The 288,358-nt window shown below is 37.8% G+C and overlaps 1 long non-coding RNA gene across 2 annotated transcripts; it reads right to left on the bottom strand.

Annotated features, from left to right (window-relative positions):
• Positions 1-48,086: 48,086 nt before the first annotated feature.
• LOC112540649 (uncharacterized) lies at positions 48,087-208,122 on the bottom strand. Of its 2 annotated transcripts, none has more exons than XR_015797693.1 (6): positions 208,012-208,122; positions 165,145-165,251; positions 99,187-99,344; positions 72,068-72,204; positions 71,812-71,924; positions 48,087-48,390 (listed from the first exon to the last, which is right to left on the bottom strand). It is a non-coding gene; the product is annotated as an uncharacterized LOC112540649 (long non-coding RNA). The 2 variants fall into 2 exon arrangements; XR_015797694.1 differs by having other exon boundaries at positions 48,087-48,387.
• Between the last annotated feature and the right edge of the window lie 80,236 nt (positions 208,123-288,358).

Below are 288,358 nucleotides of genomic sequence, written 5' to 3'. Positions count from 1 at the left end.
TTACAGAGAAATCTGCAACTTCATGCTTCAGCAAACAGTAATTCTGCAACCCTTCCCAGCAATTGCAGATCAGGAGACCTCATTTTTATTACTTTCTGGACATAGGGACTGAATGTTTGCCATTCTCTCTTCTCTAGCTATGGTTATTCTCCATGTGATTTAAAAAAATGGGTTTGCAAGGCTCTGGTGAACTGGGTGGGACTTAATTCAGTACAGATAGGTATAGGATTGATTTACATGGTTATATTCAAACACTTAGTTTATAAGCCCTTACGCGGTTTAACCCAGGGATTCTCAGACTATGGATTGGGATTCCTTCAGGGGTCTCAGGCAACTTGGGGGGGGGGGGGAGGGGTTATATTTATTTATTTTTTTACATTTCTGTATCAGGCTTGCCCTGGCAAATTAGGAGTGCTGTCAAGGAGTGATCCTGGCTTTGTTCCTTGCCTTGCCTGTACAAGTCCCGGTGGGCTGTAAATATCGGAAAGTTGGAGAACTCTGGACATGAGATTACCATTTAATAATTAAAATTAAGTGCTATATTTATCTTTGCCTAATGAAATCATAAACTTTATTCATAGGGGGAATCACACAAACCCGTTTATTATTTTAGGGTCATGGTACCGCAAAGTTTGAGTCCCCAGTTTACCCATTCCTCCTGAAGAAGAGCTGAAACACAAACCCTCTTGAGAACCTCATGGATGTTCTTCTGTGAAATTCACACAAGAGATCTTAATAAGACTTAATGATTTTGCAATAAATCATCTCTAGACAAGATTTAGCTTTGCCTTCCTTTTTCTTGGATTGGTGTATCTGTACCATCTTTTATTAAACTAAAAAAAGAATTAGTCATATATTTAGCAGGATCCAGGATATCTATTTCTGCTTATGCTATTTGATAGGAATATTATGAAGATAAAATGGGAGAGGGGAAAGAATTCCATTCCCTGGCTTGAAATACTGGAGGAAGTAAGTGTAATAAATAAATAATAATAAATGCATACTACTTAAAAAACAATACATTACCTAAATACTGAGCACAGCTGGCAAAGACCTATGTTATCAGGCAATAACACAACAAGACTGCATTATGTAACATCTAAAAGTTCTCCAGATCACAGGCGGGGGGAAAGCTTACCATATATTACATTAAGCAATATTACTTTGCCCTGCAAAGCAGTGCAGCTAAGCAGACGAGACAGACCAATCCACATAGAGACAGCACCATTCCCAGCAACCAATTAATCAATACCTCCAGGGAAACCTCTAAGCATCCACCAAGCCCTGAGTTCAAATCTTACGCAGACTACAAATACTGCAAGGCAACCCCTGCTTCTGATTCATTGCCCTGAGGAAGGCTTTCTGGGACATGGGGAGAAACATCTGCAAAAACCCTAATCAATATTACAGTATTGATCTCCTGAAGCCTGGAGAACCTAGCTGCTAAGTATTGTGTAAGTAGGCAGAAGTATCATTCCCAATAAACATATCAGTGAGGATGTAATGCAGCCTATTGGAATGTGCCTGTTTGAGAAGGCTGATTGTGAATTAGTAACCACAGGCCAGCTGGCCCTTCCTTCCTTCCTTCCTTCCTTCCTTCCTTCCTTCCTTCCTTCCTTCCTTCCTTCCTTCCTTCCTTCCTTCCTTTTGTTTGGGGAAGATCTTCTTGCTTTTGTGTGTGTGTGTGTGTGTGTGTGTGTGAATATACTGTGACCTATTTGAATACCTGCTGTTCCTGAACATGGCTAACAAGCTAATGGAGGAGAAAAAAATATTTCAAAAGAGACCCAGAGACATGTTGTCTCATACCTTTTCTGCTACTCATTATTTAAAGACGGAGAAAGATGTGGGAAGGGAGGTGGAAGGAGCTCTTTCTAAGTCTCATGGGGCTGCAGAGACATCAGCCTCTGGAATATTTCACAGATTCATCTCTTGTGTCCTGCAACATTGGTGAACAGTCACCTGCAGTTCGAAGGGAAGGGCGAGGAGGACAAAGGTGTGGGTTTCTTATTCTGATGAGCCCACGAATTGCATATGTGTTTGGTTCAAGATCGTAATGGCTGTTATGCCAAAGAGACCCTCTCTTATTTTGCTATCTTTAAAAACCCCTCCCCTTCTTAACACTGGGACTAATAATAATATAAAACAAAATGTGCCTGTGCTTTGAACTGGCTGGATCTTCCTGCCATTAAGCGAATGAGCCTCCCTAACCTGTCAGCTGTCATGAATATTCGAACACTTTGTTTAAAACTGCCTATAGGAAACATGCCACATGCAGTTCGTGGTCTTCCTTTGTTTGAAATCAGATCATACTTCATAGCATCTCTGGGTTGACTGGCTTCCCCATCCCATTAATTTCTAGAAGCAAGACTTGAAAGTGCAGCTTTCTGGCAAGGCCAGTTCGGGCTGTGCCTTTAAATGAATTCCCAGATCACTTAGGCAGGAACTGGGAACAAATGAACTATAATAATACATTTTCAGTCCCATTTTTATACCAATCCAAACAAGATTTGAGCCCAATTTCTTAGCAAACAAATTCCATTACTTAATTAGTACCACTGTTATTATGTAGTTAGCACACATAGAAGTAACAATGGCTATTTAGGAACCAGTACTGGATGGCCACCTCAACCACTGAAGAAAACAAGCCATGAAAAAAAAAAAAAGGACTGGGGGAACAAAAGAGGGCAATATTTTGCATGAAATGTGCACCTGCTGATTTACACATAGATACAAATGTATACATTATCATTACCATTTTAATATAAATAAAATATAACTCACTATTGGGGAAAAGATTGTGATCAGGTGAACTTTGCAACTGTTCCTTGATGGGCGACTTCAAAACTTCTTATGGCTCTTTATCTTTCCATCCGATTTTGAATAAAGTCAGTTGCAAAGAGGAGACTCGACATAGCATCATCCTCTGTTTAAAGGTAGGCAATATAACAGTGGTGAAAAAATGAATTTAACAGTGGGAGAGGAGAAGATAAAGCAAAACTGAAAGCTAAAGTGGTTAAGATAATGGTACAAAGTGTATAGGCCATGTGACATACACAGACATGTCTGGGACTTTCCATTTTGTTCCTACTCTAGAGATAGATTGGGAACTTAGAGTACACCTCTTCATGAAGTTCTCAAATTAAAATGTTAGGAAACTGGATAATTGATTTCCAGCAACCGTGCTGCCAAAATTAGCAGTGTGAGTGGGGAGCATAAAGACGGGGTTAAGCATGGTCTGTTGGAAGGGAAATTACCATCTTATTACTGTCTCCAAGGAGCTTGTGACTGGACCCAGTTTTACAACCATTTTTACAATGGTCATTAAGTGAATTATGTGGTCGTGAAGGGAATCCAGCTTCCCCAATGGACATTTTTTTGCCGGAATTCTCTTAATGACCATGTGATTTGCTTAATGACTACATGATTCACTTAATGACTGCAGTGATTCACTTAACAGCCATTGTAAAAAAGGCTCCAAATTGCAGTCACGTGACTGCGGGGCAGTGGTGAGGTTTGTGATGGTTGTAAGTGGGAGTACAGTTCATAAAGCACTTTTTCCAAGGCTGTCGTAACTCTGAACCATCATTAAGTGAATGGTCGTTAAGCAAGGACTACCTGTAAAAGGACTTACTACATACCACATAGCACTTGAACAGCAAGTACAGTCCTCATCTACCCTAAACTCTAGGTGAATGTTTGTGGATTTTTAATTAAAAAAAATGAGACTGGAAAATTGTGGTATCAAAAATCTGTTTCTAAGAACAGACTGTAAAATGGAGTGGACTTACTCTGGTCTGCTAATCCATAGTCAGCACTCCCTATGTTGTGGCTGTGTACCATGGACTATCCCCCTTATATTATGCATAGTGGGTTCCTTATCTTGGAAACTAGTATGGAAAACATTCTGAAAACAGAATGTTTGAATGTCTAATTATATTAACGTCTAGGTTTCTAGAATTATTTAGACTTCTTTGGCTATACAGCCAAAATTAATGGGTTATGTTAAGCACTGTGCTGATCTGAATGTCTAAGTAATCATGAGCCAGAAGCCCTAATGCAAAAATGACTCTCTAAAATTCAATATCATATTTTTAAATGGTCTGATATTCAAATTGCAGAGTGATAAAAAATTTGAACTTTATACTACAGATTTCAAAATTGAAAACTGGAATTTCTCTATTTAATTTTAATGAAGTTCACACACAGGTAGCCCTCACTTAAACGACTATTCGTTTAACGGTGGTTCAAGGTTACGACAGCCTAGAAAAAAGTGCTTTATGATCTGTATTTGCACTTACAACCATTGCAAACTATCGCACTGCCACCCTTGCAGTCATGTGATCATGATTTGCAACTTTTTTACAATGGTTGTTAAGTGAATCACATGGTTGTTAAGCAAATTCTGGCAAAAAATGTCCATTGGGGAAGCTGGATTCACTTAATGACCATGTGATTCACTTGATAATCATCGTAAAAATGGTCATAAAATTGGGTCCAGTCACATGGTGACTCGCTTAATGACCACCCCACTTAACGACCAATTTTATGGTCCCTATTGTGATCATTAAGCGAGGACTACCTGTATCACAAGGTTTTTTATTCAGATTTACCTCCTTTTTAATCCCTTATAACTCGTTTCCAGTTTATCCTTTCCATCTTACACTGCATTGGCTAACAGACAAAGCAGCTAGTTACAACTCTAGAGAAAAGAATCAGGTTGCAGACCTGGCTTAAGGTGTTTAATGTATTCAATAAATGCTCTAATTTTGATAGCCAAGTACTGACTTAACTTCTCCACAAACTGCTCTCAAACTGCTATATTTAAGAGTCTTTAATCCACATTTTTTTATTTTGAAAACAAAAGAGAAGAAGGTCCATTATGAATACATGGATAATGCCAGTATTGAACTTGAACTGTTCTACTTCTTGAAACTCATCTCAGCTTGCATATTATTCTCTTTTGCTTCCTTTATCTAGATGAGGCTTAGCTTGGATCTGTTTGTCTACTCTGAGTAAGACAATTGGGATATCCAAATATCTTACCCAGCATGGACATCCCACGGGGGAAAGGGAGACAAATTATGATACACATCTGATTGTGTCATCATGCAAATGCCACAACATAAGTAATTGCATCAGATGGCAGAATGCGGGTATATAATGACAACGTTAGTATGATTATGCCATCATATACATATCATTCAGGTGTCATTGTAGTTTGCTGCAGGTACCACTGTTACCTGGGTGTGTATTGTCTACTATGATTACGAATAGCCAAATCAATCTGTTTCTGGTCTAGGTCACTCTCTTTTTAGATTTGTGTCATTTCTGCATTAATCTACATTTTAAAAAATGCATTACATTTTACATTCAATTTTGTATTCAAATATTATTTGAATGTTGTGATCTGATATTTATTTATGTTCAAATATTTTCTCTCCAGATTTATTTTGAAACCAAATTTTCATAAATTGAAAAGGAAATAAACTGTGTTGGAACACATAGGAGTAGAAAGTTGATGCTGAACCTTATTCACATCCACATTTTGGTTGAGAAGTGCAGCTCAAATGGGTATATGTCATAGTTATAATAATGGTGTCTCACAATCATTCCCACTTTTGCTAATCAACACTAAAAAGCAACATCAGAGAATCAATTTGATAACATTCTTAGGCCAAGTAGAGTAATTCAATGTCTCATTAAGTTCTGCCATTGACTTCTGGTCCTATAATTGCTTTGCATTCATTGGGAAGTTATAGAAACTACCACTGATATAGTCTAAGGTAGCTTTCTTCTACATGATCTTAGAAAGTGTAGGTGCTACAACTCCCAGCCAGATAATTCCATGCTACCTGAGAATTCTGGCAATTGTAGTCCCAAAGTGCATGGGAACACCACATGGGGAAGGCCAACTTTCTCCAACTAGAAAAAAATTAAGTGTGCTTTCAAAATAATGCTGTGCCTTGCAATTTCTCAAAAGTCTTCTACCATGAATAAATGTTTTATTTTTCTACTTTATTTTTAAGATGCTTGAAAATTTATTTTGAATTTTGGATGGTGTCTTTGAGTTTACAGCCTTGTAAGTCCAAAGGAATAAAGAGAGAGAGTGCTGGTGTTGCTGTTTTGTGCTATACATCTTTTCCTTTATCTGAAGTCTTCTTGGCTTCCTCACTTCCCAATCTGAAAAAAAAGCCTAATAAGTGAAATCTCTTATGAGGTCTTTATCTGAGATTTAATTGAAGCATGGATGGCAGGAATCCTGCAGGCCACATATCACTGAAATGATTATTGATTGATGAAAGACAGGTCATTTATATACAACCCTTGAGCACTCATGAACATTTCAGAAAATTATTTTTTCCTTTAAAAAAAAAAAAAAGAAGGAAATTTTCTTCCACCAACTTGAATAAGAAATGACAGAAAAAATTGAGACTTTTTTTTCTATATACCATTTGAAGAAAAAAAGAATCAAACTTGTAATGCCCTAGCCTTGGCCGTACTTCATAGTTATCCCAACCAGCTGAACTACTTGAACTGGCAAGATGGAACTCATCACAATTTCCTTCATTCACATTCCAGTTATGAAAGCAAGATGTACAGATGGTGCTTTTTTAGGTATTTCACTGTCACTCAGACCATCTCTCACATTTGCATAGATTTTTTAAAAGACACTTATATAACCATGTATTCTCACGCTGCAACCTTAAAAGACCTCCAATCATTCATTATTTCCTAGGCATTGCTACTGAAGTAAGCAAGATCAAGTCAGAGGTACTGCTGAGTCATCCAGGTAGGAAGTGTGATTTGTTTGTTTTATATATTACCTTGAAAATGCTTAAATTATATACATGTTCATTCATAGAACACATTCTTTCAAAATGTAAAATGCTGTCCAGATGGAATGAAGGCCAAGAGCACATAAAGCTAATTACTTCTGAGCCTTTAGGACAATAACCAATATATTTTGGTTGTTGTTCCCACCCTGTCCCTTGCAGCATTTATCCATTTAATCAGAATAGAACTAAACTTTGATGCCAGAAAAGACAAACCCAGAACAGTGATTTGTTATGCAACTATACACACAGATCTATGCAGGACAGACATCAAGAGTTGTCATTGCTAGATGCCCATTCAAACAAACTTCTTAGATCATGGGGTCTCTAAAATTTATTTATTCAATTTATATTGCTGTTACTCTTCATTGTTGTCACTGGCTATTCAATTATACTAACATAGGCATCTCTCATTATTAAGATCTAACCACTGAAAGTGCTCTTGACCGTCTTCATTTTCACTACCTTCTTTAATATTGGGAGGGAGACCACTGTATAAATTTCTGAGGAAAGCTATTTCAGGTGCTAGGGGCTGTCACGGAGAAGCACTGACTTCTGGCCCCTCTGCCCTAAATCAGTTATGGGGTGAACCCTCAACACGCATTTGAAGCAGTACCTACTGAGTGTTAAACATTCAGTATTTTGAATTGTACCTGGGAGCCTGTTGGTAGCTAATGCAGAGTTTACAATGCAGAGTTCTGCTGTAATATGCAAATAATTATTGTGATCCCTGTCAGACAACATAATATACTTTGGATCAACTGAAACGTCCAAGTAGTCTTCAAAGTCAGTCCCACGTAGGACACATTGCAGTAATCTTTATAGGAGATGACTAGTGCATTATTTTTAAGGAAAGGCTGCAACTGAAGCACCAGTCATAGTTGGGCCAAAGCTCTCCACATGACTATCTAACACCAACCATGAGTCTAGCAGGGCCTCAAATCATGGACCTGCTCCTTCAGGATGAGTGGTAACCCATCCATAGTTACCACTGGAGCAGGCATAAAACCAGATGGGTTTCAGGACTGTGAGAGAATGAAGTTGGGAAAAGTAGCTACAGCCATGCAGAAATGCTTCTCACCCCATTTCCCTCATTCATTAACTCACAACTTTACTCACAAGTATCCAAGCCTGTGTTCCAGCTGCCTGTGATAATTGAGCCACATCCTGGCATTTTCAAGGTGAAGCAGCTCACCCCACCCAGGCTCTTATCTCAAAAAGCAAATGCTAAGACAAGGAGGAAAGGAGAGGAAAATAGGAAGCAGGCAAGGAAGCAGGAGGTGATGTCTAGAGATTGATAGCTGTTCCAGGCAGGCAAGAGGACTATCAGTCAACTGCTAGGACCACAAGTTAAGTTAAGCAGCATATCCTGGTGGGATTCCTGTCTGGAGCTAGGCTTGGGAGCTCAGCTGGAGTGCTCAAAAGCAGCATTGCTTAAGAGCAGAGCTTGGAGTTTGGCAGCAACCAGAAGAAAAACAACCACACTGAGACAGCACCCCATCCCAACTAGAGTAAGAATATTTGGAAAAAGGCAAAGGTTGTATACCACTTTACAGACTCATAGACTTTTGCTTGAACTGACCCTAACCCTAACCCTAACCCTCCACAGTGTCCCTCTGGCTGCACCTCCAAAACATGGATGGTAGAGGGGCATTTTTTTTCAAAGGAGCATCCACCCGTCTCTGCCTTCCCTGCTCTTTCCCCTTGGTTTCCCCTTCCTTGAACATTGCTGCTGGCCCCAACAGAAGCAGGAGGTCACAACTATACCCAACCCAAGTGTGGATGCTTCCAAGATTAGTGGTTAGCTGCGGCTGTGGCTCTAGGGAGCAACTGATATTGTCTCAAGCAAGTGTGGAGGTAAGGGAAGAGGCAACAAAGGGGTAGGGGAGATAGGCAGGCAGGAAGAAGAATGAGCAGTGTGGACAAAGCAGGTTATCATTGGAAGACTGTCATGGCAGGAAGTGGCAGCAGGCTGCATGGTGAGAATAGCAATCTTGTGAAAGGTATTCCACAAGGTTAATATTTCCCTGATTCTAGGAGGAAAAAAAATCAGTTGCCTGGTAGGTTCTAGACTGTTCAGTAGCCAAAGGAGAAATGGCAATGGAGGAGCAGAGCCCTATGGCAAGATGGGATGGAAGGTCCTACAGTGGGCCAACTGGAGCCCTGAAGCACCCTTCAAATTCCATCATGTTTCCCTCTACAGGCAAAATAAAATGCTCACAGTTTATTCTACTTTCCAGCGGTTCTTGGTGGACCACTTTGATACAGATTCAGCCTGCTTTAGTACCAGCCTGGCACCAAAATTTATTTATTTATTTATATATCAAATTTATATCACCGCCTAACTCCCCCACAAGGAAGGACTCTGGGCAGTTCACAACAAAACAATTTAAAATCAGTAAAAACATAAATAATACAAATATAAAGTACAATTATTAAATACAATAAAATCCAAGAGATGGTGATATTATTTCAGCCTGTGACCAGATAATATCGGTCAAAGGTAAGACTAGGGAACCAGCCAACCCCAAAACTGACTATTCCCATCCCCACCCCATGCGTAATGACAAAACCAGGTCTTCAGTTTTTTTCTGAAGTCTACAAGGGAGAGGGCCAACCTCACTTCTGGGGGAAGAGTGTTCCAAAGGGCAGGGGCTGCTGCAGAGAAGGCTCGCCTCCTGGACCCCGTCAGGTGAAATTCTGTTGCAGACAGGCTCCGTAGCATGTCCTCTCTGCATGACCGGGTGGGACGGGTTGATGTGATGGGGATGAGATGGTCCTTCAGGTACCCTGGACCCATGCCATGTAGGGCTTTAAGGGTGATAACCAACACCCTGAATTGGACCCGGAAGCAAACTGGCACCCAGTGCAGCTCACAGAGCAAAGGTGTTATATGTGCTGATCTTGATGCACCTAAAATCACCCGCGTGGCCACATTCTGGACCAGTTGAAGCTTCTGGATACTCTTTAAGGGTAGCCTCATCTACAGCACATTACAATAGTCTATATGGGAGATGACCAGAGGATGAGTGACTGTTCGAAGGGCCTCTCGGTCCAGGAAAAGGTGTAACTGGTGGACAACACAAAGTTGTGCAAAGGCCCTCCTGGCCATGACTGACATCTGCTCTTCGAGCAGGAGTCGTGAGTCCAAGAGGACCCCCAAGTTATGCACCAGGTCTGTCTGGGGCAGTGCAACCCCATCCAGAACCAAAGATGGCAAATTCCTAGGGACCGAGGGGCCATTAACCCACAGCCACTCTGTCTTGCCAGAGTTCAGCTGAAGCCTGTTGTTCCCCATCCAGACCCCCACAGCCTCCAGGCACCTGGAAAGGGCAGCCACAGCATCACTTACTTCCCCCAGAATGGAAATGTATAACTGAGTATCATTGGTAGATTGAAGATCCATTGTGAGAATATGTCCCCCAATAAAGAATAAGTAGGTCATTTCAGCATCATGCAAGGAGGCTGTCCAGATGAGCCCTCAGTCATCTGTTTAGATCCTGCAGAGTTCAGATTTAAGTGAATTTGAGCAATTTTATTAGCACGTTGTTGCCACATAACTTACAGCAACCTGTGGGCAGCTTTTGTTCTTCCTCACTCCCCAATAAGATGTGGGTCACCCTGAACAATACTCTGAGGCAGTTTGCCAACAAATCACGGTAAAGTATAAGTGTTTTGTCACCCTTAGCACCAAGGTTTTGACTCAAACCTGGGCTTGTACCCAAGTTCAGTCAAGGTTACTTCTTGTTCTCCACTAGTGCTTTTCGCATCTTTTCTGCCACTTTATCTCCTGCAGTTCCTCAGTAAACCAAAGAGCACCTCAGACTTTGTGGACCAAGAGATGCCACTCTGGAGCAATCCTGTCAAGCACCATGTATTCCAGACATCCATTATTCACTTGATGGACTGCCTTCCAGAGTGCTCAGGAAATCCCCAGGTACCCATTGGAATCCAATAGGATCAGTTTGGTGCCTGGGGCACCATCTTAATTGGTCATTCACACACATTCTAAGTGAACAATGCCTATAAGGGATTGTATGCATGGGAACCATCCAGAGTTGCTGTTTTGCTTTACTAAAACATGTATCCCTTGCAGGTTTGCACCAAGATAACTTTGTTTTTCAAACCAGATGTTGCAACTCTCCATTTGAGTAGATCCATATATAATCCTTTGACCTAAAACAAAAAGGAGAAAAGCAATTTACATCATTTTGATTCTAGGCAGAACTGGGTGTTTCAAAACACTTTACTGAATGCCATGAAAGACTGAAGACCATTCGATGCATGTGGGTGATTGATCTAGGATCATCACTATGCCCCTGTGTCCTGACAATATCTTGGGGCTTCCACAAGTTAACTTCCAATTCAACTACTGCTTCATGGGAAATGCTGCAAAGATAAATAACAGCAGTGTTTCTCAACCTCGGCAGTGTGGACTTCAACTTCCAGAATTCCCCAATTAGCATGCTGGCAGGGAACTTCTCAGAGTCGAAAACCACACATCTGAAAGTTGCCAAGGTTGAGAAACATTGGTTTACAGCATTTCCTCCCCAGCATCTGGCAGAAAGTTTCCTACAGGCGGGGAAAGCCTATCATCCAGCCTCCCAAGTCCTAGGATTTCTGGCTTCTCTCTTGAACTCAAAACCCTGTGGCACCTTGTTATCCTTTCCCCATCACAATTCAGTCAGTGAAGTAATAGCAAGTCATAGAATAACTGCTCCAGTTAAGTTAAATGAAAATGGAAGCAGTGGCTTCATTTTAAATTGTAAAACTAACTTTTCATGTGAAAAATTAGATGATGATCCCAGTATTATTAAATAGAGGTTTTCATGTGATTTTCAAACAGCCATATATGTGTATCTTGCAGTTCTTCTGCAGCATAACATTTTCTTCAATTCCAGAAAGCAAATTGGAAAGGTTCATGGAGTATGAACATTCAGAAGTGCATCTCTGGTAATCAGAAAAGGTACATTTAAATAGTTAAATCCAATAGAAATTTAAGGGAAGTGTAGAAGGCAAAGCACCTAGAACTTTTGTGTTCCCTGGTCCATGAAGAGGCTTACTTTTTCAGTAGAGGAGGAAGGGGGCCCTGAAAAAAGGATTTATCTCATCCATTCTGTTAGTAGAAGCCTATAGCTGAGAGTCTACAACTGGGTTTGAATTAATAGGATCACCCATTTAAAATTTACATACATGCATATACATGAGTATATGTACCTTTTAGGCAAATTGACATTCTTTTTGTCTGTTTGGTGGTGGTGGTGGTGGTGGTGGTGGTGGTGGAGGAGGAGGAGGAGGAGGAGGAGGAGGAGGAGGAGGAGGAGGAGGAGAGTAATTCATTTCCTCTTTTTGAGCATTGTATAAGTAGGAGTCATTCAAGCCCCATCCTGGTTTTGATTTAAACCCCAGGAACTCATGAAATGTCACACAGACACCTAATCTCCTACAAATATCTAATTATGTAGGTTCTTGTAAACACTGTCATTAATGCAGTTTCCCTAAGAATTTGCTTACATGAACAATGCTATTCATTTCAATTGGACTACTCTGCCCATTCAAAGTTTTAATGTTCAAATCCAATGTGCACAGATATGCCATCTTAGCATCACATCCGATTTTCTCTGTTTTGCATTCTACTCATTAAAATTCAGACTTCTATCATAGTAGGTACTTTAGTCATTATTTCTTCAATATTAATGTCATTGTTTTCTTATAGCTCCCGTTGTTCTGTGGCCCTTGTCTAATCCCATATGTAGCATGTTTATTAGATGTAATATTTTATCTCTCAGCCTCAGCCTCTGACACTATCATTTCATTCTTGTTTCAATAAAAATGATCTCCTTTATTCTCTTCTACACCCCCATTGTCTGCACCATCACCATCAGCCCTGACAAGAGCTAATAGCTTTCTTTATCAGAAGAGAAAGTTAGTGAGGTGTCCATCCAAAATACAAAATGAACTGTAGGTATTTGTTCTTTAATTCAATTTGGTGCGTAAACCCAAGACTAATAAAGTTATAGACTCATCCATCCCCTTCCTTATTTGTGCCCCCTTTCATATATAGGCATCCAATCCTTCTGCCTTTCCTGTTTGTTAACCTCAGAAGCTTACACAAACGCAGATATTGTGCAAAGAAAATAATGCAGTTACAAAGTCTCACTTTTAAAAAAATCAGGGGGAATTCACTCTCTCTGCCTTTTAATCATGCTAACTGACAGCAACACAATATTAGTTGTTTGATGAGAGTGACTCTATGCGCATAAATTCCAGATGGATTTTCTGGGACTTCACATACTTATTAAAAATTTAAAAACACATACACACAGTGCATTCTATATCCAAACTATAAGTAGTTTTTGAGTGTTTAAAAGACAGAAGCTGAGGTTTTTCTTCCTGACATCTTTGAAATGTATACTTTTCCACATATTCCTAGCTGTCAGGCAAGAATTAAGTTTTTTTTTTTAAAAAATAAAACTCTGGCAAGCATCTCCAAACCTTTTAACTATTGAGACTTGAGAAAGGATGCCTAGAAAAAGGAATGCATATCTCTCTGTAAGAAAATAAACCATAGGGGGGCTATAGCTGAATGGCAGAGCAAATCCTTTGCATACAAAAGATCTTCAATATGTCTGAGGAGAGCTGTGAAATACCTACATTTAAACCTCTGGAGAGACAGTGCAACCAACAATTCTGATGCGGACAGATCACACATCTAACCAGTTACCATCCCTTTTACAAAAATAATGTCCCCCTTTCCAGTGTGCTAAAGGATGTGGGGTGGTTTACAAATACATACTCAGAAATAAGCCCCATCAAGTTCCATTGGATATTGCAGACTTTTCCATTAAACAGAAGCCCTGTGTCAGAAGCTGCATGTCCACCTGAATGCATGGAGAGTGCAAACTGAGGAGTAAAAGAAGCCACACACACAACCATGATCTTTATTCTCTCCAGCACCTATGTTTCAGATGAGCAACTGTATATGTGATTGCTTGAAGGCAAGTACAATTCTCCCTGCAATCCAGGAACTAAACAAAACAGAGAGGTGTATACATACTCATGCAAGCAAGAGTACAACTCCCCTTCAGATCTCGCAGTTGAACACCTATGAAGCCAGAGAAAATAACATGCAGTCCCAGTGTGACTCTGATCATGTGTTTCTGGTCAGGATGACCATCTCTAGTAGTTTGTGGTTAGGGGAATTTCTTGTGTGCTCCACACCTGTGTGATTGCACACCGTTGCCATTGTCTGTCAGCAGAATTGATTTATTTCTGGCTTAGTTATGATATATTTGAAACAGCAGTAAAACTGCTACTTTCTTGGAAACGTTGTAGCTTTCATGAGAAATCTATTGAAACGTTTCAGGAACTTCTGTCTCACCACACATCCTGGCTCCTGGGCTTCAGGTCTTTGGAGAGGAAAGGAGGTTTGAGGTTTTGCAGTCCCCCTTCATAGGAACTACTGCCTTTTTCTTTTCTTTTGGGTTTTTTCTTTTTTATATGACCAGACAAATGCATCAACAGGAGGTAAGGGGCTGGATGGGGTACAAATAATTTATTTTATTTCCTTGTGTGTGGTGGAGATAAGGGCCTTTTGATCACTGCAGGCTTTGTAGGCACTCAAGGCAGTGAACAAACAATTTGTTGTTCCTTATTCTCAGGAGTTTTAGTTCATTCGAGGACTGGAAAGAAGAATCAGACATTTTGGAACTGTCCTAGGACTGCAAATTAGATCACACAGATGTTCTGTCAGTGGAACCCTGAGTCTGACTGGAATGAAAGAATCCACTGAAAAAATATTTTGGGTGGGACAAACTAGGTAACATGTTTAAAAAAAAAATACCACTGTTGGTGCATGGGGTGTATATTGATTTAAAGAAAACCTGAATGGCCTCATGGAGAAAATTTAGGCTTCCTTTACCTGTTGTGTTGTGAATCCAATCTAAATTTGGCCCACATTTGCCTACAATGAAAGGTAGTAGGGGGAGCATGGTATGTGTCTTATGTTTCATCTATCTTGTAGTCCTGAAAAAGAAGATATGAAGCTGCCCACCAATAGGCTTAAAATGAGTTGGAGCTCTTGATAATAAATCCTCTTGATAATAGCTACCAAGACCATAGAATGGGCACACATAAACTCATTTGGTGATAGCCAAGATTCCGGATTTATGTTGAGTCCAAAGCTTTCTTGATCAAATGGGATTGAAATATGTACTTTTTGCATCAGGCTTACTGTCTCTCATACACGCTTTCTTTTTCCTAGACAGAAACACATGTAACATATTCTTCTAGATAAGTGTCCTTAGCACTGTCCTGACAAAGATTTCAAAGCTCACCTGAATATTTTCCGTAGTGTAGATTTACCTAGGAGCAAATCTCAACATGAAATTTCAAGTTTATTATAATTAACCCCACTGAAAAATTTAAATAAACAGTTCCTTTGTTGAAGGCAAGCAGAGTTTGGAGGACTATAGATAATTTCTCTCTGTGCATAGGTACAGGCAAATTTTATCTGCTTATTATCTGCAGACTTATTCTGTTGGTTGAACAAGAGGGACAGAAATGATGTGAAATCAATTTATGTTTATTATTGTTGTTGTTCGTTAACCAAATATGAGACAATTGGGGTTGTGAATGAGAAGAGGCAGGAAAAAAAAAGAAGAGGAGAAGGAGAGAGAAAGCGAGAGAAGCAAGGGGAAAGGAAAAATAAAGGAAAAGGCCAGAAAACACCATCCCAGTGGTGATGGATAACTGAAGTGAACCTGTCAGGATGGTATTATGTAAATCACCAAGGCAGCCGAGAAATGCACTTATGATTACAGAGAAAGGCTGTGAACAATGCAGTAATCCCCAGATACTATGATGCCTTGTTATTTTTCTTCCCTCCAACTACCCTTGGGGTGGATTCTTCCTGACCCTGGTCCTTGAGGGGGAAAAATCATCCAAAAAATCTCTTTTGGTGAGAGGGAGGGGGAAGCTTAGAGAACATCTATGATATTTCTATAAGCTAGTCTGTTCTTCCGTCTTGGACAGCAAACAACCTCTTCATACAACAAACCATTTCTGTTTAGAATAATGCTGGTTTTATCTGAGGGAGCATCATGATTAGTGCCTCATGGGTAGTATTAATTCTCCCTTAAAATTATTTTTGCACGCAAGCTATATTTTGGAATTACAGTGCAAATTTAGCACTAACAACAAAGCATCTTGTGGCACTTTAAGACTAGCAAATATATTAAGGCATGAGTTTTCATGGCTGAGGAAAAAAACATTTTAATAGTCTGTTAAACTAAGCAGGCTTCATATTAGACAGTTAACTAGATGGGCGACTGAAAGCTTTCCATTGTAATTTAAGCTTTCTGTAAATAAAAATTCACCTCTGTCTTACTCAAGAGCCCTAATACTTGTGCACTCAAATAAATTTAGTGCTTTACTAAATTTATTAATTTAGTAAACTGCCTGGGATTGATAAAGTTTTCTGATGCTGGAGGTCATTATGCAAGAACGTATGATGGTCTGGGCAGTCCAAAAAAAGAAAAATAGCTGCTGGAAATGTAAACAGGATTTGAAATGTTGCAAGAACAACATTTCATAGAATCTTATGCAAAAACATCACAGTCTTGAAGAAGTATTTTGTGGACGGGGTCTGGGAAGTGATTATGTGAGATTTGGAGTTTTCATGCAAAGTTGAACGTTCATGAAATGAGGTATCTCACAAAAATTGGGACATTTTTGAAAAATCATATTATTTTGATTTCAAATCTGTTTGGAGGCATGGGCACCATTTAGGGATGTGGCAAATGTCCTTGTGACCAGGAGTGTCATGTGACCAGTTTGACCTGTACATTATAAAAATAGCAAACAGCTGAATTGTTTTAAATTTAGCAATACTGTGGCACCCCAATGAAGACTGGGATGACCACATTTGATTTCAAATACCTAATATTCCCCAATATTTTTTAATTTCAGAAGCTCCCCTGCTGCCATTTATTAATATTGTTGTTGTTGCTGTTATCACCATTATTCATAGTGTACTTTCCATCAAGGCATATAACAAACTGCCAATGCAAAAACAATTAAAAATTCAGAATGTCAAAGACAGTCAGTAAATACAAATATTCACACAATAAATTTACAAAATTTGCAACAACATAACAACCTAATAAAAATTAATCAAAGTATAATAATCAAAATGGCAAAACCAACTAAACGTGTCTTTCCATACTTTACCAAAATTGTTAGTAAAAGAAATCATTTACTGTGAATAATAAATCAATACATTTTAAATGTCAGTATGTTACTTGCCTGGGTAAAGATGAAATTTTGCAGTGTATCTTATAATGTGGTCCATTTGATCTGCTAAACTTACAGTATAGTTACATGTGAATAATAGAAGAATAATCTTTACCCCTGGTAACTTTAAAAAAAACAAAAACTTTGTATGCTGGACAAGGGAATCCTGAAACTATGCAAGCAGAAATAAAATAATAAAATAAAATAATAAAATAATATAAAATAATCTTCACATACTGTAGCTCTCAACTCTCTCCCAGTCCAGTCATCATCTCACAACCATGCATGAATGCTAAAAAAACAAAAACAAAAAATGCAAAGACTAGCTGCAAGCAGTGCTGGGACTGGCAACAAACTGGGAGGGGGGTCTCTGGCAGTCACAGTGGACCCGTGCAGTGACATGATGTCATCACAAAGGGTCAGGGTGAAAAATGTTCTGTCCCAATTTTAGTTTTTTGAGGAGGGCAACTGTTTTTTGGAAGGAGTTAAACCTTACAGAGGTTTAACACATGTATCTTCTTAGGGAAAAATGCTATTGAAAATTTAGGTCTTCATGGCCCACCCCTGTACTATGTATAATATAACATAACATTTAAGAGCATTAACAGACTATTCATTTAATTATTTTATGCTAATATGCCTCTCTTGATTTAATGATTTAATGATATTATGATGTGGACCTTTTTAGATAGTAATGTATATTACTTCATTAATTTTGACATGTGGTAAACTAGTTTCACTGCATTTGATGGTCCTTTGACATGTTCTGCTAGTGAAGACCCAGGAGATGGGCTTCAAAGTGCTCTCAGTCTGAGAGCTTCTTGTTGTAGACATGATAGGAGGACAGTTGTGTTGGTCTATGGTGGCAAATAGGAGTCTGGTAGTGTAATGGAATGTGAGAATGACCTTGGAAGATGGGGGGAAGAGATGTTGCATAGGGAATGATCAGATAAAAGGGGGAGGAGCCTGCAACTAAGTAACAGGCAAAGCAAGAAACTTAAAAAGGATCCACCCTAACTGATCAAGCAGTAGAAAGGGATGATGGGAGATTTGTACTTTCAGACTTGCAAGAGTGATGTCAGCCCTGCCAGGTAAATCAGACAGGAAACATGACCAGATGAGCTACTTCTACTTTATTGTTAGGCTACATTAACAGAATCTTGCAAGTCTGAAAGTAAAAATCTCCCACCATCCCATTCTACCATCTGATCAGTTAGGTCGGGTCCTTTCTAAGTTTCTTTCTCTGCCCGTTACACAGTTCTCCCCCTTTTATCTGATCATTTTTTGCAGACTTCTCCCCCTTTTATCTGATCGTTCCCTAGGCAGCATCTCTTCCCCCCATATTCCAAAGTCATTCTCACATTCTATTACAGGTAGCACCTCTTCTGACTAACATCTTTCATTAAAATGAATTAGTTGTTGTGAGTCATGCTATGACTTCTGATTTTCAGGCTAACTAAGCACATGAAATAAAAACAATCATATGCAAATAAATCAGCTTTATTGCCCTGATTAGGAAGAGGATTCCCGATACTGGAAAGTATGTGTGTTTCTGTCTGCCTATATTGGTGTGTATTATATACATAATTCAGCATAGAATTATGGCCCACATGGCTCCTTTCTCTCCACTTTGCATAGTGAAAATACCTAATCTAAAGGAAGAGTCAGGTGTTACTCAACCTCTCATACACACAAACCACACATCAAAAGTTATATATTGAAATATGTGTAGGGTAACCGCCTTCTCAGCAAGTTCTATCCAAGGGGAAAGTTGGAAATAGTATCTGGGATTTTTTTCCCCCCCAGGAAGGGAACAATATTTTCTCTTAGCTATACATTACGTATATCTTCAATGCCCACTGAAACTGGAAAACCTCATTTCCTTAATGAGGGATTATAAAGAATTTGACCACAGATCCTGTTGGAGTGAATTATGCTATTTAGCTGCTAGCAGAATAAAATCCAGTTATTGTTTTCTCTTCCTCAGAAAAAATGCAGTTACATACATTACTGGAGCAGGAGAGGTTGCTTTTTTATATTATATTATATTATATTAATTATATTATATTAATTATATTATACTATACTATACTATACTATACTATACTAATATTATATTATATTATATTATATTATATTATATTATATTATATTATATTATATTATATTATATTATATTATATTATATTATATTATTATTATTATATTTTTGGTTTCATTTTTAAATTATTATATTTTATAATATAATATAAAACAATATTATATTTATTATAGTATATATTATATTATATTCAGTAAGATATCTAATGAGTTTCTTCTTAAAAGTCCAGCCCATTTACAGCTGTGCTGGGCTTTATGAAAAGCAGAGGGTTCTTCAGGATACTTCCTGAAATAGCCACGTGAAATCAGAACAATAGCAGGAATACTTTGGCTGCTTTATCTGCCCCCAGGTCCAATCAAATGAAATTTCCTAGAGATTCATAGGAAAAAAAAAAGTTTTTAAAACTGCCAGATGGCAAATCTGCTCTCAGAAGAAGATAGTTAAATGGTCCAGACGTACTTAGGCCCACTATTCTCTATGCCTAGCAGGTGGTGACTTTTCAAGATTTAAGACAGGGTCCTCTCTGCCACCTACTGTCTGATCTTTTTTAACAGGACTGAACCTGGGATTTCTGGATGCAGAGCATGTGCTCTACCCCTGAATGATGCTCCCTCCCCGTCTGATTACAGATTCCCATAGCAAGTTTTGTCATTTGGCCCTAATCAGGCATAGGTGCGGGGAGGATGATGCATAGCGATATCATGAAATTGCAAGGAAAATGCCTGCCCATAATTTGTTCTGTGAACTGATCAAGAAAATAAGTATATGTATCCTTCCAAGTGTATTTTATACCAGGCCTCACCATTTTTATTGGGCTGATGACATTGCTTGCCTGATAAATGACTACGCTGTATTTTATGCAGAACATTAGAAAATATTATTCTAATGCTTTCTCCTGGCCTCAGAAATCTTCAAATCTATGTAAACAGGATTTGGAGACCTTTGTACTTATACAGCTACATTCCAAGACAAGGGTATGCCTGACCCCGTGTTGAGCCCCTGGGCATGATCGCAATGCAAATCCTAAATAATAATCATTAACCTTAACGGCTGATTTTATTTTAATAGGAGTTTCTTGGGGTAAATATTGTAAACTATGTACAGCAATCTCCTTTCCAGCAATGCTATGGGCAGCCTCATGGGACTAGCAGGGAAACTTGATAACTGACACTTGTGCAGGGTGAAATTGGAAATTGCATTTCATTTGTATGTCATTATGATCACGGACCTTTAAGGAAACCATGACAGAAAATGGACATCTTGTTAAAACAATAGTTGAGATGAGACCACTTGATTTCATGTGATTTATAGGATGGTGTCTGTAAACATGGTTGCTTATTGTGGTTGTGGGCTTGGATGTATGCATGTGTTGCTAGATGGTTGTGTATGTGTATGCATGCCTATCTGTGATCCAAAAGATGACATTGCCTCCCAGCCCTCTGCCATGTGTGACCCCAGGGACAGAAAGGGAAATTAGATGAGTCCTTAAGCTGCTTTCCTGCTGGTTGCAATGGTAGAGATTTTTTTCTTAAAATAATAATAATAATATTTTTTTAAAAAAACTGCAAACACCACTCCCCCACATCTCCACCAGTCAGACTGTAAGTGACGGGAGACAGTGAGGCTGGATTCTTCAGAGAGTATCAACAGAGCAGTTGGATTGTTCTTCCCAACTCTTGCAATACTGTAGGTGGGATTCTCATCAATTTCCATTTATTCAACCAGAACTCCCAAATCTTGCCTCCAAAAATGGCATGCTCATATCAAGTTCGTGTATATTATAGAAAACCATGGAAGATTACCTGCAGAGTGATGGACCCTGCTCTAATTTTATTTTTAAAGTATCCATAAAAAGTAAAGTATATAGCATAAACAGCCTCACATTACAGGGGGATGGGGATCCCTTAGGAAATAAAATGGATTTTGTGCAGTGTCAGTGGCCTACCAATGGTAACTTTCTATAGCTCAAGTGAGAAGAAGCCAGAGAGAAAGCCCTCGGCGGGTGATTTCTAAGAATGGAGAGAATGACACAACAGAAGGCATTACTATGGGACCTGAATCCTAAGCCACTTGGGGATTGAAAGTTAATACTAAGACTGAATTGGAATCAGAAGCAGCCAAGCAGCCAGAGTAGTGTCTTTTAACACTAGCAAAATAATATAGTCCAAGTAGACTGTGCCAGTCAGAATCCTGGCAGTAGAATTCTGTAACAACTGAAGCTTCCGAGCCATCTTCGAAAGCAGCCCCACATAGCGTGCATTATAATCATCCAGTTGGGAGATTACCAAGTCATGGGTATCTGTGGCCAAATTATTGCTGTCCAGGGGAGAGTGAAGCTAGTGAATTAGCTGAAGATTGTAGCATTCTCCATTCTGCTCCTGAGACTACCGCAGTCTCCAGTGACAAAGCTGAATCCACCAAAAAAAAAAAAAAAAGTTGCAAAAGTGCTCTTTTTTCAGAAACTGTTTTTGTACTCAGAACTTGTTGAATGCCAGATTCCTGAAATCAAGGACCATCTATCTAAACACCTTCATGTCATGTTGTTGGGATGGAGTTTAGCTGATTAATTGTCCTCCAGCCTCTTGAAGATTTGGGGCAATAGACACTGATTTAGCATTGCCAACTCCATCTAACTCATAAAGGACAAGAAGAAACAAATCTAGGTATCATTAATACAGCCATGAGGGCCAAGGCCAAACCAGGATATACAGTATGCTGCCTAATGTAGAACAGAAAAGTTTGAGTAAAAATATTGAAGCAAGGCCATCATAGTAGATTTTGCTTTCAGAAGTACAGTATTGCCTTACAATGATGTTGCCAGGTTAGAGCATCATTAAATAAAATAACCAGATAACTAAAATTCTCTACTTGTGTTATTATATGATCTTGAATTTTCCAGATGTACTTTTTAACTTTTATTGATCCTGAAACAGTGGATCATATTTTATCGTATTGTGAATTTTATGAGTCTTTACAGAAAGTTATCTGGCTTATTTTAAAATCCAAACCAGGAAGAGATACTTCTGAGTATGTAAAAATTTTACTTGCAGATGAAAATTCTGAGATCACAGTGGCAACAACCAGATTTTTAACTATAGCTATAAAAACAAGAATTTTAGTAATAAATCAATGAGTTGGGGTTTTAAGTGTTTTATGTAATATTTATTAAATATTTTATTTGTTAAACTGTTTTATCTAATGCCAAGTTTAGATTATATTTGTAACTTGCTTTTAGGCCTTTTGGCCATAAATAAAACTGAAACTTAGAACAGCAAATTGTACCCTTTTTCCTACTAAGCTATGATGCATAATAGCTAAAGTGGCCATTTTGGCACCTAAGACAGAAAATCCCATACATTCTTATCATGAATAGCACAAATATAAGCACTTATAAATTGAATTTGCTGCCCTTTCAAGAGATCCTAAATCAGTTTCCTGAGGTGGCCTTCTCACTCTATCTGATGGGAGGAACTATCTGGATGGCACCGTACCCCAAATCTCCAGATGATATCACTGAAAGTCTTCACCATATATGTCCTCTATCTTTTAAGGACAAGATGAAGGTAATCATAATATCCGTTTCCCCACACTAGTGGGAATAGCTAATGTTATGGAGAAGTAGCGAGAAAATTTACAATGTAATATCAGTGATAGAGTGACTGTATCTTTAAAGAGTTTTCCCTTTAAAGTTTGAGGAAGCCAACCTAACATTCAAATAGAGTAGCATGGGAAAGTCTGATTCAGCTAGAGAGCAAGACAATATTTTTAATAAATATTGTCCACACTTACTGATGAGTTGATGTATTGCAGCACTTTACACAATCAGCTCTGTATTGTTGGCTTTTTAAGTTACCCTAAACATTCTAGATTCTGCAAGATCTGAATTCAGTTGGGCTGGATTTGCACTTTATGATAAACCAGCATTTCCTTAACCATGGTTTACTGAAAAGTAATTACGCTCTGCTTCACACGTAATGCTTATCCTTAAAGAGTTCATACATCATGCTAAGCCAAAAGCAACAACCCACATTATGGCTTAGTGTGATGTGTGAACCAGGCTTACGTGTCCCCCTTGTGGCCTGGTGTCAGTGTAGCTTTATGTGAATAGCATTTCAATTTAGCCTTAATTTCTGAATTGCCCAGTGGTTTTGTTTCCTGTTTATGCCACGGTAATTAAAATGAAATCCTTCCTTCCTTTCTTCCACCCATCCACCCATCGAAACTTATGGGAAGGGCAGTAAATTCCCCTCCAGATCCTGATGGTAATGGAAGGGAGATGGGAAGAGATACATTTAGGATTTTTTTATTACTATTGTTTAGCATAAACCATTGAAAAGACTACTGTGTCTTAGCTCTACAGACAGGAAGAGTTTGTGATACTAGAGAAGATAGTAAGTCCAGGTCAGAGCTCGGACGGCAATAACGCTTCTTCATAACCTGACTGCACCTTTCCATGTTAACATACTGTGAGTTGAGCACAAGTGACAAAACCAATCCATCACCATGCTGCCAACACAAAGAGGAATAGAGAGGTTAACAGAAATTGATGACATCCCAGCTCAAATTTTATACTGATTCGGCCAGCTCTACGATTGAAACAGACAAAGATTTATAGTCCAAGCTAGGACGCTGGCTCTCCTTGATTGCCTTAGTTCCCCCCTCCCTGTTATACGCTTCTGCATATTTATTTCCAAGCTCATCACAGGCTTGTAGCATTTGAATGCTGATTTGATTTTACATTTCAAGAGGAGTAGACATTATGCTGCCATTTGCATGATGTGAGAGAAATCACCATAACATTGTGATATTGGCAACTCAAATGAGCGCTAATGTTCACTTGCAGAAAGTAGGAATCTTTTTTTTTAAATACCCTTCCAAAAACAACAACAAAACGTGCAGATATCCCCCCCCCCCCCGCATGTCATCTTTTGGGGGACATTTTAGTACTTCTTTTAGTGTTAAATATATAAATAAATGAAATAAAAGAGAAGGAATTATTCCATATCTGGTGGATGAGAAATTGTGCCTCCAAGGGCTACAGGGGTATTGAGCTTTTATGAATTCTCTTGATATCAAGGCTGAGCATTATGAGTTCCAACACAAATTTTTTCCCCCGTGACATTATTACTGAATACTTTTATCAGTTCATTGTGACAAAAAATTGATTATCAGCTTTGACATTTGATGGATAGCTTTCATAAAGGTACCTGGACGTGTTTCCCCCTTTCTTTTCTTCCTGTCAGTACGTGCATGTGTGTAAATCTAGAAAGCTTTTCTTAAGAATCTTTATGTTTTCAAGACTATTGGAACCTTCCTCCCAATTTTTTGGCTTGATGTCTATAGTTCAGTCTTCTCCAATCTTGATGTCCTCCAGTATTCCAGAACTCCAGCCTGAGCCTAGTTGATACATAATGCTAAGAACTTAGAGGATGGGATCACATTTAGACAAAAAGTGAATAAGCTACATTATGGTTTAGCATTATATGTGAACTAAGTCATTGATGCTATAATTATTTCAAGGGGGAGGGAAGAATAATTGCCATACACTTAGAAAAACCAGACTTTCTTGGCAATTTCATCATGACTATAGCTAACCCTTTCTAGAAGTTCTGTCCATATCTTCTCAGTGACAACTTCATTTGTTGGTAGGAGGGAGGAAGGGAAAGGGTTGTAAGCTGAGAGCTTCCTAATATTTATACATGTCCAAAGGAAGGAAGAGTTGTAGTGTACTGTATCCATCAAAAGCAGGGGGAAAAGCAGTGGTTTGAATCCACAGGAAGAAGGTAGTTTTAAGGTTACAATTACTTCTGAAAAATTACTGCAATTTAACCATGGGAAAAAAACCTACAAAGTGAGATTGTAAAAATGTCCTTATTTGGAGGTTTTCGGGGAAAATGTTGGACCGACTGGGTGGTGGACTGGAGGGTGTGAGGCATTCTTTCCGCCCCTGTAATTCCATGAGCCAAAGGGAAACAATTACCATATTGTCCTATTGCTCCACCCACTTGCATCGTGGGAGGCCTCACATTCACACAAACACACAGGTAAGTTGAAATTAGTGCTAATTCACAGTTACCCTTTAAAAGGATTATCACAAAGGCAGTGATAACAGCTCTATAGTTAAGGTTAATTCAGGCTTTTGTGGTTGACAGGACCTTACATTCTCATCGACCTTACCATCTATTAAACAAATGTACAGCAGGTGTCTGACAGATCAACAAAGCCACTTTTAAATATTTTAACTGTTATTTATTGCATTCTCCCCCCCCCCAACAAAAGGCAATAATAGCCTTTATTTGCTATAAACAATGCCAGCCTCAGAAACTAATGATGATTCAATTAGAGCACCTCAAAGGGGAAAATTCACCTTTGTATTATGTACATTTACTGCTGATGAGAGTTAAGTGCAGGCTTCAAAAGAAGCTACTTTTAAGAATAGAAAGGAGAACATTATGTTTTCGAGAATGAAAATGGTAGAGCCGTTATGGAGCCTTAGTAGTCTGTTTTGAATTCTTCTAAAGGAATGAATAGATATAAAATGAAAAATCAATTATTAAATATCCCACTTAAAAGAAATAACAAATGAACAAAAACAGATTTAATGCAAATGCTGTGAAGTACAAATCCAAACAAGATAATGGAACTACAAGAAGATGGAATCATTCCTTCCTCTTTTTACCATATACTTCAATTATAATACCTCCAAATATACCCCCGGGCACCAGTGTGGCCAATTCCTGTCAGGCTCCATGCACAACTGGTTCAATTGGGATTTAAAGATTGGTTTAAAAGTTGAAATTCTGAAAAGTAAAGCACCCTTTTTCCAGTAACATCTTTCTGGATCTCATAAAGGCCTTATAGGTATTCTTCAAAAGCCAAAATTCGCCTGTCCAAGGGAAAAACATGCTAAAATTAAACTCAGTGATAGGGAGCATCCTGGGGTGGAGCTAAAATATATTTGCAGCAAGCAATCTCCACCTTGCTTTCTGGCAAGTAGATGTTTTGTGACTGTCCATTAAGGTTGTGCAAACATTCCATAAAATGCATTATTCCCTCAGGATCTACTCTCTGAAGTAGAAAAGCAGTCACAGTCACCTGAAAGTACAATGCAGCTGCTTCAATGCCCTTGTAAGTTTCCTGGGCATGCGTCTCGTCAAATTATTTCCTCAAGCCAACAGCCAAGCCACCTTGCCAACCATGTCACTGATTTTGTGGAAGCACCAATGACAGGGACTCAACATCCTTAGTGTGTCAAGTGACCCCCAGAGTTTACTTACACATCCTGCCCCTAGATGTGACCCAAAATATCATATGTCAACATTCATACTTTTTCCAAAATTTGCAATACAGAGAAGCAAACAAAAAACAATTGTAAAATGCAAAAAAAAATTTCAAGAGAAGACAAAAAAAGGAAAATGAAAAAAAAAAAAAGTGTATTGTTGAAGATACCCAAGTACTTAAAAAAAGATTTTCTTCATCTTTTCTGGTCAAAAGTATATTATTAAATTATTCTAGAATCATGTGTTATATAATATTCAACAGACAACAGGCTATTAATTACCAGTCAATCCTGAAATGATGCTCACATGCTACTTAAAACAAATTATGGAGCCTATAGAGTTACCAGTTACATTAATTTTAGTAACAGCATCTAAAGTACATATTACAAACACTACATGACCATCTAAATATATAGAGAATGTAGGAGAAAAATTGGAGAACTGATAGTGTTTTTAAAATTAAATTATTTTATTGGATGTCAAATAATTCAGGCAGCAATGAAATTGGTTTAAAAATGCTAAGTATTTATACATTTTGGAATAGAAATTTCAGGACAGAATCTGGGCCTTTTTTTGGGGCGGGGGGTAGATTTATGATTTTGAATTGTTTTTTTCATGGTATCTTTTCTCTTGATTTGTATTCATTGTACTCTATTGTTTTAAAAAAGATTTCTACAGGAATTGAGGGAAATACATATAAAATGTATTATTGTTATGCATATAAACATATAAAACCCATTCCTTGATGGTGATATTAACATTAATATTTCATACTAAAAATGCTTGCAATAATGTCCATATTATATATATATACACACACACACACATATATACACACACACACACACACATACATACACACACACACACGTTATTGGGTAATCTTTAAAGAAAACATTCACAAGCGAAGTAGAAATGGGGCAGAATAAATTGTAGGCTGGAAAAATGAGAATCTGATTCAGTTCTAATTTACCAGTTTCGATTATTGGCTGCAACCTTGTTTAGGTGGAGATACCAGAGGTTGCGCATCTACAAAAGTTCGTATCTGTGTATGATATGATGTTTGAGGTTGTGTGAGATCTCTCCCTGTGTATGTGCATTTATAACTGAGATGAGGGAATTTCCCCATACATCCGTAAGGTAATAACAAAAGGGGTTATTAACTAAGCCCATTTGAACTTAATGGAGTTTACTTTGGGGTAAATCTGCAAAGGTGCTAGACTCTACCTCCCCTTTTCTGAAAGTAAGCCCTTTCAAATATGGTGTGAATTGATACTGAGATTATTTTACTATAGATGCATCACAGTGAAAGAAAAATAATTAAAATATGCATATTCTGACAAGTTTTCATGGGAAACCTACCTAGAAGATTTTAATAAGTTTGTTGCAAGGAATGATATTTAGCTCATTTCTGTCTTTGCCTTTTTTCCACTGAAGTGTCTGTGATGCCAATTATTAAATTAAAAGCTATTAGCATGAACATATATTCTGAGATATTCAGAAAATATCTTTCTGTTGAATGTAAATATTGTACAAAAGAATTAAGCCTTGACTGTTTAATGTAACTGGCAAAGGTCCACCTCATTTGGCAAAATCATACCCACAGTGCATTGTGTGAAATATATTTTGTGTATAATTTTTGTCTGATGCATAGAAAAACAGTTTCATGATTCAGAAATTGCAGTTTATCAGTCTGAAATATTTCCTATGTTTCATAGTACTGAAAGTAATGATTGATTTTTTTCAGATATGCCTGAGTTGTGAGTGATGGACTTATAGTTCCTAAGTGAATAACAAAAGACTAATTATTATTACTACCATTATTAGAACAGTAATACCAAGAATTTTAATATGCCCTCTATTGTTTTAAATAGGATAATTTTACTCAGTTCATGTATTTTGTATATTCATTCATTTTTCTATAGAATGCAGACAAAGACAAAAAAGGAATTATTTAGAATTCATGTAAAGATGCATATATAAAAGCCCCCTACAGAAAGATTTAATCATCTTGGTAGATTTGACAACAACAACAAACATAAAAAAATAAAAAAGATGATGCCAAGCATCAAATTAATTTATTTTTCTAGCTGCTTTTTGAAACACATTTTCAGATGTGCAAAACAATGCAATTTGTTGTGGCATGCTACTCCCTGTGTTGCTATTAAGCTATCCAGGTGACATTCTCTTGGGAATCCACTCTGAACAGAGGCCTAATTCAAGACTGGATCACAACATCTGCACCAGATACAATTTGTCATCTTCTGTCCTGGAGCCCATTGGCTGTTACCTAGCAACCAGTCAATCTTGCAGAGTATTTGTCATGACAAATTAGTAGTGTTGTTTCCATGGTAACCAGCTTTGTTACTTAATTAAATTGATTTGAATCAAAATTGGCTTTCAGGGAAACAAGTGTGTTGTGTGAAGTAGTAAACATGAGGTAGCTATTCATCCTCAACTCAGCAAAGCCAAAAAAGAAAACTATAACCATGAATAGAAACCAGTGGAATTAACATAAGTTTTGCTTAAAAATGTAATTTGTTAGATATATGAAACAGTGAAAAATGTTACATAATGCCTTTTTAATTAAGAAGAACAGATTATTCCATTGATCGGAAGATAGGAACCTGTATGTATGATATACTTTGGGAGTTACAGGGACTAATTGTAGAACTGGAAAGTAAACATTTAGGATTCAAGGGAAGGGGGAAAAAAGGATTACAAGTTTCAGATCCAAATGCATTTTCTATAGTCCTTAGGTTTCAGCAATTCCATCTGACATCTCAGGAGCACTCTTAGCTCAATTGCAACTAGGATCACAGCCAACAAGCACAAAGCAAATTCAATCAAGTTAATGTTGCCATCTAATTATGTCTCAGACAAAATTTTGGGCAAGCAGGGTTCTGCTCAAGTGGGACTTCAGTAGGATTAAAAAAAAAGTTTAAAGTCACTTTTGTCTAGCGTAAATACTGTAGTGTATAGGAGCATAGGAAACATATATGTCTTATAACACAGTAAACTATTTGTCCAGCTAATCTATATCATGTATACAAAGGACAGCAGCTTACCAGTTCTCAAGATGACATCTTTTCTGGCCTGCAACCTGAGGTAGAACATAATCTTTTTCACTCTCAAGGCCGTTTCTATCAACTGAATGCTCATTAAATGGATATTCTTAGTTTTCCATTTTGTTTTTCTTCCTTTACTGTCTTCTTGCCCATAGTCTTATTATGTATAACAGGATCCATATTACACATGGCTTAGATCCCACAAATAATAATAATAATGTTCATTGAAGCATGACATAAACCTGCCTCATATCTGAAATAGCCTTTAGAGAACCCATTGGATGTGCCGAGGCCTACTGAACACAGAGGGCTGGTTCCTACAAATGAGGACTTTTCTCTAATTGATTTCAGAATGTCTCTTCTACAGACAAGCAACCTGAAAACATGCAAGGCTATCCTGCTGACACTGGGTTTTGAATATATTTTTTTGATTAGTTGATTTGATTGATTGTAGCATTTTCTTTGCATCATGGTCTTGTCAAACATTTGGAGCTTCCTGGCCTTGTTTATTGATGATGAATTATTTGATTCCTGGTGTTTACATAATAGTGTGTTTTTGTTCTATTTGTTGTTTGCTTTTATGATGGTTGAAGTTTTTAAAGAATTAACTTAAGTCATCTTGTGTGCCATTTGGCAGAAAGGCAGCATACAAATATTTTCAATAAAAACAAAATATTTACAATTTGAGTTCAGTTAAAGAAAGCATGGAAAATTTAAGGAATCTTGTGGTTTCCCTTAAAGCTTAATACATTTGAAGTCTCTAAAGAAGAACTCTGTTGCTTCACACTCAAATTTATTGTAAGTCGTTTCTCAATATTTTTCTTTGAGTGTATCCTGGAGAACTGAAATGTGATCCAACTGCCATTTCTGATTTCTAATTGTTGTTTCATTTACACAGAGATTATCCAATGTCTGTCCAATGGAAAATATAGTAGGGCATTGTTATCCATATATGCCACATTGGATGATAGGCAAATATATGTTCCTCTAATGTTGTGGATAACATTATTATGTCCTATATTAATCTTGTGAAAATAGATGTGAAGATAGGATTGGCATCTGGTTCTGCCAAAGGTTTGTTTTTGCTACTGCTGCTGCTGGTGTTGTTCATATTGCTCTGTGATCTATTGTTAGTGGTTAGTAACTGTTTAGGATAGGTGCTATTTATAAGCCTACCATTCAAGGCATGTGAAAAAGACTTGTTGTCCAAAATGAATTATTTTAAATGGGAGTTCTTGGTGATAAGTAGCAATCTGTTGTTTTCTCTTCTGGATTTGCCCTGCCATACTTTTCTTCCTGGGAACTGGCGTGGTTATATTAATCTGTCTTTTTTTTTTTTTTTAACTTCATTGGGTGGGTACTGTAACTTGAAGGAATGCCTGATTTAATGCTTGATTTGTTTGCCTCTCTTGGATGGATCTGAACAGATGTATTTGTATCATAAGACCTGCTTAAATGATGAATTTTTAGTATGTTCTGGATGGGAGCTGAAAGCAGGACTAGAAGTCATGTTGTTGCTGTATAATATGAGGTTTATACATTCATTATTTAGTTTTGCCTTAGTGTCCAGAACAACACTGTGGCATTGTGAAAATTATTGAAGTCCTGATGAAATTTTGTCAAGGCCTCTTATCCATGAGTCAAGATGATAAAAATGCCATCAATCAGTCTTTGTTGATGATTTCCTTCCCAACAACAGCTGTGTGAATATATAATACTCTCCTCACATGACTATACAATGTGTACTTGATGAAGTGCACGGTGATCTACAAAAGCTTATGCTATTAAAAAAATGTTATTCTTTAAAGCACTGCAAGATTCTTTGCTATTTTTACTGCAAAAGACCAACAGGGCATAATTCTCTTTGGAATCATGGAAAAATTATATTTTTAAGATTCTTGTGATCTTAAGATTCTTGTGATCTGCTGGATTAAAAAAAATTAAAGTTCAATTTGAATATTGTTTCCACTGCGACTGCCTTTTTCAATCAAAATAACTTAACCAAATGTACTCATGCCTTCAATCCCCCATCTCAAATGACAGAGAAAGGAAATTAATATATTTACACTCTACCCATACTTAATGAAAGGAACATGCCCATTTAGCCTCACTTCAGCTGCTGAAAAAACTTTAGAAATGCAATCTCATTGTTTCCAGAATCTCTGTTTTACTGTCTGGTAATGCATGGGTTGTTACTACTTTCTTTCCTGATCTTGCAAATGTCAATGTAAATCCAAGTTGTACTTTTCCCTTATAAAATATTAAATGAATTGCTTGGAATAATCTGAACATTCTCATTAGATGTGATTGATTTAAAGCTAATGTAGAGCAAGAACCGGCTACATGGGCTTCTAGCTGAACAAGTTGCTATAAACAATAAATAGCACAGTGGTAGATCACATTAGGAAAAGAGTAACAGAATACTTGGAAAGACCAAAATGCTGACAATCTATTGCTATAGTTGTCATCTCTGTCCATAAACCTCTTCCACTGCTGTTATTACTTATTATTAGCCGTATGCTTGTCCTTATAACTGGAGAAACTTTCTGAAATATTTCTACTGGTTCATCTTCAAATGGAGGAAAGAGAAGAATTTACTTCTGAAATTCTTCCAAAGCAGAAGAAGATTTCAGAGAAATTCTAATGAGTGACATGTTCTTGCACTTACCCAGTTCAGAAATGGTCATGGGATGTGTATGAATGCCCTAGATATGCACAGTCGTATCTCTAGAGGTCTGTAGCTTCCCTGGCTTCCTTCATTTCTGTTACATTCCATGGATGTAAAAGAGTTCTAGATAAACAAATGAAAGTGAACAGACCTGAATATGGACAGATTTACTCATCCATACTTTAACTATGTTACTATACTATAAAACATATTTGTGTCTTAGACTAAGCTTAAAGTCTTCATGCATTTTTGCTCTGGATAAAAGATGTAATTTAGAAATAGGAATAGGAAACTCTATTTTGTTTTTACTCTCTAGAAGTTATCTTTGACTTCATAGCCATATCGGTGTTCATATTTGGCTGAAAAAAAATCTGCAGGAATGCTTATAAATACACAGTTTTTCTTTTAGCTTTGGCCTTCTTCTCTTCAGCCAATGGAGCGTGGGGGATTACACTACTTCCAAAATCAGAATATTCTATGGTACAGATTACAACACCCCACTCATGATGTTTTGGGTAATACTTTGTTTTTGATAACTTGTCTTACATCATGCTTAGGATTGGTTCCAGTTTATCAAACAATACTACAATAGAAAATGTATTTACCAAAGATATTTAGACTTGAACTTCTGAAACTCTCCAGTGTAGTCATGATGGGGAAAACATGCACAGAACTACATTGCTTCCAAATTTTGTGATATAATGTTATGGCCGAAAACCTCATCAAGGGTATTCCTGTGGCTCAGCGCATTCACTAAACTCTGACATAGCTTTTTAGATATTGATATGTTAAAGAAGAGGCTAGCAGTGTACTATTCCAGTGAAACTACATCAGATACCATACTTTTACAATGAAGTCTACTCTTCATAGTGACTTTCAGTCACCCAGATCAGTTTCAAGAGTTGGCCCATCTGACTAGCCAACTGCTGAATGGCATGAACAGCTTCTGTACAATGAATGGTCCACTATTACAACTCATATCATTAGTTTGCTGAGTAATTATTTAACATTGCTTTAAAATTGATTAAATTACAAATTCAGTATTAAAGTTTATTCTTTCTCTTGATTTATATTACAACTGATATAGACTGAAAGTTTGTAGTGCTTTAACTAACATGTTCAAGAAATTATGAGCTAAATTCAGTGTTATAAAGCACACATTTCTCCTATATTCTAAATCCTTTTCTACTACCTTTCTGCAATGAAAGGCAAATCTGATACACATAGTCCCTTGCCTAGTCAAAATAACTTTGGGAAGAAAGATTTCTGTAGTATGAAGAATAGATTTGCAGAATCTGTACCAATAATGACTATTCTTCAGCCAGGCACCAGTAAATTCAGCTTAATAATTGTTTAATGTTGCGACTGTGTTGTATAGAATGAACTTTATGGAATTCATCCACATTTTCTGTGGAATAGGATAGCCAGATTTGTAAGTCTTGGGGCCAGTGTATGCTTCAGACAGTGGCGAGGTAGGATATGTGGATTTTATCCTTAAGGAAACCCTCTGCCGTATAATTAGGTAATATAATAAAACTGATGCCATAGAAAAGTAAAGGTGTCTCAGTTACAAAGCATAGGCATGTTTAAGAATGCCTGAGACATCTCACATTTGTTAATTTTGATATGAGCTTATGTGATCCACATCACTTGAGCTAATGTACAGACTGAAAATTATCAGTGATTTTGCATTTTCTCAATGTTCCACTGCTATTCTTGATTTTTTTTAAAAAAATGGATTAGATGTATGAGTAGATATATGTGAAAGTGATACACACTGGCCACAGACTTGTTCTCTCACCTTTATGGACACATACTTTGTTGAGATTTTGCACATACTATAGCAAAATCTCAGCAAAGACTAGTTGACCTTCTTAACTGTGCTCTAACTTTTCAAATCATCATTATGTGAGTGGATAAGTATTTTGGGGGTGGCTTCTACTGCATATATCAGGAATGAAGAGTCAAGTTCTCCTTCCCATGACAGCAAACTGCTAAGCTTGCTTGGTTCTATTTGCATTGGACATCTCCTCTTCATATAGATTGATGAGTTTAATCAGCAAATCAGAAGGAGAACTTGGATATCAATCAGTGTCAGCTTTCTCCCTTTCTAATTTCAGATTTTCTCCTTTTAGTTATCAATGTAAAAAAAAAAAAAGTATTTCAAAGTCCAAACCCTGGGATATGATGCAAGTACTTTGAGAAATATGAGTGCTGTCTAAACAACTTCTAATAAAGTTAGATGGATTTTTTTTCTTTAACAATGTATATATTTTTGTATTTTGTTCCTTTTCTCTCTTTTTCTGTTATTGTTTTAAATGAAATCATAAATAAATGAAAATAAAGTCAGATGGATTTGGGAGGAAAAATGAAGATACTCTGATAACATGAATTTTAAACAATTGACTATAACATACTATTTAAAGGCTAATAGGGTAACGCTCAGTGATTTGGACTTATTTCCTGGGAGTAGAAAATAGAAAGGTTGGAGGATGATATAGGACTTTAAAAAAATGAAGTAACAGCAGAAAATACCAACCTCAAGACTGGTTTTATCTCAAGTGATCTTTGATATTGCCAATGATCATAAGAATCAGACAGTTGAAAAAGACTACTGAGAGCCTAGAAAACTAAATGTAACATTATTAAGTGTTTTCAACAATATAAAACAACTATCTAATGACAACATTAGGCAAAACAAACTGGTAGTAGTTTATTACAGATCATATAACAAAGTACTACTCATCATTTATTAGAAGGAATGTCAAATAAAGAATCCTATCTAAAATTAAAGTCCAAATAACAACAGCCATACATTGAGAAAGATGTTTTTAAAAACTGTTGGACATGTTTTGATCTGAGTTTTCATTAGCAGACATGTGGAAGGATTATAATACTCTGCTCTCACCCACAATTTTTCTGCTAGAAATTGCAATACCAACTAGAAGTTATTAGATATAGCAGAACATGAAATTCTTACCCCACCCCACCCCTCCCAAGAAGTACATTGCAAATACTTCATCACTGAAATTTGAGCAGAACCTGGCCAAAATAGCTTGGGAGATTTAAAGGGCTCCAGAACATTTCAGTAAGCAGTAAAGTGGAGTCACAAAGGAATCTTTGAACTGCAGCTAAGGTGGAAGAGGCATTTCCTAAAGTTCAGTTTGCAATATTAAGATGGCAGCAGCTGAAATTTTCAACTCCACCACTCTTCTTTGTTGTCCTTCCTCCCCTCCCACCCCATGTCTGCTGCTTTCAGAAAAAAGATACAAGATGGTTACGAGAAATTATTTTGGCTCCTACACTATTTAGTATCTTTTGTCTTAAGCCTGCTAATGCCCTGATGAAGCCATCTTGATTTGTCTGGATTCAAGGAAAAATGTATTGCTTTGCTTGCAAACATTTTATAAATTCTGTGACCTCCTTTCCAGGGAGTAGTGTAGACTTCAAGACAGACAGAAAGGATACAAGGTTTTGTTTTGTTTTTTTCCCCTGAGAAAGTATTACTAATTTCAGCTGCTGCTCTTTATATCCCACTCTTTGGGGAGCCATCTTTGGATCAAGAATTGAATGAATTGTCTTTAATTTTTTAGTTCAAGAGCTGGAATAGCTACAATACAAAACTTAGAACCTTTTCATTTGGGGGGGGGGGAAGCCCAAGTAAGGGAAAAACCTGATTGAAATGTATAAAATTATGGAATAGAGAAAGTGAACAGAAGAAAGTGTTTGACCAATGCAAGGAGCAAAATATAGGCTTTTGATCTGATCCGGCAGGGCTTGCCTTACTTTCCCACGTTCTTATTTCAAAGATGTTTCAGAATGTTAAGCAAAATGTTGCTTAACATTTCCTTAACCCTCTTCCCCAGGAAGAAACAACAACCAAACTTTTCCATTTCTTATTCACAATAAAGCACCTGTTAATTACTTCAGCTGAATCAAACATGTCTAAAAGATTAAAGAATTTCAATAGCACCCAGGTTTTTCCCATTTTAACTCCATTCTGCATCTTGAATCAAAAAGAGAAGTTTCTCTTTGAGTCAGATCAGTGTCCTTTTATAGCTCAAGTTCACATGAAGCATCCCTGGCTCAGTTGTCTGGACTGTAAGTTCCTCCTTACAATTAGCTATAATTCAAAAGAGACAGTTGTCCCAGAATCTGACTATGCAGGAGCACCTGATCACACTAATGCAGGAGCCAAGGAGGTCTCTAGAGACCAACATGCTGCTTTCACACCTCTCCGATTAGTGACTGAAGCCAGGCCCTTTTGCTTGTGATAGATTAATCAAACCTTCCTTCAGCCTTTAATTGGATGACAATCTGCATCTCAGGGTCTGCTGAATGGGGGAAGGGAGTTCACTTTCCCATATATTGCATATGTGTCTTTCATTTCTACCCTACCTGTCCTTTGAAAGATTCATTTACTTGGCTATTCTTTCCTCCTTAAATGAGTGAAGCTGCAGGCTTTCAGCCGGTGTCACTAACTGCCATCAGTCTCCCACTCTTATTAGACTGGCACACTCAACAGAGAATTAGGAATGAGATTATGTCAGCTTCTCCAGTTGTTGTTTTTAACTGTTTGAGGGAATCTTGCTTGCTTGCTTTCTCCCAGACACAGAAAACTCTCCATAATAAAGCTGAGCCATGTGGAATGCGCCCTGTCCCCAGGATTCTACCTTTGGTGTTCTCACAGATTTCTCCTATGCATCTCTGAAGTACCTGGATAAAGGCAGCATTATATACTCCAGTGTAACAAACACAACTCTATATGCAACTTCCTAGTACAAGAACAGAACTGTCCTTGAGACTACAATGAATGAAGAAGAGCCTTCAAGGGAAAACTCCATGTACCTATTAAAGTACTTTTCCCTAACTGGGTAGCATGGAAATACTCCATGACAGTCTGAAGTTCAGGGAGTTTCAGTTTCAACACGTCTAGAGGGTTCCAAGATGGGGAAAGCTGAATTATAGATCTGATTAATGCTATGCATCACACAGTACGTAGATAAGTAACCAAGATATTGATGGATATGGATAAAGATATGGATATATATTCTAGTTCTGTGGCACAAGAATCTTAACAAACTGTAACAAGAAAAGTTGTGGCCAATATAGACTGCACTTACTGATCTGTTGTTAAGTAGGCAGTTGGGTGACTTTCGGCCAATCACTCTCTTTCAGTCCTGGGAAGAAGGCAATGGAAAACTACTCCTGAAATCTTGCCAAGAAGACTGTACGGATTAATCCATGCAGTCACCAGGAGTCAACACTGACTCAAAGAACCAAAAAAAAAAAAAAAAACCTCTGGTTGCTTTTCTGGATACATGAAACATCAGTTCAGGCATCTCTGTAGTATAGTTTGAATAACTCTATATTCAAGTACTCTGTGAATCCTGAGAGTTAAATCTTTGTGAGAAGCTTCACCAAATTTTAGCTAAACTATTTTGAGAACTCCAATTGGAATTGGCATATGAATAAATAAAGAATACATTATATAGAAATAAAAAAAAACTATGTATTATTTCTATCAAAATTCTGCAAATGTTTCCCTTGCTTTCTAAATTTGTCTATGTATTTAGATTCAGCAAAGTTTGGTTGTAACTGTACTGTTCATAGCTGCAAATCGAAATAACTAAAGTTCAAACATATGTTCACCTTCCTCCTGCTATTCTCAAATCCCATAAACTGACAGTACTGTGTTTTTTTTTTAAATCTGAAGGAAATAAGCATTTTCTCTATTACTTATATCTAGGGAAAAAGTAATATTTCTGTTCTGAAGGAGATTGAGCTCCTAAAAAATGCTGGATGAAGAACAAACAAGTAACCAGCAGAAAAAAAGACCCAAAGACTATAAATCATTCACTATTCTGAAATCGTATTTGAAGTGGAGATAATTTAAACAACTGTCATGATACACAGTGGTCAAGTTACATTATACATGGATCTTTGATTTTGTACCGTACATCTGATAATTTTCTTGCAGAAAGTATTAGTTAGGAATGTCTCGGATAGTCAGTTTTGGTTTCTTTTCCTATTCACTTTTTTTTTTCAAAAAAAGTTCTTTCCAAAAGCATTAATGCAGAAATGTGTTATTTTTTGGTAAATTCTTATTAAAAAAAAAAGAAGAACTGAAACTCTCATTCATTCTTAAGAGCAACAAATATCATATGTAGTAACTAGTGCCTCATGTTTTCCAAAAAGGTGAAGGAAGGGCAAATATTTACAAGATGGAGGAAGAGAAAGGTAAGGTCCGTCTCTGCTCCTGTATAGTAACTGTTCTGAAATCTCACCTGTAGTAGAAATAATCTAATAACCACTAACACAACACTTAGTAGAAGTGCATTTTGCTAGAATCCTGGATTACTCTAAAGCTCCTTGCATGATATTCAAACCTCTTAGTGTCTGCCTATAAGCACTTCCTGGCAGGACCCATTCTACAAACCTTTGTTAATACTGGCTTTCCCTCTCGACAAATGTTCATCTCTTGGCTAGACATGTTTTTTGCTAATTAGATCACAACAGTGCTGGTAGCTTCTACTTCAGCTCTCATTTCTTTCTTCCTCACACCAGGCGTGTAACCATTCCAAGTGCTGGTGGGAAAAAATGAGGGGAAGAGACAGGTAGAGCTTTCAGATCAATGTCTCAAGCATTTTGTATCTATGAAGATGGTTTCCCCAGCTTGGCAAAGTTGTGTTTTCACTCTTTTCTGTACTCAAGAAGAGTGGCCAAAAATGCCAGATTTTAATAACAAAAAGATAGAGAAGTCCATTGCAATTATAAGCTCCCAATAAACTGTCATTTCTGATTGCCTTCAGTGAAATTATACCGTCAATTGCATATAAACTGAACTGCTTGGCTTGCAAGAGGGTAGGAGGTGTTTCTCATTTATGATTGCCGACAATTAAAATGACATTTAAAGTTGAATCACAGATCATGCTAACCATGTGGTGGGTCAGTGTCAGAACTTGGAACTCACCCATGGTTAGGATGCGTAGATACTTTTTTCAGATGTAGTTGTGGAAGGAATTAGAACAGTGAGGTATGCTACGCCAAAGTTTGAAGGAACAAAGAATGGTTTGAAAGAACATGAGATACAGTATAATTGAAATGCTGGGAAAAGCTGGCCCAGGCCAGGTGCATGCCTAGATGGAAGACCATCTGGGAATCTCATGTAGGCAGCTTGATTATTAACAAATTATTAAATAAATTAATCAATATGTTGTTCAAAGTCTCATGCAAACTGGCTTTTTTACTATGATATCATACATCAGTTGGATGCATTTTTTTTTTGCTTTTTTCCTTGTTTGAAACTTACTATATTATGCTGATATCTAGGAAGTCCCCAGTTTAACTTCATCTGTTGATTCCCTGTGTTCACATGACCCAGCCTGCCACTTCTCTAGGTAAGGCAGTCAGTAGCAGATAATCGGGAATGCCCTGATCAAACAAAGAGAAACCATCTTTGATGAAGTCCTTGGGAATGAAAAAAGTATCATGGAGGCTGTCATTTCCTGCCATGTTGTTGGGGGAAGCTTATCTACTCTGTCCATTTATTCATGGGGATAACTCTCCTCCCAGTGGCTTTGGTGGATGTGGAAAGTCAAGAGAGATTCTATAATAGTCTTATCTACAAGGCTCCTTTAGGATTTAATCTCCATGTCAGCAGTAAGAAATTAGGATAATCCTAAAGTAACCCTCTTGTCCTTAGTCATATGACAGAGCTGACTCTCCACTACTAATCAGTTAACCAAATCAGAGCTACTTGCTACTGTAGGCCACACCTCCCTGGATTTATTACCTCTCAGTTGGCCAAACAAGAGCCACTTACTGCCTTAGCCCCCACCTCCCCTGCCCCCGGTAGTTCATGAAAATGGGTGAAAAACTTCCGTGAAGCATACAAGAGATAATACAAGTATTTTGCAAGTACTAAAATTAAGAAAACTGTCAAATTGAACAAATCTCAAGAGCCATTTTTGTGAAAATAAGCTTACATGAAAACTGCCTGATAGCAGATCAGTCCATTACCAAAACAAGAAACATGTGGAAGCTGTTCTCCATGCTTTCTCCCAAAAGAGAGTGGCGTCTGGCCTATTACATTGCATAGGCAGGAGAAAGAGACCCAAGAATTTGAACCTTCATATCAGTTTGAATAGAGCTTGTATTTAATATACAGCAATCTCTTATTCCCTTGTTTAGACTACTGGGGCTGCTCTTGAAGACTACCTGGAAGCTTCAGCTGATTCAGAACGCAGCTGCTTGGGTAGTAATGAGCATAACTCATTCCACTCATATAACACCTCTACTACAAGGCTGCATTGGCTGTCTTTCAGCTTCTGAGTGCAATTCAAGGCACTGGATATAACTTTTAAAGCTATTCATGGCCTAGGACCTGGGTATATTGAAGACCATCTATTGGCTAAGAATCTGCCCATTCAGTGAGATTGAGAAGGAAGGATTACTCTGAGTCCATACTCCAAGGGAATGTCAACATAAGTATTTGGGGGCCAAGCTTTCTCAGTGATGGCCCTTCTCTTCTGGAAAAGCTTACCACACAGACATAAGGATAGCTTCACCCGTATTAGTAATCCAGACAGCTGAAGGGCCTGGCTCTTTAGAAGGGCTTATGAAGAGGGAATGAGATGTTGACTATTCTCCTGAAGAAGTGGTGTCATGGTGCTGAATGATTGAGGTTACCACTATCCATTGGTTTGTTTGGGTATATGTTGTATGTTTTTAACCTCAATTATTGCACCAAGATTTTGTAACCTCAGAGTTGACAGATGGGAACAGCATGGAAGTCTGTGTAATAATATAAATAAAATAATTCAGGTGATAAAAACATTCTTAATTTTTAGTATAAAAATTAGCTTGATAAGCCCTCCTGAAAATGAGAGGGATGGAAGATACAGTGGTACCTCTAGTTACAAATGCCCCTCCTTACGAATTTTTCAAGATACGACCAGCTCCGGCCCCAAAAATTTACCTCGACATGCAAACTCCGCCTCTACTTATGAACCGGATCCGCGGCCATTTTCCCTGCTGCACGCGGTCGCGGCTTCCTGTGGGCGAGATCGCGGTAGCAAGGAGATGTTTGGTGAGGCTTGTGGTGTGTTTTGTGGCGTTTGGAAGGTTTTTGTGGCGTTTGGAAGGTTTTTGAGGTTTAAAAATAAAATGCATATGTTTCAGAACTGTTTAGCCGTATTTACATTGAACCTTATGGAGGAAATTTACCTCGTGGTGTGACCAAATTCGGAGGGCGGAACGGATTAACCATATTTACATTGAACCTTATGGGAAACTTTACCTCGACCTGCAACCAACTCGAGTTGCAACCAGAGTCACGGAACAGATTAAGTTCGTAACTAGAGGTACCACTGTGTGTGTGTGTGTGTGTGTGTATAAAAGCAACTATAATTATTAACAAATTTGGAGGAACTTCCATGCTCTTATAGGGGAAAAAAATTGGGAGGGAGTGTTTTGTTAATTGAGCGGTTCCTGACTTTGTGTGTGTGTGTGTTTGTTTTTTAGCGGTCCACAAGTACAGAAATTTTGAGAAATACTGTTCTAAAACTTTATGTAAATGTTCCATGTCAGCATTATATTTTAGGAAATGTATGGATCCTATGAGACCCTTTGCAATATTTATGTATGTCTGTGCAGAATAAAACCAACAGAGATAGATGAATCAGTATAGGAATTAGTGTGGTTCAGTTTCTTACAACTTGCACATTTTGGGATGTACAATTTATTTTTCTACCTCATTTCTTAATTCTTAATTCTGATAAAAATTGGCAGAAAAACTTGAGTGAATGTTGTAGATATTTCTGTTAGTACATGACTTTTTGAATACAGTTATTCCTGAAAATAGCTATGAACTACAGCAATTGAATAGTAGTTCTTTCACTCCTTATAATCAAGATTCTGAGCCCCCATGGCCATTTCTGTCCTCCTTTCTCCTCCTGCTCTCATTTCTCATTTTCCCTCACTCTGTTTCCTGCCATGTTCCCTTTTTGGCCTGCTTTTCCATGGTATGTATGTATGTATGCATATATTGTGCCTTCGAGTCAGTGTTGATTCCTAACAACTAGTCCCTGCAATTTTCTTGGCAAGATTTTCAGAAATGGTTTGCCATTGCCCTTCTTCCTAGGGTTGAGAGAGAGTGACTGGCCCAAAGTCACCAGCTAGCTTTGTGCCTGAAGCAGTCTCACAGTCTCTTGGTTCCTAGCCTGGTGCCTTACCCACTACACCAAACTGGTTCTGAGGATGAACATTACCATGGACATATAAGTCCATAAATTCCCAACATCTATGAAAAACATAAATGACAGGTGGCAAACATTGAGGCCATTTGATTTTGAATCCTGGTAACTACAGGGAAGAAAAGGGAGAGTCACCAGCTTTCTACAAGGTATAAACACAAATACACCCATGATAGATTCTGTCTACAAAGTGAGCCTTTTTTATGGAGGTCAAACATATATGTGGGTTTAAGTATGCCTTTGATACATGCATTGACCAGTCACATGTCTTTGTATAAACCAAACAGTAATGGGGGTGTTAAAAGCTACAGGAGGAGAGTTAATCTTTCCTGCCATTACTATCATTTTCCTGCTCAAAATCATTCCCTTATGGAACCTAGTTGCATTATGCTCTATCTCATAATTGTGGCATAGCTGGGGTACCCCAAAAAATGGGACCTTCATTATTTTCTCATACTCAAGAATGAAGTCAAGCTGAAGATATCTAGTTAGCTAAATATAGCTTTAAGATCAACCTATGGACTGTCTGGTAAACAAGGCAGAGTCCCTTGAGAGAAAATGGTCTGGTGGGGCCATATCTGTTTGCTATTTCCCACGGTCATAAATCCATACTTTCTATGAAATGGGCTGTTGAAAGCTCTGCAAGAGGGGCCTTGTGGTCTCTTAATCCCCTCTGGGCCTCTTGTGTGGTTTTTCCAAAAGAGGGAGCAACCTAAATTATAATTACTGCTGTCTGTTGTACCTTCACAAATCTAGCCACATTCAAAAGCAAAGAGAGAAAACCACTGTTTATCACCTCTTCCATCCACCCAACTTGTCCGGATGGTTTATAAACATAAACCTGCCCAAGCTGCTTGTGGCAACAATAAAAAATCAGCCCCTGAAAAAGATGTTGCCCTGGTTGTATCATGTTCAGTTAAGTATCTGTGAAAAGTAATTATATTAAAGCAATGATACAAATGATTAAATTCTGACCTTGCAATGTAAAGTATGTCACATTTTGTCTTGAAGGCTCTTCTATCTATATGTTGGTCACGTTTCAGAAACTTTAACGTCCTTTTAGTGGTAAGAAACAGGTGCACAGATCCCCCCTGGGAGTGGACGAGTTCTAAAAGCCCTTTGTCATCTTATCCACTTCCCTCCCCATCCCACTTCAAATGTGGTATGTTTGCGTCAAGGTATAAATAATACAACTTGTCTATCTGTCTGGAAAAAAAGAGATGAATTCATCTACAATCTTTCCCCCACCCCCACCTCACTCTGTCAAGCATGGGGCTTGTTTGAAGTGTACTCCGAAGGCCATGGTGAAAGTCTTGACTTAGCCCTCCATAAATCATAGCCAACAAATCATTCCAGATTTGCATTATATACTGTCTGCCATTGAAAGATAAAATTTGCCAAGAACTATAGGTATAAATACTTTGTGAGTATATGTGTGCTGTAAGGGAAAACATGAAGTGTACATTTCATCATGAACAAATTCTGGAAGAACATCTAGTCACGTTCTTATTTTTTGGATAGGCAAATTCTTTGAAACATTATGGATTTGTTCATTCCTAAAGATCCTGAATTGAATTAGGATCTGGATTATTTTCATTCACTGATCCAAAATCAGGTATGCAAAGTGGTAGCCTTCCTTTTACTGGATATGTTCAAACGGAGGCAAGACAGTCATTTATTATTCTTGAATGCCTTAATATGGATGCTTTAATTTGGCATCCTTAGGGTGGTCAGGCTGGAGGCCACAACACTGTGCTCAAAGACCCGTGTTGAAAAAGGGCGAAGCTTCAGTCATATAGTCATGGTCTTCATCTTGACTTTTTTGACTGCCCCTCCCCATGAACACACTGATCAGAGGATTTGACTCAATGACTTAAAAATGGATCCTGTAATTTTCATGTATTGTCCCTATGTATTTGCATTTTTGGATTCTTGTCATATCCTGGAACACGTCATTAGATTTTTTCAGAAACTCAGAGATTTCATGAAAAGTGGGGAGCAGAGTCAGGACTGCTTTTCATGGAACTAACTTGTATGCATTCACCTTTAGACTTTTGTGCAACTCTATCAAGCCTTGCATTAACATATGAAAATATGAAACAGGAATAGCAAGTGCATGTAAACATATTTGTGTAAGCATATAAAAACTTCTACTGTAGCAAAGGACAAGGGAGATATTAATGTGTTTCAGCGGACCTCAAGATTTTCAGAAAGAAAAGTTCATTTTAAAAAAATGAAAGCAAATTGGGCAAAGAATCTCTGACAATCCAATATCCAATGATCACAGTCTAATGATTGTACTCATGATGACCAATGATGACAAGCCAATGATTATAATTCATTAGCCATGGACTGGAGAATGATCCAAATGTGAAGAAGCAAGGGAGAGAAGTCCAATATTATTGAGGGGGGGATGGCTGAACAATCCTGAACAGGAGCAGTCTTCTTAAGACACACTGCAGCCTTCCCCACCCCCACCCCCCACCCCTTCTACCAGTGATGACCAATGGATGCGAGTAGGAATGATTTGAACTCCTTTAGACACTGGGAGTTAGCAGGGAGAACTTCCATTTCAATGAGAGGTTACTGCTTTTGCTGAGATTGTTTGCAGAGAGGGGATTTTTTCCCCCTATTTTTTTTCCTTTTTTTTTCTTAAAAAAAATGCTTAAGCAAAAGATCCTGGGTGCTTCAGACAAAGGTCCTAGAAAATAAAGCTCATGATGAAGAAACCTGAAAAAGCCCATCTGTCATATACAGATGTCACATATTGTCCTAAGATGTTGTTTTGCAGGGTGTACCTCTTCCCTTCAACTGGAGGGAGGCGTTTTCTGTAATTGAGAACAGATGGGGAAAAGAGAGGAAAACACACTCAAATCCTGTTATATACTTTTTTTGGGGGGGGGTCACTATTTTGGTGTTTGTAATATGTTACTTTATACTCATGAGCCTCTACATTCTGCATTATCTAACAGCAATAAACAGCCTGTTTGAGGAATGGCAGCAGGAAAACAATGTGAGTTGACCAAATACAACACTCTGTCAATAGAAATGAGAGCCAGAACAATCCAGCCATTCATTTTGCACATACAGATGTAGCTGTAAAATAAAAAGTACTGCCGCTTGTTTAGAAAGGTGAGGAAGTTTGAAAAATAGGAAACCCAAGATGGGTCATGGGTAGCTCGTCCCTCCTCAATGGACTCTTGTCCTCATTGTGCAAAACCACCAAAACCGCCCTACAACTGAGCAGAGCCGTGTGACAGAAATTGCATAACACCTGGGCTCTGGGTTCCTTGCCCCCCCCCCCCCAATTCTGCATAAGCGTTCAGTTGACTTCCGGCCTTGGCTCAGTCACACAGGAATCTTTCTGATGAACTCTGAGCAAAGAAGAAATGCACACCACAATGAAGATTCAGTGCTCAAGAGCAGCATGTGCATGTACATGTGCGCACACTCATACACTTGCCTTTCCCCCATTGGAATAGCCATTTCTGTTCAGAGTTCAAATGCAGAAAAGAAAAGAAAAGAAAAGAGAAAGAAAAGAAAACAGAAAAGAAAAAAAAAGAAAAGAAAAGAAAAGACACTGGGGGGGGGGTCTGGGGGGGTAAGTAAGCCAGATGCAAGCAGTACTGTGTAATAGCAAGTATTAAAATATTAAAATATGATGTCTGCGTAATATCTCAGTGCAAATCAGATTCCTGCTTTTCAGGAAAAAAAAAACATTTCATACAGAATTTCCTAATGTCCTGCTTTTAACTCATATCCCTGTAATAGATGCTGGAGAAGGGTTAGGGGAAAGAAATGTAGTTTAGCTACAGTCTATATTCCTGAGCTATTTTTTGTTTCTTCCCACTCTCTGCCCCTCAAAGATAACTTCTAAATTTGCAGGAAAGCCTATGGAATTGTGCGAGGAATGCTGTGAAGTGGGAAAGAGGGTTTGGTAGGGAATAAACAAGTGCCATAAGAATGAAGTGATCTATTTACCACCTACCAATGAGGAGTATCCATGTGAGGTCAAAGAAGTCAAAATGGAGTTGCAATGGTTGGCTTGAAGCCCTGCCTCCTTTTTACATGCAACAGACATAAAAAGGGGACAGGGCTTTGATCATACAGGCACAGTTCCTATCTTGACTTTTTTGACCTCCCTGAACATCCATGCTACCAATTCTCAAATTACAGAGAACAGAGAAGGGGCTCAGCCACCTCACCACGGTATGACTCTCTCCTTACAGCTTTTAGAAGGCATTATTGGGTATATTTGTGGAGTTAATTAAAGACCCATACTCATTTTTCCCGAATAACACAAGTCTCATATTCCCATTTACACCCCATTAGTAAATGCAGGCTTAGGAGGATGCATGTACTAAGGAAATATGTAGTTTTTCTCTCAGTGCCAAAGAAAAAGACAATCTCAAGATTGAACTGTCTCTTAGACCAGAAATCCTGAATTTCAACTGCCAGAAACTGAGCCAGAAATAGGTAGGGCATCATGGACACTGATCTGCATGTACTGTTTATAGGTGGCAAAGATTTATGCTTCCATCATTTAAAAAGCATTGCTTTATATCAGAACTAACCTTGCAATGCCCTACCATATGGCTCACAGCAGGATCCGAACCCGATATAGAGATGGCGGCTTTGTGTGTTGGTTTTTACAAGAGATGGAAGAAGACCGTAGTTTGTGTCTGAGAAAGTTGAGAAGCATTTTATTCATAATATTGAATGGTGTTCTTTTTCCCCTACACAGGAAATCACCTGCATATGTGGCTGCTAATAAGACACATATACAGAACATGCAATACTGTGCTCACATGAAGTCGACACACATGTACATTTGATAAAATGTATTAAGATTTGAATCCCTCTGCTAAGAACCAAACTACAGCATACTTATTCATTCATTTTTCTCAAAAGTATGGAAGTTGGGCACGATGCTGTAACTGTTTCTTTTCCCCATCCAGCTGGATGCCTCCACATCAGAGATGATATAGATGTAAGTGTAGATATATAGATATAGATAGGAAGAACTCCCATTGAGGTAAACAGAACACATTGTTATGCAAATGGCAAGCAATGGGAAAGTTTGAGCAATCAGATTGAAGCCTTATGTACTTAGTTTTGAGTAAAAAAAAAAGAGATTGTAATTGCATGCTAAGTATTAAAATGCTTAGTATAATCCTGAGACACAAGATGTAGAGAGTATGTGATTGCAACTAACATTTACGGTCAAGCTGTGTTACCTTAAAATGATCACTCAGGGTTACAAATTATTTATTTTTTATTTGTTTAATATTAGAACAACAATGGATTCTTTCCTGGTGTTATAAATGGCAGGTGCCTGGAGAAAAAAAAAATTGAATTGCACAACGCAGAATTAAAATGCCCATACAAGATTTTCTGTTTAGATGGAATCTCATTTGTGCTTATTTAGAGAAAAAAGAAACGAAGATGCAGTTGTTAATTATTACAACAGACATAGGCAACAGGTAGCCCTCCAGATGTTGTTGAACTTTAATCCCCCTCACTCATGTGCAATGTAGTCAATGGTGAGAGATAATGGGAATTGCTTTCTACAACAGAGGGTCACACATTCCCCCCCCCCCCCCATTGAAAGAAATGTATATTTTGGCCTTAAACTCTCACAGGATCAGAATATATCAAGTTTGATGGCTAAGGTTTCCTATAATAGTAAAGTATGCATAGCGTAATACTCCTCCTCTCCAATATTGCAGAGTTTAAAATATGAGCATTTCTATATACTTGTCATGTTCTTTCCTCATCACAGAGATCATTGGCTGAGCTTTCACCTTCTCACTACCACACGCTGCAGAAGTCTCTTCTCCACCTGTTCTTGATGATTTATTGGGCAACAGCATGTTCTCCTCTGTCTTCTGAGGCAGAATAATTTGTTGGTGCATATTTTATAAAATGGAAAGAAGAGGAAACAGAAATGTGGAAAAACGTTATTTAACACAATATAACTTGCAGAGTATTTTTCCAATTATCTGTGACCAATCAGAAAGTGAAGTTGTGTTTCCCTTGCTCTGGAATAAGGTAACACTTATGTTATTTGCACTAATACTTTCTCAAAGGACAGCCTTGGTATTTCCATAACCTCCTGTTTTTATTTGGCAAATGTTAACTTCTCCAGTGTCCATTTTTCTACAACTCTAAATTAAAGTTATCGAAAATAGTATACCAGCCCATCTGTTAGGGCTACTAAACTAACCAGACTGTTTTTACTGTTATGGAATGCATGTACAAGTATTTATGTAGTGAAGATAAAAGTCTGCAACTTTAAACTTAAACATTGTTTGAGTCATCCTTTCCAATTTAGAAGGAGGTGCTCCACAGATAAATGAAATAAAGCTGCTGTATGGTATAACACACCACTGGAAAAGCTACAGTATCTTCATCCCACATCTATCTTGACACACATATATATACCTGGGAGTACAGGTATGTATGTGATCAGAAAATGTGCACATCAGGATAGAGGCTTATGCAATTCTGAGAAATAATCTACGTTTTGGTTAGAATGGCCATACCAGCTTAAACAAGGCAGATCTGGGACCTCAAGTGCAATCATGGGCTTAGTGACATTGCTAGACTGAAACTCCTGATCAGGGCTCAGTGTGAGCAATCATATCAGGACAAGTAGCTTGATAGACTCACATGGATATGCAAAACTGCAGAATCATCAATGAAGCAGACTATGCACCCTATAAAGGTTTCCTTTTGGGTCCAGTAAATCATCTTTGATTCTGATTGTTCTTGGAGTAGTTCACAAATCCTGTCATCTTGATTAACTTATTCCCTAATGTATAGACATCTCTGAAGATGAAGAGTTCTGCCTTTTTTTTTTTTTGAACAACCATAGTAATGCATTGTTCAGTGGCTGTACATTTGCCAAACTAGAAATCAATTTCTCTTTATGGAATAGAGTTAAGTCCAAAACACAATGGTATTAACTTTGAAAGAATCTCTGCCATGTCCATGTCCTGGATATCATACATCTGGAGATGAAAGAGTGTACTCTGCAGATCTGCTAGGATATTTCTAGCTGGTTAGGAAATAATTGATTCAGGAGACATAAATGGATGGACTAGTATTTGGGTGCTGTTTCTTGAGTTCAAGCTATAGCTGCTATGGCTAGGTAAATTAGTCCAGAATGTCCTGCTGCTGAAATACCTCTAGCCAGAGAGCCTTTTAATCAGTGTTCTCAAGTGGATAGCCAAGCTTTCTTCATTTGGAATGTGGTATGTCAAGGAAGACCTTCCGAATTCTATTTTATCCATAGCTAGAGCATTTTGTGGATTATCAGTTGTGATACCATCTTCATAAAAGACATAGCTGAGGTACTTAATATTTTTTATTAAAAGGTGTGCCTTATATTTGAAAAACTTCATGTGTTTTCATTATGCTTCAATCAGGGTGGAATTTAAAATGTATTGGACTGTACAGTTTATTGTCTTACAGTACTTTTAACCTACCCCAATCCCAGAGTTCTTTGGACAGCATACAACATCAAATAAAAAGAAAATAAACAAACATAACACAGCACAATAAATAGCTAAATCAGAACCATATCAGAGACAAAAAATAACCACAGAAAAGCAAAGATAAAACCCTAAAGCAAATCCAACACAGACAGCCACAGTTAGCCAGCTGGACCGAAAGCATGTTGAAACAAAACTGCTTCAACCTGTTTACAGCACTGCAGCAAGATGGGGGCTGGACATACTTCTGGGGACAGAATATTCCATAAGGTGTGGACTGTTAAGGAAAAGGTTGCGATCTCCCCATGCCCTGAGAACCTCACAAGGAGAGATTTTCAGTAGACTTTCTTTTGATGACCAAACCAGACCAGACCTTATGGACAGATTCAATTCTGGTGAGGTGTTATATCCTTTTTGAGTTGCTGACACAATGATTTTGCCACTGACAGTAATATAGGCACCAAACTATTGGTCATCCTTTTATTAGTACATTTTACTTGCTGAACAAATAACAAAAGGAAGTCAGTTACATTGTGTCTTCCCCATACAATATTAATGTTAAAACACTGCTGGTTATTCATCTTGCTCGATATGACCATAGCTGTACTTTTCATCACGGACTATGAACAACTGCTTCCATGTCTTCTAAGTGAGGGGATAAAGAACTGTCTCAACACAGCACAGTTGAGTTCAGGTCTGAGATCAAGACACAGATGGAGTGATCCATATTACTTTTAATGTTTTTATTCATATACTTAACTGTGTTTCCAATTTGATTTGTATGTTAATTTTATTATTATTAGATACTTTTAGCAGCATGTTGTGGTGGGAAAATACTGTGTAAGGTATTAAATGATTGATTGTATTAACTGGCAAAGAACCAGCACATTGTCATATTATCTGCATGTGTTTGTATTCATATGCTGGTGAACTGGTATAAAAATATGGCTGATGTCCTACTCTGCAGTCTGATTGGTGGAGATCTAGGAGAAAGGTTTGAATCCGGGTAGAACTACCATTCTTATTTCTTTAAAACAAAACAATGCTTCCCAAGTCTCCAAAATAAGCTCAGGTATTAAAAGACCCAAACTCCCTTGCAAATGGGGCTTACAAGAGAGGTTGCAGCAACCTCTGTGCTGAAATAGACAATTTCACAATTTAGGTTATGCTTGTAAAGGAGAAGTTTTTAAATGTTGATACAGATGAGAATCAAGACCTTTCATTACTGCTTTAGCTAGCAGCGCTAACCTCTACTACCAAAGGATAATCTGACCACAAAGAATTTTGCTAAGTTTGCAAGTAGTAGCCACACTATACCTCTCTTACAAAGAGGCTGAAATTTGTCATATTTCATTCAAACAGGAAATGGCTTGTTGCCGCTCGTGCATGGAGTGTTTCTCTTATCACTCTGCTCAACGGCATGACTTGAAACAAATACAGGAAGAGAACACTGTGTCAGCAACATTGCAAACCATCAGAGTGGAGATGGAGTTAAAAACAAAAAAAAACCCTCAAAACAAAATAAAATAACATTTTATTTCTCTTTCCACCTTCAAATTTAATATAAAAAGAAAACACAAAATTTCCCCCTTTCAATATGAAGAGACTACCATTTGCATATACAGTATATCATTCATGATCATATACTACAATAAATTCAAATGCAAATCTAAGTCTTAATGTGAGCAACAGAAGAACAACAAACATGTATGGAGGTCACAGGACATATTGTAATCAAAAAGGCACCTAAGTGCATTTATTGATAGACTTATAGTCTTGTTCCAAACCTGCCCAGATTTCCTAATTCAAAATAGATCTATATGGTTTAGCTCATTTTAAAAAAATCTTCCTTATATCATAAAGATGGACAACTTATGGAAGCCCAAGTCCATCTTTGGTGTTTAAGGGATGAGGGCTGCTCTCAAATAAATGGGTATGCTGAAAAAAATAGGCGGTTAAGAATGAAAGGTGAGGGGGAGTTGGATCATGACATGTTTTATTTTAATGTGTTTCTTAGTTTTACCAGTATTAAACTTGAATAGTAGTGAAACAAAATGCTTTCAAAGCATTAAGCTTTTAAAAGGATGTGCCAGAAAAGTTCAGAGGCAACTGAGTCAGAGGATCCAGGGCTTCATAAGATTACTGGAGGACACAGGTGGCCAATACTCCTTTTGCAGTATTGTTTTAATTCTATATATATTATGTATTTTATATATATTTATAGTTTTAATGTCTTTGTAAGCCACCCAGAGTCCCCTATTGTGGGGGAGATGGACGGGGGAGAAATCCAATAAATTAAAAAAAAAATGAAAAGGCCACATGTTTTGTATTGTGTCAGATTGTCCATCTGGACCAATAGTGTCCCTGTAATTAGGGCCCATTCTCTGAGAGGTTTTCCATATTTCCCATTATCAGATCCTTTGAACTAGAAGTGAGACATTCAGAGCAAGAGTTCTGTTACTGAGCTAAGATCCCACCCCATATATTTTCTTACCAGAGTTGATTCTACTTAGCTTCTGAGATCAGCGAAGGTCAGCCAGGTACTAACAGCACAATATTATTTACTAGATGTATAGCTTGCTTATATCAGAGCTCAAAGAGATATACACTGTACTTCCTCCTACAACTTTATCTGCAGAACAACAATCTGATGAAATAGATTGATTTGAAGAAAAGTGGTTGAACCTGGGTCTCCCCATCCTAATCCAACAACTTAACAACTATGTCACACTGGCTCATGGAAGACACTTCTGTGATACATTTGTAAGCATTCACAAATGTAATGGTTAGGATTCTGGTTTACATGTGTAAAGTCTCTGATTAACTCCCAAGCATCTGCAGTTATAGGACCTGAGATAATAAGGCCAAGAAAGACATCCACAAGTCAAATGAGATGATTGACTCAGAATCACTTGTTCACCGCTCAGAATCATTTGTCTGAGATGAGTGGCTATAGAAATTGAATAAAACAAAACAAAACAAAACAAATACATGGCTCATTGGACAAATACCACTGATAGTGCCAACTTCACATTTTCACATAACTATTTTTTAGAAGTGCAGAGACCAGTCCAGGCAGTCTCCAGGAGTCAAAGGCACACACACACATTTATAGAACCTGGAAAAACTCCTGTATAAAAGTTTCTTTATCGTGCATTTCCAGCATTATAGAACAATCCCACCTTCCATATTTCACCTTCTTCAGAATATTTTGTAAGGATTGCAAAATGCTTTGTCAAAGTTTTGGCAGTCAAAGAACAACAAAGGACTGCCCCTCCACCCTCTTATAAATAGGACCCTGTCCCCAATAGCTGGGTTGGAGAGTAAGGATATAGCATTACAGTCCTCTAAAGATGAGGGAGTGAAGAAGCGAGTAGGACAGTTACACAATTAGAAGACCTCATCAGGGTGAAAATATGGCATTGCTAGAAAAGGGAGACTGGTAATTTGAGATTCCAGTATTCCATCTGCTCATACCAGAAGGATAAAGAGAAAGAAGTAGGGATTATGTGAGCTAAAAGGCCAAGCAAAGGTTCATCTTACTTGTATTAAAACATCTGTGATTCAAAAAGCAATTTTATAGTGTACTGGATAGCAATTACTATAAATTTCTACATTTGTTTCTTTCTCTATTTTAGTATTATTAAACACACACGTTCTACTTTATGTCAGACAGCTTAAGAGGGCAAAACAACAATACTGTCTACATTTCCATTACATTATATTTCCCAAATACGGTCACAATTAAAGTAAGAAAGAACAAAAAAGAAAAAAGGCACACATGCCAATAACTTTAGACAAATGTTAATATTTTGCTCTTTCCCTGAAAAGGTCAAGTATTAACTAATTTGCAAGAAATATGCACATGGTAAAAAAATCTCCTTATGAATGAGAAAATTTTTGCTAAAATGGAAAAAAAAATAAAAACATTAATTTAACTTTCAACTTGCCTCAAAAGTTTGATCAAGATGCATGAAGATGTGAGGAAACGAAGAACAGGGATTTGGTATCTCACTTGTGCCTTTTTTCTCAAAGAGGAGCAAAGAAGGCTGTTGTTGAGTTGCAGGGAGCAGGCCATCTCTCCTATCCCATAGAAAATGTTTCTTGAAAGACAGGATGTTGGTGCTGTGTATGGATAAAGACTCAAAGAGGAAAAACTGATTTGGAGTGCTCATATTGCTTCTGTTGGCAATTCCTTAAATAAGGTCTATCTTTTCCTTGGCTCACATGGCAGTTAATTCCCTTAGTTTATGTGGAGAAGGACCATCATGATTAGGTTCCCCTTCCTAATTTGCAGTAATCTCCCCACTTTTGTTTGTCAATCTTAAAGGAAATCAACCCTGATTGCTCATTGGAAGGATTGATAATGAAGCTCAAGCTCAGATACTTTGGTCACCTAATGCGAAGAGAGGACTCTTTGGAGAAGACCCTGATGCTGGGAAAGATTGAAGGCAAAAGGAGAAGAGGACAGCAGAGGATGAGATGGTTAGATAGCATCGCTGAAGCAATGAGCATGAAACTGAGCAAACTCAGGGAGGCAGTGAAGGACAGGAAGGCCTGGCGCAATATGGTTCATGGGGTCACGAAGAGTCGAACACGACTTAACGACTGAACAACAACAACAACAAAGCATGAGTAGAAGTAAGTACTCATATAGGTAAGTATGTGACTTGCACCTTTCTGGTTGTCTGCACCCCCAAGCCCTGTTTTTGTAGTCACAGAATGCCTTAAAATTGTGTCATAAAAATTCAACAAGAAAATGCCTAATAACAGCAGCATGGTTTTCCACCTGTGCTTGTTGGAAAATAAAATTAAACAGGTGTGTCAAGGTGTGGACTTAAGAAAAAAAGAACTCCCAGTGAGGAGAAATGGGCTCACTTTCCCCTAGGATGTCATTAGTGATGATTTTCCTGATCCTTTTGGCCTTTGGCTGCTGAAAAAAGTAGTATGGCCTGGCTGCAAAAATGTTGCCCACACTTCCACTTGCTTTTAAGGGGTGGTTCTTGTTTATCATCCTAGCTGAACTACTATCCCAAACTGCTGGTCTGGTCTCCAGTTGCTAAACCACAAGTTTCTAATAAAAGTTAGTTCCCTCAAGGATGTATTCCCCAATTCCTGATATGCATATGCTCTTATTTTTATAAGAACCATGTTTGAGTAGTAGGTAGGCCAATAGGTAGATAGCTTGGTTTTGAATCTGAAGCACATTTGGATTTGAATCTAAGCCTACCATTCAAAGCTTTGCACCAAGTCACTTCCAATTATGTCTTAGAATCTAAGAAGGACATGGAAGGAAAGCTTTCCATTCTTTCCACCAACTCCCCACCCATCACTGCCATCTCCCTTAAAGAAGAAAAAAAAATATTTTGGAGAAATATGTTCTTTCTTGGTTGGGCTACCTGAATGCTTTGTGGCAATTTCCCTTTCCATCAGCTCCCTTCCAATTTCCATTGTTCAGGAGGAGCCCCTGACCCTCTGGCTTGAGGAAGCTGGTTGCAATGTATAGGACACTCCTTCCATCCATTTCCTTAAGTAAAATTACTTTAAGATCCAAAACTAGATATTTTCATCAGTGGCAATATACTTTTTATGGCAATATCCTTATACTCAATATTATTTACTCTTTCTTTTTCATTACATTATTGCATGCCAAAATCATTAGGTAACCAGGTTACCTAAAGGACTGCCTCCTCCCGATGACTTCAACCCATCCCACCCAATCACACAGAGAGGGCATGCTTCGGACCCCCTTGGTAAAAGAACTCCAACTAGTGGGGTCAAGAAGGTGGGCCTTCTCTGCTGTAGCACCCGCTCTTTGGAATATTCTGCTCCTGGAGGTGCGATTGGCCCCCTCCCTCCTGGCCTTCTGGAGGGCTTTGAAGACCTGGCTCTGCCACTTGGCCTGGGATGGGGAGGGAAGACATCAAGTGTGGGGATGGCTAGCCCCTTAGAGGCCTGTTGTCTTCAGCTCCAGAACCATCATCCTCTTGGACTCTCTTTCTCTTTTTGGTAATGTTTTGTATAAATTTTTATCCTTTATGTATTTATATATATTTATTGTTTTAATGAATTGTGTGAGCTACCCAGAGTCCCCCATTGGGGGGAGATGGGCGGAGATAAATTTAATTAATTAATTAATTAATTTGCTGTTTCAGGCAACTTCTATAATTTTTCACTCCACATTTTCTTGCAAAGTAGATTGAAACAAGGCAGTGATTTGCTTCATTTCTGCAGACCTCAAAACCTGAGAATATGCAAAAGGCATGGGGATTGCATAAAATATCCTTCAGCCAGGCTCCCATCCAAGCATCAGTCAATCCTGGTGCAACGAAGTCCTGTAACATGACTCCAAATAGAAAAGAAACACAATGAGTTGCTAGTACCACTCCCCATCCTTATTTTCAGTATATATTATTGTGTATATTTCTCTGTTGAGTTGCAAAAAAGCCTCCAAATCTGAATGGTTGGTATCAGTGGAAGTTTCCTCTTCCAAAGGTGCTGTTCACCCTATATTTAAAAGCCTTTTGCAAGTTATGGTGATGAAATGATAGTATGCTGGCTTTTTTGCAGTTAGGCGCTTTTCCGTATAGATGTAACCAAGTCTGCATGTTGCAAGAGTAACTGGAGTGCAAGTCAGGAGGTGGGGAAACAACACATTTTTTTTAATTGGAAAATAAAACCTTGCTACAAATGCAATACCCTAAAATTGGAGATGGGCAAGATGAGGGTCAGGCACCAGAAGCCAGGGACTCTGTGGGAATGGGGGGGGGGGATGCAGTTCCCTTGAATGTAGGACCGAAGAGGCAGGTTGAGAGAAGAGTTTCCACCAACAAAGAACAGCTGGCCTACAAGCTCTGTAACATTGCAAAAGAAAAAAACCAGCTTTGCTCTGGTTTCAAATAAACTGGCTCAGAACCAGAAATAAGTCAATTCACTTCCCAAACCCAGACAAGGAATGAGACATGGGGTCAGACCCTAGCAAAGATGCTTCTGAATGGCTACAAAGCTCTTGTATAGAGGTGCTGCCATCATATCTATCTTCCCCAGACTGATGCCTTCTAGTGGTGTTGAACTTCAACTCCCATAATTTGTATATAGCGTATCCAGCATTTAGGATTTCTGGGAGTGGACGTTCAACAATCTGGAGGTTATGAATAACTGCTTTAAGTCAAACAGTAGTTTTTCAATTTATTTAGTCGCTGATACCATCTGCTTTTTTCCATTCTCAAAAGAAAATTTAGAGTTGCTATTGCCTCTGTGAAGCCTGGGATTTTGTGAGGTTTTGTTTTAGATTTTCTCTTTTTTTCCCACTGCTAATCACTATTGGCTGCAAACCATTCAGTAAAACTTATTGATGTGAATTGAAAAAGTTTTAAAATGTCTCATATGTGCCCCTCAGATCTTTTGCCTTGTGCCAAGGCCCACACAGCTCTGAAAAGCATGTAGAAATCTTGCTTGCATTAATTATTGTTTTTTTTTAAAAAATGCATGTTTTTGGCTCAATGACTAAGCCTCATTCTAATAGTTGAGAACATCCACACATTTCCCTGCTAATGTGTCACAAATATTTTCCAGCATGGGCAAAATATGTATCACTGCTAGTGAGGTCATTATTGTTTTTAAGAATCAGATAGTTATTTAACAATTTACACTTTCTTTAAATGATATCTACTGTTAGATAGTAATAGTTTTAAGTTAATAAGACTTGTACTTCTGAATGAGGCCATGTCCTGGCTCTGCACAAAGCTGTAAACTCAGAGTGGAATGGGGTATTTCTGAACTGCTCAGGGAAGGAAGACCATCTCTGAATTGCCTATTTCCAATTCAAAATTTTCTATAAAATCCACCTATGATAAAACATTTGGATTCTTAGCATCTTAGAAAGTGAAAGGTTGGATAATAAAAATGTTTATTCAAAAGTTCCTTTTGGTACTTCCCCACCAAATTCCTTGCTGGGTAGGGGAAGACAGAGGAAGAGAAGTAAATATGAAGTCCATCCTCATAACAGAGTAACCCTTGTGATAATTTGCCCCAATAGCAACCTCTGGGATGGATGAAAGAGAGAGACAGAGATTTGCTGTTGCTGCTCTCATATACTTTTCGCATCCAAACTCTATTTACTGAATGCTGTGTGTGGTAAGACTTTTCCTTGTGAATGACCAACTGATTGTTGTTTTAACTACTTTCAGATAGTTTATTCATTTTTCCCATTCCTTTTCTTTCCCAGCCTTTCCATTTTTCCTTGTTTTCTTACTATAGCATATTGCAATAGTTTATTTTATTCAATGGTATTAGTCTAACTCAATGCTTCCACCTTCACTGGTTATCCCTCCACAAATCAGTCATTAATAATGTAAAATTGTAATATATTTGTGTCTGTGTGTGTCTATATGTGTGTCTGCCTCCATGTGTCACTTTGCATTCTCTCCATGTGTTTTTTCTATTATTTGGCATCTCATTTTGCCCCTACTGATAGGTGTGCCTATGTATGTAGTTTGGAATGAAAGTAAGGAAGATATCATAGAGGTATATAGAATCTTGCACAGTAGAGAAAAAAATAGTGTAGATAAGTGTTTTTCCTCCTCCTTCCTCAACATTAAAACTCAGGTCCATCCCTTAAAACAAAATGCAGGTAGATTTTGGACATACAGTATTAAGAAGAAATACTTTTGTACATAATGTATGTTAAATTGTGGAATTCACCATCCAGAGATGTGAAGATGGCCATGAATTTGGATGATTCTGAAAGAGGACTAAACATGTTCATTGATTGGCTAACGGTGCCTACTGATTCTCCTGTTCAGGTCTGTGAATTCTGGAATCCTTGGGGCTCTCTGAGCTCAGTTGTTTTCTTGCAAATGTTTCATTTCCTGGCTGGGTAACATCTTCAGTGCTAGAATGGAGTGGAGTTTGCTGTCTGTTTATATACAGTGGCTTGCCCTGCCTGTGTTGGTGGCTTTTTGTTTTTGTTTTCCTGGTAGTTCCTTGATTAGAGTATTGTTTATTGCTCGATTGTATGTCTGGTGATAATCTTGGTGTTAATCTCTGTTTATCTGGGTGATGATTGCTGGTGAGATGTTCTGTCTTTTGTTTTCCTTTTTATTGTCTCTTTTGAATAGTGTGTAGATATTGTTTATGTGCCTGTTGATGGCTGCCTTGTCTGAGGACCAAGCTTCCAGGAATTCCCTCACATTTTTGGATTTCGCTTGGTCTAAGATGCTGAAAATGTCCCAGTTGAAACTATGGTTGTGTCTGTCCATGTGTTGTGAGATTAAGGAGTTTTCATCATGTCTTCTGACTGCTGGTTGGTGTTCATGGTTGCGCTCTGCTAATCTTCTGCCTATCTGTCCTACATAGTGTTTGTTACAGTCCTTACACTGTATGTTGTAGATGACTCCTGTGTTTCCTTCTTGGGCTACTGGGTCTTTTGGTTTACTTAAGATGTTTTGGAGGGTTTTAGTTGGTTTGTATGCTACAGAGATGCCATGTGGTTGTAATAGTCTGTTGGTAGTTTCTGAGACATTTCTGATGTATGACAGTGCTATCCTTTTCATAGCTTGTGTTGGTTGTGTTGTAGTAGGTTGAGGGGTCAGGCACTTTTTGATAAAGTTGTGTGTATATCCATTTTGTTGGAAGATGTTGTATAGGTGTTGTATAGGAAACAATACCCTAATCAAGGAACTACCAGGAAAAAAAAAATCAACACAGGCAGGGCAAGCCACTGTATATAAAGAGAGAGCAAACTCCACTCCATTCTAGCACTGAAGATGTTACCTAGCTGGGTAACAAAACATTTGCAAGAAAACAACCAAGCTCAGAGAACCTTGAGGACTCCATTGTTCAACCCTGAGCTACACATATTCTCTTCTATAGGTTTGTAAATCTTTTTCCTGAAAAGATCTGTCTGACCATTGCAGGACCCAGAATGCTGGTCTAAATCAGTCACTGGCCCAATCCAGCAGGGCTATTTTAGTCTTTTTATATTAGAAAGCATCACTGGACAGATCAAGAATGGGGAGCAGGATTGCCAGGAATTTTGGTTATATGGTGAAAGAGCAAATGGTTCCAAAAGACTGATTTCTATGACATTTATCACATTCCTTTTGAAAAATGAAGAAAAATGCACATTAATAACATATCTTTTGAAAGAGTATTAATTGAAAATGTTTATAGTGATATCTATAACATTTAACATGCTCCCTCCTTCCTTAATTATCCAAATTAATTTTGTTTCTTAGGTAGGTAGGTAGGGCTAGCTGATGCTGAATAATGGGAGGACAGAACTGTTTCTTATGTTTCTTCAGAAATTAATTAGAATAGACTCTTTTGGCTGTTTTTAGAGCCAAGGAAATAGCCATAATATGGGACTAGTGATCTTTATACAACCTAACTTCTGCACTTTGAAAAAAAATGCTTAGCTACATCATCAAAACTGTTCCCATTGCTGATGTCCATGCCCCAACTGGAGAAGCAGATTGAAATCTCACAAGCAAATCATGCATGCAAAAGCAATGTCCTGCTGATGTTCTCCAAGAATGAGTTTGCAATGGCTGCCTTTGAAGATTCCTGCCCTGGGCAGGAGTTGGACTAAAAATATCCAAGGTCTCTTCTAACCTTAGGATTCTATAATTCTTTATTACTGGGAATAACATAGTCATCAAGCCTAATGATGCTTTTAAAATGTGCCTGTTAGTTTGAGGAAGACCTCCATATTTTGAAGGGAATAATATTTTTCTAACAGTTTCCTTGACACTAGTTGCATTAACCATGCTAGTGGTATTTTTCCAACCTGCAGCATACATTCAAGGAAAATTTTAACTCCTCTGTCTTCCTCTGACATATAAACACTACTCTTAGTGCACCCTGCTTTGCTCTGCAGTAGAGATCGTTGGTTTTCTCTATTTCACTGGGCTTTATTTTGTCCACTACAGTTATATTCACCTGTAAAAAGAAAGTTCTTCAACTCTCATATAAGGACCAGCATTTCTAGAAGTGAAGACTACCAAACTGATGTCAGCTTTCCCCCAGAGTTCAGTGCAAAGGTTTTTCATATAATATTCTTTATGCTAAGCTTAAACATCCCCTTATAATAAGGCAATTGCCCAATTCAGATCTGAGTTTTCAGGAAGTAACAAATTATTTACGTGCATGTATGAATTAAACTTATTTAATTTGAAGGAAAGAGAAGAGGGCGACCAACAGCAAGGTGGATGGGTGGAGCCAGTTAAGTGGTGATGAGTATACTGTTTGAAGATCTGAAAGAGCAGGTTAGGGACAGGTCACCATGGGAAAATCTTTGCTTGTGGTCACTAGGAGTCAAAAGCAACTTGATGGCACATAATCAATGAATTAAATTTATGCCAGGACTATATCATTTGTTGCTAATCAAATCAAAGAATCAGAGAATGAGGGTAGCTACTAGGTATGTTATGTTGTCAATTTGCTAGTTTTTTGTTTGTTGGTTTTTGGTCTTTGGAGTCCTAGGTAAACAGAAAAAGCAAGAGGGATTTCCCCCTTGCAGAGTCCTTTGATGCCGTATTAGCTTTTCTGATTCAAAGGCCAGTATTATATTCAGTATGGAAGAAAAATACACTGGTAACTTAATTTTAAGTTGTGATCTATAAAGCATTAACATTTATTTTATTTATGGGTTTTAAAAATATTGTAAACTTACCCTGAGGCTTTGCAATAATGAGGACTAGAAAGGTAAATGAATAAATAATAAGATACAAATCCTGATTGCTAAGAGGGATGGAAATTATTGACCAAATTTAGTTTCTCTATTCTGAGGTGATTACATCTATCCTGCTTGATGCCCTCTTCTCTTTTGTGATGAGTTTCTAGGCATTTCTCAGGACAAAAGAGAAAGAATTTACAGTTTTCAGGATTTTCACCTTCCATTTATTTGTCAAAGCTGTAAATATCCATTAAACTAAAACTACAGTTGCCAACAGTTCTGCACAGCATTCAGAGCTTGATGGTTCTGATAGCCCAACAAAGAATGAAAGAATGAAATGTTTCTGTTGATGTGCAGCATTTGGGTCTCCTTTGTGTTTTAAAATTATACCAACTGAGTGCCTACCCTTAGTGTTTCCCCGTACTTCAATGATTTATCCAAGGAGATATCCTGCATAAGAAATTTAACAAAGAACACTTTCAAGTTTTAATCAGCTATTATCTCCTTATTTGATTTTAAAAAATGATAAATGGGAATAACCTGAGGAAGAGGAGGCATTTATGCCACCTTTTCTTGCTTGTTTTATACTCTAAATGCTGCAGTTGGGGGAAAGTGTTCCAGTGTGCCAGTGAAATTTTCCTAAGAAAAGTATGAATCAGGGATACATGTATCAGTCCAAATTTGTTTGTACAAGTGCTGTGTGTGTTCTTGTGTTATCCTATTCTGTAAGAAGAAATTACTAGCCCCAAGTAGGCATTTTTGGTACAGAAATATATTTTTACTTACATTGTTTCACTTTTTTCCTAGGCAATTCTATCTAATTTCTACCCTGTATTCCATACAAAAGTTTTATTTTATATCAACTACTCCTAGCATGTTATTTTAATATATTTTTTTCTTTTAAAGCGTTATAGATTTTCATGCAATTTTCCCAAAATCCCACTAAGCATGAATTTTCTGTTGAAGAATGACCAATGGTAGTAAATCTATGCTATGATATAATCCATTTTTGCAGATTATAGAACTTTAATTTAAAAAAAAAAATCTGTGATAGATTACTTTTATCTCCCTAGTTTGAATTCTCACTATATGGGCTCAGAAGTTATCATCAAATGAGGTAAGTTCTTTTAAAAAAAACAAAAAAACAAACCTTTGAATATTTCTTTAGTTTTCACAGAGCTGAGCCAGGACAATTTTCTATCTGAAGGCGAGACAAATTGGCAATGCCTACACTAGGACCAAATTCTGAAAATTGTGCTCCTCGTACACTTGTTCCATCCACCTACCCTTTTCAATAGGCTTGAGTAGCTGGACTTTAATGCTGGCTGGAGAATTCTGGGAGTTGAAGTCCACACACCTTAAAGTTGCTGAGACTGAGAAATACTGTCTTAAAGGCCTGATGTTCATCCGAAGAGCCACACACCATCCATTCTTACCATGGCATCCTGGGTTAATAGTATGTTTCTTTTCAGTTGGAATATCCAGTTTTCCAACACTAATGAAATAATTAAGTTGTTGGACTAGGGACTGGGTCCACTCTCAACCATCCAAGCACTGGGTGACTTTCTCTTTCTCCATCCTATCTCACAGGGTGGCTGTTGTAGGGATAAAATGAAGGGAGATCTCAGTGTAAGCTGCCTTGAACTCCTGAAGAAAAGGTGGGCTATAAATGAAATGAACAAATAAAATGCTCCCTTTCTATATATGAGTGTGGCCTGGGTAATTAATCCCCACTGCTTCATCATTTCCCCATGGTAACAAATCTTCATAAATAGTGCAGAATATATCCAAGGGTTGGGCTTGTTCAGTGTTTATTTTCTCTCCCATTTGACTGAGAATTCCTGTTTTTCATAACAGCATGCTGCTATAGTCCATGTGAGCTTGCTCACTATCATCTGAGTATGAGGAATTAGCCTATAAAAACCACTTCCTCCTCCTCTCTTCCAATGTCCCATTGTCCCACATTGCTGGGAGTAAGCAGAGTGCATGTTCACACAGGTTCTACTTAATCACCATTGGTATGGATCAGATGACCTCAATGGGAAAGGGAGATGGTCACCATTGCAACATTCTTCCTTGCTTGCTGCTATATTGACACTCACCTTCTGGGCTTTTCTTGCCCAGTAGATACTAGTTGGTGTTCCTATCATTTTTTATTTTTTTTAGAAAAGTAATCTGCCATGACAAATGAAGGCAATAACTTTGTAATATGCAGATGTCTCTCTCAGACCAGATGAATAACTATTTCAGTGGAATTTACTCAGAGTTAGGAAACATGAAATGGAGTAATCTTTCTCATTGGCAACTGAATTGTATGCATTTACATCATAGGGAATAAGAATTATGCAAATATCAAGAAGGAAGTATAGCTAGAACATGCTGATTGTCTTCTATAAGAGCTTTAATATTTAATATCATGCTTCCAGTTGTCCCAGAATCTAGGTCAGAAAGAAACAGTAAGACAATGCATATCAAAAAACAGAAAAGAAGAAAAAGAAGTCAGGATCACAACACAAGTAAGAAAAGTTAAATTCCCTCTTCGGCCCATTGCAGTCCTGTTAAGTATCAGTCCTTCTCTCAACAAAGGTACATTTAACACTATGTCTAGTTTGATCTGTTTTGCACCGTGAAAGCTTAAAATGACATCAGTAATCAGCAATCATTCCTCTTCCTCAACCATCTGACCTATTTGCATGCATGAAAGTCCTGACCTTACACTCACAAGCTGGGCAAAACTGCTGTACTCAAAATCTCTCACCATCTGATGAACCATTTTGCTAGCAAATACAAAACTTCTAGTGCTGTGCTTCAGGCCCCAGTTCAAGACCTATATCCAGAAGTTTGCTTTATGCTAGCGTAGGAGTTGGATTCCTACGGCTATAATTATTTCTTTTATGCTTTATTTCACAGTGTTAGTTACCTGTCATGTGTTTTTAAATTACAGACAGCCTTTGAGCACTGGGTGTAGTCACAGAAAATTTAATAATAATGCAGGAGTACAAAAAAGGACCTCAGGATGGAACAGGGGTGGGGGAGAGTGCTAACATTTGGTCAAGAAACTGTGGTTGCATCAGCCTCCCTCAAAATGGGGGGATTCCATCCATGCAAGATTCTGGAAATTCCTTTCATAAGACAAAGAACTAACCAACACGAGTCTAGTTTAAGGTACGCAAAGAAAAAAAAAAAAGTCCCAAATTTCTGACATTCCTGTGAGATCCCCATCAGCCATTTCTTCTCCCTCTGCTCTTGCTCACCATTCCAGAAGGAATGCAAATAATTTACAACGAAAAAGTAGCTTACGTCTCATCCACATTCTCTCTGGTTGTAGAATCCAAAGATTTGGGGCATTGGGTATTAAGGAAATAATGGACCACAAAACATTAGGCTGCCAATACTTTGACACCCCAGGGGTGTCCTCCTGGAAATTTGTTTTTTTAAACATTACAATAAATCTTTCAAGTCACAGGGGATGAAAAGTCATCAGTCAGTAATGATAGGGTGAAGGGCAAGGGATGAAGTTAAGAGTAAGTTTGATAGAAGCAGTAGAATTATTCCCCTGCTAATTTTTAATCTGCAGGTTTAGGGGTTTGATTTGGTTTGGTTTTCCTCTTTACAGTTGATTTTATTGTTACTCAGCCCCAGTGCTAGTACTGTTTTAAAAATTGCACATATTTAAATTGGAGCTGCACTAATAGGCTTTTTAAAAAAAAATTATGACAGTAGTAAGAAAACCATTACCCATTTGTGGCGGGGGGATACTCCTTTCAAGATGGTCATTTATTACTTTTGCTCAAAGAGATTTATAAATAATAACTATACTTTTCTCATTTTGCTCCCTCCAGTTGACCCTCAGTGGCATCATTATTTACAGCACATGACAGTGTTGCATGTCTTTATTTCTTCATTCATAAATTCTTTCCATTTGGTTCTCAAATCAGCAGTTTAAACACTGGTATGAAATATATACTCGCTCACTATTAGCTGAGCAGGGGGAAAAGGAATATATTCATTTTCACACAAACTATACATTTTAAAATATATGTTGTCCTGATTCTAATTTTAACATCCATTTGGATTCAGAGAAGAGTGAAATGATGAAGATGCCTGCACTCAAGTCTGCATGAGAGATGTGGATGGGAAGAGATCTTTTTCCTTCCCTCGAAAAATTGTAATTGAAGAATATTCAGTGCAAGCATAGTTTTAAATAAGTGAACATGCATAAATTAGCAACAACCAGAAGAATGAAGCTCAACAGCAATTCATAAAAAAGCTCAACAGCAAACATAAAAAAGAGGTATGTGCAAAGTTGATTTGAAGTCGCATGGCTTATCTTACTTTCCAGTCTCAAACACTGTTGAAGTTTACTCAATAGACTGTACTAGCAAAGCTGTGGGAGGATTTGAGTGCCTGCTAGAATTTGTTTAGGCAGGTTTGCTTAGAGAGATGCAGCAAGAAAAGGACTTCTGTTTATTCTAGTGCTGTTTTTAATCTGGTTTACTCTTCCTAGTACAGTTACTCTTCCCATTTATCCTTCATTAACTCCCAACCTATTTGTCAGACCTATAGTATAGTCTCCCAATACCTAGTCTATCTACTCTTCAGTTTTGTTTTGTCTTCTTTTTTTTCTTCTCTTTTTTTGGGTGGGGGGAGGTTCTTTCATGTTCTTCACTCTTCCCAACATTAAAATGCAAGACATTTTGTTTTCTTTCAGCTTTTTGTCTTTGTCTTGTCCTAAGTGAGGGAATCTTCATTTTGTGAATGGATCTGAGATAATGTGCTTCCTGTTAGGTTTCCTTGTGGAGTAGCACACTTTCTGCATTGCTTCAGCCATAACTTCTCCAGAGCCTGTTTGCTGGACAATTGGAGGCTGCTGTGTTGTTCTTACCTTATCCCTGCTGTCTTTTGTGTCCAACAAAGAGCCTTATCCTTTGACATACTGTATTTATGGTGTTCTAAGTTTTCACAACTACAGTGCATATGAAAGTAGGCCCTCATGCAGTTGTTTATACTTAAGATACTGTAAAGTGCTTTGTTGGTTTTGTCTCCACATAGAAAGCATGATTCCCTATGTGCAAGATGTTTCTGATGGTCTCCAAAACACTGATCCAAAGCAAAGGGTTCTGAATAGCATTGCTAACTTATCCAAGAAAAATGTAACATGAAAATATACATGAAATAATATTACAACTTTGCAGATGCAGTGCAATGTTCAATTACAGCAATATAAGTCTTGGTATGCAACTTCATTGTGGCCTGGCTTTACTGACCTCTGCTTACAGCTGTGTGTCATCTATGCCCCTTTCTTCAAGGTCTTTGGTATAAGGATCTCCATTAATAGAGAAAGAAGAGCACAGCCCCCTCCCCACCAAGGAAAAGCTCTGTCTTGAACAGAAAAACACTCATTGTACCACTCTGGAGTAAATCACAACCTCCAAAATCACAATTCAGCACAATTGAGGAAACTGATATCCTTTGTTAAAACACAGGCTTGGGAAGACAGCCTCTCTGGTGGATGGTGCCTAAAATACTCTTCCCTCCAGAGAAGTGATCCCTTTAAGGCCAGGTTTGAGTTTACTGGTAGAGAGGCTATGCAGGAACCGTCCCTGCAAAGAGGAGCTCATCTAAAGGAAAATAAATCTTCTGAGCTCTGTAGGGAGCCCAGGTGCCATGGGATATTTTATCATCCCTCTGTAAACCTAGCACGGTGTCCCTGCCTGTTTATAATGAGCACAAGGACACGAAGACAGAGCGGCTGGCTGCATATGCATCATGTAAATCTATCAATTTCATTGCCAAATTTGAACAATTCTAGAAAGGTCAGTTTGTGCGACACAGGCGCAGCCTGCTCTATTGACAGACATGGAGAGCTACCCTTACTCTGTTTGTCTGTCGCGCGATGTATTGAAAGAGGATTTTGCTGCATATTGCCAAATGTATTTAAACATGGAGCCACTCCACAGTACATGCAAAAGGCTTATCTGACATTATTTCTAAGCTTAGAGGAAATGAGATGGCAAGTAATGGGGGAAAGGTCTGAAAATAATCTCTCTCTGTTTCTCCCTTTTTCTTGCTCTTGTGAATCTGTCTCAACACCTAAGACAATATTGTGTGAATTTGGTTTCTTCTCATTAAAATAAAAAAAAAAAAAAGCAGTCTATGCTTTCAGCAAATTCAAAGGATAATAATTTTTTCTTGGATGATGTCATTGTAAATTCCAAATATAAAACTGCCTCTCTGATTGCCTCCCCCCCACCAAATAACAACAACAGCAATAATATTCCTCCCTATGTGTAGAAAAACAACATGCCAGGTAGATGATAAGGCTGGACTTTTCTGCCCAATATACTTGCTCGTAATATGTGATGTATTTTCCTTTGTCTTGTCTTTTCATACTTAAACAGACTTGATCTCAGAGTGATACCATTCAGAACAACTTTACTACCTTGCATTGTACTGCAATATTTTTTTAAATACTATCTCTATCATATAACTGCATTTCACTATATAATTCACCAGAAGTATGAAATACAGGTTCTCATTAACATGTAAGCAAAGCCCATTTTTCCACATCCTTACTTGAAATTATAAGACTAGGGTACATAACATTTTGGTGGCCAGAGATGACCTTAATATTTCTGGGGCAAGATGAGAGATGTAATAAGGGGTTGATAACACAAAGTTGGTTGAATGGTGTCACACATGGGTGGGGCCAGGATTTTCTATTTTTTCTGTACTTTCTTGGAAGAAGAGTTTTCTTTGTTTTTGGTTTCTTTGTTTAAAGTATGCTGCTTCTATTTTAGGGCCTTTCCTACAGTTTTCAGGTATTTCTCACAACTGTGCAATCAAAATTCTGTTGGAAAGAATTACTGTAATGTTTGGCCATTGTGTACCTGGAAAAAAAAAATGGTTTGACCCAAGTTTTCTTAGGGCTGTAGATTCCTCATCACCTTTACAAAAACTACAAGAGAGAGAGAATACAGAGAACATCCAAAGCCTGTAACAATATTAAACAATGGTCAATATTGCATAAGGGATGGAAGATACCTGGATTTTTTTAAAAAATGGTATTTTTTCTATTGATGATATCGGGTTATAGAATGTCAAACAGATTTTAAAATGTATTGTGCCTTGCTAATTTCATATATGCTAGTATTTCTTTGCCAAGTTACTATTCCAGGCTAATTTATGTATTTATTATTTATTATAAGATTTTTATCCTGCCTTTATTTTTGGTCAACTCAAGGACTATGAAGGGTAGTACAGTGACCTTTGGATCTGTGAATAAAAGGTTATACTTCTACCTGAGAGTTGTTGACTTGCTGATGTACAAAATTTAATTTCCTGATGTTTCAAAACATGTGCAAGGAAGAAAGAGAGGTTTGAAATAATTCAGACTAGATGGCAGCCTGTACTAGAATTCTTTTGCTGGTTATAATGAGCTTTTGAAATATATCTAGTCAATATTTGAGTGTGCTCCAAACTCATATAAACTCTTTAATTTTTCTGTTCATCATCCATGTCTAGACTGATTTGGTGTGTGTTTTACATGGTGAGTTAGCCAGCTACAGGCACAACAAACAGCTGGTCAAAATAAGAGAATCAGACTCCTATTGGGTCCAGGTATTGAAATGTATCCCCCAATGATGTTTAGAATAATATTATTCGGATAAAAATAGGATGGAATAGGGGCTAGGGAAATCTCTATGCAGAAAAGCTGTTCCAAAAATGTAAGAGTACATTTTAGATACCCAATACTGCAATCATTTACTGAGACCTAGTTTATATAAACAAGATTCTTCAGCTATGACACTCCACATTAGACACAGGGAAATGGTATAATTATGTTTTGCATATCACTTTCAATATCACATTTAAAATGAGTGTCCAGACTAAAACTGAAACTCTGAACATGATAAGATAATGTTATAAGACCATAATAGTCATACACCAATTAGCTGATAATGTTAGCTTCATAAACCGGAGCATGTAAGTGGCTCCCAGTGGTCTACACTAGGTAACAAGGGTCACAAGAAAGACTTGACTCTGGAAGGAAAAACAAAACTGGTTGTTGTTCCTTAAAGATCTATACTGAGCAATGAATTAAAAAAAAATAATTGTAGTGGCTCTCCCAATGGATGGATGTTCAGTTTTCTAGATGGGGAAAAGGTTAACCATGATTAGCCTCTATTACCCTGTGGCTAGCAGGCGGTACTGATCCCCATCATTTGTGGCTGTTTTAAATAGGACTCTAAGATAGGTCTGGCTAAAGCCTTATCATTGTGGTTTGTGGTCAAGGAGACCAGCTGAAACACCAACCATAACCAAGTCACATCATTTTAAGGCTACTCCAGATGAGCTTTCTTCCAAACCCACAAAATAGAGAGTAGGAGAGGAGAAAAGTGAACCACATGCCAACTGTTACACACGTTACTGAACAAGAGTTAAATTATGCGCTCAGCTATTGGCATTCTTCATTACAAAGATTGTGAATCTTCTATTTAACTAATGCATTTAATTGTCTGTTTAGCCAAATTAATTATTTTAGTACTCCATATGAGGTTCATATAATGCAAGAATGTTATTTTATTTTGTGTTTAATGCAATCCAATCCTTAGGCTGTAAAAATATCTACATATTTAAGAGTCAAGCAGACTGAATACCGCAAAAAGTCAAACTGGGGTATTTATAAAATCCATCAAAAATACTACAAAAGCAGACAATTAAAATAACCCCATTGACATTCCTGATTATCCCAGGAACATAATGTACTTAAGTTCTAACAGCTGTACTTTAGAGGTTACCCAACTGTCCAGCCATCAGCAGGTTCTCATTCCAAGGCAGAGGTACCATTGAGAACAAATCTTTAATATGCTCTTGCTGTTTGTATTGACGGAGCTGTCAAAAACAACAAGAAAGTACTTAGGGCAACTGCATTGCTCCCAAATTAGCTCCATGTCCCAGTGCCCCATATCATCCTCTCCACTGGGTAACTAAGCCAATTTATTTCAGCTCAGCTGTGGTGCATCAGAAGTTGTGAGTTCTGCCTGAAATGCTGAATATCTGTGGTGATTGGCAGTGGGAATGCTCTAAATCATGGGATCTTTCTCTTCTTCATAGAGGTTGAGCATGATGAATTCATGCTACAATGTTATTGTTTCACTATGGTTCCCCCCCCCCATTATACTGAGTGCAGCAGGTTTTTATTTTCAAATCACCAAATAAAATAAAGAGCAAAAAACATGTGGCTGGAGCTGCAATAGCTGAGTATTTTTTTTAATGCTTTTCCTTTGTTGGCTGGAGAGAACATTGGCTGGATCATATGAGTTCTTAGGATTCTGAGACTGACTATAGTGTGCTAAGGAGAAATGCTATCTGGGACTATTAAAGCTGGGCTGCAATAAACTGGATGACCACTAGAGGGTAGCAAAGAGATATCAAAAATTAGCTAAATGTTCCCATTTAGCAGTTGAATTAATTTTTGCAAGCCAGATGTAGTTCTAACAAATGCAGATTTACTTTAAAGTGCTTTGGTGAGTTTGGGAAGTAGAAATGTTGAAGGTCTAACAGCAATCTAAGCAATTTATTTTCTTGCTTACCATAATTAGCACCTACTGTATCCCATCTACTGACCAGTATAATTGAAACAACCTAAAAATCTCTGTCGGACCTGGTTCTTCCCCACCCCCCACCCACATAACATACAATTTCTCTATCTCATTTGCAACTGGTAATGTTGAGAGAATTAGACTGAGATTTTCTGAGGCTAAGGAAAGGAATTCAGAATAAGGTGGAATTCACTGTCAGTTCTTTATCACCACCATCTCAGTCTCACAAATGCACATATACCATCTCCATAAATTATTCCACCTTACTTCATTTAGCAAAGAAGTAGATGTAGATGACATTTGTGTAGCTGAGGTGAGGTAGACAGTCACAATTTATAGAAAAATATTTTGGCAACCAAAGGCCATGGTGGTGATAACATGTTACCAAGAGTAAGTGGCAGGATTTTCATTCTATTACACACAGACACACACTTCATTTGAGTGGCTTTAAATGATGCAGTAAGTTTCTCAAGGCTTTGCACACCTATCTGATTACATGTCTCATGGAAAATAGGCACTTCTTTTACTCACCAGTTTCCTGGGGTGTGTGGGGACTCTAAAACAAAGTGCTAGCAACCATATGTGACTCCAAAGCTATGAGTTGCCCATTCCTGCTTCAGCATTATTCTGATAGGTGATTCATACTGAAATATAAGCAATAGGATGCGTTATACATCCCTAAAAATAATAATAGAATCATAGAGTTGGAAGGGCCCTTTAGGCCATTGGGTCCAATTTCCTGGAACAATAGCCAACATTGTTAATATGGCTACATATGCATACCAACCTCATTTGGAGTCTTCAGCAAATCAGATAAGTTGATGAAGTCCTTCCTGACCTTTTGGTGATTAAACTTCTGCAGGTGTTTGAGAGCTTAATGTATTTGATGTCTGAAGGGCAGTATCCGTGTTTGATCATGCAGATCTGTGTACAAAGGTATGAGGGATGTAACTTCAGTGTTTTCATGTACAAAAGCCAGACCTACTTCAGTGCACATGACATTTAGGATGTCAAGTCTTGATCTTTTCTATATATCATTGCAGTTGTCAAGCTGGCTATCTTACCATTCCTGTCCACAAACTTAAAGCATCTGATTTTCTTACTGTGAAATCAATCAAACCTGTATGTCATTGTCTGAAGCTCATCTTTCTCCAAAAATCCTGAAAAACACTTGTCATGTTTGATATTATTCATTAAGCCCAATGTTTTCATTCAAATGGCTATTTGAAACTTGGATGCCTGGTATATAAATGAATACCTGCTGTCAGGAATTCAGTGACATATCTTAGTGACGTTTAATTCAAACTTCTTTTATTTTGCTTTAAAAACATCAGAGTATCAGACAGGATACTGGTGCTGAGAAGAACTGATAATTTGTTGCTTTCTTATAGTTGTGTTATCAATGCAGGCTATACTAAAGTTCCTGCTCTATGAAATCTGCAATGAAAAATGTAGTAGCAAAGGGAGGAGGGTTAGCAATTTCAGGCAAAGAACCAGGGAAGCAGGCATTTCATACTTCCATTATTGTTACTCTATTCATCCAATCAGTTGTGTGTGGAGGGGAGAGCTCAGCTACTATCCCTTCATCTTAGTTGATGTGGTAAGCTACAAGAAAAGAGGTCTTATTGGTACTGCCATGGAAAGCTCTTCCTAGAGCAGACTGTCCAATGCAGGCCTGCACAACTTGAAAAGAAGAAAGGGCCACATTAATAAATAAAAAATCATCATGGGCTGCCAAGCAATACCTGGCATGCTGATCAACTGTTTGGAGACTAGTGGAACAGTGGCAGTGCTGGAGCTGGTGGCAGCAGTGAGGCTTGGAGGTGCTCGGCAGCACATCTTTTGGGGCAGTAGTGGGGGTGAATTAATTACTTTTTTAAAAGTGCTGGTGGGCTACACAAGGTTGTTTGGCAGGCCACATGTCCAGATCTGGTCTAATGCCTACTATTAGGCAATCTTCCTTTAATCTTAGATCTTTGAATCTAAGAATAGAAGAATAGAAATAGTTCTTTTTATTTTCCCAAGATGTTGAGATGGTATTTTCATCCTGATCACTGCCTGATCCCACTTTTGTTTCCTTGTGGCCTTTGTTGTCATTTTTAAAAACAGTTTAATCCTATCATTGAAAACTCATATCAAGCTACGTAATCTAGCACTTCTTTTTCTCACTTTTTTTTTTTTACATTTTTAGCTCTACGTACTTTTGAATATAATACTTATGTAACTTAATGATTTGTTGCATGATTGCATTTGGTTCTTTATGTACAGATAAAATTGTTCTTTAAAAAAAGGTAACATGAAATAAACAAATGACTGTTTACTCACATATTGTTTTGCTACTGTAAGTTTAGGCAGTTACAGATATTTATTTATTTATTTATTTATTTATTTATTTATTTATTTATTTGGTGGACTTGTCCCCGCCCATCTCCCCACAATGGGGGACTCTGGGCAGCTTACATCAAATTAAAATCATAAATACATGATTAAAAATCATAAAAGAACCACACTTACAGAGATAAAAAAGAGAGTAAAAGATCCAAGAGGCCGATAGAGGCCACACCAGGCCGCTAAGGGGCTAGCCAACCCCATTTCTGACATCCTCCCTCCCCGCCCCAGGCCAGATGGCAGAGCCAAGTCTTCAAATCCCTCCAAAAGGCCTGGAGTGAGGGGTCCTGTCTCACCTTCGGGGGCAAGATGTTCCAAAGGGCGGGGGCTACAGCAGAGAAGGCCCACCTTCTGGACCCCGCTAATCGGAGTTCTTTTACCGAGGGGGTCCGGAGCGTGCCCTCTCTGTGAGATCGGGTGGGACCGGTTGAAATCGTAGGGGCAAGGCAGTCCTTCAGGTAACCTGGCCCCATGCCATGTAGGGCTTTAAAGGTGATAATCAACACCTTGAATTGGACCTGGAAGCAAACCGGTACCCAATGCAGCTCACGGAGCAAAGGTGTTATATGGGTCCTTCGGGCCCCAAAAATTGCTCGCGCGGCTGCATTCTGGACCAGCTGAAGCTTCCGGATACTCTTCAAGGGTAGTCCCATGTAGAGCGCTATAAGTTTAGGTAGTTACAGATATTGTAGACTCAAGGAATCTATTTAGAGGACACTGCAAAACAAAGATTGTTGATGAAATTTGTTTCCTTATTTAAACCCAGCTACCATCAAGCTCATCATCACTATCATCATGATTCTTACAATCTGCTTTTCAGTCTATATGGAATATGACCATGGACCCCTGTTGTTCACAGCTGACTAACTTTTGTAATATACCTATTATTCAATTGAGAATCTTCCTTGACTCCAATTTTGGCTATCTCTTCCTGGTTAATATTTCATTATCTTTTCTTGTTAAACACACACACATTCTCTTAAGCTTCTCTTTCTCACTCAGAATAAATGATCAAGAACAAATTGGAACTTCTTCCTGGAAGGTCAGAGCTTATAATATAAAATGTTCTGATAGCTCCATATTGCTTTCTCTCAGAAGTGACTCAGTAGCAATATATTGTGTTCTAGTTAAGTTCTGCAACTATCTCTTCATAAATCCTTCCACCTAAGAAGTTTTGGAATCAGAGGCTTTGGGACAGGATATCTTCAAATCTAAGATCTGGAGGCTCTTTCCCTGAGTTGTTCTCTGTCCCATTAGTAACAATGCCATTTGTTCAAAGCCACACTAGACTTTGAGTCAGAAGAAGTCTTACCTGTAGCTCATCTAATATACATAGCTGTGTCCTACAGCAGAAGAAATGATGAGCCAATAGGAATGTCTGGGAGGCTCAAAGGGAATGCTCAGAGATGTCTGTTGCTGTTTTTCCCCAGCACGTGATCCCTAAAATAAGACCACTTCAGATGCCAGCCCAAACTGGGGAGGTCATGCTCAAGCCTTAAATGGATAAGGTAGTAAGAACAGTAAATGGATGGAGCAAATGGAAGACTGTTGTTTCCCCAGGAATAAAAAATAAATTCAGTGCTATCATTGGAGATAAAGGAGTGGGCAATTATATGCAGTATAATTCTACTTGTTTCAATATATTGGTCCTGTTGTCCCCCATGCCATCCTCCTGCCTTTCATAAAAATACTTCTCAGATACTGTTTATTGTTTTAACTTTATCAATCAAATGACAGGCCATTGCTACTTTGCAAACTCTTTTTCTTAATTTGGATGTCTTGAGACTATTAATCTTCTAGAGTTCAAAAAGGCTGAACTCTTAGTTAAAACAAAACAGATAAAACATTTAAAACAACTCTGTTTAATAATATTTATATTCCACAAATCACTGTTGATAATCTCATAAAATTAAGGCTGTAACCTTTCTATAGCCCCATATGTTCCAAGGATCCAGTATGGAAATGTAAGAATACCAAATTCATGATATGAAAATAAGAATTTCATGTCCTGCCTAAATAGCCCTCCTAAGCCTAAGAAGAACCCTTCATATCTAGGCAGTGGGAAAGTTTACGAAAACCTGACTTCTGGAAAATCCCTAGAGAAATGTCATTTTTTAATAATAATTTTATTAAATATTGCAATTAGAAGATAAGAACTAATACAAACTAAAAAGAAATAAAAGAATATAAAGAAATAATAAAAAGTGCAGTAAAGAAAGAAGAAAAATAGAAAAGAAAGAAAAAATAAGAACATAGTAAAGAAAAGGAAAAGAAATAAGAAATGACTTCCCCTTCATAACAAGTAAAAACATTTTTAGTCACTTATCACCTTCTCTTAAAATTCACCAAATGATCTCTTTGTCCCATATTTCATCTCTTATCTATAAGAGATTCAGTCTCTTATAGATAAGCTTCATTGTTCAGTCCTGGTCAGCAAAAGTCCATTAAGGGTTACCTGGGATAACAACGTATCTATTTTAACCTTGATCAAATAAACCAACTTTATATTCCTTTTACTTTTAACAGTCATGATCTTTTTATACTCCTTCCCTTTACTTTTAACAATCTTGATCCTTAATCCCTTCAAATAAAGTCCTGGAACTTGATTTCTTTTCTGATCCTTCTCAGTCTTGTCCAGTAAAACTTGTTCCTTTTCCATATTCATCTTTTAAACACAGTTTATCTATAATGACAGAGATTTTAAAATGAATTTCTGCGTCCATTGTTCACAAATATTCTTCAATATATCTGATGTTAAAGTGTTTTGCTCCATTATATATTAGTAAGTTGAATTTGAGTGTTCTTCTCCTTTAATTGTAATAATTAGTTCCTTCTGGTTCCCTCTAGTGTCCAACCTTCAAAGTCCCATCCTAGCATGCTTTTTTTTAAGAGTTCAAAACAACAGCATTTTCCCATGGGAAGGACTCTTATAATTAATTTCAAAATCTTATTTCAAATCCATCTGGACCCTTAGTCCATGTGTAACTTTCCAAAATCAGCATTTTGATCATCCTTTTGCTGTTTACTCCAAAAGAAACATTTTTTAAAAAATCCTTAAAGCTGTATTTAAACTTCTTTCACTAAAGATTGAAGGAAACTCCCCCGGTGTTCTAAAACTTGCCATTGTGAAGGTTCCTAATAGCTAAAAAGCAGTTAAGAAGCAATTTCTGAAAGTGATTAAGAAATTAGGCTTGGCAAACTTTATGTCCTTATAGGGTACATTACAGCTGTGAGCTTAGTGGCAATCCCTTGACTCCTAGCCGCTCAACTCTTGAGCCAACTGCAAAACTTTGGTCCTGCAGTTTACTCACAAGGAGCAGCTGCCCAGGGTACATGTGGGTGATCTCACAATCTCTCCTTTTTCCAGTGAGATTTTACTGGCCAGAATCCAGCATCTGGCCGTCAATCTCCACTGCAATGCCATCCCCAATCCTTCAGGGACATCTAGTTCACTATGAATCCTCACTGGAAGTTCACCATGAATCCTCACCAGAAAATCCCTAGAGAAATGTCAAAGAACTTCTGAATGAATAAATGAAGCTGCTGCTGGAAATTTCTTCCTAAATCTCCCTCAACCACATATTGTTCAGTTGCTTGTAACTTCAAGGCTGGTGGATGTCTTCTACTTGTAATCTTACATTCCTTTTCCCTCATCTGTCATTTATTCTAGTCTTGCAAGTAAATTCAACAGTGCAGATTATGCTGGCTGATAAAGACAGGTGTGGAGAAGGGACATCTTCATATTTCAGAGATCCTAAGCAGAAAATGAACATGGGGTGCATTTGGATATTAGTTGCAATAAGTCTTTCTAAAACTTCAGGATGATCCCACAGCTTCACACACTTGGTCCCTATAATCATTACACCAGTGCTATAAGATAGGCTGTGTTTATTATCTCCATCTTGCAAATGTGGTAATTTTGGTAAGACAGAATCTGTAAGTATCACCCCTCCTTTCCAATTGCCATCAGAATAAAGGATTAATAATATTGGCCCTTCTGCACAATTGTCAAAGTTTAACAAATTGTGCTGTATGTTAAAGTGGTTGGTGTTTTGTCATAAGATTGGGGAGCTATGGAATCAAATCCCCACTAAACCATGAAACCTATTGAATGGCCTTAGTCAACTTAGTATTTTCAACAAAACTGTCAGAGTTGTTGAGGAATTAAGAAGTAAAGAGTGAACTATCTGTTAATCTCCTTGGAGGTAAGGTAAGATATAAATAGACAGTAAATGTGAGCTTTTTTAAGCCTTCAAAAAGTGCTGTGTAAATATTTATTATTAGAAAATCTGCTCATACCTAAAACTGCATCCATCTAAATGCCTCATCTAGTTGCTAGGTGAAGCTTTATTCTCGCACATAGACACATATACACCCTTTCTCACCCTATCTTTTAACAAGCTTTGGAACAATTTGGATCCTGAGAATATCAGAGCAAGGAACAAATCCTTGATCTCAAGGTCTGACATAATCAGACAAATTGTATTTAATAATAAATAATGACAATGTAATGACTCTGGGGTGATAGCTTCAAGGGCAGGATCTCACAATACCCGAGTGATGGCAAAGAAAGGAGATAGTGTTTTTATGGTGAACGTTTAGTTTCCAAATTAGCGCAGTCAGGGTTAGAGAGAGGAAAGAGAATCTACCATTTGAGGAAATAATTTATGAAATGTAGATGGGCCTTCAGTTGGGAATAGGCCGGGCAAAATGTTAGTGGCTCTTTGTTCTTGCAGCTGGCCTGTCGAATTACACACAGCTAGCATAGTAAATAATACCGCTATTGTCTGCCTGTGTCAGAGACAGACAGAAGGTACATTTGGACTTGATCCAAACACCACAAGGGCCACTCATAGTCACAGTGTCCAATTACTGCTTGCTTGACTATAAAACGCACTTTTAAAAAAAGCTAATTTAAGAATGGCAGTGTTCAATAGAGACTGTGTTAAAGAGAAGTGAGGAGGTAGAAGCCAGTGCTCCCCTGTCCTCCAACGTGGAAGAAAAATAATGTTAGGACCTGCATATGTGGCATCAGGCATATATATGGTGAAAATAATCAGGATATGCTACAACGTTAGGGTGACTATAAGATGAGAAAGAAGCTGGTTAGTGCCTCTCAGTATAGTACATTGTCTATATTATACATGCAGTGAAAGGCTTGCCAAGGGAAATGAATGATATGTTTTTCATAAACAGCGATGTGAGAAAAATGCATCTTTTTTCTGACCTATGGTCACATTTAATCTAAACATGCATTTGGAGGCATATTTCTTAGTTTTCTGTCATATAACTGTCTGACACTAGTGGTATGGCTGACTCCTACCTTAGATCAGGCTATGACTGGGCTGAAGCCCCACCGGTTTCTGTGCTATGAATCGGTACCCTTCACAGCCCACCTTGGTCATGAACTTCTCTTAGATAAGCCACTCTCCATGAATCTCCATTTCCTCACCTATACCTTGCAGGATTGCTGTTCTGACAAAATAATGCCTGAGAAAAGACTCAATACAATATTGAATGTGTATGTATTTAAAATAGAAGGAAAGGTCAAGATAGTCAGGATTAAAAAATAATAATAATAAAATGAAGGGATTCATTAAAATGAAACTAAGTGGAAGGGTCATATCAAGCCAAGCTTAATAATTATTTGAATGTACTGCAATAGAAGTCCAATAAAGTATGGATCACAGATTAAAAAGGGAAATAAACACTCTCAAGGAAGTCATATGATTTAAGCAATCTTCCTTTAAAAGCAGACAATTTTGCTAAAGGAGGGAGAGAAGAAACACAAACTATGTTAGACACCCATATTCAAATTATGATTAAATGAGATAATCTGAGGAAATTATGTCAGAGAAGACAATGTAGCATGTTATAGTTTAGGAAAGCAGTGGGACTAGACAACATTCACCCTGTAAGGGTCAATATATAACCATTCTACTGAAAGTTGGTAGCTAAATGTGTTTCTCAATTTCACTGGCCTCCCCATTTTTGCTATAAAGTGGTTATGTATTTCTCACAGTAAAAGTGATGGAAAAATGTCGAAGAGAAGCAATCCATGGATATCTACCAAGCATTATGTAGTTTGAAAGTGTATAATGACTTTGTAATAATGTATCTAAATATTGACTCATAGCAGCCAGTATTTAAATTCTACAGTGTATCTATATTATACTGTGGTTAATTCTGTCTTTGCTAACAAGCCAAGAATTGAATAATAAAAAAAGAAATTTAGGGTTTTTTTGTTTTTGTTTTTTGTTTTTTAAGAAGGAAATGAGGCTCTCATTCTGTGTACTCTGTGTACTCCATCCTGTGTACTCTGCACTAGAGTCAACGGTGGCAAAGGTATTTCCTCTCTCTCTAAAATTTTGTCCCTTTACAGTTTAGATGGAGGAAGAAATCTTGTGTATCTATGAGATATATTCACTCAAAACCACAAAGAGCTTTTAATATCTATACTACAGGTTCAGGGGCATTATCAATCACAATGTTAAATCCTTGACATGTAGGTGAGTTCATCCTCCATCTCTTTCATCTCCAGATGTCTTGCTGAGCACTTCATTTGGAGAAAGTCCTAAAAGCCACGTTGGGTAACAAGAAGGGATAAAAGTGTAAACCTGTCTGTTCATATTTGCCAGTCCTCAATGTGGAGAGCACAGCAAGCCTTCTGTCAAGAAAAATGAGGATTTTCTCTTTTGCTCCTTTGAATCCTCAAACGATGCATCTTCTTTGTAACAGAAAAGAAGTATCTCAATATTTAAGTCAAAATAGCAAACTTTTCAAAGGCAGAAACTTGGAGCCAGTTGTGAGACTTGTGAGTCATTGACTGTTGGATTGTTTGATTCACCATAAAAAAGAACCTAAAAAAAAAACTTTTATCTTTAAAATGATGGATAAGGATAGTGCTTTCTCCACAAAAGCAACCTTCAATTATTAATAGCAGGGCTTGTGTTCAACGGAGAGAGGGACGGAGAATGAAATCAGGCTTTCTTGATACTTAGATATCTGAGTGAAATCTCTCTTTGCAGTTAGTGCCAATTCTCTCTCTCTCTCTCTTATTCAGGGATGGTAATGTTTCTCTGACACAAAAAACTATTGACTGTCAGGAAAATATGCAAAAATGCTGTGCTTTTGAAGGATTAGTGTTTTTTTTAAAAAAAATCTGCTAAAACATCTGCTTTTGTGCTGTATTGTGCGGTGAATGAGATTTTATTTAAAGATGATGTTGAGAATCCATGCAATGTAAAAAAAAAAAAAGTTCTGAGATATTTCTTTCCTATAGTTATCTTCTCCTGAGTTTCAACCTTTATTGATACAATACAATATGATGGATATTTTCATAGAAGCACTGATCAAACTGCTGACTGAACGTAAGAGACATTCTGCCTGCCCTCTCTCTTTAGAGTTACTTCCCTAAATACAAACATCATCTAGGAATATATACATAATATGCAATTGAATTTTGATTCGTAAGAATTATTCTTATCAGGTGGAAGTTAGATGGTTTATTGTTTTTTAAATGTTTCTATCCTATCATTTCTCCAAGGCTCTTATCATCAGCTGTAATGATAGTGAGAAATAGTGGTTTCCTCTAGATAGCCCATAAAATGTATTGTCAAGTAGAAATTTGATCCGGACTCTACCCAGTCTTAATTGCTATAAAGTACTGGCTCCCTAACAGGAAATTGTTCCAATAAAACTGTGTCATGATCTGATCCAATTGGTACCCTTTTCTCCCACACATCTTCCACATTGTTTCTCAATGCACTGGATTAATGGAAGCTTCAGAGAATGCACATTTTTGGAGAATTAGGCCATTGTAGGTCCTTTGCAATCTTACAGTTTTATTACAGCAAGGGCTATTTAATCTGAAATGTCTTCAGGTGATAAAACGCTTTGGTCCCTTTGGAGCAATATATCTCTTGTTTATTGTGGACTACCTGTACAAACATTAACACATAACAAGGATTATTAACAGAAAGGTAATGACTCTTGTAGCCCTTATGAGACTCACTTAGTATCCTATTGTGCCTATTATGGTTTATTTAAGCTTTTCTGTCACTGTGGTATATAGCACGACCCAGATGTTGTCAATATGAAGAAGTAAAACAACACAGACTGCTCCAGTTACCCAAAACACCAATGTCTTTAGTGTTACAAATGTAACAATAAACATTTAGAGCATTGTATATTTCATATTTGGAGATGCTCCAGCAAATATACTTTATATGGACTCTTCACTTATTCTTTTTCTCCAGAATTGCAGCAAATCCTTTCCCCCCCACCCCTCTGTTTTTATGGCATCCTCCTACTCTCTACTATAGGACTACTGCATTATGCAAGTTGGAATAAATTGATGTCAGATGTGAACATTCTTACCCTCAATTCATAGTGATCACCAGAGTTAGCAGTTCCTCTGTATCCTAAGCAAGACTCACTTGTTTCCTGTATTTTGATTTCCATTGTTTTCTATATTTCAGCCCTTTTCTTTATTTTAATTTTAATTTCATATGTAATATCAGAAGTATCTCAGTCTCAAGCCAGAAGTAATAGAGATGACTTTGTTTCACCTGAAACTACTCAAATATAAAGGATATTTCCATCAAGTAATTTTTATTATACTGGAATTGGGCTGAATCACCAGTAGCTCTGATTTTCATTCATACTTTTTACATATTTTATGTGGAAGGGATTAGGTTTTTAGGATCCAACCAGACAAACTCCAGCACGGAGAGACTTTATGTAATTTTTTTTGTTCTGTTTATTTGTAATATTCATGGGAAAGTCTTAGTTTCTTTTTCAGCCATATTGGGCTAATAATACAAGTGGCATTTCGTGTAAGCAAATAAATATGTATTTATTTATTTATCCAATTTATATAGCTGCCCATCTCATATATATGACAATTAAAAACAATAAAAACAATTCATAAGTGTATATAAGCTATAATAAAAAATTAATAGTCAAGGTAATCACATCTAACAATAACACTCAATACAACACTTTTCCATATTCCCTGGTCCCTATGCCCATTGGCAAAATAATGTTTTCAGGGTCTTCCAAAAGGCCAGCAGGGTTAGGGCCAATCTAATCTCTAGGGGGATGATGTTCCACAGAGTGGGCACCATGGCAGAAAAGGCTCTCCTCTTAGGCCCCACCAGATGACACTGCCTAGCTGATGGGACATGGATAAACATAGGTAGTCCTTGATGAACAAACATTCCTTCAGTAACCATTCAAAGTTACCACAGCACTGAATGAGGAGATTTATGGCAGGTCCTTGAAGTTACAGCTGTCATAGCATCCCCACAGTCACACGATTGCAATTCAGGCTCTTGGCAACCAGCTCATAATTATGACAGTTGTAGCATCCTGTGGTCACATAATCACCATTTGCAAATTTCACTGCTGGCTTCCAACAAGCAAAGTCAGTGGGGAAGCCAGCAGGAGGTTGCAAATGGTGATCACATGACGTTGCACCTAACAACCATGTGGGATTTACCTAACAACCACAACTGGAACTGCCAGAACTACTATCATAAGTCGGTGCAGTCACGTGATGTCACATTTTATGATCACATTGCTTAGCGATTGAGTTCCCATTCCCAATTACTGTTGTTTACCAAAGACTACCTATATATTAAAACAGATCCCTCTCCCAGCTCTGTCTTACAGTTTCACCTCTAAAAGAATTCTGTGTGAAGTAAAAACAGTAAATTACTTCATGATGTTAATAGTTACTATTATTTGGCAATTAATTAGTTCTTTGTCTGCAAAAGTAAGACTTCTGCTATTGTCAATGCATTTAACTTAAACCTGTAGTTCTGGTTGCAGCTATCCCAAGTCCTATACCCCTTTAGAGTTAATCAAGAGCACTAATAATGCTTAGCTGGCAGTCTCTATGGGCTTGCAGAATTCTGGGCTTCTTCTGATCCCCATCTCCCTCTCTGGTCAGGTAAACATGACCCTCAAAATCTGGTCCTCCTGCATCTTTGCTGATCTTTCTTTTTACCATGGAACTCTTTGGTGGTCTTCTTTGGTCTACCCTGGACCTGGAAAACTTCAGCAGTGAAAACTGTCTAAATCACACTTAGTTTCCCAGCCATTATCTTCCTTTCTTCCATCTGCAAAACTCCCATGACTTCTGCCAGCTCATCAGCCTGCTTTCACTTCCTCTTACCCTTTGTTTGAATATGTGTGTGAGAAAAGTTTACCTATACCAGGTCAACACTTTCCCAGACAACTTTATCAACCACAAGTACAGCCCGTGTGTCTGGAAGATCATGTGGCAAGGTGGCATATAGGACCTACTATGTTTGGTCACAGTATTAACAGAGATCTATAGTAAATTGCTTTAAAAAGTTGACAAAACTCTATTCAAGAGGCAACAGGCTGAGCTGAAATCACTATGTGAAACACTCATACACACACACATACACACACACACAATTCTGCCACTGCCATGGGACATTTTAGTCAATTTTCAGATGATATGACATTATAGGAATTTAAATACACGTATGTCCTTACATTCCTAGACATATGGTCTCAAATACCTGAAGTCCTACATGCTAATGATAAATGTGGACTTATTTAATGTACTAATATAGAGAACAATAAATACATTAACCAGACACTCTAGAAATAATCCAAAACCAGATGTTGCTCAAAAGGTACATTGCTAAGCAGTCTTACTAGAAATATGGTGATATTAACCTCTGCCCAGGACCAGGAGGATTAAGATATTTTAATGTGGTCCAGTGAGTATTATGGTGAGAAATCAAGACCTGGAACCATCTGACATGGAGAAAGAGACACATATGGTATAAAAGGGATGCTTGGCTTTGTTTTGGGGAGACCTCAGGATGGGGATAGGGGACTTTTTCCATTTTAGGAAAAAATCTTTGCATTTTGGTGATATTTTTGCTTTTAAAGAAAGGATTTAATGTCTGTGTGTTCCTGAGGGTCCAGACCATATCTGCTGTTGTGAACAAGCTATATATTTAAACTGTAAGCAGAGTTCATAAACTTATAATATGTAACTTCATGTTTCTTGAATGTAATTTTTAAATATATATATATTTATATTATATATATATATATATATATATATATATATATATATATATATAAATTATGTTTTGCCATTTTATACAGAGGATAAGTTGTATTACAGAGCCCCGAATTTATACACTGGGTGGGACACTGCCAGGGCAAGTAAAATTAAACTTTTCTTTCCTTAAGTTCCTCTTGTGCAGAATTCAGAAATATGTTTACTGATATCCCCTTTCAACCTATTCTCCCCACAGTGTTGAAACTGATGTCCTTGTCTGAGAACCAACAGTATTCCTTCTCACCTTGCCAATTGTCTTGTACCACCATATGACCATACCTACATAGCTTTTCTTTTACTTCTAATTATCTGTGTTCATCCATAACAAGATCAGCACATTATGCTATTGGATTTGCTGTGTTGCATAGTGACATCAGCATATTCATTATTTCATCCCAGACAAGCTGATATAGCATAGTGAGAAGGAATAAAACCAGCACAAAAGAATGGTGCCAAAACAGCATATTGGAGAAATTATGACTGAAAAGTGTAGGAAAGCATATCAGTATGAAGGGTGCAAAAGTTATTTTGTGAACTGTTTCACACTCTTCTTTCCCAGCTATAAGAATAGCCTATGAATTGGCTAGAAATATAAATGTTTTTCAGAGGATATTCACATATTGTCTGAAGTATAAACTTGGGAGGTGAGTCAACATCCTCTGTATCATCCTTAAATGGAGCCCCTGATAGAATTGTTTTATAATCAGCGTTATCTGCACAGCAACTATATAATGAAATCCACAACTCATTTTAACCCAATTTTTAGGATGATTTCCAAACCCAGTATATTATAATATTCATGACATTATTGAACTATCATCTCTGTTTCAAAAACTACATATCACATCCAGGATCACACAAAACAGTTTTACTAATTTCCAATCAATGATTTTAGAGGTCTTAGAGATTGTTTTAGGACTACCGAATCTGTACAAACTTCCATATTAATGGTAGTTTGCAGATCTTGGTGTTCGGGGACTTGGTACAAATAAAACAAATTGATTCCAAGGAGTTCTCTTTAAGTGTTTCAGCCTTTAATCTAGCTGTTCTGTATAAAACAGAAACTTGTTTGTCACTTCTCACAAATAGCCAATTCAACATTTCAAAGCTTCGTTGGAATGTACTACAATAGTTTTTGTTTTGCTTTATGATTTTTTTCTGTCTTCTTAACACTGTGGTCCTTCATGATGTTATTCACCCTAATAAGAGAACAGGTACATCATGGGAAATTTCTTTGTTTCTTCCTTTATTTTTCATAAAGGAATATGTGACAAGAGGTAATAAAGGATATAAGATTTCAGAGACTTTCCAAGAAATTATTTCCTCAACCTCATCAGCCCACGAGAATACAATTTTAATTTCTTTTTCTAAAGACTAGCCTTGCTTCAGTACTATTTCTGAATTCAATCAGACACATAAGAACATAAGAATATCTGCTGGATCAGCCAAATTCTTCAGTATTCCTGTTTCTTATAACAGCCAACTAAAGGCCTGTAGGAAGCCCACAACCAGGGCTAAAGAGAAATGGCTTTAGATCTTATTTCAGGTTTATATATCACTATTATTTCTTATTTAAATAATAAGCCATGGCTGTAAGAGCTATATGGGCAACTTAATCCTAGGAATCCATTTTAAGTGGATGGCCTGTGTATCACTGTTGTTATAGGTTTGTCAGGAACTAGAACATTTGGCTTCCCATATGTTGTTGTATTCCACTTATCACCCACTTCAACCAGCATAACTGATGATCAGAGATGAGGAAGTGATACTCTAACACTTGGAAAAACAATTTTTCCCAATATATCCTAAGACATTTTAGTCTCAGAAGAAGCCCAGCAATTGGTTAGGTGGACGTACGGATAAATTTGGCAATCGTTTTTGGCTTAGACCCGATCTACATATGCAGAACAATGAGGCAGCAAAATTATGAGGTATAAAACAGGATGATTCACTTCAGATCACAGGTAATATAATCAGAAATCTCCCTGAATATAGATTATAAACTTTTACACTTCTGAAAGCTGAACTATTAATTTTCCCTGCTGACCTAATATAGCTTTATTATTTGTACTTCTAGGAAGGATTTGGGGAGGAAGATTCATAATCAGGATCCTTTATCTCTTATCTATAGTGGTGTAGTCAGCTGAACTACAGTTTTGACTCTTACGAGCTCTGGATTCTTGCAAAACATACAGCTGCATAAGAAGACAAAATCTGAACTCATGGATGCATAACTTGCAGCTCTAAGGCTTTTGACATCTCCTTAAGTTTGCCCCCTTGGGCTGTGAAAGATTATGGGGTGGCTGGGAAAAGAAGGGCGGAAATAACAGTGGGTGAGTCAGTTGACAGATTATCTCCTAAACAGCGACTCAGCCCAGATGGGGAGAGATGTGGGAAACTATGTTTCAAAGTATTCAAAGAGAATCCATCTTAAATCAGTTTGGGAAATTCCCATTTATTTCCAAGAGTCTAATATTTACCCCAGACTAGCATTAATGATATCTTATTGGAATCTGTGTAGTTCTTGCTTCTTTGGTCTTGCCAGCTGCGTGTGACTTGACACCAGCTATATTTTGATTAACTAAAATTAAATGTACTGGATTTAGGACTAAATAGACTGGGAATGATAGAAGAAAGTCAACTTATTTTAAAAAGTGGATGGAGTTTAAGAAAGATAAGCTTTTTACTCTGGAATCTAGATACAAACTGTCTCTGTTTTGATTTGACCCACTTTGCTCCTTGATTTGTCCACATGAGTTTCAAAAATGTATTTGCATACCTTATGTGGCCTGCAGATGAAATAGATACAATGATAAAAGATAGGTGTACAAGTCCTTATACATAGATTTGATACCATAGGCAAGCAAGCTAAGACCCCTACGGGACACATGTGGCCACTGGCTATTCTCTGTGAAGACTGTGATGGTGCTGGGAGTCCCTGTCATTTTTCTCTGCTGCCAATTTGCTGATGGGGACTAAATCATCTCTTCTCAGTTACTATTAGCAGGAACCTTCATCGTCTTGACAGTTTTACCTATATACAAGTGAACAAGTCAAACTCTTTTTCAGGCTTTGCCAGTGGTCAGATTGTTGACCAAAGTGACCAGACATGGGGGCTCTGAAGTGAAAGAATCATGTACAACTCCATCCTCCTTACACATGTTTAAATGGTTATTTGGGTTGCACACTTCAAAAGGGTGTGTACCTGTATTATTTCCTCTGCAAGGGTTGCCTTGTTTTCCGGCTTTCAAACAAAACATTCAGCTCTGACCTGCAGCCATTTATTATTTCATACAGACAATTAACTTACACCATGAGCTTTAACAGGAATCTAGTTCCAAAAAACCCTATTATCCCTGTGAGAAACAGTCCAAATTAATAACAGCCCTCCCTTTAAGATATCTAACTTACCCTCTGTGGAAGAGGTGAAACAGGATAACTTTTATTTTTGCTGCAAAGACAGAGGTCTCCTTTTTAGATTTAGTGCACTCTTCTGCAGGCCTTCTGTTGACAATAACTGCTTGTCAACATCTGCCTGTCTTGACTACAGGCAAAGCACTATTGTTGAAGTTTCAGTTGGAATCAGCTTTCTATATTCTCTTAGTATCAGAACAAAACTTTATTCAAGTAACGTAAATTCTTTTTCACTTTCAGTGTGAGATTTCTTATAGTTTGAATAGAGTTTTATAGCAATGTTTCTCATTCATTCCTCAGTATACAGATTGAATCCTTAGATTTCATTTTATGTGCTGCACAAAGCTCAGTTCAGGAATCCAAGTTAAGGCATCCTGAACAAATGGCTATCCAGCCTCTGCCTGAACACATCTAGAGAAGGGGAACATGCCATCTCCCTTAAGAATTGGTTCCACTGTTCCACTGGTACTTTTTGGAACTTTTTCCTAACATTTCACTGGAATCTGTCTTCCTATATCTTAAATCCATTATTCCATGTCTTATCCATTGGCAAGATGAAGAATGGGTCTTGCTGCTGGGCTTTAGGCTATTTTCTTCTTGAGGATAATAGACCATGCTGGCTTGCAATAGTGGGAACTGTAATCCAACATCTCTACAGGGCATCAGGTTGTAACGAAGGCTATCCTATACCCGAGTCATTAGTTTTTTGAGGAAAGTAGCAAAATACATTTCATAAGGATTTGGAGCTATAATCTGCTGGAGAACAGTTAATGTCATCTCCTATCACTAAATTGCCTGATACTGTGGCTTTATTCAGTTTTAGTCTTGATCTGAATTTAAGAATAACTACAACTATCTGTAAAAATCTGTTCTCACTCTTGGCTTCCCTCAATTTCACTGTTGCTGTTACGGCCAATAAATTAAATGCTGATGCAATAGTTTCTCTTGTCTCTTTCTTCATAAATGTTTCATCTATAACTTAAACGTGTGTGCGTGCGTGCACACACCTTCAGTCATTCTTGACTCCTGGCAACTGCCTGGACAAGTCCACGCAGTTTCCTTGCAACAGTTTCAGAAGTGGTTTGCCATTGCCTTCTCCGCAGGGCTGAGACAGAGTCACTGGTCCAAAATCATCCAGCTGGATGTGTGCCTAAGGCAGGAGTAGAACTCATAGTCTCCTTGTTTCTAGGTTGGTGCCTTAAAACACTACACCAAACTGCTCTCAGAAACTATTTCTTAGGTATCATTTATTCAATTAAACACTGATTTATGATGATTGAAAAACTAGTTTAGGGGGAGCCCCAGCAGGTGGCAAAACCTAGCTGATCTACCAGAAGCTAAGCAGGGTTATCCCTGGTTAGTAGATCAATGGGGGATTACCTAAGAAGTTGAAAAATCATCCCAAAAAATGGCAATGCAAACTACTTCTGTGATCTGCCAATAGAAGAGAATATATATATTCTCTTCACAGAGTTGAACTGTAGAGTCCTTGAGGTTCTCTGAGCTTGATTGGACTCCACACTCTGCCATCCATCAATCTGAGCCTCTCTTACTTTTACTTCTGCTGTTGGGAGGATTTTTGTGGGGCTGTGGCATTGTCAGTGCCGACCCACCCCTGTCTACAATCAGGATCAACTTTCCTCTAAGTTCAAGCAAACTAGGAAAACATTTCATCAATAATCAAAATATCTTGCCAGATTCTACAATGGACTCATTGTGAAAAGTCTATAGAATATTTCCTTATGTTAGAAGCTGACAATCCACAGGAGGTGGGGGTGGGGACCTATTGTACTTCTGTGCAGGTCCAAGAATATCCAGAACATCCCCAGAATGGATGAAATCAAACTTTTTAACTCCCTTTTTGTGGTTGAGAGAGGGACTTAGGGGTTGAAATGGGTGCCTTAAGCCTTAGACCAGTTAAATACCATTTTGGCATTTAAAATCCTTCCAATTATGCCTGCAGCCATTCCAGTGGCATAATGACATCATTGACCCCACAGCCTGTAACCCTTAGAAGCCATTTTACAAAAAAAGTGTAAAAGTTTGGCCAATTTCCTTGGCCACAAGCAAATTGTCCACACATGCCTTTTGATTTACCATGTAAGCTGTTCTGTAAAACAATAAGTTTAAAAGCAAAGGGTAAACTGAAATGAAAGAATAAATCCAGGGGTTTATTGGGAATCCTGAAGGAACAGTAGAGGGCTGGAGAGTCACTATGGAGGTCTGTCCTTTCACACATAAATGTTTTTGTATTTGGACTAGTTCTAAGCAGCACATCTGACATGTTGAGCTCATTATGGTTAATGGCTGGTAAGTATGTGGTTTCATCTTTCCCAATGGCAGCCTCTCTTTCTCAATAGTATCTTATGCTTCTTGCACTACCCTTCTACCCTATATTCAGGATTCAACATCTATGTACTTTAAGGGAGCAGGAAATCAAGCATAGGAAGATGCCTTATACATCTATTTTACCCAGAATTCTCCACAGTAACCGGCAGAAATTCTCCAGGAGTTTTTCTTACCCAAGTGGAGTTGCTGGGGATTAAGACCAGAACCTTCTACAAGAATCTGTAAAATATCAGCTCTACTATAAATCTTCCCATTCTTCAGGTCTTGCCTTCCACGTCCTCTTTCTACTTTTAGTCAGCAAGTCCTAAAAGCAAACTTCCTCTGTATTCTTGCATGTATAGATGTCTAGAAAAGGAGCCACAGAAAGACAGGGCCAATTAAGTACAATTATTTAATTTTATTAAAGTTTTATATGCCGCCCACTTCCATTTGTGATTCACACAAGACAAAAAAGCACTAAATCTTCGCTAAAAAAAAAAAACCCTCTTAAAAATGTTTTAAGTGCTCTACTAAACTGTAAGAAGGCCAGCCTCAGTTTCAGTCCAAGTTGTTCCATAGTTTAAACCTCACTATGGAAAAGGCCAAGCTGACTGTTATTGTGAAAGGATATACAAAGCTGTTGAAGACTTGAGAACATAGGGCGGGCCATGTGGAACAACTTAACATATTAAAGTGAGCACAGGAAGAGGAGTTAAAATATACATCCCCTGTACCCCACTCAAAATTCTCCTAAAGCTGTTTTTTGTTTCATTTAAAAACCAATAATAAAAAAAAAAACCCTCTAATCCATGAGCATTAAGTGGCTACATTATACACTGGGGCATCATATGCAAGTTCTATTAATGTGTGCTACAGTACAGCATGGATCTGGTTAAATCCATCTGAATTACTGCAACAATTCTTGATTCTTCCCCCCACCCTGTCATCTTGAATGTTTTTAGTTTTTATGCATAGGGTTTGATTTATAGCTTGACCTTTTAATTGATTAATCAATTTAATTAACGTGTATTTATTTTTTTAATTGTTCGTGGGTTTTTGTCAGGCCTAGCCCAAGGAACTCCAAGAGACAATGCAAATTCAGTCCAGCTATGTTTATTAGCTACAACCTCCAGCAAGAATCTTCCCAGACTGAAACCCCAGCTCCCAAAGTCAGCCAGCCACAACAGCGTGAATTCCTCAGGGAGGTGCCAGTCTCATCCTCTTGTTCCTCCCACACTCTTCTGGTGAGCTAAGAAAATGTTTATCTTCCTGAGCCTGGCCTTCATAATTCCATTCCATCACAGTTCTGTTTTAACTGTGAGCCACCCAGAGTCACCCATTGGGGGAGATGGGCAGCATACAAATTTAATAAATAAATAAACAAACAAACAAACAAAAAGTATGTTCCACATGGGGCTGCCCTTGAAGAGCATTCAGAAGCTTCAACTGGTGCAAAATGCAGCTGCATAGGTAGTAAATAAACCTGAATACACAGCACGTGTAATACCGCTACTACGGGAGCTGGCCTGGTTGCCAGTGTGTTTCCGGGTGCAATTCAAGGTGCTGGTTGTCACCTTGAAAGCCCTGCATGGCTTGGGACCATGTCACCTGAGGGACCGCCTTCTCCCAATAGTTTCTACCCATCCAGTTCCGTCTAGTAGATTGGGGATGCTGCAGATCCCATCAGCCAAGGTATGTCAGCTGGCGGGGACTAGAAGGCGAGCCTTCTCAGCAGCAGCCCCTGCCCTTTGGAACCTCCTTCCTTTGGAGCTCAGGATGACCCCGACCCTGCTAGCCTTTCGTAAGGCTTTTTGAAAACCTGGCTAGGTACCTGGCCTGGGGTCTGGAAAGCGTTAGGGACCCTGTTACCTGGTTGCAATGTTAATTTTTATGTAGTTATTAGGATAATTCTCGGCTGCCTATATTTGTAATTTGTAATTGTTTTAATCGTTTTAATGATTGTGAAATTGTTTGCCACCCAGAGTCACTTGGATTGAGATGGGTGGCTATAGAAATTGAATTAAAAAATAAAATAAAATAAAATAGTAAAATAAAAGCTGTGAAAATAAGGTGCCTGGTAACAAGGATAGAGTTTACTTGTTGAATATACTTAGGTGTTATGAATTCATAAAACCAAGCATTTATCTTCTCTAAGGGATTTGCTTATAAATATAGCCTAAAATAAATGACTTCAAGGATGTGAAATCAGCACTTGGAGGTCTCTTCATCTTACACTTTCCATCTCTTTTTATATGTCCCAAATTGCCTTACCTTGTTATGACATGTTTAATGTCATACTCTTAATATTCAAAACCTTGCTCTAGGCCTTTGCTGTTAAGAACTACCTACCATTTCTCTTTGAGGCAATAATAAAAAAATGTAAATATAAAGCCACAAAACTGTATTAAGGTCATGTTAAATATATGACTAATACCACAAAAGCCAGAAGTTGCAAAACTAAGGCTGATGCTTTGCACACAGTTCTTTGATGCATGCTCAAAGTTGTTTTATTTTTCATTACTTATTTTCCCCCATACTGATATAAGCTGAAGAGTCCACTGAGCCTTTTATAAATGGCTGATCTCACAATATTAGACATTATTTATAGTCCTTACAAGCAGGGCAACATCCTTATACTAAGTTGAAATGAAGTGTGTTGCAAAATAATTGGCAATAACCCTTTCCTCATTTACCTTGGACTTGATTCTCAGTTAATATGCATAGGATTGTATATGAAGAGTTCTTATAGTGAATACTGTCAGTGACAAGCAGATCTTAATTTCAGTATTTATGGTGCATCTGCTACCACAATTGCTTCCAACAGGCGCATTCACACAACACAGTGACTGCCAACCATGGTTTGGTCATGAATGCACCTATTGACTCTTTTCCCTGGGCTACAACTACAGTATATCATCTATTATTTTTCCGTGGCTATATTATGTGTATAATCCTGACTCTGCTTTAGAAGTACTTTCAGGCAAAATAAGCCAGAGAGAGAACAAGACAAGAAGTGGTCCTTGTTCCAGCTTGGCATGACATGACTATTAGGAAACAGACAGAAGGTTTGCTGATAACTCAGAGAAAAGCATCCATTGAGTATGTTTCCAGCTAACCTATGGCTAGTCGTTATTATCTCTTGTGAACACACAAATAGTGAACATTTTTAAAATAAAATACTTATGAATGCAACTTAATGGTATTTATTGATATACATGGAGATGTAAATCTAGAAGTGCACATAATTGAATCAAACATCTAATCAAATGGTAGCAATCACCTTAGAGTCATAGAATCATAGAGCTGGAAAGGGCCATATAAACCATCAAGTCCCGCTTCCTGGTCAGTGCAGCAATTCAAATTAAACATTACTGGCAATCTATCATACTACAGCTACATTGACATACAGTTAAGGGGAGTCCTTTATTAGATATCTTGGTAGGCCAAAATGTGCCTTGTGGACTAAATTCAGTACCTGGCTTGTCTCTACATTAGGTCTGATCTCACAAAATTTCCTATAGATTGATTAACATTTGGAAATCTGTTTTCATGTGGACAATGGAAATGAAATATATCTACTTGGTCTGCTAATTCCTACTGTGCAGTCCTGAGCTTGCACAAATAATTTATCATTTGTATTAATGTGTCAAAAGCTACCACTTGCCACGGATGTTGAAGATGGACATCGGGTATTGTCCACTGAATTGTCCATTGAAATTTCTAATTTCAAAAATATTGGCCCCTTGAACAAAGGTATGAGACAAAAATAGGAAGGCTGTGTATATGATTCAGGCATAAGGTAAGAAAAATTTTTCATTTCAGATGCATTTCAGACTGAGGCAAAACTCTTTCCACAAAAATTGGAACAGCCACCATTTTCCTTTTCCAAGCAAGTCTTCTTCTGGAGTGCTTTTAAAATTTTTGGAAATTCAAAATGGCTATCATCACAGGAGCTAATATTATAGTAGAAAGCAGCAGAATATTTCTAAGGTGAAGAACTAGTAGATCAGAGAGATCATGAACAAGTATAAGTTTCACCATCCATCAGCTGTTTCCTAGGCTTTGCCTTAGGTGCTTTGCAACCATGAAGGCAATACAGTTTGCCTTGTCAAGCCATAGAAATGATGGAATTCACCATTCTGAGGCCTTATCAAGTAGTCCAGTAGCTGATTAGAACAGTAGGAAGAACTTCAGTGCATATGGAGGGAGGGGTTCTTCTCTCTGAAATATGCCCACCTGGGAATCAAGTGTGGCACCAGCCTAGACTGCTGGGCAGGAAAAGTGGTGTCACTGTTATCAGAGAATCTTTGGCGGGTACCAGGAGCATCGCTCCGCAAGTGCCTGGTTGTGACCCTTTTTCTGAGATTGGGCTCTAGAGATCAATTGGGATAGCTGCTACTGTAACAGCCTCCCTGCTGCATAATAGCCTCCCTGCCCAAGATCCTAGATCTCACTGCAGGATTGGTGGTGGAGTTTCCCAGGCTTATGGTTCTGGGGGACTTCAATCTGCCCTCCCTGGGAGTGGGGTCAGAGGTAGCTCAGGAGTTCATGGAGACCATGACTTCCATAGGCCTGACCCAGGTCATCCAGGGCCCAATTAGAAATAGTGGTCACACACCTGATTTGGTGTTCTTGTCAGAGTGGTGCCTTTGTGATCTTAATCTTGACCTATCTATGGCTTTCGATACCATCGGCCATGGTATCCTTCTGGAGTATCTCCAGGGGTTGGGAGTAGGGGGCACTGTGCTGTCCTGGTTCACTTCCTTCCTCCAAGGCTGTTTTTAGTCAGTGTTGGTCAGGAGCGAGAGGTCTGACCCACAGCCCCTGCTTTGCAGGGTCCTGCAGAGGTCAGTCCTTTCTCCACTTCTGTTTAACATCTACATGAAGCCCCTGGGTGAGATCATCCATCACCATGGGGTGAGATATCATCAATATGCTGATGATACTCAGTTATACATCTCTGCCATGGTGGTTAAGCGATGCTATGACTGCCCTTTCTTGGTGCCTGGAGACTGTTGAGGTCTGGATGGGGAGCAACAGGTTGAAAGAAGAGGGTTATGTTGTAACCATACAGTATGAGGTAAATTTATAATTGTACTTATCACTGCTGTAAAGATCAGAAGCTACTTGTTTATATCTTTTTTTCCTTTCCTTTCCTTTCCTTTCCTTTCCTTTCCTTTCCTTTCCTTTCCTTTCCTTTCCTTTCCTTTCCTTTCCTTTCCTTTCCTTTCCTTTCCTTTCCTTTCCTTTCCATTTTTCTTTTTCTTTTTCTTTTTTTCCTTTCTTGTACTTTTAGCTTTCTCTTTCATTTCTTTCATTTTCTTTTTTATATTAGTTTTTCTTACTTTATATTAGTTTTTAATCTTCTTTTTAAAACATCTTTAATAAAATTATATACATAAAAAAAGAAAAGTAACTTTATGACCAGTCCTTGCATTTATGATCATCGTCATGTGATTGAGAGTCAGGTGCTTCACAACTAGCAGGTGTTTACAATCATCACAGCATCTCACAGTCACGTGATCACCATTTGCAACTGGCTTCCAAGAAGCAGAGTCAATGGAGAAGCTGGCAGTGAAATCACAAGTCACAGTTACATGATGTTTCGCTTAACAATCCACAGTGACTCTCTTAATGACTGAGTGGGAAGTGATGTTGTAAGTCCATTGTGGTCATGTAATGTTTTGCTTAGCAAATCCATCATTTAGCCACAGAGTTGCTGGTTCCAATGGTCGCTAAGCAAGGACTACCTGTACACCTTTTCTTAACAAAAGGAAAAAAATGTATCAGAGTCCATATGTTGTTTTTTTACCTCTTTTAATTCACTTTAAGATTTATAAACCATCATAATACACTGTAGCAATATTCATGTGATAAGCAGGCAGCTATTTAGCAATACCACCTTCCTCTAAAATTGGTTATTTGCATACCTAAAGAGATGGACTCCTGACAAAAAAAATCAGAAGGGTTCATTCATATATTGCATCTATCATGCTCACCGAATGGGTCCACAACACAGGATGCACAACACAAAGTCCAGAAAATGTTCATGGCAGCATGATAATTACATGGTAATCACATCTTCATACTGTGATCTTACATATGAAGAGATGAAACAATAAACAGGGTCTGTATAGAATATTTGTAAATAGCTTCATTTTTTTTTCCTGGCAAAGGATTTGAAATTAGAATTTTTATACAGATCTTTTTCTGAATTCTAAATATCTGATCCACATCTCTTAGACTCAGCTTCCCACCGGATTTCACACTTTTTCAAATGTTGCTGTGAGCTTTCAGGATTTAAAACATTCCAAAATACATTTAAAAAGCATATTTTTAGTGAAAACATGTTTGACAAACAATGGTAATACTTAGTAACAACTTAAAGTACCCTTCCCCAAACCAGTGTCCTTCATATGTGTTGGACTTCAGCTATAGTATTATGATTCTCCAGCCAGTACTCGCAAAACAGTAATAAAAACCAAGAGAGACAGTCCCCAAACTCATGAACAATTACAGTCATTATATTTCTGATGAAATTCAGTGCCACCTCAGATTCAGTATTTGTTTGAAATTGCCTAAAATTAAAACAATTAGTCTGAATACCTATTTTTAACACTATTATCTCAAGATCCACAATTTATGAGTGCTGGGTTTATTTCTAATGGACAGACATACATACTCATCTGAATAATATGTACATTTACTTTTTCTACATAGCATATAAATGAGTGTGTGAGTGTGTCAACTGACTTGACTTTGCCCCAACATTGTCTATCGTATTGTGTAAGTTCACTTTAGTATAGAAACAAAATACAACTCGTAAGGACAAGTCAGTTTGTTTAATTTTTCTTGTTCTAAACTCACTTAATATATTTTGATGATTGCACTATGAATTGATTATTGATTCTAATCTTATCACTTTGTAGTTGGTAGCATTCCACAATTTCAACTAATTTGAGAGAACATAAAACATAAGAATGTAAGAATGGCCTTGGTGGAACAGACCAAGGTTTATTTTGTTTTTCCACCATGGCCAAGAAGGTGAAATTTGGGATTCTTGCAAACAAGAAATGGACATATATCCTTCTCTCTCTGTTCCTTTGCAATTGGTACTTGAAATGATGCTGTCCTAAACTGGAGGTAACACCGAATCTTCAAGCTAATAGGACTTCATAGGCCTATTCTCCATTAATTCATTCGATCTCTTTTTAAAACCAACTGTGTTAGTGGCCACTACCACAGATGGGGTAATGAATTCCACAGATTAATTCTGCCCTGCGTGGAGGAGGTTGGATCATTTCAGAAATTATTTGTAGAATGATGTCAGGATGAGAATGATATATAGGGAGATCATGGGGTAAGAGATCTTTTTATTAGCTTGTTTCAAATATTCATTGTATGCCTACCAGTGATAAATTAGAACAATCTGAGTGAAAATAATAATGTTTCATGAATTCCAATATGAACTGACCTGTTTCCGTTCTTCAGGATATGGAGACTGGAATTGACATTGTCTAGCTTTCATATTCTCTGAATATTCTTTCACAGTTCTCATCTCAAAAAGTTTTTTAAAATAGAGTTTTGAAAGAAAATGCATTTAGGAATGTGTCTTCAAACATTAATTTTTATTTTTGTTTTAACTGCAGATCAATGTATTAACAGGTTGCGTGCAGAAGATGGCATGGATTAGGGATGTACTCTGTAACCTATGTAAATAGGTTTATTAGAGAGTAAGCTCCAATAAACACAAGAATCTTTAACAGATACTGGAACAAGACAGATACAAGAATAAGTTACAAGAATAAGATACAAGAATTTTAAAACTTTTTTATGATGTTGTATTTTAATAATCACTTCTTTATCTTTTATAATTATTGTTTTTATCTATTTGTTATTTTATGTAATTATTTAATTTTATTTGAAGCCCAGAGTCACTTTGTGTGAGATGGGTGGCTATATAAATGTGATATATAAAGAAATAAAAAATACATCAGACTGAGCTATAGTCACACATTCCTACTTTTACATCAATATTTTATTTTCTGCTTGCTGCCTATTTTAATGTTTCATGCTGCTATTAGTTATTGATCTACTAGTTGTTATTTTGTTATTTTATGTGAATATTAATTTGTAAACCATATGATTTTTTTCATATTATTTGCTCAAAGGGGGATTGCAGAATGTCTAATCAGTATCTATATTGTTTATTGTTTAGTGCCTCAATTTTTAAAAATTGCATTTTTCATCTCTTTTATACCCCTTTCGAAATCTGAAATATTTCTCCCAAATAGTTTAAAAAACATTAAGGTAAACAGTATTAAAACAATAATAAATGACATATAGAAATCTAAGTCTTCAAAATTCAGCAAAATTCATCTTAAAAGATCCCAACCTCACAAGACTTTGGAATGATATAAAAATGTTAAAAGAAAAATGCTTAACCCATATGGTTAATGGGCTATAGACAGATCTTTAAAATCAAAACCAGAAGTTGCTAGCAATGAAATGCATGATTCTCATTTCTATTGAAAGCAAAATTGTAGGGAATGCACTCGTGCAGGATCAATCAGTTACTATAATTCAGTTAAACACTGTGGCTTCTCCTGGTGCATTCCTTTGTTAAAAAAAAATACTATTACGAATCTTTTAAAATCACATACCATATACCATGGGGTTGTTTCTGCACAGGTATCTTCTGCACCAATATGGCTTCATCCTATTGCAGCACTTTTCAAATAGTAATAAAACTCGCAGTGACAATCAAGGAATGCTTTGTCTCTTCTGGGCAGAAGGAGGAAAATCACAAAGAAGAGATTGCCTAGAAATCAACAGAGTTAGAAATAGCTGAGGTAGTTTTTATTTTTCAGTAATTATGCCACATATTTTAGAAGTGCCCTGAAGTACTGAAATTGCTCCGAGGAAACCATTTGGCTGGCAGTCCGTATAAAAAATGGGTCTTGCGGCTTCTGATGTTGTACCATATAAATAAGGACACAGGATCTACTCCTACCTCCAATCCAGAGAGAAGGGAATCTTGGGAAAAAATCATGTTTCCCAAGCAACCGTCTGTGCCTCCCCAAGCAGGGCCACCTCACACTTTGAGAACCATTAGCCTATCACAAAGACGCCATTGGTAACACCAGACCACGTGGATGTTGTTTTGTGTTTTGTTTTCTTTTAATTCCTGTTCTTCTTTTGGGCCACCACTGTGGTATGTGTAGCAGGTGGTGGGAAGCCATATATCTGACATGTTTAGTTTCAGGCTAATCTCATTTGATCTTCACAGAAAGAAAGACATTTTATTTACTTTATGTTTTAAAGATGCCTTGGGTGTTCAGTGTTCAGATATGCAAAAGAGAAGCAGTGTGGCCAAAATTGCCAGAAAGGAGAAAAAGAAGGGAAAAAAAAGAACAGAATCGTGTTTTGTTTTTGTCTTTTTTTTTTTTTAAAAAAAAGGCTATTATTTTAGTTGCCTAATCAGCTCAACCTTTGTGGGGAATAACCCCAACCTTTGGATCCATGCCAACAGCAGCCATTTAGGTATTTGCATCTGTTTATCCTCTCAGTCAAAATGCCTTTTGTCTTAGTTTTGACAAGGGAGTGCAAATGTTCTGACCCCAACAAGCAGTTCTGGGGCACTGGATAAAAAGCATCTATTCCCCCTTTTATAAGAGGATGGACACATACTTTTACCCTTCTTTCTTTCTTTTTACCAGCTCTACTCTTTTGAAGGGAATTGTTGACAAGACCTGCATAATTCAGCTTCCATGGGTGTGGAGAATCTCTTGCACACTCTTTGGCCTTTTCAGAACTCCTCTCAAGAGCTGGGCCCCTATATCACTTTGAACATGAAAACACGTCTTACTTTTGTGAAAGCATCTGTGCTCAGTTTACCATTTTTAACCCTTTTACCAATCTGCCTGCAGTAGGAAAGCATGCTATTTTATTTGAGCATCTGGGCTGTAAACTAAAGCAGAAGTAAAGCAACCTTCTAGGAATAGGATTTCTGATTTTTAAAAAAATCTAATAATAAATCTAACTCTTTTTCATATATATGTGACAAAGTGACCCTTACATTTCTCCAGGTACTGGTCAGCTGTCAAAATTAAATATTTTCATACTGCCTCTGAAAGTTATATTCCTTGATGTTATGTGTTGAAGGATATTCATTTCAGGTATAGTAAAGATTTTTATGCCATACACATCTAATTAGAGGGAATGGGTAGACTTTGTTAAGAAGAATTATTGGAAATGTTGCACATTGTGGACATCCTTTCCACAAGATTTACAGCCAGACTAAAGTCTGTGCTCTGTACCATGAGATCCGTCATTTACATAAGCAATCTTTAAAGTTCATGATTAATATCATCTTCCATGGAACAGTGGAAATATAGGAGGAAGATTTTGTGTGAAACTGAACCTGGTGCAAAAAGGCAGTATTTTCTAGTTTCAACTTGGCCTTTTTAAATGACACTCCATCCTCTCACATTTCCTACCCCCCAGGGGGAAAAAAAAGCCAGTTATGTCTAAAACATTTGGCAAGCCTCCTTTGAGATCAAACACAAAAATAAAAGTATTCAGAGGAAGTCCAAATTAAGCCTCTGGCTAGATCTGTGACATAAATTTAAGATCCAAGCTTAACTGGTCTGGTAAGCCAGATAAACTCCACGCTGAGAAAGAAGCCTGTAAGATTGCTTACCAAAAGCTAAGTTAAAAATTAATTCTTAACTCCTAGTGAGGAGTAGTGTGCAATTCTAAGGGCATGTTCTCATAAACATGCACATTATATACCCAGATAAACATTCACATGCATATATCCAGGGTTTGCTAAATCTTGTGTACACTAGAAATGGCAGGTCTCCTTAAACTAAGACCTGGTTTCATATTAAATTGAGCTTTTATTTGGATAAAAGTTTTTCAGAGTTTTGTGAAAACTTGAGCAGTACCGGCAGTTTTGTAACTGTCTATAAGATGTTATTTTCAGCTCCAAACAGATAAACGAAGTATATCTGTATCTGGACTATACAGTTTCAGATTGCTAATGGACATGCATAAATGAATGATTCTTATTTTAACAAATCCCTACCGAAAAAGAGATGCTGGATTCTAATGCACTTTGTTTCCTAAATTGTGGTGACTAGATCTATCCATGTATTCCAGGGAAAGGTAGGCCAATGATGTCCTTTCAAGGGCAAAATAGAGTGTGATCTATGCAGAAGTAGGCTGCTGTTTTACATGTAAGAACAAGTGAAGTATCCTCTTTTTGTTGTTGCCGTTGTTTGGACTCTCAGTATATAAAAAGGTTAATGCTAGAAGTGACAGATTTAAACTTCAGTTCAAGACACTAATTTCCTTGATAATAAGTGTTACATAAAGATATAGCTAGGCAGCATTCCAGAAAAAACATCTTTTTAAAAAAATGATATGAGCCCAGTCCTGAAGAAAGTCACTCTGTTTTTGCCTTATCTCCATAACAGTCATGTCACTGAGATGTATTCTCCCTTCTGTCTAGAGCAGACTGCCATCTGGGGTGGGGTGGGGAGGGGGGATTTAAATATTACAGAAAATGAACATGGGGAGTCACCTAGCTAAATTTCATTTGCAGCATGAGGGGCAGGTTCAAATCACCACTCATCCAGAACCACATTGAACAGCCCTGAACTAGTCAGTATCTCTCAGATAAACCTACATTACAAACCTGTAAGAATAAAAGGAGGAACCACCAGAAGGATATATTATAGAGCTGGGAAAGATACAGAAAAGAGCAATGAAAATTATTATAGGGGTGGGGAAAAAATTGATATATGTTATCTGATATACATCATACAGGAGAATATAAACATAGGAGGCAGGACAATTAGGTATGTTAACTACCTTGAATTATATATAAAAAAGCTGGGATAAAAATATAATATAATATAATATAATATAATATAATATAATATAATATAATATAATATAATAATAAAAATAATAGGCACTAATATTGCAATATAATACCAATAACCACAGAAAGCTTGAAAAATATCAGGCATTGATGACTAATGAAGACTAGGTGTGATTGAACCCAGAAAAATAATAGAGAACTAAAACAGTGGCAAACCATATGCTGTAACTTTTATCAGTAACACTAAGTCTATATTAAAATTGGGGATTTGCATCATCCAAGGCTAAATACTAGAATGAGATTAAACAGGGAGGTTGGGCAAAAAGGACAAAAAAGCCAAGGAGGCATTTACATTAGAATATCCACTTGTCTGAGCAAGATGCAGCAATAGCCCCTGAAATTTTATGCCAAGATTTGAACTGGCTTCTCTTGTGTACCAATGGTTCCTGGCTTCAGTTTACTGAGCAGCATGATAGACAATCAGGAAGCTATTGTGATATTATCATTGTTACTGTTATTTGTATTAATATCCTCTTTTTTTTTTTTTTTTTTTAAAAAGAGCTCACAACTTATTTCCACAGCAACAAACCTGTAAGCCTATGTTGGATTTAATCAGTCCAAAATCCAGTGAGCTCTATGGTCAAGTAGGGACTTGAATTTCAGTCTTCCTGGTCCAACACCATTATCATTACTACTTTATATATTGGTTCCCATAATATTTCCAGGACATTCTGGAAACATCAAAATGATGAGTGATCATATTAATGCTGAGAAAGAGAGGGAGGGAGGGAGAGAGAGAGGGAGAGAGAGATGGCATTCTCCAATTCTCCAATGATAGGCACATTTGATAGACAGCAGACATGTTCACGTGTTCTTTTCCCCTTTCTCTCCCCCATGGCTAATGGAATCCCTGTCAAAAGGTTTTTTAATCGATTTTCTTAAAAAAAAGAAATGCATGGGTACTTGGTATAAATATTCATCCATTCACACTTCTGAAAATTTCATAAAAATGTGAAACACATCTAATAGATGTGTCAAAGAATGTGGAAATGGGATAATGCTTTTAGCTATCTACTCACTTTGAGAATGATCTGGCACATGGCATACCCGCTGCTCAGGTGCTATGATAGCAAATGGTTATATGGTGGCAAAGAAGAAAATGTTATTGTTGCGTGTGTATGTGTGTGTGAAAGTACTGGTATATTTTATATCTGCAATATTTTATACCAGCATTAGTTGGTACTGCATTAGTTAGCCATTGAAGACAGCAATCCCTATTAGAGACCATGTGGGGCTCTAGGTGGCCATTTTACCCTGGAAGGTATGTATGGAACTGGATTAAGCTAAAGAAGATGGAACTGGAAGTTTGGGAAGCAGAAAATCTTATTTCGCTAGATGAAAATGCCAAGCTAGGAGTATTTATGCAGATCTAAATCCAGAGTCTTTAGAATGTCTGTCGCTAAGTGATTGCATATTCCATTCTTTTCTTCAAGTGAAGACAGCTCTAAGAACACATTCAAAGATATCTTACAAAGCTGGTTTAAGATCATTAGCTTCTCATTTTTTACTCCATGATTCAATCAGAAGGGAAATTCATAGTTCTCTGGACTGAAGGAAACAACTGAAACAACCAGGAATAACTTGATATATCAATGGAATGATTAGTATAATCATAGAATAAACTACCTTGCTCAACTGATGTATTGTTTCCTTCATGCATACATCACTAACTGTATCAGTTGTAACATGTACCAAATTGCTGAGGTTTACAAAAAAAGAAAAAAGAGACCTTGGAAGGAGTTAAGATGTCTCATTAGGCTCCAGGCCAGAATTTTTAGGGGCTTCCACTATACTATGAATGGCAGTATCTCAGAGTATCATCACACCCTGGGGTGGCAGCATGCTATTTTCATCTAGTTTGTTTAGAACGGAGATGGGCAAGAGATCAAAAATTTAGTTTCACATGCATTTAAATCCTGCCAAATTAAATATGAGGTTAGTGTTGTGTTGAAATCTCTTTCATATATTTTTGACCATTCTTGATCAGTTTGATGGAAAGGGAATTACCTTTATCTTTTTCTTTTTTGCCAAAGGAAAATAAAACTTGTGGGTGAGGTGTGGGGTTCGTGTGCTGACTTTAGTTATCAGATGGCCAAGTCATATTTATGTGAGCATCCTGTTTCTTATTATACAATCTTCTATTCACAGTTATTAGATTCCCTGGCTTCCCACAATTCAATTAAAGTCCAAAGGAAGGTATTGTAACAGCTTTTCTAAGCCTGGACATTCTCCAAGTATGAGTTCTTCAACTCCCAGAATCTTCAGCAGTGACTATATTGACCAGGGAATTCTGGGAGTTGAAGTCTATACACCTGAAAGGCTCCCATATTAGAAAAGGCTATATTATTAGATATCTCTTCACATGGGAAGAAGGAAGGCTATGATGTATACATAGCAGAAAGAAGTGTTCCCTGCCACTTCTCAACTATCACATAAGGTCATAAACATCCCCAACATGAATCTAAAAAATAATAATAAAATACCCAGAAGAAAGGGGGGGGGAGGAGACCCCAGTGCAATAAATTGGGCCACTGTGTATTCACTACAATATTTTAAGCAAGATTGCTCTGAATATTTTACTGTTCTGGTATTGAACTGGAATATATTTCATAGAACCATGGAGATTGCATGATAGTTTCACTTTATCTTCCCCTCTCTTTATATAGGCTAATTGTACCATTAGAGACTCAATCACATTAAATAGTAGTTGAACACAACCCTACTTTTGGTAAGAGTTTGAGATACTGAAGAGACTGAAGGTAGAAGAGACATAGGAAAAATGCCTAGTGTTGCTATTATTACATCAAATTGAATCAGACATATCACAAATGATGAAAAGCTTATTTTTCTATTTTTCCCCAATTAAATTATTGTTACCTTATTGTCAATGTTTATGTTATTTACTACCAAAAGTATTTAAGTGATATTTCAAAATAAATAAATGGTATGATCACATTCAGAAGTATAATCAATCTCTTTCCCACTAAAAATAGTAGAGCAATTTCACTGTTAAGATGAATTAATGGAAAAGCATGTCAAAGAATGGTATCAGTAGACTGGCACTGAATTGTAGTTGTGGATTATGGAAACAAAAGTAACACATTTTCATCATTTTCCTGTGCATTCTCTTATCAGAGTTAGTCTTCTCATCCTGAACTCGTAACAAAGTCTTTTATACTTCTGTGACTTTTCAAACTTATTTCAAAGACCTACCCATCAATGGCAGTTTGGACTTATCTTAATTTTCAATTATCAGTGTTTCATTTAACCTTTTGATTAGTTTTGATCATATGGGTTTGTGTTTTTTCCCCAGCCGGTTTGAGAGAAGGCATGACTAGGAAGGACTACTATATCCAGACTGCAATAATGCAAACTAGACAACTATTAAATAACAGCAATTTCTGAACCTGCATTTTCTGTTATCCCTTTGCATTTCTCTATCTGCATTTTCTGTATCTCTTTGTTGTTATCTAGAAATCATCCAGATTTTTCCAGCCAAGTTATGCTAGCCCTAGGCATGAATGACTGGGGTCATTGATACTGCAAAAAATTTTATTCTCCCATTGTAGGGCACATAATACGTGTATAGTACATACTGCATTGTGGATAGATTAAAATTAAAGCTGTGAAAAGAAAAAAAAGGAAGGATGGCACGACGGAAAGCATAGCATCATTAGACTCTTTTTTATCTCTGGGACCATGGCATTCTTCAAGGTATGGTTTGCCATCAGGCCTAGGTAATACATTCATATTCAGTCAAAAGCAAATAAATAAACCACACAGCAAATTTCCTCCAGGCTATAGAAGGTTACATGCTCAGTGTCAAGGCCTTTCCTTAAGGAAAATCCCTTATATTTATATTTATATTTATATTTATATTTATATTATATAAATATACATATATATATATTTATATAAATGTATATAAATATATAAATTAATACAATACTCTTCAACTTCAGTGGGAATACTTTTGCAGTTGCATGCATGAGATTGTTACCTAATGGGGGAAAACCATATTTGCTTATTTTCTTAAATCTGGGTGAGGGGACACACAAAATAAGTCTGTTTGTGGCTGCAGATGGCTTATCCCTAGTCTGTAGAACTGTAGTCTGAGCCAAAGCCTGCCAGACACATATATTTCTATACTCCCATCATTATTTACCATTGGCCATGTTAGCTGAGACTGCTAGGAGCTGTAATAGACCAACATTTGAAGGATAGATACATTGCCACTTTTTACTCTTCTGTTTTGCCATTTTCCCTTTATTCTCTTCTTCTGCAAAGAGTCATAGGAAATAAAGGAGATTTGGGGAAAATACTGAAGGCTATGTTGATTTAAAAACCAAACCTCATGAAAACCAACTGCTCATTATCTGTCACAGTTAACCATCTCACTCTCGCGGAAGTCTTAATGTTTTTCAAATGGCCAATTGGAGTACATTCTTCTCTACCACATTGTTCCCTTTATTTCCAGTGTGCAGTGTGAGGGTTGTTCTTTATGGATTCTAAACAGAACTATCTATGAACAGAATAGAGGTATTAGCAAAGTTATGTGGAAGTAGAAAAAAAAATAGAAGAAACATCATCCAGGGATCATTCTCAGTGACAGAATGCTAACTGACTTTAAGGGACTGAGAAAGAGAGAGGGGCATGGGATAGTGTGGTGAACAGCATAGCTAACTAACTAAATCAATGAACTGGAGCACTGAACGATGCAACATTTTGTTCCATGTCCTTCAGACATGTCAAAGAAGTCATGATTCACTCAAGGAACTTCATAAGTGAGAAGAAATTTGAAAATTTGGGAAAATGTATTGAATAGGTATTGAATGAAAGGATGTCAGAGATAAACTTTCAGCCTATTTTTGTTCTTGATTGTTCATTTCTATATGAAGAGAGTTGGTTACAAGGAAGAACATTCAAACATGCTAGTCCTCTACGTGCAATGTAAAGTAGTGCTTTCTAGAAGGTTGATTTTACAAAAAGGCATATATTGGATACTCCAGTTTACATATCCTGGCCTTAAACCTGTTCTCTCAGAAGCAAGGTCCAGAAGATGAATGCAAATTATTCCTTTTTAACTGTGAATAGTATTGCAATTGTTTTCAAACTACAGTAGGTAGATATTTTTTAAAAAATGTAGCGATAGGTGAAAGAAGCTAGATAATCTAGAGGAGCAAGCTAAATCTTGTTCTGTCTCATCAGGATCAGCAAAACTGTCAACTGTTTTCTCATTGCAACATTTTTATTATAGCTGATGATTTATTATTTCTTCATCATCTTTTTTTAATATGGCCTAGACCAATTTAGAGATATAATTCAAATATATATATAATGAGATATATACAGTATATATACAGTGTGTGTGTGTGTGTGTGTGTGTATCACATATACACACACACACCAATCTGACCCTGATGGTCCACAGTCCTAATTGCCCTCAAATTATTTTAATAACCCTTATTAACTTGGCATCTCTTTATAAGAGAAGATAAATTAAAAATTTAAAACTGCACAGATTTATCTCACGTTTCCAACCTAGTTGATGTTTCCAGTAGTGATAGTCTTGACAAATCAACAGTAGAAATAGTTCAGTTAACAAAATGTATTGTACTAATATTCAAAATGCTTCCAGGGAATTTCCACAAGTACAATAAGAGATTCAGTAAATGGTGTGGAACCATCTTAAAGCTGTAGCGTTACTAAAACTAATAAGGCATAGGTTTGATCAGCTACTTTAGAGGCCATTATACAAGAGCACAATATTAAGCAAAATATGTATGTGTGTATGTGTGTGTATGTGTGTTTCTGGATATGCAAGCACACATATAAATGGAAAATCATGTATACATCCACTTCCCTCACCCATGTTTTCCAGACTATTGGAATTGCTATTGTCAGCCTATCCACAAGGGTGTCTTCTTCAAACTTTCATTTGTTCATATAGTCATTGACAGATGACTAAAAATTCCTCTTTTAGAGCAAATGAAAAACAATAGTATGATTGATTAGAAACTGATGGTTGGATGAACACCAAGATCTGAAAATCAAATTTTACAGTTCAACATACAACCCCAGCTAAGAAAGGAAATAAGAACAAAAACAAATGGTGCAGAAAGTCCATGTTTGGGATATTCAGCAAACCAATCTGTAGTGTGATAATTACTTTGAAGAATATTTTGCTATTTGGATGTCAAAAATTGGAGAAGTTTTAAACAAGAAACAAAAGAGAAAACTATGTGAAGATTGAAGATGAAATTTGACTGTAATGGAAGAAAAGTGAGAGGATCTGCTGGTAACATTACCAGTGAAGAAAAACTAGTGCACTTTAGTTGATTGAAGAAGGCATGTTAGTATAAAATGAATCATGCTGAATGATATACAAAAAAAATTAAATTAGTTTATTTTTTTCTCTAGACATAAGGCTTAATGTATTTCTTTTATTGCAAGCAGTTAAATTCAGACCTCTTCAGTTCAGTTTTACAAGGTCAGTGTGAATTTTTCAAGTCACTTTTTTAAAAAAAAATCCAGTTACAAAAGCGTATGTGTATGTGCAATGTAGATTACCATGTGTAAATAACACCTGGCAAATGCAAATTATTAAAGTGGTCATTAGAATCAGGATTAGCTATTTTTTCAGGCACCCAATACCATCACATTATCTTGTGTGACAGTGAAAATGACAAGAAAGAAAGAAAGAAAGAAAGAAAGAAAGAAAGAAAGAAAGAAAGAAAGAAAGAAAGAAAGAAAGAAAGTTAAAGAGATGAAATTTCATCCTTAAGATTTCACATGATTTTTACATTAGAATACTGAAATCTCAATCATGTAAAATTTAAGTGTTCTGAAATGATTATGAGATTTCAGAATACCTAAATTTTATGCGAACCTTATAGTATTTCAGAGACTGAGTGATCTTACAAGAGATCTCACTTTTAAAACATTCAATTAATTTTTTTGATTTTGTTTCAGTGAATGCCAAATGGGGACATTTCAGGTACTTTATCATTTACCAGCCCTTGTATTTCTGAACCCTGAGTTAGACTATTGAAATACTTAGCACACCTAGAAAGAGTTATCAACGTTCCTTTATTCCCAATCTCTGAAAATGTGGCATTTGATGAACATCATCTGTTCATTCTAAATTTAAGAAGGAGTTTAGATACATTAAACAAATATACAATGCTTTTTAAAAAATTACTCAGAATCTCAGTTTAGAAGGAAGGAATTAAATTTTGGATAGGAATTCATTTCATAATTTTACTAGACTTGGTTCTATTTTCTGATCAAATTCTAGTATATATGGTCTAAGAACACCTTCATACCCCCTAGTATTTAGGATGTTAAAAATGAGATGTGACTACAATAAACATATGGTTCCAAGCACTAGCATGTATGTCAGCTGCAGTTAGCGGTGACCTATTGAATATACAGTATATTTAATGATAAAAACAGGTTTCCTGATCTGCAATGTGCAAAATGATCAGCATATGAAATCTTGCCTCTTAAGGGAGAGCCAAGGGAAATTGCTGGAGAGAATATTGGACTTTGGGACTAAATGAGTGCCTTCTAAATCTTGTTCAAGTTAAATGTAACTAGGTCAATCTTTCCATTGTTATTCCCAAAATCTAATATTGCCTCCAAATCTGGGGGCTACCTATAGCCAACATTCTTAGCAGCTGTACATAGTCTTTTCCTTCAAATATCTCTTTCTAATGCCAGGTAGTGATGACTTTGGCAGTGGGTTTCATAGTGTAGCTATGCATGAATGAAGAAATATTCCCATTGCCTGTTCTAATATATTATGAGATTTGGACTAGGCTATCTTTCTGCTACACCTTCTACTTAAATAATTCTTAGTAGCATTCATTATTTTGTAAAGTTCTATCAAGTTTTTCTTTGACTACTTTGTTTTCAGAAACAACTGTGATGCCGTAAGTATCAGCAAACATATCCTCTCCCAAAAAGAAAGCAGAATGATAGGATGGGAGATGGAACTTAGTAGTTAGAAGATTTCAGTTCAGATAGTGGTAGAGTAGAAACAAAATATTGATATTAGTAGATTTTGTGTATAAGGAGTAGCTTCTAAAGTACTAATATCCCATAGATTCCAAGAAATTTATCACAGGGACTCTTGCATCCAAAACAAATTTCAGTACAGTAACACAAGGCAGTGGTTTTTTCCTGTGACACTCTATAGATGCAAAAATTGGACTTTGAAGAAGCAAGATAGAAAGAGTATTAACACTTTTAAATTATGATACTGGAGAAAACTTTTGAAGAATCCACGGACAGCCAGGAAAACAAGGGTATCATAGAAGAAATCAATACAGAATTTTCATTCAAAGCATGATTGGTTAGACTCAAATTAATCACATTACATGAAGACCAAGCCCTCTCGAGAAGTCCATAACACTGGGAAAAGTTGAAGAAAAGAAAAAGGGATGACCAACAGCAAGGTGGATGGACTTGATTATGATAGCAATGAATGCACCACTGAGAGACCTAAAAAGCCAAGTTGTTGACAGATCATTCTGGAAAGAATCTATCTCTGTGGTTGCTAAGAGTTGACACTAACTTCATGGCACTTAAATCAGTCATCAATGAAACACAAGTTTGTTGAAAGTGAAGTAAAAAAAAAAGTGCTTATTTTTTCCACAACAAAAGTACAATAATAATGATAATTTATTAGATGGTTATGGCACCCGACTCCCAGAGACTTGCAGTAGCCAAAATTTTATAAATGTGGTGAAAACGATACCAATTTATGTATTACAGATTGTCATCTATGTGTACATTGTAATTAAGTAGGAAATAAAATATTTTCTTATAAGGAAATACAGCTTATTTAATTTTCAGCCCAACAGCACAGCTCGGTTTAATCGTGGCAGTCATGAGCATGGCTTGAGTTTCACAGACACACAACATAATCATTTTTTTATTTCCTTTTACTTGTTAATTATCTTTACCATTTACTCCTCTTATTCTCCAACTCACAATCTTAATTATCTCATGGTCACCACCAAGGGGGCCCACAAATATTGACCTCTAATACCCATCATAGTTTTGCTCATTCAGAGTTTTCACATAATGCATTTTAGTAAGAAAGACAAAGTGTAGATGAGGTTACCAGCCTCAACTGTACCAATGCCACATGCAGCATTCAATACTAAAACAGTACAGGTAGATCTCATCAACCACAACTGGGACTAGTAACTCTGTCACTAAGCAATGTGGTCATACAGTGAAACATCACATGACCACACTGGACTTATGATGTCAGTTCTGCTATGGTTGTTAAGTGGATCATGGCAGGGCATTAGGCGCAATGTCATGTGACCATGATTTGTGACTTACAGCTGGCTTCTCCATTGACTTTCTTGTCAGAAGCTGACTGTGAAGGTCGCAAATGGGGATCACATGACCACAGGGACACTGCAACTGTCATAAATGCATGCCAGTTGCGAAGTGCCCAAATCATGATTATGTGACCACAGGGACACTGCGACAGCCACAGGTTCAAAGACTGGTTGTAAGCCTACTTTTTCAGTACCATCATAACTTCGAACAGTTGCTGAACGAGGCAGTCAGTAAGCAAGGACTACCTGTACTAATTTTGATACATTTTGGCCCATCTGCCACTAACACAACCAAAACCCAGTTTTACCCCAACATGTTCACACTATTTTATACAAAGTAGAATCTCTAACCTAGAGACTATTTTTCAACCCATTATATTGTTGCCTGCATTCCACTAGCCAGGAGGTATATGCAATCTATTGCCATGTGCTGTGGATACAAATGCTGGTAGAAAGGTAATGGGTAGTATGTAATCTATTGTGAGGAATGAATATTGAAAGAAGTTAAACTGGCTGGGTATTAGTACATGCCAATCTTGCTTTATGGAAGTGAGAGTCTGGTATGTTCGGAAACATAAAAGTTGGATGCAGTGGAAGTGAGTCAATTAAGAAGTACATTTGATAAAAAGGGTCATGAACAAATAGGAGCTGAATAAATATGGATTGAATTCAAAAATGAGTGACCAGTATGAAAGAAGTGCATTGAGATGATTTGGTCATGTAGTGAGAAAGAATGGTTATTAAATTGCAAAACAAATATATGAAAGGGGAGTAAATGGCTCATGAAGAAGGGGGAGACCGAGAAAGTTGTGGCTGGATGGAGTTGATGAGATCCTGAAAAGAGGTGAAAACAAGAGGTAGTGCATGAAATGGTATATGGATATAATGGAAGCAAGGATGATTTGCAAGGATAGAAAGAGGTACAGTGAATGCTGTTGGTGTAAACTAGATTTCATTATATTTCCTTTTTGTTTTCTTATTGTATGGCTTTAATTTCCTTGGCTTTCTATTTCTTATTCCTTTCATTCCCTCTGCATGATGCTGCTTACCCCCCAAAAGGATTATGGATATCTGTGTGTAATGGGTATGTACATATAGAGAGGGATGAAACCAGAGTATAGTTAGGCAGGAGTTGTCAACATGTTATTTTGCATTACAAAGCAAGAAGAGTAAAGCTGGATCCAAGTTATATCATTTTTATTTCTAATACTGCCTGATCATACAGTATAGTGGCCTGCATAAGATATTTAGAAAGCTTAAAATGTAGAACATTAAGGCATCCCCCTCATCCTGGATTGTCCCCAGCTTTTGGCATTCAGTGATCAACTGTCTTGGATCATAATGAATGTATAAGTCCATCAGAGCTGTTCCTAATCTATGGATTGATAACATAATTCTGGTCCCATTTTCTTTAGTGAGAGCCTCTCGCCCAGTGTTTAGCTTTGGATGCATTTTTTATTTTATTTTTTTTGCCACTGTTATGCTGTCACACAGACTGGAACTATATGAGTGTATGCACATTTATATTTTGCTGTGAAATGTGTGAGAGGCTGTATAAAGCAATCAGGCATATTCCATAAGATTTGCTTTAGTTCTACTGAATCCAACTTTTACCTAGATCCCTTGGAAAAGTGTAGTATGTGTAAAGTGTGTGTGTGTGTGTGTGTGTGTGTGTGTGTAGACATAGAGGCACCTTCCCTTTCAGACTGTCTATAGAAGGGAATGATTCTGACGAGGAAAGAGGAATGAGAGGAATGATATTGGAGATACGGTCTCCTTGAAGACAAAATTCCCAAGGGAACCACAGACCCCAAATCATTCAAGGTACCTGCGTTAGTATTTAGAAGTAACACTCCAGAGCAAATTCAAACTACAGTTAAGCATTCTCTCTGTAAGAGGAACCTGAAGTAACACAGTATTTCTTTCTTTCCAGTATATTTTCTATTGTTACTTTTTATCAAAAATGAAGTTTGTAACATACATGGTTATAGCTTTTAGCATAAAAAAAAAGAAATCTTTTCACACACAAAAACACATTTTCTTTCACCAAATCCTTGAAATGCTGTCAGCTTTGCAATGTAAATGTTTACAGGCTTCCTTGTAATTGTTGCCCCCCCCCCAATAACTTTGGATAACTTCTTGTTTACTGTCAGCAGATCTAATACATATGTCAAGCTACTGGAGCACCAACAAGATATATGCATTAGACACACATTGATAGCAATAAGGAAGTTACTTGATTCTGACAGGACAAGAAAATTACCCACAAATGGTAAAATATAGGGCTGCCACGTGCCTGCATTTGGCTGCATCGTCACGTATTGCAGAGATAACATGGGGATGAAAGAAATGTAGAAGATGGTGGGAGGGAGAGAGTTCTCTTGAACAAGTGCCCAGAATCCACATCCACATGCATAATTCCAGTTACAGCCTCCTATGATGTTGAGCTCAGTTTTATGGTTATTATGTATCTGCAATTCTCTTCTAATCCATGCAACCCAAGTGTGCATTATATTATTCTATTTCTTTGCAGGATTAAATGAACCAAAGCTGGCATAGATATAATCTGAACAGTGATGTTGTCCAGCCTCAGATCCATCCAATTATTTACAGCAGTATTTTCACCCTCCTCTCATCCTGCTCATTCAGTGTGGCCTAATTAAATATGCCCCTGGGATGAAGAGACCTGCTATGTGACACACTCATGAACTTCCATTCCTGATGACGGCATCGCCATGCTTTCCTTTAATTTAGTTATATGTATTCAAAAAGGAATAAAACAAATTCTCTAGACGTTCTGACTCACCTCAATTCAAGACATACTTTATGAGCTTTGGATATACAATGAGAGGTATATTCACATATCATTAGTATTAAACTCGCAAGGTTGTTTTTGCTGTGGGAATAAAATGAGCCTCAGCCCCATGCAAATTGCCTTGAGCCCTCAGAAAAAAAGCAAGATATAGACACAATGGATTTTATAAATGTGGCTACTTATCTAAGTCCCATTGAATGTAGTGGGATTTACTGTTAAATAAACGTGCATTAATTTGTTCTGCAGTTCTTTCTGAATCCTTACCATTTTTCTTCTCCATCTCTATGAAGGTTTTTTTTTTTCCTTTTGATCTCCCAGAACCCAAAGAACCTGACTACTAAGTATGTACCATATGGCAAACCTGGGCTATCTCTATTCCAAGAAATTCTTCCTGATCTTGAAGATCTGAACTCTTGCATCTGCCTACAACAGTTATGCAAAATGAGAAGTTTGACACCATTTATCTCCAATGCCTTTCCTTCAGAGCTTAGTAAATTAAAAATAGTGTTTTTTAAAAATCACACTACTATACAGATAAGCACTGCTGCCTTACTTTACTACTACTCTTTGGAAGAGGAGTGGGGAGTTTAGGAGGGGGGGTCCCACTCCTTTTCTAAAGTATAATGCAATTGACTTAGTGTCCTGATTGCGCTGAATATTTTCCTGCATTTTCTATAACTCTTCATCATGGAGAAGATCTATCCATGTGGTTGCTAGGAGTCAAAAAATACTTCATATCATATAATCTCTCTCTCTCTCTCTGCCAGTCATAACCAGTTATGTGGAACAACAATAAGGAAATGCAGAAATGGGTCCAAGCTTTTTCAGATCTGTGGGCATGAAGGGCTCATGGTTCTCATCCTGGCTTCCTACTCTCTTCTTCTCCACACAGACCCAAACACAACCCCCACGCAGCCACATTTACTATAGACAGCCAGTCACAAAATATCTGCTACAGTCTTTCTTTCTATAGGAAAAGGAGGCTGGTTTCATTCCATGCCCTTTGGCATGATCTCCTATTGACTGTCACACTTGAAGAAACTGGTTGGACTAAAAGAAACATAAAAGAGTAACTGTTCTATTCCAACCAGTGGACAACTCCAATTGGAAGCCTCTGTCTCCTATGATCTCCCGTTTTTCAACATAAGAGTTGCCTCAAGGAAATAGTAGAAGTCTCTTCTACTTCATCTCCTCTTCTTTTCCTAAATAGTTCTCCTCTTCAGAAATGGCAAAGAGGCTCAGCCTTTTGGTTGAGTGTCAGACCATCTCCTATACCTGTACCAATTCATGATGTCAGTGCTAGAGAAATGAACAGCATAAGTTGCACTATTCATTAATTCATTAACACTTAAGCTTCATACTAGAAGCTCCCAGAACAATAGTAATCACTCATATACCCATTAATCAGATAGTGAAACTGGTGTCAACAATCTATATAGCTCATGAGATTATCTCCCAAGTTGGATATATTTACAGTACATTTTAACAGCTTTTTCTTTTTCCTTTGCATTTCAAGGACACGACTGAAGTTCACAGTCTAGTCTTGAAGCACTGGAATTCATGAGGGGTGCAAGAATGCTCTTGATGGTTTTATCTGAGGATTAAATCAGATATCTTAGATAATGCTTTCCAATAAACTATCATCTTCCAGGCCACATCCAGACAGCTGCTGTGCTGTGATCTCAATTGACAAGTAATTATGCCACCCTAATTTTGCTGCCCCCTTCTAAGTACCTCTAATATGCTAACCCCCAGAAGAGGTCCATGCTGAACTGCTGTCCATGCAACTTTAATGCATGACATTCTAAGGGCCATGATTGGTGGTTTCCTTGGCTGAAATCTCACCCTGCCGAATGTTATCCACTACATGAAATATTACCTGAGGAGAGGAAGTAAAGAGCCAAGGCTTTCCAGGGAGCAGTAGCCACTGGGCAAAGAATTCCTCACCTTGCAGGCTACAGAAGTATAAGAGCCAAGTCTTTTCCATTATACTTTCAATTGCTTAGTTAAGCCAGGGATGGGCTAGTCAATTTCAGGGCTTCATACTTGTCTAGCTTGAAAAGTTGAAGAGTTGATGTGTCAACCAAACCATTTTAGAAAAGGGGGGAAATCTGGGGTTCTGCAGAACAGTGTCAAGCCCAATGACTAGATGGAAAGGGGAAGTTCCATTGTAGACCTGTTGGACCAGTTGAGACCAAGCAGATCACTGAGTGATCTTTGACCAAGTCGCATTAAGCCTTCTTTCCATACACCATGAATTTCTGGATGAAAGGTCTGAAGCCAGGATAATAAGGGAACACACTGTTTCCAGTATGGAGCACTCATATTCATCTGGAGGCTGCCTCAGATATACAGGTGGTAGCATGCATACAAGTAGGCTTTCACCCTCAGCTCCCAAATAGCCTAAATAACCTATTGGTAATTTGAGAGCTGGGGGTGAAACATTCTATCTAAGGTGATTATAAAAATAATGAAATAGTACACCATTGAACTTTTTAGCTCAGGAAAGAAAAATAGCAATTAAAAATATTTCTTCTAGGTTTTGAAACAATCACTTTCTATTTGCAAGTGTTAGAACCATTGTGGTCTTATAGCATTCATGGTAAAAGATGGTCTAAAAGGTATCAGAGCCTATGGTGAGCATTGACTCAGTTGAAGGGGTATTTCTTCCACTGCAAAGTAACCAATGAACTGTTGGGATCACCCTGCAATCGACTGAACCATAGTATCCAAAATGGACAGAAATCTTTAAGTAACATAACATGGAAAAGTATATTACAAAAGTGGAGCAGAAAAATGTGCCCTGAGGTCATTTTAGTGTTGAGTAGGAGATTAATAGAGTGGTGTTGTCCATTTCTGCCCTCCAGAAATTGTTGCTGGCCCATTCTGGTAATGGGGAAACCTGGCACTGAAAATAAGCCCCTGTTTATTATTAAGCTGTTCTAAGCTTAGAAGAGAAGAGCACAATATAAGTAAAAGAAATAAATAAGAAGGTCTTCTGTGACATTCCAGATGATTTTCTTTGTTTGTAAACTAGCTTTGGGGGTTGCTAATTAAAAAATGAGGCATTATTCAGTGTGCTGTAAATGCATTCTTGCCTTTACTAAGATTTGCATAAATGCCAACACTGCTACCTGAAAGCACTCTCATCTCATTCTGATTTATGGGTGTGTTTGTATCACTCACATAATAAATCTTTTCTTCCAGGACACTTCTCTTCTGCTATTTATTGACCAAAGACAATTTGTGTTAAGAATGTTTTGAGATCTTGCCAGATATGCACTAGGGAATGGTTGAGGAAAACATAGAGTGCTTGAGCCAGAGTACACTCTCCCTCCCAGAAGAAAAGCTTTGGCACAGCCTTTTAGTGGATTGTTTTATGAAGAGAAGATTGAGATCTTTGTGTGCACATCTTCCCTATCAAGGCAAATCAAAAGTCATCCAGTCAGAGTTTGCAACAATATTCTGTATAGAGGAAACTCCATAGGAAGTGATAAAATCCTATTTCTTGGACAAGTGTTAATACGATCCTCCTCAGGCTGGTAACTTCCAGTTGTGCTGGGACTGAGCAAGATTTTTGGCTCAGGCACCAAGTTGTAAGAAACCAAGTTGGGGAAGACTGTATGAGGATTTTCATGGAAATGAAGAGAATAATGTGATAGTATTCCATATGCTTGCATTGCTTTAGCACACTCCATCTTTCCTCTTCCCTTTCCTGAATTCACAGCTGTTCTTCTTGCCCCACAAATAGGAAATAGGTGATGTAATAAGTCTGTTTCTTATTTATAAAAACCAATAGAAAATTCCAAGAATACTTCTTAAAAAAAATTGACAAATAACAATTTCACAGTCAGGAGGGTCAAAAAAGTCAACATGACAGTTGTGCCCATGCGATTGAAGTCCCAACCCTTTTTTATGTGTATCACAACACAGGAAAAAAAAAAAGGGTGTTCAGTCACATGAGTGCAAGCACCATCTTGACCCCCACCCAGGACACCACTGTACCCCTGTTCTCTTCAGAATTCAGATACAAGTATCCCATCAATTAGTCAATTGGTACTTATTGATTTTCATAGTAATATATTTTAACACACAATCTGAACAGTTAATAAAGGTCCATAGTGAACAGAGTTTATTTTACCTGTTGACCATATTCCCCAAAGAACAGCACTCTCTCCCCATATGAGGCCTTTTCTGAAACCAGGGCAACATTCAGCAGGTGCAGTTTCTACAAACATTGCAACAAGGTGTTGGGAGAAGCTGTACCTGGGGGAATTTTAGTCTTCTTCGGTGCTTTTAGAAAAACAAAAGCCCTACCCTGAATGGAGCTTGGACACCCTAACTATTCTAGAAGTGTTTAAAGGTTTTACTCAGTCCTCACTTACTTAAACAAACAAATTTGTATCCCACTTCATTCTTCACATTTTTCTAAATTTAGCAGTACCATCATTTGTTTCAAGTCATAAAATGCATTATTTTAGGATAAAGCACACACACACAGAGTTTTAGCTCCAATGTGTAAGAGAGAGAGATTTTAGTGGGAAAATGTGCAGTTTGTGAAAAACTATGTTTAAAATACTGCAAGTTCTATCTTTTTTTTAAAAAGTGTCAGATTTATGTGGAAACAGGACAAAACATAGTTGTGAATATGTGTGCACAAAACTGGCAGGTGACTTATCTTGCCATTCTGTTCTGATACAATTGTTCACCATCTGTGTTACTGTTTACCTAAGGAGTAAGTATGAGCCAGTTTGGTGTAGTGGTTAAAGGCACAAGGCTGGAAACAGGGAGGCTGTGAGTTCTAGTCCTGCCTTAGGCACGAAGCCAGCTGGGTGACCTTGCGCCAGTCACTCTCTCTCAGCCCTTGGAAGGAGGCAACGGCAAACTACTTCTGAAAGCATTGTCAAGAAAACTGCAGGAATTTGTCCAGGTAGTAGCCAGTAGTCAAGATTGCCTTGAAGGCACAAAATTGTTATTATAAAGAATAAGTCAATTCTTAATTAAGACATGGTTCAATATACCACAAGCTAGATTTGCCCATACCATGTTCACAAAATCATAACTGAAATGTTTACTGGATTATGGTCTGATAGAAAGAAGCAAGCAGGAACCAAAAAAGAGAAAATATTTTATGTTTAAAACTAAGTTTTATCTAAACATACTACCCTTCTCATTGTTTTACTCCCAACCTTGCACTATTCCCTTCCCTTTTCTCATTCCTGGCTTCTGGACTGTGTTTCAAATCTTAGTATTTACAACCTGAAGAACCAGACTTAAATATAAAGAGCATCTCTATGCTTCCAAGTTTCATGTCAGTTTGATGATTTAGAGGATTTTTTTTCCTGCCTGTCTGCCTCCTCTGCTCCCCCCTTCCCATTTTCTCTCATTCATATATTCCTCTTCATTTTGCCTTTGCAATGATGCTCACTAATAAACCGTTTCCCTAAGGGATCAAGGCAGGAAATTGGACAAGTCCCTGCCTCTCCCCTTTAATTTTTTTGTTTAGTTTGGACGGTCTTTCAAATGGGTTGGAATGCAAATGGAAGACGCTTTTGGCAGGTTGACATTTTTTCTTCCTGCAGAACTGGGCAATGAGCCAGCAAAAAAAAAGGGGGGGGGAGTAGTTTAAAGGAGATATGCCAGCAACAGTGCACTCCACTGTATTCCCACATGAGAATCCTGTACTGGCTGCCCAGTTCTCTGTTAAGGCTGAGATGCCTGGGCACCAGCTGAAGGCCTCATCGCTAGTTAAGCCTTCAAGGGCTTAAGTGGGATTTAAGTGTCTCAAATGGGGCCTTCTCCTGGCCTCTTGCACATGGCTGTATATTGCCCTAAGTAAAAAGCTTTGGCTGCAATGGAGAAATTATCGCTGCAATTATGATTAGCTTTTGTGAACAGAGCAATGCTCTGGTAATAACGCTCTGGTAAAAGGAAGTGTGTTGCTCTGATACAGGATACATTTTTAGGGGAGAAGGGATTATACTCCATTCTGGGTTACATGAGGATTGCCCAAATGTATGGGGGAAAGGGAATCAGAATTTACCTTCTGGCCTCTGCTGAGCCTCTGACAGAGGGCTAGTGGCTGCAGGAAGTTCCCTAAATATGTGTGCCATCTGAAGATTTAGACATACTATAAAAAAGTATTCAAGAAAATGTCATTGTAAAACATGCTAGTTGTTACAATAAAATAACAAAACTGTTATATTTTGGATGCATTAGATCAGTGTTTCTCAACCTCAGCAACTTTAAGAAATGTGGACTTCAACTCCCAGAATCGCCCAGCCAGCATGCTGGCTAAGGAATTCTGGGAGTTGAAGTCCAGACATCTTAAATTTGCTGAGGTTGAGAAACACTGCATTAGACTACAACACGCATCTTACCCTGTGCTTGCTATGGATTATGAGAATTCTGTGCAAATAAATATGAAGGTCGCCAGACTGAAAAAGACTAGACGAAAGCAATGGGAGTGGCGGGAGCAAAAAAGTGAAGATGGCAACCGCAACCATGAAATTGAAACAGGCAAGGCTTTGATCACAAAGGCACAGCTGCCATCTTTTATAACACTAATATTCAAAATAAGCCAATGAAATGCATTGTTAAAAGGGTTTGCAAAGCTTCCATGAGGTAGTTTGATTAGATTCAACTGAGCCACGGCACTGAACCAAATCTGTGATGCAAAGTAGCCATTTTTCTCTGTGTCTTTTCCTCTCACGGCTTGAACCAGGCACTTCCAATTGCTTGAAGAGGCTTCTGTGCAGGGGTTCCAGTCACCACTGAAAGTGCTGAAGAAGCTTAGGGTACAGAAGGTCATGTACAGAAGCTGAAGTACAAGAAGCCTTTTCCAGCTACAGAAAGTGCCGGAATCAGGCTGGGAGGTGTCCTGAAGTGTCTCATTGAAACAGATTTTGTCAACCCTTCACCTCAGTGAGGAAACTCACTTTGCTTCTGCACAACAAAGCACGAAGCCACTCCGCACAGCCCTAACTGTTGGTAAGGTGAGAAGAGGAGATACTGTATATGGAATGAAATGTTGTTCTGTACCACATTAAACCAAAACGTTTTTTTTCCATATCATTCATATATATTTGTTCAGATAAAGCAGAAAAATTGCTATGGGGGAAGTTTGTCTATAAGAAACAAAGTGCCCAGGTGCAATTCTAAATTCTCCATGAATTATGGATCCCAGGTGATGTACTTAGCACTTTGATGGACTGAATGATGATTATGTCCAGCCTCCAAATGCTGTGTATGGGAGAGGAGTATTTGGGCTCTCTAGTTAATTATTTAAAATGTGAGAAGTGGGTTTAGCTGCTGTGACATGCTTCATCAAACTGGTCACTGAGGCTTAATTGGTGGAAATGCACAATAGAGCCCTTTCTACTATCATGCAGATAGATATTTATTTTTATTTATTTATTAAATTTCTCCCCGCCCATCTCTCCCCATTGGGGGACTCTGGGCAGTTCACACAAAACATTAAAACCATAAATACATATAAATACATAAAAAATGAAAATGTAAAAACATTACTAAAAAAGAGAAAGAGAGTCCAAGAAGATGAAGGATCTGGGGCTGAAGACAGCAGGCCTCTATGGGGCTAGCCATCCCCACACTTGATGTCTTCCCTCCCCACCCCAGGCCAAGTGACAGAACCAGGTCTTCAAAGCCCTTCAGAAGGTCAGGAGTGAGGGGGCCAATCGCACCTCAGGGGGCAGAATGTTCCAAAGAGCGGGGGCTACCGCAGAGAAGGCCTGCCTTCTGGACCCTGCTAATCAGAGTTCTTTTACTGAGGGGGTCCGGAGCATGCCCCCTCTGTGATCAAGTGGGACGGGTTGAAGTCATGGGGAAGAGGCGGTCCCTTAGGTAACCTTGTCCCATGCCATGTAGGGCTTTAAAGGTAATAACCAACACCTTGAATTGGATCCAGAAGCAGACTGGTACTCAATGCAGCTCATGGAGCAACGGCATTACATGGGCCCTTCTTGGGGATCCAAAAATTGCCTGTGCAGCTGCATTCTGGACCAGCTGTAGCTTCTGGATACTCTTCAAGGGTAGCCCCATGTAGACCGCATTGCAGTAGCCTATCTGGGAGATAACAAGGGCATGAGTGACTGTTTGAAGGGCATCCTGATCCAGGAAAGGGCATAACTGATGCACAACCCGAAGTTGTGCAAAGGCCCTCCTTGCCACGGCTGCCACCTGCTCTTCAAGCAGGAGCCATGAGACTAAGAGGACCCCCAGATTACACACTGGGTCTGTCTGGGGCAGTGCTCCCCCATCCAGCACCAAAGATGACAAAGTCCCAGATACAGAGGAGCCATTAACCCACAGGCATTCCATCTTACCAGTGTTCATGTTGTTCCCCATCCGGACCGTTACAGCCTCCAGGTACTGCGAGAGGGCAGTCACAGCATCACTTATCTCACCTGGGATGGAGATGTATAATTGTGTATCATCAGCATACTGATGATACCTCATCCCATGATGGCGGATGATCTCACCCGGTGGTTTCATGTAGATGTTAAAAAGAGCGGAGAGAGAACCAAACCCTGCGGCACCCCACAAAGGAGGGGCCGAGGATGGGACCTCTTGCTCCTTATCACCACCGATTGGGATCGACCCTGAAGAAAGGAGGTGAACCAGCACAAGACCGTGCTGCCCACCCCCAATTCCCTGAGTCGTCCCAATAGGATACCATGGTCAACAGTATCAAAAGCCGCTGAGCGATCAAGGAAAGCAAGGATGGTCGCACTTCCACCATCCTGCTCCCACCAGAGATCATCCATAAGTGCAACCAATGCCGTTTCCATTCCATAACCGGGCCTGAAACCTGACTGGAAGGGGTCCAGATAATCCGTTTCCTCCAGAACCCTTTGGAGCTGTGATGCCACTACTTTCTCAACCACCTTCCCAAAAAAGGGGAGGTGGGAGACGGGACAGAAATTGTCCAGTACAGTAGGATCCAGGGAGGGTTTCTTGAGGAGAGGGTGCACCAACGCCTCCTTAAAAGCAGCCGGAAACACTCCCTCCTGCAAGGATGTAGTAACCATTGCCTGGCTCCAACCACGTGTCACCTCCTAAGCTGCTTTCACCAGCCAGGAGGGGCATGGGCCAAGATGGCAAGTGGTGGCCTTCACAGTCCCCAGGATCCTGTCCACTTCCTCAGGATCAACAGGATCAAACTGTTCGCAGATAACTGGGTAAGAATGCTCCCCCGGTATCTCCGCAGACCCTGCCCCACACTTGGAGTCTAACTTGGAATGAATCCGAGTGATTTTGTCTTGCAGATGCTCCAAAAATTCCTCCGTGCAGCCCTGCAAATGAACCCCCACATCCCCCTTACCAAGGAGGGACGTAGTGATCCCAAACAGGGCTACCAGGCGGCATTCTGCAGACGCGATAAGAGCAGTATCGTATAATACTGTATAAGGAGTATCGTGTAATTAACTCAAATCATTGTGTATTTAACTCAAATTTTGCTACAATAGGTTCTGTTCTTAACTATAGGTCATCTGCAAACCAGGGGACTGGGGGACTACATGTATGTATGTATGTTTATATATATAATGTATGTGTGTGTGTGTGTGAGTGCGTGCGTGTATAAGCAGCAGACAGTATAAACCGAAATAGGGCATGGAGATTGAAGAACAGATGACACTAGAGAAGGAAATGAGATGTGATGGATAAATCATAGAATGAATGAATGAATAAACCTTGAGACCATTTAGTCCCCCCCCCCATCTCCACTCAGTGTGGGGTCCACTAGAGCAGTGTTTCTGGTGAATTCTGGGAGTTGAAGTCCACACCATCTTAAAGTTGCCAAGTTTGAAAAACACTGCACTGTAAAGTAGAAGACATGATTAAATAGTATGTAATGTACCAACCACCCATCTCCCCTGAAGAATTTGCAACTTTGGGAGAGAGGAAATTAAAGCATTCATTTCTTTTTTAAAATAAAATTAAAAGCAATTTTCTTTCATAAAATTGGAGGAGGAAATCAGGAAAAAGTTCTTGCACAGCACTAGTTAGGACACACTAAAAAAAACCAAGATAAAGGAGTCAAAGGCTTGAAATGCAAGAAACAGCTGAAATATGTGCATATGAAGAAATGAGGATTCTTTCTGAGTCTAGCCTGTCACTAAAGTAAGGAATTCAGAACCTGCAGGTTGTGTCTGGGCCCAAACCATTTTTCCCGTTCCAAACATCCTCCACCAACTCGGCTGAAATTCTGCTGTTTCCTATAAAAGAATTCAAAATACTTTTCTGTTAATTTGGGGGAAGGAAACAAACTAACATTGTAAGCTCTAGAATAAACTTCTTTTAAATTGTTTTTTGAAAGATTATCCCTCCCCAGCCTGAAAATCCACCATGTCATATTAGTGCCTCAGCCAAGCCAGTCCACAGGCAGGCCCCTCGGTCAAAGCATATGTGGCCGCAGATCTCTCAAAGGTCGTCTGTCCCTACCATAAAGCCTGATAAAAAGCCATGTGTTATTGGCAGGAGGAGGAGGAGGAGGAGAAGCCGCCACATGTGTATATATAAAATGGCTAAGTATAGAATCCTGATGAAAAAAAGCATTTTCAGCTAGTTGTGTGGGTTTTGTGAATTGGCAGTCCTGAAACAACCACCAAGGTTTCACAAAGGGAAGGAGAAATACAAGCAAGAAGTTCTAAACCATTAAGTGAACCAGATTCCTATGGCCATGCTCAGAGGTACTCTCTTCTTATTATTATTTCATGCATGGCTAGTAAAAAAACACCCACAATGCTCATGAGTGCTAGGTCAGCCCTGTGGTTATACATTGAGAGTTACGCTCCCTCACTGTTCTAACTGAAAAACTCAGTGATCATTTTTGGGTTTTTTTGTTGTGTTGTTTTCTTTTTAATTTGAAATCAGCACAAGGGCATTTCCTCCAGCCTATTTTATCCTTCTCTTTCCTGCTCCATAAATAAATGTTTTCATATAGTATATGGTGCATTTGTGTATTTGTGTGCCAGAGCATGTTGGATGTTAGCAATTTGTTTCTTTCAAAATTAAAAAAAAAAAATTATCCCCCACTGTAGTAATGCTGAACAGTGGGATAAACACACCATAGAATTTGTGATACCATCCAACCAACTGTATATAATCCCCTTGACACACGGTCTCAACCCAAACTACCCACCCCACCCCATTTGTGGTAATGGAAACCAGAGTCGGCCAGAACTCACCTCCTATTCTTTTTACATGAAGAAATGCCTTTTCCATTGAAATTAAAGGTGCATTTTCAGAACACAGGGTTAACAAAAATATGGTCTACCCAATGAAAAGAAATCAAATGTTTACATTGCATAATTGCTTTTACTTGCTTTGACAAGGAAAATTAGCTCTGCAAAAGTGCTAGTCTTAAAATTCATACTTGAATACACTTGATGAACGTTAGATCTCTGCACACCTAAGGCTAGATTGATATAAAAATAAGACATGGAACTGGGCTACATTTTCTTTTGCACTGCTGGCAGCATATTGTGAGCTGAAGTGTTAAGTCCATAATTTATAAGGGAAAAAATGTCCAATCAAAGAAAACTTGTGTGTCAATGAGATGATTGCAAAGAGTTCAAAAATGTTACTTCATTGAAAGTCCAGTCTTTATTTTGAAGTAATAGCCCCTAAAAAGTGTTAGTATACTTGTAGAATTTCACCGCCTGATTTCACGTCCTTTGCTTATATTCTCCATGTCTAAAGGGACTCTTATTTTTAAAATGTTGAGCTAACCATTCTATACCTTTCCTAAGGTGATGTGCACATGGTAATTCCCAAAAGGATTAAACTCAGCAGTGGAGCCTATATAACAAAGGTTTTCTAAGTGACAAAACCAGCTATCAGTTCTTACGAGAACCATTCCAGTCCCTCTTTCCTATCTCTCCTCACCACTTTAACAGCCCCCACTCAACTACTGTACCAGCTTGCCTACTTTGCAGTAGAGCATATTCTTCTCTAAATAAAGAGATTGAAGAAGTCATTTCAAAAGGAAACTGAAGCCATTTCACTGAACTGTTGTAAAACAGGAAGAATGTCACAGCTCTAAATGGCAGCAGAGCAAGAGGAATGGGAAGGATGTTCTTCATAAAGGTAGAAAGAAGCACATGGACATATTTACTTATGTTTAGGCCTTTCATATAAATCAAGACTTGATTCTTATCATTTGGGTCTCAACAGAATGGATAAATGAACTCCATTATATGGTACTGCCAATTCACTGAAATGGATTTTTCCTCTCATGCATGAAGTTTGTTTCATAGATAGTAGTTGCAACTTGGCATAATAGCAATCAAGAACTGAACTGAGCAAATATGCATGTGTTAATTTGCCTATTTGAACTAAGCCTTGAGATGACCATTTGGATTCTCAAATCTGGAAGAATATATCTTTTAAAGCCCATATGAGTCAACATACTGAAATCAACACTGATTACTTTGTTCCGTAAATTTTATGTAAGAACATGTTTCTCCTGTCACTACTCTGCTGCTATGAAACAGTGAATATATTTAAATGGGACTTAAAGTATTGTTAAAAGAATCAATCCACAGTAAGTTTGTCATGAACCTCCCCTAATGTTATACAGACAAATATAATATTCCAAGTTGATGAAACACTTGGCAATGGGCTCCTTATTTTGCCATTGGACCTCCTAAGTGTTTCAGAGCCCTGGTGGCTCTCACTGGCTGTTTTGTTGTAGTTGTTTTGTGTGTGTGCCTTTTTTGACACCTGGTTACTGCCTGGAAAAGTCCCTGCAATTTTCTTGGCAAGTTTTCAGAAGTGGCTTGCTGTGGCCTCCATCCTAGGGCTGAGTGACTGGCCCAAGGTCACCCAGGCAGCTTTTTGTCTAAGGCAGGACTAGAACTCATGGTCTTCTGGTTTCCAGCCTTGTGCCTTTAATCACTACACCAAACTGGCTCTCCTAACTGGTGGTGGTAGAAACAGATTCATTTGGAAGTAGCAGCATTCTAAGCGGGGCCAGATGACTAGTTCAGGTTCTGTTTTAATCTACCTTGGAAGGATGTTGCATCAAGTATTGTGAAAACTTGACGTGACAGATCCCAGACACACTGAACCTAGATCAGGGAACAGCAGTGATTTGAAATTCTGTTTTGTATTTAGAGTTTAAGCCACAGTATCCAGGTGTATATATGTTGAGTTTATATAATATATAAAATAGGGCTCTGCAAAACTCTGGTTAACCACAAGGTGGCAGCAAATGGTTGGCATTTTCTGTATCTCTTTACTGCCATCTAGTGAACAATTGATATTTTGCAGTTCAAGTCTAGCAGCCCTAATTTAAGGCACAAGAGAAAAAGGAGGAGAATGTATACTGACATATCTCTCCTATGAAGCATGGTTTATTGAAATGAGCTCACTATATCTAAGCCATGAATATGAGTTTAGGAGATATCTTTCTGTGATATCCAGTATCTTCGTTTTGAAGCCAGGCAACGGATGCTGAGAACCATCATGAAATTTCAAAATAACAAGTGGGAGACATTTCAACACAACCTACAGTATTTTCTTCACAGTTTTTTTTTATATGTATGTGTTGCACATTTTCTCCCACAATATTTTGTCAAAGCCCTTCAAGGTGCCACAACCAGAATATTTTTAAAGTCTTTAAAAAAAACCTCAAGCAGTTATGGCATGCTGGAAATGCCTTCAGAAAATATCAAAATGGTCTCCTATCTACTTGTGCTGTGACACCAGATAGGGCTGCCAGCTGTTTATTTTATGTCTGTCATGCAGCAATTAAAAGTGCAGAGCCTCTATGGATTATAAAAAAAATATGCCAAATCTTTTAAAGTGCACCTCTGACTGCCAAACCTATCAGAGGCTCTGGCATGAATCTTGTAGAAAATATAAGATACTCCCTACCACACACCATTCTCCTAGCATATACGTATTACTCATATAATGCCAGCCTGTGCATGCAGATAGGGCATTATGGACATGTTTCAATGAAATCATGAAGATTAGACATAAGAGGGGATATTTGGTTGCAGCAAAGGGCTTCCATTTACAGCTATACTAAAGCTTATTCCACGCTGAGGATTGGGTCTAGGGATTTAAACTGAAGGCCATGTAGGAATGATGGGTTCTGTTGGAAGAAAGAGACCAAGCTGTGATGCTGTATGGAATTTCTTAAAGGGCGTCCCAGGAATTAAAAATGGGAATAGAAAATTGATGGAATTGAGTAAAGGAAAAGGAGAGATTTGGGGGCCTGAGAGTGGAAGAGACTCATATTTCTTTGTTGTTCTTATTTTGCATAAAAAAAGGCAATCCATTCTTCCTATAGCAATCAACCATCTTCCAGTAATTTTTCCCACATACCATTATACTGATTTTTCTTTGTAGATACTGCTAGTTTAAGATTGTATGTATCAAGGCTTGTAAAGATTTGTGTTCTTCCTTATATTAAGACAGAGATTTTGTGAAGCCCCAACATCGGGGAAAGAATTAGAGAAATGTTACATGTTTCTCTTTTATTTTATATTTCCATGGAAATGCATTTTCCTTACTAAACTAGATCCTGCTCTTTATTTTTCTGGAATGATATTAAGTTTATCACATTGCTCTTGTTTTTGTTTATTCTTAATTTTTTCTCTTTTAAAGGCAAAAGGAATTGCTAGACAGTAACGATTCACAGTAGAACTTGTTTCTAAATAGTAATCTAACATACTAAAACTTCACCTTTTATCCTGAACCAAGCAGGGAGTTTTGCTAGACACCTTCTGAGGATCCTTCCAATTCTGGGATCATATGATTTAGAAATATTGTATATGTTCTTTAATTATGCTATACTTTTGCTGTGATAATTCTTACTTACGAAGTTGGCACAGTACTTGACTGATTATGTGCCATCAAGTCATTTTTGACTCCTAGTGACCACATAGATATTCTTTATCAAATCGTACATACATACTCATTTCAATATTTCCTTATGAAGTAAGCAATATCATGAAATTAAAGATAGGAGATGAAAGAAAAGAAAATTCAACTAAACCTAATTTACAGGATCACCTCACTCTACCTTTAACTCATTTTACCTTTCTGTCCTTGCAAACCATCGTATTGCCACCACATCCATTTACTACTTCATACATTGTCTTTTGTTCTTTAAACTTCTCTTTCTCTCCTTTCAGGAAGGCATCAACTCTGTCCAATCACATGTTCTCACTTTTCCTCTTCCTTTCAACCCATTCACTCTTCCTTCACATGTTTGGGTCTTCATTCATTCTCCCAGTATGACTCAACCACTTCAAGTTGCTTCTTTCATTCTGGTCATTCACTGTTGTATTCAATCCATATTCATTCAGCACCCATTCATTCTTGACCCAATCTCTTATTGTTTTATGATACATGATTCTTAATTAATCCATTCGCACAGCATTAACTTACTTTTATACTTCTTCTGTTGACTCTCACTTCCATAAGTATGTGCACAGTCATAAGTATACATAGCCATTTTCAGTTCTTTTGACTAATCAATCCTCACAACAGACAACATACTACCGAATACCTTTCTAATAGCATCTCCATGGCTTAAAACTTTTAGTTCCATTTTTCCATTTAGGTAAACTTTCTAGCAAAATACAAAAAACAAACAAACAAACAAACCTTCATTGCTCTAATTTTTTGCAATCATTCCTCTATTTTCCCTGCCACATACACTACCTTGGTCTTTGATACATGGCATAGGACTAGGCTATTTGCAGGACCACCTTTCTCCCATTGTTTCTGCTTGTCTCCACCAGATCCAATGGAGAGGGCATACTCTGGATCCTTTCTTTCAAACAATTTGTTGGACCTCAGAGTTATGCCTTCTTGATGGCAGTGCTTGCCCTATAGAAGAGCACGCGCACACATACACACACACTTCAGGGAGATCCAGATGGCCTTGACACTGTTAGCCTTTCACAAGGCATTGAGGACCTGGCTGTTTTCCAGGTGTTTCGGTCAGGTAGTTAAATGAGCTCTATTGTTGTCAATGTGCTGTGAACAGAGTTATTGTTTATCCTTGGGTGCCAGGGGTTACATGTTGTGGGGTTTTCTGTTTGTTTGTTTAATCCTTGTAAGCTACCCAGAGTTACTTGTGTGAGATGGATGTCTACATAACCCATATAAATAAATAAATAAATAAATAAATAAATTTGCAGAGACTCATGTTCCTCATTGTATCATACCATCTAACATTTGCTGCAAAGGATGTAGTTCTCATGTTATTTAACAAAATAACATTCATTTAGAGTGTTGCACATTTTTTTCTAAAACTCATTCCTGCTTTTCTCATTGTCAAAGTTACTGGAATACAAGTGGAACTATCTACCAACAAATTCCTGTTTCCATACATACTTACAGTAATTTAGATGACGCCAATTTCTGTCCTTGTAGAATCTTCAGTATGAGACAACCTGTACAGAACTGTTATTTTGTTCATTTCTAAGAACAGGCAGGACCTGGTTTAACAAGTGACTGTATCATCCCGACAATAATTAAGATACAGAACATGACTAGAGAAAGAGGCTGATAGCTTAAATTCTCAAAAATGAAGGCCATTAAAAAAAAAAAAGTCCCCAATGAGAAACAATAGCTGTACAGTGAAAACAAAAACCAAAACAGAATCCAAGAAGGCTACAGCTGGGATTGGGCCACAGGATCTCTGGCTAAGATAAGAACTAGGCACGAAGAAACATGTTTATGCTGCTTCTAACTCAGTTTGCATTTTAAAAAAAGAAGTGCATGCACAAAAGCCTATGTGTTTCCTTTGAAAGGAAGATTAGTACATAAATAAAATTGATGTACGATTGTATTATTATTGTTATTGTATAGTGATTATCAACATCATCATCATCATCATCATTACTACTATTACATTACTACATTGGTTGCAAGTGGGGTAGTAACTAAATGACTGTGATGCTAACCCTGCAGGATCACATAGTGTTGTGTTTCAATGTTATGTTTTTGTGTGGGTTGTAGGTAGAGTACTGGATGCCCTTCTAGTAAGTAGTCCAGTATTGTTATATCCAGTCTTCTGATTTGTTGCTTCTGTTTTTTAAGGAACTATGATAGTGGAGGAGTACAAGTTGACTATATAGAATTATATTTATATAGGATTGGACAGGTTGATGAAGCAAGGTTATGTTATTGGGAAGATTTGGTGTAAAACAAATAAACAACATGTTAAGTAATACTGCAAATCTTTTCTCTCTCTTCCGTCATTTAGGCCTCTCCTCTCTTAGAGTAAGCTTTGTTGCTGAGGCAAAACGCCACTTGTGGCTGTATTATTTTGAAAATAGCTATGTTTCTTTCTGTCTTCTGAAGATACCAGATTTGCTTGTGTATTACCAAAACAGTAGAGCATGTGGTGAGCAGCAAGCTCCATGCAAGGTCTATTACATAGTTAAGGAAATCAAGGAATGTGTTTGTTACATTTATATCCTTTTGCTTTCCAAAATAGTTCTCAGAGTAGCTAACAATAAGAGCTATAAACATAAAATGGAATTATACCTAAATGTAAAAAAATAACTGAAACATTAAAACACATCAATATGACCAAAAACCAAAAACATCATAAGACCACTTCAGCAGATAAACCAATTTATGTGTCTAATAACTGTTTGAATAATGTGCCTGTTTTCAGAACACAACAAAATAAAATCAAGTCTGATCTACCTTGGCCAAGGAAGCAAACCCCTTCTCACATTTCCACCAAATGTGCCTCTGATGTGGGTAGAGGAGATCAAGAGAAGGGCCTTAAGCCCAAGTAATCTCAGCTGGGAGAATGCCACCTTCCAAATAGTCTGTGGTCCCAAGTGGTATATTTATGCTTTGAATTTTGCTTAAAAACAGAAGGATAGCCAGTAGAGAGGCTTTGTGAAAAGAGTTTCATGTTTCATTTACTTCTCTAAATGCAGGATTCTGGAACAGGTGAAGCTTCCAAACATTAGAGAGTAAGAAAGCCCCATATAAAGGTCACTATTATTATCCAGGTGGGCTGTAATTAACATGACATTATGGCAAGATCTGACATCTTCAGAAATTAATGTTGTCAAAGAAGCAACCTACTATTTCTGACAGAACAGGTACCTGAGTAGCTGGAACACCAAGTCTACCAAGATAGACCCCACCTTGATACATTTGTAAAACAGGCTAATGTCTTGTTTCTCAGTGAATAAACCTGGGGTCAAGAGAATACATAAGCACCTTGGATAGAGGCAAGGGAGCAATCCATCTTAGACTACGTTCTAATTCCTTGATTTGTCTTTTGACTGAGCAAGAACATATCTCTCTCATTTATTTCCTGTCATTCAGTACACTATTGATATCAGACATTGCTTCAGGAATTGAGCAGCTTCTTTGAATTTCAGCTCTTAGTTGAAGTTTGTCAAATTTAGGAAACAAGTGGACTTGCAAGACTCTCCAGCACATTCCTAAGACTATGTTTTGGTCATGAAATATGCAAACTAAGCAACTAAGCACACTTAGTAGAAAATTAGACTAGTATGCTATAGTGGCATACTCTATGCATGCAATTATGATCATGGGCTGCATTTCAGCTTTAATTTGCACACATTCAGGAATATACACATAATGGAAATTCCTGAAGATGCCCATGTACTGTACCCTTGAGTTACATGAAGCAGCGAATCCAGTGCACAATTTGTAGGTCTTAGAATCTTTCCACAAGAATTATGCAAAAACCAACATTCTCAATAAATTGTATGTTAGTCTTGTAAAACTTTATCTGACTCCAAACAACAGTCAGTATTATTAAATGGGTATAGATGTACTAGTTAATGCTTCCACTATGGGGAAAATGTCAATATATTGGAGTTTGCTGGCTGATTGTGAGCTGGATTTTAGACTACAAACAATAAGCTAAGTTGCTTCATCATTTTGAACTTTATTACCCTAGCTTTCTGCTTAAGGACATTCTAGCAATTGTATTCAGCAACCAAGTCACCCATGCAGGTTTGATAGAGCAGTGGATTGATTAAATATGAGATAAAATTTCTGTATATATATGTGTGTGTGTGTGTGTGTGTGTGTGTGTATTATATATATTCCCTAATGGTTTCCATTTATCTCCTATGTGGAAGCCCTTCAAAATGCAGTAGTTAGTGAATTAGTGAATTTCTCAGTGGTTTAGGCAAATGATCAGTAGTTTAAAATAGAAAGATTCCATATCAAAAACAGTAATTATTAATTATTAAAAGGCAGCAATAAACGTACAAAAAATTAAAAACAGTGAATACAGAAACATATGTATTAAAAGATGAGTGGAAAGGAGAGGGGAACCCAACATTTATATATAGCATTCACACAGGGGAGGCCACTATTTCATTAACAGATCCATGATATACAAAGGCAGGGATTAGTGGTCTTTTCAGAAGCCAGGAGTTATCATATATTCTAGGTACTTCCCCTCCCTCTCAGATAGCCAAAATTACAAGAGATTTCTGTCACATTTTATGAGAGTTCAGCAAGATTTTATATGGGATTTGCCCAAAGTCTGATTTTCATATTAGAATTTCTGGGAAATTAGGAGTGAATCTGGTAGACTCTGTGGCCCTCTTGGGCTCTGCACAGCTGATCCTGTACTAAAGGATGCAATCACAGTGTTTTATTTTCTTGTAAATACTTTTCCTTTTTGTCACATATATTTTAACTTGATTTCAAAAATAATATTGATTCTGGGTTTAGAAAAGGTGAGAAAATCTTTTGCCTGAAGCCTTGGATTTTATGTCAATGAGAGCTAAGATAATGTTGAACCTGGAAAACAGTCCAACAATCGGATAAAGCAGCTTTAGGTGTTAACAAAGTTTTCTTAATTAACAGAGTTATTCTGAAATATTAATATAGTTTGCTTTCCCAATGACAAAATATTTAATATGAAGCTGTTTCCTTTAGAAACCTGGCTTCTTAATGTAGTGGTTTTGCTGCTAGAGGACAGAAGGAAATTGTTCAGAAACTGCAGTGTCTAAATAATATTAATAAACAGCATCTTGGAAAGGAACTTACTTTCTGGTCAAAATCATTTCTATCCAGGAAAAAATTTGCACTTCATAAAATAAATTATTTGTAAGGCTAAACATCTGTAAAATATATTAAAGCTTGGAATCATTCTATATTACCCATTTTAAACAGTCATCCAACTTAGGCCAGCATTTTCACCATCCCTATCTGAAAGTAAGCAGGCTCACGGCATCAATCAAATGGAGCTTGCAATAAGAAAATTATTTCCTCCTCAAAGCAAAATGTATAAATACACAAAGAAAACAAACAAAATATTAACAATGGCAGAAAAAGCACATAGACATGTATTATAAAGAAATTTAAAATATATTTTACAAAGTTACCCAAATCCCTCCCACATCTGCACCTAAATGTTTACCAACTTTGATTTAAAGTTCTACTGGGGGTTTTGTAAATTGTTTGCATAGTCCCAGATGATGGGTTAAAAATAGTCTTGGATTTGGATAAATCATCTGAAAAAAGCAGAATGGGAAAACTTATTTCTCCACATCATTCAGGCTTCTTCTGAATTAGGGGTTTTAGAGTAAACACCCCTTTTGGATCCAGGAATTATGTTCTGTTTCACAGCCTTTGAGTTCCACTGACAGCATTAGAGTTCCCAAAAACTCTTTGGCTTTTTTTTTTTTTTTTGGTGGGGGAGGGGAGAATGGGAATTGGATTTTTAAAAATCTGAAATAGATCTGTTAAGTAGATACACACCTATTTTACTAGCAATTTTTAAAGTGATACATCACACTGAAGAATTTTCATAACGTGCCACCAAGTTCAGCCAGTGCAACTTGAGGAGGCTCGAGTGCCATATAAAAAGATGCTGGAGAGAGATGTTGCATGATCTGCGTAGGCCATGGATAATATACCACATGACCCAAAATAGTCATTGGTCAGAGATTATATTTATATTGTTTTTAATTGCTTTTTTATGACACATCATCAAAATAGACATTTAAAATATGGAATTAAAAAGGGAAATAAAGAATTAAATTAAAGCAAAGTTTTAAAACATGAACTTAAGGAAAAAGAGATGCAATATTTCTGCCAAGAATCACATTAAACTATTAGGAAATGTGTTGGAAATATAGTTGAGAGCATTAGAATTGAAAAACAGTCCTGCTGGATCTCATCAAGGCCCACCTTAGTCCAGAATTTTGTTTATCCCAGTGGCCAATCAGATGCCTCTAGAATGCTCCCAAGTAGCAGATGCTGGCGTACCTCTCTCTCACCCTTGTTCCCCTGCAACTGACATTTGGAAATATGTTGCCCCTGACACAGAGGTAACAGTGAGTCACTCCAGCATTCTAAGAAAGGCAGAGAAGAATCTTCGTGTCTACCTCCTTCCATGGCACATGATTTTATGCACCTGAAGTCACCTTTAAAAAAAAAAAAAGTGTGTGTGTGGGGGTCCATGCAAGTCTTGTTAGCCTCTACTGCATTTTTTCCAATATTGAAAAATATTCATTAGGACATGTGAGGAAATATATATATATCCTCACATGTCCTAATCCAACATTTGCATTGCATTTCTGTATGATTTTTTTTTTCAAAAAATGTGCCCAATAATGAAAGCAATTATTATACAAGAAGGGGATACAAAAGTTCATGTGAATATTTGTACAAGCCTTTTCTGCAAAATATGTAAACAGTAAAGGAACTTGAAACTGATAAGATAATTTAGCAAAAATAAAATTAACACAATTGTCCTAGAATATTACAATGCGGTTTATGATTTAAAGTCAGCTAAAATAGAATTGCATATTTGAGCTAAAATGCATATGTTAGTATTTACTTTGAAAATACATATTTAACATGCATTTTCATGACTTCTAAAAATGATAATTCACAGACAAATAAGGAAAAGTGAGGACAACATGCAAAACCGCCCATAACTGGAAATCACCCAATCTTTCCCTATTTATACTTCGAGAAGCTGATCCAACTCCAAAGTGGTGACTTAAGCCTCTAGATGTAAGATTTATTCCTTGGTAATACGTTTAGTGAGAATTTTATCCACTATTTTAGAATTGCATCAAAATATATGATGAATGCAAACTTATGCCCTAAGGAACATTGATGTAATGGAAACTCAAGGGAATGAAAATTGGGCTATATTATAAATGTATTTTTCCTTGTAATTATATTTATGATCCCATGGGAATCAAGAATATCACACTTATAAGCATTAATTGGAATTATGCATATAAATCCTTAGAGTACAATGTGTCTTCAACCTGATCCATAATAATTAGTTGTTTATATTAGCTGTTGCTACATCAATGGCAAACATGACAATGTCATCTTGCATATCAATTGAACATACCTCTAAACAGAGAGGCCTGAACTCTGTGCCATATAACGCCCCAAATAGTGTTCTGTCTTCACCAGATACATTACAGCAGTCTATCCCTAGCTAGGTCCATTGCTGTACTAATTGGAGATTATGAAGGCTGAAATCTCCATCCTGGAGGGTGCGTGATTGGGGATGGCTGCATTACCGAGTAGACTGCTGCATACTTCGTAACTTAACAAAAGACAGGAGAGAGCAGCTGTGCTGTGATAGGTCCCCTACAGTACTCGTCATAAACTGTATCTTATACTCAAAGCCACTTTGTCTTTCACAAGGTCTTGATCAATAGAGAAAGACTAAATGAATAGCTGTGCATGAAGGATGAGCTGGAACCTGATGTCACAAATTCTACTGACACACGTGGAGTATATCTTCTTACAAACTATTCAAACAGATTCTTCCTTTCCTTCCTCCACCCTTTCTTTGGTTAGTTGAAAGTCACCAGAATTGCTATGGAGTCAGATGGCTTGATAGATAGATAGATAGATAGATAGATAGATAGATAGATAGATAGAATTGAATAGAATTGAATAGAATTGAATTGAATTGAATTGAATTGAATTGAATTGAATTGAATTGAATTGAATTGAATTGAATTGAATTTCACAACCTCATCCCTTTCACCTCATAACACTATATTGTAGTTTTGTTCAGTAATGCAGCATGTTACTTTGTTTGCTTATGCAAAGTTTCCATTTGAAGGCAATTTGATTGATTCATCCCCTTAAACTGAATCTTAGAATCAAATTGCTAAAACATTAAAATAGGTGTCTTTGAATTAATTGGAAGATTTGATGGACTTTTATGCATGTGTGCACAGACTTCTATTTAATCAAATCTCTGAACTAAATAAGCTTGATCATTCAAATTGCAAATTCAAATTGGCTGGACTTGAATCTGCTGAGCTTCTCACCCCTGTTTATATGACAACAGTCCCAGCTTTGATCTTTGGTAATTCCAGGTATCGTTGGTCTGAAAACCCTGAAAGCCACAAACACTCAGACTGTACTGAGCTACAGGAAACAATAGTCCCATCCATAAGTATAATTTGCTTTGAATGTTGCTCTATTCAATTCATGTGTTTATCATGTGTTCAAAGTGAGCTATACCCACTAGGCATTCTGTGGAGATAAGACATCTGTAAGCAGCATGGAGAAAGAGGCTATTTTCAGCCATTCCCCTGCTTCCTGCAGCTTCCAAACCTGCCATAGACAGATGGACTGCCAAGGTTGCTGGGTAGGAAGAAATCTTCCCTAATCTTTCCCATCCCTATTTTGGTACTTTAGGTCTTACTTGAAAATAGTACTATCTAAGGGTACAGGGCTAAGAACATACCACATCTTTCATATTCAAAACAGAATTATGTTTCTATCTTAAAGCAGTCCTGAGTCTTCTTTGGAGATAACATTATTTTAGAAAGCCTTGAACCTTCATGGGATTGTTTTCTGGGGTGGGGGAAGAGATGTATCTTTTGTTTGCCTATAGAAATGATGCCCTGGCATTTTGCATTAGCACAAACTAGTGCTGATGCTCTGAGACTGTGCCTCCTTCATCAGGATTCAAAATGTGAGCCCAATCAACAAGAAAACAATAAGATATGACAAAGGAGTGTGAGGCTGTAACATGATGCACCTCAAGGGACACCTGCATGGTAAGGAAGAGAGGAATTATATGCATTCAGTAGCCTAAGGTAAGATTTTTTTTTTATCTCACCCTATAATGTAATAAAATATGATAATAAAAAGGCAGAGGGACTGAAACAAAATATATCTGTTTTTCAATGTAAAAAGATCTATAGGTGCTGCCTAGGAACATGGCATAATTTTCAACCTTATAAAATACATTGAATAGCTAAAATATATGAATATTTGTTTCTTAGCAGTAATTCTAATTTTGAGCAAGAATTTTTTAATTGCCTCCATGTATACCATTACTAGATTCACTGTTTAGAAACAATAGGATGATAGGAGTTCCAACATATTTATGAGTATCACTGACTGCCTAAGTGATGCAGTTGTTTCTTTTTTCAGCTCTGATTATGATATATTAATCTGAATAATAGAATTAATTATCCACTGACAAATTACCACGCTGGCTGGGAATTCTGGAAGTTGCAGTCAAAACCTTTCTGAAGGTACCAGGTTGTGGAAAGCTGACATAAGTGAGTGCCCCTTTTCAGCAAAACAAAATTAAATGAAGAACATGATTTCAGTTAAACATGATCCAAGCTAAGTCTAGACAAAGTTGAGGACTTTTAACATTCATTTATTTTTATGGAACAGTTGAAGTCTGTGCTCAAGTAGGACTCAACTTTGATGGGTCAGGTTCACTGAGTTTCATTTTTTCTAGCTGTAATCTTTAACATATCTGCATGCTTAGGATAACACTACGATATTAATACTATACCCAGCAACAGCCCGTGCTAGCTCACTGAAGCCAGTTAGCAAGAGTATAATCTAAACACAGATTACATCAGAAACAAAGGGAACATACTCTCGGAAGACCTTTTGGAAAGAGCTCATTCTCCAGCACTGACAGTGTTTTTCTGATATTTGCATTTATTTTCTGCTGTTGTGATGGTTGCTGGTGCTGCTGTAATAAAAATGACTATTTAGGATTCAAACATTATGGTAAAATCAGTAAATATTTCTGAAAAGGAAAGCAGAAAGGAAGCTACAAACTGTTGCTTCAAAATAGTAATGCATTACAGTATGGATAGATAGAACAGTATGGAAAGACAGAATAAGATAGATAAGAAAGATAGATGAAAGTATGGAAAGATAGAAAACAGCTGATGTGATTCCAATCTTTTAAAAGGGTAAACAAGTGGATCCAGGAAGCTACAGACCAATCAGTTTGACACCAATACCTGGGAAAATCCTGGAAAAAGTAATCAAGCAGCAGGTTTGTGAGCACCTAGAAATGAACAAGGTGATTTTAGAAGCCAGCATGGGTTTGTTAAGAACAGGTCATGCCAAACAAATCTTCTTTGATAAAGTGACTAAATCAGTGGACCAAGGAAATGTTGTGGATATAGTATACTTAGATTTTAGTAAGGCATTTGATAAAGTAGACCACAGCTTACTTCTTGGTAAGATAGAACAGTGTGGGATAGACAGTACCACTTCCAGATGGATTTGTAGTTGGCTGACCAACTGGTCCTTAATGGAACTATATCTACAGTGGAGTACCTCAAGATACTGTCTTGGGCCCAGTGCTCTTCAACATCTTCATAAACTATCTAGATGAGGGGACTGAAGGGGCGCTCATCAAATTTGTGGATGACACAAAGCTGGGGGGGGGGGATTGCTAACACTTCAGAAGACAGATTCAAGACTCAGAAGGATCTTGACAGACTTGAGCATTGGGCCCTATCCAACAAGATGTAGTTCAATGGAGAGAAAAGTGAGGTCCTGCACTTAGGCAGGAAAAACCAGATGCACAGGTACAGGATAGGCAGTACCTGGCTCAACAGTAGTGCCTATCAGAGAGATCCAGGTGTCCTGGTGGACTATCACTTAAGTATGAGTCAGCAGTGTGCTACAGCTACCAAAAAAGCCAACACAGTCCTGGGGTGCATCAACAGAAGGAAAGTATCAAGATCAAGGGAAGTGATAGTACTACTCTACACCGCACTGGTGAGGCCACATGTGGAACATTGTGTCCAGTTCTGGTTACCACAATACAAAAAAGATGCTGAGACCCTAGAAAGAGTGCAGAGAAGAGTAACAAAGATGATAAGGGGTCTGGAGGCTAAATCCTACGAAGAATTTCTAAAGGAACTAGGTATCTTTAGCTTAATGAAGAGAAGACTGAGTGAGATATGATAGCAGTCTTCTAATACTTGAAGGGCTACCACAGGGAAGAGGGCCTAGATTTATTTTCTATAGCACCTGAGGGCAGGACAAGAAGCAATGGGTGGAAATTCATCAGAGGGAGATCCAACCTGGAAATAAGGAGGAATTTCCTGACTGTGAGAACTATTAAGCAGTGGAACAGCTTGCCTCTCAGAGTTGTCCATGCTCTATCGCTGGAAGTTTTCAAGAAAAGATTGGACAACCATTTGTCCGAGATGGTATGCGGATTCCTTGGGCAGAGGGTTGGACTAGAAGACCTCCAAGGTCCCTTCCAACCCTATGATTCTATGTCTATGATAGCTCAATGCATTATGAGCAAAGGTCTTCCTCAGAAACCAAAGGTCTTTTTTTCTGGTGCATTAGTTGAAGTAATACAAAACTATACAGAACAATACACTTTATATTTTTAGCCAGAAATAGGGCTATGGTTTTTGTTTGTTTGTTTTATTTTGTTTTGTTTTGTTGTTACTGGATGAAAATCTGAGATTAAAGTATCCGAGTTATTAAGCATATGTCCTCATCTGAAAGTAGCTAGGCTCTGATTTCTCAAAAATGTCCATCAACCAGAACAAATGACACTGTGGTAAAGTTGTCTTCAGTGTTACAATGATGAAAGATCTGTTCTTGAAGAACAATCTTGTTTGTTAATTACAAATCATACAAAATAATAATTTATTTTTAATTATAATCCATATGAATTATGGATCTTCAAGGAATATTAAAGAACATTTCTGGTTATAATCTCTTCCACCAAGCAGATATAAGACCTTGTTTATTAACTGATCCTTGTTTTCTTTAAAACATGTCAGAGATGTCTCTTAGATCAATCAGGCAAGATAACAAGCTATATCAAGCTTGGCAAAAGCAATCCAATTAGCATCAAATGATATTTATGAAGAGGACAGAAGGATATAGAATCAAACGCATGCCACACAATGATGAATACAGCATTTTCATTTAACTCCCAATAACCTATTAAGCAAAATGACCACCATTTTAAAAATTAATTAATTAATTAATTGAAATAAATTTATTTTATAAATTTATATAGCTGCCCATCTCACATTTGTGACTCTGGACAGCTTACAATTAAAACATAAATAGTAACAAAAAGATTAAAAAATAAAACAGCCATACAAACAATACAAGCATTAAAAACAAATAATTAGACATACAGTACAATTCCCAGGACAGCACAGCCATTCAAGAACAGTACAGCCATTCTATGGGCTCCACACCACTCTCTGATCCCCAGGCCAGATGGCAAAGGCAGGTCTTCAGGCACTTCCAGAAAGCCATCAAGGTCACGGCCAATGACAAGTCCACAATGTCCAAACCCCAATCCCGAAGAATTCTCATGAAACCAGGCCTGGTTCAGATAAATGCTCCTTTATTTTGAGGTACATGTAGCTTGAAACAAAACATTGCTAAAATGAAAGCCTTTGAAAATTTCCCTCTATTTATCCCCCCTCCCCTTATTGCCCTGGTGCCTCAATTCCTCTTCACCTGGTGGTGACCTCTTTCCTTCCTCCCATGGATACATAGCTCCTTCCTGGCCATCAGCCCCCCACTGGCCTTGCCTGCAATCCAGCCTGGCCTCATTGCCCATATAAGGAAAAGCTCCTCACCATCTCCCATTCCTACTCCTATTACAACCCTTAACTACTAGCCCCCCTCCCTAGTCACAATTGGCAGAAGCAAATCAATCAAACTCCCATTGACTGCTATGCTTTGTAAATTAACAATTGTTGGTTGATGCAGGTTCTGACAGACAGCTTGACATCGGGGGGGGGGGATTATGTTCCATAGGGTGGGTACAGCAACAGAAAAAGCCCTCCCCTTGGGTCCTGCCAGATGACATTCTCTAGTGGACAGGACCCACAACAAGCTTCTTCTGCTGGACTGATGGGACAGGTAGATGTCACTGGGAGAGGAGGTCCCTTAAATAACCCAATAATAAATACATAAATACATAAATAATTATGTATTTGCCTTGATGGAATTGGTAGGAGATAACTTTTTAGAAAGTGTCCCTATATGCTTAAATTGGAGTATTTAATTAAGAATAGCATAATAAATATACGCTACAGTGCTAGGCTTATTTATTCTGCATAAATTGGGTTCTAATCCAATTACTGTTTTCAACCAGTCTTGGCTTAAGAAACATGGAGGATGGCCTTTAACATAAGTGATGCAAGACAATAAGTTCTGAGATCACTGAGGCCATCCAGTGTCTAAACTGGCTTCCTTCCTAAGGCTAGTATACTGTAGAAGTTGATTTAGATCAGTGTTTCTCAACCTCAGCAACTTTAAGATGTGTAGACTTCAACTTCCAGAATTCCCAATTGCTGGGGACACTTTAACGTTGCTGAACTTTAAAGTTGCTGAAGTTTGTTTGTTTATCAAATTTATATAGCTGCCCCTCTCATAAATGAGACTATTGAGAAACACTGATTTAGATAATTCCTTTCTAACACTCTGATGTCTCATAATGAATGCCCTAAGACTTAAAGAACAGTATTTATTTATTTAGTTACTTTGTTCACAAACAACTCTGGGCATTTTATTAACAAATTTAAACATGATCATAAGCACAATACATATCCAACTCAAAAAGAACAGACTGACAACCAAGAAGCCCAATCAATATACTGCAATATCCTTTAGAGATGGACTCACTCTACAATCTGGCCCAGTGGTCACAGGAACAGACAGGTCTTCAGTTGTATGCAAAAGACCAATAAGGTTGGGGCCATCCAAATCTAAGAAGGCAAGCTGTTCCACAGGATAGGCATCATGACAGAGAAGGCACACTTCCTGGGTCCCCTCAGACATTACTGCTTTATAGAAGGGATCCAGAACATCTCAACTTTGTTGAATCTGGTAGGACAAGCAGTAGTAACGGGACCCAGGCAATCCCACAATCAGCTTCGTACTGTTCTATGAAGGACATTATAGGTAATAACCAACACCTTGAATTGCACCCAGAAGCTTCTCAAAGCCAATGTAGCTTGCAAAGTAGTGATGACACATGGGCATACTGAGGCACACCCATAACTACCTATGCTGCCCCATTTTAAACCAGCAGCAGTTTCTGAATGTTTTCAAGGGAAGCCCCATGTAGAGCACATTGCAGTAACCTAACTGGGAGCTGACCCAGGCATGAGTGTCAATGACCAGTGCATCTGATCCAGGAACAGGTGCAATTAGAACACAAAATGAAATTGTACAAAGGACCTCCTGGCCGTGGCTAGCACCTGCTTTTTTTTTTTTTTCTATCAATCATTTATCTATTTATCTGGTCACCCATCTTGTAAATGCATCTCTGGGCAGCTAACAATATATTAAAAGCTATATCAAAAAACTCCAATAACAGCAGAAACATAAAAACCTATCATGGTTACTGAGAAAAAATCCAGTGTACAGTCAACTGTAACGTCTAACCTCACAACCTTCGCACCCTGAAGCACCTTCAGATCTTGCTTGATATCCCTTAAAGATTTGCTATGGGCACATAATAAATGTCAAACACATGCTTACATGTTAGCTAAATAGATTTGCATACATATAAAGTAATGTGCCACCTGGACTTCATCTCATCTCCCCTGAAATGGCATTTAAATACTCCAGCATTGTAGCAAACTCAATAAATTTCCACCCAAGCCAAAAAATTCCCATGTATAACTCACGGACTTCAGGACAACAGGCATTATAGAAACCTAAGCTGTTACAGTGTTATTGTATTTTGTGTGAAGAATGCTATATACAATATTAATGCATTTCATTAAAATGGCTCTCACTGTCAGTATGTAGGCTGTCTATTCCATGATTTCTCACTTTAGCAGGGGCTTCACACTAAAAGGGGGATCATCACAGTAGTATATTCCAAAGCAACATTGAAATGCATTGTCTCGTTTGATGGCTTAGGCTGATCCCAAGAAAACCTACTGATAAAACTTATATGTTGTCCCAGTATAGGTGTCAGCCCTTCAACATTGACCAGACTAGGAAAGCAAAGTCATGCATGCTAATACTACTTTTATTATAAGATTATAGTAATAGAATCTTGCAAGTCGGCATGCACTTCTCCCTCCTTCCCTCCCTCCCTTTATCTTTGTGAGAACTAGGAAAGGTTCTGTCTGAGATGCTTACTAGGGTTACAATACTGGCCCAGACTAGATTTCTTTTATCTGACCATTGCTTTGGTTGCAACTCTTCCTCCTATTCTTCAAGATTATTCCTTCTGCCCATTACAATAGGTGCTACCCTGATTTAATGACTCTCGCCTGCCAGCAAACAGGACACTGTATTCTGCACCAGTTTCTAAGTAGTCTTCAAAGGCCCCAAGTAGAGTGCATTAAGTAATTTGAATGCAAGGTGAGAAAGCCATGAATAACTATCACCAAGGCTTGAGGAGCAGGTACCACCTGTGTTTAGGAGGGCCTTTGCCCAATTACATCTTGTGTGCCAGTTATGCCCATTCCTAGATTGGGGGGCACTCCTCAAGGCCACACATGCCTTAGTCACCTCCCAGTTGGACTACTGCAATGTGTTCTACATGGGGCAGCCCTTGAAAAGCATTCAGAAGCTTCAGTTGGTCCAGAATGCAATGACACATACAATATTGGGCACACCAAGTATGTCCCTATAACACCACTGCTACATGAGCTGCACTGGCTTCCAGTAGATTACTGGTTGCAATTCAAGGTGCTAGGGGTCAGTTTGAAGATGTCATCCCAGTCATCTCATTGGATTCTGCTGATGTGGCATGTAATTAATTACTTGGTGTAAGGTAACAGTTAAAGGTAGACTTTGATGTCCAAAGAGAAGAAATGAATGACCACTTGCTATATTCCCTAAAGTAAGCAAAAAGATATAGGAAGTGAAGTCATCACACATCATGTTTTTGGACATCAGCCAAGAATCATAAATCTCATTTCAGATTCAGCATGAACTCCAAGGAGAATTAGATAGCCTATGCCTTTCTCAACTGGTTTCCCACCCCTTCTGTACTATCTATATTCTAAAATACAAGAGTAACAATACTAGCCCTTTGAAAATTATTAAAATTTTTGAAATAATACACCCAAACTATTTTGAATATTTGAAATTGGTGTATAAACTAAACCTGTGGAAAGCTTGAAAGGAATGTTTCCCTGTGATGAGGCTTTGAGTGACACATCAAAGGTGCTTCATGAAGCAACAGAAACTCCTGCTTTTTAAGAGTGGAGTAAAGCTACAGTGTTGTTTGGCTTTGCATTCCTCTGATCACCTCCTCTAGCACATCTTGTGCAGAAACATCTTCTGGCTTCTGAATGTGCCAGAGAAGGCAGTCAGAGCAATGCAAAGTGCTTTGATGAGATGAGTAGCAAAGTACAAATTGCAGCCAATTTGCACAGGCATTGTACAAACAGAAATCATTATTGGTCAAGCGCTATCCTAGAGTGCAGTCCTTCCCTAATTACAGAAAAGTCCTCTAAAAAATAATATATATTTTAAGTCTCTATTCCTGGCAGGTAATGATGCTCTAATCCAAATATCATTTTAGCTTGACAATTATAACAGAAAAGAAGGTACATGCAGGACATGATCTGAATAAGTCCTATTATTTTCAGTGACGATTATTCCCAGGTAAGTGTGATTCCAATTCCAGTCCAAAGGAACTTATATCGTAATTCCTACTTAGTCTGTAATAGCTTCACTGAATATTGGAAATAAAATGTTATGACAAACTTAATATATAGTACATTTCCCATATGTGAACTGAAAAAAGTGTAATTTAAATTTATTCTTTTCGAAATTGTGAATGCATTTCTTTACAATTAAAGCTGCAAACAAAATTATGAATTTTAAGTAAAAGTAAACAAGTAGGGCTTATGAAGTTAAGTTTAGATGTGTATAGTTTGAAAAATATGGATACACAAAGGTATAAATGAGAACAGATGGGAATGAAAACATTTTAAATGGTTAGTGTGGGTTTCTTTTTTTGTTTTTTCTTTAAAATGGATACTGATATGGAAATAGGACAAAACAAATATTTCTAAAGGTTGGGAAAATGAGGAAGTAAGCAAAACCAATATTGTCAGCTTTGTCCAAGCTCAGTGTTGCTGGGATGGATGTGTGCGCAGTGAAAATCAATATGAAATACAATTAATGTGTCCCAGCTGATTGGAATGGAGTTTAAGCCTGAATAACTTTAGTTGGATTGGAGTCATGGTGTGTTTTTAAAGCATAACATTTACAATACAAATAATATGCTGCTTTTTCCAGGTGGTGTGGAAAAATGCAAGATCTAGTTCTATTAAGCATTTGTAAACAGCAACATCCTAGGAGAGAGGGTATATTTAAGTTTCTCCCCTTTATTGCTACTTCCATGGAGCTCAATATTTTCTTCCAATCATTATGATTATTACACTCAGTCTCAGCATTTGACACCTGCTGTTTAAAAACTTACCAACAAATGTTTCAGAATATAGACATTAAAAAGAATAGGCAAAAAATAGTAAAATGTAATAACATAGGTTCTTATAAATGTCTTTTACTAGTAAACAAACAAAAAAACAAAATGTAGACGTTGATAATATTAATTTTAAAAGCCTTGTAGCCAAGGGCATACAGCACTCCCTAATAGAGAGGCAGGAGGATTTACTTTACTCTTTTTTTTCCCGCCAGCAGATCAATATACTGTTTGTACATTTTTAGGATTTATATGCAAATACAAACACACTTCTTCAAATTTCATAATAAAATTTCATGTTGGAGTCCTTGGGGTTCTCTGAGCTTCGTTGTTTTCTTGCAAACATTTCATTACCCAGCTAGGTAACATCTTCAGTACTAGAATGGAATGGGGTTTGCTTCTGTTAATATATTGTGGCATGCCCTGCCAGTGTTGGTGGGGGTGTGGGTTTTGTTTTGTTCTATTTTTTCCTCTGGTAGTCCCTTGATTAAGGTATTATTTACTGCTTGTATGTCTGGTGGTAATCTTGGTGTTAATCTTTGCTTATCTGGGTGATGATTGCTGGTGAGGAGATGTTCTGGTCTTTTGTTTTCCTTTTTATTGTCTCTTTTGAACAGTGTGTAGATGTTGTTTATCTCTATGTGCCTGTTGATAGCTGCCTTGTCTGAATACCAAGCTTCCAAGAATTCCCTTGCATTTTTGGATTTAGCTTGGTCTAAAATGCTGACAGTTTCCCAGTTGAAACTATGGTTAAATCTGTCCATGTGTTATGAGATTAAGGAGTTTTCATCGTGTCTTCTGACTGCTAGTTGGTGTTCATGGTTGAGCTCTGCTAGTCTTCTACCTATCTGTCCTACATAGTGGTTGTTACAGTCCTTACACTGTATGTTGTAGATGACTCCTGTTTTTTTCTTCTCGGGCTACTGGGTATTTTGGTTTGCTTAAGATGTTTTGGAGGGCTTTAGTTGGTTTGTGTGCTATGGAGATGCCATGTGGTTGTAATAGTCTGTTGGTAGTTTCTAAGACGTTTCTGATGTATGGCAGTGTTATCCTTCTCATAGCTTGTGTTGGTTGTGTTGTAGTAGGTTGAGTGGTCAGGCATTTTTTGATAAAGTTGCGTGGGTATCCATTTTGTTGGAAGATGTTGTATAGGTGGTCTGTTTCCTTCTTCCGCTGTGCTGGGTTGCTGCAATCCGTTTGTGCTCATTTCAATAATGTTCTTACACAGCTCCTCTTGTGGGAGGTAGGGTTGTTACTTTGGTAATGGAGTACTTGATTAGTGTGGGATGTCTTCCAATAGACTTGGGTTTCTAATTTGCTGTTGTTTCCTCTGCTGATGAGGATATCCAGGAAGGGTAGCGTGTCGTTGTTTTCTTCCTCTCTAGTGAATTTTATTCCTTCAAAATGTTGTTCATGGTTTCATGTGTCTTCTCTAGTTGTTCCTTTTTTATTATGACAAAGGTATCATCTACATACTGGATCCATACTTTAGGTTGTATGTGTGGAAGTGCTGTAGCTTCTAGGCATTGCATTACAATCTCTGCTATGAGTCCTGACAGTGGTGATCCCATGCATGGGCCTCTGATTCAAACTAAACTAGAAACTATAGCACTTCCACACATACAACCTAAAGTATGAATCCGGTATGTAGATGACACCTTTGTCATAATAAAAAAGGAACAACTAGAGAAGACACATGAAACCATCAACAACATCTTTGAAGGAATAAAATTCACCAGAGTAGAACGCAATATTCAAAGGTGGATCTGTCCCACGCAGAATAAAGGGGAGTTATTATTTCTGTTATGGAAATTTTATATTGCTATGTCTTTCACTCTACTACATAATGTTACATTATAATCTTGGTACCATAGCCAGTTTGGTCTAGTGGTTAAGGCATCAGGCTAGAAACTGGGAGACCATGAGTTCTAGTCCTGCTTTAGGCACAAAGCCAGTTGGGTGAGCTTGGGCCACTCACTCTCTCTCAACCCTAGGAAGCAGACAATGGCAAACCACTTCTGAAATCTTGCCAGGAAAACTGCAGGGCTTGTCCAGGCAGTTGCCAGGAGTCAATGCTGACTCTAAGGGACACACACATGCACACACCCACACCATAGCTTTAAGAAGAAACACTTCTTCTCACTTTCACTTGCTTTACTCATGGCTATCTTGGGTCTTAAAAAAGAACAAGCCTTATCTCCCTATTTTTCTTCCTTCTTGTTTACTTATCCTTGAATTTCCCTCCCAACTTTTCCACTGTTATTCCAATATATCCTCAACTTTCCTGGATCATTTCCCCACCATTTAAGAGATATTGAAAAGATTAAGTCTTCAAATGGAATTCAACCAAGATTGAACTTTGCCTGACCTCAAGCAAGCATTGTTTGAATTTCTTCCTATTTACATTTTTCAAGGTTTGTTATGTAGCTACTATATGACTCAATAAGTACTATGGATATTGTGTCCAGCGCTGTCCTTGATTGCTGCTGCTGATTCAGTCTCCAGACCACTGAAACCCATCAGAGTTTTCCCTCTGCTAATGTTTCCAAGTTTTCTTCTCCTTTGTTTTTATTTTCCTATTGACTTTATGGCTTACCTATATTGACTGATTATGTACCATCAAGTCACTGTTGACTCTTAATGTCCACATAGATTAATTTTTCCATGATGATCTGTCCCCAACTTGGTCCCTCAGGACCTCCAACAGTGTATCCGTCACTGTAATTGAGTACATCCACCTTGCTGCTGATCGTCCTCCTTCTGTTTCCTTTCACCTTTCCCAGGATTAAAGCCTTTTCCAGAGAGCTGGTTCTTCATTTAATGTGTCCAAAGTAGGATAATTTGGGCCTGGTCATTACCTATGTCCAAAAATGCATTAAAATGTTATCAAAATGTTGTAAGGAGAGAGGAATGTAATAAGACAAGAGAGCCACGGCTGTGTTACTCTTCTCCCAATTCCAAAATATAAAATGAAGTGCCACTCCCTTTTGCTTTGCCTGCATGTACTGCTAATTTTCTTAATAGTTCCCATGATTTGGAAAGTAGGCTTTTACTAATGCAGCCTAAAATTGCATTTGCCGATTCATATCAGTTGCTAAACTGCTGATTCATGAATTGTTTAAGAAGTCACATGATGGTTGCTTATCACCTCATATATTCATTTTTCAAAATGTGTTTTTTATGATCAGCACTAACATAACAACTATGCTCAAATAGTGCTGTTACATTGTGAAAAATATTCTGCTTTCTTTTAATTATTCTGCTGATTTAACTTAAGAAGGTTAGAAGATGCTAGTGAGATCAGACCAAAATTCTGTCTAATCCAGGTGCAATTCAAAGTTCTAGTTATCATCTGTAAATCCCTAAATGGCACAAGGCCAGTTGATTTGTGAACTGCCTCTCTCTGTACATATCTGCCCATCAGATCACGTCCAATAGCGTAGACAAACTCCAGGTCCCTTCCCTTAAACGTTGCCAGGTCCATGGCTGCTCTGTCCCTTTGGAACAGCCTCCTTCCTGAGATTCAAAGGGCCCCCACCCTATTAGCCTTCCAGAGGGCTGCGAAGATCTGGTTCTTCACTCAGGCATAGGATGGAAGTAAACCCAGCAAATGTAAATATAGAGTCAGTGGCATGTTGTGGCACTGTGACAGGATATTGTGTTTTTGTGAGGATTTCTGGGTTACCGTATTTTTCCAACTATAAGACGATACTTTTTTCTAAAATCCTTATGCTCAAAATTGAAGGGCGTCTTATTCAAGGAAGTCAGCCGAAAAGAGAACCGCGCGGTGGCAAAACTGCCCATACCTTGTCTCTGCGAACGGGCTTCCTCCTATTGCTAGCCTCTAACCACGAGTGAAACTGCCCATACCTTGCCTCTGCGAACGGGCTTCCTCCAATCACAAGCCTCCAACCACGAGTGAAACTGCCCATACTTTGTCTCTGCGAACGGGTTTCCTCCAATCACAAGCCTCCAACCACGAGTGAAACTGCCCATACTTTGTCTCTGCAAATGGGCTTCCTCCAGTCAGGAGCCTTATGTAACTGATGTCAGCTGATGCTGAACAAACCAATTGGAACGCATCCCATTGGAGGTGGAGAGCCCATAAAGATGTCAGAAAATAAAAATATAAATAAGAGAATGTCTTACTGTGCAAAATTTAAACTGAATGTAATCAGTTTTGCAAAACAGCATGGAAACAGAGCTGCAGAGAGACAGTTTGGACCTCCTCCCAGTGAGTGTATCAGGTAAATGTTACCTAATTACTAAATAAAAATGTGCTCTGCTTTATCTTTAAAATATTGATTTCTTAATTTTGGGTTGGAAAAATGGGGGGCGTCTTGTACATGGGGGCGTCTTATAGTCGGAAAAATACGGTACATTCATTTGGGGTTTATGGAATGTTGTTGGGAGGCACCTAGGATTATCATGCATAAGATAGGCAGCCATGTAAGTTTTCTAAATAAATAGATAATCCCACATTCTTTTTCCCACTAAGGCCAGACCCTTATGGTAAACCCCAAAGTAGGACATGAGACCTATGACTCCTTCCCATGTTTTTTTCTTAGTGAGTGCTATTGAGAAGTATGCTGCCTTTGATCCCAAAGCCATTTAATTTAAACATTTATGGGACCAAAATCAAGTTCCCCCTTAGTCTACAGCAACTTTGGGTGGGGAGGGGGGAGAGAGATGTTATACATCGTTCTCTTCTTGATTGCAAACAAGAAACACTAATGAGCCTAATGCATCTGATAGTTTAACCATAAGTGAATGAAATCTTCTTCACCTCAGCAGAAATGCTTGCTTGATAAATTACTGTACATTATTTGATAATAAAATTAAAAGCAATTTCACTGAAAATGAAATTTGACTTCCATTTTTATTTAGTGGTGACAAATCAAGCCATACCATCCACTTAAATATGTTTTAAGTGTTTTAAGTGGCTTTGTAGTTCAACTCATGTGGCTGTTCTCCTCCTCCTTGCTACATCATCTTAAAATATTTCTTCTGTTCTTATTTACAACTAGATGATATATTGCTGGTAGGGTAATACTAACTCTGCAAAGTTTTATGATAGATGCTACATTATCTGAAGCAAAGCCATAAAATGTATTGTTCTGATAATGACTTGTTAAGACACTGTGCCATTCTTATAAAAATGACTGTTTTCAGCACTAGTCAAAGCCTCCCCCACCTCCACCCCCCTGCTCTGCAACTCATTTACAAACATACTTAAACCTCATACTGTAGGGATCATATATTCTTAGGTGACATTATATACCAGAGAGGAAATAAATTCTGGGGCAGGGATGGAATTAAAAGGTTCAGGCTTTTCTATTCTCCTATAAAAATATGATTCTCAAAAGCTGAATGTAGTCATCTACATTTTAAATTCAGCTTGAATTACTTGTTAGCCTAACACTGGGGAAGGGCAGCCATTTTTAATGTGGCTTCAATTACTTATTACTAAACATGGCCAGAACACATTTCTCTCTAGAACATGATCTGGGAAGGAAGGAAGGAAGGAAGGAAGGAAGGAAGGAAGGAAGGAAGGAAGGAAGGAAGGAAGGAAGGAAGGAAGGAAGGAAGGAAGGAAGGAAGGAAGGAAGGAAGGAAGGAAGGATCCTCTGGGGACAGGGAATGACTGAATTGGGAAGCAGATGGATGAAGTGGAAATGAATGAGAATTTTCATTGAGATAGGGATTTTTAAGAAATAAGACTTTACCAATATAGAAAAAAATTAAGCTAGAAGAAAGTGAAATGAGCAGATATATTCATCAGGCAGAGCAATTTAAGTGCTGGGCTCTTAGAATTTTGTATTGAATCCTTGCATTTTCTTCCATATTGACTTACTGAGTCTAGCTGGTACCTACAAATAGGTGCACCCATTATATGGGTACGAGTGTCTGTCTGTCTGTCTGTCTGTCTGTCTGTCTGTCTATCTATCTATCTATCTATCTATCTATCTATCTATCTATCTATCTATCTATTTGCATTTAGTAATATTTGAAAACTACTCAATGAAATGAAATCAATTTGATATATTTAGCTTTTTTTAATCAGTCTGGGAAAAAGTGAAACTGATCTATTCATTCATCCCTAGCCAAGGAAGAAATAATTCTTCCTATGGCCAGTAGATATATTTTTTTTCTGGACAACGGACTACTATTAGTAGAAATTAAAAATAATTCTATCATAGATTCTATTAGTGGTGACGTTAAAAGTTTCATTGCCAGCAGATCCCTGGTGGGCTGAACACAAACTGGAATTAAGCTTACCTAATGTTTGATTTTCCTTGGGGAAAAAAGGGGGGGATTCATTTACCTTCTAAACTTTATGTGATTACAAGAAATTGTCTGTATCAGTTCATAAATCCAGCTTGATATCATAATTTAACCAAATCAAATCAAAGCACTCCTTCAACATTTGCCTGGTCAAAGTGAGTCACAACAACATAAGTGTCAGCAATATCACTCTTCTGAAAAATTATTTAGTTTGGGAATTTAAAAGTACTTAAGGATTTTTAAAGTATCCACTGACAATAATTGACTAGAAAAAGTATCAGGTTTTGAAAAGACAATATAAATTTGGATGGATCAGATATGTGCTACAGTAGGAAGAAGATCACAAAACACTTCTTTGTTAATTGAAGAATAGCAAAAAGGTTGCATTAATTGCATCAGAATAGAAGTAGGTATCCTGGTTCTGTAGAGCAATTATTTAGTCACAGTTTCCATGTTGTTTTATACTTCTCCATGCTGGCTGAGGCTAACAGAATATGTTATCCAAAAACAAAATCTGAAGGACAAATTATCCAAACCTGCAATATCATTGCACATCCAAGATTGTCCTAGCTACAAATACCCTTGGCTTTTTCTTCATCATTTTCAGCCCAGGACCCTTGTTTTTCTATCTCTATTTTTGCCAGCCTAAATAGACAGGTATTATGGCAATCAGTGAACACCTGAAAAAAGGCTCCCACTTTTAAAGCTATAGGCAGATAGGATCATGCGTTTAGGCACTCCATTCAGATTTTTCATGAATATACATAGTTTAGCTGCAGAACATTTTATTAACTCTCAAAAACTGAAAAGTGTTCTAGTAAAAAAACAAAATCCCAGCTAGAAAGCACAGCAGCATTCATTCAGACCACTGCATTCTAAAAACAAAGCAAGGGAAAGGATCTTGACCAGTTTTCCAAAGGTAATCAAAATAAAAATTGGACCACTAATTGTGGTCAAAAAGGTTTTTTCTTGGACTTGATTTCACGTATTTGTATTCAGATTATATAACCTCTTACATTTTGATGTCAAATAACATGCAAATGCATGTGTATTTTTAAGCCATTCAAACGATGCAATCTGGTAAAACATCTTTAAAATTACCTAATGTTTACCATTTGAATTCTTTAAAGAACACCAGTCTCAAAAGGATGCATTTCAATACCTTTGGCAATAAATGATAACAGACATAAAATGTTTGTGTTTTTGCTGATTTATCACATAAGTTAAATAAATAAACAAACCAACCAACAAACAGGTCATGGGAAAAATATGATAAATCAACTTGAAATGCTCAGTAGGAATTTAACCTGCTGCTACACTAATGCTTAGCTTCCCTATGAGAGGAGGCTTCCAGCTAGAATAAGATATTTCAGCAAACTTTGTTCCAGCAAAGATCATAAAAATATTTTTTATAAGTGTCTAGCAGTCCTGACAGGATCCAGCCAATCTTTAAGGATATCTGTCAGATAAATAAGCTTGTCATGCTAAACCCTTATCTTTTTTTTCAGGCTCCATGTGAATATTTACTGGACTTTTTTCAACAATTTAACATTGAGGGCCACGGATGGGAAGGAGGGAGTACAGAATGCTAATAGAAAATGCTGAGGTCTTTTTGTACTGATTTTTGAGAGAGTAGAGGGTACTCAACACCTTGCAGGAGTCTCTTCGAATCTCTAAAGAACAAGCTTTTATGCAGAGCAGGAAAAATTATGCAGTGATTGCTCTTGAAGCTAAATGCTAATGAACTGGAGGAAGTTCCGAGATTGAGAATTCAGTTTGTCTTGCATCCAAAGAACCCCTGCAATTTACTGGAGAAAGATTTAGCAGACAATCATTTTTAAGACTGAGGGTATGTTTCAGCATGATCATCTTTCCCATACTCTACTGAGTCTCCCTCTATTTATCTTTGGGGCTCCTGGATTTTCCCAGTTTCCTCTGCTCACAGCTTTGGGATCTTAATTCATGATCACCTGACTTGATTGATGATATCTCTGCAGAGCTGGTCTTGTCAAATATGCAGTCATGGAATTAAGAAAGTTAACCTTATAGCCATCCAATCCCTTGTACCATGAGAAAACCAAAGCTAGAGCATCCATAACAGATGGCTTTTTAGCCTTTCCTTCCTGATCTCCAGTATAAGAAATCTCACTGTCTCTCTTGTTATCTTCTGTTGAATGTCAAATTGCCCTTACAATTAAGAGTATTCTCTGAATGTTCACTTGAAATCTGTCTACTTCTATCTGAACCTCTGCTCTCAGAGGTGTTGGGAAAGAAAAAGCATCTTTGTCCTTCTATATGTGATGGCACTTGAAGCATCTGAAAGGTACAGGTTAGCAGATCAGGCCATTAGTACCAAAGGAAATTTACCCCCTCCTCCAGTGATAGATTTCCTCAGGACTGCAACATGAAAGGAATCCCCTTCTGTTTCTACCCTGCCTCACTTGATCCTGTTTACATTAAGAAAAGCACCTTGCTCCTTAAAAACACATTTGCCTACATGACAAGAACTGTTTCATGTTTTTTCTGTTTTGGGTTTCATTGTTTTTGTTCTAGCTGGGTATATTGTTTTTATTGATGGACGGAAAGCTGGCCAGAATTTGGTTTTAAGATGGATAGCTATACAAAATTTTTAAATAAATAAAAATAAATAAATGTTCTCCTATATTTTAATACTGAAATCTCAAATTATTTCCATCCTGAAAATCTCTTATCAAGTAAAATACCTATTTTGAGGGAACAAAATTATGATGGAAAGTCAGGATAATATTTCTAGAAGAATTAAACATGTTTGGGCTTTAGAATCTCCAAAGTTGTAATGTTTGGATTATTAATAGTATAATCAGTACTTTACATTATTGTTGCTGTTGTTGTTATCATGATCCCATATGATGGCATAGATGTATAAATTAATCTCATAAGTGATAGCCACTTTTAGGCATGTAAATTAGAGCAACAAACAGATTTCTTTTTTTAAGCATACCCTTGTAAATGTTCCCATCACTGCATCTTTCAAAGTCATTGTCACTTCATTTCCTTTTAGTAACTTGAACTTTCCAATACGCCCAGCACCTGTCCCTTTAATATAGCACACAGGGTTCTTTCCCCGATATTGTACATTATCCTCATTAACACATATCAGTCAAAAGCACTCTTAATTAAACTGGCAAGATGATTACACGCGCCCCCATGTGCCTCCTCAGAGCATCCATTTGCCAAGATATTTTTTTTCTCCCTTATCTACAATGGGAGGAGGAAGAGGCCTTAAGTAAACCAAATTTTCTTACATATTCCTCAAATAATTTCTAAGTACACTGTTTTCTTTGAGGTGGGAAAAAACCCTACATATCATTACCACATGGCCCAAATAAATAAATGCAACATTGACACCAATCTGTAAAACTAACACATGCATATTTGATCTAGACAAACACTGCCTAGAAGATGACATTTCTTTTCATACTCCCTTACAGACACAACATTTAAATTAGAACATGCCACCCTTTGACTGTGTACTAATGAGTGTCTTGTAAATAATTGATTATAGCTGGGTGAAACCCTATGGTTTTGCACTTCTCAAAATGTCCATGGTAGAAATAAAAATCAAAATCTTTCCCAAATTTCCTGCAGGTATATTTTGTTTTTGATAGGAAATCTTTGCCTTGTTGATTTTTCACAACTGTGCCTTATGTCCTCATAAAGTTTTATTATTTCATCTGGCAAGCACTGGCAATCAGGTGTTCCAAAAACTAAAGGCAGAGACCAATGATTTGCTTATTTCAAGCAAGCGCAATATTCTGAGCCTTTTCTATGGTCATTATATAAGATAATTCTAAAGAAGTAAATCCAAGAGGTTATAGCAGGTGTCTCAATTCCAATAGTTTTATCATATATTTCTGTCCATGAAAATAATTTTTTTTAGCTCAGATTTCACAATCTTTCCCTACAGTTTTGAAACAATATCTCCTTTTTCCAATAAACATTGGATATTTGCTTCTGAATAGTTTTCCCAGTCTGCTATACTATTTCCATGATTCTGGATGAGGCAATCTGAATGGATTCACCCCACTTAATTTACCAGACCATGTTTTAGCAAACATTGGATGCTGTGGTCAAAATCTGATCACCATTTTATAAATGGGTAACACTGTTTTTTGCATGCATAAAATTCCATTCACCATTTAATGCACTTTCAGTTCTAATAGAAACCCCTTCCCTGCTTAAGTCTGTTAAATTGATTAAAATTGTATTTGATGGGGGAAAAAAATCCCCTCAAGCATTTTCCATCTATTTATGAAGAAATGTATATATGTTGATTAGTTATTATTTTAAAAATGAACCAAACAAATTTCTCAACACTCCGTGTGAATTTGAATAGGCTAAGAAATGGTAACTTTGTAAAAGTTACAGAAAGACTGTCTAGATTTTTGAAATAAGTAGCAACTGATGTCTAGAGGCACAGGAATAGATGGTATGGAAGAGGATAGGGCTTATTGCAAAATTGTAATATCCCACATCATTTTCAAACATTTTTAGCATGAACACCAAAAAGTAGCAGAAAAATCTCTAAAGTAGTAGAACACTTTGAGATGGACTAGTGTCCATACCCAATTAATGTCCTCTGGTCTGCAGATTGAGAAATCCCATGGATCATTTGATCAGTTTTCCCAATTTGGTATATTATATTGCTGTTTACATCTCCCTCACACAGACACTGTGTAAAAGTTTATGCAACTCTATGTCCTCTTTGATCTTTCAGGGTATAATTTAAGTTTGAATGGTAATCATACTTCTTGCCTCAAACCAAGTTTCTAAGCGTGCTGCCCCAAGGTATTTTGCTGCTTAAAGCTGAGCAGCAAATTGCATCCTCTCTCACTTTCTCACCCAACTGAAGATGCATAGTAGTCTTTTGGAACGAGAAGAATACCCCCCACCCTGGTCCAGTGATTAAAAAACCAAAATAATAATACTAAAATTACTAGCAGCTGAATATTTCAGAGAAATTGTTTCTTTGAAGACTAGGCCTCAGCCCCCATGAATGGTATTTATAGAAGTCAGGTGAGGTGATTTTTTAGTTTTTCTCATAGGCAGTAGGGCTGTGCAGAGACTTTGCATCGGCAGATATCCAAGCCAAGCATCTCTGAGAAGTGAAACAGTGCCGTTTCTATCCAGCAGGGCAGTAGCATCACCTTATTCAATAATAGCAGCTTTTGCATGTGCCTAGAACTTGAAGTTTATAAGATAGGTCTGCCAAAAGAGGCAGATTGCCTTCTCCTACCTCAGCTCTTAGTGAAAAGATAATGAAATATAATTCATTAAAGGGGATCACCCATGAGTCACCCCCCCCCCAAAAGGTAGGACTCATCAGTTGAATGTCTTGAAGGACCAGAAGTTGTCCAGATAAACTTTCTTGAAAGTGCCTTAATGTATAGTGTTGGATTAGAGCTTTATAATTAAATACTTAACAGCACTGTCCTGCTGTGTTTGTGTTCACAATTTGACACTAACTGTGTTAACTTTTCACAGTACCAGAATTGGGCTGTCTAAAGGTGTGGCCAATCTCATCTATGCTTGGAATAAGACCTCAAACTACTTACAGCAGTTAAAGTTTGCCCTTTATTATGGCATCTTCAATATCAAATTTCTCTCACTGCTTCATGTCTATCTGTTGCGCCACTGTTAGGCATAAGAAACCTGTAAGGTACCTGATCGCCTATCATAGGTGAAGACTCTGAAGAGTCACTCTGCAGTTGGGTGGCACCAAAATTGAATTAAATGAATTAATTAAATGAAATGTTTTTTATTGTCTTTATTCATCATTCCTGGAATTATAATGCAGGAGACAGGTCCAGGTAGCCTCAGATATTTATCCTCTTTGCTTTCTTCTCTTTCCACTCATTTCAATTCCATTTCGCAATTATTACTGAGAAAGCACTGAAGAAGATAGTTGGGAGAGGAAAGAAAGAAAGAAGGCAGTATCCAGATTAATAAAGGAGCAAGGTTCTCCTTCTCTTTCTTTCTCTCTCTGTTATGCTTCCCTCTCTTCCAGATGTAGTTTAGACAGAAACTAGGCTTTTTATTTCTTAATACATCCAGCTTTTATTTCAAATATAATGAATGTGTCTCAGTATTCACTGACAGCAGGGCTAAGCCTGTATTCTGCATTCCAGACAACTGTAATATGAACTTTTTCTTTTTAATGGAATGTTCTTCTACTTAATTACTCAATAATCTTTCAGCACTGTACTTATGTTCAACAGCAAATCCTCTCACAAGAATCTCCAACATCTGTATTCTCCTTGGTTCACTCTTCTGAATATACTTTTTTTTTTTTCCTTTGATGCAAAAATGTCATTCTGGTCCTTATCTGGCTGCTTTTGGTGTACCCCTTTATATATGTATAAAATCTTCCTTTCCTCCCAAAGCTTGGGCTTTTCATCATGTTGCTGATTCCTCCTTCTTCCTCCCTGTGTAGATATTGTTGTTGTGGCTGCAGGAAAGGATCCTTACATAGAAAATAAATTCATTATTACAGTAATGGATTCTTATGTAGGATTAGTACCCAGCCTGTATATTTATTATTTAAGATATTTACTTAATATAGCCATCAAGCTGTTTCTTTTTTAAACATAAAGAAACACTGCTTCTTCTCTGACAAAGTAGTACGTGGAACCAAAAATGTAGTCCAAAGAAATTAAGAAGATAAGAAACTTCTGAAGAGCTGAAGTATTTAAAAAGTGTTAGGTAGCTGTAAGTCTATGGCTAAGGGACTGAACTGAAAAGTTGTCAGATTATTGCAAGCCAAAAAGATGAGATATTTGTAAGATATAAGTTCCACAAAAAAGCTCAAAAAGAGGGTGAATATTTTGAAGAATTCCTCACAAACCTATAGTTCATGAGGCATCTTGCTAAGTCTCCAATAAAACATTAAATTGTAATCAGAATAAGAGATTCAAAACTATAAAACAGACTTTTAAAAGATATAGACTGGCCCCTAGACAAAGGTGTTAGAGTCCATGAGATAGCAAAAGTTATTTTTCAAACTCTACAGATCATGGGATGCAAAACTCACTGAAAGAAGACATCAAGTGTACAACAAGCAAAAAGCCAAGCAAAGAGAAGTCAGCCACAACGATTTTCCAGAGATGAAAAGAGCACTAAATGGCAAGAAATGTAAGCAGTTTAGTCATTTTGCAAAAGACTCTAATCAAGAGCAGCCAAATCAAATGAAAAGCATAAGTAAGCAACCAAATGTAATTTACATGGAGAGCAGAAAGTGGGGGAGTTCACTAGCTTGGGAATCTGGGCTCAGCCACACTAACAGTGCCCATTCTAGAGTTTCCATTAAATTAGTGGTGTGCCTTAAAGTTTCTTTTGCATTTGTTTTTCTATTTTACTTCAGATTGATGGAAAGGAAATTACTTTTTTTCCTCAAAGGAAAAGAAAATGCCAGTGAATTATTCTGAGTTGGAAGTTGGTTTCTTTTGTTTACTTTTTAGGAGGTGACTGAATCATGTAGGTGAGTTTTACCTTCTATGGTCCAATCGTCTTTCCAGTGCTCGGTATCCTCTATAGCTTTTCACATTTCAGTTGTGAAAAGACACTCTGATAGAACTTCAGCCATAATGCTTTTTTATGATGAAGAAATGGGGACCATCAGCGATGATAGAGAGGTGTGTAACACAATAGAAATAACAATATAAACATATTAAAATAAATTCTACAACACCCTGAGAATAAGGTAGAAAAACAAAGGCATTTTTCTCAGAGAAAGAAAACTTTAAAGAACGTGAAGTATTTTCACTATGTTATAGAAAAACAAATGGATGTTGATAAATAAAAAGTACGGTCCTCCACACAGCTCGTATTAGGCATTTGATAGCAGAAGATAGTCCGGTCAACAACCTTGGCCATTCAGAGTTTTATTTGTCAATCTAACAGCCTGATTTGTGTTCAGTGCACTATTATAACCTAACATCATATCCTGTATCTGCTGACAGTCCACAGCTTTGCTGCATCTCAACCATCTTTCAACCTTCTTCAAATGCCACTACGTAGATCATGTTGCAATAATTTAAGGAGAGCGTAACTAAACCATGCATCTGTATGGATGGGTCTGACAGCTCTTAAACCACTGAATTTATATCTTGAGATTAGCATACATGCAGCCCAAACTATTACTAAAAATATTTACTTTGCTGAATGTATTGTTGTGATTCTTTTCAGAGTTCTTTTGATCCCCTAAATATAACTTCTGTGTCCTTACTTTGTCTGGCTTAAGAATATAAGAACCTAAGAATTGTTGTGCTGGATAAAGCTAAAGGCATATTTAGTACACAATCTTATTTCTCACAGTGGACAACCAGAGCCCTCTTGGAAGTCTACATGAAGACCATTCCCAAGCACCATGTTCTCCAGCACTTTGTTTCATTTGCTCATTATTGTTTAATCTGCTTTATTGGTGATGATTTGCCAGGTTTTTTTTTCTTTCTCTCCCCTCTCGCCAGAACTGTTTTATATAGTATTAAAAAGTGATGTAAGGATGCATTCTAAAATCACAGAGACATACATGTCTTAACAGGAAAGTAACAATGGGTAGGCATCCTACATAAGAATTCTAGTATCAGGAAGATCTGCAGTGCCTGGCAAGTTTATGACTGTGATGTTACACTTTTGCTTCTTTCCAAGATGCAAACTTGGCAAGAAAGAAACAGAACATTTTAAATGTTTATTTAAAACTACTGTACATATTAGTGTTGTGCCTTCACATCATCCAGTGAAAGAAGTACATAAAAAGAGGTTAGGCATGTGTAACAATTATATAAACATCCAGAAAAAAAATTGTGCTGTGAAATTTATCCAAAGGAAGGTTTCTTCTGGTTCCTGCTTGGGCAGATGTACAGACAACAAATAGAAAACAAAATGAAAATGAAGTGTGAAGCTAAACTGAAGATCTAAAGAGCCATGTCAAATATTCTAAGCTGTATAGTCAGGCCACAACTGCAAATTTCAGAATGTCAACAAGTATTCTCTATAATAAAATGGGGTGGTTTAGCATTTCTTCAAAGGCTGAACTCAATTCACAAGAAGGTAAATTAATGTCCAGAATCTGGGGATTAATAAAGTTAGGATGACTTTTCCTAAAGAATGCATTTGCTTCTATAAGCACTTAATCTGACTTTGCATGTTTTCAGTTTCAGTACTCACTGGCAAACAATTTTGATTTGAGGAAGAGCAAAACTATCTCACATGGCATTATAGCATGTACAAATTCAGCTCCATATTTCATCATATTTTGAAAGCCATAAGGAGCAAGACGTACACAAGCAAAATGACTGAACGTGAGTTCCATCAGGTTCTATTCACCTGTTGGGACAGCCCTTTAATGAAACTGTGGGGTGGCTCCATAGATAAGCAATTACTTAGCTCTGCTCAGTTACTCAGCCCTTTTTCTCTGGACATCTGGTCATTCTTTGACTGTTATTAAGGCTCATATAGCTTTATCCCATGACACACTGATAATAACATATGGTTACACCAAGTCACACGAATGGCCCATTCTTGTAGTTTCCTATTTGCAATCATTCCCTGAGAATGACACCAAAAAAAGCCATCAGCAAATAGACATTATGATCATCCAGTAATATAAGAACAGAACATAAATTTCTTAGTTAATACATACTGAAGGACCATCAAATCTTAGTCTGCATAGGTGTTATTTAAAAGTAGTTCCACAGTGAATGAAGAAAAGAATTTGAACGGTTATAAAATCACGCAAACCTACCTTCCTGGGCAATTAGAAGAAATAACAAGTGTTCTTACATTTTGCTGAAACTTTGTTCTTGAAAGACAAATATGTTACACTTTTTTGCTAACTACTGGGAAATAACCAGAATAATTTTACCTCTTTTGAACCTGTTCTCCAACCCCACCTAACTAGACACCTTTCATATCCCTAGGAAATTATGCTGGAACTAGTTCAATCTGTTAATGTGGTCTAGAAATTTAAAACCGTTGTCATTTTTTTCCTCCAGACCTTGAACACCAGGGCTTAATTCTCTTCTACTCCCAATTAAAAATAATAGGTTGTGTGATATCATCACTTTGAATTAATTTCTACACCCCTCTGCAATTTAAGTGGCTGCACTACAGCTGCTACATTGCTTGAGTTCATTCGTTTCTTACAAAACCTGCCAAGTCTCAATCTTGCACAATTATCTGCAATAAAGATTGAGGCACCTATAGAAAGAGATTTTCCCCCATGTATGAAAGCAGCCAATTTTACTGTACAGTGACTAATACCTTTGGATCATTAATATATTTTTCACTCAGTATATTCATAACTATAACTAAATTTGCACATTAAATTACATTGGGCTGCTCCAGAAAGCAGCCTTGCAGTTTTCATGACAGACCGAAATAAAAGGCAATGAAATTATGCTGATTTTTAAACATAATTTTCCAGTAGTTTAAGAAGAATAAGTTTTTCATTTTAAAAAGCCAGCAGGATCAGCAGGCAACTAAGTTCTGTTTTACTTGAAAATCAGTGGGAGGGAAATATAAAGCCATATTTTTTTTTCTTAAATAGAACTGGAGCAGCAGCAAAGCTAACAAGTTGTAATCAGCCCTGATTTTCTCCCCCAAATGTACCATACCAAAGAGGTACTAAAAAAAACAACAACTATACAACACGACAATTGCAAAGCATAATATCTTCTTCTGTTGTTATTGGGTAGGGATTTTTTTAATGCTGTGGCCCTGATCCAACTGTGTCGTTAAGCCAGAAAACAGGCAATGGAGCCAATCATGGGGGGGGGGGGGGGAGAACAGAGAAAAGCAGAGGAAATTAAATCTAGTCCTTGCATTCTCCCCCCAAACAGTTGCCAAATGCCAAAAAGTGCTATTTGTGCAATGCCTGTAGGCTTGATTTCCCACACACCAAGATCATACAATAGTGACCCCAGAAATATCCAGGCAAGATGTGGGCAAAAGTCCAGGGGGTCTATTAGCAAGGCTAATTTCCTATACCATTGCTTTCTAAAGAATTGGATTTTAATAAGACCACAAAGTCCCAAATTATCTTACTGTGATGCAGGTTGCCAATATTTTTTTCAAAACTTCTATTCACTGACTTGCCATGTCAATGACTTGTGCTACCATCAACCCATTCTTCCATTGGTAATACAAAGCCTATAGGAGAAAGCTACATCTTGTGCATATATGTTGACTACACACAATAGAAATGTATATTAAGTACAAAATGAAGCTCCTGACTTTTATTGGAAACATTTTAGAACATTCCCAGTTCAGACAGCTGAGACAAATTTCTGTGTTTTATACTATTTTCTTCACACCTACCAACAATTCTCAAAATGGCCTTTTAGCATATGAAACCTATGGATTTTCTTTTTATTGTTGCTGTGACTTCTATGGAATTCTGACTTCTAGAAGGCCAGCTTTCTTTAAATGTTCAGTCAAAGCAGGAGTCGGTACCTTGTCATCCTTCAATCTCATTTTGTAGACCCCAGTTCTCTCCAAGAATGTGTTGCCAAACTTCAGCAGCAAATTGCCAGTTTTCAGTAGCATGAGATTTCATATTTCTTAAAGGAAATTTAAAAAAAAAAACGTTATCAGGACATTAAGCATCTTCTGGGCTTAAAACACTTTTCTTGCCATAAGATAACCCCAAACTCTCCCAACCCCAAAATGCTGAATTTTGCATCCCTGCCCATATCTCGGGACATCAGGTATGTATAATCATCCTTCTTCTTTTGGTGCTTGGAGGCCTTTTTTAAAAAAACTGCAACTTCCATTTTGAATAAAGCTGCCCATCTATGAATCAGACAGTAACAAGCTTCATACTTTTTCCTGGAGTTTTTTCCCCATTTTTTTAGATGGAATAAAAACCTATAAAAATTTAATGAGTTTTAGTTTCAAATAAAGAGTGGATAAGGTAGAACAAGGTACACCTATATAAAATTCTGCACAGTGTAGTAACAATAGAGAAATAGAGCCTGTGATTAGGGTTAAAGAAAGCTGAGTTGTGGGATATTTAGTACAGACCAAAAAGACTTCTCCACAGCACACAGTTACAATAGCAGTCACATGAAAGCTGTTGTGGAAATTCACTTTTGCTTTTAAACACACCATAGACACCTGGTTGGGGAACAGAATGTCTTCACACTATCTTACAGTCCAATAGTATCATTTAATTTCTTCAATGAAGTAGACCAAATTATAAATCCTTATGAGGATGAAGAACCAATAACTTGAAAGAGACACACTGCTATAGGATTGTGATGGACTGGAATGGAGGAAGTGGGGTGAAAATGGTGCTCTCGTCTCCAGGGCAATGCTGTGGAGATAAGCAGAGAAAGCTGGCGCATCCCTAAACATTCCAGAAGATAGTAGAGAGTTGTGCCTGGGAACTACTGGTCAGTCTGAAAAGATTCTGTAAATAAGCGCTAGCTAATAAACCTTGCTGATTGAACCTACACAGTCTCCAGGAGTTCCTTGGGCTAGGCCTGACAAGGATAAAGAACAACACAAATTTGCTCCAGCCCACCAGCTGCATTTCTGAGACAGGATCATTGGTTGTAAATACTGAAAAACAAGTTAAGAAAGTACGGGGAAGATTTCTGCTTGGAGACTATCAGAAAGTAACAGGTGATAAAATGCTGGCAAAAATTATACTTTTCAAAGCCAAAAATGCATGTCAAAAGCTATCACCGAAGAACAGCAAGGAACAACACTTAGTCAGACCCCAGCCTATGTCTGCCAGAGGAACACCCTGCCTGAAGAACACTGAGACTCTCATTTGCTTTCACTCTGGACCAGTGGTGGCCACCTGTGGTCAGGAGCTATGAATAACTGATCTAAAAGCCAGAGAAGAGGAGAACACAAGGGGAGAACAAAAGATATTTAGCAAAATCTTCACAGTTGAAGAGTAAACTAAAGCTTTTTTAAGCAGACGACCTCTTGCCCTCCAGTCTCCATCCCTAGCCATTATTTTCTGCTGTTATTTTCAGTTTTGTACTCAATAAGTGTATTTCCTTGTGTCCCATATAAGACACTCACTTAAAAAAAAAAAAACAGGTTTTATGTACAAGAACAATTATGTTGGCAATGTATTGACCTGCAGCTGTTTTCAGCCTTGGAAATTATTATCCATTTAGAAAAGCATTAACTAAATTTTACAGTTTGAAGTACCATATTTTATGTTTAGGCAATCCAATAACAAGAGTTCAGGTAAATTAAATACATAAAATACAAAATAACAAAAATAATAATTTAAGTCCCAGTCCAGCATCCTAGGTTTGCCATGGCTCTGGATTTCTCTGCTTTGCTTTTCCCCACTATTGCCCTCATGACTGTCTTCAGAAACATTGCCAACAGCCTGGCCAGCCTTGATGATACTCTAAGGAAGACGATAGCTTACCAAAAAAAAGTTAATGAAAGCAATGTTGAGGTATGCAGACCAGGGATCTAGTGGCTTCTGTTTTAACATATTTGATATGGTTAAACTATCCTGAGCAAATCTAGTCCCCAGATGCATTAATAATTGAACAGATGAACAGAATCAAGAGTGCCACGCTTTAGCATTTGCAGTGCATTAACTAGTCACATCGAGCATACCTGAAACTACAAGACCCTCTTGTGTTGCAAAGAAATTAGTGGCTGGAGAGGGAGGGAGCAAAACCACAAGCCTGCAAAAGTGGCGGGAGCACACTGCAAGTGATTGACTGCCTCCCCTCTCATCCTTCCAATCTGAGTCACAGCACCAAAGTGTTATGGCCAAAACCTGGCTCACTTCAACCAAACAAAACACTCTGAAGACACAACATAATTTTATTAGCATGCATACAGTATATACTGGGCTCTCAGCAAAACTTTGGCACTTTGCTGAGCAGCCCTGATCAAAAGCAGAACCACAGCTTATATACCTTTGGCCTACTACATTTCAAAGACAAGACAAAGGAAAAGACAGACCCAGTGTAAATTACAATATGACATTGGCATGTTTTTAAACTCCTTGAGTTAAATTGCTATCCTTGTAATGGTAAAAGGTACCCCTCCACACACATATGAGCTGCCTTCACTACCAAACCTCTGAGATGCCCCCCTCCCCTACATGTGAATTGCTTACAAGTGCCTTGTAAGATTCACAGCAAGATTAATTGACCCTGAGTGGCAACAGGGGGAGGAATCAGACAAGGCCCAGTGGCCTAGTTGTTTATATTCACTGGCCATATCTCAGATAGTATGGCTAGCATGCTGATCTAGTAGGAAGGGATAAATAATAAGAAGGTCACTCAGTTGGTTTTATCAAAAACTAGAAACAGACGTGAGTGGTACAGTACTACCTGTCAAGGTTTATGGACAGCATGGTGCAACATGCCTTAAGGTCCATATAAAATCTGAGGATTGTATGTATGTGTGTATCTCACAGAGTCCCCCATTTGCCATCTCTGAACCAAAGGAGTTCTGATTTCTGTCTTTCTTTAAAACTTTCTCTTAAAACACATGGAAAGGAGTTTCCACAACTTCCTTAGTCTCCAGCTTTCCTAGCTAGGAGATTTTTTCTACTACACCATCTTTCTATTCTATAAAGTAGTAATAGTGTTAGAGCTTAAAACTGGAAAGAAAAGGAGGAATTAATTTCTCCAGTTTAGAAAGCTATGCAGTAGTTATGAGCCAAGGCTAACAAGGCTCTTCCAAAGATCACGTCCAGTTCATAATGAAGTGTCCTGACATCACTCTCCACCTCTAGAAAACATTCCTTTCCACTGATCAGCTCTCTCTTACACTGATGATACAGGAGGAGAAGAGGGCAGGTTAGGGTGGACTGTAGTTTACTAGCAATAGATGCCTTTTCCAATAGAAGCGAATATGTGTAGCTCAGGGTTGAACTGTGGAGTCCTTGGGGTTTTCTGAGCTTGGTTGTTTTCTTGCAAACATTTTATTACCCGCACTGAAGATGTTACCTAGCCAGGTAATGAAACATTTTCAAGAAAACAACCAAGCTCAGAGAACCCCAAGGACTCCACAGATGCCTTTTCTTTAAGGACTCAACATGGCATGCTGATTTTTTCACTGTATGCTCAAAGAAAACTTAAGAACCAACATTTTGTATGCCTCTTTGGATGCAGAAACTCATTTCTCAGTCTCCCTAGCTTCAATGCACACTTCTGAACATGTTCCAGATATCTGGGTCACACATACACTATAGTTTTTGAAAAAGTGCAGAGAAGGTTGGGGCAAGATCTTTTGACCTTAGACTTTGCCAGTTTCTTGGAGGAAAAAGCTACTGAGAAATTTCAGGAAAGCTTAGGTGAAGGAAATGATTAAATTATGAGATGAAGTGAAATAAGTGTATTGATTGCTAAATTAAAGTGAACTTGCATTTATAATATCTTAATAGATTGATAGCTGACTTTGACCCAGGGTGAAGCTCAGCCAATTTATACATTTGACAGTCCTTCCTGGGATACAGTGCAGTAGAAAATTGGTTTATTTAATTCAATATTATTCTTTTTATATCACTATAGGTGCAGAAGGATACATATGCATGCTTGTCTATATTACTTCCCACATAGTATGAAATACCAAATCTATCTATTTTTCTCCAGCTATTATCAATCGTATAATTTCAGTACTGACCAGGAAATTCTGCTCCTTTACGCTAATTAAAGACAGAGGTCATCTAGAGCGAAGGGTCATTGCAAAACTCAGCAAACAGACATTTTCCAGCAATTTCTATCTGTCCCACAATTGTTTTAGCACTTGGTTTCGGTTTATAAAATTTGTAATGACTGCAACCAATTTCAACTGAGCTTGTCTTCAATAAAACATTTTGTTGCAGTTCAGTAAATTATGCTGTTCAATCCCTAGCCTTTGTTAGTTTTTAGTCCTTTTAAAGATTATACTACAAAAAAGTACCTTGAGATTAGAGAGCTAAACTGTTGATAAATTTCCGTGATATTATCTTAATAAACCTCCTGAACTTGATTAGCAAGGATAAACATGATATATATCACCTCATGATTTCTGGCAATATAAATGAATTGCCTGGTCATCACTTTTAAGATAAAACTGCCCATCTGTTTTGCAATAGAAATCATAAAGCATCAGCTGCCTTTTTAGCCTAGTCTTTCCTGTACTTAAGTTTGGATTTAAACTTTAAAGCCTACGCTCTCATACCTGCCTTAAATGTAGTTTTTTTCATCTTATATTTATTGCTGAAATTAGGGAATTCACAGATTATGCTCATCAGGATAGTTTTCAGAAGAATCCCAAAACTTCATTTTTAATAAGTAAAATTTTATTCATACTTATAGATCAAAGTTTCATATAATACAGAGTACTAAAACTATGAATACGACTATATATTTTTTCATAAGTAGCTCATAGCTTTTCAGCATATGTGATCAATCAGATCCTACTGAAGCCCAGAGTTTTCCTATGCCCATCATGAGTGAACATAATTTTGCACCCCTTCAGAGATTTCTAAAGAAATCTGCTAACAAAAATATACCCAAATAAGATGGCACAATAGTTTGATTAGATTGTGTTCTGATTTTTAAAAATTTCCCAATATGTTCTAATTTAAATAATCCTTACATAATCAGGAATATAATCAAGAAATTTTAAATAACTACCAGCATTTCTATTCACAAAAGCTTTAAAGTTAAGCTTTCCTTAGTTAGTTAAGATCTAATTAAAAACCCCTTGGTTTGATAGATAATTCATAGAAGGCAAGGATAAATTAGTTGGAGTTTACAAAGTATATAGGAACAGTGGTCACCATCTTCAACATGAATTTTATAATCTAAAAAAAGAACATGAGACCTTATTGAATTAAATTTTAAAAGGAGAGAATTGAAAAAGAGAAAAATTGATGCAAGTGTTCAAAGAGAAAAATTCTATTGCTTTCAGTGGTTGGTTGCCAACTCACCACCACAAACCAGTTCCAGGATGTAAAGTACATTCTGATCTGGGAGACATGTTTAGCATTTTGATAGTATATCCAATACCATCTCAGTATTTCTGGCCAATCAATCTTTTACCTATATTAGTAAATTATGTGCTAAACATCTGCTTGACAAATTTACTGAATGGCTAAATCAAGAGCAAGTCTTGGCAAATGAGCAAGTGCACTTCAGGAAGACAATCCAGTATAGACCAATATATTATCTTACATTACCTGGCAGAAAAATATTCCTCTCAACCTCAAGGAACCCTGTATAATGCCTTCCCAGATTTGAAAGTGGCTTTTGACTCAATCTCCAGGGAAAGATCGTGGAGGAAATTAACAAACGCATCCATGATCACTGTTTTATTAGATAAATTATGATGCTTCCTGAGAATGCAAGTTTGATGTAGAGCAAATGGAGGTCTGTCAGCCTCAATTTCTACCATGAGAGGAGTTAAAGCAGGATGCATACTGATCCCTTCTCTATATCATATATAGTAGAGGCATTCACAAATAGTGAATTTCATACCACGATGCTATACATTAGACTAATTTCTATTTTACTCTATAAAGTAAGACATTGCTGGGGATTGACTGCTAACTGCACTAATTTGAGATTCCCCTTGGAACTTTACATGTAGTAACTTTAACTCCCATTCTAATTTAATTGAAAATAAATATGAGTTTGGAATAACTTTTTTTTTCTTTTTTGTGACAAATATAGAACAGTACTGAAAAGAGTAGGGGGTCAGTAGCACTGTATATGACATAACAGCTTTAGAAATGAACAATTTATTTAAAGTTTTGCTGCTTCAAAGTCAAATTTTATGCAATATTTGCTTTTTATACATAGATTTCAGACAATGTTTTTCACATGTGGTAAGATTTTAAAAATTGGCTTTTGAAATTCCATATCGGGTTAAGATTATTTTGGACACAGTAGAAATAAAACTGTTAGGGTCTGAATGTAAAAGAACAGGCTTAAACTCAATCCTGAAAAAATCAAGAGGCTATGGGTATATGGTTCTTCCTGTGCCAGAGATTCTCCATTCTTGGTTCCGACTGGAGTTGTACTTCCCCAAACGCAACTGATACACAAATTAGGGGTCCTTCTGGACTCACAGCTCCTGCTTGAAAAGCAAGTGGCAGCTATGATCAGGAAGGCCTTTACACAGATTCACCTGGTGCGTCTTTTCTGAACCTGGAGTCCCTTCTCACAGTCATTCATGCCTTGGTCACCTTGCTTGTGGCCTGTTGTAATGTGCTCCACATGGGGCTGCCCTTGAAGATCATTCAGAAGCTATAGGTGGCCCAGAATGCAGCAGTGTGAGCAGTTATGGATGTACCTCAGTAACACTTCTGCGTGCAATTTAAGGTGCTGGTTAACACCTATAAAGTTCTTCATGGCACAGGGCCTGGCTATCTGTGGTACTGCCTCCCTCCCATCATTTCTGCCTGTCCCCCAAGATCCAAAAGACTGGGCACACTTTGTGTCTCATCCATTAAGCAACGATGGGACCTAGAAAAACACCTTCTCCATCACATTGCCTGCCCTTTAAAATAACATCCCCCCAGAGGTTCAGACTGCTCCAACCTTGCAAGTCTTTAAATGATATTTAAAAAACTGTTTTCTTTCCCAAACTCTGTGATAGGACAGAGTACATCCATCTAAGTGTGTTTCAGTTATAGTCTATGTTCCCCCAGCTGTATTTTTTTGTTTTTTTGTTTACTTGTAGGTATTGTATCTGTTTTTAACCTGCCCATTGCCCAAATCAATGTTGAGTTGGGTGACCTTAAAAATCAAATCAAATCAATAAATGAATGACATTGCATTTGCATCTGAACACTGATTTCAAGAAGCCCATGCAATGATCATGGATCTTATACCTTTTCCTCTTGCAGACGAAAGTGTATTAAATATTTATTAATATTTAATTAATATTTAATATTTGATAATTAATAATTACACAATGTTAAATTAAATATTTAAATTTAATTATTTTGTGTGTGTGTGCCTTTGAGTCAGTGTTGACTCCTGGTGACTGCCTGGACAAGTCTGTGCAGTTTTCTTGACAAGATTTCAGAAGTGGTTTGCCATTGCCTGCTTCCTAGGGCTGAGAGACAGTGACTGGCCCAAGGTCACCCAGCTGGCTTCATGCCTAAGGTGGAACTAGAAGCCACGGTCTCCCAGTTTCTAGCCTGTTTCCTCAACCACTACACTAAATTGGCTCTCTAATGTAATAATTAAATATTAATGCTTTAATAATTTAAAATAAGTGGCATGTTTAATTGCTATATTAGAGGAAAAATATAGTAGCATCTTTCAGGCTTGAGGTTGAGGTTACCCGTACTACCCAATTTGGAGGTAACTTATCAACTAAACAATGAGTAGACCTGAAACCCAACCAGATGGAAAATGTTTCTGTAGGAATGGTTAATATTGTGTAAGGTCTACCCCGTTCGTCTAGAGAAACTCTCGTGACACGTGTGTTCAACAAAGAAGTAACGTTCGTAATTACAGTCAAAGCCAGGACTGGCTTGGCACATCTTGTGATACAATTTATAGTTCTCCCCTTCCCGCGCTTAACCCCATTGCTATGTTACATATTACAGATTGCAGATTACAGATTGCCCCCAGTAATCCCCCCTTTTACTCGAATGGCAGGTTCAGCCCAGTTCTTATTGTCCCTAGATTGCTCTGCCCCGCCGGCGTGGTTGTGGTTCCTCTTGGTTCTTTCAGTTACGTGCAAAGCCAGGGTTTTCCAATCGCACGCTGATCGCATTTCCGCGAGCCGCTGCTCAGCCCTTTGTCTCGGCGCTCGCGGCTAATCAGCATCGATACAAAACATCCACTCTGCGGTTTTTGTTAAGTGGTCCCAGGTGGCTCGTTAACCAGCCGCGGCTTTCACTTCCTCTTTTCCCCGGCTTGCGAGCGGGCGGTAGAACTGACTCAGTGCGGCTGGGCAAAAACTAGCCGTGCCACGCCGGCTGAACCTGACATATTGGAGATATTAAACAATATTGTTCTTTTCATATTTTAATGCTTGTAATATGAAAAATTGGCTCTTCTTGATGTCACTATGAATTAAAACAATTTACGCATTTGGGATAATCAGCTAGCATTCAGACTATACCTATATGCTACTAAAACTCTCGTTTCTGTAACCTTCAACTGGGCAAAATGGTGCATCATAGGGCAACAATGCTTGAACCAAGGTACCACAAATGGACTAACTTACAGAATGTGCCCAAAATCTGGGACCCATTACTCCCATGGGATTGCAATTTGGGAAATTTGTGGCTGCTTCAGCACTGATGTGTTGCTATGCCACTGTAGTCAGTCCAGGTCACATGATCATCATGGGTGTATCCCCGATCTCTTTCCTGCCTCCCTCTGTCCTCTGCACCCAATCACCTGGCAGCAAGGTCTGGCTGGTGAGCAGCAATTGGCTGCTTTGGAACTGAGGCAGAAATGTGAAATCTCTTAACTGTGGTTGGCATTGAGGGAAGGAAGAGGGAGTGACCTGGATGTCTGCTGGTGAGGTAGGGCTGGCTGGGGGTCACCAGTGGTTGACAGGTGATCTCTCTTCCTTCCTTGAGGGAGGGGGCCCTCAGGACACACTGGAATGGGGAGCAGGGGTACAGTTTTCCTCATGGCCAGCAGCTCCCTTTGTTCCAACTCCCCCCAGCAAAGTGGCAGGCAGTTCCATAGGTCAGCTGAGGAGGAGGAGGAGGAGGAGGAGGAGGAGGAGGAGGAGGAGGAGGAGGCGGCTTCACCAGGGCTCTCTTGAGGGTTGCAAGAGGAGGGCAAATGGCACAAGCATATATTATATTTGGGAAGGAAGGAAGGAAGGAAGGAAGGAAGGAAGGAAGGAAGGAAGGAAGGAAGGAAGGAAGGAAGGAAGGAAGGAAGGAAGGAAGGAAGGAAGGAAGGAAGGAAGGATTTCTGATGTTCTCTGCCAACTTCCCATAAACAAAGTCAATAGGGAAGCCAGCAGCAAGTCTTAAGTCGCTCCCACTCCCACTGCTCATTCTCTTTCTCTGTTTAGGTAAGGAAATATCTCTGAAATGATGACCCAAAGGGTCATAGGTTGTCTAGTCAATTCTAAATGTAGGGTTGGGACCACATTTGAAAATATCACCTTCTATTCCCTTATTGCCTATACACAAACAGAGGGGGATGAGGTGGCGCAGCGGCTTAATGACTCTGAAAGTTGCCAGCCAGAAATGGTCAACACTTCAGCAGTTTGAGCCCAGCTCCGCACAACAGAGTGAGCTCCTGCTTCCTCCCCAGCTCCTATCAACCCAGCAGCTCGAAAACTTATATAAGTAGATAAATGGGGACTCTCACCCCGGGGGGAGGAAAAATGCTGGCGGCACCTTGCAAAGGAGACGGGACCAGTAGCCAGTAACGCGGAAGCTGCGCATGCCCGAAAAAGGTGCAAAAACCCCGCCTTCTGCGCTCATCAGCTGGGCTCTGCTCTAGGAAGGAGGCACTGGCAAACCACTTCCAAAACATCTTGCCATGAAAACTGCAGGGACTCGTCCAGGCAGTCGCCGCAGAATCGGTAACAACTGAGTGCAGATAAAAAAAAAAATCCCTTATTGCCTATACACAAACAGATGACCCTATCAGGAAGAGAATTTTGCTAGAGTTTTTCCCTAGTTTTTTTAGACTGCAAAATAACAACAAATACTGGTTGGGAAAAGAAAAATTACAATTCCCCAGATGTAGGATTGTTTTTTGAAAAACCAAATTCAAAGTAAAGTGTTTTCCCTTCCTAAATTTCCTTCAGCTCTAGTTTCATACTTGTTTGTTAATTACCCAGAAGGAATCCTCTTATGGCCTTTACTGGTTACCCTAAACCATTGGTATGCACTAGAACCCATGAGTTAGCTTCTAATGCACTGAAATCAATTAATTAAATCATGAAATGTTTCAGTAATCTCAAAGCATCTAATGACAGAGAAAGAAGACTACTGTATCTCTTCACAATTCATTTCTCCAACTTTGCTTCCTTATTACTGGCATCTGCTGTGACTGGGATTTTTGGCCCAAATGCTTATGAAACACGGTCCTAAAATGGCACACATCAACTTCCTGCATACAGAAATTGTTCCATACCGCTTCTGTAAGATAAAATGTAGAAAAATTAGATATTAAATTAGAGACCAGAATAGTTACTCCAGTCTAGCCTTTCACAATCTGATGCCCTTCAAGTGTCTGGGACTACAGTTCCCATAGGTTTCAGCCAATATAGTGTCTGAAAAATATGAATGTTATACAGTAGTTCTAACCCTCCAGAGCAGGGTTTCTCAACCTTGGCAACTTTAAGACATGTTCATATGCTGGCTGGGGAATTCTGGGAGTTGAAGTCCACACATCTTAAAATTGCCAAGTTGAGAAACCCTGCTCTAGAAGGTACCATTATTTTATTACCGTAAAAGACAGAGCTATTGAATAATTATCTAATCCCAGCCACTTGTTTGCCTAGATTAACTCATACTATCATTGATAACTCATGTATTCAGCTGGCTACATCCATACTGCAAGGCTGTAATTTATCTAACATTTCATGGTCTATATATGAGGAATAATAAAGGTACTATACTAAAGATATGCAGTAACTGCTTCCTGTGTCGGGATTCTACTTGTTTTCATTGCAAAGCTTTATTCATTTTGTGATTGGCTCATAGTTTACTTAATTTCAGTTCTGTTTCTCTGCCAAAGGGCATAAGGTGTCCTTCTCCTTCAAGATGTTGTCAATGTTTTACTGCATGCTAGAAAAGCATGAGAACAATATACCTTTTTTTTCCCCAATTCCACAACAGAAATAATCTAAACCAGATTATTATTTGGTATCTTGATTTTTTAGCCAAATGGATTGATAAATGTCATGTAAGTACTGTTACTATATCTGATGCTGATGATCCAATTACCAGGCCATCCAAAAACAACTCTGGGCGTCTTCACAAAATGGAAAATGGGAAAACATGATATAAAAAAGCACAGTCATCTTGGAGAGCAATCATAAAATCCCCTACAACACCCAGAACCTAAAGGAGGCCACCAGATACCAAATCCAAGGCCTGAGGGAATAGCCATATTTTTAGAGCTCAGGTGAAAGTGGCTAGGGTGGGGATTGAACAAATCTCCAGAGGGATGCCTTCCAGAGATGTGGAACTGCACAAAAGAAGTCTCACTTCCTGGATCCTGCTAGATAACGTTGCTGGGACTCAAAGCAAGCCAGATCTGTCAGATTGTCTGGGATGGAGAGATAGTGTGGGCGAGAGATATTCCCTAGATATCTAGGCCCTATGCCACATAGGTCCTTATAAATAATAAATATCACCTTGACTTGCACCCAAAAGCTTACTGGTAACCAATGCAGATCACAAAGCAGAGGTATTACATGGGCATAGCAAGGCCTTGACATCACTGCTCATGCCACTGTGTTCTGGACCAGCTGTAGCTTCTGAGTGGTCTTCAAGGGTGGCACCATGTGGAACATGTTGCGGTAGTCCTTACAATGAGTCATTCCATTTTTCTAGACAGCATTTAAATATATCATTATCAAAAGATCCATTTTAATAAAATAAGGCAACAAGAGTTTGAGGATTTTATATATTCTGTGATTGTTGGAAATGTCCTTAAGGAATACAAACATAGTGATATAACTCTTTATGTTTCATGATAAAAAACAAATTAAGAAGTAAACAATAATTTTGGGGGGAAAGTTAAGAAAATTTTGAGTAAGCATGCAAGATGACTTACACCAAATTTTGTATAATTTTATAAGTGATAAACAGGACCCAAATTCCTTCTCTGTGCTTGAAACAGAATAGTCATTTCAAGAAGGCCTTGATATAGTGCAGTGGAATTTTTTAAATAGTAATTTTATTAAACATTACAATTAAAAAGATAAAAACTAATACAAATTAAAGAAAAAAAGAAAAAATAGAAAGTGTAGAAAATAAAAAAAATAGAAAAAATAGAAAAAAAGAAAAGAAAGGAAAAATAAGAATATAGTAAAAGAAAAGAAATATATAAAGAAATTACTTCCTGCTTCATCACAAGTATAAACAATTTTAGAAATTTATCAACTACTCTTAAAATAAAACAAACAATCTCTTTTCCCATATCTCATCCCTTATCTTTAAACAAATCCTTAAAGCCTCATCATTCAGTCCTGGTCAGCAAAAGTCTATTAAGGTTTACCAAAGATAGCAGCATATTTCTTTTAACCTTGATCAAATAAACCAACTTTACATTCCTTCCTTTTACTTTTAACAATCTTCATCTTTAATCTTTAATAATGTCGTAAAACTTGGTTTCTTTTCATTTTTTCTTTGTCCCTTCTCACAAAATTCTTCAAAACTTTAACAAGTTTCTTTTGTAAATCCAATATAGGAAAGTTATCCAGGTCACTCTTTTGGTTTATTATTTGTATATCCCTTGTAATTATTAACACATCAGCTGGTTTCATTTGTATATCCAATGTAGCATCATTTTCCATATTATTGTAGCCTGTCATTTTTAAATCTGCTTTCAGAACAGTCTCAGTCTTGTCTGATAAAACTTGTTCCTTTTCCATAATGTCTTTTAAACACAGTCTATCTATATAGGCAGACATTCTTAAAATTAACTTCTGGGTCCATTGTTCAAAAATATCCTTCAATATGTCCAATGTTAAAGTATTTTGTTCCATTCTGTATTAGTAAGTCAAATTTAAGCATTCTTCTCCTTTGATTACAGAATAATTGTTACTGAAGTACTTAATATGGAGCAAAGAAGAACATGGCTGAGGAAAAAACTGACCTTAGGTCCAGTTGAATATTAGTGATGGGGGCAGAGGGCAAAAGAAGGAAAAGGGAGCTACAAGAGGCCAGTAGCCCAAAGGGCTTAAACCTGTCCTATTGCTGACCTGTAGTGGTCATTAAGAATCATGGTCAGCTCTAAAGTGAATCAAAATGACCCAATAGCTTAGTGTCGTCATGACAATGACCTCCAGTTATTATTTATTGACTGATTATTTATTCTCTGCAGGCCTGACTAAGCCTCTGGTCACCAGTAAAAGATGCATTGATTATACATTAGTCTGCAAGAACTCACTGGTATCATATGTTCTGAAGAAAACAAACCCAATTGTCATACATTATTAGGTCTGATATAATACCAAAACAGAAACTCAAAATAGTTTCATCTTTACCTGTCACTTGTGATGGATTTAAAGGACTTAATTACAGAATATGATGTTGATTTGGGATTTTGCACAGGAAAACCTAGTGATCTGCAAAACCATCATGTGAGGGTGTTTGTCAAATACTTGCTTCCTAATTATTTTTCCATTTATGTCACACTAAAGTCTGAAACAATGGCAAGGCAATATCATGGAATAGGAAAGTCACTGTGATTACAGAAGAAAGTTTTACAGTGCAGTTCTACGCATAAACTGTGCAGTTCAGAGAACTTAAATTTCACACTGACTATACATGTTGTACTCTTAAAGCAAAGTTAGCACATACCAAGTTTGTTCTACCCCACTGAATTCAGTGGGATTTACTTCCCAAGAAGGGAGCATGGCATTGCAGTGTAAGTTAGTAAAACAGTATAGAGACAACTTTCACACAATGTGGCTGTAAACCATGTTCAATTTATTGAACTGCTTCATTCTACTGAAATGGAGTCTCCTGAAATGAAATTGACCTCAACGGTTGTATTTGGAGAATGATTGCTTAATCCTTTCCCTGTAGTTCATTCATTACCCAACTGTTTTTTCACCCATGGTAAGGAAAAAAAAAGAGTTGTGGAAAATGCATTATTTTCTGGCAATTGTAATTATTATGGGGTTTTCCCCTCAGCATTTCCCATTATTATTTAACAGGAGACATTAACAAGTGGACACTTGTCATTAAAAGGATGAATTACAGGTATTTTGAGAAATGAATTTTAGCCCTATTGAGCTCAGAGTGAAATGTATTGATTGTTAACTGATTACAAGTAAACCAAAACATAAAGCACAGGTTAGCATATACCACTGGGGGAGATGGGCGGCATACAAATTCAATCAATCAATCAATTAATCAATCAATCTTCAAGCTCAGAAGACATTCTCCATGCAATTTTTATCCATCCTTATACATACAAGCAAACAAACAAGGATTGTTAATGCTAGATAAAATCTCTGGAGCTCTCATTGCTATGGAGCTCTGAGTGTTCCACAAGTGCTTGTAAATGTTGTGATGGGGAAGATCTTTTCAGACAATTCAGTTTCTGCTAGTCTTGTGACACAATATAATCTGACATTTTTCAAAAGTTTTCTTCTCGTGTGAAAATGACTTTTGTTTTTCTACTTTATTTTCAATATAATTTCTACTGAATTTCTCTTGATGTTTTCAGATGTACTTCTTGATAATTTTTACTGATTTTCTCTTGGTGTTTTGAGACGTATTTATTGTAGGAGATAACAGAACTGTTACCTCTAGCCTTGCTGTTTGCCATTACACACTTTTCCATCACTCTGAAACTGTCTAAGCTGCTAAGATCTTCTGATCTGAGAAAGTTGCATAAGAGAAGTTCCTTCATGGGATTTAACTGACTACCGTCTCAACTTTTTTAACCACACCCTGTGGACACTGCTGACTATTGACAAATTTGTTGAGCCAGGTGATTGCCATACAATGCTCCAGGTATTATGGTGATGTGATCCTACATTATCAATGGAAAGATATAGAACTCTTACTACACATAATGTCTTAGCTCCTGCACAAACAAGAACCAGGCCCACATCACTTCCTCCAGGTTATTTCCCAGAGATTGTTGAAGAAGAGAATGGATACCTTCACCTGAGACAAGATGTAACTGTTCAAATGTTTAAGAAACCTCACATCTTGAACTTCACATTTTAAATACCCATACGTTTGATTTGGCTATAGTAGTAGTACTCTAAAGTCTTGTAAAGTCTTCTTTCTTTGTTTTTCAAATTAGAATTATAATTGGCATGATTATGCAGTCATTAATATTATGGTTGTATGTATATAATGAGAGTCTGAACAAAAGAGGGGAGAAATTATTCTGGAAAGTTTTATTGGGTGAAATGCATTTTGAATGTTCACCAGCCAGGGAAAATACATATTTTAAAGTCAATATAATAACTTAAAAGCTAGCCATCTATCTTCCATAGTAGATGCAAAGAATGTGAGGGAAAAAGGAATGGGATGTGAGAGCAGGGGGAATACCAACATAGTCAGTAATTACACATTGTAATGGAATTTCAGTTTGCAACTTCCAGTGGTCTGCTTTTTTATTGAGATCTAATCGGGAAACTCCGCATACTAACTTTTTCCCTTGTAAAGTACCACGGCTGTCATTTCAAAGGTAAGCAGTAGCTAGGAGCTATCCAGAAGGCTTGTTATAAATCAAGGCTGCACTGAGATGTGTGCAGTGGAGGTAGAGGGGAGGGAGGCCTCTGTTGTTTGTGTCCTAATGGGTCAAAGAGAAAAGATGCCCTCCCTGAAAGCTGGATACAAGCTTCCACTTTCATTGATCGAGGTTTTGACTCCGGGTGCTTGAGTTTATGACAAAGGAGTTCGCCACACCACTGTCAGGAAGTCGATAGTGTGATGGATACCCTATGCAGTTGGTCCCTTCTCAAGCACTTTAACCACGCTTTCCCTCTGACAGTTATTACTGCTGCAATAAATTCTTCAGTAAAACAAATAGGCTCTCAGTAAATGTATCAGTTCAGGCACTCTGTTTTACTTAATATAACGGTGTGTCTTAAACAGGTAAGTACCCTAGTAAATAGACCAATATATTTAGTAGGGGAAATCATGTGTGTGTATACAAAGAGAGAGAGTCAGGAAGCTTCAGCATCTCCCGCTGTTTCAGACCGGCCTTTTATAAGCTTATCTGTCCAATGTCATTCCTCCTCCCTCCCTTTCTTTAACTGGTGCATTTCACGCAAAGCATTTTCTTAGAAACTGCAAGCCAATTCTGACCTAATATTTGGCAGAAGTGGAATATCTTGGTGAAGTGATCTTGTAACACATGCACCATATGGAAAATGTAAAATTAGTTATGCGTCTTTTCCAAGGACAATTCCATGAGTGAAAACCTTGAATTGCATCGGGCTCTGTATCCAATTTATGCTCCCAGCAAAGTTAGATGGATAACCAATCCCAAGGTTAACCATTTAAAGGTTATCCATTTAAATCCCTGCTTCCCTCCCTCCCTCCTTCTGTGTTTACCATGACTGCAAAATGTTATGGCACAACAGGCAAAATGCAATACAACATATCACCCTTGTGTATTGTATAATAAGAGTTCATAAACCTTATGATGCAACGGATCCTTTAAATTAATGCTATCTCTACCATTTTGCTGCTTGTATATTGTTATATATTTTAGTGCCTACTTTTAATCTAACCTTTTAAAACTGTGATTTTAAATTGTGCATATATTTACTCAGAAAAAAACTTAGTTTTGAAAGGCAGCGCACAAGTTGTAAAATTAAAATAGTAAGGAAAACAATAACTCTTTCTATTTTTTCTGCCATTTGGAGATTATGAAGCAGGATTCTCAAGCAGCTACGATAATACATGCATTTCTTTGGAACAAATATACTTCTGTTTTCCTTCAGTATGAAAAAAAGCTTTTTATTTATTTATTTATACAATGTATACAGCCTCCCATCTCACAAACAAGTGACTCTTGTACAACAGGGCTAAAACAGTCAATAAATACATTAAAAGATATAAAAACAAAATTAAAACAAAAAATAATCAACAAAGGGTTGTTAAAAATAACAGAGCCACCTTACTAGTTCACCTGTCCCCTGGGATCCCCAGGCCTGCTGACATAACCAGGTTATAAGAAATATATATTCTACGCTGCATTGTAAGCCACTTAGAATCATTATGATTGATGAAGCATAGAAGCATTAGTAATAAATAAATAAATAAATAAATAAATAAATAAATAAATAAATAAATCCTATGGAATTCATGCTTTTTACAGCTCGAACATGATTTTATATTGAAATTTTGCTTTTTCTGACAGACTTTGAGGGACCGTGGTTTATTTTATTTTATTAGAAATGAAAAGAGATTAGGTCCATGCCTCAAGAAATTACTATCTAAAATTCAGTACAGGAAAGTCAATGAAATTAAAGGGAGATACATGCAGAAAAAAGGGCAAGGATATGTATTTGGAGTTTGGTGAAAACGTAGCATACAATTTTTGTAAATAAAGAAATATGCATATATACAATAGGCTCAATTTCATTAGAGTGAAGAGATAAAAGGTTTGTTTGTTTAAATTTAAAGCCCACCTCTCTGGTAATGCAGCATGCAAGCTTACATGAGATAAAAATGCAAACTGTAAAACCCAAGAACAAAAGCAATAAACTAAAATCAAGCAAGATTAAAATCAATACCATTAAAATCAAAATCTATCTAGCAGAAGCTTGGTGTAATTTTCCTAAATACTGGGAGAGCGGGAGGCAAGCATGCTTTCAAGGGGACAATAGTATAGCCTGGAGGCCACACAGGATAAGGCCCTCTTCCAGTGCTAATTAGGTAGCAGGGAGACCCTTTCCCCTGATCATAGCAGAAGAATCAGTCCCTCAGATAATGTGTAAGCCTGTAAGCCATTTGGGCTTTACAGGTCAGCACCAGTACCTTAAACTGTACCAGTAGACAACTACCTACTAGTGCACATCTTTCAATGCAGGCATCATAAGCAATGGGTAGACAGCCTAACCATCACATTGTATACCAATTGCAATTTCTGGACACTTTTCAAGAGTGGTCCAACATAAAGCTTTCTACAGTAACCAGAACAAGATGTAACCAAGGCATGAATAATAATCACAACCAGCTTAGGAAGGACCATAGTTGATGGACTAGCTGTGTTAGAGAAACGCAGTGTTCACCACAGATGTTACCTACAGATCTAGTGATAACTGGGGGTCAACAAAGAAACCAAACTAAGAGTCTGCTACTTCTGGAGGAATGTTACACTATCCAAAACAGAATTTCTCCTTAACAATAGCACCTCCGCCTTGCTTGGATTTGTTTTCATCTTGTTCTCTATTATCCAGCCTAGTTTAAACAATTAGAATTAGGTAAGAAGGAGCAGTAGAACTAGCATACCAAAATTTGAAATGACCATATCCAGTAGTTTCACATAAATATTAAAGAGCATAGAAGACACCATAGGTTAATGACCGGGTGTTGATCAATAGTTCCCTAGCATGACATTCTGAATATGTCCCAGCAGGAAGTATCAAAATCACCACAAAACAATGCTCCAATGTCCAACACCCGGCCCCATCCCCCAGCGAGTTCTGAAAGATAACTTGGCCAAAAGCTATCAAGACAATCAGGAGAACTAATAGGGTTGTACTCTTTCCATCTGCTTAATTGCATAGGTCATCCACCAACGCAGCTAAAGCAGACACAGTACTGTACCTTGGGCAACCCCAACTGAAATGGGACAAGATGATCAATTTCATCCAAATGTATCTGGAGCTATGAGGCCATCGCTCTTTCAATCACCCTATCCAGGAATGGAAGATTAGACAGTGGCGTATAATTACAAAGATCCCTCATTCAAGAAGGCATTAAACTTCACCTGTAAGAATGGCCCAATCCTGAACTGTCTGTTTTATCAACCAAGAGAGCCAAGGTTCTAGCAAACCAGTGATGACCATCACTTTTCACACACTGTCCACATCCTCAAGATGTACAATCTGAAAAGAGTCTACACAAATAGGATAAGCAATTTTCAAGGTTACCTCCATATGACCTGCCCCAAGCACTGGAGTCCTAGTCAAGGTGAATCAGATCAACCTTGTTTGCAAAAAATGATGAAAATTGTTCACAGCAAGCCTCTGACTATTCCAGCTAACATTCCCCAGCATCCTGATGGAGGAGATGCCACAAAGTACAGAAAAGCATCACTCGTCTGTTCTGTGCAGATGCATCGGAGTCAAAGGAGCAAGTCTTTTTTCCCTGCATCCACTGACACAGAGTAGACTTACAAATAGGCTTTATGTAGGACTATATTCTGTAAGTAAGTAAATAAGTTTGTTGTTGTAACCACAGGTCATACCATAGGAATGTCATAAAATACAATAAAATAACAATAAAACAGTAAAATAGTACAAATTATAAAACAGAGTAATAAGGGAAGTATTAGATATACAAGGTTACAACAAAATAAAACCAAAGCTACAGCTAAGAACTTAAGTATTTCTTCCTAAGTTTAAATGAGAGCAAAGCAAAAGTAGCAACTTAGTTGCTGAGTTTTGGAAACACATCTGGAAGAAGATAGTTCAGTTTTCAAGGTCAGAGCCCTTGAGTTCATCTGCCATTAATAATCTGGTCCCGATCTCATTGTAAATAGAGCAGTGGAGGACATAATGGATAACATTCTCCACTTGACCAACACCACAAGGACAGTGACGTTGTTTGTCAGGGAGCTTACAAAATCTCCCTTCGAAATATGCGGGGGGCATAATCTGCAGGCAAAGGGGTGTTAAAGCCCTGCTCAGTGAAGGACTATATTCTGTATTCAGACTGATTTTTTCCAAGAGTTCCACTGCTTACACTCCAGCCCCCTTATGGTCCCTTTCATTGCTCTCAGCTGCCTGGTGAATTAAGATGCCATCTGAGCTCTACTGAAGAAAGAAGGGTGCTTATGGGTAATAGTGTCATTTGCCCAGACCACCTCTGCATTCTATAGGTTGGCCAGGACTTTCCTGCCAAAAGGTGAGGCAGGAAATTCCCCAGCTACATTTAGGAAATCATATCCATCAGTCACTTGGGCTAGACCATTTTAACTGTTCTTCTACCCCTACAGAGTTTTTTTTTTAGTAGCCATCAGTCTAAAACTGTTTAAAGAATGATCTGACTATGAAAACAGAGTTATAATCAGTTCCACTTTCACCAGCTCCATGTGAACAGAATACTAAATCCAGCATATGGACACCACTGTGGGCACTGTCTTGGGACACCCCTGCTTGGGAGATTTCAGCCTGCCAAAGTCTTAATCAAACAGTGGTGTTTGTAGGAGGGTGTGGATAGAAGCAAAAGAGGTGTCATTATGTTTCCTTCCAGAGCAGTCCTACATGAAGTAACTGCATAGAAAGAATTTGGACAGCTTAGTCCATCTGATTCTTCTGTAACAGACTTCTTGCACCATTTCCTTCTTCTGACGCATTTATTTAACCACATTACTAGAAATATGCTGCACCCTAAGCTGAAATAAGATTCAATTGCCGAACTACTTTTGTACATGGAATGCAGGAAAAGGTGGGGTGCCATTTTTTTCTTTGCCTCAAGCTTCAAACTGACATGGGAGGACCTTTAGTGTAGATGACCAAAATGAAGCAATTAAGTAGAATTGCTTCCAGCTACAATTGCTTTCAACTTATGGGGGATGGCATACAGAGCTTAGCCCTCTTGCTATTTGTGAGGGCTACAGCTTTATATGATTGGGAGGTGATACTATTGGCTAAAATGGAGCAGGGAGGCTTTTGGATTTCATCATGTCCCTACCAGAGTTCGTTCCAAAATGCAAGTAGTACTTCTAAGTATCAGAAACCATTGTTGTCATAAATGTCCTTACTCAGGTTGTGTATTAGCATTTTGCAATTGACTCTTAATTTCTCTTCTATAAAAATTGCTATAAAAACAACAAGGACAGAATGCTGCTTATCCAGAGCTTCATTACCATGGCCTCTGATCCCTAGTGTCCCTTTTGTCAATTAAATTTCCAAATGCATCAAAAACTTGCAGAGCAAAAAGAGTGATGCCTAAGCATCATTTTTATTGTCCTAACTGCCCTGCCTCCCTCTTGGAGAAGGAATATTTATCTCCCACAGACTCATCCAGTAGTGCTTCCTATATATCCCAAGCCTCTGTATCATTCTGGGCAGATGTCTTGAGACATCTATCCTTCAAGATTAAATGCATCTCTTCTGAGTGGCAGTTGCCACAATTGAAGTAAGCATTTACTGCCAGTGCTCAGCCATGCAGCTAACTGTTCTGTAGTTGAGGGTAGCCTCTCAAGGTGCAGAAGTCTCATGGGGAACACTGATAATTCTGTTTTACCCTACAGGCACACATTTCCTAGATGCACGGTGTGGAAACATTGTAGAGTCCACACTGAAAAAGCTGCACCTGCTTCTCAGTGCTTCTCATGAACAAGTTAAAAAGAAAAAAGAAAAGAACTCCCTTGACCTTCAGAAGGCCACTTATCATAGGCAGCAAATCTCTGAAATGTTTGCAAAGCCCATTAAAACCGCAAGTGGGGAGTGAATTTACTGAAACACAGAAACAAAGACATGGAAATTAAAATTCTGGCAGCCCAGGCCAATGGAAACTTGGATTTTAGCAAAACCACTTCAGCTCCAACACAACTAAAAGAAAAAGGTCACATCCAGCGCAGTCTCAATTTTGGGATTTTATATAATATGCTGCTGCTGTTTGTTCATCACAGAGGCTCATATTCTTGCGTTTTTGTCTGATTATTTAAAGAATTGATTATTCATGTTGATTCAAATGGATCAAAAACTCTGAAAAAGACATTTTAAAAAATGTAATCACCTGGGTTACAGCATTTTTGTGCGACCCAATATGGGTGTGGCAAATTGTTTGTCTGAACCATCTGCTGAGTGTGCTGCTGTGGTACTTCTGTTTTAAAAGAACTGAAAACCATCTAACCTTTCAAATGTTGGTGAACTGCAGCTCCCATCAGCCCTACTCAGCAGGACCACTGGTGAGAAAGGATGGGAGCTGAAGTCCAGCAACATTTGGAAGTCTTGCAGGGTGACCGTTCCTGGTTAAATGACGGATAAATGCTAAACTGCCCAAATCCATTTTAGAAATAGCTTCCACAGTCAGCCTTCTAAAATTTTAAATTTTGTGAAGAAGCTTCACTTAGGATTCCACAGGTATAGCCTGTAGGGTTTGAATTAAAAATGACACCAACCTGTTCCTCACCCCTGCCATTCTTGCCTAGCTCACTGGGCAAGTAGAAAGACTGTACTGGTAAGATGGCCCAATTACCTGACTGTTGTCTTCATAGGCCCATGCGAAGAAAACTTCTCATGCATGTCAAAAGTTGCTAATGAATACCACAAAAAGGCAACAAATCAAAGATAACCTGTCTCATCCAGAGAAACTGCAGAAGAGTCATGAAACAATGTCCTTGCTTAAACAAAATAGGCCTATGTGCCTACTCTTTCTTAATATTATCACTGTATAACTAGGAGAAGTAAACAAGGTTTTGATTGATCGGCACGGTTAAGAAATATAAAATATTTTGAGATTACTTTGGGCAAATTGAACATAAGATTATATATCCAGGACTTTTAGGAAATAATCTTTTAAAATTACACTATTTCCTAAAAGCAGAATACCAAAATTTGTGAATCCAGTTGGAAGGCACTCTGAGACCTGCAAAAATAAGACCTAGAGACTGGGGGTTATCCACTTTTGACCTGAACCATCATGTATACTCGCTTATTTTATACATCCTCCATGTAATCTTCCCTTCAACTGAATTATAAATCTACATAAATGAAGATCTATCCCTATTCGTTACGGCAGACATAAACAACAAACACCCACTAAATCACGCAAAGATAGGGATATAACAGCACCCATCCAGAGTTTTTTTCAATAAATTACATGATCCCCCAGTGTAGATCTTATTGGCACGTGGAATCTAACAGCACCCAAGTCCACTTCAAAGACAACTAGCAAAAATTAGGAAGAGGAGAAACCTTAAAATTATACATTAAATCTTAGCTCCTTTCACCTGATGACATTCTTACCTGGTCTGGTGTGATACACTCCATTTATTATTATTATTATTATTATTATTATTATTATTATTATTATTATTATTTCTAAACACATATTAAAATGTTATGCATGCATGTGACATCTTTGTTCTTTTCATTGTGATGCATTTCTTCATTTTTGGTGATGTATAAAAATGATCCTACATTAAGGAGGGGCATGTTACCTCCTTATCTTTAATAATTATGAATAAGTATTGAATGGCTCAACATTAAAGATAATGAGGCAGCCATGGGTGTCTGCAAAGGGAGCAAGAGGGGCAAGTAATCAAATGTGTATGACAGTATGATCAGACAATCATACTAAGCAGAGATTAAATATTTCTATCAGATATCAGGAAACAAGGACGTAATCATGGTATTTGCATAATGACATCACTGTGCATGCCATTTTGGCATCAGTCTGGGCTGTTTTGGATGCTCCCTCTCCTGCAGTCAGTGGATGTTCCTGTAACATGCTCTATTCACGAAAATAGGAACTATCTAACATTTTCCACAACAGATTCCAAAACCCTAATTGTGTACTAACTTCCTGAAATGTTGTCCTGTACACCTCTCCATAAAAAAGCTAAAAGAAGTTTTATGGGTGGTTTTTTTTTTTTTTTTTGGTTTGTCTGTTTATTTTTTTAAAAAAAGAAGGAAAAATCCCTAAGAAACATGGAAGACCTTTTAAGGTTGGAATTACTGATTAAAGGCTTTTGCTATTAGAGAAGCAAATAAGCAGCTCATTCTCAATGGCTATAAATGTAGGTAAGCTGGTGGGTGTTGCATAGCACAGGAATTGGCTTCGGGGTTTCTTGCTGAGACCTTGCACTGTATCCAAGGTAAAAGGAACACAGAATTGTACATTGTGACAGTAATGCACACATGCACACACAGACTCAGACATAGCCCCCTCCCCACACAAACACAGAGTTCTCTAAAATTTCATGTTTCAGACCAACTGGCAGCTTAGCTTTGATTCTTTCTAAACCAGAGCAGAGAGATTCCTTGTACTGGTCTAGTATTTGGATCACATGCCTCTTCAGCTGGCAAGGACTTCTTAAAGCACTTATGAAACCACTTCAAACAGAATAGTCCCATGATCCTGCCTTCTCCCACAGTAATCTTTTCTAATTATGATCTCAGTTTGGAGATATCTACATTGGCTGTCTTACACTGAAGAATGTGTATCATTACCATCTACCCTAATCTCATCACTCTCTGTAGGTATATACACACACTAGTGTGCCACAAAACAACTGGAAAATGTTACTACAATATATTTTTTCTATCAATATTCTTTACTTGTCCCTGTTTGCTTGATTTGTTAAGCAAGTGTAAAAGCCAATGATTTTACCAAGCCTATTCAGGAGGATTTGATGACTTTTATAGATCTCTTCAGACATTAACTTGGTCACTTCCTTTAATTAATTATCCTTTGGGGCCTTCTATCAGCTATCAGCACCAAGGTTGGACTACTTTCTTTAACCATACTGGACACATATTTGCAAGACACGTCTTTTCAATTAGACTAACCCTGAGCTTCAAAGAAACAGGAAACCACTCTCAACCTCAAACCAATCCAGACACAGGAAACCAGGGACAGACAGAACAGCCTGCAGCTTCATCTGCAGGAATCAGAACAGCAAATCAGAGGCCTTGCAGAATGGCATGGTCCCCTCTTTTCTACAGCACCCAGCATTTCTTTGGGTGGGGACTTACACTATCAGATATCATGAAATGACAAAGGAATAACACTGGCGGCATCTTTATGCCAAATGACTTGCATTTTAACTTTCTCATTCTGACTAGATGCAGTAAACAGCTAAATAGAAACTTTAATTCAAGTATATTGGTTTAATTGGATTATTCTATACTTTCTGGGTAGACTGAGCTATAAAGACAGAAATGTATGTGTACATGGCACCAACAATAGGAAGCATTTGAACAAATGATCGTTGATGTGACAGAACAGTGTGAGAGCTTGACTGAATGTTCTTGTTCAGAGGCTTGTAAATACTAGGTTTATAGATCAGTACCAGCCAAATCCCCAAACAGAAGCAAAAGTGAAGAATCTTGGATCAAATCTGTGGCTTAACCAGGCAAAACAGAATCTCTATGGTTAGGACTGGCAGATTTTATGAAGTGATTCAACTTTTTGACATGCTGTAGAATGAGAGACACTATGTCTGCAAAAACAAAGCGATGTGTATATGACTTGGTAAAAGTCAAGCTAGGCGAAGGAAGAAAGAGATGGTGGGAGAGAAGTGGATCCCCTTTGACTGACAGGCCTAGCCTCCAATCATAGGGAATGGTTTATTCAAGAACCCTGCAGAAAGGCAGATGGTGTGTACTTTGTGTAAAAGGCCTTTCTTTTCCAATCACAGGGCACAGGAATTGTCTGAGATGCATTGTAAAAGACTGGAAAATGTTAGAGACTATCTTCCAGTCAAAACATTTAATGTACACTCTGTATTAAAGAACAAACCGCAAATGAAAATGCTTTCTTATCTTCACAGAAAATAAGATTACATTCTGTCCAAAACCAGTAATACCCTTTTACTTATGTTCCTGCAACTGTCCATTTTCTTGCCAAAGATCATCTTTACAAGCGTAAAGATGTATTCTTTGGTGTTCATTTTTACCCACTAATCAATAATGAATCCCCCTTCGGTCAAAATGCTCCATGAGTTCATTTTCACAAAAATCCCTTAATCTAGCTGTTTAAAATTCAATAAAAATTACCCCAATTATTGGGTGAACAATGCTTGCAACTGTTGTTTAATTTAGTCCCAAAATAACAAAATTATAGGTATTTTTCACTGACCCCTCTCTTCTGGATGCAGGGACTAGCACTTGGCTATCTGTGTTCTTTTTGCAATCTGTTCTACTAGGAAGTGGGAAGGCCTTGGTCTGATGGTGCATGTTGGGGGGCTGTCACAGTGGCTTACCCCCCCCCATGCTGCCCAGAGCCAGAGGGCAGGTATGGCCAAAGGGGGATGGGGGGCTTGCTGTGAGGGCTGGGTGTGGCTGGTTATGATTAGGTAAGTGGTTTTAGTGGATGCTTGGTGGTAGGCATGGTGCATATGGCCATGAATGGATGCCTTGGCCTGGGAGGGAGGTGGGAAGGGTGGGAGAGATCTGGGGGAAGGGCAGTGGGTGGGCAGGAGCATAGGAACCATGATGAGCAAGGGGAGATATGGTGGGATCTGAGGAGCAAACTGCACTCGGGGATGTTGGGCTCACTGTTGAGAGTGATCATGATGTCCAGCCCCTGGGATCTTCCTTTGGGGTTAAGTTATAGGATCTCAGTGGCCCTGGACTCTGGCTCCTGCTATTAAATGCCAGATTGGTCTGCAATGAATCTGTCTTCATCGATCCTTGTATTGTATTGTTTTATTTATTTATGTATGTATGTATGTATGTATGTATGTATGTATTTATTTATTTATTTATTTATTTATTTACTAGATTTAAGACAAACAGTGCATCTGATTGAAGACAAATAAGAACTCATATTAGAGTGATTCACATGAATATCTGCAGGGCCACTGAAAGGAATATTCTTGCTGTCTGGCAGATAAAGTCACTCAGATCCACTCAGAGTTGGACTCCTACTGGACAGATCCAGATGGGATGCTCCAGGTATGGTCTTGTAGAGTTATGTGGATTGAGTTTGACTCTGTGGTTCCTGAGGAATGGACAGGATTTTCCAGTCTCTGCACTCAGCCACCTGTCTGTTAGATTCAGGCCCCTCCTGGATGGTTAAGGACACCCAGGGTGTAACCTATGGTTGGGCTCATGCAGCGGTTACTGCTTCTCTGTGGAAGGGGATGGATCCCTCAGTACTGAAGGAGGCTTTGGTGCACCTTCTCCTCAAGTGTCTGTCACTGGACCACCTATTCTGAACAGTTTCGATACCATCAACCACAGTATCCTAGTAGGCTGGCTTTGGGAGTTTGGAGGGGGACACACTGTTTTATGGTGATTCGCCTCCTTTCTATGGCTAGAATTAATTGATATTGACAGGAGATGAAAGGTCACTTCCACCACCCCTCACTTTTGGGGTACCCACATTCTCTCCCCTTATGTTTAACAACTATATAAAACCACTGAGTTAGGTTATCTGTCAATTTGGGGTCAGCTATAATCAATACACTGATGATACCCAATTATACATATTGACCCCAGGTAGACCCAGTGACACTGTCAACATCCTGACACAGTGCCTGGAAGCTATGTGAACCTGGAAGGGAAGGAGCAGATTCAAGCTCAATCCTGACAAGACCAAGTACCTTTGTTGGTTTCACCTCCCTGATTCTGGGGATAGTCCCCAGGGACAGTCCCACTTTAGTCTTTAACAAAGTTGTAATTCCCCATGGAAGACTAGTGTACAACCTGTGGGTCCTCTTGCACTCAGAGCTCTTGCTCAAAGGGCAGGTGGCAGCTGTGGACAGGAAACTCTTTGTGCAGCTTCATCTGGTGCACCAGTTGCATCTGCTGTTGGACCAGGAGGTCCTTCAGATCGTCAGTCATGACTTGGTCAGGCCTAGCCCAAGGAACTCCTGGAGACCGTGCAGGTTCAATCAGCAAGGTTTATTAGCTAGTGCTTGTTTACAGAATCTTCTCAGACTGCTGGCTAGTTCCCAGGAACAGGAATTCATTATCTCCTGGAATGTTAGGGGTGCGTCAGCTTTTGCCTCTTATCTCCAGTGCGTTGCTCTGGAGACGAGATCATGTTCTTTACCCCCCTTCCAGTCCCATGCCATTCCATCACTGTCACCTCTCAGTTGGATTACTGTAATGCGCTGTATATGGGTTGCCCTTGAAGCCAACCTGGAAGCAACAGCTGCTCCAGAATGTAGCAGCATGGGCAGTAATAGGTGTGTTGCACCATACACATGTGTCCCCGCTGCTTTGCAATCTGCACTGGCTGCCATTTGGCTTCTGAGTGCAATTCAAGGTGCTGGTTATCACCTCTAAAGTTCTTCATGGCATAGGGCTTGGTATTCCACCTGTCTCCATATGTTTCTGCCTCCCCAGTGAAATCAGCTAGAGTGGGCATGCTTCAGATCTTGTTAATTAAGAATTGTCACCTTGTGGGATGCAAGAAGCATGCCTTCTTGGTGATTGCTCTAGCTCTGTGGAATGATACCTTCCCAGAGATTGCTACTGCTCCCACTCTTTCGAATTTCCACAAATCGTTAAAACGTGGTTGTTTGTACTGGTCTATGACCGTAATGAATTGAATCGAATCGAATCGAATCGAATTGAATTGAATTGAATTGAATTGAATTGAATTGAATTGAATTGGTTGTTCTCTTAGGCTTTGGTCTAGGAGGATGGTTGAGCCCCTTTATTTATTTTTTGGGGTTTTTTAAATTTTCCCTTGTATATATTACACAAAATAAAATAACACGGTGATAGATAGATAGAGAGAGAGAGAGAGAGAGAGAGAGATACAGAGATACAGAGATACAGAGATACAGAGATACAGAGATACAGAGATACAGAGATACAGAGATACAGATACAGTAGTATTGTTTTATTTTAAATGTTTTATTGTAGCCTTCCCAGAGTTACTGTAGACTCCGGCAGCCTCAAAATTGAAACTGAAATTCAGATAATAAATAAATAAAATGCAAAAATGAAAACACAACACTGAAAGCAATCTAGCTCTAAAACTCTTACATCCATTGTTTGAAATTTAGAAGTCTTTCAAATTGTGTGTTATTCCTAGAATGTCCATCCCATTCTGTTGAACATGTTAAAAGTTACAGCCATTTGTGTTTGTCTCATGCTGGCCAATGAGGGATATTAATTATGCCTTGGATTAGGCCCTGAAGTGAAATATCCAGCCTCTAATTCTGTTCAAATCAATGAAGGCTTTTTTTCAAAGCACTAAAGCAAGCACCAAACTGTAAATTTTGCACACTCCACTTAAATACCAGATGCTTGAGACAGGACAGAATTGTAAGGTTCCTCAAAGATAATCCAGTCACACTTCTGCCAATACAGGAAATCTACAGTACTATTATAGCGTCTCCATCTCTTTTCTTATAAATTGAAAACACGGGTCCTATTTCTGAAATAACACAAAATAAACATATTTATGCAATTGCTCTGAAATATTTGAAGGGCACAATCATATTGCACCCATTCCTGGACCGGGAGGCTCTACTCACTGTCACTCATGCCCTCGTGACCTCTCGTTTGGACTACTGCAATGCGCTGTACATGGGACTGCCCTTGAAGAGCATTTGGAAGCTTCAGCTGGTACAGAATGCAGCTGTCCGGGTTATAAATAGTGTCAGCTACTCGGCACATGTAACACCACTGCTTCGGGAGCTGCACTGGTTGCCGGTGTGTCTCCGGGTGCAATTCAACATGCTGGTCATCGCCTATAGAGCTAGACTGCTTTCAATGTTGTGATTTCATTTTTGCATTTTATTTATTTATTTATTATCTGAATTTCAATTTCGAGGCTTCCAGAGTCTACAGTGACTCTGGGAAGGTTACAATTAAAACATTTAAAATAAAACAATACTATCTCTGTATCTCTGTATCTCTATATCTCTGTATCTCTGTATCTCTCTCTCTATCTCTCTATCTCTCTATCTATCCTGGCTTGGGACCGGGTTACCTTAGGCACCATCTTTTCCCAATTGTTTCTACCCATCCAATCCGGTCCGGCAGGTTGAGCATGCCCGTCAGCCAAGGAATGTCGGCTGGCGGGGACCAGAACATGTGCCTTTTCTGCTGTGGTGCCTGCCCTCTGGGACATCCTCCATTCTGAAGTCAGGATGGCCCTGACCCTTTTGGCTTTCAGAAGGCCTTGAAGACCTGGCTTTATGCCCGGGCCTGGGGCCCCGAGTGTGTGAAGGGCCCCATTTCATGGTTGTGTTGATACCAATGGTTTTTTAAGATCTCTTGGCTGCATTTACTTTTTGTATTGTTTTTAATGTTGATCATTTTTATTGTTAGCCACCCAGAGGCACTGGTCTGAGATGGGCGGCTATATAAATTGAACGAATGAATAAATAAATAAATAAATATTGTCATATTGATTAAACATATCAGTTCAGCTTTGCCTCATGGTATAAGTCCATACCCATATCAATGGTAGAACTCCCCTCTTTTAAACATCATCCAGATTCTCAATAATTTCTTAACATGTGAAGCCCAAAACTGGACACAGTACTCCATGTGAAGGCTGGTGAAAGCTAAATCCCAAAAATTAGTAATGACAAAATTGATAATTTGGCATTTTATTTTGTGCAAGCTACTGATGATCATTTTGAAACAAAAGAAATGTAAACTGTGTTGATGAATAAAAAATGCTTTAAGTGGTATACAAATGTTTTAAATAAATAAAAAAGCCAATCTGCTTTAATCTTAGCTGAAAATTGCTTTTGTGTATTTTCACATTAATTTCAATGGGAATTATGTGACTTCCTTAGGTTAAATTGAGCCAAAGAACACTGATTTTATGTACCTTTCCCCATGCTTCCAATTATTTGAGTACACATATATTCAGATACGCACTGCAAAGTTTTTTTTAACACTTAGTCAATTAACCACTATGTCCTAAATAAAAGAAGATAAAGATAAAATGACAGAAACAGGGAGAGGGGGAGAAAGAAAGGAAAATACATATACCTATACATCAGTTATCATCAAAGCATATGTTACATATGATAATTAAAGATGGACCATGTTCTCTTTGGTTTGATTATATTTGATTGTTTCAAAGTTACCTCCTATTTGGATTTGATCTAGATTAGAATGAAGATAGTACAGCAATATGTTCCTCCTGGTGTGCATCTGCATGTCTATATCTCCTAGTGCAGGAAGTTGCATTAAATTATTCATCTCTACAGAGTGATTATTAATTATGGTGTGAGAAATCCCAAACACATATGGTGACAGTCTTGGTTAGAACTGCCTCCTGCTATGCCTTAAAGATTCATACTTGGAGGCAATGCATTTTTTTCCATGCCAAGACCACCTATAGTTTTCAAGTTAGCTGAAAATTAGCATTTTCATCCTGTGCCCTCATTCTAGCTTTATGATATATTGTTGACTACTGTCATCTTGTAACTTTTTTTGTGAAGGGATAGTTGTTAACAGCCTATCAGTATAATATGTTGCTAAAGTGTATTGGATAACAGTTCTTTCCTTCATTTACCTTTATACACCTGCTTTGCGAATGACTTATTCTAAGAAGCATTGAATGGGAGATGGGAAAGAAGATTCTGTTGAGAACTGAATGTACATCTTTTGTGAAAACACCATTAGATGTTTTTTTCAGTTCGGACTACTTTTTAGACAATTGGGTTCAAAACAGGTACAGCATAACTTTGATCTGCTTGACTACTTAGTTAACTTTAGTCTAAATAAGATGAAGCCAACATAAATCCTCAGGTGACTGGTGAAATCCAAATTAGTCTATTGTGAGTAGACCTGTTAAAATCACTTAAGAGTAATATGGCCCTTTAAAAGCTAACAAATTTATTATTCCATAAGATTTTGAGGGTTATGATCCACTTCATTAGATACGTGTAACGTAGTCTTGAAGTTTTATGGAAATACAAACCATTATTGGAAAGTTTGAAGAAGGATATCAATGATGAAAGAAAGTGAACGGCAGTGAGAATTATCTTTAGTAAATGACTATTAAGAAAACAGTACAAGGGTATACTCTGGATATTCTTGCATTGATGAGATGATTAATACATGCAATATATTAAAAAGAGTCTTGTTGTGGAGTCCTTGGGGTTCTCTGAGCTTGGTTCTTTTCTTGCAAATGTTTCATTACCCAGCTAGGTAACATCTTCAGTGCTAAAGTGGGATGTATTTAGTTATCTATGTAAGGCAAAGTGTTGCTGGACTTTGGTTAGGAAGAGCCCAGTACAATTTTCTTCTCAGATAAGAAGCTCATGTGAACATGAATTGTTCCCTCATATGAGTGCATGTGAATTATCTCTGTTTTAGCCCAAAGTACTTTATTGAAAGCATTTCACACAGGGTCCTTTCAACAATTCAGAACCAGCTCTATCTCTCTCTCTATGTCCAGTAGCTGAGTCAATATTGTTGACTCAGCTGAAGTGGATTTGAAATCCCAGCAAAGCTGATCTTTGTATAAGCAGCCCTTCATCCTTTTGGGAGGAAGTCTTGCTTGTCCCATCTTCCAATTCTTTTCTTCCTCCCAATGAGAGTCAGGTACTATTGCATTCATTGGAGGAAGAGCAGAATGAATGAATGAATGAATGAATGAATGAATGAATGAATGAATGAATGAACACACACACACACACACACACACATATTCATATTTTACTTCATCTCATTTTATTTAGAGTGTTTATAAACCAAACCAATCTCTGGGTGATTTTATTTTAATCATGTAATTATTTCGAAGACAGAACTCTAGCGTAACGATAGTTATAATTGTGGAGATCTCAAAGGCCTGGATTTATTTTTTGTTACAATTATTTAAGGGGGAAGGCTTACCCCATCTCCCAGCTACTGTTTTAACTTCTGCTATGCATTTTGTACTTCTAGATTATGCTTCTTTTCACAATAAAATACTGCAAAATATTATCTAATTTTCTCTTTAACTTTGTCCAATATAGATTGGACATTCTGATTTGGTTTTATTATGCTTGCGTTCTGTAATGTTTTGCTAACCAGCTTTGGAGCTGAATTTTAAATGGATAAGTAAAATTAAATAACTAGGCACAGCAAATACTGTGTGTATTTCTCTCCAGAGCCAAGACTTTACTTTTTGAAGCTGGTGTTGACCCAGAGAATATAAATTATCCCTCCTCCCTGTGTTTGAGAAAACAGCCTAGTTTCCTCAGTCCGAGTACCAATTTAGCCCAACAGCAGTCTTAGGAAGTAGAAATCTTGTGGCTAAGGAAAGGATGTCCAAGATTTCCAGGAAAATGGAAAACTAAGAAGCCAGCTGTCACTGAAGATATAAAGCTCCCTCCCTTTCCTCCTTCATTTTTGTTTATCTTGTCTATGTCAGAGTCACTCCTGACCAATACCTAACTTTGTGTCAACTGACAAGGCAAACTCTGAGAGCTGCCATGCAAAGGACAATAACCTATCATTTGCTCTGTTACTATTTTGTCAGCAAGCAAAGTATGTGGGCAATTTCCAAATTCTACTGTCAGGAGATTGTGACTGGCCATCACTTGCAGAAATACTAGGCTCTGTGCTTCTGTCTAAATTTGCCTGTATTATTACAACCCATTAATGGGAATAAATGAAAATCATAGCAGAAGTTACAAAGGTGGCATTCTTCTGTTTCACTGTCCAGTCCTCATATTTGTCACAGAAGAATTAAACTATTAATGAAATCACAGAATATGTGTTGGAATGGACTCAAAAGGTCATCAAAGGGACCTTCCGAAGGAAGAATGTTGTATTTCAAGCTAATACTTTTTTAAAAGTGAGTGTTAAGCAAAGGGAGAAAAAAGTCTAACATAAGACTTAAGACATTTTTCTCATTTGCTTAACACTCTTTTAAAAAGGTATTAGCCTGAAATATGACAATCCTTCAGAAATTGGCTTTTGAACACTTTCAAATCTTGATTTTAAAATTTCTCTATAATAGATGTTTTTAAAAGATCCTAATACTTAGGATAACATTAAATATCAATTTACTAAGTGCAATCCTAGGGCTCTAAAGTCTATATATACTACAGTTCATCCTAGAGTGCTAAAAAGTATATATATAGTAATATCCATAATAGGAAGAATTGAAAGAAATATTGTATTAGGAGCAAATCTATCTAAATGGTATTGTGCAAGAGTTGGCAACCTGAAATCTGTTGACCAAATGTGGACCACAGACCCATTTTTGTGGCTTGCAGAGCTGCAGGATCTCACCACTGAAATTCAGTAACAAAATATCCATTTCCAGCAGCACAATTCAAAAAGTTTAATTGTTTATACACATTTCTATGTAACCTCTTCATATGTCCCAAGGAGATGGGGTTTTTTTTCATGGTTTAAGATTTAAAATAGGTGATTAAACCTCCCACCTCTTTTTTCATCACCTAAATTCTCTAAAAAGCAGGAAAAATGCCATTATCCTCTATAGCTCTCAAAGGATGATGATAATGTTGACAGTGATGTTAATATGTTATATTATGGAAATGTTGTTCCTTGGCTGAAAAATAATACCCCACCTCTGATGCAGAGAACCATTTATTTGTATTCTTTTTAGAATACAATGCTTATTTAAGTTACAGAGCACACTTGTGTCCATAATAAAACTGGCCACTGTAACTCTTACCAAATCTTAATCTCAGTTAAGCAATTAAGAACAAAGGTGGATGGTTATACATTTAGATGCAAAGCATGAGAAAGCTATGAGGACAGCTATGGTGGACACGTCAGAACTGACACCTAGTACAGAATATGCCCTGTAGTACTAACAAGAGGCCTTTCCCCTCTGCTTAGTTGAAATGCTATCTGCCCATCTTTGGATAAGCAGGAAACTATACCCACAAGACACCTGCTGTGCCCATGGCCAATCCCTAATCCTACTCCTGTTGCCTCAGTTTCAAATTGCTGTAGTCACCTTACTCCTTTGCAAGGTGATGAGTAACAAGACTAACAGACTGTAGACACTTGTTAGGTTGCCCTTTGAAGTTATCTAAGTAAGGAAGAAAATGCTTCAGTCAGGGAGCTAGAGACAAGATGAAGATAATGGCATGTGATCATTGGGGGAAAAGGATATTATTGGAGCTTGTTTAAAATGGGGCTAGATACATGTTGGGGGAATGGCCCATTGTTGATGCACCTAAATGAAATTGCAAAAGATTTTTCCCAAATATTCTGATTGAAAACAATCTTGAAGAGACCATTTGGGAAACAAACACATGTATGAGCGACGTTATTTACAATATTCTGTCCCATTTTCTACCCCATAGCTCAGTTTAGACTTAGATTTTTGTATATTATATATTTTATAATTCTTTTTTTTCTTTCTGTTATAAAAAAACTAGGGCACTGACATAAATAGTTTAGGAGATGTTTCTTTAATATTTCCTTAAATAGAATCTTTGGTCTAAAAATAGACTGTTTTCAAGAAAACTGGGAGAAAATGTAGATGATAGAAATGTTATAACAAATTCCAAGGATTTAACCCCCAAAATGTATACATTTCCTGGCCAAATAGGCAAAGCAACATTTATTCTTTTTTCCAGCTTTTATTTTGTTCATTTAGTTTCCATTAAGAATCCATTAAATAATTTTCCTTTGCCATTTATATTTTATTTATTATATTTATATACCACTCAACTCCCAATGACTCTGAGCTATGTTGACTTTAGAAATTACAATATTATCTGTACTATAATCATGTGATATGAACAAGCAGAATAAAATTTTAATGTTTTCTTCGATTATATCATTTTTGTGGTAAAGAGGATCACTATGGGTTGCTGCCACTTTTCAGAAACTAGCCCATATTTTTACCCTAGTGTTCAAAGTAGATTACAACTAAATAAAATAAAGCACTAATGGTATTACAGCAGTTATATTAAAACATTAAAAAAGAGACGGATTAAAACAGAAAGCTAATATTAGAAACACATGAAAAGTGTACAGTACATGTATTATACCTCCAAATAACTCATTTTATAAAATGTCCTTGCTTCTATAGTTGCTAATGTTTCAGGATCATTAAAATGCCTTTTCTAATTTGCTTGGAGATCTGTTAATCAGTTTGTGATAAGAAAATACTTACTCCCATCAATTTTTTTAATGTGAAAGTGCATCATTAGCCAATCCACATATAATTCTGTTTCTAAAGGCTTTACAAATCAAAATATATAAAAATTATTTCTTTTCTATGCAATGTGTTTATTGAAAATACCAAAAGTTAATTTTAGTAATTTGAAAAAAAATCCCATCACTTGCCTACCATATGCATGAATCACTTTGCAAATATTCTGTATTTATGACATCAATATAGTTAAGTGTGTTGATCAAAATAATGTGAATGCAAAACAACCTGCTGAAATATTGGGAGATTTGACTTACTTTGAAGAATCCTCTGGAATGAAAAGTCTTAAAAGTATTATTCTATTAACGTTTTTAAGGAAAGGAAAGGAAAGGAAAGGAAAGGAAAGGAAAGGAAAGGAAAGGAAAGGAAAGGAAAGGAAAGGAAAGGAAAGGAAAGGAAAGGAAAGGAAAGGAAAGGAAAAGAAAGGGAAAAGTCTGATGAACAACTTATGTGAAATAGATAATGCTAATCTATATTGCACCTATTTTAAAGCTCTGCTTAAAAACAATACAGAACTTCTGAGAATCTGAGACAGCAGAAAAGATTAATGGATCATTTTAGCCTTTCTAATGAGAAAGAGCTACATCCTGGACACAGGTCATAAAACTGGCTCAAGGATGACAACAGTGCATAATGACTATTTTGCACAGCCCCCTATGATCAGCCTAATAGGCAGGAAAAGATAGATTAGGATAGGGCTGAAGACTCAGGCAACTCCTTCTCTATTAGTCGCAGATTCTTTCTTTAACTTGCCTACATTTTATAACATCTGCTGACCTGCTTCCATTTAATGCATGCTTTCACATTTCTCCCATCCATGAATGGCAGGCTTTTATAGTATTGTTGGGTGAGAGCACTGGTATTTGTGGAAGGTGTATGCAGTTGTATGACAGCTGTTTATTTGTAATAAGACAAAGTAAGTAGTGAAGGGAACGCAGTAGGATTTAATTCAATGGCTATACATTTGTTATGCTGACTAGAACAAAAAAGATTTCATCTTTTTTACTATATACAAGTTTACTACCTAAGTATTTGGAAGTAGAAAGTGATTGCCTCCCCCCACCCACCCACCACAATGAAAAGAAGATGCAGAATCAGTGTAGACCCATCATTCTTGGTCACCTTTGGTCAGTGAAAGGAGGTCATTGGCTGCATCGAAAAGTGGAGTGTTCTGACCCTTCAATTTTTTTCCCCAGGATCAGTGTTGCTGTCTTCCTTAATTGACAGCTTGTCATTATCCAGCCATCTTTGGGTTCACAGGCTTTTTATATTACTGGTACTCTTGAGATTCCTTCTTCTCTCTTTATAGTGGGCATAATCACTTATAAAGAGTGATGTTTGGCTACTTTGGTCAGTTTGGCGTATATGAGCAAAATTGGATGATAAAGGATCTGGTGCATACATGATGATGTACCCAGTCATTGGCATTTGACATCTTGGATATAGTTCATAAAACTGGCTCAAGGATAACAACAGTCCATTATGACGCAACTAATGCCAATTATATAGTTTATGTCATTTGTATGATAATAGTGTGATGCATGTGATGTCACTTGTCTCCCTTTCCTCCCATGACCCATGGATGTCCAAGTACCCACCATAAATCACATGAACTGGATAGCTCAAGAGGATCCAGAAAGTATGTCACTATGGTGCAGGGTGGATATGTACGTGTGTGTATGTCTGTGTGTGGATTTATGCACATTAATAACATGTATCAAAGATTCCAAAATCCCTAAATCTCTCTATAATTATGCTTAATTGTACATATCAGAACTTACAACTCATTGTTACAAAAGGTCATGAATGGCTCCTGTGACCATTCAGAGGCTTCTGATTTAGCAATTTTAATCAATCTGTTCTAATTCCTTTCAAAAGCATCTTTCCTTTCTCACTGAGAGATATGGAGGTATACTTGGCTAATAATTTCTGATGGTCAAGGGCAAACCATCTCAATACCTATACATAATAATTGTCATGAAATATTGTAGTCTTCCAAGCCTCCATTTGCAATCAGTATCTTACATAATTACAATAATAATATTATGCATTCAAGTCTTGAGGTATATCTATGTTAATACATTGGGAAGGGAAGGGAAGCATTCCAATGGAAGTACAAATGTGTAATAAAAATCTCATTTTTTTCTTAAAATGAGGCAGGAAAGATATACTAAGCTAAAAGTTTTGACTGATTATAATTCTTGACAAAACCTGTATTCCTGTGTTTGAAGGTTTTTTAAAAAATATTTTCCTAGATAGTCTCTTAGATTAAAATAATCCTCTCTTAAGTGTGTCTGTTTCATACAATGTTCTTTGTGTGGAAACAGATGGGGGAGGGGGGATAAGTGTGAAATCACAATGACTTTGCCATGAATCTGTTCACTTGAAGAAATTTGACCACCCACTTTTACGCAGAGGCTCCCGAGTTCTGACAACTCTGATCGTCTGGCCTTTATCACAGAATATTAACTTGACATCATATCCAATACATTTTGTCTCTCCACCAGAATAAACATTTTTGCAGAGAAGCTCCTTTTTGGAGCTCAGCTGGGCCCTTATAGGTCATTCCTTTCTCTTGAGAGAGTCCAATCCAAGTTCTTAAGATCTATTTTCCAAGTTCCTTGCTGTGTTTCCAACGTGGTGCTACGCCGTGAAACTGACCTACTAAAAATAGAAACTTCTGCTCAGATTTATATTTTCTCCTATTGGCTTAAGCTCTCCTTCTTCCCAGATGGCTAGCTCCCCTGATTATGACCGATAATTTTCGATCCTCTTGGTGCCAGGCAATACATGCTAAGCTGCAACTATATGGCTTTTCAGGGGCAGCCATTATCTTGCTGGGCTACGAACGTGCACTAGAGAATCTTAAACAATGGGTTATTGATCTAGAGCTACAATCAGATCTATCACTTCTACCTAAGAACATTTTCTTGGGTCATTCAGCACACCTTCTCCAACCAGCTAGATACCTTACCTGCATAATGATCCCAAAATTTAGAAGGGCCTTATCCCTGGCCAGATTCAATGCCCTTCCAACAGCTATCACTGAAGGCAGATATTGAAATATTCCTCTCAATCAAAGACAATGCCCATGTGGCAGAGGAATAATTGAAACGATGGAACATGTCATCTTATATTGCCCTCTTTATGCAGATGCTCGCCAGGGACTATTACCCCAGTTTCTTGATAAACACCCAGGTCATTTGGACTCCTTCTATCTCAAGTTGCTCCTGTCAGACCAATCTGATTTTATTTCATTGTCCTCAACTAAATTCTGTTTTACAATCTGTACAATATGCTGTAACATCCCTAATCAGGTGTGAATCTTAAGTCTAACTTCCTACTCTGTGACCAAATAATAATTGATCTGATACGACAAGTCAGTATAAAAATTTATTACTTTTGTAGTCTTTTACAAATTTTAGCATTATTTATACCATTTTATAGTTATTTCTTTTAGTCAATTACAGTATTTAGATTATTTGTTGTAAAATTAACTTAACTACAAAGGATTTTTTTGTTTATAATATCTTCACACTGCAATTTTAACCCAATAATCCTATTCACATTCTATTTTATGCTATTAACATAATTTTTGTTTTTATACTTACTGTAATGTAAGAGCTATGTCATGGGTTATATGCTGGTCTATGACCGAAATAAAATTGATTGATTGATGCAGAGAAGAGACAACAGGTCTTGTAGGCTACCTACAAAATCACAGTATGACCAAGAGGCTTCTGAATAGCCTTCTTAGGTGTTCAAAGTGCTACTGATGGAGAATTATCTAGGTGCAGTAATTTAAAAAAACCCTATAAGGTGAATGATATCATTATTTCCCATACTTGAGATGGAAGCTGAGAGGCATTGGCTTGCGTAAAACTACTAAGTGAATTCAAGGCTGAGATTTAAATCAGGGACTTCCTGACTCATAGTCTGAGACTGTGCACTTTCCAATCATCCACTAGATTGTATATAAATGAATTATCTAATGTTAGACGTATTGATAATTCATGCATTTGCAGATGCACAAGCAATACACACAGAGATAAATGTTTGAAGTCTACTTGGTGTAGAGGAAATAAACTTGAAGAAGGAATGCAAGAGGGATTACATAAACATCAGCTTGGTCCTGGAAGGGAGGAGAGAGTAAGAAAGAAACTCAAGATTGTCCTGCCTTGATTCTCTTTGGTATAAAAAAATTGATTGATTGATTGATTATGTGCCACCAAGTCGTTTTTGACTCCTAGTGACCACACAGATAGATTTTCTCCATGATGATCTATCCCTAACCTGTTCTTTCAAGTTTCCCAGTGGTGCACTCATTGCCACTGTAACTGAGTCTATCCACCTTGCTGCTCTTCTCCTTCCTTCCACCTTTCCCAGCATTACAGCCTTTTCCAGAGAGCTGGGTCTTTGCATAATGTGTCTGAAATAGGATAATTTGAGCCTGGTTATTTGTGCCTCAAGTGAGAACTCTGGGTTGATTTGTTTGATGATCCATCCGTTTGTTTTCTTGGCTGTCCACAGTATTCTCAGGAGTCCTCTCTAATACCAAAAGCGTCAATACTCTTCCCATCCTGCCTCTTTAAAGTCCAACTTTTGCTTCCATAGAGTGTCACAGGGTATATCATGGCTTGCGCTATTCTGATCTTTGCAGGTATAGACACATCAATAATGGTATAAGAAAGGGGAGAGAGAGATTCTGCCAGGCTTTCAAGATACTGTTATGATACCCTGAAATAATAATGTAGAGTTCCAGTAGTCCTTATAGAATCTCTTTCCTGACCCAGTCCACCTGGAAGGGCTGACTCATGGCTATAGAAGAAATCTTGGCCATAGTCTGAAAATATTTGGCAACAGAAGAGTTGCTGAAACTTAGCAGTTGTGAATCCAGTCTGCAACTGAAAAGAAAATCATGGGAGGTACAAGTTATACCTCACTGAATCTAACTGGTTGGGAAAGTCCAATCAGCCATCAAATTGAGCCCCCTGCTCAGTGCAGAAATCCAAAATTAAACCATCCCAGAAGGATGAGTTTCTGACTGAAACGCCAGTTAAAGGGGAACTCATCACCACTCTGCAAAATTGGTTCTACTGTCAAACTGCCCTTATTGTTAGGAAAGTATTTGTCCCCTAATTTTCAATCAGAAACTGCCTTTCTTTAAGTTAAATCCATTGTTCTATGTCCTGCATTCTTGACTGAGAGAGGGCAGATCTTTACCCTTTTCTATGTGATATGATTTAATGTATTTCAGCAGTATTATTATATACCCTTCTCAGCCATCTTTTCTCAATTTGTTGTTTCAGTTTTTCTGAACTCTTTTTAAGTTTATGTATTTATTTATTTCATTCAAGTTAGGCATCACCAGATTCAAATGAACTCTGGGCAGCTCACAGCATAAAACAACAAAACTAATATATAATCCAAAGAGAGAGTATGCAGTAGTAATAAGATAATAGTGCATCCGGTCAATAACACAAATTGCATACTCAGCAAGGGGCTGTAATCAACCTAGCTCAAAGCCTGGAAGAAGAACCAGATCTTCAATGTCCTGAACTGGAAACAATATTCATTTCCTGTTATTTTAAATTATACTTCTGCTGATTCAGCCTAAAATTGCATTTGTCTTTTTTGCAGCTACCTTACATTCCTGGCTCATGATTGCATTTCAATGAAATATAATATCAGTTTCTTTTTTCCATGTGTTATTACCAAGCCATGTACCCCATCTTATAACTGTGCATTTGATTTAAGTTTCCTAAGAGAAGAACTCTATTAAATTTTATTAAGTTATCTTCAATCCCTTTCTCTAACTCTCTCAAGAATTTGAATTTCCTTTTCCAGAGTATTAGCTGTCATTTGCAAATTTAATAAGCATTTCCTCCCCCAGAAGTAATATGATATTTGGACCAAATTAAAGTTCATAATCAAAAGCTCATTCTGGAAAAAATGGAGATACTATATTTGTCTGTTTCTCAAGGTGTAAATGAAAAGAGCCGGAAAGAATAGGTTCTGTTGTGGACTTTCTCTACTCTGTCACTGAAATTAAAAGAACCTTTTAACAAATTGGACTATATTATTACAATCCTACCATACGAGAAATGTTCTAACCCCACTTATCCATAATCTAATAACCTCTATCTTACTGTAATGTTCTATACATGTATCTCCTTTTGGAGACTGTTCAGAAATTACAGATAAGGTACTTCCTAATTACCTATTGGAACTGGTTGCTATGATAATATAGTATTGTATTACATCGACAGTGCTCTCTCCTGATCCAGTTTTGAGCCCTATTCCAGGAGTTGATTTTAAACTTTGAAGCTCTTGAAAGCTTACAACCCATTACTACCTAGGCTAATTTGAGTCTACAGATCTATTCATATCTTCAGAAAGAGGCTTCTTTCTCCTGCTTTAATAGATGACAAAACAATTTCTGCACTATCCTGTTCATTCCACTGTGCACTTGGAGACCATAATGTACACAACAAGCAGATACCAGTGTTGAAGAACTCAGAAAAGCCATTGATTACATGAAGAGCTACATCAACATTTGGATTCTGCAGGACTTCATACATAGAATCTTAATTAAAATGTAGCCTTGAAATGTTGTGCATATAGAAAACCATAACATGACAGGATCAGTTTATGTGCCATACAAAAGAAAGAAATGTTCATCAAACATGTTTTCTAAAAAAAGGAAATCAAGGAAAATTAAAACTCACCAAAAGCAGAAAAAAATGCAGTTATGCTACTTCTTCAAAGCACAGTCTTGTCCCTTGCAGCCTTTTCATGCTTAGGGCTAAAATAACAAAGCTAAAATACTGAAAACAGGTGTCACTTGGCCCTGCAAAAAGCTGATAAGATCAGATGGATCAAAGGCCAAGGTCAATAACATTGCAAAACTGCTTGGCCAATGTTATTTTTGCCATGATTCCAAACTGTTGAAAAGCAAAGCTTTGAATCTGACACCTGAGAATTATATGATATATGATATACTTTTTTATTAAATATAACAGGCAGAAAAACTTGGACCTTGCACAGCTTCCTTGTAATTATTAGCCAGTATTTTACAAGATGAGTGTTCTGAATGCTGTAGTATCACAATTGTACTTTCAAGATCTTGTTGTTTTAAACTAAAAAGGAAAAATAAATACTGAGATACAAAAGCTCTGAAATGTATAGGTCATTCTCTATAGGTCATTCCCCCAAGTGGTGGCAACACCAATTCTTCCCATCTTTTTTCTTCCTACCTCATAAATGCACCAATGTGAAGTCAGTCATGTACACATATAGACACACATAAATCACAAACATCCGTTTCTTTCAAATCCAAGGACCTTCATATGTTTATTCTCAGATGTAAAAGTCCCTCATTAAGGCAAGAAAGGTCCTTGAGAAGAAGGATTATAAGCATTACTTTAAAAAGTGAATAAAGTTTTAACAGACCTAATTCAGAGCCTCTTTGAGTGTTGATACTTAAAAGCAAGTAGAACAACCTTAGCTCAATGGCCGAGTATATTTTTCATATCTCTAGCTTCTACCTAGAGATTTTCAGGTAACCTATAGGCTAAGATAAGCCTCTTTTTAGATGGCCAGTGCCAGTGAAACCATACAGTCTAAATACCAGGAGTGATAATTGAGCCCTACAGACCAGAGGCTTCACTATCAACCATCCAGGCATTTGCATGTTTGGGGAGTGGCCTTGTATAAGCATATTCCTAACAAGGTCCTACTAGGGTGTTCCATTAAAAAAATATCAACAACAGGCTTTTATTTGTTTTTTAAAAAATGGGGAGGACCTGATATAGCTGTAAATGCTTATTTTATCTGTTCTTCCAAAAGTGGTGATGAGCTTAAATTCAGGACAGCAAAAGCAGACTCACTTTTGTGTAGTTTTGAAGGTGGCATAATTCTAAGTGAAATTAAAATGAGAACCTGAACATCCTTTAAAAAGAAAAAAAAAACATTTTTGTTTACTTTTTGTTGTAATCAGTTGTAAAGCATGGTCAGACATTGCAAGGACATGAACTAGATTACTGATCCTCAAGCTGTGCCACAGAACCCTGAACTTCTCTAGAAACTTAACCAGAGAGTTTCTCAGTTAGAAGATCAGCACTAGTGGAATTGCTTCTTTGGAAGACAGCTTGTTCATGACTTGCTTTCTTTCACAAGAGATAGCATGGCTGCTCTCTACTTCAACCCAAAGATTTTGACTGTCCCTTAAAAAATGCTGGAATAACAAGACTAAGAATGAAGTGAAAGGTGTAGCAGAATAAAGCAGTGGGAAAGACTATTTACTTTGGGAAGAACATGACATTTATGAGCACTGCCCTATACAAATGACCTAAGTTTAGTCTCTTGATACATTTGTTTTCTTTTTTGCAAGGAGATAATGGATTATTCAGAAGTGGCATCTCTGACTAGCAAGCTGATGTGGTACAGTCCATTCTATCATTACAGCTTTCTATTATCTCCCTCCACTGCATGTCTAGACCAGCCCTGGGTTCATGTAAGGTGAAAAGACTTAGTTCTGGCCATTGTCCTATAGATGACTAGTATCTGAATAAGCATCAACATGTAATAAGGATACAAAAAGACTGAAAGGAATGCAGAAAGGAAGTTGCATGCCAAATGTGGACATCTCTTATTTAGGCATAGCTAATTTTCAAGGAAAGGATTTTTTTTTTTTTCCAGAAAACAGTAATCATAGATGGATTTGTCAAAACAGGCCTTGGAAGCTACTGTAGAAGGGAACAGAAGAAGAAATGAGGGTTTCAGTTTAGAAACCACCCCCTCCCCAGTCTTTTAAGAATGTGTGCATGATGTATAATAGATACCTGTCTGATATAATTAATTATATTTTCCTAAATTTAACATTACCTGAAGGGGAAATCATTTTGCTTGGTGAAATCCCTCATGCCACACAAAGTCTGTTAGCGAGCCAAATTTAATTACTGTGATAAAAACCACAAGAAAGACCAGGTTTGCATTAAATCCATAACCGCATCTAGGGAAGAACAGCTTTAATCACCTTTGAAATGGTGACCACAAGATAATTAAAGGGAAAGTGCTCTCATTAGAAATTATCCAAGAATATCAAATCTCAAGGTTGTTGTTTTTTTCTTCCTGAAGTCCAATTTAAAAATGTGTTTGCATGGGCTTCATTTTTTCCCCCCATTTCTGCTTTGAGAGGCTATAATACCACTAGAATTCTTCAGAAGGAGGCCAGGCCCCAATCCAATGTGAATGTTATAAATCCATCCGTGCCTACAATGGAGTTCTATTTCAGTGCACAAGGAACATAATCCCATAAGCTCTCACTATTGTTGATAGTCTCGTCTTGTCTCGTGTCAGAATGCAGGAACTGGAAGGGAGATAATTATTAATCTAAATTTTAAAAAATTAAAAACTTTAATAAAAATATAGATTTATATCATTCTTGCCCAATGCTGGGCCACATTGATGGCAAAGGTATTTCTGACCAGCAAGTCATTCTGTGTGCCTCTCGGTCCCAAGGAGCACTGCAAAAGATGGATAATTGTTTGAATAGCGCCACAGTCACAATAAATTGTTGATAGTGAAAACTACAGTATCAAACAGTACAATAACTAAAAAAATGCTGACCTATTGTGACAATCACAATCTGAAGTAGCAATCACACTCTGTTTCACTAAAAGATCAGTCCTGACTAAAATTAGGCCGTTGGCTAGAAAACAAGACACTGGCCCTAACAGGATTTTGGTCTGGACCAGCATTGCTTTCTAACGTTTCTTTCAAAATCAGGAGTAATATAGCATCTTTTCAGACTAATAAATTTTATTCAAAGGTATAAGCTTTCATGAACGATAGCAAATCTGATGAAGTGGGCTGTAGTTCACAAAAGTTTATGTCTTTTAATAAAATGTGTTAGTGAAAAAGTACTCCCAAGATCCCTCCTGATTGTGGGCAATCATAGTCTAACATGGTTCTCTTCCTCCTTTTTTTTTTTCTCTTTAAGTGCACCTATCTTGAGATTTAATTAACCAAGTAAATAAAATATTCATGGCCTGCCCACTGGCTAGGATATCAGGCTGGGTAACATTCTATAATATATGCAAGACCATAATATAAGAATAATGTTGTATAGATTTTTACAAAGGACAACAGGACACAAAGCCAGCTGACCCTGAAGAGCAAACAGATTGGGTGCAGGGGAGGAGCATTACAAAATTCAGATACCCCAACAGAGGAGGCCTTCTCCTATATTCCCCTATTCATGCAATTCTTCCAACTGAGGAAACTGAGAAGAACCTCTACACACAGATTTTAATATTGAAGCAGGTACATCTTGGAATGATACTACATTCTTGGAATACAACTAGGTTCACACATCACAATAACCTGTGATTTGTTTTTATCACGGTTACCACTGCTTGTTGATAAGCTACGGCTGATTTGGTTCAAATATCATGCTTAGCAAGAAACCATGGTTCTACAGACCAGGATGTCTGGATCCCACATCATGCTAAGCCAAAACCAAATAAACCATATTATGGCTTAGCACCATGCCTGTATTATTAAAAATTTTACATTTATCATATAATCTCTCCAAACTAATTTTTGGCCATTTTGCTAAGACAAAGTCTACTGGCATCCCATTCTTAATAGTTAATACTTAGAATGGCTAAGTATTAAGAAAATGTTGGTTTCCTATTCCTTCCTCCTGGGCCCATTTATTCATTAAGTCTTGGGCATTATTCATAATCCTATTTTGTATTCCCATGGTGGTAAATATTGTTTCCTAACAATAATCGTACTATATGGCATTTGTACAGCATCTTCTTGAGGAAGGCTTCAGTCCTTTGCAAATAGAGATAAAAGGTCCCCAGATGCTGAGAACATGCCCTGTGATCTTTTCAGACTCAATTCTTAGAACTTTTACCTGCCACATAAGCACATTAAAATCAGGAAATTACTAAACCTGGCCTTCATAGAACCACACAGGGCTTTGTATTATCTGTGGCAAACATGGGCTTTTGTAAATATGGTGGGAGAGGTGGCTGGGAATTTACAGCACCTTGCATCATCTGTTATTTTACCAGATGTTTCCCCTTGCCTTGGTAGCCAGTTTGAATAAAATAATCAAAATAAATAGCCAAGAAAGGTACTTTCAGGGAAAGCTGGCAACTCAAATGGGTATCTTATATTAGGAAAGAAAATATGGGTTATGTACTTCCTATAAGAACAATAACATATTTTACCCCATATGCTGCCAAGAATCAATGCTGAACCCCCATTGAGGGAGGAGCAAGGCAGTTCCACTCGGAACATTACCAGCTTGTTTATTATAAGTGCACTGGTACTTCCATAGCAGCAAATGGTTTAGACCAGTGTTTCCCAACCTTCGCAACTTCTAGATGATTCAGAATTCTCAGCAGTGGCCATGCTGGTTGGGACTTCTGAAAATTGAAGTCCACCCATTTGGAATTTTGCAAGGCTGAGAAACAACAGATTAGATGGGCTGCCATCAGCATGTTGCCAATGTCTTCTGGGAATTATAATCCCAAATAATCTGGACTAAAGTATGGTTTGCTTAATCATGGTTTGATGAATAACTACAATTGGATATGTTCCTACAGCATGCTAATTCACACAAATGGTTTACCAAGCTGTCATAAACTCTCATATAATAGGTCAGTTATATTTTTCCTTCTATAATTTTATCAATATAATTAATAATTTCCAAAGAGGTGAAAATTAACAGATGTAATAGGAATAACAGGCATGTTTGGAAATTGTTGATCATTAATGACTTTTTTAGAAAACATATGTGAAAATAACCATTTTCCCCATTTCATTTGATATGAAACCATGTTTCTTATTGACTAATACTGATGCCATCAATACTCTAAAAATGGCATCTAGGGTCACATACTAATTACCATAGAAGCATTAAATATATGAATTGGAAGAGAACTTATAGGCCATCTAGTCCAATCTCCTGCTCAGTGCAAGTATCTACTATACTAAACCATCTTTGATTAATGACCCTCCAGCCCATTTCAGGTGGAAAAGTGAAGAGGACTCCACACTGTTCTACTGGAACAGCTTAACAACTCTTATCCTCATTACTCCTTCTTTTAATTTCAACCCATTAGTCCTTGTCTTGCTCTCTGTTTCAACAAAGAACAGGTTCCCCCTTGCATATGACAGCCTTTTAGATATTTCTAGTTTGTTGTTCTATCAAATTAAGCATGCAAAACAAACTTGGTTTCCAGGCTGTTAGTTCCCCTCTGAACCCACTCCAGGTTATCTATGTCACTTTAAAAGTGCAGCGCAGCCAAGTATGGTAGAACTATTGTCTGTCTTGATCTGGCCTTTTTAGCTGCTGCATCACACTGCTTCCTCATATTCAGCTGGAGGTCCATTAGTACTTCTAGAACCTTCTCACTTGCACTGCCTCCAACTACAGCTGATTTTTGTTTAACGTGGCTGGAGGACATTATACTTGTCACAACTGAAATTATCCTTTTGGATTTGGCCTAATGGTCAAGCCTGTGAAAGTCATTTTGAGTGAATTTGTCCTTCAAGGTATTAAACAATCCCCTTAGCTTGGTATCATCTGCATCTCTTCCATTCCATTCTCTCAGTCATTAAAAAAAAAAAATAGTACTGGGCCAAGGAATCCTGGGGATCCCATTCAATATTTGCCTTCAGGATGATATAGAACCATTGATGAGAACATTTTCAGAGTAGTTGTTCAACCAGTTGTAAACCCACTGGACTGCAGTACTGTAGAACTGACATTCATTCATCTTGTCCTCCAGGATATCATGAGCAACTTTGCAAATGCTTTATTGAGATCAAGGCACATTACATCCACAACATTCTCTTAATCTACCAAACTAGTCTCTCTGCCATAGAAAGAGGTTAATCTGTAGTTGTTGACAAATGCATGGGGTCTCCTGCAAACATTTCACTTAAATCCTAATGTTCCTATTCCTAAAACTTTTCTTCCTTTATGAATTTCCTTAGAACTGTTTCAGGTGGTGTTTTTAAGCTTATTTTATTGTAGCAAAGTGGTATCTGTTTTCTTTTTGGACACATATCTCTCCATCCTTTTGCTGCTGCCCTGCTTATCCCTGAAAGATTTTTCAGATTTTTCAGATCTGAAAAAGCTTCATCTTATTTATAATTTCAACTTGTATAGCTACCCACTCATCCATGACTCTGAAGTTTTCCATTGGGATTTAACTGAAGTATGGGAAGCCAGTGAGGCAGGAAAGATGCTTGTATACAGGTAGTCCCCAGTTTAAGAGCAAGTTTCATTTGCAAGGTCTGTTTTTAAGTCAAATTTGTATGTAAGCCAGAACAGTATTTTTGTATAATACTGTTGTATAATAATAAACTTGAACCATCGTGTATTTAACTTGAATTTTGCTATAATAGGCTCTGTTCTTAAGTATGGGTCATCCGTAAACTGGTCATTCTTAACCCGGGGATTACCTGTACTGAAAACAGGATGCTCACATACTCTCCTTGACTAACTTGTAACTAAAGTGAGTGCAAGAAATTCATACCCTATTTGTGAGAATTTAACCAATATTGTATTCACTTTTGAAAACGTAAAAAAAAAATAAAAATCACAATATAAGGGAATGCTGGGGAGCGGGGGGGGGGGGGAGGAGGGGGTGGAAGCCAGACTAAATGGTCAATATTGCAGAAACTTTGGACTTCACAATCACCCTTTTAAAATATCCTGACTTTTTATATGGAAGACGATCTAGACTAGTTTGCTATGAAGATGGACCTGCAAAGAGCGATATTCAGCCATTTTCTAATGATTCACATTGTCTACCCTGTGTTTATAATGATCATGCTGTTTTCTGATTTCTCCTGTCTGCTTGAAGACCCACCCAGAAATCAACGTTGGTTAGGGGGTTTGCCATATATTTGAAATCCCGTGTTATGTTGTTTTCCTTCTCCCCACTCTATTCCCCTTGCCATTCATGGCAAATGAATTAGTGGATGAAAAGAAAACCGTTTTTCCCCCAGACAATTGCAGAGAAAAACAATCATTAGGGAAATAGACACACTTGTACATACCCCATCAGCCTAAGCTAGTCCAAATAGCCTAGAGAGGGAACAATGGAGGAACCAACGCACTGTTTGAACAGCCTATTTATTAGCAGATTTACAAAAAGGGATGGCAACTTGGCTAAAACGTTATTGTCAAAATTAAATACACACATATACACATGCACAAAACATAATTATGACATCCAATTATTCCATTAAATGAAATTAACTATTCTTCTTGAGTCTTTGGAAGGAGTAATGCTAAAGCCCATGATCTGAATAATTAGGTCAGTATTGATGATTTCTGAAGGAAAGTCTGTCTAGACTGGATTTTTAAAAAATTGTTTTGAAATTGGAGGGGTAGGTAGGGCTGTGTGTGTGCATGTGCGTCTCTCTGCTCCTTTGAATTCTCAGGGTGGTCATGTTAATAGGTTTGCCCTGGCAGGTAGAGCAAACTCTGGATCAAGGTGTGGCTTTCCCACTTTGATGTCGGCTGTCACGCTTGACTGCGTTCGGATCTCTTTGGCTGCCATCAAGTCTGTTGTCGTGGGAGACCAGGTAAACCAGAGCTGTTCTCTTTGACAATCCCTCTTTGGCACAGAGAAATCTTTTATTCTGGGAGGTATTTGTGGGTTTTTGCCATGTCAGGGAAATGAGTATGCTGATAGGAGCTTTTAACGTTGGAAAAAAGGCATTGTTTCTTATGCAATCCTAAGAGAAGATTCCTTCACATAAATGCAATATGGCATTTTGTTTATAAAGATCTTTGGAGTGGGAAGGGAGGAATAACAGAGCCTGTTTCATTGACTGACCAGATTAGTAATATTTCTTGTTAGAGAGAGAATGTCATGTATAATAAAGAAACACCAGCAAAAAAGATAAATCCTTGCACCAAGGAGTCATAATCTTGTTAATTATAATTCTTATGTATGTATACATGTCTGTCTTTGGAGATTTGGACTCTCTTTTCAGGTCAAAACATAAAGGAATTTTGTTTAACTATTTTAAAAGCAAAATTACAAGAGCAGAGTAACACCACATAAGAGTAACACCTAGCAAGTAAAAGCATACCAGTTTACACCTTGAATTCCTGGGATCAAATGAGCCCTGAGCCATGGTAGCTTTCAGCAACCCAGTGGCCCATTTTATGCACATATCTACTATTAAATGCTGCATATATGGAAGAATCTTAGAATTATTCATGAAGGCGCTTTATCCTAAATCATGCAATTAGTCCATGTAGTTCAGTTACATGGAAAGTGGTAGTAAGGCAAGATGTTGGTCAAAGGTGTATCCTGTCTCTGTTACCTCTGTTCTTTTTAGGTAGAGGTGCAGGACTGAGGCTAGGACTTATATGCAAATCACATTATCTTAAAACTGATGTGCATACTTTGCATAGCTCCTAAGGAATGCTTTGCATGGAGGCAATGGATAAATACCTCAGATAAATACATACTTTAAAAAATAATAGTTCTGCCATCTGTTGATTTTCTCCAATGATTTCTTTTTTTATTCCACTCTCCTTGGGAAAGGCTCTTCAAGGTAGCTCCTGAAATTAAAAATAAACAAACAATAAACTCTAGAATATAACTAAGCAAGGTAAAACTGTTATACCAGCAACAGCTATAAAAACTAATGAAATAAAGATGTCCATCCATTCAATTAAAAGCAGACTGAAACATCTTGGACTTGATGCTCTACTTGGTATAGGAGCATCAATCAGATGGCAGTATCCAGGCAGAGTTATGGCAAGGCCTCCTTCTCCTAGCTGTCTGATCTAATCCCACCAGCTACAACTCAGATTGTAGCCGTGGAACTTTCAGTCGAAATGCAATAATTAAATACAATGTAATTGGAAATCTCACAGGATTTCACAAATGAAATTACAAAACCTTATGAGATTTTATCCAATTTAAATTATTTTTGTCTTTAATTTTAATTTTTGTGGCCACACTTCATGCAAGACATGACCTCCTTCCCAAGACGGAATAGCTCCCTATGTGTTGACTGAGTTCCTGGAAGTGGGGAACGTGGAGAAATTTATAGTCTATTGGATTTAAGTGGTTTAGAAGTCTCCAACTAATAAAGACATACATCCATTTCACATCAGCTCCAGACCCAATTATCCAGTGCCATTGCCCTTCTTCAGCAGCTGAGGTGATTTCCTTCAGATTTAATTGCAGTGCAAAAAGCTGGTTTTCAGCTGGAAACTGGATTTTGACAGGGTTTGGGGGCAGAGTATTCCCTGATTGGAAATATCACCTTCTGAGGTTCATCTGTCCTAACAGATCCTATAAAGGGAGTGTTTGCTTGACTACATGGCATTTCCCACTCAGCATGCCAGGCGTGCAACCTGAAATAAAACTGACATGACTCTGTTGGCTTTCCCCTTCTTTGGGGCAGGGGATAAGTCATATGCAAAGCACCAACCTGCACATTTTTTCTGGGTTGTTGTTGTTGTTTAATACAAATATTTCTTTCCTTTTTTGTGTGCAGTGGGGTAAATTGTTTTTGTTGTTGCTGGGCCTGCAACTGGGGCAGGGTTTCTTCCTAGTTTTCAGCATTTATGGGTCAGCAAAAGTGAAAATGATCGACATTGTTTTCAAGCTGATTTTCAAGGGTAGAGGAGTGAAAATGGTAGTGCTTTGGAAGTGTCCTCCATACTACATTCCCCACTGCATCAAGGTAGCAATCCCTTTTTCAACTCATTTCCATGGGTATTGATCCTTATAAATACTACTTTGATGTTACATGATTTATACATGTGCCTATTTGGATGAATTTATTTCTTTACATTTACTGCTTGCCCACCTAATAAACAAAGTTGGACATTACCTTTCTATATATAATAACATATATTCACACTTACACACTTTTTAATGCTCTCAGAGAAACATACAGTAGGATGCAAGAGTTGTAAGCAGCCTCAGAGATCATCTACCTCAATCCATGCTCAGTGCAGGAACTCTCTACTACAGCATCCCTGATACAGGTAGTCCTTGCTGAGTGACCACAGTTGGGACTGGCAACTCCATCACTAAGGTCACTAAGCAGAAAATCACGTGACACTTATGACATCACTTCCTATTTGGTCATTAAACAAAACATGACGTGACCACGACTTACAATTTCACTTCTGCATTCTCTGTTAACTCTGCTTGTCACAAGCCAGTTGGGAAGCACGTAAATGGCGATCATGTGACTGTGGGACACTGCAAAGGTTGTAAATTCATGCTGGTTGCAAAGTGCCTGAATGGTGATCATGTGACCATGGGGCACTGCAATGGTCATAAATGCAAGGATTGGTTGCAAAGATGTTTTTGTTTTTACACCATCATAACTCTGGATGGTCACTAAATGAGGCAGTTGGTAAGTGAGAACTATCTGTAGATAGCTATCTGGTTTCTGCTTAAATAACACCAGTGAAGGAGAGTCCAGCACTTCCTAAACAGTCTATTCTACTGCTGAACAGCTCTTATTCCTAGGAATTTTTTTCTGATGTCCATCTCAAATCTAATTTATTTATTTTATTTATTTATTTATTAGACTTGTCCCCACCCATCTCCCCACAATGGGGGACTCTGGGTGGCTTACATCAAATTAAATTCATAAATACATGATTAAAAGTTATAAAAGCACCACACTTACAGAGATAAAAAAGAATTGTAATTGTAATTTTAATTAAATAATAAGAATTGTAATTAAATCTATTGGTTCTTGTCTTTCTTCAGAAACAACACTCAACAAGTCTACCTTGCCCTCTGCATAACAGCATTTCAAATATTTGAAGACAGCTATCATATCTTCCTACAGTTTTTTAAATTATTATTATTAATTTAGAGTCATATTTGTAGATGGGTGGCCATATAAATCAAATAAATTATCATCTTTCTCCTCCTCCTCCTCCTCATCTAAACATATCCAATGGCTTAAGCTGTTCCTTATAAGTCTTTTCTTCCAGTCCTTTTATCACCTTTGTTACTTTCCTCTGGACATGCTCTAGTCATATTTTTTTCTTAAAATATGGTGCCAGAACTGTATGCAATCTTATAGGTGTGGTCTGAATATAGAACAGAAAGAAATTATGACTTCTGTAGAAACTGTATCATCACTAGGAATTATGTTTTCTTTAAAAAAAAACTTGTACATTGTAATTCCATATATTGGCAATTTGCTCATATGTCTGAGAATGGAAGGGTGAGACTGTGCTAATGCTTTTAATATTAACCTTTAAGCTTGGCCTGAAATGAAATGAAAACATAACGTTTGTATGTAAATCCAGCTACATTTCAGCTTGTCCCTTTTATTTCATTCTGATTCCCCCTTATGCAAGACAAAGAACACAAAGTTATTAAGCACAATACCTGCATGTCAGTGCGAGTGTCTTTGTGTGTGTGTACTTATATGCTGGACTGAAAAAGAAATGCGAGGTCTATCTCCCTTGTTAAAATCCTGCATATGTAAATAGGATTCCTACTTTTACTGTAATAAAATATGTCATACTGTGAAAAACCATGTTTCTTCTCTGAATGTCTAGCTTATTGCTTGAACACATGCAAAGAAAGTGTTTGAATGAGACTTTCTTTTATAGGTGTTTGTGGGAATGAAAAGAATTTAAACAACACTGCATAACTGTGACATATCTCATGCTTAAGCAGGTAGGGTAAATGCTATAAGAGACTCAGGAAATCAGTTACTAAGAATCAGTTACAATCATTTAAAGGTCAGTGACATTTCAGATTTCCTTTAAGAAATCCATTCAAGTGAGAGCCTATGTTTCCTGAAGTTAAAACAAGAAGTGGGTCTAAGACTTAGAATATGAATGTCTACAACCAAGGCATGAGGCGTTGAACATCTTGCTTTGCTATGAACTGGGCAAATCAGAAACCTACAGTCTCAGTTCCCTATCACCAAAATAGGTATCTTAATGATATACTTCATGGGATTTCAGTGAGAATAAATGTTAAAATATGTGTATATGTATGTGTGTGTGGGAGAGAGGGAGAGAGAGAAACAGAATGAGATGTTGTCAGTTAGCTAAAGTTTTTCAAGGCAGCAATGTGGAGAATGTAAACATGCCACTGCCACTTACAAGTGAGTGTAGGAAAAGAAAGGGTAGATTACTGTTACACAGATGGAAATGTGGGAAGATCGAGTGCTGGATTTCACCCAAAGAATATATCAGTTCAGGAATCAGTCTTAAATGGCCGGAGACTGTCAACTGTTTGTAATGGCCATTGTTCTTGAGTTACAATAAATAATTAGTCTTAGTCATATTGTGTTGAGTCTCTGGGCAACTTCAATCAAGTTTGTGCTTGCCTTTAGGAAGACTAAAAGATTCTGAGCTTTTTTATCTTGAAGTAAACATGTTTGGTATAATAGACAAGTGACTAAGGAAACATTCACACTTGCATACAAGTCACTAGATTAGTATTTAGTCCTTGATCACTGTTACCTGAATCAGTAAGCTGATCCCATTACAATAGCGTTGTGCTGCTATTTAGAATCATTGAGCGGCTTCTAAGGTAACATTTTTAAAACAGCAATGTATCTATGATGGCTAATTCATACATGTGAATTAAATCAGCACTTAATGAGCATATACTGAAACAAGAGAGAGATGTACAGAAGGATATGGAAGAATGTATCCCTGTTACAATATAAAACTGTGATGGAACAATTATATAACTGCTAATGGGAAGTGGGGAAATCAGTTGGTTACAAACATATATTCATTATGCACACAAGTGCTGAAACAGTAGTTAGTTGTTGTTGGTTTTTTTCTTGGTTGGTTTTTGGCTTCTATTTTATTTTCACTATTTCCTGAAAGATTCATATAGGCTAAAATATGTTCTGCAAATTACTTCCAAGGTTGTTGAATCAAAAAACACATGTTTTGTTTCTTTTTTAAAAAAACTTGCTTTACACTTTTATACAATGCAATTATACTTTTCTCTCAGTAGGTTGAGAAATATTGAAATGATCTGAAGAATGGAGAATATATAGGTCATAAAACTTTTCCATGTACTTAGTATTGGTAAAGTACCCAGCTGAAGTGTTAAAAGAACATCATATACTGTACATGATCATGAATCCTGATGAAGGTTCTGTTAGGTAAGCACAGAGCAAATTTGAGAAAGCATAATTCAGGAAATATTGAGTCTGTGGCTGTACATCAAATTTGAAATAAGGTTTTGCCTTTACACTAAATTATACCAGGACTGACTGAATCAGTTTGATCAAACTTTGCTCAACACTGGAAATAATTGTCTACTTTTATTTTTCTTGTATATGACAGAGAATGGAGAGAAGGAAGAGGAAAGTTTGTGCTGTTTTTAATTTAATATTTAACTGTACATTAAATATTGGAGTATCTTCATGTTATAAGGATTCACCTTCTTTTCCCGGTGCACATTGAAAAGAATGCTATTCTTTACGACAATACCAGCATTACCAAAATTGTTCTAACTTTTAAAAGAAAAAGTAATACATTGACCTACAATGAGCTGGAGAAAAATTTGAGAATTAAAGTAGAAAGTTCTTCTTTACAAAATTTTCCTTTTAATAATTAATATTTATGCAAGGAAATTACTTTGGATACTTGATTGACAAGCTGACTTATATTTAAATCATAAACCTAAAGTTTAATTTAGAACAGAAGTTCAGCTTCCAAATAACATGTAATGCTAAAATATTGCTGTCATTAAATAAGTAGCTTTGTAGCTTTATATGCCACTTTGAGCTCCTAGAAGAAATGTAGGAGATAAATCTAATAAACATATCAAGTTCATTCCCACTTCTTTCTCTGATAAAACTACCTGCGCATCCTTATAGGTCACCTATATTACTTTGGCCATTAGCTCTTCCCCTTAAATGAACATGAAAATTTTCCAAAAAAGTATTTTAAATTCCATACAATATCGCAATGGACTGTCAAATGCTCACAACACTTCTTCACTGAAATGTTATGTCTGTTCCTTAAGCAAGAAGGTGTACTGAGTAGAAGGACCTTTATCTTTCATATTATATATGGTCCAGATCCTAAAGCAGTAGTATCAAACATCTTATAAGGTGGTGTCTTACACTGTATTTTCCACACATATCATATACAGTACACATGAGGCAGCACAGGCAATTGTGCACATTTGCATTTGTGCAATTTCTGTACTCCTCCTTGCTCTTTCAGAGGTGAAAAAAGTACGGTAATTAGATCAGTATGTACCACTTGATTGAGTTATATATCTATCTGCAAGGTTGTGGGTGTGAATTTTACCTTGCTTCACCAGCATATGCTATATTCCTTTGATCAGTCAATGTATAGCTCCAGTTTATTTTTAATTTAAGAATATTTTTCTTAAAATCCATTTCAATTTTCTCAATACTTTGAGCCAATGATGGAGCTCAGTCTTATAACTGATAAGCTTTTCTTTTTCTTTCTCAAGCTCTATTACTATTGTTAATTCAGAGCCAAACCCTATCAATAGAGTAGCTGTAGAGGACTGCTGCTTCTGGTTATGTTCATCTATTTTAATATTTTGTAACTTTTCAGGCGATAAAGACCCAACAGCAAGAAAATCATCTGGGATTTGGTAGATACTTGCTTCTTGACATCTGGAGTACTATTATTGAGAGAGCAATTGCGGATGATTCTCTTTCTTATTTTTTTTAAAGCTACTGCAAAGTTTATACAGTAGATTTAACACATAAGAGGCTTTATACCCTATCTCATTTGTTCTATTTCTTAGCATCAGTAAGGGCATTGTAGCTCCTTTTTATAGAGGGGAAACTGAGGCTGCCGTACATTACAAAAATAAGGAATTTTGTATAGTTGAAAAGTTCTTTTAAAAAAAAAAAATCCAGGAAGAATTGAAAATGTGATAACAACTGCCAGTAGCCTATATCTGAAGGCACTGGGACTCTTATTTTAAAATTTACCCACCCTCCTCCTTCTCCCACTTCCAGCAGATGGTAAAGCTTTGGATGAGCCCCAAGTGATGTCTCCTCAATAACGTTTGACTTGCGACCTACAGGACAATGGCATCATAAACCATCCAAAGACTTGATTGAGAAGCCACTCGAACATTTCCATAAGTCATTCTGCCATTGCAGATCTGTCACAGTTTTGTCATAAAGTTTGTAAAATTCTACTGACATTGTGTCATCTCAGTAAACGCAATGGGGAAAAATGAGTTGGGGCAGGTGTGAGCACAGATTTCAAGCTTAATGCGTGGGCTGTTTGTATGTCTTCTGCCATAATCGAGGCTCTTGTACTTGATGTTTTTTCTGGAGCCACGATGAACTCTTCCATCCTTTAAAACAATCGTTCTCACTTGATTAATTTAAAGAGCCAAAAAAAGTTAAAATAACTTGGCTTCACTTTGCAAAACACTTCTGCTCTTCCCTGCTCCCCCTGCACTCATTAACTTTAGCAAGCAAAGTAACCTAAGCTAATATCAGTTCTGATATCTGTTGGACCAATTGCTTGTTGTCACTTGTTGCTTTAAAGTCAGTGAGTTCTTGAGTAAGAAATAGGAGCTGAGAAAGGGAATATCAGTTGAATGGGCAACAGAGCATTTCACTGGAATAAGGATGAGCTCACGTTTATTCTTAGAAACTAAATATTTACCTATAATGTTTGTAGTGGTTTTTCTTCTTTCTCTTTTCCTTTCCTTTCCTTTCCTTTCCTTTCCTTTCCTTTCCTTTCCTTTCCTTTCCTTTCCTTTCCTTTCCTTTTTTTTTGGTATCTTTAAATAACAAGCATTCATCTCAGAGATCCAGAAAAATCTTTAAAATAATTTTCATTGTCAAAAATAACGTGTTTGGTCTTTCTGGTTAATTCTTCATCGACAATATACTGAGCACAAACTGTACAACTTTGGTAACTTCTTTGTCACTGACTGATATTTTCTCTCTGCATCAAAAAAAATGTGCTTGTTCATTTTCTTCTCTTTTTTTTCCTTTAAAAGAAAATTCTTAACTAAAAATTGTTTTTAAAAGTTTACTCTGCAGCCATTATTGAACCTTTCTCTATTCTTCTGCAAAGTTCAGTAGTAATGAAATACATGTACTTCCATCATATATTTAACTGTAGATAAGAGATAATTTGAGAGCCAGTTTGGTGTAGTGGTTAAGACCCAAGGCTTAGGACCATGAGTTCCAGCAAGTTCTAGTCTCACCTTAGGTACAAAGCCAGCTGGGTGAATCTCTGGGCCAGTCATTCTCTCTCAGCCCTTAGAAGAAGGCAATGGCAAGCCACTTCAAAGATCTTACCAAGAAAACTGCAGGGACTAGTCCAGCCAGTAGCCAGGAGTTAAGACTGACTTGAAGGCTCTCCCCAGAAAAGGGAGGGATAATTCACACATATATCATATAATCTTATTTCTCATCTTCAGTGACACTTACCGAACTGGTGAAATCCCTCCATCAATAAACATTATATTTGGTATGATAAATTCTATGTGGTGTGCTTGCAGTAGGATGCAAATCATTCATATTATAAAATGGTCACATGATGCAAAAATTCTTCATATATTTTTAAGAGACTTTACAATGGATTGTAATCAAAATTTCTCTGAATACTTAAAGATCCATATTTTGCCTTGCACAATGCAGTTCTAGTTTACCACTTTTTTACTGTAAGCTTAATTGGTTGGAAATCAAGTTCGACCATTTCTATTACCTATATTATAAAATAAATTGATTAGCATGTTTAAAGCAAATCCAACGATAGGTTGATCAGTTTCCAGTATTGATTCCACATTTTTGACCTATTGACTCTAAGTAAATTGTACCATTAAACTTCATATTCTTTTCAAGTAGGTGATAAGGCAGTCTTTTACCCTCTATATCAACATACGTTTTATACTATATCACACATACACACAATTGAGAAGTTGCAATTTTAATTTCCACAAAAAATTGTGAGATTAATTTGGTAAAGACATGGCAGGAGAGGGTTTTTTTTTTTTTAAATCATGGATTAATGAACATATGATCAGTAAAGATTTTACTTAAGTATATCCCTTCCTGTAATAATCCTGACATCTCACATAGCGTTGGTGAAAATTGCATCTCTAACAAAACTATTTGGAAAGCATTTTATCTCCAGTTTATCATTATCATTATTACTTATTCCATGTTAGTCTGAGAAAAGAGCTTTAAAAACACATACTAAGCATAAATAAGGTTGATTTCATTGTATATGTATCAAATTCTTACTGCTTCAATCCAACAGCCATGAAAGGAATTATTAAAGTTGTGCTACTTAAAATCATACAAGGCAAGAGTTACACAAAGGAGATGGGTTAAAAAATAAAATATTAATAAAAACATTTAATTATGGCTTTGTATGTTTAGTCTGAACTTCTGTCTGTTTAAAATTGTTCATTTTTTTCCCACACTAAATGGACATTTTTGTCACAGTACAGAGAAACAGTATAATAAAAACATGCTATCAGAACCATTCCACCACTATCCTAATTGGTCTCTGGTTTAATACAAGCTTTGTTGCTATCTCTAATCTTCAATAGGCTAATGTCCTGCTTTATTTATTATATGTTTGTGCTTTTCATAGATACTTTGAAACTCAGAGTGTAAAAAACTCAAACCAATATTTACTATACTATGCATAACTTCTTTTTTATGCTTTTTAACCATGACATATATTTTAAAACCCAATGAACAGTATAAACTAACACTGATCCTCTCTATTTGGGAGCAATCATAGCAAACTTCTTTACCAGGCAATCTTTCGAACATTCAAAATAAATTGGGCCTGCAACTCCAGGACAACATGGCCAAAATTTCTGAAAGTTGCTGTTCAAGTACATCTGGAGAGTGTCAGGCCAAAGAAAACTGAACTGCTCACAAATCTATGGGAACTTGTGCTTAACTGAAAGAGAAAGCTTGCCTAGGCAGAGAACTTCCATGTTGTATCTTGTAGAATGAGAGCCGTGTTAGTCTATGGTGGTAAAAAATGAGGAGTCTGGTAGCACTTTTTCCAGTTCATAAATTTTAATAAAATTTGTTAGTTGAAGAAGCTGCTGCAGACTCCTTTTCATTTTTTTTACTATGTCATGTCTGTTAATGAATCAAACATTTTGCATATACAGAAATCACAGGATCTGCATATGAAAGAAATCTCTGGATTTGGAACACTTGCTAAAACTCTAATACTATGCCAGAATTGCTTTTTCAGTTCAAACTGCCAGCTTTGTTTCAGTTTTGTTTTGTTTGTTAAAAAAGAAAAGATCAAACAGCAGAGTTTTCCCTGAGTCGCACTAGTTCCCTTCCCAACTAGCAGAGATGACATTGGGCTAGAAAGGGGGGGGTTGCAATTTTCAGAGCTGAGGGCCATTCTTGGCCTTTGAGTGGTATATTGGGAGCCCCTCTCTGAAATATAGGCTGGGTCCAGACAAGCCATGGATGAGGCCAGGACAAGAACTACATATAATTTCCATGTAAATTCAATTAAAGTAAATTAAAAGCAATCAATGGCTTCTTCCTTTGTATTTAATAATTTTCCCTTTCCATTACATTAATCATGCAGTTTCGTGGCAACCTTTGAAGGGCCTCTGGGATTGGATCCAACCTCTCAGGAGCAATATGCGGTCCTGAGGCTTCAGGTTGTGCAAGAGTGGGCTAGAACATTATGACTTCGTAAACTTATGCCACTTTCCTAGGCTCCCTAACTCATTGAGACACAGTCTTAAGTGGACAATTTTAAAAAGTGGCATGCATCTCAGCGTTAAATGTCACAAAAATCCTTTAACTGGGCAATGTTTTCTTTTCTAGCCGATCAAACAAGCCAGAAGAAGAAATTAGAGATTAGTCATAAGTGGGCAGTGAAGTGAGGTTGTCCTCAATATTGGACTCTCACTCATTGAGATAATCTGCTGCAAAATATATACAATTATTAGATTGTAAAATTATTAAATTGCAAAGCAATTAGTTTATTAGAAGAAGTACGTAAGGCCTGACATAAAAGAATACAAATGTTTAACGATGGATGATAAAGTAGAACTTAGAAGGGAAGGAAAAGCGAGAGGGAGTAAAAGAAAGAGAGAAGCTTGCTTGTCTCAGGGGCTTCCTTCACTGTCTGTGATACTGATTCCTGACTTTGCCTTCATACAACCTGCAAGAGCTAATAAATTCCTGGCTCCCCTGCCTGGAAGCCAAGGCCGATTAATATCTGCCTACCTTGTTACCTAATTCATTATGGAATAGCAGTTAATTTGATTTGATATTATTTTAATAAAATTCTGTAATATATTAGATTGTTTCAGGCTATCAAAATAATTTTCCAATTATTACGGTTACTCAAGCAAGTCTCTCTCTCCCTCTCCCTCTCTTTTTCCTCCCCTACATGAGCGGCAGTTGGTCTGACTCAGAATACATTAGCTCCTACAGCTTCATCCCAGCCAGAGGAATACCAAGTGTATGCATGATTGCACTAGCACATGTTATTGTCAGTAATGAGAACCTACAGATCAAGGGAAACAGCCTATAGACTGACGGGTGATTATAGTCCCCTATGATGTCATGGCATTGGCAATTGCCCTTGATTTACCATTGCTTTAATGCTCCTTCCATAACAGAAAGAAAGAGAAACCCCTTAGCTTTTCTGATACCCTGAGATTTATGGGCCTGGAGCAGCATCTGCCCTGAGGAATACCATCCCCCAGAGGTTCATCTGGCCCCACCTTGTTATTCTTTAGAAAAGCTCTAAAAACCTGGCTTTTCAAACAGGCCAAAGGCCAGGGTGATTTGTGGTCCTGAATGGCAGAGTTTGGAAGGCTGGTATTTAATTGCATTTTTCCCAATGTATTGCTATGTATGTATATAGTTTTATATATATCATATCATATCATATCATATCAATGTATTAATATGTAAGATTTTTCTCCCACCTTTATTATTTTTATAAATAAATAACTTAAGGCGGCAAACATACCTAATACTTCTTCTTCCTCCTGTTTTCCCCACAACAACAACCCTGTGAGGTGAGTTGGGCTGAGAGAGAGTGACTGGCTCAAAGTCACCCAGCCGGTTTTTCATGCCTAAGGCGGGACTAGAACTCACAGTCTCTGGGTTTCTCACCTTAACCACTACACCAAACTGACTATCTCATCTCATCTCATCTCATCTCATCTCATCTCATCTCATCTCATCTCATCTCATCTCATCTCATCTCATACTGTACTTTATGTTGTTTTAACTTTTTACACCATTCTAGAGCCTTTGAATTTGAGAGCCTATAAATCAAATAAATAAATAAGCAAGCAGGCCTGAAGAGGTCCTATGGACAATGTTACATTTTGTAAGTAACTGAAATATTTTCTTCAACTTGTTGTATGCCAAGCCAGATTATACTCTAAGGGACTTTGCTTGTGATGTTTGGTTGAAGAAGAGGACTTTAAGTTGAGCCTTTGAAGAATTTTCTTACATTGAACGATGTCAGCATAGAACCACAATATGAATAAGATGGACTTGATCTAAATAGAGAAAGGTAGCCAAAGCAAACAAGCAGATGGGCACCCCTTCCAATCCATTTAAAATTGGCACCGTCATAATATATTTGACATGAGAGCATATTCACCATGTGCTTTCGGAGTTGGCATCATCTGCAGAAGACCATCATGTTCATATAACTGGCAATTTTATCAGAATTGCATGTTACCTCATCATTTCTACTACATTCTCTTTCTGAATTTGGAATGTAATTTGGAATGTAATTTATTGCTACATCAGTAAAGATAAAGCCCATGAAAGCAATATGACTATTCTGATTAGTTTAATTGATAAGACAGTTCTATTCCAAGTATAGATGAAAGAAGGATTTTAAAGATACTACACAGTAGAAGAAATGTAGATTGATCATAAAATCAGAATTACCTTTCATAAATATTAGCATTCTCAAGATTTTTTAAAAAAAATCTGCTATAAATCTGAGAATTATCTCTTGATTATCTCAATGTCATCATCCTTCCAGGAAGCCTCTTTGCTTTAAGTGGCTAAAACCAATCCTACTGTGTTCCAACTTTGCTTCCTTTATTCCTAGTTCTATAAGTGCAGATTTAAAGAGTAGCCTTTTGTCATTTACCTTTCTACTTTGTTTAGGCAACCCACCTTCTTTGCCAAACAGAAATGAATGTCCTAAACCCCAAAGCTCTGTCCTCCAGTTTTCCTAATATTTCCAAAGAATCCAAAGAAATTGTAAGCCTAGAAAAAGAAATCACAAACTGTGTTTTGTTGAAGTTTTGACAATTTAGCAAGACAAAGCAGAGAGAAATTTTCTATTTTCCCCAGATAAGCATAGCTGCCTCCTGCACCAAAAGGCCAACCCTCAGCATTTGACACCTGTTAGAGTAAGAAGATATTAGTATTAAATTGAGGGTATTTTTTTAAAAAAAACAACTATGCTAACACACAGTAGCATAGTAATGAAGTTCTAGTCAAAGGAGTGTAGGAGAAGTGCCTCAAGACTTTTGTCCTTCTCCAGGACAAAGCCAAATTGAGGATAAGACCTACCTTATATGTAGGTTTCAAAACAATTTGGATAAAGCCAATATAAGCCATGAAACCCTGAGTCCCTGTAACCTTGGTATGAATGTTAAGCCTCTCCAAATCAAGAATACTGGAGTTTCTAGAGATCACCTTGATTGGTTCAGTCACGGATTCCATTAAGTACCCAAGTACTGGTAGTGCTATTTTTATCTGGCTATTCCAAATGAGGTATACTGTATATCATTGAAAGTAATAAAGTTTTGGAGTGGTATCTTGGAAAGGAATATGTTAGGAAATATGAGAATGTTGTATTCCCAACCACAAGTTCCCCAGCTGGTAGCATGTGAGCCCATGCAGCCTTCCTATACTTCATCCTACTTGGACTCCATGAAACACAGCAGATTGCCATTCCCTTGAAATAAACATGGGTGCTCACATTTTTCTAGGGACGTTCAAAATTCACTGATTTGGAATGTAATATTCTGGAAAACTCTATTTTCCCTCTGGATTATGTCAATCCTCCTTTCAGTCCATTCATTCTGGGTGCAGTTTGGCAGCTTGTCCAGAACAACATGTTTGGGATTCCTTGAACAATATGTAGGTACTAGATTTAATTTCAGAAACCACACCTAGAATGACAAGATCCCAATTAGTGAGCTTTACACATTGCCTACATTTTCTTATGTTCTAATTTTGACTATTTCCTTCCTGTCAAATACTACCAAAAAGCAGGAGACAAGCATCCAAAGAGTCTTAAGATCCCCTTTTTTCCAATACCCCTTTTAGATGGTTCCAGACAGTCAGAATCAACCAAAACCCTGAAACTGATATAATTTAAATTTACCATCAAAGCTTCACACTCATATAAGTTATTAATTCAGAATGCTGTTTTTTTCCAGTTTATATTTTTCATTTAAAATATTTATCTTGTGCTTCATGCATTTTGCATTTTACTCTTTATTTTGTATTTTGAATTGAACTAATTCTTTTTTCAAGCAAAAATTATTAGAATTAGTTCTATTTTTATATTATTACTTCAATACTTCAGTTCTTTACATACATCAATAAAAACTCTTTTATTTGGAAGAGACCATTGTATCTGTAGTAACTCAGGTTGAGGTTCAAAACCTCTTAGTGATTATGGATTAGCAAGTGATCTTATGTTTGAACCATCTTCTTAGTATATCCACCAATACTGTCTGCTTTTTCTTCAAAGTCAGATCAAAGCATTCTTTCTTGAACAGGAACTCTAAATTTTAAAGATATTTATTTATTTATTTATTTATTTATTTATTTATTTATTTATTTATTTATTTGACAGATTTTTGTTTGGTGATGATACAGGTTTATGCTTCTTATCCTCTAAACTTATCTTTGTTACTATGTTATCATTGTCTTTTTATAATTTGTATAACATCATCCTGGAACCTCTTGTAGATGAAGGATAATTTGTATGTTAAAAGAAAAAAATAGAAATTGTGGTAAAAAAGCAGGAGCAGTAAAGAACCAGGGATCATGTGAGAAATTAATGTGTTCAAGTGCAAAACAAAGAACTAGCTTGAAATGATGTGGTACATGCTTTTTCCCCCTTGTGCTTGATTATGAAAGAGTAATGCTCAAGCCTGTTAATGTTTGAAATGTTTGCCAACATGCAAATTAATTATATGTCTTCATGTAACAGTTTCTATGGAAAATTTGATGTTAGAAATAATATCTAATTTATTTCAGAACTAATTTCCTGGCTTTCTTCTGGCCCATTCCATGAATATGCCAAAGGTTCATTCAAGGGGACCAAGGGACAGTCATGTAAACTGGAAAAGAAAAATGCCAGCACTCAATTGCCTTGCTTCAAATTTCTATTTCTCCCCCTTGATACATACATTCATACAAACACACACACACACACACACACACACACACACACACCTTGAATGACAGTATGCTTTTTTTCCCCTTCCATTTGTATTACATTTCCTTTTCTTTCTTCATGCTCTGTCCTCCACAGAGCTGTTGGCACTCCATTCACTTAGCTCAGGGTTTATCCACTGATAAACCCATCACTAGTATTGACCAGCAAGCCAGCCCATCTCTAGTATCAACCATCAAACATTTTGGGAAGCCAGGAATGGGTGCCATTGACCTGTACTCACCCTAGTGATGTTCTTATTAGTTTTTCTCCCACTTGGTTGGAGGGTTCACTTGTTTTGCACTGCACTCACCTAGTTCATACAGCAAAGCTATCAATGCATGAGATCATTAGGGGGGTTGTTTTTCAGCTGGATTGTCACTGATAAGGCTGAAAAGAAATGACTGGCCCAAGGTTACCCAGCTGGCTTCTGTGACTAGAACCTGGGTCTCCTGACTCCTAGCCCAGGACCTCAACCATGCTGGCTCTCAACCCATACTCAAGCTGAGCCTACCACAAATGTGACCTCCAGACATGTTTTTCTGCCCCACTTCGAACTAATGTTTTCCTGCATCTGTTAGTTAATGCTGTGTTGTCCAGATTGCCTGCTGTATTATTTTCTTTTAGGCCAATGTGTACCCTTTAATTGGCTACTTCATTGAGGAAGAAACATCCCTCACTGCAGTTGCAACAGATTTCCTTACTGGTGTAATGGTTATAACATTTGCTTTACATGGAAATTGTCCCTGGTTTTGTTTTGGTTTTGTTGTTGTTATCTTTATTACTATTTTTCTTTTCCTGAGCTACTTTTCTGCTGGGATGTTTTGTTCTTTTTAATAAGTCTACTGGTATACTATTTCATCACTTTTTCCAGTAACTTGAGAATAGACCAGCAGGAAAATTTCCAGTGGGAGGATGTGGCAGCCTGAAGTCCTTGCAAGCTGCTGCAAAAGTGTCTCAGACCTGACAGATTTTTTTTTTAAACCAGCTTAGACTCAAGAATAATGGTGGCTGAAGAGGGCTTATAGTTGGAGAGAAATGTGAAGACACATATGTTTTAGTATTTGTAAATTGCCTTATTATTTCTTTTGCTTAGCTATTATTAGGTGCATGAAGTATGCTGCTAATAGCAGAGGGTACCCCAACTGTACTTACTGGGGAAGTAGTTTAATATTACTAGTTAACTGTAATGCAACCTGCCAAATGGAGGTGTCATTCTATCAAACCCAGGGCTTATTATAAGTTTATCCTTGGTGAATCATTTGTTTTATAAATGATTTCTTTTTATAAAAAAGGAAATGTGTTTTTTTTTATATATTTAGACAATGAGGAATGAAGGAGGAAGATGGACTATTTTTTACTAGAAGAACATTATAAAAATGATGTTATCACTAATATCAGATCATAAGATCATAACATTTGATATTACATATAACATTCAATAGTAGGCTTCTTGTGGCATTTTCCCCAACCATATTGTTTAGTTAGACTGGGTGAAGCTTCAAAGAGGTACTTTAATTCAATTGATGTCTTGATGGAAATGTCCCACAGAGGCTTCTTCACTATGCTTGAAATGCCCAGTACTTACTAAAGACTCAGCACAACAGAGCAATATCAAAGCAGCTTGTTCAAGGGCCTTTGATGGCCTTCTGGGCATATGTGTGCAAAAGACACTTCTGCTTGAAAAGCACACTATCTCAATCCTTGCATTGGATGGATCAAGATGAAATGCTTCACTTTTTCAAGTCCAGGCACCTTCTTGAATCTAATTACCCCTTCAATCCAATTCTAAGCAGCTCCAGGAAGCAAAGTGGCATGATTTACCCAAGCATTTAAGTCCCCAATCTCAGTATAATATTTATATTTAGTATAAATATAAATAAGCTTTATAATCTGGTGGCAACTGCATCACCACTGCATTTTAGCGGCAAAGAAGGAAGGCTCTCCAGGGCCTAAACTGAGGCCTCCTGGAGGAGAGGTCCATGGAGCTGATAGGATACTGCTCAGTGTTTAGAAGCCATGATGGAGTTCAATCTTCCACTCTATGTCATTGCCAGTGGCTAGCAGGAGAGGAAACTAGTTACACGGGGAGATCTCTGAATGTCATATCTAAGAGGCAGGAAAATAGTAGGATGTCAATTGATATGGCAGCCTTCCTTAAACCTATATTGTCAAGATATGATGGACTACAGCTCAATTCTCATAATGCCCAATTATTATGGGAGTCATAATCAAACATATCTGGAAGAAAGCAAGCCCTGTGATAAATGTAATATGAAATACAGCTCTTAGAGCAAATTGCAAAAGTTTGTATGCATCTTATAGTTTGACACCATCAAAGAAGCTAGAAGATGCTGGGTTCTACACAGTTATGAAGTCTTGCTGTCCAACAATAGAATCAAAAACATTCACAAATCCCAAAAAGGTTATAAAATATTTTGTTCTGCTCATGAGCAGACCTTTCACAGACCTGAGGTTATTTAAACTGTGTTCATCTCCTTATTAGTCTTTTATTTTGGATCAACACTATCCTTTGTTTTAGGTTCTGTATAAAAATGTTATGCCTATACAGATTCTGATAGACTCTTGATCAATTAATTGTTCTGCCTGAATTGACTAAATTAGCTGGTGTTCACTTACTGTGGTTTGTCATATTTCATTGATAAATCTCCATAGGGGAGAGAAATTGCCCTCTCATATATTTATAAGATAAACCATAACCCTATTTCTGGGTCATTAAAAGTTTCACACAAGCACATCAACTTCCCTAGTGCCTTCATTCCTCCCTCCCTAAAAATCTTTCCTTTTTAGATAAACAGGCTTGGGGGGAGCCTTTCATAATATTTGGCAGCTAAATACCTGCTTATTTCTTAGGGATTTTTATTACAGTTTCACATTAAAATACATTTTAAAGATTTTAAAGAAATCAATGGAACAAAATGAATCAGGCTGGGCATTCCAAAAATCATTTCTCATATTATAGAGTATTTCTAAATGTCTTTTGTATCATTCATTTGTAAAGTAATATGAATTTTCAAAGGGAAATTTCAAGCATATTTAATTCTCATCTACTTCACCTAAGGAAAGTGAATGAAGTCAACAGTGCTCAGTTTAGATAGGAACATGACCCAAAGCACTGGGCTATTTTTACTGTTGTTAAACTGCCAGAAAAGTTGTTTGTAGTTGAAGGATAGCATATATCTTAAAATAAACAAACAATGTATGATTGCTATAGACAGGAAACCAAGCCAGTGAGATTTGTTCCTTTCTTGTTCAGTGTGAAGACTTCAAAAGAGGGTTGGCTTAAATGTTCCCCAGAAAGTTAGCTAAGAGATGTCTGAACCAATAACTCTCACATCTCCCTTGTAAAGTCCATCCTTTTTTATACAGTAATGCTGTTTTTCTTAAGACTGATGTGTAGTGTATCGGTTCTTATTTGTTTCCGACATTTCTGGGGGGAAAAAATGGAATAAGACTTATAGCATCAACACCATTCCACCCAGCTACAATGGATTGGCTGAAAGGCTCATTCAAAGTTTCAAGAATATTTTGTGAGCAGTGTCTGGAGAAAATAATCACACTCAATAAAAAGACACATCACATCACAAAACAGTGCACACAGCAACAAATCAAACATCGGCAATTTTTTCTTAGGCTGTACCTTACCTTCAAGGCTAAACCATCTCAAATCCTTTTTGAGAAGAAACACTCAGGTCAAATGACTTAAACAGACTGAGCAATCTTCTCATGCTGAAACACAACACTGAGCAGCTAAAGAGAAAAGAGGTACAGAAAGTAATTGCATCTGACAAAATTGGATACTCAAGTGTAACATATGAGTTATCACCAGTAGCACCAACTCCTGAAGTAGACACACAGCCAGTAGTTGCCCCATGGTCATTGATTAAGTACGCCTGTGATTTTGTACTGTTGCCTATATAATTCTTGTAGACTCACTAGAGTTTATTCTTCTAGAATTTTTAGTAAAGAAAGCAACAGAAAAACCTGCTCCCAACTCTGATGACTTTGATCAGTAGAAAAGATACAACATGATGCTTAGCATGCATTTCCCTTACTCAGAAATATTAAGATGAAATATTAGAACACCATATCCCTATATTTATAGGGTAGAGCTCTTGAGTCCAAAAATGCAGGAAGTATACCTACTCCTCAGGAGCCCTATAGACAATCTGATAGATTTACATTCTTTTCAACATTGCTAATGCACAATCAACTAAAATGATTTTAAATCTTCAAAATTGCTACAAGATGGTCATAAACTCTTTGTGTAGATAGCTTTTCCATTTGGTGGTAAAACTGGAAAGTCTTATCACCCTTTTATAACTTTCCATATAATTTTTATGAATGCAAACATAAGGCATCAAAGACAGCAGTCTGAAAACTTCCCTGTGATCCAAACCAAGTGGCAAAATTAAGTCCTGAAAAAGTTAAGCTTCACATCTGGTTTGTGGTTTGTGCATAGACAGCTTGGCCTGAGAACATAGCACAGAAGTGGATTGATGCAGAATAATGCTCAAATTTAATAATCAAGCTTGGTTACCGAATACAGCTATAAAGATGGTTGAAATGAAAAGTTTGTAGTGCATGTCTCCACTCATCACATAACAAAAGAAAAGAAAATAATGGGATGCTTTAAGTTAAAAAGAATGCACCATCTTGAAAATACATGAGATGAAGAGAAAATGGGGATGGGAGAGAAATTGTGCCATACACAAACCGCAGATACTGACTTTTTCCATATAGTAAGCAAAATGCTACTATTACTTTCCAAAAAGTGTATATTTCATTGTATTTATAATGCATGATGTCATCCTTAATCAAGGCAATGACATCACATTAGCAAAAACAAGTTGTTTTGAAGAAACTATCTGTCAGACTCCATGAGTTATACACAAAATATGTACCAGACAGTTAGTGAAATAGTATTAAAGATGTTAATGGAAATGTAATCCTCTTCCCCCTCCAGATATTATATTAGCTCACATCTTAGGCAATTGTCATACATGTGATTTGGTGGAATTTTGGTAAAAACTAGACATCCCGCTTTGCATCTTCAAGATGAATTTTGAGTTGATCTCACATTTGGTTTCAGTGGAATTACCATAGTTCAGAGCAGACATTAGACACATTCCTCCCTGGTGATCTGAGAAGACCGACAACATCTTTTTACAAGAGAAGTTCCTCACAACCCAGAGTAAATATGGGGACATGGTCCTTCCCAAATACCTGAAAGCCATATACAAAAATCCACTGGGGAAAAATTAAAGGAAGAGTGTTTATCTTCTTTTCTCTGTAGCATTATAATCAGCTAATGAACCATGCTTGCTCCTCAAAACCAAAGTGTAGTTGTATGGTTAACAGAGTCAGAGAAATTATCAGAAATAAGAAGACTGTCTTCAGTAAAATACAAGTTCCAAAGTCACCATGAAAGTCCAAAAGATGACATCACCACTTCCATTTTGCCATTTCTTTATTACTGCCATTTCTATTAAACCATCACTGCCTATGTCTCCTATGGGTATTTTTGAGAATTTCACCTCTGGAAGGTTAGATCTGGAGAAAAACTAAGTAGCTTTTAGAAAAAGAATATGTGCCATTCCCCATTTAAATTACTAAGGCAACCTAGTATCTTATTTTCAATGAAATAAGTATGCTTCATAAGATTATTTTCCATTGCCAGTACCATAGCAGAAGCTGAAAAAAGAAAAGCTTCAGCAAGCTAATGCTCATAAAGGCAAGTGAATTCTGAGTAAAGGCACTCTACTACTTTGACTGTCAAGAAAGAATTTACCCAAAAAAATTACAAAAAATAAAAAGACATTTGAGGAAATATTTCATGATTTGTCAAAGGAAATATGAATGGATCTGTTTCAAAACTGTTTGCTGCCATTTTAATTCACTGAAATAAAAATATTGCCAGATATTAATATTATGGAATACCCTCCCTGCAAAGTTAGCCTAGCACCTTCGAGAAGCTACTTAAGATTGAGTTGGAATGAATGGTCACCACTGCATCACTCTGTATTATTGTATTATGGCATTCTCCTTGGACTATTCAATCAATATTATGTTTTACTTGCTTTGCTTTGATAATATAAACTGTGGGGAGTCATGTTCTAAGTCCAGTAGCATAGAAATATTGATGTTAATTGATAACAATTAATTATTTTACTAGGGTCATGCAAATAGGGACAAGATAGTCAAGACACTCTATAGGTCTGTTTTTCAGGATGAATGTTATGAAATGAACATAGCAACATGTAATAAAAGAGGCAGCACAGGACATGGCAGAAAGACTTCAGCTGATGAATGGTATAAGTTAATAATTAAGGATAGCATGCATCAAGAGGGGAAATATGCAAGTATTAGAAGTATCCTAGTACCAGCCTATGTATATTAACAGTGGTGCACATCAGATTTAGCTGAAGTCCCAGTCTGGAGGGAGTGCTTCAAAGCAGGCTGTCATCCTGCTGAAACAGAGTGAATGACTGAACTTGAATCTCCTTCCTTATGCTGTGGAAGTGATGAAAAGATGCTTCAACTGTCTTGTCCAAAAAAGAATCATTTCCAAAACACTCATCATCATCGTTATCATCATCCAAACTATCATTCAGAGAGATAGACACAACCATCTCTGGCTTGGTGAAACAATCAAGTATTCACCAGTTTTCTAAAAAGCAAGTGGGGAGAATTGAACACCAGAGGAATACTATTCCAGAGGAAGGGGACAATGACTGAAAGACATGCTTCTATGACCCCTTAAGGTGACAGTCTCTAGCTGTGGGCATACATACTGACGTGTCAGCCTAAAGGTAGGCCAGACTAGGAAACAAAGTTATGAATGCTAATACTACTTTTATTATAAGGTTACAGTAAGAGAATCTTGCAAGTCTGAAATGCACTTCCCCTTCCCTCCCTTTATCTTCCTGACAACTAGGGAGGTTCTTAGACAGGCTTTCTCAGGTTACAGTTCTGGCAGGGACTCAGATTTTCTTTTTCTGTCCATTGTCTTGGTTGCAGTTCTTCCTCTTGTTCCTCAAGGTTATTCCTTCTTCCCATTACATCACCTTAATAGCATCCAATCAGTTTCAGGCTACAGGTAGTCCTCGACTTATGGCGGCAATTGGGACCAGAATTTCTATCACTAAGCGATGCGGTCATAAAGTGCAACTGCATTGCTTAGTGATGGCGATCCCTGCAGTCCCAGTTGCTGTCATTAACCAAATCCCATAGTCATTAGGCAAGGCAACTTCCTGCAGGCTTCCCACAACCAAAGTCAGTGGGAAAGCTGGGAGGAATTTGCAAGTCCCAGGCTAGCAGGCAGGTAAGTGGCTGCTGTTGGATAGGGGAGGGAGTGAGGGGGGCACAGGGGTCCAGGAGAGGGTTGGGGAGGGTGCTCAAGGGTGCGAGGGAAGTTGGGGAGGGTGTGCCAGGGTCTAAGGAGTTGTGAAAGAGGCATGGCGCAGGCCTGGGAGGGTGTATGAGGGTGCAAGGAGGTTCATGAAAGGCGTGGCATGGATTGGGGAGGGTGCGCAAAGGTGTAAGGGGGTGCACAAGAGGCGTGGTGTGGGTCGAAGAGGATGCATGAAGGTGTACAAGGGTGTCATAGGGTGCCTAAGAGGCATGGCATGAATCGGCAAGGGTTCACAGAGGTGCATGAGTGGCTGGCACAGCGTGAGTGCAGAGGGGCTGAGGGAGGGTGGACAGTTGGGGGAGACTTACCCCAGTGACTTGCAACCTTCCATGGTGCAGAGGTGTTGGAACAGAGTGGTCATAACCACCATTTGTTCAGCGCCATCATAACTTCAGTCACTGAATGAATGGTCATAGGTTGAGGACTACCTGTATACAGAATCTGTTAGGTTTGTCACTCATTGCCTTGAAGGGAGGTCAGAAGCAGTAGAAGCAGGGTAAGAATCACAGTGAGGACAGCACATTTCACAATGGTGTAATTTTCTGCGAACTCAAGGATGGATGGAGAAAGACTGCTTTCACTGTACATGACTACATTATTTCAAGAAATAGAACAAGAAGAAATTAGTGTTTTCGCTAATGTGATACATCCAGCCAAGGTGGGTTTTCTTCTTCCAATCCTCTCATATAAAAAAATAACATAACATTTAAAGAAGCAATAGTTATGCAAGAGTTGAGAGCAAAATAAGTTCCCAGTCTCCTGGTCTTGCTATTTGGCCTGTTACTGAAGTGCATCTTTTATAAAAGATTAGAAAGTTAGATATAAATTACTAAATTCCTTTTGGCAGGAGAAAGCGACAATGCTCAACATTTGTTCTCAGGTGTACGTGGATGAAACGGTAGCATCCCACATAGTGGGCCTGACAAGGCGATCATTAGATAAACAAGCTGGAAATGCAGGGAGTTCAAAAAAAGCTTTGCAACACAAGGGTTGATGGCATTATGCTTTGAATATTAGATATGCTGGCATAACAGATGAGGATTTTATTTATTTGTTTATTTTTATTTATTTATATTTCAAATTTGTCACTGCCCGTCTCACTGCAGATTTTCTGATGGAACATGTTCTGGGTTCAGTTCCTTGCCTCCCATGACCTTCAGCTTAGTCTGTCTGTCTGTCTGTCTGTCTGTCTGTCTGTCTCTCTCTCTCTCTCTCTCTTACAAAACATGGAAACATAATTCATTTCTTTTGTCAACAATGCCACAGGATATGTTCAGGCTGGAGACAAAGAACTTGTCAGAGAACTGGAAAATATATGGTAGAAATATGGGTGTGTTGTTGTATGTAGGTATCAGTCAAACACATTTTATCCAGTTCTGAAGTAACACAAAACATAGAAAGCCTATTTACTTGAGGCAAAGGGAAAATGGGTGCACGCTAGACCTACATGTCAAAAGCCTCCATTTTGCTGCTTCTCCAAATATTTGCCCTGTCAAAGTGTCAGAGTAACCCAATCCAATGTGTAGCTGTGTCTCAATTGCATTTCTAGCAGCACTGTGGCATCTCCCTGACGTTTTTGAAGCCCCACCAAATTGTCTGCTCAGGGGGGAAAAAAATGTCCAATAGGATTTACTACAAAGTGAGTCATAGGTTTGTGTGAATTACTCAAAGTTGCAGGAGTGTCTGCAGGGTGTGGTCCAAAAGTCAAGATGGTGGTTGTGATGATGCAAGTGGTGCTCTGCAACGTGTATAAAAAAGCAGGCAGAGGTTTAATTCCATTGTTGGGACCACCATCTTGGCTTCTGGCCATATCCTGCCAACACCCTAGCAAAGGCACACAGAAATGTATGTGTCTTGTCTGGCATGTCTTCAGGGAGACAGGGGTAATCTGTTTAACATCTCCTCATGCAAAATTTTACATAGTGTGATGAAGAGTGTACATAGTGTGATGAAGTTGTACAGTGCAGTGGTTAGTTTTACTTTGAGGAAGGACTGAGGAGACGCTTGTTTTTATCTAGAGCTCCTTGTCAAGAGAAGGAGGGAAAACGACATGGGCATTCACTATGTTTCCTGTAATTGCTGAAAACTGTACCCCTCCATTGAAATGAGGCTAGATGATAAGGAAAAGAAAAGTGTGACACTGCTTTTATGAGCAGATAGTTATTTTTGTAAAATCAGAAAAACTAAAATCCACAAAGCTGTTAACGTGCAGGAATATTTTTTGGGGAAAAAAAATATCTTATGCAGGAATATTTTTTGACAAAAAAAATCACTTTCTTGTGCATGAAATGATTATTTAATTTAATTCTTCAACAGATATTGTATAAAACAGGGAACACCCAATTTATGTGAATTTTCATGAGGAGAAAGGTACTAGCGTTTCTGCAGCTCTTGAACTGAATTTTGAATTGTTAAATATATTCTTAAAGCATTATACATGTTTAACTGAATGTTTTCTCTCTGTTGCAATCAGATATACTGCATCTAAATGCGGAGGTTCTCTCTTGAAGCTTTGTCTCCAGAAAAAAACTCATGTTCACTCCTTCCAACCCACCTACATTCTATTAGTACCATAAGCTGTTACCCTCAACCTAAATTCCTAGGCAAGAAATGCCAGGATCCGATTTAGTGACCCAACTACTATACTTTTTTCCCCTTCTGCCCGCCCCACACTTTATTATCAGTGGATCAAATGTTTCCCAATAGCTGCTGTGATGATATTCAGCATTCTTTTAAATTCTAAGATCTATTTCCAAATTCAAATTTAAGATTCTACTCTTATGTACCTGTGGAAGCAAATTCTATGGAGGCAGGGACTTTTAATTCTAAGTAGCAACATTGGACTCTACACTGAGCTATGTACTATGAAATATGTACTACATTACAGGGGAAGATTTATAACAGAAATCTTTCCCTTTCTTACCCACCCTTTAAGTGTTGGGCCTCCTATGCCCCTACTGTTCTACCATGAAAAGATGACTGTGGCCTTATTTGCTTAATGAGCAAAAGTTGGGGAAAACAAATACCTTTCCTCTTTAAAATCCTGTCCAACTCTCTAAGACTTTGCAAAAGCAGCTCTCAAACTGAAAAGTGCAGGTTTTCTGTTTGCCAAATTGTAGGTGAAAAAATGAAGAATCTATGAACTGCAGGCAGGTATCTTCTAGATCTCAATTACTGCATTCCATACATCTAGCAGCATCAAAGCCAGAGAAAGAATTCCAACAAAGAGAGGCAGCCGTTGGAGAGATCTCTGCCAGCTACATTCTTCTGCAATACCATCACAAGGAATGAGGCTGAGGAAACAAGATACAATTTTGCCTCCATTTGCAACCGAGTCCCAATTTGTGCACTGTTTCAAAATGGTAGAAGGACAGCCTTTACCCTAGTTTGAAGCAGAGAGAGACAGGCAAAATCATTTTGCCACAGGCCTAGCTTATTCTCACCAAGCGAGAACAGCCTTTTAAATAGTCTTCAGCTGTGTTCAGGGATGAAGATGACTTGTGGAAGCCCTACATTTGGTAACAGTAAAAGAAGATGGCAGGCTGAAGATGGTGTCCTTCAGTTCCCAAATTCTCTGCCAACTGGATTGCGGTTGGCTGCTAAAGAAAAATCCCAAAGCAGACCTTAAACATGGTTAGCTTTAGGATTTTGTTTCGTGCTGCTGGTTTTGATAGTCCTGAAATGTTTTACTGGTTTTCTGTCCAGATTGCTTGGATATATTTTTGGCCTGTGTCTTTGAAATCAAGCTTTCATTGCTTTTTTAAAAATGATGACTTTAATCTATTTTATTCTTGTAATCCATCTTGGGGGAGGCCTGTGCCTAAAATATTTAAATAAATTAAAGAAACATGTGTACACACATGCACACACAGAAATATAGATCTTCTGATCACCAAATGGCACCGTGTACATGTAAGTTGGATGATCTTTCTTCCTGGTTTAAAAGCTTTTCTTCCCTGACCAAACTTTCCACCGTCTTTCCATCAGTTCCTTCCTTATGTTGACCATCGAATCATCTGGTCACAATTGATTCTTTTTTTACATCTTGATGAGTAAAACAAAGTAAGCACAGAGCAGATTTCAATCCAGTACACTACAAATAGCTCTTCCTTTAATTCTGCAAGCTCGCCAGCACTTTCTGTGTACAGACTGAGGGCTAACAGTGCTTCATGGTATTTACAGGGAAATACCATTATAGGGAAAAAAACTCAGAGTGCTAAATAATCGCCACATGTCGTGGGAGGAACTTCTGTTTTTAATAAAACCAATCTGGTCTGGATCAATGATAAGGGGGCCAGACTCACTTCAGATGGGAAGGCAGAACTTTGAAAAGGTTCTTGTCAACAACATTGATCTAAAATAAAGGTCTGTGGGAGGCAGAGTTAATATACACTGCACTCCAGGGCATTTGTTCCCACAAGGGGCAAAGTTCTGAAGAACAGAAAGATCTATGTTATTAGGGTGGCCGTGTACAGACGGTAGTCCTCTATTTGAAGAGCTCTCAGTTCAAATCTGTTTTAAAGATCAAGGACCAAAAACAAAGAGAACCAAAGCCATTGACAGTTCGCCCATGGATACCAGAATGAGTAAGCACTTGGGTCAGTTCTTCACAATCATTCCCACTAGGGCAAGACATGTTCCTCTTTTATTTAAGTTAGAATAATTCTAAATGTGCATCTGTCCATATAATTTAAGACCAGCAAAATTTACAGAAATAAGTGTGCTTTTTCGTCCTCTTTTTGGGGGGCGGGTGTAAAGGGCCACCGTAAACATAATTTATGGGTGCCTTTAATTTCCCTTAATACACTTTTCAAGAGATTACTTACCATTTTACTGCATCTACTTCTATTGGTATTTCTGCTTCTTCTTTTCCTCCTTTCTCAAGTACATCCTCCCATAAGTTAAATAAAACTTGGCTCCAAAAACTTTTATCAAACAGATTTCCTCAAAACACATTTGAAACCACATCTATTGTGCAACTATCTCTTTTGTGGTTAATGGTAGTGGTCATAAGATATTCTTAACCATTCCTCTGCTATCTGGTTCTCCTCTGCAGTATTTTAAATTATTCCATTCCCATCTCAGTTAGAGAATCAGAAGCCCAGCTAGATTGGGGCGATATTTGTGCGGCTTTTTTCAGGAGATATAATAGGTTTGTGTCCTATTATTAGGAACCTAAGAAGTTGCCTTCTACTGAGTCACACTAGTGCTCCCTATAGGTCAGTAGTGTTCAAACTGTTTGGCAGCAACTGTGGGCCTTATTTTTTTTTCCAGCATTACCCAGAGAAGCCAGGTTTTGAATCTGTGACCTTCCGTCTGTAAGGCACAAGCTTTAGTTCTGACCTATGGCTTGAGAATTCCCTCTGATTTCACATAAATTATTAATTACTTAATTAATTAAACTTGTTTAATTAATTAAAAAGACCAAAGAATGCCTGATCAAGAAATATCACCTAGAAACAAGGAAGATCAAGGAAGCACTGGAAATAATAAAGCAGCAAATAACAGCCATAGCCAAAAAGATCTAACTCTCAATGACTCTGGATGGCTCACAACAATCACAGAAATTACAATAAAACATAAAAGATAAAGATAAAAGATGGCAAGCGCGATAAGGCAAGGGGTCTCACTGTCCCTCGCCAAAGGCCTGGGTGAAGAGCCAAGTCTTCACGATTCTTCTAAACAACAGCAGAGTGGGGTCCATCAGGATCTCAAAGAGAACTTTGTTCCAGAGGGCAGGCGCTGCTACAAAGAGGCAAGCTTTCGGGGTCTTGATAGATGACATTGTTTAACTGAAAAAACTCAGAGCATACCAACTCTACAGGATCGAATCAGCTAGGCAGATGTTGTGGGAGACAGGCAGTCCCTCAGGTAGCCAGGCCCTATGCCATGTGGGGCTTTTTAGGTAACAACCAGCACCTTGAATCACACCTGGAAGCAAACTGGCAACCAGTGAAGCTCACAAAGCAGAGGTGTTACATGGGCATGCCAAGGCATGCCCATTACTGCTCATGCTGCCAGATTGATATTAACCTCTCCCTGCCTATCATCATTGACCAGCAACTGTGTCTTCCATTGTGCCATTGATCTTTGCACAAAGCTTCTGATGTTTCTACTGACTCCTGTTATTTCTAGGCACTTGATTATCCAGTCAAATGGCTTCTTGTAATCAATCCAAGCTACATTCAAGTTGGTCTTCCTTCTCTTACAATCTTCAAAATTATCTTGTCAATTAGGAGCTGATCTTTTGTCCCTCTGCTGTTTGGGCAGTTTCCTTTCTGCTGAGATGGAAAGAGCTTGTTTTCAACTAGGTGCTGTTGGACTGCATCAGCTATCACACCAGTTAGCAATTTGAAAGTTGTTGGTAAGCAGGTAATTGGCCTGTAGTCACCTGGTGCTGCCCCTTTTGCTGGATCTTTCATTATCAGGTAGGTTTTGCTAGATGTTAACCAATCTTCAATTTCACCCCCTTGCAATATGTTGTTAAACTGCTTGGCAAGGAATGGGTGCAGACCAGTCAGAAGTTTCAACCAAAAACCATGCAGTTCATCTTCACCTGGTGCTGACCAATTCTTGATCTTCCTTGCTCTTTTCTCTACCGTTTCTGCTGTTATTACAAATTCTTTCATTTCAGCTTCTTTTTTATTCTTATCTACCTGCTTTATCCAAGCTGCATTCTTGTTGTATTTCTTTGGGTTGTCCCATAGCTGCGCCCAGAACTGCACTGTTTCTTCTTTGTCAGGTGTTGACTAGTTCATTGCAGTCTCTCCATTGATGGACTGGTAGAAACATTTATGATTTGACTGAAATTGGAGATTCTGCCTGTAGTGTGCAATTTGAGCTTTGTATCTGCGGATCTTTTTGGCTATGGCTGTTATTTGCTGCTTTATTATTTCCAGTGCTTCCTTGATCTTCCTTGTTTCTAGGTGATATTTCTTGATCAGGCATTCTTTGGTCTTTTTGTTCTTCACCTTCTTTTATTTCATCTGTTCTAGCTTGCTTGCATCTGATCTTAGCATGCTGATCGTATTTTCCAACCTGATCTTCCATTTTGGTGTGCATTGTTTGGCTTTTTTTCTTGTTTGTTGATTTTGCATCCAAGATATTCAGTTATAACTGCAGCTGTGCTGTACATCAATTTGTTGTTTTTATTATTATTATTATTATTATTATTATTATTATTATTATTACTAATGGTTTGGATATGTAGCACATGGAAGATACTTTTATGTCTATAAAAAGGGTAAGAAAGGCCAGGTGCTAGCCTTGCAAGCCAAAGCCAAACTGGCACTGCAAAAATAACAGCATGAAGTAGGGGAAGGTGGCAACTTTGGGTAAGATCAATATTGAACCAGAAAAACAAGCAACTTCCTCTAACTGCAGGTATGCCTTTTAACCCAAAGCATGGAATAACAGATTGTTTTTGGGGCAGTGCCTTTACCTCTCTCTCTTCCTGGCTCACTGATTTTATGGATGAGAAAAAGTCTTAGTTTAATTTGTAAAATGAAATATGCATTTTAGAAGTGTATGCATTCTACATTTATATACTATAGTTTTCCTAAGAAGCTTGGGGCGGCATGCCTGATTACTCCTCCCACCAGCAAATATTATCTTCGTAACAACCTGAAAGAGATGCTTGGTAGACATTTTCCTACTGTCACCTCTTTCACTCTCCTGTTCTCTAAAAGTTGTTGGAAGATGATTGGCAATTGTGTTCCCTTCTGCTGACTCAACAGTTCTGAGAAAAGGGAGCAAAAATCACTACCCCAATCCAATCTGCCACAGATCCTGCAGTAACAAAAAACAAAAACAAAAACTTCTACTCCATGCTAAAGGGAAGTAAAATTAACTCATGTTGCGTTCATTTGTCTCATTGCTTGAGAAACAAAAAAATCTTAGTAGTTTCTAGGAAGCTGAAAAAACATCAAGCTACTTTCCCTTTTCCCTTGAAAAATTGCTAGCATGGGAGTTAGGATAAGACAAGAGTTTCCAGAAATGGGAAAGTAGTTCCTTGCAGAAGCTAGAGAGCCACAGCATCTTAAAATGCTTTCAGCCATTTTAAGTTATACTACAGCTTAGGCAAAAGGCTGCTAAATAAAGGGGAGATCATGGAATGACAGGAACACAGACCTGATCCTGGAGCAGGACAGACACCATGTATGAAGGTGCCCATTGTTCAAAACAGAGAATTCAGACCATACGGGGAATTTGTGAACTGTACAGCCTGATGTCTTATTAAAAACAGAATGTTTCTTCATGTGTTAAAATAATAATTTTACACCTTTCATAAAAAACAATGTTGGAAGAATAGTTCCCTCAGACTTCTTAAATCCCATCTTCAGCTGTATCCCACAAGCAGCTATTCAAGAGGCTGAAGAGGGCAAAATGAAAAGCAGGGCATTCCTTTCCTTCTGCTGAACATCCTGTTCCATAGGACTTCTCCTCCTGAACTGTTTAAATTCCAGGTTAAATTCCAGGCTGAAACAGTAAAACAGTGGGATGATGGGACCAGCCCTGTATCCCATTCCTTCCCAGACAGCACAGAGGAATCTGAAAGTGGGCATTTGTTGTGGGAAGGGAAGGGAAGGGAAGGGAAGGGAAGGGAAGGGAAGGGAAGGGAAGGGAAGGGAAGGGAAGGGAAGGGAAGGGAAGGGAAGGGAAGGGAAAGGAAGGGAAGGGAAGGGAAGGGCAGGGCTGCTTGTTTCTTAAAAATTTTATTCAGATTGGGTTACAAAAGAATTGGACATAGGAGGAAGGCACAGAAAGGAGCCTAGAGATGATGGAAAGAGTGCTGCAGCCAGACCCACCCCATTACTGCTGCAATGCCAGGATTTGGAGACATTTTCCCAGCACCTGGTGATTTGCAGAAGAGAAGAACAGCAACACCAGACGAATCAACAAATCCCTTGCCTAGCATGCACTACAGGCTAGGACAACACCATAGGCTAGGACAGCACCATTCAGCAGTGAGTCAGCCCAGAGACAATAGAGGAGGATAGGGATCAGCAATGAAGGCAGAACAGTCATGTGGCCAACTCAAGGAGAGGTACATGGCATTTCAACTCTGCAGTGAGGAAAGGATCTGAGAGTGTGATAGGCCAGCCCAACTCATTTTCTTCCTTTCAGCTCCCTGCTTGTTTATTGTCTGCTTTAAGTGCACCAAACTTTCTTCCCTGACTACATTCACCAACTGTATAGCCAGGACTAAACAATGATGCTTACCCTATCATCATCCTAAAAACAATACTCATTTCTCCCATGTGAAAATTTCCAGCCATGAACAAAAATATTCTTTCCTCTGAGGAAAGGTCAAGCAAAATAGCAAAACATCAAAACACCAAGTTGATGTTGTCAGTGGATGTCATCCAGTTGAAATGTCATTCCAGAATGGCCAAAGACCATCTCACACCAAATGCATTAGGCTACAGAATGAGGAAGAATGTAAGAAGGTCTTCTAAAGTATGAAGATGGAAACAAAGATACCAGTGTAATTTCAGGAAGGTACAAATCCATCAGATGAAAATATCTAAATTCAGATTCAAACAACTAAACTCCTTTTTCATACTCTGAAGCCATTTTAAAGCACTTGAAGCAAAGACAGAAATATGAGAGCAAATCACAGTATGTAAAACAGAAGGCAAATGTCAAATTGAACTGGATGGAATTAAAAAAAAATTCTTAGAATTTTAGAACCTGATAAATCTAAAGAGCCATCCAGATAAAAATATTCATCAAGTCATTCACTAATATTGTGAAATAACCACAATATTTCATGTGTCATATCATGGTACTCCAGAGTAAAATGCTATGCCTAAAGTTTTCAAGATGCCACATAAATATGAAGAACATATTTTCCAGGCTTATGATTGATGATCCCCTATCAATAGGGTTAAGATTGGAACAGGAAAACAAACACATTTGTGTGCTAATTCTCTAATTCTAATAACTTATGTTCATATTTCATGTCTAGGTGAGTGGCCACTGAAAGGGAGGGATAACTTGAAGGAATAATCAAGTGAGAAGAAATTCCTGCCAATTTTCAATTACTTTATTAGTTCCACCAACAAGAACTATGTTGTTGTACATGTGTATCCTGTAATTGTTTGTTTGACAATATTAATACATTGCTGATGGACAGTTTGAAAATGTAGAGTTAGGTTACATAAAGAGGTGCTTATAGGCTGAGGGGTACCTTTGGGATTTGATTGGAAAGCCTGGGGTTGCACTTCAGAAACTAGTGGTTGGGTTGGAGCTACAACCTTCACTTCACTCTATTTAAATTAAATTAAACATAATTCATATTACTCTCCAAACATATATTTTATCATTTTTGTCTTGTGTCACAGTCAAGATTATAATTTGGTAACAACTTTTGGAGGTCTGTGGGATCCACACCCAATGCTTTGGGGAGGACTTGCTTTTGACTGTTGTTTTTAAACAAGCACAACTGCTGTTAGCTTGCTCAGATGCTCAGCTCTTGCCATCCGAGCCACAGTTCACCTCACAGTGTGCAAGCTTTTTATGCTGAGAGTCACACTTGGCCTTAGAGTGGTACCTAGGGATTGTACTCTGTTATTATGGTTGGTCGTACAGTCAGACGGATGTTTAAACTGGATTTGGCATTTTTATCCACCTGTCAAGTCCTTTCCAAGGACCTGGGTAGGCGGATGTTGTTGTTCGATGGTGTTAAAGGCATCATCACAGGATGTAAGCTGTTCCAAGTAAAGCTGCCTTTTGCAATTGACTGATGGCAATTTTGTCAGTGCCAATGGTCTTCAAGTGGTGCTCCTGATGTTTTGGGATTGCACCCAAGGTGCCTATAACTGTTGGTACTATCTTTGCTTTCTTTTGCCATAGTTGTTCTACTTCTATTTGCAGGTTTTTGTATTTTGTGATTTTCTCCAGTTCTTTCTCTTCTATTCTGCTGTCTCCAGGTATTGCAATGTCCACTATCCAGACTTTTTTGTCTTTCTTATTAACCATGGTTAAGTCTGGGGTGTTGTGTGGCAGGTGCTTATCTGTTTGAATTCTAAAGTCCCAGAGCACTTTAGCTTCTTCATTCTCTATTACTTTATCTGTTTTGTGGTCCCACCAGTTCTTGCTTGTAGGCAAATGGTATTTCTTGCAGATATTCCAATGCACCATTGTTGCTACTTTGTCATGCCATTATTTGTAGACAGTCTGTGTGACCTTACAGCAACTAACTAGGTGGTCCACTGTCTTTTCAGTTTCTTTGCAGAGGCGGCATTTGCTATCTGTTGCCGTCTTCTCAATTCTGGCTTTGTATGCATTTGTTCTTAAGGCTTGGTCTTGTGCAGCCAGAATTTGCCCCTCTGTCTCTTTCTTCAACTATCCTGTTCTTAGCCATTGCCAGGTCCTGTTTTTATCTGCTTTGCCTGCTAATTTTTTTGTGTACTGGCCATGTAATACTTTGCCTTGCCATGTCTCTTTTTTATTCTTCATTTGGTCTTTCTTGCAGGCCAGTTTGGTTTCTTCAGTATTCAGTAAGCCTTCATGGTGTACTAGCTTCAGTGCATCTTCTTCACTGTCCTTCAGGTATTTTTCCAATGCCGTTTTTAATTCTTCAACTGTCTGGTGTACTTGTAACATTCCACGCCCACCTATGCTCCTTGCTACTTGAGTCTGTCAATGTCACTGCGTGGATGAAGGGCATGTTTCATTGTCATTATTTTTCTGGTCTCAGGGCTTTTAGTTCAGCTTGAGCCCAGTCCACTATTCTAGCTGTATATCTAATGACTGGAATTGCCCAGGAGTTAATCGCCTTGATGGTATTTCCACCACTGAGTTTGGACTTTAAGATCTTCTTCACTCTTCTGATGTATTCACTCCTAAGCTTCTTCTTGACTTCAGTGTGCTTGATGTTATCAGCCTGAAGGATGCCCAGTTATTTGTAGTGATCTTCTTCATCTAGACTCTTGATGTTATTTCCATTGGGCATCTTAATTCCTTCAGTTTTCACTGTTGATGGTAAAGGTGGCACATTTTTCCAGTCCAAACTCCATTGCAATAACTTGGCTGTATATTTGGACAGTGTTGAGCAGCGATTCCATTTCAGATAGTGTTTTTCCATGCAGCTTAAGATCATCCATGTAAAGGAGATGGGAAAACCTGGCAGACATTTTTGATGTTTGATAGCCATGTATTATTATTATGATTATTATTATTAAAATTTATTGGCCACCCAACTCCAGTGGACTCTGGAGGAAGAGCTTGGACAAAAACTAAATCTGGTTTTATTTGGTTTAAATGCCATTAAAATTAAATTAACTAAATCCTATTTTTGTGTCTGTCTTCTTTCAGAAAGGAAATGGCACCCTAGCTGGTCATTGTTATGTAACTGAAAGAAAGAAGGAAGTGCAGGTTAGGAAAGACAAGAAGAGTGTAAGAGAGAATTTAGCTAATTTCAATGAGTTCAAATCTCCACAGCCAGATGGATTACTTCCTAGGATACTGAAGGAACTAGTAGAGGTGATTACAGAACACAGAATCATTGTTGGAATTTTTGAGAATTCCTTGAGGATTGGAGAATCCCAGAAGACTGAAAGAGAGCAAAAGTTATCCCTGTTTTCAGAAAGAGGAAGTAGTCATTGCCAGCTTAGAAGATCAGGGAATGTCATAGACATTAGTGTGCCTGGGCTCAGCAAAGCCTTCAACTAAGTGTCTCATAATAATCTCCTTAGTAAAATGATGAAGTATAAGTTAGATATTACTGTGGAATCAAAACACAGGACTCAAATGCAAAATAATCAAGGCTCCACTGCAGTGTTTATTAGATAACGGGTCCTGGAAAGAACCCCACCAAGAGTTAGTGGGTGACACTCCCCCACAGGCAAAAGAGATGCTCTGATATTTATACATTTCAAAAAAGGGGAAGGGAAAAGGATGGATAGATGTACACATTCATATGATGATGCAGGCATACATACGTAAGCAATAGACCTCAAGTTACTTTCTTCCCCTCTTCTTATCTAATATCTACAAAAAAAACAAAAACAAACCAATAGCCTTACTGAGAAGAAGAAACAAATTAGTTCAAGGTACCAAATGCCAGGAAGAACACATCCTCCTTCATGACAGATGCCTTGGTTGCTATGGGGATGTTTGTGATAAGGATTTTTACAACCAGCCCAGTTCACACCAGCTGTGATAAACCCTTTACAACTAGCCTAGTTCCCACCAACTCCAAGGGTGCTGCACATTGTTTTATATTTCAGTCTTATTAAGGTGTTCCCATTCATCTGAAGCTTCGAAAAACTTATTTTCCTCACATTACCGTCACATGGATTCATAATGGGTTAAAAGACTGCACTCAAAAAAAGCTTGCTAAAGGCTTCCTTTCAGTTTGGAGCAAAGTACTGAGTTGAGTGCCACAGGGTTGTTCAACATTTGTATCAGTGTTTTTGATGAGGGAGCAGAAAGGATGCTTATCAAGTTTGCAGATGATACAAAGCTGGGATAGATAGATAATATTTTAGAGGAGAAGATTTAAAAAATCTAAACAGGCTTAAGCAGTGGGCTGAAATGATGGAATTTCATGGGGAGAAATATACATTTCTGCATCTGTGTAAGAAATATGTAAGGCACAAATATAGGATGGAGGGAACCTGGCTCTGCAGTAGTATATGTGGAAGAAATCTGAGTGTCTTTCCTGATCACAGTAGTGTGATGCATCCACTAAAAGGCAAATGTTATCTTGGGTGCATTAATAGGAACACAGAGTTCCTATCACAGGAAGTCATTGTTCCACACCACCCTGCCTGGGTTAGGCCCCACTTGGAATACTGTCCTGAGTTCTGGACACCATTGTTCAAAAAGGACCAAGAAGTTTACCAAGAGGGTATGGAAACCAAGTTATGTGAGGAGCTATTACAGCATCTAGATAAGTCTAGCTTACAGAATAGATGAATGAGAGGAAATATAACACAGTAGCACTTTTTAGATATATGAAGTGTTATTATACAGGGGGGGAAAAGAGTAGACTTATTTTCTGTCACCCCGGCAGGCAAGACCAGAACCAGCAGGTTAAAAATACAAGGAAGGAGATTCAGGCTAGACACCAGGAAGAATTTCTTTAGTGTACAAGCTGCCAGCCAGTGAAACAAGTTGCCACATGTTGTCAGTTCTTCACCAGAGGTTTTCAAACAGAAGCTGCATGGTCATCAGCAGAGATGCTCTAGTGGACTCTTATTGAGCAGGGGTTAGATTAGATGTCATCTGAACACACACCCACCCACCAACACTATGAGTCTGTGAGTCTAGCTGCTCAGAGCCATGTACCTGAGATGGGCAGCCATGTCGGTTTAGTAAATAAATAAATAAATAAATTCTGTGATTCTAAATACTGTTAATAGGATTACTCCGCATGCAGTTAATAATTTAAAATTAAAAACTGCAAATTACATGCAAGTTTTAGAAGGACTTTAGGGCTGCACCTAATTTTGGAGTAGGTACATGATGCCCTGAGGCCTCACCTCTGTTCATAGGCATTTATTTTTGTATTTAGTGGGCAATTTTTCATTTCTTTTCTACTATTAAGTCTGTTGCAGTTCCAGTTTTCAGGGGCCGGGAAAACCAGCTTTATATTCAGATGTATTCTATTCTCTAAAATCATACTGATTGTGCTTCTTCTGGAAAAACGAAATGAAACAAAACCCTCCTTGAAGCCCTCTGTTCCTAAAGGTATCCATTAGTTCAGGGGATGCCAAGAGAAATTCAGTGAGAAAGCATATCTGATAGAGAAGGGCAATTGAGTGGCTATAATGAGTCTGACAAACTGAAGGCACCACCAAAATCTGGAGTCTTGCAGCAGAGAAGTTTAATATGCAGGTCATCAAGGAGAGGAGAGAGAATTGGACAACATGAAGGGCAAATCATGACAGAATCGTGTACAACCCACTGAGCGCAAATGACAACTATACCCAAAGACAACACTCATGTGCGCCGATCTACTGCATAATTCTCAAACACTGTAAAAGAAATGTAAACAACCTTGCTATGTGTTTCCATGCATTCAGGGGAAGTGGGAGGTTTAAAAAACGTGCTGGAAGACATTTTCACAAACTATTTAATTTTATTCACAAGGTCGATTTGCAAAAGACATTCAAATGTGTGGATTTTTTTAAAAATACGTCCAAGAACATTGTTTTATTTTATGGTATTGAGGCAATATATTCATTTCATATGAATGTAACACTGTGTAAAAGTCATCATGATAGATGTCAATAAGTAAAATGTCATTTTAAATACTTTAAAGGAAAAGATTTAGACTTCAGACTTTGTTTATAGGTGAGCTACTCTAAAATTCTACTCTATCATACCCTACCCTACCCTAAAATCATTCCAAATCAGTAAATATAAATATAGTTGCAAATGATCTTAGCATTAAAATGGATATAATTTTTCAGCTTTGTTTCAGAATTATTCTGTACCCATTATAGCATGCATTTTTTAAGTATACAGACCAATGTGGATACAATAAGGACCTTTAGCAAATACCATGTTTGCCAAATTACATTAAATGGTATACAGTAGTTTTGCAAGGGAATTTGAAAATGCTGCATAATCCTGTAAACCAGGATGAAGATGATGATATATTGGAAAGCAAGAATTTTCTCTCTCTCCCTGTGGAAGTTTGATGCCTTTGCTTAGTTTCTAAGGACTCAGTTTACACTGTAAGATGAATATCAGGAATGGCAGCGTTCCTCAGCCTCAGCAACTTTAAGATGGGTGGACTTCAACTCCCAGAATTCCCCAGCCAGCCATCTTCTGGGACTTCTGGAACTTCTGAGAGTTGAAGTCCACCCATCTTAAAGTTGCTGAGGTTGAGGAACCCTGACGTATGGTATATATAATGTATATGCCTAGGCATCATGTTCATAAAGATCTTCTGTGCACATTGAGAAGCAGACTCACAGCTCTGAGACTCAGGCCCACTTCTACAAAACAGAACCTAACAGCCAGTGTAATGTCTGAATTAACCCTAAGCCTTGTTTTTATGGTCAAAGTAGAAGTGGTATTAATTGAGTGAATATAATCAGTGTGCCTGCTTTGCTTTGCTTTGCTTTGCTTTGCGTGTGTGTGTGTTTTAGTACAGATAATAACCTAGACTAGGGAAAGCTTGTCAAAGGTTCCCTTGAATTGCAAATAGCAACTTTGGAAAGGCATTTTTGTTCAAAATATGGAGGAAAAGGAAGAATTAAATTTCATGATCACTGAGTAAAGACAGAATTAAAGAAAAGAAATACAGTTTGCAATTAAATGGATACAAGTTAAACAAATGAATAACAAAAGTAATGCAGTTTGGACAAACAGCGAATTAAATGCATAAAACTTTAATACTAAGAAACAATGGAATTACAGTATATGTTCTTCCACATCTTAGCTAAATTAAAAGTATAAAAGAGTATTTTCAATGAATATGCTCTTCCTTGATTTGCCTAAATTCAGCCTAAAACTAACTTCATAACTTGCATCTGTTCCCATCTGGGCAGTTAAAGAGAACAGTCTCTTTTATGCTTATGTGTAAAAAGAGGAGTGGATTACAGATGGAAAAGAAAAGGTCTGATAACCATAAGAACCTAAAAGGTGGAGTGTGCTCAATTAATTAGAGCTGATAAATGAAGAAAAAGAGATCAGTCTCTCTAGACAGATATTTAAATGTGCGTAATAAAATATGAGTACTGTACCACCATGGTGTCTCTTTAACATGCACATTGAAATACTTCAGTTACAAAATAACAATTTTCTATTGTTAGGAATTGCCACTATTCTTCTTTTTACTGATGTCACAAAGTAGGTATTTATAAGAGTAGGTTATTAAGATCAATAGTATAACTGGAACACCTAATTCTGTCTTTTTCAGACCAGCACAAAGCATTTCTCTGGTGGAATCCATGAGAATAAAAAGTGACTGGTTACCGTCAGTTAACCCTATTCCAAATGTAAAGAGCTCACCCTATTAACAATGAGTCATTTTTACATATTTTCTAGATCTAAAGCTATCTTGTCCCTAAGTAGCGTTTTATGAAAACCAAATTGATAGCAAAGCCGCATTTGTCACATTTATAACTCCCAGATATTAAAACTCAGGATGTTTTTTCTACTACAATTTTAAAATAATAGCAATATGAAGACTTCAATTTTCAAAAGCCATTGATTCATGAATATTTGAAAATAAGTATGATCTCTTTTCCTTTCTATGGAAAAAAGGAAAGGAAAGGAATCACGCTATGAAAATATGTTCTTCTCAGTCATGAAAAACGAATAGCTTAAATGGGTCATGAGCACTAGAATAGCAAGCCCTGCTGTCGAGAGATGTTACTGGAAAGTTTCAAGTAGACCCTGATTTGTCTAGATCCTGCTGATAAAAATGAAAATGTAAAGCAGAAATCTGATCCCCTTTACTGCCCAAGCTAGTGAGAGAAGAGTATCTGCCAGAGTGGACAAAATGGCAGTCATGAGCAACATGAGGAAGGGCTTCAGTCATTTAATGGCAGCTTCCATCTTCCTTTTTTTCACTGTGGACATCCTTGTGGGACTAAGTTATTTATCAAGGATGTGAATGTATTTCTTTTATAACATACATGAGAAATTCACATCCACTTCACACAAAGCTTTCCTCTTAGAGGCATACTGTGCATTAGAGGCAAGGAGAAAACATAAGGAGGGTTGGGGAGATAGAAGAGACAGCGCTTTGGCTGACTACATGGAGAAGATAGAGGACAGATTGAACAGTTGAGAAATAGAGAATATAGAGCAGTGTTTCTCAACCTTGGCAACTTTAAGATGTCTGGACTTCAATTCACAGAATTCCCCAGCCAGCATTCTGTGAGTTGAAGTCCAGACATCTTAAAGTTCCCAAGATTGAGAAACACTGATATAAGGGAAGCAGGATCTTGACAAAAGAAAAGCTTTTTCTTTCTTTTCTTTTTTCTTTTTTTCTTTTTTAAGGAACTACCATTTTTATATATTGCTCCCATATATACCTTTTGGGCTTTTTCAAGGTGCAGAGCGTTTTGAGAAGAGAGAATTCTAGCTGCCTCGGTACAATGCTAATGTCAATCCATTGTCATGAATCTTGCCAACTTGGCCTGTAGAAATCCATGGTAGATTCTTCTTACCTCCCTATCCGGGTATTTAATGGGGGGGGGGGCGGTTGCCAAAAAGTCAAAATGGCAACCTCAACTGAATCACTGAAGCCCTGCCTTTTACATACAACATACAGTTTACCATATTCAGCCTCAACTGCCCCAGACAATCACCTCACTGGACCTAATTTATTTTTTTATGCAATTTCTATGCAATTTGAATGGGGCCAGACCTGTCTGGACAAATACCTGCCCTCTTCTGTAAATACTACCTCATGTTTACAATTGTTGTTGTTGTTTTTTTCCTCCCAGTAAGAAAGAGGGGGAGTGGGGCCTTTGCCATAATGGTACTTTATTTGAAGAATACCCTTCGCAGGTTGCCCCTTTTGTTTGGCTTCCATCTAATTTATTGAAAACTTGTAACTAATGTCTTATTTATTGATAGGGAGGGGCTTTTGAGTCACTGTCATTGTTAAATTCTGAAAAGTGTTCTGAGATGTACCGCCGGTTGTTTTTGTAAGATTACATGCTTTTTTGTAATGGATTTTATGTTTTACATTGTTTATTATATTGAGGCTTGGATTGCAAGCTGTCTCGAGTGCCTCCAATGGTTGGTAAGGCAGAATGAGAAATAATAGTTCAATCCTGCAACCCTCTTGTAAGGAAGTAGCCTATAATTGTTGTAAAGGTCCCCCTCTGCCTGAAAGAGAATACAGCAGTAGAAATCCAGCACTTTAACCAAAGCACATTTCTTTGGCTTATTCCACACAGATTCCAGTGTAGCTTATTCTATAGAGGATAGGATCTGCTTCTTCTCCCACTGTGCTATTATATCTGCCAGTGTCCCATGGCAGAAGCACTGCCCGTCCTCTGCTGGCGAGCCATTCTATGAAGATCAAGCTGAGGGAATCCTCAGAGTAATCCAGTTTGAGTTAACCACAGCCACTCTCTGCAGACAGAAGCTATGACCTTCTTACAGTGTATCACTCACTCAAAATGCCACAGTAGAAAGAATGTTCAAGGTACAAGCTGCTCTCAGAAGCTCTGTGCCTTAGGGGCTATTTATTTCTTGGTTAAATTTATATCCTACCATTCCATCAGGAGCTCAAGGCAATGTTCACAGCATTCCTTCCTCAGTTTTCTCCATAACAACAAACTTGTGACATATGTAGATTGAAATGAAAGAGTGACTGGCCCAAAGCCACCTACCAAACTTCCATGGCTGAGGGTAGACTTGAATCCCTTGGTTTTAATTCAGCACCACATCCATAGGATCACACTGGCTCTTGATTGTCCCAGGTGACATATCAGGAGTACAGCAAGTGGGAACGTGGCACCAATATTCCACCTATCCTGGCCTGTTTTATTTCACATAATGGTAGAACAAGCCCTTGCTGAATCTTATACTTACATAAAATATACAAGGTCAGTTCAAAGTGTTTGCCTTGAAGCTGTCTGATGTTTCTTCATCTCTGAAATGAAGCAGATTTGGCACTAAGAATGTATTCTTCTGAACCGCTGGAAGCAGAAAGCCCTGGGAACACATTAAATGCTAACTTAACGTGACAGGCATAGGGTTCTTTCATGCTGGTAGACTTTTCATATACCCAGATCACCCTTCTATTTATTTTCACTAGTTGCATTGGAAGGCCTTCCAGATGATGAGGATAAAGATGGTGGCAGTGGTAGTCACCCAGTGAATGTCCAGCAGCTACTGCTTAAGAACCTAAATTACCATGGATTACTGAACTATTGCTCTGGGACATTCTGGATAATAGCAGTTGACTTATGGCATTCATTGGTATCAGATCAGTAATGTCAGGAACAAATGGGCTCTTCTGAAGGATGTCACCTACTTATGCCAGGCTTGCCAACAATTTTATAATCCATTATGACTATTGGAGTAATATTTCAAAGTCAATGAGAAAGAGGAAAATTGTCTATAAGACAGATGTTGAGTTTTGCATAGAAATATCTGTCTAGTTGAATGGTTTTCAAGTTGTCTTCAGAAAATCTTTTCCATATGGAGTATTATTTTAAGAGAAACATCTGTATATTTGAGTAACCCTTTCAAAGCTTCGATGAGCTCCTATAGTTCCCTGTTTTAAAATCAAGACCAGCTTATTGGTAGTAGGTGAGGACTGTAGATGTTTTTAGTAGTGGTAGTAATTTTATTTTTCATGGGCCTATAACAAGGTACAATGCAAAATAATAAAGTACAATATGAAGAAATTGATACAGTAACACCCTACAATACAGTTTCAGATCACAATTAAAATGTAGGGTGTTGGCAACCTGTATTGTCTATAATGTTTAAAAATATCATTGGAATCTATATCAGTCAAACATTTTCTTAAGACCAGATGAGAGTCTGTATCTAACTAGTAATACATTTCTGCATAAATAATAAATACTTAAAACAGCTTCACAAAGGCCCATAGAAAAGAAACTCTCATTATACTAAATCAGATTCTAGATATAATTCTGTGGAAGCTGGTTCTAAAGAACTGGTGCTAAATGAAAAAAAGCTCTTAGCCATGATGTGGCTATTTCAGTACAAGGAGGTAACAGTCAAGTGAACAAGCTACAAGCTACAAGCAGATTTTCCAAATAACTAGGTGTGCCCATGTGGGAGGCCTGATGAATCAACACCAGCTAAGCTGTGATGGGGAAAGTATCTGAAAGTAAGGTAAGACATGTCTGGACAACATTTTCACTCTGCAAAACAAGCATAGAATAGGTACCCAGCTTTTCCATGTTCATTGCTAGAAGGCCATTACTAGATAACTTTTCTCAAACTTGGTATCCTCCAGATGTGTTGAAACTATAAATCCCAGAATTCCTGCTGCTGGCTGGAGAAGGCTGAGCTAGGCCAGCCAACCCAACATCCAATATGTATCCAAAATATGGATTAGCAAGCTCAAACATCATCAGAGATCTGTCAAATGAGCTGATACAAAATGATAAAATGTATTAGAACAGTAACATGATCTTTTTCTGATGGAGGAAAATTTCAGTCTCTCTCTCTCTCTCTCTCTCTCTCTCTCTCTCTCTCTGTGTGTGTGTATGTGTGTCTGTCTGTCAGTATGCCCAAAGAACACATCCTCATTTCTATTATTATAAATACAATGGAGGCAGAAGAACTCATGAAATGCTTTAGGCTTTTAATTCTGTGAGGCCTGAATTGCTTCCATTTAATGGAGAATATGGCTTTCCGATTACAAAAAGCATGAAACTTTACACCATTTCCATTCTTTTCACAAATGAGATTCATCTTAAGTTTGGGCTAACCAGAAGACCCCTCTTTGGTTGCTCTGATACAATATTTGTAGAACATTCGATTGAGATTTTTTCCCCAGCCCAACAAATGAAGGATAACCGCACAATTCTGTACGCAGCTTATCTGGCAATGAGCCATGCTGTGTGTAGCAGGACTTCCTTCTTTACAATTGTGTAGTATTCCACTGTTAGCAGACTTTAGATTTCAAAAAGCCTTAAGGTAAGAATTGAATGTTTTATTAACAGCAGTTTAGACACATTTTACACCACTGGAAAGCAGAAGAAGCATTTAGGGGTATGGGTTGGTATAGGAAATATGGGGATTAGAATTGCTTTAAAATTTGTTTTAATAGAAGCCTACAGAATTCATATAATTATAAATCTTTATTAAAATTATAATTATTTATAAATGTTTGCAGTTATCATTTCAGGACTGAATTTGGCCACATGCCCATTTTTTATGTTACAAATGTAAAATATAATAATTTTCTCTGTGTGTTCTTTACTTGAATTCTCTTCTTTCCTTGCTTCCTCTCTCTCTCTCTCTCTCTCTCTCTCTCCATCTCTTCTAGAGTTATGTTAATTTTATAAAATAACAATTTTAAAAATTAAAAATGAGAAAAAATCTTGCTTTGGATGAAATATTTTCATTTCTACTCTAACCTTCATTGCCCTGTGCATAAGTTGCTCTTAAGATATAAAGTAGTACTATTTATATAAGACTGTTTAAATGTGTTCTGTACACTTTATAAGATTTTCTCAGTAATCTTTTCAATAGTCCTTTGGGTGAAGCTTATTTAATTTAAAAGAAAAAAGGCTTGCAAATGGCAAGGAGAAACTGAGACATTATGGCTTATATAAAGTCACACACACACACACACACATACATACAGTGGTACCTCTAGTTACGAACGCTCTTCCTTGCGGATTTTTCATGATACGACCAGCTCCGGCCCCAAAAATTTACCTCGACATGCGAACTCCGCCTCGAGCTACGAACCGGATCCGTGGCCATTTGCCCTGCTGCCACGCGGTCGCGGCTTCCTGTGGGCGAAATTGCAGTAGCAAGGAGATGTTCGGTGAGGCTTGTGGTGTGTTTTGTGGCGTTTGGAAGGTGTTTGGTGTGCTTGTCAGCATGGCTCCAAAGAAAATGCAGAGCAGGCTGGTAACTGACTTTAGACAGGTTTTTCCCCAGAACTGAGCCTGCAGCTAAGAGGCAAAGAAGAGAGGAAACCCCTGAAGGAGATCTCCCCGATGTCCCTTTGGAGGGGGACTCTCCCTCCAAACAATAATTGCCTCCCCACCCCATTCTCCCTCTTCATACTGTGCTGTACTGTACTTTTTTTCATGTTTTTGAGGTTTAAAAATAAAATGCATATGTTTCAGAACTGTTTAGCCGTATTTACATTGAACCTTATGGGGGAAATTTACCTCGGGGTGCGACCAAATTCGGAGGGCGGATTAGCCATATTTACATTGAACCTTATGGGGAAATTCGCCTCGTGGTGCGACCAAATTTGGAGGGCGGAACAGATTAACTGTACTTACATTGAACCTTATGGGAAACTTTACCTCGACTTGCAACCAACTCGAGTTGCAACCAGAGTCACGGAACGGATTAAGTTTGTAACTAGAGGTACCACTGTATATATGGTTTTCCACAATGCCTGCAGTTTGATATCCTTTAATGAGGTATGGTCTTTTCTACCCCTGAACTATGGATGGCCCATAGTATTTGGTGGACTGTATCACCATGTTACACAGCACGTTGTCTCTGTTCCTGCTAAGGTGGAAAACCATTGGCATGATGGATACTTTCCCTGGATAGTCCAATCCTAAATTTACCATCTTTAATTATAGCTTACCTGCTGGACACAAGTTAGAAATATGCTGTGAATTTGGCAATGGCTCAGATAATTTATAAAAAGAATTTATAAAATCATTTTTGCTTTTTTCAAAAAACACAATTAATCTATTCACTTGATGGATATTCTGGCACTGATTTTTTTCAACACTCACAAAGATTTTGACAAGCTGAAGTAGATATAAAATACAGTCCTGTGTATGCTACTCAGAGTTCCACGGGGAATACTCTGGATAACTGATTCACAGTCATACGCACACAACATCACTTCTTTCCTCTACTCCTTATAGTTTGGTTGCAAGTGAAAGTATGGATACAAGGCCAGAGAGGTTAATCAAGTCATTTTGGTTTCTCCCAGTTTCACATTTTTATTTATTCATTTTTTCATTCATTCAATCAAATTTAGAGAGCCATGCCAAATCAACTCTTTTCCAATCTTATTGCTCCAGTATCAATTTCAGATATTTTACACTTCACATGAAAATTAATACAGATTTTTATGTTCATTTCATCTAAAACATAGTTTTTATCATCAGTTTTCCCTAATGTAACACATTTTAATGATTTTTATTAATATGAGCAGCTTTGCATGCATTTTCTTATGGGATATTTGCTTTGCTAAATTTGGAGGTGAGAATATTAAGACATCTGCATTTCTTACATGCATTTAAACTAATAATAAAAATGTTTCCCTGTATCTTTGTCTGAAAGTGCTATCTGGTTTAGCAGTTCCAAGTTTAAATTATGATGATGACAATGACGATGGTGATGATGAATCATATCTTAGGGCTGCAGTGTCCATTTCAAAAGAGTTTATGCCACCTCTCTGAACCTCCTCAGGCCCTAAGCTTGGCCAAAGACACCCTGCTTTTGCTTTCTCTGTAGCCAAGAATCTTATACATAATTTCTGTAAGATGTGACTGATGAAAAGTTGCGGTAGTGTCATTCTTCTTAGTAGAATGGGGAGGTGAAGTGGCAAAAGAGATACCTGGAGCACTGCTGGCATAAAACAAAAGATGAATGTAACTAAGCACAGGTAAAAGTTCAAATTTACATTATGGTGGTATGAGTGGCCAAGTGAGCTAACTTCTCCACTCTTATTGCATCCACAAACAGAATCCAGCAGCATTGTTTAAAGTCACCCAGTCCTTTTTAGGGAAATCTGGCCAGAAGATTGGCAGCTGGGCTGTTGCTAGATTATATAGGTTCATCTTGAACCTGTGGATTCTGAGGAAGTAAACAGGTTTCTTTGTTCAGTTAGCCTTGTGGATTACACCCCTGCCAAACTTGGTTGATGAAAGCTACCAGGAAACTGATGGGATATTGGGTGTGGGTGGTGGTGAATGCATCCTTAATGAACAGAATATACTATCAATCTTGAAAGAGGTGGTGGTGGTGCCTCCTTTCTTTAAGAAGTCATCTCTCAACCAATTTATTTTGGACAGTAATTGATCTGTCTCCAACCTTCCTTTTAAAGTGGCAGTGAGAAGGTGGTGGGGCTGACATTACAGAGAATACTGAATGAAACCCAGATTATTTGCACCCATTTCAGTCAGGCCTACTTATGAGACAGAGACCTCATTAGATGCTCTTGTTGATAACCTTAGGCAGGACCAGGATAGGGATAGTGTGATTCTTCTGGTCCTGTTTGGATATTTCATTTGCTTTAGATACAATTGACTTTGGTCTTCTCCTGGACCAGCTATGATCACTGGAAATGGAGGACACTGTTTTGCAGTGGTTCTCCTTCCTGAGCAGCCAGTTCCAGTCAATGGAGGAGGGGAGAGAGAGAAGGAGGTCAAGCAGGGTACCACAAGGCAATAGTGTTTTCTCCCCTAGTGTTCAACATCTATATGAAGCTGCTGGGAGAAGTAATCCACAAGATGCCTGGAAGCTGTTAGGATCTGAATGGGGGGAAATCAGCTCAGACCTAATCCCAGCAAAATGGAGTAACTGTGGATTTGAAACCCAACTGATTCTGGAAATAGTCTATCTTTAAGTCTGGATGGAGCTGCAATCCCCCAGAAGGAGCTGGCTTGCAGTCTGGGGTTCTTCTGAACTCCCTGCTCCTGTTTTAACAACAGGTGGAGGCTATGGTCAAACGGGCCTTTGCACAATTACAGTTATGGCCATTTCTGGTACAAGAGGTTTTGCTCATTAATTCCATTGTCACCTTGTATCTGGTCTACTGTAATGCATTCTATATAAAGCTACCCTTGAAGACCATCTTGAAGCTTCAGTTGACTTAGCAGGTGGTGATTTGAATAATTATGGGCATTCCTAGATTTGCCCACTATTGTGAGAGCTTCATTGCCTACCAGTTAGCTTCTCAGTGCAATTCAAATTGTTGGCTGTCACCTTTAAAGTCCTACATGGTCAGGGCCTATATATCTCCATGACAGCCTGCTCCTGTTGAGTTTACCTTGTCCACTACTATCACAGAGTTTGCTGAGGATACCTCCACTGAGACAATGTCATTTGCAGGGACCCCACAGTTGAATTTTCTCAGGCATCACCCCAAATGGAACAGCCTGCCCCTAGATAGCCAGACAATTCCCTCCTTATGATGTGCTCAAATAACTGCAAAATGTGGCTCTTCAGGAAGGCTTTGGGGATGAATGAAGCTTATACTGCCTTTCACATATAGTACATTGAGTTAGGGGCATTCGATATTCTAAGATTGTTCTCAATTCTTTTGTCCACTTTTTTTCCTGTATGGATTTGCTATTAGCTGCTCAGGAGTGGCATACAAACTGGATCAAACAAATAAATAAACCTTTACCAAGAAAAAAAACCACTTGATATTTTAATTTAAATTTAGCTCCTATTATATTCAGGGTCTTTCCCCCACATGTACCTCACCAAAACATAAATATGCCCTGGCAGCATTTTTTTTCTGCCATGACCCCATGACACTATCGTCATCCCTTCCCTAGCCTAAGAATGAGACAGCTTTAAGTCATCCTTAGCTGTATTGGTGTTAAGGTAGTACTTTCCCCCTTACTCCAGCACTGCCCAAGGCTGCTCTCTGATCTGTAAAGGCTTTGTCTCTCATTAACTTGGAGGGAACTCAGGTGACTGCAGTGACTTAAAACAGAGGTGATAGAAGCAGGATAGGGATTGGCAACAGAAGGACAACCAGATTTGGGCCATAAAAATCCAGATGGCCACTAGATAGCAGAAGAGAATGAGAGTTTCTATATCTCTTGCTGCCATTAAGTAATCATTCAGATTTTTGCATCTAGTAGCTCTAGGCAATGGGGGACCCCCCCCCCAAAAAAAATCATACCAGGATAGTTTTCTCCCAACTCAATGGAGGATAAAGAGCACTTCAGTTCATCAGTTGGGAAAGTCTTGGAGACTCCATTTTATGATCCTCTCTAGGCTGATCCAAAGCAGCTGCTTCTGTTATCTGACTGCAGTTTCACTGATGCTAGAAGAAATAAGTCAGATGTACAGTTTTGCAGGAGATGGTTGAATAGGGAAAAGTACAAGGAATGTAAGGATATAATTGTGTGATCCCTAACAGGAACAAATGGAAACTCTATTGGAGCTAGAAAATGCTATTACATCACAATTTCAAGAAATGTTGTTGAAGTGGATTGACTGAACTGATTCTGTGATTTATGCATTCTTTTCTGATAAACTTCCAGTCTTGTGCAAAGAATGCACCTTTGAGAAACAGGGTAGTGTGATGTAATAGCTTCCAATACTGGAGTCAAATAACTTTGTGCAAGCTGTTGCCCTCTAGAAGAGTTGAACTATAACTCCCAGCTAGCACAACCATTGGGAATGGGGAAGGCTGAACATATACGACAAAGTGCAAAGATCAAATAATTTCCAACAGTGATTTTGGGTGATGCTGGACTTCTCAGCCTAGCCTGCCTGAATGGTTATGAGGATAAAATGTGTGTACCTTGAAGGAAAGGAGATGTTATATTATACTTACCCTCCATGCAGGAAGGGTGGGATAAGAATGCAATAAATAAATAATAAGCAACTGTATATGTTTCACATCTGGGTGAAGGGCATGAAATATATGTACCTAATTTTTCCATTTCCCTTATTCCCACACAAAACAGAGAGAAATATTAAAGCTCTGTATTTTATCATCTAGTCAAATTATTAAATTATTATACAGCACAGTTGAAAATTAACATATATGGGGACTATAAATCTTTTAAATTATGTCTTTGCCTAGATTTTTTAACATTTCCATTAAAAGCTACCTAGCATCATCCTTTTAGTCTCTCTCAGTAGAAAATTTGGCCAGGAAAAAGAAATAAAGTTACAATAAAATGGGACTGTGTTGTGGAACATTTGTAATTAAAATTATGTTCTTGCTATGAAGAGTTGTGGGAAGTAACCCCAAGCCTTACATAGCAGGTAAGTGTTCTATATAAGCTTTTCAATGGGAATCCGGGAACTAGAATTTTATAATGGCATGAGTGTCAGACTTTAACTAAAGAAAACTCAGATTCAAATCTCCTCAAAGACTTTTATCTCACTTGTGATTTTTGGACTAGTTTCTCTCTTTCTTAGCCTAATCCAGCTCAAAGGTTGCTGTGGGAAAAGAGCATATGTGTCATGTTTTACTTTCTGGAGAAAATGCTAAATAAACAATATGAAATCCTTGTAAATCAATGTTGTCCAAACCCTCTACAAAGAAGAGACTTTTTTTTCCTGAAATAAAGTGGAGAGACATTTAATTCATTTATCCATGATAAATATTTCTTTCTTTTAAAGCAACTTTTAAATATCTTCCTATTCCTATCAGAATCTGTTCCTCCATCCAAGAGAAAGCACAGAACAGACCACCATGCCTGGGAATAAGTCACCTTTAGAGCTGGGTCAGTAAACTCTTCTGCCTCCCACTCACCACTAACCCCCCTCAAACGATCACAGAAAAATTGACAAAATGCATAACATTTTATAAGATTTGGGTGGCCTGATCCATCACTTAAAGGAGATTATATATATTATATATTACATAGCATATTAATATGCAAATATATTGTATTACTATACTATTAAATGTATTTTAGATACAAAGAGGGGCCCAGATGTCATTTTGTATCTGGCAGATGTTTTGGCACCTGTGGGCAAAACATCCCAAGTTTTGCTTTCAGAAAGTTAGAATGGATTCATGTCTTAATTTATGTAGAATAATTGTGTATGTTAAGAGCTGTGGCAGGGCGATCCTCTATTTAAAAATAAAGAGCTTTAAGAAGGCAGAATTGTAAGAACTTGCTTTGAATTTGCCCATCCATTGCTAGAACCTGATCATAATTTTTCTCATTATGTGGAAGTGTATTGTGTTCCTATATATAGTACTGTGCCCCACAATTGCATCTATGCACATACGTTGCTACATGCAAACTGGATGCGAACCTACACCTCCTTTTTGAGGATATATTTCCTCTTTTTCAGATGTCAGATAAGTGACTACCCTGAAGTAAGTTCCCTCAACTTTACTTAGAAAAGAAAAGGAAAACATCCACAGCTGGCATGGCTTGCTACATATTTGCATAATGATCTAGTCCACATATGGAAGACATTTTTTAAAAATTCTGTTTTAAATTTAGATATTTTAATTCTAATTTAGATGCTTGGTTTCACTTTGTTGTATTTTATAATTTGGAGCATCACGTCCTAATACTCAGGAGATACGTGTTTGAAATAAACAAACACCATTACACCTTTCAGAGCAAGTGAGTTTATTCATTCATTCATTCAATTTGTATGGCTGCCCATCTCAACAAGTGACTCTGGGCAGTGAGCAAAATTAAAATAAAGTAAAAGCAGTTGCAACAATACAAAAATTGAAATACATAGCAGCCAAGAAAATAAAATATCCCATAATCACTAATACAACCAAGAAACGGGTCCCTGAACACTCTTGGGGCCCCAGGTCTTTAGGCCTTACGAAAGGCCGGCAGGGTTGGGACCATCCTGATCTCCAGAGGAAGAATGTTCCACAGGTCAGACACTACAACAGAAAAGGTACGTCTTCCAGGGCCCACCAACCAGCATTTCTTATCTGACGAGACCTGAAGCACGTCCATCCTGCCTGACCAGATCAAATGGGTAGAAACAACTGGGGAGAGTCGGTCCCTCAGGTAACATGGTCCCAAGCCATGAAGGGCTTTAAAGTTGACAACTAGCACCTTGAATTGCACCTGGAAGCACACTGGCAAACAGTGCCACTCACAGAGTAGTGGTGTTACCTGTGCCAAATAACCAATGCCATTTACTACCCTTGCTGCCGCATTCTGCACCAGCTGAAGCTTCTGAATGCTCTTCAAGGGTAGGCCCACGTACAGTACATTGCAGTAGTCCAGACAGGAGGTCACAAGAGCATGAGTGACCATGAGCAGGGCTTCCCGGTCCAGGAACAAGTGCAAATGACTCACAACCCAAAGGTTGCTAAAAGCAAGCAAAAGTTAGGCTAGGTTTAAAACAATGCAAATCTTAATGGAGCTCTGGATGTTATGTGATTCATTCTCTATTATCTTTCAAAGTAGAAAAAGGATTATAAATTAGAAAAAGTATATTAATAAAATTCTTCCTGATAGATTACCTTCATCTATACATATATTATTCTGGAAAAAAATTTTTAATATGGAACTTTTATAAGTTTGTATTTCTCTGTAAGTTCACACATGTAAAAAATATTTTTTTAGCTTATTGTGTAAAGAAAGGACTTCAGGTTGAAACCCACTAATTAAAACTATTCTTTTTAGTGAAATCATCAAAGACCCACTTAACTCAATGAGAAACTTTCTGCTGATTCTTCCAACCAACTGATTCCAGCCGGAAAAGCAATAACTCAAACCTGCATGGATAAAAAGTGTCTTCTTAAGTGCTCTTCGCAATCAAGCAAAACCCACTCCTAAATGGTATCCTTCAACATATAGGTGACAATTATGGGAGAAAGCTTAGAATCAAAATTTAAAGTACCCAGTTGGCAAGCTTACAATAGCTGAAGGCCTCTTCTCTCCCAACTGACTTTTCAGTATATATTTCATTTTCATGGCTTCTTAACCTGAATATTAAAAGTAGACATTTCTGGTATACATTTTTAAGAGACACTTTCAGCCTAGCAGCAAATATTTCTTATTTAGGAATGAAAATGATGGTTAAGTAGAACCTGGCAAAGATTTTAAAGGATGTTTTTCTAGCCTTCCAGAACAACTAGTTCAACTGGGCCCCCTAGGATGTGCGCTGTAATAATTAGGTCTGTGTAAATCCTGTGAAGGAGATGCTTTGGAACACTGAAAGCACATACAGAGCACCTCTTTTTAATCTGTTAAAGCACCTGAGTCTCTTCCAGGCTCAGACAGCTGCTTTCAGAGTTCTCCCACAGCTGCCTTCACCCAGCCAAAGCAGCTGTGTGAGCCTGGAAAAAGATGCAGCTACTCAACAGTTCAAAAAGACATGCTTTGTATCCTCTCCTGAAAGCTTAAGTGCCTCTTTTAAAGAATTTGACCTAGTAACAACTGTAAAAAAAAGTCTTACTAACTTCATTAATAAGTTTATAAGGTTTAAGAGACAGTGTTCCTTGAACAACAAATGTCCTTCCAGACCAGAGAGCAGTGGCTTTATATCATAACATTAACTTATGATTTCTTCCAAGGTCAGAGACAAAGGATTGGTTCCTGATTACATTTATACACCAGGCTGCTTCCATAGATTGCTGGCTTCATCCATCTAGTCCTCAGCAGAATTTTTGCAGTGCTCAACAAGGGTCCTCGCCTTCCCTTCCTTTAGCTGGCTACAGGGTGAGAATTGAAAATCGCAGCTAGCTGTTGCCCTGTCCCCTTCCTTGTTCTCCCCTCACTTCAGTTTCTTTTGCAACATGGAAAAAAGTAACTCCGTAATCAACTACCCTGCAGGGAGAATGTCAAAAGCACCCCATGAATAACTAAGAGGATGGAAGGGAAGCATACCATGGCACAAGAGCATTTTGCTACCTGGTCAGAGAGGGAAAATATAGCAGTCCAGGAGATGGCAGGAGTTCCTGCCAATGAGAAATCACCTATCCACAGCTCTAAAGAAAATTGTAAAACTGCTTTCCAGCATTCCTGCTAAAGCAGACATTATACTGATACTTGGTAAAGCTTGGCCATGGATGCCCCACAGCATTGTGGGGACAGAAGGCAGTATTAATCTCAGATGGATACAAGACCTACAGAAGTAATGAATATCATGATCCACTTATTTCAATTTGAAGTTTGACAGGGCTGCAGTACATCCTTATCTGGAGGAAGCCACAACTAATGGGATGTACTGCAAGAGCAGGTGCCCACAGAAAGATTCTTATACTTCCTTTGATCTCTGCAACAATTCTTCTGCAACGGGAATTGCAAAATCAGATTAAAACCCCTAATCTTACTAGTGATTTCAGCCAGGAAGGATGAGCACACTTTTTGTGAAATCAAGCCAAAGGAATAGTAATGTTAAATCAATATACAAAGATTGATTGATTGATTGATTGATTGATCATGTGCCATCAAGTTGGTGCCAACTCTTAGTGTCTACATAGGTACATTTTTTTCCAGGAGGATCTGTCTCCAACTTGATCCTTCAGGTCTTTCAATGATGCACCCGTCACTGTTATAACTGAGTCCATCCACCTTACTGCTGGCCATCTTCTCTTTCATTCTACCTGTCCTAGCATTATAGACTTCTCCAGAGAGCTAGGTCTTTCTCCAATGTGTCTAAAGTATGATAATTTGAGCCTCAAGTAAGAACTTTGGGTTGAGTTGTTTGATGATCTATTTGTTTGTTTTCTTGGCTATTCATACTCTTCTCGAGAATCTTCCCCAATGCCAAAGTTCAAAAGCATCAATACTCTTTCTATTCTGCTTCTCTGAAGTCCAACTTTCGCTTCTATACAGCATTACAGGGAAAACCATTACTAGCATGATTCTGATCTTTGTAGGTATAGATACATCTGGGCATCTGAATATTTTTTCCAAGGCCTTCATTGCTACTCTTCCAAGCGCTAGTCTGCAGTGTATTTCTTGACTGCTGGTACTCTCCCGTTGATAGTTAATCCTAAAAGGCAGAAGCTATCCACCACTTCAATAGCTTTATTGTCAGTTCTAGGACTAGTTGCTGTACCTGTTGCCATCAGTTTGGTTTTCTTTATATTTAAACAGTTCCTTTTTTTACTGCACTCCTTAGGACAAAGCTTAGCAATTGTATATTTCAAATATTCAGCATGAGAATAATTTTGTGACAAGTTTTTTAATAGCTGTTAGTTAACACTAAAGCTTTGTGGCATAAAGAGAAAGAGGGTTCCAAGTCTCAGGCTCTTTTCTTGACTGAATCATCATCCTCTTTTTTTCTAAGAGCCACTTCCATGAAGGACAGCCCAGTTATCTAAGTGGGGCTGGTGAGAAGGCATATTTGTTTCATGTGCCATAAGTTATAGCAAATTATGTTTGGTTGCAGCTCTACTCAACTTGCAAATAAATTCATTCACAGCAATTTGGAAGTTTTCTTTTAAAAACGGTGTACTTCACTGCTTGGTGGCTTATGAACTTTCCACCACAGCTTCACACAAAGAACTTTGTCAATAATACAATGGAACCTCATTGACCGATATTCACTACAGAGATGTAGAAATGCCCATGGAAAGAACCACTGATCCATTTCACAAGGCGATTAGTCTTTTTAAGAAGAATATAATAATGGTGATCAGAACAGAATAACTACGGAAGGATTTCCAATCCATCTTATTCTCCATCAGAATTTTTATAAGTAATACACTGATAGCAGGTTTATTATTCCATAGAACTGAGAGATCCTTTTCCCAGAATATTCTAGCTACTATATAAAGCATGAAGTCTCTGTTCAACCTAGGGTTACTCAGAAACAATAATCTCCAGTCATATCTAAACAACACAGCCTCAGAAACCTAAATATAGAAGGACTAAAAAAAAAAAGTGATTCATAGCAGATAGCTCTAGCCATGTATCTAGCTGCCATTCTGCCATCCTTTGGGTCTGATGTAGATTCATAGGTAGAGTATTAAGCTGTATTAAACTGTTGTTCTAAAAGGCAGCAGTGCTAAATCCATCCAGAAAGTGAAGTTTGGTTGTTTGAAACCCTATACATTATAAAACAGCCGTAATTATGTGCTATGCACCTAATTAAAGTGTGCTATAATTGTTGAAATATTTTACTGAAAACTTTTTGTTGTTGTTGTTTTTTTCAAGTGACAGGTTTACCAGATGATAAAACTTGTCTTGTGGTTTGTGCATGCTTGCCAAAAACCTTGCAGCTAAGTACAGTGGGTGGGGTCAGCTGTGGACATTAAACTCACAGTGAATGCCAGCACTTTTCACTAAGCTCTCATTCTGAAGGCTTAAGTCAGGCTTCCTGCCAAACACTCAAGTCCAAGACAAATAGCCTACGTGGGTGTTTTGTGCACAAAGATGACTGAGGCTCAGTTTAGCTCTATGGATAAACCTTTTGAAACCTTCCTTGTTCGAACTGACTGTATTATGGATCAGAGTTAGTTGTTTATTGAAAAGCTCTATGAGAGGAATGCAAATTGCCCTGAAAATTAATGCAGCCTAGAAAAAAAAAGGAACAACATGTTTGATTAATGTATCCTAATCTATTCTCACATGGAATTAAAGTTTTGCTTATTGTGGATTTCTGTCTAAAATCATTGGATATGATGAACATAAGCCACACATATTGTTTTAAAAAAACATATAAATGATTTGTCAACCTGATTTTAATTCTCTGGAGTATCTCTACTGTCAAAGCTTTGGCATGTGAAAGACTCACTTGATTGTGCAAGGTTAATCTAGGGAAGTGTGGAAGGGGCAGGGTCTCCAAACCTCGTGTTGCATGGGCCCCCAAATTCCTTAAACCAGCCTTACCTCCACAGATTCTGAAATATCTCTCCCGAAGGATTTGCACAATTGTATTACACCAACAAGATTTCATACTAGAGTATGTCTGAAGAAGTTGCTCCTAGCCAATGGTCTGAAATCCCTAGGAAATGTTTGTAACCTAAAGGTTGTAGAATTTCCTCGGAGCGCAAAACACAAACATGTAAAGCAGAGACATCTGTGGGGTATGAGTCAAAAAAATCAAGATGGTATGGCTTCCATTGCATAATCATGGCCACCATCTTGATTTTTTTTTAGAGCACCTCCCTCCTGTAAACACGCCTGCATGTATGCACACTCCATTCATACATAGCTGTCTTTTAATGTGCTTAATTCAGTTCTGGTCTATGGAGAGAAAGATTGTTTGATTTATGTTCACTGGGCAAAAAAAACCTACTCCCCCCGCTTTTTTTTGTTGTTTTACTTTGTGATGGTGGTATAAGCACCAGTAAGTCTATGAGGACAATTTAAGACAGAGAAGAATTTCTCTTGGTTGGGTTAGGGTGGCATATAAGCCCCAGCAAATACATACCTATATACATATATGCATATTCCATCACCTGATCTGACTGGCAGCCTGCTGGAATAGAAGGGGTTGTTGGGAGTATAATTCTCTCAAGAGAGTGACTAACTGATTTATTGCAATGGACAGAACCTTGGGAATATTCACTCCCATATTTTTCAGTGCCCAAGCTTACTGTTAGCAAATCCTTTGATAAGCATATTGCTCTGGTACTTTATCAACTACACTGGCTCAAAATGCTAGTTTTCATTTTTAAAACACCTGTGCTTCTCCATTTACTACGATTTTCAATGCAGCTCTTCGTTAGAGTATCCCCTTTGCACACATAAAGAATAATACAATTCAAGATATTGAGGATTATTTATTGTTTATTTATTTACAACAGTGTTACCCTACATCATATTAACCCACAATACTCAAGACACTTTTGAATGGCCAAGCTTACAATTCATCAGAAAGTACTACAACCAAACAAAATCCAACAATGGAATTAACAACAGCCACCAATATTTCCCAGTTTATTCCAGTAACTCCTTTACTTGGAGTCTGTCATTGACAAAGTGTATAAAGTTGCAAACTAATAGAAAAATTGTCTTGCATAAAAAATAAGCCTAGGTGACTTTTTCAAAATGACTTGAAACTTGTATTTAATAGAGATGGCAAATAGAGACCTTGGGGTGATACAGCTTACTTTATGTTGCTTGAACTGTAAAACTACAGAATTTTAGACAGATCTTAGAGATTATATACTGTAATTCTATCGTTTGCTCAAGGCAGGAATCTCTGCAACTTCACTTTCCCTTAGAGATCTCTTTCCAGCCTTTGCTTAAAGGCCCATTGTGTCCTGAGGCAGTCCATAGCACCATTGAACTGCTTTTACCATTAGGTCCCTTAATGTTTAACCACAATCATATTCTTTATCATTTCCACCCAATAATTTAGCTCTATCCTGCCTTTGCACACCCCAGTGGTCACCAGTACTTCCAGTTCACTTCAGTTTCTCCTGCAGTCATTTTCCAATTCATTCCCAGGACTTATTCATAGCTGATGCATAAAACTGCCAACTGTCAATGTAGAAAACTGGAAAAATGAAAGTAAAGGAATACCAAGTTATTAATTTATATACAGTGAGGAATATACTTCAAAGTGTTCCCTGAAGGCATTGGACCAAAATGATAAAAGCAAAAAACAAAACAGGGAATCATTTTTTTTCCTTTCACTGTGTGAACATGTTAATTCCTCCTTTCCCAATTCCTGTGTCCCTCCTCAGTTTCTGAAATTGCATTATTATTAATATTAGGAATAATGCTGTTTACAGTTTGTATATTGCAGGATAGAGGAACCACAAACATCTCTGCTCCTTACCTAGAAAACTTTCCATTATTCCAATGATCATGAAAACACCCTTTTTATAGGATGATGAATTTCTTACAAGAAATTAGGAGATATGTTTTAAAATATTCCAACAAGCTCCTTATGCTACTTTTTGATAGGGAGAAAGAGAGAGAGATTACCCTTCTCATAAAACCCTAAAGTCAAAATGACTAACCATGAAAAGAACTGTTAAACTCCCCAAAAGTAGAACCTAAATGTCTTGTGGCATAGTTATGAGCAATGAGGGGAAAAGGTGTATTTTCCATACATCTTAATAATCCAAGCAGGGTGTAGATGCTAAGATAAGTTATCTCAGGCTGCAACTGAATGAGCCTCAAACCACATGTGAGGGCCTCAGGATGTACTCAAGGACACCCCAGATTCATAAAGTTCCCAAATGGTACATATTGGGTGATTTGGCAAGGAGAGAGAATGCTGAAGGTCCAAAGCCCTTCCACCCATCCACCATGCTGGAATATGAGAATTTTTTTGCCTGCAATGGGAAGGAAAGTTCTTTTAAAAGGAAATCTCTTTCTTCCCTTTCACCTTGACAGTTTATCACTGCCAGGGTATATGAATACCTGGCTGGTCTTCAAGACCAGGTACTTCACCAAAGGAAAATTTTCTATCTTCTCTTCTCTCTAGCATTCCTCCATGCCCTGACTCACATTGTTCAGGGAAAGTTTAACTCTCTAAAGTGAGGAAGAGAGGTTAGCAGGTGGTTGCAAGGCACAGGAGTGCCAAGAAACTTACTTACCATTAATAACCTGAGCCTTCAACTTAATCTAGGATCTGGGCCAATATCTTATTGCCTGACACTGAATGAAAGTTATTTGAAGTTTTTGTTGCAACAAATTTAACACAACTTTTTTTCCTGAAAATATTTGTGTTATGTTTACCATCTGGAGTTGGGAGAAGCAAATGCTCACATCCAAAATTCCATTATCTAACTGTATTTGGAGTTGGTTTGGTTTGGTTTAGTTAGTTTAGTTATTTATATTCTGCTTCTCCAGAATAAAAAGTAGCTTACAATAAATAGCACCTTATCAAAATTATAGATTAATAGCTGAATAGATTCAGTCCACTCCAGTCTTATTCATTCATAAGACCATCAATCATTTTCACTTCAGTCTGCAATTCTGATACACAAGGTGAAATTCTGCATTATTTTTTGAACATTTTTTCTTGGTGTACACCTGTTGTACATTCTTGTTTTATATAGTATTTTACATAGATTCCAATATAAGCTTTGCATTTTAACTGTATAACAAAATTTGGAGAAGTATAAAACTTGAAGAAACAGTAGTTTCAGTTATTAGTGCAGGAAGTTGGTTTGCTTAAAAATGTGGACCAAACAAAATTCTTGAGCATCCCTAATCAAAATATGTGCCATACAAAATATGTACAAAACATGACACTGGTCAAGCTGTCAAAAATGTACAGTATAAAAGAATATCAAACCAGTGTTGGAAACGTGAAAAGGAAGAGGGGACCTATTGTGCATGGTGGATTTGTGAAAAGGCAAAGAAATTTTGGGCACAAATCCATACAATTACACAAAAGATATTGTGGATTAACATTACAATGAAACTAGAATTGTTTCTGTTGGGTTTTATGAACATTGAACTAGAAAATAATTATGGGAAATTAACACTGTATATAGTAATTGCGGCAAGATTATTGAATGCACAAAGATGGAAGAATAATGAAATATCCACAGTGAAAGACTGGATTATAAAATTGACAGAGTTTGCTGAAATGGCAAAGCTGACCAGTTTGGTCAGGGAAAAAATGATAAAGATCTTTTTGAGAGACTGGAAACCTTATATGGACTTTTTGTTAAAAGAAGAAAAGACTGAATTGAAGATTTATGGATCTGAGGACTAAAAAGGATTAAAGGGGAAGGGAAAAAGAATTACAAAGTAAGAGAGAAAAAAAGAGGGAGGAGAAAGAGTAGGATGGCAACTACTTGGTAGAAAGAAGGGCAGAAGCCATAATTCTATATTTTCTTCCTTCTTTCCTCTTTTCTTTTCTTTTTTTTTTCTTTTTCTTATTTTTCCTTTAATTCTTTATACTTTTATTGCATTTTAAAAATTCTGATAAAGAAAAGTTACAGAACATATCACCAAAGTCCCCCCATTCTCTAAGGGAAATCAATCCAACCCCAAATCAGTGAGGATCTTACTGCAGTTAAAGAGGAGGTACAACACAAGATCTTCCAAGTTTGCTTTAATTATGTTGGTGGCTGTGGGGACCTGTATGTAAGTGTGAATGTTAGTAGCAAAGTACAGCTATAGCCAGAATCGTGCATTCACAGAGTCCTAAGTCATGTGCCAGCTAACCCAGTTTTGCTGTTGCAGACATTTGCACTGAACATACAATGTGTACAGCAGCCAGCAAGGGGATCTTCAGAGTGTGGAGCCTTTTGCATGGCCAAAGGTCTGAGAAAATGAGGTCTTCTCACCAGCTAAGAAAGTTCCCACTGTTTCTCTTGTCTCTCCTCCGGAGGCATCTGTCAGCAGCAAGAGGGAAATTCTGGGGCGTGGCAATAATAAAGCTCTTTCTCAGCTTTAACACACTGGTCTTACTGCATTCCAAGGGGCCAAAGCAGCCTTGCTTAAAAACAGTGAACTGTCTTCTAAAATGCAATGCCCACGTCCACTACAGCAGATTAAGATAATATGCCCCCAACCTTAATTACCATGTTAATACAATAGATTAAAATGTCCAGATCTCTTTTCAGTAATCCACTCCTAAAGATTTCTGGTACTGGCCAAGAGGGATCCAGAGGGTGATAAAGTGATGCAATTAGTTTCAGTATATCAACTCATCAAGCACCACCCTCAGTGTCAACATGCAGCCATGTACTATAAGTATCACACACAATTTCAAATTATTGTGGATTTCCCAATAAATAATGAAGGGAGCGAAAAGGGAAGGAATGAGAAGAATCTTAGAAAGATGGAAAGATTTTCCTCAACAAGCACTAACAAACTGATTTTAAACACATATTCTCATCTTCTTTTACCCTTTCCTCTCCTTCCCTCTCCGTTTCAAGCCCTAATGAGGAGCAGATGAGACAAGATGGCAAGGGACACACATACTTTTGACCATGTGCTAAACACATGATAAGGATTTTGTTCCTCTGCAGTGTCACTGATGTCAATGAGGTTAACTGATGAAAATTTGAACAATGAGTCATGTGCTAACTGTACTTGAAATATGTCAACCTAATGCCAATTTTAGTGCACGTATGTACAGCAGCTGCTTCATAATACTGCTGGGCACTACAAAGAACACATATTTATTTCTCTAATACCGTAGCATCAGATGGGGAGAACAGTTTGTCTGGAATGGCCACCGCAGCTCCCCTATCTCCTGATGTTCATTCTGACGTAATTGTTTTCAGTGGGGACAATCCAAATGTTCAGCTGTGAGTCATCAAATGATGAGTCATGGATATTATGAAGACTGTAACCAAATGTTTGGGCAGAAATACAGCAGTTGCCAAAAATGGCAATCTTGAATGCTCTTTACCTCTTCTTCCCAATGACATCACAGAATCTTGCAAACCAAAATAATGGCACAATTATGTTTGCTTGTTAAATGTATTTTTAAATTTATTTTCCCTTCCATCCAGGAGCTAAAGGCAGCATGTCCAGCCCTCCCTCTTCAATATTTCTCCACAACAGCAGTCCTGTGAGGTAGGGTAGGGTGGGTTCAACCTACTTCACTTACCCAAAATCATCCAGTGGATTTTTATGGTTGAGAATGGACTTGAACCTGAGTCAGCCTAGTCCTAATTTAGACTCTTAACCACCAGATCGCATTGCCTAGTCACACTGTGAACAAGTTCATATGAAATACTTAGCTGGAATGCCACAACTTTCAAACCATGTTCAGGATGAAGGATATTTTTTGGATGGAGCACATGCTATTTTTTATCAGAAAAGGTAACCATAAAAATCCTTTGTTGCTCAGTCGTTAAGTCGTGTCCAACTCTTCGTGACCCCATGAACCATATTGCGCCAGGCCTTCCTGTCCTTCACTGCCTCCCTGAGTTTGTTCAGTTTCATGCTCATTGCTTCAGTGACGCTATCTAACCATCTCATCCTCTGCCGTCCTCTTCTCCTTTTGCCTTCAATCTTTCCCAGCATCAGGGTCTTCTCCAAAGAGTCCTCTCTTTGCATTAGGTGACCAAAGTATCTGAGCTTGAGCTTCATTATCAATCCTTCCAATGAGCAGTCAGGATTGATTTCCTTTAAGATTGACTGGTTTGACCTCCTAGCAGTCCAGGGGACTCTTAAGAGTCTTCTCCAGCACCACAGTTCAAAGGCATCAATTCCTACCACCAATCATGTCTATATATTTTGCCAGAAGTAGTGTGCAATCTATGTTTGGATGATATCCTCACCCATTAATAAAACATGAATGGATCATTTCTAATCCATGCTTGCTGCTTCCACCACATTGGAGAAGAACAAGTGGACACAAGTAGGATATATTTGCATTCAAGTCACATTATGTGCCCATTTATAACTGCATGAATCATTTTAAGCAACTATAAGTCAAAGGATGAGATCTCCAATCTAGTCAGAATCATGATATATTGGTCATTCGACCCCATGATAAATGTGCTTTAGTAGTTATTTAATAATAATAACAATAATAACAATAATAACAATAATAATAATAATAATAAAAAATTTCATCGTCCCCATAGAAATAATAAATTTCATTGTCTCAAATGAGGAAACAGGATTTGGGGCCATTATTTTCTGTTATCCATGTTACTCCAGACCATTTCTGACTTTCCAAGCCACCTCCCAACAAGGCTAAACTTGAGTAAAATGAAAGAAGGATAATGTAATAGATGACACCCTTCCATATAGGAGAATCCCAGCCATGCGTCTCCATAGCCAAATGGAGCTGCCTTTCCAGGGATTATTCCCTTCTTCATACCAGTTTCAATACTGTGTTTTGACCACTGGGATGAACAAGAGAGGTCTTTATCTATCTTAATTTATGCACTTTCTAAAGGTATCTGTCTAGCTCTCTGCTAGAAAGGAGGCTGGGTTGCATGCTTGATTTTAGTCTGAAAATCAAATGGATACTGCTAGAGTGGCCCTTACATAGCATCAAGAAAAGAAACAAACTTTACATGGACTTGTACAAAATATGCCAATGCCAATGAATGTGTAGGTGCTAATTTAGAAATCATATTGGTTACAATAAAACACATCTCACTATAATGGAGAAGATAACATGTGTGCTTCCTTGGACTGTTCTCCAGGTGTATCACTGGAGGGAAGGGGAGGGGAGGAAAAGGTTTAAAGCCTTTCCCCCCAATCTTCAGTTGTGTTTGTATCATAGGAAAAATATGTGGTTGTGTATAAAAGAGAAGGAGATCGCCGATGGCAGAGAGAATGTGTGTCAATGTGCATGAATGTGTCTCTGTGTTCCTAACCCCACCCACCAATCCCACTCATTTAACTCATATGGCTCTCGAAAGAAACTCCAGTGCAGTCCCACTCTTGAAAGAGAGGATATTTTCAAGTATAGGATTGTCCTCTGAAAGAAATTGCTTCAGAAAGAAAAAAAGTAAAGGTTAACCAGATGTACTAGTTAGAGGAGATAATGAACATGAAATCTTATTTCATTGTAGATTTGTAGTCTACAGCTCAGCCAGAGAGCTGGTCATTGATCTCTAATCTCATGCACACCTCACAAATGTTTCTTCAGATTCCTTCATGATAATGAGCTCACTTTAGGGCTAATCTAGAATCTGTTTATCCTCACATATCCAGCAGTTTAACTCCCTTCAGCTCAACAAGTTGGGATGAAGGGAAATTTCTAAAAGTAAAAAACATGTATTAATTGGTTGAGGCTCTTGGCTTGTCCTTTCTCTTTTTTAATATTAAAAGTGAGTCCCGGGCACTCATAGCCCCGGTTTTTCACAGAGTCTGTTTCTTTTATACAGCACTTCCTGGAATGAGAATGTTGCACAGTTACACAGTCAGAACTGCTGAGACAAAGAAGCAGCTCTGCAGAGACCCCCACCTTGCTGTGACACCTGCAGCATTTTTACTCTTAAAAGAAAGGGAAAAGAAATGTCTCAACTCACACATTTTAGGTAAGTCAGTGAACCCCTGCCCATAAACAGTCTGGCAATCTTTCTTTAAAGCTGAAAAACATAAGAACTAGAAGTGGGGAAGAAAATGGACCCAATCCATGCAACTTCACCTATCATGATAATCCAGATCAGAGAGTCTTGTAAACAAGGTGAAGAAAGCATGCAGAGCATTTCTTCAGGAATTCTTAGCAACTACTTTACCAATAGGGCCCATAGGAGGCATCTGCGTTTTCTTCTGTGTAACAAATACGTTGCATCCAAATTTGTGTAAGCACATTCTGCCGTGCCCTTGTGTTGCATCTGTGTGGGTTTGTGTGTATGGGGCCACTGGGAAGCACGGGATGGACTGAATGTGCTCTCTCACATGACCAGGAGGAAGGGAGCTTAGATGTGAATAGTTAGCAACACACCAAGCCGCTGCCCATCACCTTTCCCATAAGGGTACATTGGAAGATTTCTTTTTTCCACAAGTTTTCCTGCACAGACCCCAGCCGGATCCAGCCCATTTTCAGCTTCATCTTTCTTCTACTTCCTCTCAGCTTCCCCCACTCACGTACAACAAATTTGGCCCCACTCTGTTCAGCTCTCAGAGAATTACCTTCCTGATGGATGAGCAGGCAGACAGAAGAGTCACAAACCCTTTATGTCATTTCTTTAGGTAACATTTCATTGGACTGGAAGGAATAAAAAGAAGAAGAGGGCAAGCTGCAGATTACATATTTAATATAATGGGTAATCAGACCATTCGTTACATTTTTCCTGGCTCCAGAAAATCCTTTTTGCTTGTTTGTTTGTATACTCTCTCAGGAACTTTATTAATTGGTGGTACAGATTTTATCTGTAACAAAGAAAGCCTAGAGTCACTACGGATAGGATAAAGACATCTTACACAGTAACCTTTAGAACGTTCTGTTGTTTTGTTCTGTCTTCAGAATGGAAAGAAACTCAGTGGACATCTGTGCAGAGGCAAGAGTCATGGGTAGCCTATGAAAACAAATATAAATATTGAGTCAAAAGGTTATGCAATGTGATGAGAAGACAGAAAGGGAAAATACCTATTAAATGAAAAAGCTGCCTTTTATTCATGCGATTGGCAGAGAGTGCATATTGATATTTACTCTTATCCAGGGGTAAGCACCATTGGATTTTTAAAGGATTTACTTCTGAGTAGATTGGGTTGAAAGTCTCCATTAAAATTATGATGTTTTCTTTCCCTCATTTTATATTATTCCCCAGTTGTTAACCTGTTCTACTCAGCATTCTATAATCCCATACAAAAACGTAAGAGGAGCCTTGGTGGATTAAACCAGAAGACTATATAGACCACGGTTCTCTTCCTATATACTGGCCTGGCAGATGCCTAGACTGGAAGTGGGACAAGGAGGAGATGCCCTCTGCCTGTAAAGCTTTCTAAACCAGGATTGGACTCTGCCTGGGCAGCAATAAACGGTATCCGATACTCGATTCTCAACTCTTGCTTTATGGATGCTTATCCCAGCACTAGCAATTACAATAGATATCTATATACTACTAAAACTCTGTGTTTATCTGTTTGTCTGTTTGTACCCTCAGGTTAGCCCAAACGGTGCATTATACCACAACAATTTCTGAATCAAAGGAGCTAAAATCTGCTAACTTAAAGAATACGTAAAAAATCTGGGACCTGTTACTCCTGTGGAATTGAAATTTCCATGATGTTCAGACCAGTTTTATTCACAAAGTTGTGGCCGTTGCAGCATCCCCATGGTCATGTGATCATGGTTTCCAATGCTCCCTGCCAGCTTCCCACAAGCAAAGTCAATGGGGAAGCTGGCAGGAAGTCGGAAGTTGCTCACACTCCCACTGCTTTTTTGCCCACTCATGGCCATTCTGTTTATCTGTTTTGGTAAGTAAATATTGACTCATTATTAAAGTTCATTTGCCACTACAATTATTTTTCTATGTATGATACATACTCTTCTTAGATGATCACAGGACCATCCAGCACTGGGGTAAAAAATATATGGTCAGCCTAAAATTTAATATTCATTCTGGTCATATCAGACTGCACTACCTTTTCCTCAAAGGATGATTCAATGGGTCACAGGGTTGTTTAGTGTTTACTAAAATTAAAACAGTCTCGAATTATCAAGCACTATTATGGGCCAACTAGCATGAGGTTGAGGTCGCATGACATCTGAATCCTCTGTATCAGTGTTTCTCAACCTCAGCAACTTTAGGATGTGTGGACTTCAACTCCCAGAATTCCCCAGCCAGCAGGCTGGATAGGAAATTCTAGGAGTTGAAGTCCACACATCCTAAAGTTGCTGAGGTTGAAAAACACTACTCTGTATGACTAGCAGCTCTTGTATCTCACTCAAAGTTCATTCAAAGGCCAAGGCTATTCTTTCAGTCCTGCTCAATCATAGGGCACTTTCTATCAGCACTGGGCTGCCTTTTCCTCATCTTGGTGCCTGCCAGATGTATTAGGACTGTGGAAAGCACTGCTTACTGGGAATCCTGGGAGTTGCAGTCTCAACACATCCTGGGTGTGCTCAGTTAAGAAGGGGTCCAAAGGAAACTGCTTAGGCTTCCATTTTGTTCTTACTTCTATACCTGAGTAGGTAAACTCCATAAGTGCAGGTGGCTGATGCAGAGGTCAGAACCAATTGTCAGCAAAATCTCTTAGAGACTCCTGTTCTGAACATGCAGAGGCTCGCTTATGAGTTCCCAGGTGAGCAGGCCCCAGGCAATTTATATGCATGTGTGTATCAGTCATGAATCATTGATAATCAAGTTGCCTTCCCTACCAGGAATAATAACTTATGGAGGGGAAAGGCCAGGTAGAACTAACAGGAAACTAACAAAAATGTATCTTCAAAGTGCCTGTGATTTAAAAAAGCATCTAATCAAGCTGTCCAAGTAGATCATGACCTCTCACCAGCAATTCAAAGTGCTGCACTTTAGGATAGATAGATTAATTCCAAGGTGGTATGAGAGTTATGTGTGTGTTTTTTACATGAGTATTTAAACCCGCTTTGCTCAGTTTGCTAATGTAAATTATTATAATTGACAGTGCATTGTCAAGTTTATTGCAAAGCTGATTTAATTAGCAAAGCCAAAGGGGTATGATTTGCAGACAGGTATCTAAGCTGCTTCTTTTTTTCTTTTTCCTGGTTTTTTTTTTTTTAATCTCTGACTCTCCCTACAGAACTGTCCACATTGGCACCAAAGGCTGGAGGGCAAGAGAACAAAGGGAATTTTATGTGTCTGAATTCAAATTCTTTTCCTTTGAAATGAAGCGTCCAGAATGGGCAATAAAACTGTGAAAATGGATTTCTGGACGCATTTGATGTTAAGCCTTTAGTGTCAAGAGCCAAGAGGTTTTTTTCCACCTTTCTTTTTTGAACTGATCTGATGGAGAATTTGTCCTATAAATTATTTCTCACCATTTGTATGCACCCTATGTTAACCTCTTGTATAAAAAAAAAAGCAAATTATTTTTCTCCTAATTAATATCTGTGTTTTATTCTGTGTTTAATAGAACACACACAAGTATACACAGAAACACACGCACACCCAAAGCAGTGCCAGATTTTGTGTTAGTTTTCAGATTGGAAAGTCTTACATGTTTAATAAGCCTCACTGCAGAAAGAAAAAACTAGTTTTCTTAGTCTTCCTATGCCTTCTTTACTGATGAGTTATAATCCTTTGTGTCATCTCTTTCTATTCCATCTTAGTAGATTGAAATAACAATGAGAAAAGCAGAGGATTATGGCTAGTTTACTAGAATGGTCTTATAGGGGGGACCTATTTCCACAGCGATTACAACCATTTTATTTTTAATAGTTATACACTGATTGAAAGAGCAATAGAAAAGTGGCAAGCACAAGAAAGCTATCTTAGCATATTTAAATGATTTGTTTCTAACCTGCCAGAGCCTATGGAAAATTGATATTTAAATATTTATTGGTAACAAAAGTGGCTGGGGATTTTTTATTAAGGCCAGCTGTCATTAATTTTGACTGTTCCAGCATTTTGTGCAAAATATATTCAAGTATCTGAAGGGAAACTTTTCAGTGACATGTTTATTTAAGAACAAACCTTAAGTAGCACTTCATTGTAATATATGTATTTAATCCCAAACTGCTTGCTTAGAAGAAGAATTAGCAGCAGTAAGACTTTTCTGAAAAGCCATCCCTACCTAGAAAATGCTGAAACTGAAGCACATCAAAATTGGTGTGGGAGACCCCGTGATCTAGGTGTGCATTCATTAGATAGGCATATGTAATAGTGTAATTACATTAACTAGGTGTTATTACAGCAATGGCAGTGACAAGTCCTGCTGTTGTAGTCTTGCTTGGTAGCTGAAACTGTGGGTATCTAGATTCCCCCCCCAGGAAAAATGAGATCACAGGAAGTTGGCATAGACTCTGTCCAGGCATTGGTCCATCTAGCTCAGTGTTCCTCAACCTTCTCAACTTTAAGATATGTGGATTTCAACTCCCAGAATTCCCCAGCCAGCATGGGGAATTCTGGGAGTTGAAATCCACATACTGTATCTTAAAGTTGAGAAGGTTGAGGAACATTGATCTAGCTCATTACTGATTACAAGGCTGGAGGCAACTTAGAAGGGGACACTGGACAACTCTTGTGAATTTCACCCCAGCACTTGGCTGTGGAAGCTCCTTTAGGAGAGCATCAAGAAGCCAAAACATTATTGATTCTAGTTTAGAGGAGAACTGGGAAGTGCATCCATGCTGGGAGATGGGAGGAGCGAGCAATTGATTGCTTTTCTTCTTCCTCTTTTTTTACAGTCAGGAAGAGGTCTGGGGTTTGTTTGCTTTCTTGCTGAACTTGCTCACAAATGCAGAGACAGAGAGAGAGGATCTTTCTTGTCCTGGCCATTTTTCCTTCTTTCAAGATTCACTTGGCTCTTACTGTCCACATCTAGCCTCTGTTCCTTACAGTGGGAATGATTTAAAAAGAAAAGAAAAAAGGAAAGGCTCAGCTTTTGTCCAATTCCCCAGTGGAACAAGGGTTTTTTGGGGGGGTTGGTTGGTTTGGTTTTGGTTTTGGTTTTAAAAAAATCAAAAGTTCCACCATTTTACCAGTGGACTGGTTAAAATAAAAGCAGAAGGTTCACTGCTTCATCTGACCAGGAGCTCAGGACAAAATGGCCACGTACAGCAGTGATGGGTGGCCAGATCACTGACAGCACATACTAGCCACTTGGATAGAGGCTTTTCCTACAAGTAGCACACAGCTCTGCTTGGAAAACACAGGAAGCAAGAAAAGACAGCCAGAGGTGACCTTTGAGAACAGGGCAGGTTGAAGATGATGCCATGGGTTCGTATCTTTCTGAATTGGTAAGGGGAACATCCTTTTGCCAGAGCAAGCAAGTCCAGATCAGCCCAAAGCCTAAGCTTTACATACCAGAAATGAATCTGGGCCCTGCTCTGCTCCATTAAACTACAACTTCTTTGACACTTAAGCTATTTCTAAAACTGAAAAGTGCTGTCTAGAAAGCCAGTGTGCCTATTATTGTTATATCTTTTCTCTAACATATCAAAACTAGAAGCCTTGGATGTTCTTAATTTGAGATGCAGCTGGGTTAACCTCCTTCAAAATCAGTGAGGCAGCTCCAAGAGAACAATGTTCTGTGTATTCACCAACAGAATAGCATTTCATGGGCAAAAGTGTTCCATTTGTTCCTATAAGAAATAGCTCTAGTGAAGGGTTTCTCAGCCTTGGCAATTTTAAGACATGTAGACTTCAACTCTCAGAATTCTGGGAGTTGAAGTCCACATGTCTTAAAGCTGCCAACGTTGAGAAACCCTGTTCTAGTGAGTCCTCTAAGGAGCCTGGCAATACACACACACACACACACATGCCAGTAGGATATGATATTTAAAGGCATCCATAGCTGTTTATTACTGAAAATCAAGATTATCTAGATTCACCATCTACACTGCATACATCCACTCTCTGGTATGCACTTAAACTAGAATCTTATCTCAGTGGATTCACGCTGATATGCTATCAATGTATGCAAAGCTACAGCTACATCTCAGGATGTACCAAGAATGGAAAGTGATCATGCTGATGAGTTAGATAATTATATAAGCAATCTATCATATCCCTGGCACCAGAACATGCAAATAATGCCCTACCTTGCAATATCTTGCAGAGATCCATCTTTTCCAGCACTCTATTCTCATTTGTACTGACCTGCTGTGTGAATCCTCATGCAAATTGTGGCAGGTTTTTTCATGTGACCCATGGCCTGGCATTATGGGAAACAGAGCTAATCCTCCTGCAGTAATGAGGATGAAAGCCAATGTGAATATAAGAAGAAGTCAATATGCATTTTCTCACACTTCCAAACCTGTTCTACTAACTATTCCTAGTGTATCCAAATGCACAACCTGGCACAAGGCAGGTACTCATTATATTTCATCTATAAGCAATTGCTATCAACTATATTTACTGGCAATCATAGCAATTCATATTGCATCTGATTTTCTTTTTATGAGTATTTGATCTAGTATTAAGTCAAATCCAAGACAGGAGGGATGAAAGTTTCAGAGACAGTAATGATTCCTTTCCTCTTATTTAAGTTAATTTATGGAATCATGAGCCTATTTCAAATGTCAAAGTGTACGACAAGTACAAGAGCATGCGTGACAGTCTTGCTTCCTCAGCACACTTTAAATTTTCTTATGTTGAATTAGAACTATTATAATCACACTCAGTGGAACAGGGGTTCAGTCTTACCTATAAACCAGAAGCCTGGTTAGGCAGAAACCCTGATCACCCTGAGGATTCTAACCAGATTTTGTTCAACATAGTTACTATCTCTATTCAGACGTTCTCTTTCATCATGGTAGTTCAGGAAAGTAGAAAAGGCTGCACAGTCTGAGTGTCCTTGTGTCTCCCCCCCCCCCCCCGATCTTTCTTCAATTAAATATGCATTTTATTATATGACAATAG

This window comes from Python bivittatus, unplaced genomic scaffold (assembly GCF_059951505.1).
Source record: "Python bivittatus isolate LINGU-HERP-01145 unplaced genomic scaffold, Pbiv_v1 ctg000580_np1212, whole genome shotgun sequence".
Taxonomy (NCBI): Eukaryota; Metazoa; Chordata; class Lepidosauria; order Squamata; family Pythonidae; genus Python; species Python bivittatus.
This window is presented reverse-complemented; position numbering and strand designations above follow the sequence as displayed.